This window comes from Perna viridis, chromosome 1, assembly GCF_037379345.1.
Source record: "Perna viridis isolate PV_CMFRI_1.1 ecotype Kerala chromosome 1, ASM3737934v1, whole genome shotgun sequence".
Taxonomy (NCBI): Eukaryota; Metazoa; Mollusca; class Bivalvia; order Mytilida; family Mytilidae; genus Perna; species Perna viridis.
Window position 1 is genome coordinate 34,838,061 of NC_142445.1, and position 287,761 is coordinate 35,125,821.

At 32.7% G+C, this 287,761-nt stretch overlaps 11 protein-coding genes and 1 long non-coding RNA gene across 21 annotated transcripts in view; 7 read left to right on the plus strand and 5 right to left on the minus strand.

The window, feature by feature from the left end:
• The window catches only part of LOC148628500 (uncharacterized), a 9,374-nt gene extending 5,603 nt beyond the window's left edge, over window positions 1-3,771 (plus strand). For 2 of the 3 annotated variants that reach the window (XM_088588602.1, XM_088588612.1), the window contains exon 4: window positions 761-3,771. In XM_088588602.1, coding sequence (XP_088444728.1) covers window positions 761-1,017 — 257 coding nt within the window. In that variant the 3' untranslated portion in view covers window positions 1,018-3,771. The remainder of the gene's footprint in view (window positions 1-760) is intronic. The other variant, XM_088588621.1, reaches the window with a different exon arrangement.
• Window positions 3,772-28,592: 24,821 nt separating this feature from the next.
• LOC148628502 (QRFP-like peptide receptor) lies at window positions 28,593-71,668 on the plus strand. Of its 3 annotated transcripts, none has more exons than XM_088588653.1 (6): window positions 28,593-28,693; window positions 54,898-55,019; window positions 61,192-61,315; window positions 61,862-62,064; window positions 69,768-69,864; window positions 70,959-71,664. In XM_088588653.1, exons 1-6 carry the CDS (start codon window positions 28,625-28,627, stop codon window positions 71,367-71,369), a joined length of 1,026 nt encoding a protein of 341 aa, XP_088444779.1. In that variant the 5' UTR covers window positions 28,593-28,624; the 3' UTR covers window positions 71,370-71,664. The 3 variants fall into 3 exon arrangements, with proteins under 3 accessions (XP_088444779.1, XP_088444769.1, XP_088444760.1); XM_088588643.1 differs by lacking the exon at window positions 28,593-28,693 and adding an exon at window positions 29,581-30,014 and having other exon boundaries at window positions 69,771-69,864; window positions 70,959-71,668; XM_088588634.1 differs by lacking the exon at window positions 28,593-28,693 and adding an exon at window positions 29,582-30,014 and having other exon boundaries at window positions 70,959-71,666.
• Window positions 71,669-92,053: 20,385 nt separating this feature from the next.
• On the minus strand, window positions 92,054-163,719 carry LOC148628503 (nucleolar protein 10-like). Its single transcript, XM_088588668.1, has 18 exons — window positions 163,567-163,719; window positions 153,301-153,346; window positions 150,595-150,693; window positions 150,171-150,286; window positions 148,610-148,746; window positions 148,311-148,376; window positions 146,415-146,475; window positions 145,077-145,162; window positions 144,692-144,770; window positions 143,753-143,902; window positions 143,396-143,515; window positions 142,615-142,693; window positions 141,351-141,577; window positions 128,359-128,445; window positions 112,915-113,085; window positions 105,988-106,190; window positions 102,852-102,951; window positions 92,054-92,220 (listed from the first exon to the last, which is right to left on the minus strand). Exons 1-18 carry the CDS (start codon window positions 163,630-163,632, stop codon window positions 92,083-92,085), a joined length of 2,031 nt encoding a protein of 676 aa, XP_088444794.1. The 5' UTR covers window positions 163,633-163,719; the 3' UTR covers window positions 92,054-92,082.
• A 3,393-nt stretch (window positions 163,720-167,112) lies between these two features.
• Window positions 167,113-178,465, plus strand: LOC148628504 (uncharacterized). The gene is made up of 9 exons (XM_088588768.1): window positions 167,113-167,301; window positions 169,249-170,844; window positions 171,573-171,627; window positions 172,666-172,715; window positions 174,147-174,203; window positions 174,511-174,570; window positions 176,026-176,145; window positions 177,334-177,453; window positions 178,227-178,465. The coding sequence occupies exons 2-9, from the start codon at window positions 170,787-170,789 to the stop codon at window positions 178,463-178,465; spliced, it is 759 nt and encodes a 252-aa protein (XP_088444894.1). The 5' UTR covers window positions 167,113-167,301; window positions 169,249-170,786.
• LOC148628505 (uncharacterized) lies at window positions 178,373-194,006 on the minus strand. Its single transcript, XR_015923720.1, has 3 exons — window positions 193,863-194,006; window positions 181,619-181,805; window positions 178,373-178,498 (listed from the first exon to the last, which is right to left on the minus strand). It is a non-coding gene; the product is annotated as an uncharacterized LOC148628505 (long non-coding RNA).
• Window positions 179,321-181,529, plus strand: LOC148628506 (uncharacterized). The gene has a single exon (XM_088588680.1). It carries the CDS (start codon window positions 179,468-179,470, stop codon window positions 180,833-180,835), a length of 1,368 nt encoding a protein of 455 aa, XP_088444806.1. The 5' UTR covers window positions 179,321-179,467; the 3' UTR covers window positions 180,836-181,529.
• LOC148628507 (uncharacterized) lies at window positions 185,701-201,349 on the plus strand. Of its 4 annotated transcripts, none has more exons than XM_088588749.1 (7): window positions 185,701-185,839; window positions 186,245-186,303; window positions 194,368-194,426; window positions 195,174-195,273; window positions 195,551-195,681; window positions 196,382-197,138; window positions 199,668-201,349. In XM_088588749.1, the coding sequence occupies exons 2-6, from the start codon at window positions 186,296-186,298 to the stop codon at window positions 197,116-197,118; spliced, it is 1,035 nt and encodes a 344-aa protein (XP_088444875.1). In that variant the 5' UTR covers window positions 185,701-185,839; window positions 186,245-186,295; the 3' UTR covers window positions 197,119-197,138; window positions 199,668-201,349. The 4 variants fall into 4 exon arrangements, with proteins under 4 accessions (XP_088444875.1, XP_088444884.1, XP_088444856.1 ...); XM_088588758.1 differs by having other exon boundaries at window positions 185,706-185,831; XM_088588730.1 differs by lacking the exons at window positions 185,701-185,839; window positions 186,245-186,303 and adding an exon at window positions 189,760-193,429.
• LOC148628508 (uncharacterized) lies at window positions 198,618-200,085 on the minus strand. The gene has a single exon (XM_088588717.1). It carries the CDS (start codon window positions 200,083-200,085, stop codon window positions 198,850-198,852), a length of 1,236 nt encoding a protein of 411 aa, XP_088444843.1. The 3' UTR covers window positions 198,618-198,849.
• On the plus strand, window positions 200,539-206,516 carry LOC148628509 (uncharacterized). 3 transcript variants are annotated; one of them, XM_088588696.1, is made up of 3 exons: window positions 200,539-200,675; window positions 201,289-201,582; window positions 203,981-206,516. In XM_088588696.1, exon 3 carries the CDS (start codon window positions 203,991-203,993, stop codon window positions 205,251-205,253), a length of 1,263 nt encoding a protein of 420 aa, XP_088444822.1. In that variant the 5' UTR covers window positions 200,539-200,675; window positions 201,289-201,582; window positions 203,981-203,990; the 3' UTR covers window positions 205,254-206,516. The 3 variants fall into 3 exon arrangements, with proteins under 3 accessions (XP_088444822.1, XP_088444832.1, XP_088444816.1); XM_088588690.1 differs by lacking the exon at window positions 200,539-200,675 and adding an exon at window positions 200,868-201,001; XM_088588706.1 differs by lacking the exons at window positions 200,539-200,675; window positions 201,289-201,582 and adding an exon at window positions 200,864-201,001.
• A 13,703-nt stretch (window positions 206,517-220,219) lies between these two features.
• Window positions 220,220-223,311, minus strand: LOC148628510 (uncharacterized). The gene is made up of 2 exons (XM_088588789.1): window positions 223,212-223,311; window positions 220,220-223,041 (listed from the first exon to the last, which is right to left on the minus strand). Exon 2 carries the CDS (start codon window positions 223,037-223,039, stop codon window positions 221,807-221,809), a length of 1,233 nt encoding a protein of 410 aa, XP_088444915.1. The 5' UTR covers window positions 223,040-223,041; window positions 223,212-223,311; the 3' UTR covers window positions 220,220-221,806.
• Window positions 223,312-244,835: 21,524 nt separating this feature from the next.
• Window positions 244,836-246,716, plus strand: LOC148628511 (core alpha-(1,3)-fucosyltransferase-like). Its single transcript, XM_088588796.1, has 2 exons — window positions 244,836-246,073; window positions 246,384-246,716. Exons 1-2 carry the CDS (start codon window positions 245,010-245,012, stop codon window positions 246,700-246,702), a joined length of 1,383 nt encoding a protein of 460 aa, XP_088444922.1. The 5' UTR covers window positions 244,836-245,009; the 3' UTR covers window positions 246,703-246,716.
• Window positions 246,717-279,840: 33,124 nt separating this feature from the next.
• LOC148628512 (DNA-binding protein inhibitor ID-2-A-like) lies at window positions 279,841-282,927 on the minus strand. Its single transcript, XM_088588809.1, has 4 exons — window positions 282,494-282,927; window positions 281,201-281,767; window positions 280,634-280,696; window positions 279,841-280,203 (listed from the first exon to the last, which is right to left on the minus strand). The coding sequence occupies exons 2-3, from the start codon at window positions 281,489-281,491 to the stop codon at window positions 280,658-280,660; spliced, it is 330 nt and encodes a 109-aa protein (XP_088444935.1). The 5' UTR covers window positions 281,492-281,767; window positions 282,494-282,927; the 3' UTR covers window positions 279,841-280,203; window positions 280,634-280,657.
• Between the last annotated feature and the right edge of the window lie 4,834 nt (window positions 282,928-287,761).

Consider the following 287,761-nt stretch of genomic DNA (forward strand, 5'->3'; position numbering starts at 1 on the left):
TGTATCAGACATCACACAGTTGCCTGAGTATGTGGTGGGGTCGAAATTTGAAAGTTCAAGTTGCGTTCAAAGCTACTTAGCAACGGTAGGTCACATCCGCCTTGACACTTACTGGGGTCGAACCTATTGAGGTTTCAGGACTTCTCATAATCATTCTAGTGCACTGACTACTTGATCAATTTTTATCTCAAATACTAATTGATGTGCTTCCTGCAGTACACTTGAAATGCAATGAGAATAATTCGGGTTTGTAAGTGGCAGACCCACTGTAGTTATAAGTATATACGTCCTTTGACTTTGAGGTGTAACTTTGTTACGTATCATTTCTTTCGGAAATGCCTGTACCAAGTCAGGACCGTAGATTTCCTGCTTTTAAGGTTTTACCCTGATTTTGCCTATTGTTATACAACTTTCCTTTGACTATTACTTAAAGTTATCAGTTCGGTAATTCAGTTATTACCGTTCATTTTCGCTTTATTACAAATCGTGCCCGGGTTGCAATTTTTTGGTTCGTTCATGACGGAATGTTGGTATTTGGCATGGGAATAAACAATCGAACTACTTGACACTTTGTGGCGTACAAGGGCCGGTAACCTTTGACGATGATCTTTACGTCAGATTTGGTTGGTTTTTTTTTTTGCCTTTTTAATGTAATTGATCTTATTGTTTTCACTTTGGATTTATTTACGGTGGGATCCATAGGAGGAGATCAGTTCTCCTCATGATATCCACTTAATTTCCTTTTCCTCTTTCCTTACAGGATGCTTTACCTTGATGACGCTAATTGTCGTTGCTATTAAAGGCAAGGATTATGTAATGGAATTGAAACGAGATCATTACGAACTATACACGTACCAACAGTTGGGTATTGATCTAACCGGAAGTTACTCCATTGGATGGTCCTTTGGTGTAGTAATACTTTCAGCAATTATTACATTTGTGTCATTTTCTTTGTTTATATTTGAGTACAGGCTACTGCAAATGCAAGTACCTATACCAACGGCGGAAGGATCTTGATGAACATTTCATAAAATTTGGCGTTGTGGAAGCCATGATGCTAAGCTCACATATCCTCGTGGAAGCAGTGTCGTTCGTTGATACCTAATTATAACTTTTTGACTGCTATGTCGACTTTGATGTTGTCTCTTCAGTCAAAATCAGGAGCGATGTATAGAAATACATATCAAAGATATTTATCTGATCATATTCATGCTCGGTATTCATGAACAAACGGCTTCAAAAGAAGAGCTATGTTCTTTGATTCCACGAGGAGCACAGCCATTTTCTTGTTAACGTAGATTTATGTAGTCTACAAATCTGAGTATTCATTGTGAAATTTTTAGACTACTTATTTTGTTGTTGAAAAGAATATAATATGAAACACGTCATTCTCTTCTCGAATGCTGTTTTGAAATGTCAAGGGACTTTGTATAGATAGACGACCTGACTATTGCAATGATAGGTTGTATAATGTTCTACTAACATGCACAAAGAAAGACAATCGGCGTATATCCATGCCTTGAAACATTTTTATCAGCACATGCTATCATGCTTTAAATTATATATATATTTTCGATAGCTTGTTGAGATTCAAAATCGAATTAACGTGCTTTATTTACCCCCAAGAAACTAGTACAAGAGAATATATCATTATGAAAAAATAAAAGAAAACGCACAGAAAAATAAAGGCTCTTTTATAAAGGAGTTTTAGCCGACCCGAACTCGTACCGCTGTGACATCTTTGGCAACACCGCCTGCACTAAGTCCAGCGCTCTAGACCACTCGGCCAGCTTATTAAGTAGATCCTGAACGTTGTATAAAAAACTGCTACAGGCGCCTCAAACTTTTTTAGAATTTATTTCAAAACAAACTCTATTTTCTTCGTCCACCTACCCTTACAATGTATCTTAAAAATTGGTAAAATTACTTTGAATAATAAATCATACTACACATGTACCATAAAGGTATTTGGTAGTGTAACCGATCAGGAAGTCGTGTTTCATTGGTTGTTCTATACTGATGCACGTTCTGATAAACTTTAACCGAGTCAAAGAGACAAAAGCATCTTGATAAGATAAACAAGTAGATGTTTTTTTCCATGGAGAGGCTATCAAAGGTTATGTAGAATATGCAAAATAGAAATAGCTGTAATTGTTCAATGTACAAAAATAACAACATTTTACAAAGGTCTAACAAAATTATCAATATTTTACGAAGATCTAACGATATTGTCAATGTTCGTAAGAAAATATTCGCCCGAAAATATTTGACTACCCGAGAAACGATATTGGGAAAACCCTGACACTAAGAACAACGCGATTTAATATACACTGTTTTTACCTCTCGTCATCTCATAAGCTTGATCTTTTTTTAGATTCATATGTTGCTGTGTGCTACTTTTATAATTGAAAATTCGTTTTAAAACGTGATGTTATACGGTTTGAAAAGGTAACAACATAATACGTATAATAAACACAAAAAAAAGATAACATCACAAATAGTGCTTTTTGGACATGTGCTTGAAGCATGTTGAATGATCTTGAATATTTTTTCCTCCGCAGTATAACAGGGTGAAGATAATCTGTTACTGCTACCTTCCATGGCCGTGATCAATAAGCAGACATACGACTGGTACTTTTATTATTTATATATATATACGAACGATTATGTAAAACTACTATGTATTGGTCTAACCCCCTATTCATGTCTATTTCCCCACTTTTAATGTGTCATTAATAGTACCCTCTGCATTTGAACCTGTTCAACCACATTTTTCCTCATGTACCCTTGTCATCTTAATGGTTATATTCTTGTTTATGTATACAGGTATGCCATATGTGCATGTAACACCTTTTTGATTTGTACAAGTATGTGGTTAATATTTGTTTTATTATCTGTTATCCACATTGGAATTTCATTATGTATTGGGAGTTATTTTGTAGCTGTTCTCATGTTTTGTATAGTTGTTTTACCCCTTATACATATTAATTTAATCAAAAGTTCACATAATAAAATATCAGTTATAAAGTCTCAAAATGTCCATACTCCGCCCTTTCTCAACGACTAACAATATTTAATCAAAAATGTCTAACCACTGTCATACCAACATATGAATAATATAGATGGTATAAATACGGACCAAGTTCGCAGAACATGGTAGATTACATTTGGCTGCAGCGATGTCAACATCACTTGAAATGTAAACAGCCTCAGGACTCCGTGCTATAGGAAACCATCATTAATGCAATATCCCACCACACCGATATTATCGTTTGACGTTCATTGCGTTGTAAAATATGCGATATTTTCCGCCAATGTAGGAGCACCAACAGAGGAATTAAATGGGAACCCGACTTTGAATTACAAGCATTTATTGGATAACAAATATACACGGACATTAGGATACATGGTTAACATTATTTGATGTGGAAAAGGAATTAGGAACTATTAACTTTAGTTGGTGAATACCAGTGAGGAAAAAAGCTATAAGTATATCAATAGAACCTACTAGGATGAGGACAACATAACCGAGAACATACCAAGTCATACAAGGCGTTTGATTAAAACACACAAACTGCTATCACCAGGGGTCAATATCATAGTTATATATCATACTGCTATCACCAGGGGTCAATATCATAGTTATATATCATACTGCTATCACCAGGGGTCAATATCATAGTTATATATCATACTGCTATCACCAGGGGTCAATATCATAGTTATATATCATACTGCTATCACCAGGGGTCAATATCATAGTTATATATCATACTGAGTAGAAACAAAAATTAAATTGATTTATTGTAATTATACATTTATCGTTCATTAAATGGTTTGTTCTACATGTAAATGCCTACAGTATACACAGGGACATATTTTTTTAATCAAGGGCCATCTTACTAACGGTCTACTCGACATACCTGTTACAATATTTTATTTGAATATATCTGAAATGGCAATAGTATACATTAATGTAGGTCACAAAAGAAATTTAACGTAAAAGTGTTTCCCCAAAATGTTTCCACATGCATCCAAATGATAAAATTTAAAAAAAAATGTTACCCAAGTTATTTCTCGTCTTAAATAAGAATCTTCCTACACAAGAAAAAATGCTAGTTGTTGAAGTATTATCACATGCTGTCACTGACTCCTCACATAAATCCGCACATGCCTATTAGCAACATAACTCGTGTATACTTTTGTAACATGAAAAAAATGTTCTGATAAGTATTGCTAACGCTGTAATACAAGATATACAGCCGAACACAATGCCAACAATCGCATAAGTACTTAATCTGAAACAAAAATAAATAAATCAAAAGTAAATGAGCATTAACAAGGAATGTCCTTAGTAATTATGACAATTACTATTCACTCAAAAGTCCGGCAAGTTCTGAGTACATTCCAACATACTTGTACAGAAAAAAAAAGATTTTTTTTATTATAAAAGTAATTTGAGCAATATAGGTTATTTGTATCTGTGATATAAAGTTACTTGGTACTGTGGAGTCACGAACATCTCATTAGTCTGAAGTTCACGATTATCGATTACTTTGATTAATGATAAAATCATAATAGGGGACTGGTATCGATTAAACATTAAGGTATGAGACTCGTCTAAATTTTTGACTAAGTTATGCTTACATAACCAACTTTTAGACCGCTGAATCTACCACAAAGTTGTTATATCGCACAACTTGGTCAACTACTAAAAACACATTTTTACAGAGATAAATCGATATGAATATCTTAGGATTTTTTCAATTATAATAATTTGCTAATGGAAATGTGAACAGAAACTATTTTGATGTTATTGCTTTTTTCAAATTATATACATTATCACTAAATGATCGTTAAATCTCAGTAAACCGAAAATCGGCAAAAAATACCGAAGTGCGAAAGGTGGGATATTCTAAATACACCAACATCCAAATACGTAGAGAGAACATGAAAATATAAAACAAAGACGAATTACAAACACGATACAGCGAACAGAATAAAATAAAATTACAATTAAAACAGAAAATAAGAAAAAACAAGACCTTACACAAAAAAAACTAAAGAACTAGCGAGAAACCGTGAAAAACATCAGGTGCCCCGTAAGTGTAAGTATGTCCTGCTCTTCTTGCGACACTCGTCATAATGCAAATGAGTGTAATCCAATAATAGTATCCGGGTAGTATAGCAACAATGGTGTAACTACCCAACACGAGTCACCAATGGGTCCCATCTAATGTTATTCACATTTGGGGTGATATTATTTAATTTAACAAAATATAATGCTGTACACAAAGAATACAGAAGAAATGGTGGAAATCAATCAAATGAAAGGTCATTAATTCAGCACAAGAGAAAATTATTAGGTTGTTTTGTTGCATTTCAAGAACCTCTCATTTTAAAGTAGGCGATATATAGTAATCAGATGTCCTTACGATTGTCATTCGTTTGGCTCTGTGTGTTTGTCCGTCGCACTTTTTTATTCGTAACTATCCTAGTAAACAGTGCAATGGGTATCCTTAATGTAAACTTGCTTGCATTTTGCCATGGAATCCAGTGAAGCAAGACAATGCAGAATGCATTTTAACTCAAGGTGCAGTTACACACACAGATAACTCAGTGTGCAGTTAGATATTGTACTTACCCATCATCTGAGGAGTTCTTGGAGTCATAGCTGTTACCGTAATTGTTTCTAGAGATGATGAGAACACTTCCACCCGATCTATACCCCCTCAAACCGAATTATACTGAAAATATCAATCATAGTACAACGGAATATTGCCATTCATTTAGGTTTATCATTTGACAAAAGTAACTACAATGTTATGAGCGCAGCAGCAAATATTGTTTAGTCAATTAGATCGATGGCTGGTAAAGTTGTAGGCAGCATGAAACAAATATCGGGTTGTCCATGGCAAAACTTTTTGTTGTAATAGTCAAATATAATTATGTTATTCAGATAATGTGGTCGCTTTTCCATATTGGCATCATGTAGAATGAAACTATCTTCAATCTTACATTCATTCTGCACAAAACTGCAGTTTGGGTGATTAATAATTTTTAATAAACTAAAAAATATAGGCTATAGTAACATGAATGGATAATATTTACTTAACTGCATATAATAGCCACAAAATTTAATATTGCTGCCTTTTTCAGAATTTAGCATCTTTTTTATGATGATGTGATATAGATAATGTTAATAATTATGATGAAAGTGTTGGTTTATGGTTGACAACACAATGAAAAGTAATGATAAGATAGAACTGTAAATAGTGTAAAATCGACTTCTTAAAAATGTGCTATTTTATTCTCAATTTTACATATTATGATGCATTTCATACTTTTTAGACAAAATTCTTAATGTCGCTACATTTTTGTAGCTTTAGACTTTTTTTTAAGAGGATTAGTTTTACACTTGTAAGTAGTGTTAAATGCATAATTATATCCGGATGAATGTAAAAAATGTAGTTTAAATCGACTTCTAATTTTACACTTTTTATTAATCTGAAATTTTCTGTTTTCGTTATAACATAGGGAAAAAAATACAACAAGCAAATTAAGTATCATATTTTACACCGATATACTGACCTGTGAATAAAATCATAAATACGAAAAAAGTGGACAGTTTTTGTATATTTATCCATTTCAATTTTACCTTTAAACAAGTACAATCAAATTTATATATTTAATCACGCGAGATAGATTACACAATCTGTTTCGTTTAAACATTGAACGGTTGATCTCAACTAGAAGTATGCGGAGGAAGATTGTTGCAATATTGTGTTATTCCTTTTTTCCCTCACGTACAAAACTTTCAACAAAAGAAGTTAAGATAATTAAGTTGCAAATCGACGAGCTTAATGCAATTTACGCGGTCTAGCATATGTCGATGAAATACAAAAACGATTAAACAAACGAATGTGGGGTCATCGTAGACTAGGTACTGCAATACCACACGGGCGTAATGACAACATCAAAAGTATAGGAAACATTCAAAGTCAATACAACAATAACATAAGTGTGATAAATTTATTTGACAAAAACAAGGAGACGGATAAGGAGTCATGGCTATCGCCAATACATCACTTAAGATACATTTGAACTTAACGCTTTTCTATAACTCCCACTATACTACACTCCATTTACAAAACAAATATTGACACTCTAGTTTCTGGACCTAACTTTTCATTATACAGACTCGTCATCATTTTGGATATTGGCTTCAACAAACTCTTTAAACCTGTTTGTTTCTTATGGTCAAGGTGAAGGAAAACGACAATTTCTTCCATTTCAACAAGGGTATAAATGCAATTAATTTGGCTAACACCCTCCATCACAAAAACGTCACGAATAAAATTCCGCAGTATTTCAAAGACAAATCAATACTGATTATTTCATAATTCTATACAACACCTATTGCATCCAAAATTTGCAATTATAAAACGCTATTGCGGGACCTCAATATTGATGACTTCAAGGCTAAAGAACCTGACTGTTCTTGCACAAACTCTCCATTTAATTATGGTCCTTCCGGTAACATTATTATGGGAAAAATCATAGAAAACGAATCTCTTTCAGAAAGTCCCAAGTACCGTGAACCACACTCCGTGAATTGGAATTTTAACTTTAAAATTCTTATGAATGCTGTGGAGGACTACAAACATCTCGGACTTCACTAAAAACTGGAAGCAACGGTGCACCTGGTCCATGCTTCCAGTTTTTTAGTGAAGTCCGAGATGCTCATTTACTTTTGTTTCTTTGTACGCATTATTTTGGTTATTTTATGTTATTTGTTGTGTGTGCCTGCTTTCCCTGTTTAGTCTATGTCCCTGCATAACATTCTTTTGATTTCCACTATAATCTTGGTTCCATTGATTACTCTTTGATTACCAAAATATTCGATTGTGTAAATTTAAGTTTTATGTTGAATGAATGCCAATTTTGACATGTTACCTGTCAGTTAAATGTAAAATAAAAATAAAAAATGATTTCATTGTTTATACAATAACATAAGCATCCCGTCAAACTGCCCAGTGAGGGAAATGAATGTGATCAGACCGATAACACAAGTTAAGTACTACAGCTTGATCGCGTATGGAACACGTTAAAGATTGCGAATTACTGATTAGCAGCTTTTCAGTTCATTTTTGTTACTTTTTAAACAATAACAGCAAAACTGAAACTTTTACAAACAAAGCAAGGGTGTCTGTTAAGATGATGAACATTTACAAAGGATATGGAGTCATCTTTCGCTGATTTTTATAAACAGTTTGTCAGAAAATGCAAAAGGCAATATTTAATGGTTAAAATTTAAAATAATCCCAAAACATACAAGAATCTGAATTACTAATAAACTTTAAATTTACATCTCCCAAATGCGAGACTGGGAATAATATGTTAAGACAAGATAGATCATGTTATTAGTGCCATAATGAAATTGAGAATGCATGTCATATTACTTTATATGCAATAAGAGTTTAGAAAAAGAAATAATAAGTTTGACCAAATTACTTACTTTGTGTCGCGGAGGAAATGCTTCAATTGTGTATGTTTTGTTTGATAAATTCTTGGTAATGATCGATTGAACTATCTGTTCCTTTGGCCCCTATTGCTATATCTCCGATCTTACGCCTGTTGTCCTCGATATAAATAAAGAATAGAAACGAATTTAAAAGTCGTCCATCCATCCTAATAATGTCATACCTTGAGTTTGAATACTTTCAGTTAAACAAATATTTTCCCAATAGAAAGAGTAATCAAGGGAAACATGTGTTTGAATTATTCAAATTTAATTTTTGACCAGGATTAACAAACAAGTTTAAATATTTTTCTTATTCGAAATTGATTTGTCTGCAGTTGTATTTTCTGCCATGACTGCGTGGTTCTCCGATCTGCAGTTGTATTTTCTGCCATGACTGCGTGGTTCTCCGATCTGTAGTTGTATTTTCTGCCATGACTGCGTGGTTCTCCGATCTGTAGTTGTATTTTCTGCCATGACTGCGTGGTTCTCCGATCTGCAGTTGTTTTATCTGCCATGACTGCGTGGTTCTCCGATCTGTAGTTGTATTTTCTGCCATGACTGCGTGGTTCTCCGATCTGTAGTTGTATTTTCTGCCATGACTGCGTGGTTCTCCGAACATAAATTAGACTAGCTATTTCTGCTTTCGCAAAAATGTAATAACGATACAAGTGACATAACTCCACAACATAATTCATTTTATATGAAAAACACAATTATTATTTAATCAAGAACTAATATTATTCTTTTAGTGTATATGTAGATAACACAAGCATATTAAGTGATTCACATGTTATACCTAAGTAGCAGTATGAATGATACCCTGCGTGCACCAAATCAAATTTAACATAAAGGGAAAAAAAGGATAGATTCCACATTATTATTTTTCAAAATTGGTGTTATGTGTTACTTATTCTAATCCATTGCCAAGAAATACAGGAGGGTTATAGATGCAATTGGTTTACTACGATGTCCACTGACAATTCCGGTCACTGACAAATACGACCAAAAACACTAACAAAATAGCTATCGGTCTAGAACAAATAAGGCTTTATTGAACTCAACGTACTCGCTCTTAAATGCATGGAATATCTGCCAATGGCCATTTAGCTATCATTTAATCAATTCATCAGATATTTAAAAAAAAAAAACACCAATAAAATCTCCGAAACTTGTTATGGTTCCATATATTTGCCTAGTGGATTTGGAGTTATCAAAGGAAATCACTATAATAGAATTGAATCAAAGACAGTAATGTTTAGAACGATATTAACAACATCACGAAACAAAGTGAGGGAAACAGAAAACGCCAAAAACAACACAAAGAAACAAATATTAAACATGAAAATATGTGAGCAATAATTATCTGAACTTTTTTTAACTTTTTTATGAATACCACCCTTCTGTCAAAAATACCACTGACTACAACCAGATATCTTTTTTATTATTTCCATTCCGTTCTCCATTTTTTCAAAACACGAAACGATCAGACGTAATGTTAAGAAAGAAAATTGATATCTGTAACTTATTGGAAAATAAGGAGGCAAAGGGGATGCAAAAAATCCGTAAAAAGTTAATGGAAATGTTCAGTTTCTATTAAAGCATCAGATCGTTTTGAGATTATGTTCATACACGAAATGGTCCGAACTTAATGATAGTATAATATGATATCAACACTTACAATGTATGGTTAAAGTTGGTTAAACGATGAGCAAATTAATGTTCCTGTCATTGGTTCAAATCTGTTTCAACCACATATTTTACACATGTGTCAACAAAAGTTTATTGATAACATTAGTAGGAACAAGGATTTATAATGTATGTCTCTACGTAATTAAAGAGTTAAATGAACTCTAAGTAAATTTTTTGTCTAAAATGTGACATATTTGCCAAACTCATCTTATTAGGTATTGCAACGAAACTGTGATATGATGAAAAGCGTATTAATTTCGGAAGTCTTAGATTTATCCTTTTGTATATGCAAATATTTTGACAGAATTTTTTAGGCATCCATATTTCCGGGTCGCGCTGACTTCGTTGCCTAGATCGACTTACGTTTATATAAAAATTACAAGACTGAACAAAAGACATTAATTTGTTCGTTTATAAAATGACCTGTGAATAAAACAACAAGGATGTTAAAAGTTATTATTGTTTTTGTGAATTTGAAGGGGAAAACATGTTTAATTGTAACGTAAACACTACACTTTTATATTGATTATGCTGAAACTAAGGGATATACTAGTTAACTGTTGGTAAATCGATATCAGTTTTTACAGGCCACGAACTCTACTCAACGGAGAGAATAATCAACAGCGGACCTTTTTCTGTTATATCATAGTTATTTAGTGAAGAAGGGACGTGTTCTGAAAACCGTTTTCCTCCTTCGGCAGACCAAAAAATTCTTTTGGATTTACTATGTATTATTGTAAAGAGCAGAACATTTGACAGAGGTGTTAAAGCGTTGAAATTACGAATAGATATCTGCACTGGAAATTTCTAGAGGCTATTTGAGGGCGGGCTAAACTATTCCTCGGGCTTAATTTAACCTGCTGTAATCGTCACTTGAAAAAAGTTGTGACTTAAAAATATGAAACATACACAAAATACGCCAAGAAGAAACACAGCTTGTATCACAGGATATTTTTACATGAAATGCTTTAGCACCATTTATTGTACTTCCACAAGTTAAACAATCTTGAATAACTGCATCTGGCAGTTATGTACAACTCAATATTCAAAACATTTGCATATGTTACAGGGCTTGTCAATTCGAAATTAATCAACATCTTGAGGTATAGAGACCCCAATTACATCTCATACGTCTTAAAAGGGAAAAAGTAGCAAATACATTTGACTGCACACCATAATGAAGTAAAATAACTAGCAAAAATACATGTAAATAAACGACCAAAAAGAAATGAGGAAACTTTAGATGAATCAGCATTTCTGAATGCACCAAATAAATTTTAAAATATGTACAGTACTCTGTAGGCTAGATAAAATGATGAAAAATAACCCCATTAACTTCAATATTACTACTGAAGCTTGTATCATGCGAACCGTGTCTGATCTACTTGATATTTATGTACATGCGAGCATTGTGTAAATTATGGTTTGAATATTCTATCCTGCATTAGTTACCGATGTATTCTGAGCTTTTTCGTACTACTTTTTCCTCTTTTATAACGATACGTACAGATACGGTCGTTACATTTAAGTACTTTTCCGTTCAAATTTAGTTGAAATGCACTATGGAAAAATGGCGGAAAAATTTTCTAGATTTTTTTCTTTATGTAAGCTGTCAAAAAATATCTACGTCACCAATGCTCAGGATAAATTTGAATAGCTTTTCAGTTGTTTTCTATATGTATTTGAATATGTTTGAGACAAAAAAGACAAATTGAGAAAATGATGTGCCACTCATTGCCTTATTCTTACACAGAAGGGTACTTAAACTATATTTCTGGGTCGTGTTTCTTGTGACTGCTATAAATATGTAAGACGAATGAAAAACTACAGTGTATACTGTAATTCTAACGGTGGTACTTGTTAGGATACCGTGTTTACTAAAAATAACCTACCCAATCGTGAGTGGGTGGAGTCGAAAATATAAGCAATTTTGATCTAAAAACATATATTGTTTTATTTAATGAATTATCTAAATTTCTTTTAGTGAGGATGTAAATACCATAAGGGCGCATGACAGAAAAAGAAAATTTCAAGGCACCCTAAAAATGAAAAAAAATTATAGTTATATTTTTTACAAGCAGAAACAGAAAGAACATTTGTGCCCCTAAAACAGACACTAGATATTGACTTAATTATTTTAATTAGTATTTGTAATAACCGATTTGACAGACGTCATATTTTTGTGCACCGGTGATTGTACATTGTTGGGATATCAGAGCATCATATAAGGTATTATCTTTTAATATCAGATATTGGGTAGTTTTAACCAAAAAAAAAAAAAAAAAAAAAAAAAAAAAAAAAAATTTTATTACATCCTGATAAAGATTTCAATTTTTCTGCAATGAAGTCCTTCATTGTTAGTTTCCTTCTTGAAACAATAATATTCCGATGAAGTTTTACCAAGTCAATGAGACAGATTAAACATACTGATACGATATAAATCAATACCATATTTACAATTTACCACGTTCTCAATGAAGATTTCGCATTTTTGTATAATATGCAAGATGGCACGGACTTACATTAGGGTCAAACAACGACACGATTAAAACCTCTCGTCACCTTAAAATCTTTCTCTTCTTTTAAATTTATTTGTTGTAGTGTCCTTCCACAATTCCTTTGAAAATACTCTTTTCCTAATTAAGCCAAGTCACTTAATATACAGTTTTCATGTCTTTGAAAAAAAAACCACATTATTGTTTTACTCTTATATGTCCCCGTGCAGGTCCGGGTGTTAAAAGAATAGGCCTGCAGCAGCGCTACGCTTGTTGTAAAAGGCGACTAAATAGTGCTCAGAACCCTAGCCGGGGGTTAGGGCGCTCTGCCCTCAGAGCAACTGGGATGTGTGCCCCAGGTGGTGGAATGGGGTACCCCTGGCGTGTTACATGCTGGGATTGTCAGGCTATAATACGGAAAACCTGACCGCAAACCATAGTGGTGCACCGTGTTGGGAAAGATGCCACGTTCCTTGCACGTTAAAGAACCCTACTGTGGTATTCTGCCGGAGTAGGAACCATAGGGCTCCGTCACAGGAGGCTAAATTGCCCGACCATACCCACCTCTCCCTATTTCCAGTGGCAATCAAAATTTGTCGACTCCATTGTCCTTATGTCCCATCCCTTTTTCATTTCATCACCATTTCATGTTCATTGTCTGAATATAGCTGAAATATTGCTGCTCGGACGTTAAACCCCAACAAACAAACAAACAAACAAACATTTTGGGTGGTAAGGATCCATAGGGCAGGCAGCAAACCCCCATTTTATGGCGGTTGACAGCTACAACATAGTATGTTGCTGTCAATTTGGCACATTTGCTGCATGCTATAGACTTCGTGCTGTGCTAACAGCTTGTTTAAGGGGTTTTGATATCTCACCTGTGCTTCCCACGATGATCAAAATCTTATTTTTACATTACCATGATTTTTGGTGATGAATATTTATTTGAATTGGTTGCCATACCAGCATTTTGTGGTAACCACTTGGACATTTTCATCTTGCGATTTGCAGATATTTAATATTGATTGATAATGACTTTCATTGAACTGATTTTGATATTTTCTTATATTGAATATTGATTTGAATAAATTAAACTGTGGTCCTTACCGCCAACTGTTAGTTTTACTTTGTCAGGCATCTTAGATAATGCATTTTATTTATATTAATTGATGTATTTTGTCAGGATCATCATTACCTTTTGAAACATTATATTTTTGACAGGTATATCCTCCCATCTGATTGATTGTTGCAATGTTTTGAGGATTGGGATAATGATTAAAAATCTCTATCCTTCTATAACCTCGTTGTCAAAGGTCATGCATTTTTGTTTCATTAGAGGGAATGATAGGTTTTAATTAAATCGCCTAAGAATAAAAAAGAATCTGCCGAGAAAATAAAGTTTTACGAACAATGATAAATAAATTTCTAGCATTGACATGTGGTAATCTTTGGTCAACAAGTAATTCATAGTAAATTTTACAGACACTTTTACCCACAGAATAACCCCAAAATGCTCATAAAGTTGATTCTGACTCACTTCAGTAAATGATGACAAACAAACTTTGTAAAAGTCAGTGAAAATGGAAAATCTGCAGAATGCAAGTGTGCTTTCTTTGGCTGTTACTGAAGAACAAAGATTAGCTATACAAGCTTTTTTCAATTACAATAATTGGAATTTTAATGAAGTTAATCAGATGACAAATTGCTGTATCGAAGAACCAGCTGAAAACACCAACAGAAATGAGTCTGAAGAACAACATGTTGACCTGCAAACTTTTGAAAGTGGGCCAAACCATCAGGAAGACATTCACTATGAAGTAGATTGGGATATGTGTTTGGAATGTTTTTGTACTCCATGTGTAATTATAAACAGGCAAAGTTGGCTAGGTGAAGGGCAAGTGGCTCACATTAGAAATAGTGCTATTAGGAAAACCAAATACAAACTATTTTGGAGAATGATGCAGAATAGGGAAGCCTGGAGTCATGAGCAGTACCTCAGAAAAAAAGTCGTCTTCTTAATAGAGATAGAATAGATGACTCAGTAGTGGTTGTGAGGAGAGAGGTTATGCCTATCTGTGTTTTAAATCTTGTGAGAGAACTTTATCCAAATCCTAAGTCAAAGCCATACATGGGGCACAGATGGTATTGAAAATTGGTAAAGAGTTAAATAAGAAACTCTGTTATTTAGATCGACTTTTCACTTGCAGTATATCAGAATAAATTGATTTTTGTGTAACGACTTATTTGCTGACATATTCTATTCTTTGGATATGTGTTAATGGATTTTGATATCAGTATTCATTTGTTGGAATAAGGCGAAAATTATATGTACTGCTAACAAGGTATGTGAAGCATGCCTGTAACCACTAACTTGCATATGCATTTGTTTACAAACAAAAGCCGCTGATACCAAACTCCTCCCACTAAATTCAAAATCTGTACAAAATTGTGTCCACTTCAGATTTTTCAAATGTAGTTTCTCTAGGAATATTGATCAAATAGGAAATATGTTTTCACAATTTGTTTATTGTTAAGGTAGGAACATTTGAGTCAATAAAATCTGCTTCTAGCTCATGATATTCTAAAATTATATTCTCTGATCTTAACCCTGCCAGTTACAATAAATTTTTTGAAAAGCAAGGGATGCAACCCTTATATACCCAGGGTGCTGGTTTAAAATTACAACTGTATGTGTTTACATGAAAAAATACAAAACACAAAAACACTAGAAATTTCTGTTTTGATTCCCTCACACAATTTTATTTCAACTAAATGACAAAATTTTCAGAGTAGAAAAAACCTTTACATCGACCGGGAGTCGAATCCGGATCGCTCGCTTTAAAGCAACCAAGCTAACCGTTACACCACCGACCCTACATGACATACTGATTTTAACGAAACAAAATTCAGGATATAAAATATCGACCCTTTAACCATCCAAGTTAAAAACAAATGGTGCGTAAATAATGTGCCTTGGACATACGAAGATGTCCTTTTCTTCAACGAGAAACGCGGAGTACTTCTGATCGCTACATGCCCAAAACACAATACTCCATTCTAAATTTGCAAATTATAATGACATGTGACGTCGAGTAGTATAACAAGAAATCTTATCTGAAATGATATATCAATAATATATCAATCATCCTATAGAAAACATCCACTTTTTTGTTATATCTTTCTTTGCCTAAACTTGCCAAAACTTCGAACCTAAATGATACTGCCGAGGTTACTAGCTACATTTTGTAACATACGGCAGTCTTCTTCCGGTCAGTGACAATTAATTTACGTACGTTTGTGACGTTCCGTTTCAACGATGACAACGAGAGCCGTCTGTGAGTAGGAGAGGTTGTTAACTTAGACAAGGTAAATATGTATTTACTTTTTGGTTTTTCTCAAGTTCAATGTCTATTGGAGCAATTATTGATATTGTTACGCCCTCACGGGTGTGTAGATATATTTCAAGCGCAAGTGTATAGTAAAGTAGTATTTCACTGGTAGCGTGGCCTTTGAAGATACTTCCATATACTTGTTCTTAACACACAACTCAACAGAATTTCAACTGATAAATAACATTTATTAACCTCTCAGGAGTCAATAATTTCATACAATACAATGTATAATGTTAAAACCCTACCACTGAACGCTAAAGTATAAACGGAGGTCCCCATAAAATATGATACGGGCTGCTAGGTTCTATAGGTTATGTTAAGGTCAGGTCGTAGTAAAAATATGTACTAATAAAAATACAGGGGCATACCACGGGTGTTGTTTTCCTGGCGAGCTGTTAGCGCTCAGAGGTCAAAATCGAGCTGAATAGTTCTAACTGCTTTCAGAATAATTCTACCAGGATTGATTTTAGGACGCTGGCCCACAGTCTATATACAACTGCCCCACTTGTTGGAATCTTAGGCCCACTAGGACGCTTACCCTACCGGTGCATCTGGTCCATGATCCCAGTTTTTAGAGGAGTCCGAGTTGCTCATTTACTTTTGTTACTTTGTATGTATGATTTTAGTTACTTTATGTTCTTTGTTGTGTGTGTCTGTTTTCCATGTGTGGTCTTTGTCCCTGGATTATATTCTTTTGATTACCGCTATAACCTTGGTTCCCTTGATTACTCTTTCAGGAATGTGGGGATTCGGCTAATATCATTGGTTTATCCTTGTGGGCCTCCAAACGATATGATTGGTTGAGAAATCTTTGCATTCCCACAGAAGTCTATATTCTCCTAACTAATTACTTCCGGTCTGCCAAATACAAACATGGTTGACATCGAGGGGAACAATATAATAACGGGATGGAAAAGAAGGAAGACGGACACCTACTACAACTTATAATTAAGCTTAAGACTAAAATTAACAATCCCGGTTTATGGGGATATTTTGCACTTTCATTTAGCTACATTAGATTTTTTTTTAATTTTTCAAAATTTTTGAATTCTTAGATTTATTTTTTTAATCGACATGGGAGAGATGTCTATTTTAATCATGTACATATTAAAGTCAGTTACAAAGCACTGAAGACTATAAGGCTTTATTGTATAATAATTGTTCTTGCTTTTAGTCACTGCCAAGTACATGTATATGTATTTTTTTGATATTTGAAACGTTACGGTCTGCAAAACCGAAAGGAAATCTGCTCACATTTTAACAAAAGAAACAATTTTATTGATTGATTGTTGGGGTTTAACGCCCGAACAGCAAAAGTTCAGAAGAAGTCAGTGTAAAGACTAGTCTAGAATGCCTGTATGAGATCCATGACTTCTTTTAAAATGAAGTAAAACATAATTTATAGAAAGGTTGGCGATTTCTACATAAAACTGACAGAAACTGAACAGTCTCTCTGGTTCTGTTTAATCCACACAGTCTCATGGCAACATTACTTTTGAAAAGTTCAAACTTATAAATTGAATAAACTTCCACACATCAAGGATAGGAAAGTATGTACTTTTTATGAAAAAAAAACAACAACAAACAAACAAACAAACAAACAAAGGAAAAAGTAAGAACACGTAAAATTTCTGTTTTGACTGCCTCAAAACATCTTTATTAATTCAACCAAATGAGACCAAATTTTTAAAATAAACCTATCTGTATAGTGCTGGATTATGTATATGCGTCGGCCGGGAGTTGAATCTAGATTGCATGCTTTAAGCAACCATGCTTACAGTTACACCATTGACGCTACGCGACACGCCGATTTTGACGAAACGAAATCAAGGATATAAATATCATCATAAATTATCCTTTTTTAATCATAAATGCCTTTTTGGCACGACCATTTTCTAGGAATACAGAGTAACGGTTCTTATTTGACTTGCTGTTAACCGTTAAATGTCAGCAGTGTACTAATTAATTATTCATGACTTGTAGCCATAATTTTTTTTTCACTTGTTTACTTATTGAAGAGATTTTGCTTGACGATTTTGACGTTATCTAACCATAATAAGTGGACGTGATGTAACACTCCAAAGGACAGGATTATTACTCGATTGGCCAGACAATTGTGAAAGAGAGCTGCGTGTGGGTGACCTCATTTTCCAATATGTGATTTCGGAACTTATTATCTAATGTGCAGCCATCTTTCAGTCATATTCGTGTTTTGAATGTTTTAGTTATTCCATTTGTATGGTAAGAACTATAATTTTCGGTCTTAGCGACGTTTTTTCAATTGCTGACTTATATTGTAGCAGAGAATTGTTTAGAACTTTTACGGTAATGCTGCTGCAGTTTGATTTGTCAATATCATCACATGACACCCTAAATGTAATGAATGGCGAAACCGAACGTCCTAGTTTTGGTAGTTCTCAAATTAATCGGCTTTCCAACTTCATCAGTTACTGTAGTTCTCCGTCATTTTATAACTTTGCTTATCAACGTTGTTATGTCGTTTTCAAAGACATTTATGGTGGACAAAATTTGAACAATTATCTTATCAGGGTTTTTTGACAGTACAATACGAGCTTACAGCTCGTCGTGGATAGTCGTGTTCATTGGAGGAAATGATTTGGAACGCAACGACATAACTGTCTGAGACATTCATCTATTGATTCTCCGATACACGAATATTCTCCAGGCATTATGTGAAAATAGTAGTCTGTCAGCTTTTTTTTCAGGGACAGAACACCATATTTCACAATACTTTTATAATTAACTTGTGCCCTGTGCAGGTCCGGGTGTTAAAAGAATAGGTCTGCAGCAGCGCTAAGCTTGTCGTAAAAGGCGACTAAATAGTGCTCAGAACCCTAGCCGGGGGCTAGGGCGCTCTGCCCATAGTGTAACTGGAATGTGTGCCCCAGGTGGTGGAATGGGGTACCCCTGGCGTGTTACATGCTGGGGTTGTCAGGCAATAATACGGAAAACCTGACCGCAAACCATAGTGGTGCACCGTGTTGGAAAAGATGCCACGTTCTTCGCACGTTAAAGAACCCTACTGTGGTATTCTCCCGGAGTAGGAACCATAGGGCTCAGCCACAGGAGGCTAAATTGCCCCACCCTACCCACCTCTCCCTATTTCCAGTGGCAATCAAACCTTCTCGACCCCATTGTCCTTGTGTCCCATCCCTTTTTCATTTCATCATCATTTCATTTGTATTTTATCATTAATATCATGTTCATCGACTGAATATAGCTGAAATATTGCTGCTCGGACGTTAAACCACAACAAACAAACAAACAAACATAATTAACTTGTTGTTTAACCAGTCTTTGAAAGCGGTGTGTAAAAGTTGTGATGAAATTTTTACTAGAAGTTACAGGGACTAAAGCACTCAGTACAAAATATTTATTCTGATGGAGTTCATCCAGATAGACACTTAAGACTTTATAAATACCATCGATGTATACGTTGCACGGGGCGCCGAATGTACAGACAAAAGTGAATTTTGTTCAACAAAAAATTTAGATTAATAAAATTTATGACAGACTACAAATTTTCAATTTTGTCAGTTCTGTGGCACAAAATTCAATTTTGTGTCACAAAAATCAATTTTGTCAGACAAATGTCAATTTTGTGTCACAAAAGTCAATTCTGTGTCACAAAATTCAATTTGTGAGACAAAATTGAATTTTGTCACAAAAGTAAGATTAGTGTGCAAATTAGTTTACAGAATCCTTTTTTAATATGCAATGAATTCTCTCATCACGATTTTGTAAGAATGTTTCTCATTGGATATAGTAACCGCAGGTTTCCGATTACTTTGAGCAACGCAGGACGGTTAAGGCCGTTTTAAGTAAAATGAAAAGACATCTTTTAAGTTGCATTCTACAATAAAACTGTTTTGAAATGACTAAAATTGCTATTATACGTTTTCTATGAGATTTGTTTGATTAAACAGGTTTTAAAATACGCGATTTTTCTACTTCCGATTTACTGGGATTTTCCCTGATGAATCACGTGATGATTTTCTGATTAATCGCAACCAAATTTGTTAAAATTTTACAAGCAAATTTGTATTAATGTATTTTTCCCAAATTTTGTTGGAAAAAAAATGAATCGTCAGATTACCTGAGAAAATCATATTAGAAATATGTTGTGCGGTGAAATTTGTTAATCTGTCCAAGTCGGCTAAAGATTATATTGTTCCACTATCAATATTTTTGCCAGCTACAGATAGATTCCTTATTTCATTCCGATTCTATTGATGTATGACACTAGAAATTCGGTTGAGTGGAACAGGTCGGGCGAGATGAAAAATCGACATAGTACGTGTCTAACTTTCGTTTCCCTTTTGTTTACAAATGCCCAAATGATCTATCTTTCGATTCAAGAATAAGCGACACAATGGGTTATACGATTACTATATCCGATATTTCTTTCACGAATGTGCTTTATTATGACCATGTACATTCGTGCCTTATCCACTGTATTGCATTGATGCTTTAAGTTTGCAATACACTTGTACATGATGCTGCACATTTTGAATTCATTTGCATATCCAAAGGATTCTGTAAACTAATGTACATACAAAAATGACTATTGTGACACAAAACTAAATTTTGTCTCACAGAATTGAATTTTGTAACACATAATTGAATTTTGTTTCACAAAATTGAATTTTGAATTTTGTGACACATAATTGAATTTTGTAACACATAATTGAATTTTGTTTCACAAAATTGAATTTTGTGACACAAAATAGACTTTTGTCTCACAAAATTGATTTTTGTGATACAAATTTGATTTTGATCACAAAAAGATCAATTCCCATTCGGCGCCCCGTACGTTGGGCTGTTCTGTATCTCTCACGACATGTAAGCACGAAACAATAACATGTGTAACACATGTACATTTTACATAATGGGAATTGAAACTGACCCATTCATTGTTATCGTTTTGTACTACAATTTGTAATTACTATTTTTAAAGATCATTTCGTGTTATTATGGTTAGACTAGTGTATATTTTTGCTAAATTGATTTAAATTAAAACTTTTGGAGAGTTAAAGAATATGACTGTGTACTTGTACATGAACTTCCCATGTCTTATTATTAAATTATTAAATAAATCATTGTTTAATTGAAGGGAAGTCACTAGTCAAAGACGTCTATTCTTGTTAGACAGTCTAACTCATGGTAGATTCAGTAACCTTTTCAAATTTACAGGTACATATATATTCTAATTATTTACTTGTAATGTTAGGAAACACAATCAATGCTGTTTGTAAGCATCTGTATGGTATACTGCCGGTCTGACACAAGTACATGTACATATTCAATTGTAAATGCCGGTAAGACATATTATGTGTAATTTGTATGTTGTCGGTGTGGTACAATACATGTAATTGAATGGGTCAGTATGACATAGTAATATGAATATATATATATAACATCTCAGAATGTGACGACTCTGTTGGCTACACTGCTCCATCGGATCAAATTGATACAGGGAAGTTAAAGTAAACATAGAAAGGCCTGAAAAATTCCCAACGATGTTAGAACTGTCACATTTGCGATGCAAATGTTTGGTGGTACCCTCCGCGGGACTCGAACTCGTACCGCTGCGACATCTATGGCAACACCGCCTGCACAAAGTCCAACACCACTCGGCCAGCTAGGCTATATAAAAAATATATATATTATGTTGTCGGTATGCCACACTTATTTAAATGTTGTGGATACGACATTACAGTGTAATTGTATATGTAGTCACTATGACACATGACTAAATATATTTGTTGTCGGTTTTGACACATGACTAAATATATATGTTGTCGGTATGACACATGACTAAATATATATGTTGTCGGTTTTGACACATAACTAAATATATATGCTGTCAGTATGACACATGTCTTAATACATATGTTGTCGGTTTGACAAAATAACATAACCTTATTTGATTGTTGGTACAGGTACATATATGTACATCTATTCTCATAGAATAGAATATGCTATTACAGGCGTTCTATGAAATTTTTTAAAATTTGTCCTCCATTAATGATGTAATTTCAAAGGAAAATTCTACAGTGTCAAACCAGACTATTGATGATGCAGTAGCATTAATCAAACAAGTTGGCAAAGGAGCATTGCTAAGTAAAACTGATATTGAACATGGATATAGAAATAAACCTATACATCCAGAAGGTTATGGTTTATTGGGTTTTGCTTTGGGAAACGAGATTTACTATGACGAAACCTTTCTACTGCTTTTCATTGGGGTTGTCAATAATAAGTTACTGATTGCTGGTTGTGTTCATTTACTTGATGACTTTCTCCTGGTGGTGCCACCTCCCCCTCCCCCTCTTGCCGAATGTTTGTAATAAGCAATTACACTAAGTATTAGACTACTTTCCTCACATTGGCGTACCTATCAAGTCTGGGAAAACAGTTTTTTCTACAATCGTCTTGACTTTCCTAGGCCTAGAATTGGATTCTGTACAAATGCTTGTCCGTTTGTCTGATGATAAGCTTCAAAAGGTTAAAAGTCAGCTTCAATATGCAAAATGTCAGAAAAAAATGACATGAAAAATACTCCAACAGTTAATTAGTTTGATTAATATTTTTTGTGTGGTTGTTATCCAAGGTCGCACTTTTTTTGAGACGTCTGATTAATTTGACGTTAGGACTGACAAAACCACACAATAAAAAAAAAGATTAAATAAAGAATCATATTTAGATATTGAAGCCTGATTGTTGTTTAATGAGCATTTCAATGGAAAGTCCATGTTTCTTGATGATAAATTATCAACTTCAGATAGCCCACAACTGTACATTGATGCAAGTGGAGTTGGTTTTGGTGGTGTGTTTGAAAAAATAAAAGGTTTTTGGTCAGTGGTCTGATTTGTCGACAAAACATCACATTTCAGTAATGGAATTATTGGACTATTGTTGTAGCAATTGTAACCTGGGGTTCTGACCTTCAAAATAGAAAAAAAAACTATATTTTACTCATATAACATAGCAGTTGTTCAGGTCATTAACAGACTGCTAAGGACCCTCACTTTATGCAGTTATTGCGTAGGCTTGTGGTTCATTGTTTGAAATGCAACATTTTATTTCGTGCTAAACATATACCTAGTGTTGAAAAAAATGTTTTAAGTGATCGATTGTTTCGTTTGCAGATTCAAGAGTATTGGAAAGTGGCTCCACACATGGAACTGCATCCAACCCATGTCTTACTAGACCAGTTCAGCATTTGAAGTCCGTGTCTGAGTTATTGAAGGGAAACACTTTAACAGAGGGTACTAGAACAGCATAAAATAGAGCTAAATTGGTATATGAAAAATTCATGACTCAACATTTTCCTCACTTACCATTTTCCCGTTACAAATAGAACAGTTGGTGCTTTTCTCACTGTTATACAAAGAATTTACCTCCTCGAACTGTAACTACATATCTATCTGCTCTTGCAGACTTTGATAAGCTGAACGGCTTTGGGGATACGACTCAATCGTTTGTTGTCAAAAGAACACTACAGGGTTTTCAAAAAATGAAAGGACATACAGATGTTAGGCTCCCTAGAACACCAACGATTTTGAAATTTAAAGCTAGTGCACATCCCCATTTCATGAAGAAAAACTTTACAAAGCTATGTTCCTTTTAGCTTTTTTTGCTTTCTTGTGTATAGGAGAGTTTACTTATTGTGGATAATAAAATTCGTGTCTGGACATCTAAATCTATTACATTTGGCCCCATAGTCAACACCTGTCCCAATGATACGTCTCTTACACTTACTGCTTTCAAACATCATCAAGGTAAACCTCCAGTTACCCTCCATTTAAATGCTTGTAAAGGTGATAGTCAAGTGTGTGCTATTTCTGTATTATTGCAAATTGTGAGGATCCAAAGATGGACCATTATTTGTTTTCTCAGATGGCGCGGCAGTATCTCGTCATGCTTCTAGCAGTCATTTGCATGTATCATTCGTATTTTTGAATTATGCTACTAAGAGGTACAAAAGTCACTCGTTTCGAATTGTTTACCCATCAGCATCATGGGCCAAATCAAGAGGGTATCTAATGGTCATATTGAATTGCTATGTAGATGGAAATCCGAAGAATTTAGACGTTACATTAGAATTCCACTCCTTACTTTATGAAATGCGATTTTTGTCTTGTTACATTCATGTGATGGGGACATGAGCCACTAACTTGATCTGATCACTGTTCAAATGATGTATTCAGATTGCAATGATAATTTATTCAGATGCTCCCTTGTCACATCAGAATGTAAAGTACAAAGTACAAGTATGTCTTGGTACGTGTAGACATGTATGTCTTGTCTGAGCAAATGTGAAACTTTTATATGATGTTCTACGTACAATGTACATGTATCTTTGAACTTTTATTAACATAAGTGTAACATGTGACCCCAAAACTTTGTTTAATCTAAGACTTAACTGTATTAATGTTATACAGTACATCATTTTTCGACTAATTATAGTATATATGTAACTTTTGTGTCTGTACAAAGTGTGGTCTAAAGTTTCTTATACTGGTTGTTCAATATTGTAATTGTATGACATATAATGCGTTTACGTGAAATGTAGACATGGGGTCAGGGATTTGTGTACATGTACAGGTACATATATGTTATATAATAATTTATAACATGGGGTCAGGAGCCTCAGTCTGTTAATGCTCTATCATTTAATACATATGTAATGTAATACCTTATAACATGGGATCAGGGGCCTCTGTTATTGTTCTCTCATTTATTAAATATGTAATGTAATATTTTTGTAAGGTCAGGAGCCTCTGTTAATATTCCATCTTTTTGTATGAAATGTAATATCTCGTAACATCTGTTAATGTTATATCATGTAATACCTATATACATGTCATGTGATGAGTCAGGTGCCTCTGTTATTTTATTTTGTGTACAGGAGTTTGAAGAAACAATTTGTTCTACCATTGATTAATTACATATGTACATTTTGTACATGAAGGTACAAATATACTATAATTTTGTCACATTGAGTCAGAAACCTTTTTATTTTTTGTGTATTCAGTTCACCCATCGGTTTTGTTTTGATATTCACTTATGACACTGTTATAACTATATATATCATATATTTAGATTAGAATACAACTTTTTTGTATATGTTATATCATCTACCCTATATCGCATACTCAATATCACACCTCTAGACCTATATCGCATTACCTATATCACACCCTAGACTTATATCGCATAACTTATATTGCACACATTCACAGACTATACTTGAAGTATGGTTGAAATATAAGTAACGTTTTTTTATGTCCTCGTTACAAGAAGTACATGTAAAAAATAACTGTTATATGCTTTAATATCACAGTTTTTACTCCAATGATAGATGAATTTGTTCGATTTTCTGCCCCTCACCTTTGATTTTCAGCTCAGATATTACTCATGGGCTAGTTATGTACTTTGAGTATTTTACAATTCTGGTTATTCTAGAATGTAAATCGTTATATATAGTTGTGTTTTGCTGATGTCTTTTTGATACTTAGTTCCGTCATTTTATAATAAATGACCTATTTCAGTTTACATATTGTGTTGTATCATTTTATGAAAATCAAATAAAGCAGTAACTGTTCAAGGAGGTAAGATGACAAAAATGTGTATTTGCCGACTTTAAGGTTTCTTCTTTTTTATATTTTCAAAATGCTTTAAAAAAACTTATTCATTACACTTACAATAGAAGTGTATATACAACTTTAGTCTCACTCCCACGTTTTGGGAAAGTGTGTCACTATGTATTCAAAAGGTAGCGACACTATTATGTTTGTAGCGAACACATAGATAAACCTTTTATTGTTCCCGATTTTGACGTCTACACGATATAAATTCAGCTTAAAAATTCTGGACTAGAACGTTGACAGTCGTAACAGGAAATGCACAAAAATGTCCATTTAGAACGTATCAACGTAACATTTATAAAATCACGTTTTACACTATGATTTGGACCGTCTTTCTTGCTTGACGCGGAATAAGTTCATATCCTGATAAATGCGTACATACAGGCAAATATTGATAGTAGTTAAAGGTTTGTATTTTTCTAATAACGAATAGCATTAATTGTTCTTTACTTAATAAAATAGTAGATGGAGACAAAACAGTTTTGAAAACTAATATATTGTTATAAAACCCAATAATATTTTTTGCACAAATTGGATAATAAATGATCATTCTGAAATATCTAAAAATGACCCAAAATAGACTACAAGTGCTGTGGCATTAAGTAACAGCACTTGTAGTCTAAATAAATTTTAAGTAAATAAATCTTCTTTTATCATTTATCCATGTGCATCTAAAAGTCAAATGCAATTTTATAAGATTGGAAATTGATATCTGTTATTGACATCTTGAATCTTAAAATTGAACGAATTGGTGAAGTAGATTAAGTTGTTTAATTGTGCAAAATCCAGCAGAAACACGTAGTGTAAACAAGGAGAAAAAACTGTTACGTCTTGAAAGACAGGAAATCATTCCAGATAATACACATCCAAGTATGCAACGCATCAAAATCATATACTACATATGATTATCATTTAGATAAAGTGTAATTTAATTAACATATTATGTTTCGGCTTACACATAATTACCATGACTATATCATAAAATAATCACATGTTTCAACGAACATAATACAAAAATGTACTTATTTGATAGCAAGTTAATATTTACATAAGCGATATCATATGATAATCATATGACTATCTTATGTAAATTCTTTTAAGATGGTCATGTGAATAGGGCATTCTATATGTAGAAATTAACGACCTTCAAAATGTTGCATTCGAAGCAACATAAAGTGACTAAGAGCAATGTTATCTATACTATAAATAATATGCCGTTTTGAGTTTTCGCTTGATTATTATCATGGGATGAAAGTACTTTAAAGGTAAATCTGATGAAATGAAATCATTCGTTTTGACATATTTGAGAAAAGAACACTAGAAGTACCATTTAAGCACCTCTTTGTAGGCGTGCACATTTGTCTGCATCACATTGTACAATGGCATTACCTACTATTACAACATTTTATCATCGCTAAAATTTAGGAGTTCTAAAAAAAACCTGAACAGTAGTAGAATATGTCTTGAATTACGAAGAATTTGCAAAGTTTGAGTTCATTATGAAACTCTTACCTACATCGTTAACAAACCAACAACTGCTTTAAGCATTCTCTATGGATTTGATGTTATAGTATGACGACTGGAACTAGCATATGCATCTGGTCTTATATTTATATATTTATATAAATATTTATATATGTCCTGCTCATAATATTCTTTAATTTATGTCTTTTGTTGATTTTGTTACATCTGTTACCTCAAATTACTTTTGCTCGAAATGTGATTTTTGTGGAATACAACTTCTTATAGTCAAAAGCGGGTATAGTCAAATATATTTCCTCTGAAATCTTTAAGTAAATTCTTGACGATGTAATTTTTTTAATGATTTATTGCTATGTTATATGAATGTTCTAGCGTTTGGTATTAATAATGTTACATGTTCCATGTTGATTTTCGATTATCTTAATTTGATTTATCTATTTCGGATGATTCTTCAACATTACCACATTATTTACTTTATCTGCCCCGTGATACTTTGTTGAATTTAGTATTAAGCTCAAGTGAGAATCGCTCTGTGGTTTTTTATGTTACTCACTTTTGTGACTCATGTCGGAGAGCTACGTCATTGGCCCCGTGCAGGTCCGGGTGTTAAAAGAATAGGCCTGCAGCAGCGCTAAGCTTGTCGTATAAGGCGACTAAATAGTGCTCAGAAACCTAGCCGGGGGCTAGGCGCTCTGCCCACAGAGCAACTGGGATGTATGCCCAAGGTGGTGGTGTGGGGTACCCCTGGCGTGTTGCATGCTGGGGTTGTCAGGCAATAATACGGAAAACCTGACCGCAAACCATAGTGGTGCACCGTGTTGGGAAAGATGCCACGTTCCTCGCACGTTAAAGAACCCTGCTGTGGTATTCGATAGGAGTAGGAACGTTTGCGCTCCGCCACAGGAGGCTAAATTGCCCGACCTTCCCCACCAACCCCTTTTTCCAGTGGCAATCAAAATTTGTCGACCCTATTATCCTTGTGACCCATCCTTTTTTTTCATTTCATGTTCATTTTATCATCCATTTCATGTTCATCGTCTGAATATAGCTGAAATATTGCTGCTCGGACGTTAAACCCCAACAAACAAACAAACAAAGCTGCGTCATTGTTGTTATTCTATAACCGGATTATTCTCACTTACAATATGACAGTTGCCGCAGGCGGAGCAGGACATGCTTTACCCTTCCAGAGCATCTGATGTCAATCATCATTTTATTGAGTGTTCATATTGCTAGTTTCTTAGTTTTTTGTGCATTGCGTCTTGTTTTCCTTATCTTCACATTTTAAATGTAATCTTTTTTAATTCTGTTCAGTATTCATTGTATATATAGATCAATTCTGTTTGCTGCTTCGGCGATAAGGCGATGTACTTGGATTTTGATGTATCTGCATTGTCTAACTATCGACGCTACAGAAGGAATGACGTAACAGGAGTATGTATCACAATTGTATTTGAATACATAAATAAGTCCATTGCGTAATACGGGGTATATTGTTTTTATTTAACATAAATATTCTATTATAGTAGGTTAATTTATATTTTATATGTAGATGCTAATATGTTCCTTTGCAAAGGATTGATAGTGCGTAACAATACCAACTTTTTTGTTTTCTGTGTACCTGTTTACCTATATCATATTGAAAAAAAAACATAATTTAAGTGTTATCATGATGGCGAGATTTCGAATTACGCATTTGATTCAGTTCATTATTTTGGTATTAATTACTAATTCATTAATACATTCTGTTAAGTTTCTAGTTATATGGTTATCGACAACCATTAAGTTTTTACATAGACATTTACAAAATTAATGAACTGTTTGAATGCCAATAAGAATCATCTGCATGAGAAATATAGAGTGTTTCCAATATGCAGACAAATAATCTAATTGAAACAGACATTTCAAATTAACAAAAACAGCATGCTTGGTAATGCTATTAACATATTAAAATCTCTAAGACACACGTCAGAAGATGGCAATATAGTCTTAATCAATAAATAAGAAAAAATAGAAGTAATTACAGAAATGTCAAAACCTTTGAAGTTTATCAAATGGTAAATTGACCAATAAATGTAATGTAATTTGTCGTCTTTAAAGTAATTTGCAAGGATATCGTTTTCAGTGTTGCTATAATAGCAAATGCTAAATTTACCAATACTGTAGGAATCATATTCGTAAATAGGCTGTTCTAGAAATCAATATGGCTTCTTTTCCCGCCTTCTATTATTTGATGAAGCGGTGGAGTCCTGAATAAATGTTCCAATCAATTTGAAGGCGTTGCCTTTGAAATTAGGAATTCTATTGGAATGAATAAAGGTTGTTAAAGCAGCAAATCTAAAAAAGTATAGTAATGGTTTGGTATCATTTTCATTTTAAAAACATATAGTGCTACAGTATTATAAGAATATAATAGAGTATATATTTTAAAAAAAGTTAACGCATACGAGATTTTATAAATTAGAAGATGGAGTATAGTGTATCTCGAACTACTTCAATAAATTCGTCGCTGGAATTTTACAATGTTTCAGATTATGATTATGATTATGACATCGGTAATTTTACACTTCCTCTGAAAGAGATTATTCCGGTTGCATTTGTGTATGGAGCGACTTTACTTCTTGGAATCGTAGGAAATATTTTGGTAATATATACTGTAGCTACATACCAAGGGATGAAAACTATTACGAACACATTTTTGGTCAGTTTAGCTTCGGCTGACCTTCTAGTTATTTTAGTTTGCGTTCCTACAAAGGTAAGGACATTAAGATAAGTAAAATAGAGCACATGTAAATCCATCATTTTCCGTTGGAAACCATCTTGCTGAAAATTTGATCTAAATTCATGAACGTCTTTTTTAGATAAAAGTAGCCACAATAACTGTTAGAATGTCAAAAATTTAAGAATCTAATTAGATTAATAATACAATAGATATTAGAATTAGCATAATCCAAAAGGCATTTCATGCACAAAACATCTCTTTATATTCAGTGAGAATTGGTTTTTACTTCTTCGTTGTAACCAAAGTGGTCAGTGTCTGTCAATTTCTTATCTCTGAAAAGTAGTAAAACCAGCTGATATCTAAAAGTAGTTTTTCTGTTTGATCTGCCTTACATTAATGGTAACATCAACTCTAACTTTTAGGTAAAAGTTGATTGTTTCTTTACTATCGCAGTATGTTACCTTAATATTATTATCGGGGCAACTAATTGATACACGTACAAACAGCGCTAAATAATGGCTCTGTACATGCATATCATAAGGAAGGCTGTTATAATGGGGCGTAAAATATACCAAAACAAAAACGTCCCAGCATGTCCAGAGATTAACATAAAATGTCTGGGTACCAGACAATCTCAAGTTCAAATTGCCAATTAAGCTGCCGCAATCTTTATATGTACATGTTTTTTTTTTTTAAATATAGAAGTAATCATGTCTGATTAAAACTGAATACACGATATATTATAAAGACATATTTAATAGGATTGGAGAAAAGGGGCCAAAATGTTGAAGGGACATATGATGTTGGATCACAATATTTCAACCTATTCATGAAGATTTTTAAACCACTTTCAAAATATTAAGATAAGGTTCAATGCTTCAGATCAGATAAAAAGAACCGTTAAAAAACATTTTGGGAGTTTCGATAGTGTTTTTTTAGTTAGTTAGCCAAATTTAGATATATCCTACCGCTGCACCTGGTCCATGCTCCCAATGTTTAGTAGAGTCCGGGTTGTTCATTCTCTTTTGTTTCTTTGAACGTGCTATTTTTGTTATTTTATGTTCTTTGCAGGAATATATTCTTTTGATTCCAGGTCGAATCTTGAATACATTGATGACTCTTTCTATTGCTTTTGTTTAATCAAAAGCAGCAAACAATATTTGATTAAACCTTTGCGATACTGTCCACAAAATAATGTGCATTATTCTTAATAAATTTAATTTTTACAAATATGCGTATAATGTTTATTTGGCAAAAATATTCCATTTTGGCTTTTTATTTGTATCTCGATCGAATAGATTAATTGCAACATTGGCGATACCTTTTTATTTCAGCACGCGAATCGTATCGTAAAAATGAAGTCAGGAAATCCAAATAATTGATTTCATATAGTATGTGTTGTTGCGTTCTTAAGTTATATACTTTTGCGTTCGTTTTTGTTTTCGTTTTGTTTTTTTTCGTTTATTTTCGTGCTTGTGTTAGTTTGCTTGTTGTTTCCATATATGATAAGTTTGTAATAATTATTCCTTACTTCGCCGATAACCTGAAAGGCTTCAAACAAAACATCTGTCCGTAGTTTTTGGCAAGATATCCTTAAACCTGAATGAAATAGGGACGAGTAGATGTCAAATGAACCAATAAAAAGGTAAAGAATAATATTGTGAAACTTCTGTAGGTTTTAAATACTCACTAAATGCAAATGGTTTTCAATAAAAAGTCAGTTATTCGTTAGATCAATGGTCTTAAACATTCAAAAGCTACCTCCTCTCTTCATTGAGGGACTGTCTTGGGTGTTCTGGGGTATTATCATTACATGTACAATGCATCCCATTCTTCTTTGCTTGATTTCGAATGCAGTGCCCTTACTTTTGCATATCTGTTGAGCGTTTTGTTACGAATCTTATTTGGTAAGACGATACGATTTATTTGTATAATTCAGTTGTTGTGAAATGCCTCTACTTGTCCCATATTGCTGTCAATAACACGCCCACTTTCGAGACAATACAGGAAGAATGTTGTTAAGTTTGAGTTTGGTCCTCAGATTGTAGTTGTTTCCAGATGGGATAAAGTGGAGCAAATGATGACTCTGCTTGAGCCTTACTTTTACGTCTTTCCCAGGTCCGTTATCTTTACTTAAAGTGCTTCTCAGGTAAGTAAAATCTTCCTCTAGAGGCTCTCCGTTTAAGACGACAGATTCTGCTGCTGCTGTCATCACTGTCGTCTCTTTGGTACTGTTGTTTAGTACAGTTTGTTTGGAAAGGTTATATAGTTTATTTGTCTTCACTTATAAATGGGTTATGTTTCCTGGGTCGTCTGCAAAATCCAGGTCTTGTAGGCTGTTGAACATGGTCTACTGAATCAATGACCATTAAAAAGAGAATAGATGATAGTATACATCCCAGCCTAACTCCTGATTCGACAGTGAATGAATCTTATATTGTTTTTTTTCTATCAAAATGACACTGCATTCAAAGTTTGAGTAAAATGCTCTCAAAAGATTACATAACTCATAACTTGAGTGGTATTCTATATGATCTTACTATTTTTCGCAATGTTTCCTTGTGCACTTTGTCAAATGCTCTCTTGAAGCCTATGAAGATGATTTATAGTGGCATTTGCCATTGAGTGCACTGTTACGAATGCAAATTAAAACATATGGTCTACATCCATTTCCTCTACTGAATCCAGCATGTTCCTCTTAAAATTTCATATCAACAATTTCATCTAGTATGTTCAGAAGTACTAAACAGAAAACCTTACTGGGGACTGAAAGTTGTGTTATTCCTCTCCAATTGTCAAAGTTTATGGAGATCTCCTTTTTTCGGGAGTTTTACAGCTAGTCCTTTACTCCATTCATTTGATATGGTTTTTATTTTCTCAGGTGTACAAGAACATAAACAAATATACCTATTTTTGTTCGTCGAATGAATATATTATCATAAAGAATTGCATGTCTGCATTACTGTTGAATCAAATGTTGACTTCTATATTGGAAAGACAAATCAAGATAAATCTGGAATAAAATGGTCGATGACGGATAGCCATGTTGGTTTGAAACAAGAACCATTTTAATTTACAATCATTATCCTTCGATCAAGAAACTTATTAGTCAATTGAAATGATCACCGAATGATAATTGGTGACATTTAATTAACCGGTATGTCATACTTAAGTTGCTAATTTATAATTCGTTGCAAATATCATTTTAAGGGGTTCGTACGCTTTGAACAAGCAAGCAAACGTATTTTTGTAAATAAACGAATTTCAACATGCATATTGTTAAGAAAGAAACACGGTGTGCTCATAGCATTGATATTTGTAATAAAATATATTCGAACTCTGCTGCCAACCAGATTTTTGAATTCTTATCACAAAAATATCAGTCGTAATATCCTTATATGTTTTATGGACTTATTGCCATTGTTCACCAGTCTTAATACAGACATATTGGATAATAATACAAATTTTCAAATGAAAATGTCATGCTTTCCGTATCAATGATATTCATTATTGATGAAAATACCGCTTGGATACAGGCAATATTAAACATTAATCTTTTTCCTTTTAAAATAAATTCCAAGATTTCAATATTATTCTTGTTTTATCTACTAGTATGTTAATAAGAACGTAAGAACGTCGTGCCAATTATTGTACCAATTAGTGTTTCACTATGTCGATTAAAAATAAAGCCTAAGAAAATGTAGTTCATACAAAATTTTAATCTATTGTCAAAAATTTATTTTTTGTCTTGTGTTCGAATGCATGTATGTTTATCTTGGGATCATATTGGTAACCAAGAATTCGAGGTTGCTGATACAGAATTCCTATAGAAGTAGCATTTCTTCCTGCTAACTATATGATAACCGAAAACTACAATTTAATGTTACATTTGCTATGCACTTTTGGGCATGTGAAAATTAAATCAGTGGTGTACCTTATGATTTGTTGCTAAAATTCAAATATTGTAAGCATTATGTATTTTAAATGCAAATACTATTTCCTTTCACCAGGTATGAAAGTTTTTTTTTCAAATATATCAGTACGACTTTAACTGACAGACGATAAAATCGCAATCGAGAGAAAAAAAACTAATCACCTTTTTTCTCGTTCTGACAATTGCGCTTTACTTTTTCTAAGTTGTTGCTGTCGAACCAATATCAAAGTATTCAATCAACGGAAACAATTGTTTAAAATCTGTTGCGTTTTACCCTATAAAGATTGTTTCGCCATGCCGGGTTAAAATAGAGTAAATATGAAATTGGCTCACCAATCAAAATTTTTTACCTGTTTTAGATCATTTTCAAACAATATTTTTGCCCATTTTTTGTCTATTGCAAGTAATGTTGCTTTAAATTACAAATAAGCATGACACATAGACTCTGTCCCGAATGTTATAACGTTTCAACCAAGACTTTGACATAAAGACCAAAAAGGACTACCTTTTCAGACCTGCTAGGAAAAGGAGGTCACGATGGTTGTGTATGCAAACAGAGAATGTTGAATAAATGTAAGTTAACCATACTTCAACCAGAATTTACACCATATACGTTTAGTAAGCTTCTGGTAACACTTATTACCCATTCATAGCAAAACTCACACTAAGTATCCATTTAAACCTACCGAAAACGCGTACCTCTCAAAAATATAAATTTCACTGATTTAGTCGGTGTACCATATGGTCCCTATTGAATTAACTAACCTAATAAATAAAAATGATATATATTAGGAGTTTCGTATACTTTTTTGTAGTTGATGAAAAGTAAATTTAATGGTTTGACTCTACGACACTAAGATAAACCCTGTATATTGTCTAATTGTCTAGTTGAATTTAGGAGATAGTTGTGTTGTATTTACTGATCTTTAAAACTGATGTAGTTTTAATGAAACTGTCAAAGGATATGTGAAAAGAATGAAAAAGAAAATTTTCCAACACCTCTGCGCATTCGTAAAATTTTGATTCTGTCAATCTTGGAACTGAAATCCCGAAGTTATGATGAAATAAAATAAAACAGGTTACAATAAATGATACATTGGAATTACCATTTATGTGTTCGTCGCTCTAGTGATAAAACTGATACGCTATATATATTCAAGGGCTGGGCGAATTGACTAGTCGAGTAATTTTAATAACGTTCTTCCAGGTAAGTTATTGGGGAAATTCATGAACTTACTCATCCCATATAGCGCCATGTTCTTACTAACCATAACAAGAACAATACAATGGTAATCGAGTACATTCCATACATGACTAACATAATGAATCAAGGTCAATTAGACAAAAAAAAGCTAATCATCCTGCTGGTTTTCATTTTCATTGATTGGAGACACTCCTTTTTTCCGTAAAATGTTAAATCGTTCTAACGATCTATTAATATTTTATAAGTTGACATTTCTATAGTTTTTTAATTATTTCATTTATAAAATAGAAAATTAAGAAAATCGATTTTAATGGTATTGTTCTGAGGGTTACAACTTACTTCGACATCTGTTTGTTTTGTTTTTGCTTTAAGACAACGAATGATATACCCGACATCACTGACCAGTTAACGCTTTAATGGAATTTAATCAGAGTATCCTTTAACCAAATGCAATCAAGACATGTCAATATCGATAAAGGGACATGTGATCCGTATTCAAATAAATCTTCGTTAAAGAAATGGCAAATGTCAGAGGGCTTAATGTATCATTATTCCATATTGGTAATGAAGATGTTGTTGTTGTTTGAAAGGTGGCAGCATTGGTGATATCCTTTCATTTATAAGTGTAATTATCTTTCATGATGGTGCCTTTTAAGTCAAACATTCACTGAAATTTCACAGGTATGGGTTTCAAGAAAGTGTTAATCCTTATCCAACTGACAGTTATGTTGTTAGAGTACTTTAGAACAGAAAAAAAAAAACAATTGGATTTACGTATATAATTACATAGCTGATATTAATATAAAGAAAAATTAACTTACGAGCACAATGTAATTGGTATATATTGGTATATGAAAATATCAAAAACTAAGCAATAATGTAAAAGTTCATTATTCGAACTGTAAAGTATGAAGTAAAGAACATTGCAGCTTCTAGGTGTTTTTGTCATGCCTTCGTTTGTACTTACAGTCTCTTTGCAATTGATCATTCATTTCAAAGTTATTTTTTTTAAGATTTATTAGTTTGCTGATATAGCATCTTACCGTCTAAATGACAAAATTGGTTTTAAAGTTTAAAATTATGCAATATCATTTAAATATGAATCTTGCATATAGTTGTGTGTAAATATCTAAATGCAAATATTCGATCGGTGAGTACATTATCATAGCCAAGAAAAGCGAAAAAGATTATTTAAACGTTACCATTAACCATTGAAGGATATTACAAACATTTGGATTGAATTTTGATAAATCAACACACTGACTAGTTTCCACAGATTAAAAAAATACATGTGTAGTAGTCATCGAGTTTGTAATTGTTCATGGGGTTTCTTTTCACCTCTTTTGTCTATTTCTAAGTCAGGGCACAGAAATGGAACAGACAAAATTCTACTTAAAACATATACGAGGTATTATTTTCGAAACGAAATTGGAACTTGTCTGCAAGTTTTGATGCTTTCTTGAGATTTCTGTTTTAGTTTTAGCTTTTTAATCACCACTGGTATAGTCACCTCGCAATGAGTGAGTGAGCTTGAGCGCGCTGTAAAACCTAGATTAAAACCACCATTTCGTTTGAAGTGCCTGTTCTTTGTTAGGACCATTGCGGTACCAGCTGCTCCGGTGGTGTAATATCTATTTTGCAAGATTTATTTTGGATTTGACCTGATCATGAAACGGATTAGTGTTCGGTAATTTTGTTTTTACCCTTATTTAGGACAGAACTTTATTACATAAGTAGGTCGGGTTCGTTGTATATGTTTCAATTCGTACAACTGAAATATATTTAGACTTGATTTAATGCTTTATGCAATATCAGTCATCATATTATAAGTAGTCTGCTTAAGCGTTTAAAGAATTCTTGATCTAATAATCACAAAGAATTTATCTTGAACCTCGACACCTTCTAATAAACAAGGAAGCTGTGGCAAATACATTTCAATCAAATAAATGTCTTTTTTATTCACAATGATTTTTTATCTGGTTCGTTTTAATCGATCTTTAAAATAATGTTGTGTACACTTAACTTAGCCACATCACTTACTTTCGTAAATGATAAGTGCACCTTGTTTATGTTTTGATTTGTTGTTTTTTTATTTTTCGGTTTTATTTTTTTATTTATTTCTGTTTTATTTATGACGTGGAGACCGTAACTTGTAAATCTCTGGTTATTTCTGAAATCAACCACGTTTTTATATGTAGTCTTACTTTTATATATATAAATATTATCAATTTTGGTGGGGTGAATTTCACAATAAAATGACGTCTATAAAATAAGTGTAAAATGACGTTATTAAAGAAAATGACGTCTTGACGCACAAACCTACGACTTATTGTGCACTTCCGGTTATTTTGTTCGAACATTTATCATTACGATCATCAATTATACAATTTTTGTCATGCTCATGCTCTCTGGTAAACTTTGCATAACTTATAGATCTAAAAAGTTAGAATTGGACCAATTTGTTTCATTCGAAATACAATTGTTTTTTTTTCTCGCTGTTATTTATTTTATAGGTATAACATTATTTGTTTTAGGAGACATATGCATTACACTTATCAAACTAACCTTGACGATTTCGTATGCCGCAAAATTGATTAGATGAAAGGAAACATTTTTTCTTCCATATTTACATATTTTTTTTATAATTGTAAATAAATTTAAATGACAGACAATGACTCCAACACAGAAACTGCTATAGATAAAATGCTGTGTAATGATCCAAATGGCAACTTTTAAATATGATATGAACGCGTTTAAAGCGTTTACCAAATTTAGCTCTACAGAAAGAGATAAAGATACAACTTCTCAGTCTTTCATCTTATTAACTAAAAAAAGTCATGTTATTGATCATTTTTGTTCTATTGAGCATACATAGAGTTTTAATTTCAGGAAATTGGTTGATGATGGATTTTCTGTAGGCTAATTATAAAATTGCATATTAGATGGGATAATTTAGCACAAGTTATTCGTAAATATTTGGCTTCTAACAATCGGGTGAAAAGAACTTCTTCTTTTTAAATCGCCATTTTGAGCAAAACATACGTTACGACTTGTGGTAGTAGAAACCTGCCTCACTAATTTGTTTTAATACTTTGCTGATTTGAGTAATTTAAGTTTAAAAACTATCAGTTCACAAACCCCATCAAAATAGTGCTATAAAACCTTAGTAATTAAGCAAGTCTTACATTTTTTTGTATCTGACTCAAATGTAGTAAATGAGAAATTCTCTCAAACAAAGAAAAATAACTAAAAAGAAAAGAATAGTAAACAAACATATCTTAAAATTTTCACCGACCCAATTTTCATAGAGAAATATTAACTCGTTAATTATTCATTCGGAATTTCATCTGTCCGAACCAGTAAATGGTTGGGTTTTTTCGTTCACACATAAAAAAGCCTTGACATATCAGTTTATCAGTTGAAACCGTTTATACAAGCTACACTTGTGCGAAAGCTGTATGCAGAATATCGATTTCACAAAAATACATATCAAACAAGAATCAATACAAGGTACATAACTGAACTGGAAGATGCTGCTACTAGTAGACACTTGATCTCATTGCTTTAATGAAACTATTTTAAAAGTACACAATTTGCACTAAAGTGGAAGATGTTGTAACTACTTGAAACATGTCTCATTGTATTGATGTTACTATTCTAGATTCTAGATTACTTTTCAGATTAAGGGACTCTTAGACGGGAGAGACATTAGGAATCTCACTTGTGGGAGTGCAAGATAGGAAAATATCAGCCACCCGAACTCAAAGTTAATATTACATGTAAATCGTTCTCTAATGAGCTCGAGGTTCAATCGAATTAGACAATTATTATCCCATATTCAAGGGTGTCCAGTATTTCCAAATCTTGCATTAGAAAACCTCTATTCTTTCTTACCTTAGCGTTCGTTGTCCAATTTAAAAACATATTTTAACCATCATTTTACGGCTGATCATGACTTCAAAACGGCTGCTTATGGATAAAGAAGCAGCACGAAATAAATAATCGTCAAATAATTTTGTTTAAATCAATATTTTAAAAAGAACTTCCAAACAAATTTTGGTTAGATATAATCGTTCAATTGTGCCAATGTTTGAAAATCGGCTAAAATATGAACTGTCTTGTCTCTTAAGCGTAAGTGTTTGTAAGAATCAGGCAAAATGGGAAAAAATCAGAAACGTACACATCAAATTCCCCACCGATCTGACAATAAAATGTCAATCAAGGATACTTTCTCTGTGTGAAAAGACCATTATTTGTTCTCTGCATCATTGGATTTGCCCATACAAATTTTCAATAAAATCTTAGAAAAATGAGGTTTTTGACAGAGTTATCTGCCCCTGAAATGTTAATTTTCAGTGCATTTCAATGAACTTGTAACTCAAAGGTCCAGCATGATATGGAAAATCTTGTCTTTATTCCTTGATTCTGATGGAGCAAAAACTCAAATTACATTATCAAAATGGTGGGTTTTTTTCATACCATGTTTCACTCACTGTCCGATTCTTACAAAGGCTGACACATAAGTGAAAATGAGGGCACAAAGATAGTGTTGCCTAAAGTTCTAGTAAACTAATATTAGAGAATTGTTATACATGATTGTGAATTAAGTATTCGCTTTAATGTAAGTCGTATTTCATAGTCCATTACTTAATGAATGAAATAATGATTTTTATGAACACATGTTTAAAAACAAAAATTTGAAAACAATATGAACAACAAAGTAATTTTCGACAGTCTATGACCATCGCATACATAAACTGGTTTGTCTGCATATGCCTTATATATGATAAATGCATACATAATAGTTTTGATCCTAATACTATTGGTACATGATATCTAATATATGCACCTGTCTACCTCAATGTGAATATAATCAATATGAGGATACTTTTTGTCCCACTTAAATGCGTTGACAGTTAAACTGTAAGGCAACCATAACAGCTCGGAGCGAATCGTAAAAAAACGGTCAATAGTTCAAAGAAAGTGATATTGCTGGTCTTGGTTGATGATGATCGTATTGCATACTATGAATCCTACGCATAAACCTTGAAATGAAATGATATAATTTTCATCAAACAATCTTCACGAGTTTTACCAATTATTTTCAGTCTTATCAATGTTCAATCGTTTGTACAAAACTTATCGCCCATTTTACTAAAATAATATATTTTACACTTAGTTAGGCACAAGTAACATTCATATATGGGAATGTCCATTATTCATTGAAACAATGTAGAATATTTGGTAGTAAAGCAGCTTAAGAAAAAAATAATCCCATATAAAAAGAAGAACAGATAATTATCAAATTGGCAACCACGTCAGTGTAGAAGATAAAATACTGAATCCCCAAAACAAACGGTATTTTACTAATTATTTTGTTATGTAAGAGAATTTTTGGGATTTGAACAGTTAATTGATATTCTAGTAAATTGTTCAAACGAACCTTTAATTGGGTGTTAAAAATTTTGAATTATTTCAAGGACAGGTCATCAGTTCTTCTTTAAAGTATAATTGTAGAATCTCTCATCGACAAAACAAGTTTAATTACATTAAATATTACTAGGCGAGCGAAGGTATCAAACATTTTTCTAACATGATGTTGACGCCCCGTGCAGGTCCGGGTGTTAAAAGAATAGGCCTGCAGCAGCGCTAAGCTTGTCGTATAAGGCGACCAAATAGTGCTCAGAAACCTAGCCGGGGCTAGGCGCTCTGCCCACAGAGCAACTGAGATGTGTGCCTCAGGTGGTGGAATGGGGTACCCCTGGCGTGTTATATGCTGGGGTTTGTCAGGTTATAATACGGAAAACCTGACCGCAAACCATAGTGGTGCACCGTGTTGGGAAAGATGCCACGTTCTTCGCACGTTAAAGAACCCTGCTGTGGTATTCGATAGGAGTAGGAATCTTTGCGCTCCGCCACAGGAGCCTAAATTGCTCGACCTTACCCATCCCCACTTTTTCCAGTGGCAATCAAAATTTGTCGACCCTATTATCCTTGTGACCCATCCTTTTTTTTCATTTCATGTTCATTGTCTGAATATAGCTGAAATATTGCTGCTCGGACGTTAAACCCCAACAAACAAACAAACAAACAAACAAACAGGATGTTGACCATATGTTGTTTTAATACAGATTCAAAAAGACTTAAAGGCATATTTTGCGAGAATATTCGACCCCTCTTCAAACACAACAAAAAAAAAGATACAAAATATTTGACTTCTCACCCTGACATTTGACGAATCATCGTTCCCTAAGTTGAGCGAAGTGGCTTCAAATTTTTTTGAGTATTCTTTAACGTGGACAACAAGAACAAAAAACATAAATATATATTTAGATAAGAAGAACAACCATGGTATGAATAGTATGGCAAAGTGAAGATCCACAATAAAATCGTACTTCTGAATAAATGACGGTAAATTACCTTGAAACTGAATTTCAGTTATTTCAGTTGACAGAAGAGATTTGGAACAAAGCAAATTGTAGTATCAGCAATATTATTTCAAAACTTAAGTTTCTAAATATTTTTTTCTTATCGAGTTATATATAATTATGTTTCCTCTCGTTACCGACAAAAGCATAATTGAACATGGTTTAGAGGAAAATACCGTTTAAAAGAAGGAAGATAAATAAATTTCTTTGTAATTCAACTTTCGTTTATTTAAAAGGGTGTTTTGTAAAGAATTGTTAACTTTTTAATAGGGAATAGACCGATAAATTTAGAATGAACCAACAGGAGAAAGTTCGAAAACTTGCGGACGACAAGGCTACTCCGTAGTAATATTTTTACGTAGATTAATGATCTGACATCAGAGACAGTGATAACGCACTATAGATAAGTAGTATAATTATTTCAACCAAATATATTTTTTTATAAATATTTTGGTCTTTTGAATTAATAACATTTGTATACGCTACGATGGCTACGCGGTAAAGACCCTCATACAGTGAGCGAACAAACCGTTTACAAAAAGAGGAAAGTCAGCAGCTAATCACCTATTAAAGGAACAGTTGGTGTTTTGAAAGTGCTGAAAAATGATGATAAACAAAGTGCATCTTACAAGATTAGAAGCGAATGAAAACACCGCATTATTAACCTATTGCTGAAGATCAGAACGAATTGTTGAATAAGACTTAAGAACAAAACTTATACATACCACATTGTTTAAATTTATGTATTTGAATATAAACAAAGAGAAATTTGGCCAAAATTTTTAAAAATGCATGTCAGGGTACGTTTTTTTAGACAAACGTTTAGAAGACGTATTGAATGGAATTGAACTATCGTGTGTACATGTAATAAGTCGATTGTCAAAATGCTTTGCTGTAGTACATTTTTTCAGTAAGATATCAATCAGAGCTTATTAACAGTGATACAGTGTTAGCCTTATTCCATATATGTACTTTATTTTTTACATTTTAATGCATCTGTTCGTGTAGCTGTATCGTGAGCAGTTTAAAGCTTATGAACATTAGAACTCAATTTAGGGAGTTCAGATACGTTTCATTTTATTCTTTGGCTTGAGTATCTAACATTCATAATTTAGTTATAAGACTTCCATTTAAACCACAAATGTATTTGTAAGAAAAAGTACCTATCTTTAGAATGGCCAGTATGTTATGGTTCCAATGAAGTCAATATAATTCAATTAGTCTTACTCTTGATACACGCATAAGATTATGCTTAAAAAGTATTTTAATTAGATGTTTATATTTTAAGTGTCTTACAAATTTTCAAATTTCGATTGTTAAACCTGGTCATAATGAAGAAGAACTGTTTAGTATAACATTTTAATTAAGGAAAAATAACCATAGCCAAATTTCAAATGAATAATATTCATCAATAATTATCACGAAAAGAAGTTGCATCTTCACAGTCAAAAAGAATAAGACATTTTTTAATATTGTTTCGTAAAAAGTAAGGATGGCTTGTTTGAATTCAGATATTAAAATAAAAATGAACATAATACAACACAATGGACATATTATTTGTATAAGGGGATGTTTTTCACCACCATTTAAGATAAATAATTGAATTCACCCAACTTTTTTGTTCATTTTTAAATATCTACAGGCGAAATGTAGACGGTATACTGCTTTTGTAAACGAATGATCGACGTGTTCTACAACTTTTTGTAGCGACAGCGGAACAAACACAACGAAAAGGAGACGTTTTAATAATGATCAAATCGATGACATTAAGTTCTATTTACGTTGGTGTCATCGACCATTTCTATGGTTACACAAACTTTTCAACTTTAGAACTTAATTAATTACAACTGTCACAAATGTTTAATCAAGTCCATGTTGGTTCCAAGTTCGTTTGTCTAATAGGTAAAAAGCCCTTGATATAAAGTAAGTTTGAAAGGGTTATATGGTTAAATGAGAATTTTAAAGGGTGTAATATCATACTTGTATATGTAATATCCTTCAGACCCTTTGTAAACTTGAAAAAAAATAAGTATTATTCTTTAAGAAGAATTTGATAATACTGGCACTGGCGAGACGTTATATGAAATCAGTTAAATCAGAAATCCAGAGATACATTTATCTTTGAGAACGTTTATTATTTCCAATTAAATCGTCACCTCATAGAATAATGTTACCTAATCTTTTCGCTTTGGATTGTAATATGAACTTTCTGAAGTGTGCCTATAAACCGATTCTTTATGGCAGACAGTTTTTTTTGTCGTCAACGTTTGTAAATAACTCGTTTAACCATTTGAGTTTCAATTCACTTACGAAAAAAGATTGTTTGTTTGCATTCACCGACACAAAAATCAAGTTATTTAATGTAAATCTGTGTAAGACCATATCGTTCTTTTTTCTGTCCTTTTGTTACATTAAAAACGACAAAATGGCACGCTATCTATTATAGATAAAGATCATAAATACAAGAGTGTAACATAACCCAAGATAAATAAAACAGGACAGTACAAAGAATAGAAAGTTTTGCCATGCTGATTCCATTCTTATAAACACACTTGATCATGATATAATACAACCATCACTATTGACATATAAAAGGAATTGTAAAAGCCTCTGTCACTATCGGATAAAACCTTTCTACGTGTCAAGGGTAATTAGTAGCAATAAAAGATACTTCAATCATGATTAAATTAGATATGTCAACATTAATACTAGTTGTACGCAGAATGTTATTCCTTATCCATCCTTGACCGTTAATTTTGGAAGCTCAGCGTTTTTCGTAATTGAAATGTTTGTGTATTGTTGGTAACCCTTTTCCTTTCTATTTTTCACCCTGATTGTCATATATAAGTGTATCTACTAAATACAAGTTTTTTTTATATATATTGTCGTTTGAAGGCTCGTAAGAGGAAACTCATTGCAAAGCTTTAAATGTGACACCAAATTAACAAAATTAATACGATTACAGTATTTTATTTGATTTGGTCAAAGTAAGACTTGTATTTAGTAGTTTGCATAAAATAATATTAAAATATTGAAATTGTTGATTTATTGTTGATGCGAGCAATCCTAAGTACATAACCTTTATGATACACTTGTTGATTTAAAGTTTTAATACTATTTGAGTCGGATAATGATATAATGCATACTTATTGTTCATGTTTGCAAACTCAGTCATAAATATTATAAATAACTTGTGACAATATTTTCCTGTACATAAAATTACAGACAAGTAACAAAGAAATACTACAACGAATGTAACTAAAGATTCATGTTCAAGTATTGCCATTTTTATCGAAATATTCAAATGTGTCATACACTATATAAACTTAGTAAAGAACTAGTCATTTGTACGAACACAAGTAAAAATCAATTCTATTTTTTTCTTCACCAAATGCCAAAATAACGCACATGTGGTGTACTTTGGTTGTCTTTTGAAATAAAACGAAATTATGTCTGTTTGACCTTTTATTTCTTGATTGATTTCAACAAAAATTTGTTTGCATTCTTCTAATTAAATTGTACGCCATGTAGTTATAGTGGTTTGTGTGTTTTCTTGGTTTGTCGTCGCCCCGAGTTGGTATAGTCGCTGTCACCGGCTTGGTCTAGGTTCCCGTTTATTTCAAAAACTTTTTTTTTATTGTTTTCAACGTGGTAGCTTCAATTGTGTAGCTCCTTTAACATATGTTGGTAGAACATAGGTGCTGGGTGTGGCTTCCTAATTGCAATAAGTTTAGTTTTGAGTACTCCTTATACATAATTTTCTTGGGAACTTGAACATTCTAATTCTGATGATTGGTTACTACTTGCAGCACGTGTACAGCATACACAAATTTGCAATATTTATAAATGTTATATGATTGGGGTTTTTTTTATTCCATCGAACGAATTTCTCTCTAACGATGAAAGACTTTAAACTCGTATCACATGTTGTTTTTTAAACAATCAAAATATCCTGAATTATCCAACAGATGTTTGTATTAATAATGAGTCAGACTGACATTATTTTACATAGGGTACACTGCCAAATTATGTTGTAAGTTATCAACCAAGTGAATTATTGATATCAAATGATGTTTCCCGGGTCAATTGCTACAATTAATCTTACAAGACGCGAGCCTTGGTTTTCCATTCCAATCGTTAATTGAAAGAAAAATAGGTGAAATATAGCAATATAACGAGAATAAGTGTATATGTCAAAGAGACAACAACTGCACCAGGCTGAAAATGTCAGCCCAAGGCCACCCATTGTTCTTCAATGAACGACCTGGAAACCGTCATACCACAGGGCAGGCTGTTGCTGGTTCTACAACATCATCATTCACAGCTGGTACAGAGAAAGAGTTGTCCTTATATATTCAAGTAACATTAGAATAAAGTAAAGGTTAAAACGAAACAAGACACACAGAGGCCAGAAATTCCTGACTTGGGACAGGCATAAAAATGCGGCGGGGTTTAAGTACTTTGGTGTGATCTCAACCCTCCCTCTTTAAAATCTGGCCAATGTGGTATATCATAAGTCATACAATAAGGACACAACCCATGTCATGCCTAAAACTGCTTTTAAATATAGTGTTTTAATTTCTATGTAAAACTATGAGCAAGTCAATGTTAATACCAAAAAATTCTGACCTTAACGACTTGACAACAATATCATAACTATATCCCTTACGAATAAGATTATTCAACGATTTGGTGAATTTATTAAGTGAATATCGAGCTTTCCGTGCTTTGTGTAGAATATTACTGTAAAACAAAAGGTGAGATATACGCTCACGTATTACTCCTTTACAAGTATATCTGTATTTGAGAGTAAGTTTCCTTGTATCAGTTGACAAATTATGAATTTCTTTTACGAGCCAGTGATATCGACAACTTTAATGTAATTATATTTAAAAGATTCCTTTCGTTAAAATCCGAAATATAGTTACAAATCAAACCAATTGTGGTATGTACACACCATATTATGGTGAAAAGGGAACGTCATCATCTAGGAACAGATATTTAAAAAATATAATTATTGAAGTCATCATTGTTTAGAGCCAAAATATCGTCCAAATATCTAAAGGTGTTATTAATTTTTTCTACAAAATGTTGTTTTGAAAAGTCTGTTATTTATTCTAGCCATAAATTGTTATTCGTAAAAATACAGAAGGAGGTCAGCAGTAAATGGTTCACATTTGGTAGCCTTTGTTCGAGTGTATATTCCCCCATTTGCATATTCAGGAAATATTTATATTATTTATTGGACGTGGCAGTCTATTATTGAATTAAAAAGTACATTTTTTGCTTGTTGATTCGTTTGACTTTATGATATGCTACAGATAATTTCTTCTTAAGTAACATTTTTTTTTCTTACATGGAGCCAAAATCGAACATAACGACGGCGATAAACATGAAAATTAAAAAGAATGAATTTATACTACAGAACAAAAGGCATTTATATTTCTTGTAGTGCACAGACTTTTTTATTCAAACATTAGGACTCAGAAAATGCAAAGTCTGCTAGTAACGATTTTATTAGATAATAACGTTATTACCTACCATATATTCTGTTATACTTTAATCACGATTTACGATTGCTATAAAATAACCCAAACGGAACAATCGGAGACAAAAGTTTGCTGTTATTGGCGTGAATGCGATTGTTAACTGTTCTTATTAACTACAGGGTTGTGTTCATTACATAAAAACCGTTTTTAGACAGTTTACGCTTAATGAACCCTAAAGCTGTTAAATAGGTATTGTGTAAAAAATTGAAACAAATCTGAAAATGAATAACAAGAAAGTGTTTTTTTTTGTTTTTTTGCGGTTTTTACAGAAAAAATTGATCAATTTCAGCAGGAAATACTAAAATTTGGAGGAAGTCAAGAACAATACTTGTACTACTCGTTCCGTCGTATTTAAGATAGTACATGTGAACACTTTGAGTAAAAAAAAATCACAAGATGATTCATGTCCACTAATTTAAATCTGTAATTTAGTATCGCGCTAGAACTCTAACAAATAGGCTTCTGGAACAGGATTATGTTGCTACAAGATTGAAGTCATCACTACAGAAGTTTTATGGTCGTCATCATGAACTCGTGGATCGTTATGGTGTATCCATCAGCACCATGAAAACTGATTTATTTAACGGGTCATAGTTTTCCTTTCCTCGTTTGTCTACCCCGGACTTGACTTTTTATGAGCACTTCTGCGGGTGTTTCTAGAAAAGCAGAGGACGCTTACCCTACAGGTGCACCTGGTCCATGCTCCCAGTTTTTAGTGGAGTCCGAGTTGCTCATTTACTTTTGTTACTTTGTATGTATGATTTTAGTTACTTTATGTTCTTTGTTGTGTATGTCTGTTTTCCATGTCTGGTCTTTGTCCCTGGATTACATTCTTTTGATTACCGCTATAACCTTGGTTCCCTTGATTACTCTTAAATTTGTACATGTCAAAAAAACATCGAATTCCTTTTTATTTCTTATATTCCACCTAACCAGTTTTCGCCATTCCGTTGATGCACTTTTTCACGATAAGAATTATATTATTATTTGTTCGTTTGGTGTTTCTACCCCATGACTGACCTCTATCATTTGCAGTGTCTGAATTTTATATGGACTGGTTTTTGATACAAAAACAATAATTCTAAGGTAACAAATTTTGCTACTTTCGCTACTTTTCAAAAACGGTTATTCACAAAGCATTAGTGTTAAGCCTTATCAAACGTTAGTAAATGCATTTTCAATCAAACATCAGCGTTCCTGCAATAAACATAGCAAGCTTAATAACATTTTCTTTGAGCAATACATATTTCTGCACTAATAATTTCCTACAATGTATGATTTTGGTTTTCACCACTGAGTTAAAAAAGCTTCAAGATAACCCCTTTTACTTTGTCTTGCTTGATTTAACTGTTTGATTACTTCTTAGGTAAGCGGCTTATTTTATTTTAGTTTATGACCGTTTTGCATAAGGGTATCTCTTTTAATTTCTATTTAACTTTGGTTAAGTAACTTTCTTTAATGAGTAGTTCTGGGTCAGAATGAGATCTGATCAGAATTGTTTAATATGTAGTATTAAGTGTACAATGGTTTCAAGTACTTTTATTTATCATTTTTGTAAAACATTTTTAAAGTAGTAAATTCAATAGAAAAGTCCCAACAAAACACTATGCAATACGGTTTGGAATATTATAGAAAATACATTTGTATAACGGCTTGTAGATAAAGAACTGATGTGTTCCAAATTTAACCATAATATTACAGTTTTATTGTGCAAATACAAAATGGTGGATGCCGATCATTCCAAAATTCTTTATTTGATGAAATGCTATATGGGTATTATGTTGATAATAATAATTGATCAGTTGGGCTAGTTTAAGTTAATAATATGTTAAAAATATCTTTTGAGCACACCAGGATGTCTAAAATGTTTTTATTAACTGTATAAATAAAAGGTAACGTATGGGAACAAATAGTGCACCACCCTTGGTCGATCTGTTTCTATATATAAGAGGTTTTTGCAATGACTTCTACAGAAAAAATAGAAGCAAATAATTCAGTTATTTCAGTTTCCATTATATAAAGGATGTACTATCTCTAAAAAAAATAACTTCAAGGATTACTTACATTTGATCTACCCAAATGAACAAGTAATTAAGCAAGCGATTCCCCTCTGCCTCACAGACCTTAACCTGTACATAATGAAACAAGAAATTTGCAATCGAAATTGTATGACAACCGTGATGATTGTAAAATTCATAAATGGTACTATACCAACATTTCTAAAATATAGAGTATACATTCTAAAGTTGACCCGTTACTATTGAGCTTGCGATGCATTCCTTCTTCAAAGAGCCAGGAAATTTTCAAATAAGCATCTATGTCACGGGTATGCTCAGCCTTTGTAGGTATCATCACTACAGAAGTTCTACAGTCGGCATCAAAATTTGACTGATCGTTTTTACCTCGAGCTCACATATCAGACTAATTCTCAGTAACATATCAAATCTTGCTGGATGAGCAACCCAATGAAATAACTTTACACTTACGGATTTTACTCACTTGCAATCTTTTCCTTACCTCTAGTTTGATCTGTAATTGTATTTTTTCTATGGACTAAATTGTGTATGTGGATCTTCTCTGTGTGTAAATATTTTGTGGTTCTTAATAAATGTCATCAAACTATGACAAGAAAATTATAAATAATGACAAAGTATAAGAGAAATTCATGAAAACTATAACGGCGTATTTACCAATTGAAAAAAAAAACACCACGCTAAGTATTGCAATCAATGACTTTGCACGAGAAAAAGGATCTACAAATTACATACTATCATATGAATATACATTACAGTTTGTTTCATCCTCGTAGATTCCGTTTAGTTTGTGAACATTTTGTCACTAATCATTTTATCAGAAAACATTATCAGGTGTTGCACATGGCCCCTGTTTTAGTTAGGATTCTTTCTGTCTGTGAAAGGGTTATGTATATATATAATTCTAGCAAATAGGCCTAAGATTTTACTATTAAGAAGAGGAAAAACAGATCTTTGTCATGAATGTGTATTCTGTTTGACGCTTTTTTTTCTTGGCAAAAAATCCCCCGAAAATGTTCGTCTGGCCTTTGAACAAGTTACTGATATTTTATTTTCAGTTTGTTTAATATAGTTTTCCAATAAATTATTGGTATCGAAATACATTTGTCTTGATATAAAGCATCGATCGTTTACAATCTTAAATAAAAATGTTAGCCGCTCTGATTCGACAATGCTAAATAGACGCATTGTGCAGTTACAAATACTAAAATAAAATACGGAAGCCTTAAAGTGTCATGTGTAAAATAAATAGTATTAATAGTATTAATGTCGTTATTTAGACATAAATATGTCATTCTTTCGACATGTCATATCGTAATTTAGACATAAATGTGTCGTTATTTCGGCAAAGTATGTGGTAAATTCAACAAATTATGTTGTTATTTCGACATAATGCCTTTTTTCGAACGACACTTGTCGGCTTCCGCAATATACTCATCTGTTCATTAAATAATCTTTTTTGAATTTAAACTTTGTCATCGAAAACTTGCTTATAATCTCCTTTTATACTGCCTACCTATTTTTAGGGAATTTGGTCTTCCCGTCTTCAACGCATTATACTTAAATACCATGTAATTTAGGGGTAAACCATGCGACTTTTTTTAAATTAAAACCATATTTTGGGAAATTGATGGATGCTTTTTTGAATTTGAACAAAATATTTTGCACATTGTTTTTGTTTTGTGCTTCTTCACTATAGCTGAGTTATGTAAAAGTGTAATTTTTTATTGCGCTTATGTTGTCCTTCGAATTGTTAATTACATCATTTCTATAGTTAAGTTTCCCATGTCTCTACTATTAGATTGATTGCAGACTGAACCTTTATCTGATTAAATCTGAAATACTTATCAACACCGGGAAAGGTGACTGCTGCATCTTCAATGAAATTATTGTTAACCAACTATCGTTAAACACTGCGAACAAATTATTTGCTTTTATGAAATGTTATATTAGATAGTGAACACTACTGCTAACCTAAAACAAGGTTATAAATCTTTGCATTGAAAAACTGTTATTTTGTCAAATTGTCAACTTCTATCATTTATACAATATCATGGAAATACTACGTACATAATTCGGCGAGCAATAGATTAAATATCACTTAGCACAGAATGTTTTTAAACTAAATGCAAAATTTTGCCAAACTATGAATACACTTAAATAATGAACAGTTGTATAATCTAAAATGTACTTTTCTCTCGCAGTATTCATTGCTATCGCATACTTCATAAGTTTTGTCCACAAAACAGTCTTAAAGAAAACATCACAATTTGTTGAAGCACACAAAGACGTTTGTGTTATTATACAAATGAACCAATATAATAATAATAATAATGCCATGTGATTTGAGAATTGAAGGGTAATAATGATTTCTAAGTTTTGGAACGTTTACGTTTAAAGAAAATGTTTAAACTAAATCCAACTTACTTTTAAGACCAAAAAAACAAAAACAAAAAAAAAACAAAACAAAAAAAAACAAATAAAAACAAAACAAAACAAACAAAAACAAATAAACCAAAAGAAAACAAATATCAGAGAAAATACAGCAAATGTAATGATCTTCTAACATGCTAAAATACTGTATACAAATATTAAATCATAAAAATATCATCTCTTAAAATTTCATGTTTATATATACCGTGGATGAATAATCATTTGCGTATTAGCCTTTTTTCGTAAAATGGTCGAAAAACCAAGAATTCATATTTCCAAATAAATGTAAATTTTTTATATAAAAGATAGATGCAATAAAGATTTATGCGAATTAAAAATTCTATGAACTACATAAATTAGGACAAACCATTGATATTGATAACCACGGATTGAATACATCAGATTTAATTACTTGTTATTAAAATTGTTAATATTGTTTAAAGAGAATTCCTTATTAAATGATTGCACGTGAAAGCTCTTGGCATTTCTACCGACAAATGTCATTGTTATTTTTTGAAGACATCTACAGTAAAATAGATTTACTTTCCTTTTTGAGGATTTGGGCAAAGTCATAAAAAATGCATATCGCCAGACATAAACCCTATATTGCATCTTTTAATTTTGATTAAAAATGAATTTAACTTTTCCTCCAAAAACGAATCATTTTAAAACATTTAAAAGGCATCATATATACTACATAAAGCTATAGTTTTATATAGCCTAGTTGGCCGAGTGGTCTAGGGCGCTGGACTTTGTGCTAGAGGTGTTGCCATAGATGTCACAGCGGTACAAGTTCGAGTCCCGCGGAGGGAACGACCAAAAATTTGCATCGCAAATTTAACAGTTCTAACATCGTTGGGAATTTTTCAGACCTTTCTATACGTTTACATATCTTCCCTGTATCAATTTGATCCGATGGGGCAGTGTAGTGAATAGAGTCGTCACATTCTGAGACGTATATATATATATATATATAGATGGGTCTGAAAACCGAATGATGTAAGAACGTTCCCTCCACGGGACTTGAACTCGTACCACTATGGCAACACCGCCTGCACAAAGTCCAACATCGCAAACCTCACAGTTCTAACATCGTTGAGAATTTTTCAGACCCTTTTATAAGTTTACATTATCTTCCCTGTACCAATTTAATCCAATGGAGCAGTGTAGCGAATAGACTCGTCACATTGTGAGACTTTTATTTAATACTGATTTGTTGTGACGTGTATCATTAATTTGATCCCCTATCCTACATAATAACACCTAAATGAGCTGCTCCGTACTACCATACATCGTGTACTTAGTTACAGCCCTAGATTAATCCTACGAGGAGGAATGACCCGGCCAGCGAAAGCTTGATTGTTGGGGTTTAACGTCCGAGCAGCAATATTTCAGCTATATTCAGACGATGAACATGATATGGATGATAAAATGAACATGAAATAAAAAATGGGATGGGACACAAGGATAATAGGGTCGACAAATTTTGATTGCCACAAAATGAAAGGGAGGGATGGGTAGGGTCGGACAATTTAGCATCATGTGGCGGAGCGCAAAGGTTCCCACTCCTATCGAATACCACAGCAGGGTTCTTTAACGTCCGAGGAACATGGTATCTTTCCCAACACGGTGCACCACTATGTTTTGCGGTCAGGTTTTCCGTATTATAGCCTGACAACCCCAGCACGTAACACGCCAGGGGTACCCCATTCCAGTTGCTCTATGGGCAGAGCGCCTAGCCCCCGGCTAGGTTCCTGAGCACTATTTAGTCGCCTTTTACGACAAGCTTAGCGCTGCTGCAGACCTATTCTTTTGACACCCGGACCTGTACGGGGCGATATGTGTGTGTGTGCGTGTGTGCGTATGTGTGTGCGTGATTTAATTTCAGAATGAGATATCGTTTCGTCTATTTGAAAGTGGAATCAAGGAAATCAAGATTATAGTGGAAGTCAAAATAATGTTATTCAGGGGCAAAGACCAGACATGACAAAACAGCAAAATGCAACAAAGTACATAAAATAGCCAAAATAATACGTACATAGCTACAATTGTAAATAAGCAACTAGGACTTGGAGCATGGACCTTCTGATTTCCGCTGGAATCTTGGTTCCCTTCATCACTCTTTTACCTTAATGTAAGAAAGCATCCTACTTCTCACAAATGTATGGAGGATTACAAGAGGATACAGATCACGGAACGATTCAAATACGTTAAATTCAACATACATTTCCAGTACGTGAAAAAAAAGAAACAAAGACGATCTAAATACACAATGTAGTGAATTGAATAAAATATATAACAGGTAAAGAAGTAACATAAACAACTAAAGCAATAGAAATATGACCTTAAAAAAACAAAAACAAAACAAAAGCAAACAAACGGGAGTGACAGCTAGTGCTCCAGAAGGGTTAGGATGTCTTGTGTCGTTAATAGCACCAGACATGTTGCACGTGAGTTTAATCCGGTAATAATGAAGCAACATTTAATAATGAAGCAATGAGCAACAACTCTATATATTCAGTAATGTCTATCTGTTTTGTAGATTATAAAGGTTATTAATGAATTTGCATGTTTAAATTATTTACCAAACAATTGACGTTATTTCTTAAGTACTATTAAAGGATTTCACTAAGATCATAGGAAAATCTTTCTCATCCTAATCTTGAGTCCTTCAATAATTTTCTATGTGCATAAGAGACTTTTTGAATTCCTTGTTAAACTTTTCCAATGTCTATGGTGATAAATAGTATAAAAACAATAGCCTAAAAATAACACAATTATGTAGCTTTACAAATATGTATACTTTTATCAGTTTGCAAGAAATAAAATAAAGTTATACTCTTGTTACCTTTTGCGATTTCATCTATGTTTATTTAAGTGAATGCCCTACTAAAAAACAACCCTCATCGCATTGATAATTAGAGATGTTCGGTCGATATTTGTAGACACAATCTCATTAAACTGAACATGGTGTTATTCCAATTACAAACAAAATTTATATATAATGACAACTGAAAATCATTTTAAGAAACATTTCACACAAAATGTAAATAACACTAACCTCATAGAATCGACCTATGTTCAGGAAAGATTCATTTTAAATTCGGATTTTTTTTTAAACCTCTTTAAATCAGCGTTAGGTGAAAATGCATGCTCCCAAACAATTTTAAATGATATTTATACAAAATGGTTAAGGTGATCTTCCTCCTTTTTACATTTATCTCACACTAAACTATGAAGTCAATCTTGCGTCACAAACAACACTGAAATGCACCCAAAGCAATACGATGAATTTTTACTTATAACTGTAATGTTTTCATTTCTTCATTTTTCAGTTTGCTGCTTTCTTTTCCTTTACGTGGAATCTAGGAGAGTTCATGTGCAAGATTGTATACTATATACACAACGTCTCCGCAATTTGTTCAGTATCTACGCTTACGGCAATGAGTCTTGAAAGGTAAGGGAAAAAAAATTTCCCGTTTTTTCATTCGGTTTGTGTATGATATCCATTGTGTCTAACTATTTTTGTATTAGGTTTTGTCATTCCTGGACTTTTTAGTTTTCAAAAGGCTTCAACAATGGTTTGCTTTTATTCCCAGTTGTGTTTTGATATCTTTCTCCTTACTTTAGAACGTATTTTTATCAGTCATAACACATATTACATACTGTTTAATTAGTCATTTTCGCGGGTGACAAACTTCGCGGTTTGCCTTATGAACAGGGGTATTAAATTTCGGGGTCTTTATTTTTCGCGTCCATATTTTTTTTTCTACGGGAAAGAGCTGAAATATCTGGACTTAAATATGGCAAGCTTTTATTTTACATTATATTACCGATTTCAAAAGTGAATAAAGTATATAACTCTTTTTTTTCTTTCAATATACATACATTAGTTGTATTTTTTTTGTGATGTGTGTATCTGTTTAGTTTATGGTTTATGGTTATTGACATCACTTTTGCAAAGATATAAACGTCTCCAAAAAGAATCCATGGGGAGTAATTCAGACGCAATTTCCTGAAGTAATACAAATAACTTTTGTAAACCAAAAGTATTTTTAAAAATTCGTCCTCTTCTGTCCAAGTATGCATTTTGTTTTGTTTTGTTTTGTTGTTTGTTGTTTGTTTTTTTGTATTTTTTTTTAAGCAAATGTATATATTTCATTTTTAATTGTGCGTTGTTTGCCATGTTTTGTAGTTGTAAGTGTGTGATAGATTGCTTCTGTTTTGAATCATATTTTTTTTTTGTTTCCTTAAGAGAAGTAAAAGATCAGGGTCACCTGGTGCATATTGATGACATATTTCCTTATTTAGACAAAAGCTTTTGAAATAAATGTGTTTTTAGAATTTTTCTTTTCAAAGAAATTAAAATGAAAACAAAAAAAGTGTAGCATTTTTATGGTCCTAATATTTTCTGCCTTGAGCACAATTTCCATGCTTCGGTATGTCTCACTACACTATCTTTAGATTTTGTCTCCCTTTTAAACTCCATTAGAAAAAAAATCAAGTTATTACTGGCCAAAAGACTCCCATTAAAGATAATTATCTGGAGAAGAGGTTTAACTGGACAAGTAAGAGTAGTTGTTTGTCACATTTAGGTAAATAATGAAACTAACAGCTCGTTCAGATACTAGTTCCCTGTAAGAGAAACGACATTAAGACATCCAGATCTATCCATCAAAAATGTGCCTTTTGTGACCTTAATAACTATAGCTAATCTAAAAACTCATTATATTACTTGTCAAAAATTGTCGCAAACTACTGAATCTTCCATAAACTATTCAAGGACAGGTTTCTAGCTGAAGGGACTGAATTTTTTTTCTAATTTTGTTTTAATCAGTTTTTGATGTCAATGAGTGATATCGATATAATAAAAAAAAATATTCAGTTGAATTAATAGAATAATTGTGTCGTGGTTGAAGGTCTCAGTCATCTATTCTTCCTCGCATTGCATCAAAGGAGCTTTATTTTGGCATTGCCCAGTGATAATATATATAGACGATTATAGCGAATAAAAACTAAATTTCAGAAATTGGTCTTCCCTGAACAGAATTGCCATTACCTGATGAAATGTTTTAGGTAGTTGAATAAGGAATAAAGAAAGAGTATCAAACTCATGAAGTCAAATATCATACCTGATGTAATATGTTCTCTAGTATTTTCTCTGTATTATTATTGAAAGTTGTTTTCTAAAAAGTTTCAAAAATGAATTATGAAACACGGGAAAGCCCTTCAAAGCGTTTTCAAAGTCAAACGGAATTGTGCTAGGGATAGATATACTAACAATGATTTCTTAAAGGGAAAGGGTGTAGGGTGAATTGTGGATACATCATGGGTACAACCACTATCATTATGATTGATATTTTCTCTTGTGCGGAAGAAAAAGCCGAAATCATTCGTTTTCAAAACCAAAATAGCATATGCATAATGATTAGCCTAAACATTAAATGTACAAACAGTTCCGGAATTTGACCCTGCAATTTTTATATGTGAGTGATACACACTATTTTATCTATGTAGCAACGGCATAAAAAAGCAATTTAGGTCGATTCTCTTTTATCCTGTTAAGAAATGTATATCATATTAGTGTGAATTTCACAAAAATTTCAACAAACTAGTCAATGTACATTGTAGGCTATTCAGGAAACCGAATCTTCGGCTTCTGTAGTCGATTTCACACAGTCGCAAGTATTGGCGTCATTACAGGAAATAGCTTTATGACGCCATTAATTACAATCAGTTTTTCATGTGCGACTTTTTGTGAAATCGACCGTTTAGACTTAAAGTGTCGGTTATTCTACCAATGTAACTTATAAGTTGACTTCAAACGTAAATTAACGTCCTAGTTCGGTACTTTTCATCATTCGTAATTTTGCTAAACGGTGACCTATATAAAAAATCAAACTCGTTTTTTTCACAAACTAGTTTGTTAAGAAAAGAACCAGTTTCAAAAATGTTTAAAAGAATTTTCATCCATCTTCTGAAGGGCATTTCGACTATTACATCATAACGATGCTGCATATACTTAAAAAAAGAATGAAGCACGGTTTCAAGTAATCTCTCAAGAAAATAATGATGCTAATATTGCTGTAATATCATTCAAAAAGATTCTTAAGTTGACAAATCCTGTTCATAAGAGATTATTTGTCAATGGAATTATTTGTGATTACAAGATTTTCCTAGTTGTTGAAATAAATCGAATTCTAAAGGGATGTTTGTGGAGATTAAACTGATAAGATTTGGGACTAAGAGTTTTTCATATATGATTAATTTCTTGCATTTTCGATTTAAGATGTATATATATCCACAGTGGTGTAGCCAGAAAGTTACAAAATATACTCCTTTTTTTCTTGACAGGCAAATGAAGGGGGGAATTATTACTTAGAAAGGTATCAACTACTGAAACAAAGTTAAGTCCTTTTGAAAAACATTTGTTATATATTGTATAAAATTGTAATAAGTCTACATCCAATTTACAACGAATATAATGTTTTCAATAATTAATACATATGTCAAAGTCATTCTTTGTAAAAAAAAAATGAAAACAAAAACGAAAACAAAAAATCAAAAAACAGGGCAACGGTTGGAAAAATGCACAAAATGACAAAACGTAGCGTCATGACAGATAAACTGACAGAAGATATGGCAAATAGATCAAATGACATAAGAGCATAATATGAAAAATATTCATCCGATTTAAGGTGCCGTGTTTAGTCAAGATAACAAGATATATGTCTATACCATCATTATTGAAAGACGTTGATAAAAATATTGGAAATTAGAACTGTCTATAAACTGAATCAACATGATATAACGAAGAGTAATCTCTTTCTTTCATTACATTTTGGTTCACGCAGGTATTCTATCATTTATTTGTTAAGTTCTCATTCTACAAGTAAACAGAAGTATGATATTGGTGTTGGCATTATTCATTTGATTTCATTTATGTTTTAAAGACTCATGAGTTTGGATACCGAAAATTATGAACATTTGTAAAGAGAAAAATATCAGATGATGTCTAAAAGTACGTATCCATAGGTTTATTGCTATTTCTTTTGTTTGATTTTTGTTTGAAGGTGCCAAAATAAAGTATAATAAATGAGTCGTTTTAAAATCTTCAATTAAAATTATAAAGTTATATACACTTTATAGATAAGTGTGAATTATACCAAAATTTCCAATATTTATAGAATTCATATTTTAATGTTTAGAAAGAGAATTTAATGGAACAAAAATTCTAGCAGAAATAAAAAAAAAATGCAATTCAAGAATTTAAACTAGACAGTTAAACAAACACACACAAAAAACAAGAAATTACCGAAATAACACCTGAAAAGAAACAAAAATAAATGAGCAACTCGGACTCCACTCAAATACATGGAGCATGGCCCAGGTACACTGGTAGGATAAGCGTCCTCTGCTTTTCTAGAACCACCCGCCGAGTTGCTCATAAAATTCAAGTCCGGGGTAGACGAAAGGGGAAAGGAAAACTCTGACACGGTGAACAAATCGGTTTTCGTGATGCAGTTGGATACACTGTAGTGATCCACGAGTTCATATTGACGACCATAAAAGCTACAGGGTCGATCAAACCGTTGTTGGTGCCCGAGGTTATCAACTCAACTCCGTCAGCAGTCTTGTCTGAGACGAATACATTTACATAAGAACTCATAAAACCCAGAGGCTTGATGCCTTGTATTTTTTTTTTGCTGGACTGGTGCTATTTCGGTATTTTTTTTATTTGAGTACTTCTTTTATACAAATCTATGTAGCCTTGATTTTTTATGCATCTTGATTGTACAGCATAAATAAAATTGGAATGTTTATATGGTTAATATGTTTGTGTAAAGCGGTGTTCATCGACAAAACTTGTACAAGCTATTTTAATATTAAAGTAAATACCGGGCGATTGTCTGGGTGTCTGTTACCTAACGAAGTAAATCAGTTACTTTCCATAAAAAAGCGCTGAAAAAGTAATCTTTTTTTCTCAGTAAAACGTAAATATTGGAGAAAAAGTTTCAATATTTATGCTGCATGCATCGGCGTGTACAGAAAACTATGACACGAGGGTCAGTATAGACATGAATGGCACAATGAAAGTGGTAGTATACATATTATATATATATAGATATAGATTAATTTGGCCTGAAAGTGACGTAAAAACTTGATAGAAAACAAAATAAATTTCCGAAAAGCTCTATACGCGTTGCTGTTTAGTGATAAATTGTATTGTTACAAACCAATGTTTCAGTTGTTCTTTATAAAACAAGATAATTGGGATATAATCTTTAACGTATTCTTTAATAATCCACTATGTTATCACAAACCTAAATGCATCGACTTGAGCTCCTTTAAAGAATCAACTACAATATATGTATTTTTGTTAACAAAATGCTTTGAATTTTCAAGAATACCCCAAAGAACTTGAGATAAAGGATACTACAGACACTGTGAAGTCAGCCTCATATCTTGACCTCTACTTCGAAATCGATGGTAAAGGAAAACTATTCACAAAACGTTACGACAAACGTGATGACTTTTCATTCGGAATTGACAACTTTCCTTTTATCTGTGGCAAAACCCTTCAGCACCTGCGTATGGAGTGTTCATATCACAACTCATACGTTATGCCAGAGCTTGTCGATACTACGCAGACTTTTTGTATCACGCTAGAATTCTAACAAATAGGCTTCTGGAGCAGGGTTATGTTGCTACAAGATTGAAGTCATCACTACAAAAGTTACCGAGATCAAGTACGTTGGATATTCGATGTTCGATATTCGACATCCAAACTTTTGAATAAGAAACTGAATATCAAACGGTAAAATTTTACAGTTTGATATTCAGTTTGATATTGAAAAGTTTGAATGTCGAATATCGAACATCGAATATCCAACGTACTTGGTCTCGGTACAAAAGTTTTATGGCCGTCATCATGAACTCGTGGATCGTTATGGTGTATCCATCTGCGCCATGAAAACTGATTTATTCAACGTGTCATAGCTTTTCTTTCCTCTTTCGTCTACCCCGGACTTGACTTTTTATGAGCAACTCGGCGGGTGTTTCTAGAAAAGCAGAGGACGCTTACCCTACCGGTGTACCTGGTCCATGCTCCTAGTTTTTATTGGAGTCAGAGTTGCTCATTTGCTTTTGTTACTTTGAATGTATGATTTTAGTTACTCTATGTTCTTTGTTGTGTATGTCTGTTTTCCATGTCTGGTCTTTGTCCCTGGATTACATTCTTTTGATTACCGCTGTAACCTTGGTTCCCTTGATTACTCTTTGACACTATTACAGAAGTTTTATAGTTGTCATTGCAAATTGATAAACCAACATGAAGTTTTTATTTCATAAATTAGACAAGATATCTTAAGTTGGATTTCACGTCTTACCAGAATGACAGCCCACAAACATGACAGCTATTGGATTTTACTCATTTACAATGTTTTGGGTGACACTGGCATACCCTTTCGGAGCACCAGAGTTCGAATATTTTTTACTTAGATTCCTAAGATGAGACTTCAAATTTCAAATGCTACAGTTTTTATGTGCTTTATTTTTTTCCTCATCTTCAGTTTCGTTTACAATTTTATCACAATTACTAACTTACTGCTTAATCTATTTCATTGTAGGTATTATGCTATTCTCCATCCAGTTAAAGCAAAATACGTTTGTACAGTAGGACGGGCCAAAAAAGTCATATGCGTTTTGTGGATCGCTTCATTCGTATTAGCATCTCCGATCCTGTATGGCAGGGTTGGTATTTCTTAAACTGGATATTATATTGTGAATTAAGTCTGAAGTATTTAAATAGTTTAATTAAAAGATATGAGCAAAAACAAAGAAAACAAAAACATATTTTCATCGCACCAACCAGGTTTGAGGCTTTTTTGTCCGTACCCCAAATTTTTTTTCAGACATTTTTAACATTTTATTCAATCTCTCTGATTTACTTATTTTCCACTGAAGTACTTTGGCAAATGTCGTAATAAGTGTTAAAACTAAACTGAGTGAAAGAAAAATGAAATGGTACAGAGATTGAACACTTATTTCAAATAAACTTTAGTGGCGAAAAGTCGATGCCAGGAAAGATAATTAACAAGGTCTATGAAAGTGCCACTTTCTCTATTTAACAAAGGGAAATCCTTTTTGATATCTTTGTAGGTTTTTGAAAGTTACGAAAACACCACGGGCTTTCTATGTTTTCGATTTAGTAAAGTGGAAGAATATTATGAGTTGAATTTTATATTTATGTACAGTTTTGTCACCTCTTGTACTACTATATCAATTTTACGATTTCAGCAATATCGGATAGTGCACGGTGATCGGGCAAAAGCTGAATGGTGTGTTAAAACGTGGAATTCCTATGCCATGTCAATTGCATATGAAATATACATGCTGTATATCATGCTGCTAGTTCCAGTTATTGTGATGACGTTTGCATACGTAAATATTATACTGGAGCTTTGGCATATAACGTCTCTACAAAATCGACACCAGTGTGGGTATGTAGTCTTTTATATTCATGTATATGATTAACACGTTCCCTCGGGTTCATCTTCATTTTTGTTGTTTCTAATGATATTTATACAATAGTCATGTAACCAACTGTTAAAAAGTCGTATAACAACAGAATTTAATTGTACCTCATAAGTGTTCCTCACAAAAGCAACTATTTTCATATAGAATAGAGTATTTGCCCGCAAAGACCATTCCACATGCAATTTAGATTTTTTTAACAACTTCTACATGTTGTCAAATGAGCGGGAATAACCAGTAAACAATTAGGACGACTTCGTAGTTACTTTAATTATGGATTTGACTTTTGTTCACTTGAAGTTTTTTGGGGGGCGTCCTTTTTGTATCTGAAAAAGACAACTCAGTCTATATATACCCCATTGTCGTATAATGACTGCAATCTGTGACTTATGATATTTCAACTTATTCGTTTTTTTTTTAAACTAAAACTCTACTTTCTGCGAACTACTATTTAACTTATTTGTCCCTTCTGATGCAGTCATGTTGAAAATCAAAAATTATTACAATATGAAATTGGAAAACAGACATGACCAAATTCATAAATTGAGCTTTCAATAACCAGGCTTTTCATTGTATCAATTTTCAATTTTATTAATCGTTTTATGGTGCCTGTTCCGTTATAGAGAGCTACAACAAAGGTCATTGTGAGTGGTCTCATAAAAGCTTAGTTAACTTTTTTGTCCGTAAAACTAATAACTCTCTCTAAAAATGGGTCACTTTTGTTTTTAGTTTTTAGCTTTTCACAATATTAAGTTTAACACTACAATGTAATTGCAACCAAATCATTAACAAACAAAAACAAAAACAAAAGAAAAACATTAAGCGAAGTAAAATTCATTTGAACACACACAAAAACCTAACATACATAAATAAAAAGAAGTGATATACAAATAAAACCTGGATCATAGTACTGCTTTGCTACAGATAAAGTGTTCCGTTGACTCCACAACAGAGAGCAGAATACTATTGAAAACGATTTGTTAGTTTTGTGTAGATTTAATGCTCTTATTATAACAATAATTCTGGCTTTTTAATCATCACTTCCAGATGTCATTTCATTAGTATTATACTTAATCTCTGGAATAAAAATTGTAGAAAAGTAAACTGAACCAATACAGCTGTGTCGTTGTAAAAATCGTTAGAGATAATTCATAATACAAAAAAAACTTACATAAACTTCAATACAATTATCGTTTAATTCATAAACATTGTTTTTCCTCATCCTACATGACTGATATTGTAGCAGTCAATAATATATAAAAAAACAAAATTGTCGCTTAAAACTTTAGACATTTTAAAATCTCTGTAGACCAATCGGCCAAAAATGTTATCGCCTTCTGTAAATATTACGTAGTGAAAAAGGCCATATAAAGACATGTTATTTATCATTTTACACATTATTGCTGGCGATTATTTGAATAACCTTTTTCGCATTGTTTTCTGTGACGGGATTAAAACTGTTTAGGTATAATTTGACACTCCGTCATTGCCACATTTACTAGTTATGTTAAACAACAATTATGGATGTAATAAATATGATTTGTCTAAAAAAATGAAATATGATGTATAAATCTAGAGATAAACGACCCATTATAAATGCTGATAAATATTAAGTCGTTTGTTTTTTAATTCATTATATAAACTGATTTTAATCTCTGTTATGTTTTTTTTAGAATTAATTCCTGTGCAAAATGAGTATGTTTGTTTATGTTTGTTTGGTTTGTTAAAAATCTCTACTACACTTTTCAATCAAATTTGTCACAATTTGTCTTGAAGTAACATTCTTTATAGTTTAATCTTTCAAGCCGAAATTTATCCAAATTAGAAAATTATGAACAGCCTCTTACTTAACACATGTAAATATCTCAAAGGCGTGTTGTTTTATTTTGTCTTATTTATTGTCTATTTTTTTTAATCTAATGCAATGACTAATTATATATACCTAACAGGTTCACTGTATATTCTTAATATTATCCCTTTATATGGTACATAGAATTGAAGAAGATTGTCCGTGATTTTTATTTCTCGGTGTCTCAGCCAGAACCAGTATGATGTTTCATTATCTCACCAGGAATGTCCTTAAATAACATTTGTTATGTTAAATACTTAAAGCAGGTCTGAACTTCAATTTAAGAACTAATATGTTATGCTACTGCAGGGAGATATCGGTCTGTTATTAGATATAGCGTCTTTTCTGAACAAATGTTGACGTATCATGGATTTGATTATTGTTGAATTTCACAAAACATCTATTGATGTATTTTATTTTGTATTTGTATTATTTATTTAGTAGATATTTTGTGATGAAAATAATCTGTACGATTTCGCAATCAAAAATCTTTCATAAGCATAGAATAACAGTGAATAGCTTTGGATTTCAATCACAAAAACGGAAAAGATGCGTTATCTGATGCATACTATATCTGGCAGCTGAACTAATAAAGTATGAATTCATTACAAGATAACTGACTCTTCTTTGAAAATAAGACTTTAAACAAATAGTTTGCAAAAATAGAAATGACAGTTCAAAAATACGCCTACGGCTTATGCTTACAGTAATCATCTTGTAAGTGGACGACTTAATACCTACATTTGGCTTGTTGATTAGAGATATTCTTGATAGATTGAATCAGCGTGATATATAAATATTAGAGTTTTCGGGTGTTTTATTGTTTAATAAGTTAATTTTATTGTTTACATTGATGCAATCATATGTTTTTCATAAAATAAACATGGTACAATGTAGGTTAAACATTCAGCTATGATACATACATTAGTGCAGGACAAAATTTAATTGTCAAGTTTGTAGATCTGTCTATCAAAAATTAAGGGTCGAAAAAAATCATGTAAATGCTGTGAATAGTTACATAAAATAATATACAAAAATGTATCTATCATATATATAAACGTCTCAGAATGTGACGACTCTATTCGCTACACTGCTCCATCGGATCAAATTGATACAGGGAAGATATATAAACGTACTGAAAGGTCTGAAAAATTCCCAACGATGTTAGCACTGTCAAATTTGCGATGCAAATTTTTGGTCGTTCCCTCCGCGGGACTCGAACTCGTACCGCTGTGACATCTAAGGCAACACCGCCTGTCCCGCACTACCATAGATCGTGTACTAAGTTACAGCCCTAGATTTATCCTACGAGGAGGAATGACCCGGCCAGCGAAAGCTACATTTTATATAGCCTAGCTGGCCGAGTGGTCTAGGGCGCTGGACTTTGAGCAGGCGGTGTTGCCATAGATGTCGCATCGGTACGAGTTCGAGTTCCGCGGAGGGAACAACCAAAAATTTGCATCGCAAATTTGACAGTTCTAACATCGTTGGAAAATTTTCAGATATATATATATTTTTTATATATATTGCGAATTTCGATGTGGTGTACACGTGTTTTAAGGAGTAATCTCTCATTAGCAGCATTAGAATCAAATAAAAAGGAAGTCTAGATCTAAATCAAAAAAAATAATTGTAAATAAGAAGACTCAAAACTAAAACTATCGAAATAGGCTGCCAAATTTGAGTTATATTTGAGATTACATCAGCCAAAAGAGAAATCTACACTATCAAAATATTGGTAATTTCAAATTAAGCGGCATGTCTTATGTGTATAATGATTTATACGGTATGCGTACGTCAACCAAATACCAACCAACATACCATCAGTTAACACTAGGCAAACAGAAACATGCTTTATTTGTGGTAAAATGCTTATTATAGTAAACAGGTCCAGTTAGAACCTGCTTGATGTCTCATTTTCACCTACAGTGGCTCAAAATAACATAAGACATTTATGACACCCTCGTAAGTCTAAACTTATGCCAATGGTGGTGTTTATCTCTTTGTTCAGTGATTACATCATTATGAAGAGCATATAGGGTAATAATATGAATATGTCATGGCTTAGATATAATACTACGTTATTTAAGATATCATTTCCGTATAAAGGAAAATTCGGCTACTTAATTTACTTTCAATCATATAAAGTTAATTGGCATGCCAAAATTGTAAACAGTTTTGAACATACATCAGATAAAAAGAAAATATATGTTACCTGGATTTCAGATTTAATACTGATCCTGTATTCTGTATACTGTATAGTGTTACGCAATATATACATATATACTTTGTGTATGACAAGAGGTATTTTAAGTATTACATGTCAAAAACTGTTTTTAAAGAATCTAACGTTTTTACACAAGATCTTTCAGATTCCCATTTTAAGACACCAACCATTCAAGTCCTTATAATACAGAATCCGACATAGGTTTTTAAGGTTAAATTGATAGAAATATACAGACATCATTATTCAAAGAAACGTTTATATGTTAGAGTAGAATTAAAGTCACTCGCCCTAAAAGTATGAGAATTCAAATATTGAAATAACACAATGATAAGTTGAAAACGACAGCACTTTCCGTATATCCGTTACACCCTTCATTTCGTGCATTATAAAGCTGGAACATCGTTGCTTTGAGCTGATAATTCGACTGTCTTTGTGGAAATAAACCACTAAAATCCCCAAAAATCTTTCGCAATACAGTGTTAGCCAATCATTTGCACGATATGAGTGACCATCAGCTGACTGTTCCTATATTTGGTTTAATTTTCGTTTTCGTGCTAACATATATACTCAATACTGTTAGAACCGGTTTGCACTTATATGTGATATTTGTAATACATGACGGGCAAAGGTGCACGCCAGTCAATTGATGAGAAATCTCGAAGGCCGAAAAAATAATGTAATGTTTCCTATCACCATGATTCTAAAATTTTGTCGGGTCGGTACGCAAGGATTTATTTTTATTTATTTTTTTTTAATGGAAAAAGTCATAGTGACACCAAACTTAGAATACAATGAACCAAATATGCAAAAACTAATAGACTTAGTCTACGGCCTAATCCCTTTTCGGCGCTTGAGATATTTTTTTTGTTTCGACGGTGGTGGTCAAAACAAAAAAATATTTGATTTAAGTGCCGAATCCCAAAAGGTATTATCCACGACCAAGAGCACACTCACGGCATGTGTGTTTACATCGAATCTAAATATAAACAACCAATATTTCTCTGTTTTTCCATCTAGGATAGAAAAAAAATACATGGCTTTATTTTCTACTTATTTTTCTGAAAGACAATCGGCAGACTTTATAATTATTATTTTTTCAAAATAACTTATAATAACTTTTGGGTAGGGGGTCTGAAGGAGGGTCGGTAGGGTGACCGGAAACAAAACATATTTTTAGTCCTAATAGGATGGTCTAATTATTACTCCAGCAGTCCTAGAGGTTGTCTGGCAAGCTAATTTGTTGCAAAACGCACGGCATTGAGGACTCTGTTGAGTTTGGGTGATCCAATTAGCTGCCCATTACTGTAACATGAAGTTTCGGGGACTCTACATTATACATATAGACATTATGTACACGTAAAAGTACAGTGTATATGTTAGTACATTACCGAGGAGCTCTAACGATTTTTAGTTTTGCTATATATGTATATGTCAGACTGCATGAACTGACAACTCTTTGATATGATTTTTAATTGAACCATTTTTTTGTTTATGACTTCATGCCGATAAAGTAAAGTTTGTACATGTACATGAAAATATAATTTTAGTCACATTCATACTTGAACATTTTTTAAAAGGGTGGGGATTTTATTAAGTATCAAGACATTAATGATACACACGTAAAAATAAATAATTTTTGTTAAAGTGTGAAGTAGATTTACAGGATTAAATGAAATAGAGATTCTAAAGTTAATGACACTGTTGTGAAGTACTGAATGTACATACGCGTTATGTTGGTTCTTAAACCAAATAATACTGGCAGTACCTTTGGATATATTTTCTACAGCTGCAAAACAAGTACTATAGTATAGGAAACATTTTTCAGGCTTTTTAGAAGTTGATAAAATTGTTTGATACAAGATTTAGTTGAAATGTTGATTTTGAAGTGTTAACTGTGAGCCAGTATCGATGGATTTAACCTTAAAGTCCTTCATATACCGGTATTGTAATTTTGATTCATAAGAATTTTGAATGTTTTCTGTTGAGTGCATGGAAAACTTTACAGTTTTGCAGTTTTATTCTCTTTTGATAGAAAACTGTTTAACTAGGACTAATGTAATCACAAAGACCGTATATGTGTAAAAAAAAATTGCGGTTGTATATTGGTATGGTGCTGACACTGGCGTCATCGTCGGTGGCGTCCGTGTCGTCGTCGTCCATATTCACTTGGTTTTCATGCGATGACTTTATAGTTATCGTTGATCAATTGTTATGAAATTTTAATATGATTTTATTAAACTACTAAAGAAATGTTTTATTTGATTTTGAGTTTATGGCCCTTACCGTGTTAAAATAAAGGCCATCAATGTAACTGACAGATAACACATTGTAGGTTTCTGTTAATCTAAAAAAAAATACTGAGAGTCCAGAAGCTAACCTATATGAAGTGAAATGTCCAATCTTAACATTCAAATTAGGGCCATCCATGTAACTGACAGATACCACAGTGTTGGTTTATGTTAATTTAAAAATAACTGAGAGTCCAGAATTTTACGAAGCTAATGTACATAAAGTGAAATGGACAATCCTTAACATGATATATCAAGTTCAACACATCCATGCAAGTACACCTTCAAGAAAGAAGCATTGTTATATTGTGTATGACTTGTCTTATCGTTATGGCAAGCCATTGTGAAATTTGTTTCCCATTTATTGATGTCAGTAGATATTTGGTAACATATGTTAATGGATATTTATCAACATATGCATAATTCAATTATTGATATCAATAAATGAAGGAGTTTTCTAGACAATGCAAACACATTCGAGACAAAACGTACGTATGTTCAAATTTACTCTTCGGGCAATACCAGTCTGCGTCCATACTTGTTATAAAAAAATACTATTATCTTACAACACTCATAAGGATTAAGTGTCAGTCTTTGTAAGAATCGGGCAATGGGTGAAATTTGAAAGTTTGACTTGACTTTTTACAACATCAATATCAAGGAAAAAAAGACACGATTTTCCATATCCGTTGGTAATTTGAGTTAAAATTTCTTTTAAATGCAAGGAAATTAGACATTCCAAGGGAAGATAACTCTATCAAAAACCTCATTTTTTATTAAAATTCTTTCTTGGACAGGAGTTGTCATATACCTAAGAGAAAAATATCCTTTATTTGCAAATTACAATTAATATTTGATTCCTTTATAAATCAACTTTACGTACATTTGATGTAAAAATGTAAGAGCGCAACCTAACACAACATAAATTGTTGTTCATTGTTTCGTGTCAGCAAACATTAGATAGTTAATTTTTCTTGACAAAAAAAACACATTTTTTTCTATGGTCTTGGCCGAAAAAAACCATTTTTCTATTTCAATCTGAATCTATTTACAAGCATTCTTCGCAAGATATCCAAAGGATCATTGAAGAAAAGTAGCATTGATAACACATAACGCATTGCAAATATAATTTTGCATTTCACGTTTTTTTCAACAAAAAAAATACACTTAATTAACTCCATTCTTGTATATTATACAATGCATCAATTTTCATATGTTCACTTTAGTACCGACGATAAGACTGTAACGTGATAGCAAACAATGCTAATTAATTAATGACTATACTTAATTTTTTACTTCTTCTAGCAGGATGATGTTTGCCAACGGATCTGCGTCAGATCCGGATAGTTCACCGTATTGTGTTCCTAGAAAATCCCGTGATGACAACAAAAGTAAAAAGCAGGTACGATTGGCAAAATTGCTTAAACGTTATTATTGTTTTTACATATCCACATACTCATAATATTTTCTTTTACATGTACATAATTTGGTAGTGGAATCAATAAGCACTGTCTTCACTGGAATGGTTTTGATTTGTTCTAAGATGAGCCGAATCGAGGCTGAAAATAAAATAAATGCAGCCAATTTTCCCGCCATTTAAACAAGCTTAAATATTAGTATTAATTGCTATTGAATAAAAGATGAATTCAATTGTGGTTATCGGGTCTAAACAATAATAATGAAAGAAACAAATACTGGAATTTAAAAAGACACGTATGGTCAGTTTCATTCAGTTGTGCGGTCTTGAATGTAATGTGACAATAAGAAATTCTCAAAGACAAAGGACATGGGTCAAGTTTCCCTGTATTTTGTTAATTTATTCGTACTAACAAGTAAATGATATAATTAGGCATTTAAATACGTCACGAATCGATGATATATTTTGTTGTTTGGGAAACACCAGGAAAATGGGTATAACATGAACTTTTAAAAATATGAACTTTCCTGTGATAAAATACGAATAATCGATTATCGAAAGTAAGAAATGGCATTTTTAGAATAACATTTTTGCAAAAAAAATCAAAACAACCAGACACAGTGATGGTTGCGGGTGTGCTTCTTTAGGAATTCCCGACTCAAAGTCTTCTAATTAGACCAAAAATATCAGAAATGCATTTTCAACGATTTTTGTTGCAAGTTTTTTGTACTTTTCAAATCCAAATTTTCACAAATTTGCATTTTTGGAACCAATAAGAATTTTTTTTCTTAAGACTATGATGAAAATTCGGGACATGTGGATACCTTTTGAAATTGGCTCTACTGATGGTCAGAACCCTAGGGAAAATCCATGTAACCGGCACATTGTTTAATTTTATTTTAATTTTGAATGAGTCATTATTTGTTAAAAATACTGGAATCTTTATAAAACATAAAACATTCATTTTTTTTCAATTTACCGCAAAGTAACACTAGTATCAATAGCATCTCTTTCGAGATCCATTGAAAATTTATATAACTAATACTTTTTTTTACAAATTAATGATTTCTATTCAATAGGTTATAAAAATGCTGGTGGCAGTGATCATAATCTTCATCATTTGCTGGGCGCCATTACAGATCAACAACGTCTTGGTTGGTTTTGAGGTTTTACCGGAACTTCACGTCGACCACCATAAACATATCCGTGAAGCTTTTTATATCATGGCGTACGCGAATAGCAGTATTAACCCAATCATTTACACTTTCATGTCAAAAAAATTTAAAGAAACATTCAAAAAGACTCTGTGTGGTTGTATTCCGTGTAGACGTGCAAGTACAAGATCATGGACGTTCCGTCACCACACAGAAACTAGAGACGACGGAAGTAAGACTTGCCACACGTCACTTGTCACTCATAAGAACCTTATGGAAATGAATTCGTATGGTTCACAGAAATCCAGTAGATCCCTCAGTCCGTCACGTTTGTAAAACAACCCAAAAACCCATTCCTTCCTGGGTTTGGATAAGAAATTGACGAAAACTTCTATTAATGGAAATCAAATTTGTATTTTGTTTTTTTGGTTGTTTTTTTTTTTTTTTTGCCAAAAAGATGTTATTTAAATGATTGTTTATGCCCAGACTTAGCTGTCAGATAATTTGTTGAATAAAATGCTTTCGCTATTAAATTTGACTTTCGTTATACTTTAGTATTTTTGCGACATTTTAAAGACTAAGAAACTGTGAATCTCTACTATAAAAATTACGTGTGGCACACATTCAAAGGCAAACATGACTAGTCAGTGATCTGGAAGCCAATTCAATTCATATTTATACATTTAGAAAAAAAAATCAAACAGATGCAAAATCAATATTTTTTGTTTGATGTAATACCAAAAAATATATTACAAAAATGCCGATTATATTAATATTGTTATTTCGGTATGATGTTATAAGTATTAACCTCGAAGCAGTATTTGAACAAAGAGTAATCAAGGGAACCAAGATTCTAGCGGAAATCAAAAGAATGTAATCCTGTGACAAAGACCAGACATGGAAAACCGACAAACACAACACAGGACATAAAGTAACTAAAATAATACAAAGTAACAAAAGTAAATGAGAAATCGAATCCACTGTGAGCATATTAAACCAGGTGCACCGCTAGGATAAGCGTCTTCTGCTTTTCTAGAAATACCCGCCGAGTTGCTCATAAAAAAGTTAAGTCTGCGATAGACGAATTAGGAAAGGGAAACTATGATACATTGGACAGATCGGATTTTATGGTGCAGATGGATACACCGTAACGATCCACGAGTTCATGGTGACGACCATAAAATTTCTGTAGTGATAACTTTCAAACTTGTAGCAACATAACCCTGTCTCAGAAGCCTAATTGTAAGAAGTCTAACGCGATACAGAGTCATTTCAAAATCTAAATACAAAAAGTAATTGTATTGAAAAGTTCTTCAAACAATATCGAAATAGGAAGCTAAAAAACAGCCCGAAAGGTTCTGTTATGTGAAATACAATGCAATGAATTCATCAACAAAATAATTATAACCACACTTCTTAATGCGTCGACAAAATTGAGATATACACGTAATTAACAAACGGCGCATGAATGTTGATTCAATACATATGTGTTTGTGAAAAGTACTTATTACTCGAGATATGACGCGGTCAACACCAGGACAGCATCCAACTAAGTATGTACCATAAATGCTTTTAAATCAACAACCACTCCAATTTTTTTTTGTTTTTACAGCAAAAGCATTTCCTATGTACCATTGTTTGTCTGACCTTTCAACCAACTAACAGTTAGTATGTCACATTTGTTTTAATCAATTTGATAAAAGAATATTTTATGTATTCAATCCAAAGATCAGATTACTAAGAAACCTCTGATATGGTATATATGATTTCGGTGTCATCGATGATAACAGAATAATAGTAATAATTAAAGTAAAGAAAACATATTAAATTGATCGGTTGTTTTAGGAAAGAAGAAAGTTCGAGTTATCTAGGCTAAATTGTTTCTGTATTGTATATTTTACAACAGCAAGATTTATTAATGGTTTAATCTTAGAAAAAAAGACATCTGATAAATATATAATGTAAAACGATATTAATCAACAGCAAAGATACCATAATTAGAACGAGAAACGGAACATGCATGATCCAGGAACGAAGACTTTACCATGACAACATACAGCACATCATGAATAACACAAAATATCTAAACAAATACACATAGAAACGAATAACTACACTAAAAATTGGAAGTATGGGGGCAGATGCACCGGTAAAACAAGGTTGATATCACAATGAGAAAGTGACACCACAGTGTTAATCAACGACATCTAAATTTGAGCAACAGGTTCATTCCCGGTAAAGTTGGACGGCTGCAAGCATAAATATCACAAATTTACACAATAAAGAAAATAGGAAAACAAACAAAAATACTGAAAGTGTCCTATCATGGATTCTAATAGGTGTACCATTAACACTGCTCTTTAAAAGCATTCTGATTCAGATTCGGGGCTTTTATTGGTAAATGCATGTAAATGTAAGGAATATTATTATATCAACGATACTGTAAGAAGGTACTCACAGCTATTTATTGCCATTTAACTGCAGTAAATATATTACAACTTTTATCCATAAAAGTTTAAACACTTAACTCTCCTAAAAATTCTGGTTAATCTCAACATTCAATTCTCTGATCCACCTTATAGTCGTAATCACGTAATCACATATCAACATTTAAGCCTCGAGGTGTCTCTTATAGGAATTCGAAAGAACTCCCCGAAGCTGTACAATTGTTTTAAATTATTCTTAATGTAGTTTTGTCTTGGTGAAAAACAATACAGACAATTCATAAAAAGCAAGAAACGTAAAAAAAAAAAAAAAACATACGCTCTTTATACTACAAAACAGACATCGTGACTGTCATCTTTATAAGCATTGGATTTAAAAAAAAAACATTGAAAATTATAAGAAACTAATAAAGAAATGTGTCTGAAGGAAAAATCTAGTACATTTTATAGTTTGTGACTTGTGCTATGTCTAGAATTATCAAATACGATTCAGAGTAATTTTTGTTTCGAATACTATAGTGTGCTTCAATATCCAATATCAACGACACTTACAGTTGCGAAGGCTTTTCATTTAAAACAAATATTTTCGATACCAGCTTCTTTTGTCCGTTCTTTGATAAAAAACACTATACTTTAGGCGAAGTTTTCCTGAAAAAAAAATTATACCACAAAAGGAGAACTAACAGCTGAACCAACGGAAATTCTGAAAAGTAACATTTATTGACTTGTTCATTAGTGCTTGTTTATTACTGCATTTATAATTTTCTACTATATCATTATTGGTAGCGCATCGGTTTTTTAAGATTTTAATCATTTTGTGTGTGTGTGTGTGTGTGTGTGAAATCTCAGGAAATGAGTTTTCTCACTTTAAACATAAACACAAGGTTGATAAGTTTTCATATGCATAGTTCAAACAGATTTTGGATGAAGTCGAGTAAATTAAAGTGTGTGTCCTAGATTAAAAAGAAAAAAAACTATTACAGACTAAGTAAGCGATTATATTGTTTGATTTTCATTTAAAAGAAGGACAAGTTAACAACGTTTCCAGTCCTCGATTGTCAAAAAATTATGCGAAACATGAAATGAACGAGCTCTTGCTTCTTAAACTGCAGTCATAAAGAGAAAATAAGACGTGAAAAACCTTTCCGCCAATTCTTATAATTAATTGCATCAGTGGACCTTTACATGCTAATCCGATGAGTTTTGTGACATACTTCCGCGAGATAGGGTTTGGGTATACCAAAAGAGTTCGTAATTTTCTTTGCGGAAGTATATTATGAACATGCACATGGAATATCTCACAGTTAAAACAAAAAGGTCTATAGTCATGTTTCGTAATTTTCGTGACATTCTGATTTCACGTCAAAATTACTAAAAGTATTTGTATTCCCACTTCATTATTTCAAAGTTGATTTTCAAAAACGGTTATTTCACACCCTATACAGTGAAGATATTTCTGGGCGTTAATGCTGGAACACAGCTAGGTCAATGTTAATTCGTTTGTTTCAGCTCATCTTTTAAAACCTCCACAATATAATGAGTAAGTTATTCTATCAATATTGACGTGACACTAGCAAATCTAGAATAGGAAGTATAGTTACATTAATTTATATAAAATACACCACCAAATCATACAGGAACATGAGTTCCTAGATGAAAATAAATATTGATAGATGTGGCAGAAAACTATATAAATCAAATTTATCACGATGCTAACACAATAAAGTGAAATATTACAGTTTTCTTACAAAATAGATGGTAATCTGTACTTGAACCTCAGAACCAATAATCTTGTTATGTATGGAAAGTTTACATTTCTTTCCATTAAATTGTAGCATTCTCGCAGAACTACTTTCCGTCAAATTGGTAAAGAATTTATTTTGTTGCAGGTCCATCATTCTTGATGTGTTATTAAAACTTACATAGAAACGTTAACCCTATCTACCTCCTAAGGTAAATGGGACAGTTTGTCTTAGTTGAACCTACGGATAATTAACAGGACCTTTTTTTACAATATAGTTCGGGTAAAGAGAAGTAATATATCGAGAAGTACGTATTGTATACACGCGTTTCATTTCAGTGTTCGTCTATATTTTAAAGTTTTTTTTTATGAAACGAGAACAGTCAGACATCTTAATATCTCATGGGTATGATTTATATGAACGGAATATTTTTTTCTTAGACAACAAAACCGCATACACAAATTTAACTTAATATTAAGAAACTGTAAGGCCCTGATCCAAAACATTGGGCATATAACAAAAAAACCAAAGAGTTTGTATTGGTGTTGTAACTTACTCTTACTGTAATGTTAAATGTATAGTCTCAAATGGTTGGTTGTTATATTTATAGAAATACAAATTAACAAATCCTAAAAAATGTATGTACATTTTATTAGTATGAAAGTAAAAGTAGCAGTTAGAAAGTAATAACAGAATTTCATCATATCGAATAGCGTTTGCCATGATATTGGTGATACACTTCAAACCTTATTAAAATTCCCGCGTTTTAAACTTTAATATTTCACCCAAGTACACCTATTCAAATCACATGATTTGTATACCTAGGTAGTTGCAAACAATGAAGAAAAGCGACATTTCATATTGTTTTGTAAATTATCAATTTAAGTTCAATTGACTTACAACATGTTATTTTTCTTTTTGTTATTATGGCTACCATGTTATAAAGCTAACTATTAACAAGGTAGTTTTAATGTCTCTTGCAGAAAAAAAAAGAAAGCACTTTCGTTTTCGATAAGGCTTTTTTAGTGGTTATCTCCGATAAAACACCAATGTTAACTTTTATAGGTATCGGATTGGCATTTCATTAACTTGATTTGAACCAACTCCGAAATGACATGGATGTTTACTACATACCTGACCTGAGCTTCATGAGTTTGTTGCCATGACATGTTTACTTAACATGTAATAATACCATATTGGTGCTTTGAAATGAAATTAAACTAAATTGATATGTGTAAACAACAGGGTTGTTGAGACAATACACAATCAAAGTGCTGAGGCACTGCGTCAAGGATGACCTCAAAGTAATCAAAAATATTCATGTAACCAAATTTTAAGCCAAATAAACCGATCAAAACTTAGTCCCTTTAAAGAATAAGCATTTGTTTTAACACAGTGTATACTGTACAGTCCGTTTATCAATATATATTTTTGGGTCTTCTTGTAATGAAATTGATTTATGGTCAGCTGCCAATTATAGTTATCAGTTGTATTCAAAGTTATACAAAATACATGACGCATTTATCAGCAAAATACATTAGTTGAATCCCTTTAATCTGTTAAGTAAACAATTGCGTTGACCATTGTGAGAGTTCATTCTTTATATATTCTTTGGAAGGGATAGTGGACGATTTTGAGGTAAGTCCATTGATACATTACGATGTACATGGTTGATTAGATGAAATTTTTAAAGTATGTGCGTTTGTATTTGGCAATTTCAATTGGTATTTAGTTATACTGTTTGCATACGGTAATTTGGACTGGTTTATTAGACGGGGATAAACCCATCATTTTTAATACAATGGTATGGTCGACAATTTGTAAATATCCCTTTGGCGTTCATTAACTGATCCAGTCATGTGGTTAGGTCATGTGACTTGGGCATATAAAAGCCGTTGCAATCTGTAATTCGCTCTCATACTCTTCCCGTTGACGTACTCCCAAACAGTTAGAATGGGGAATGCTCTCGGACGCACGTGGGGTCTGGGAGTAGGCCAGAGCGTCAACACAGCTGCCCAGCCGCTAGTTGGACATACTCTGACTGAGTTCTTCGGTCGGGTATCCCGAAGACTGGGCTCCGCTACCTCAAACTACTAACAGACATTTATTAACAGAATCCCCGTAAGGGGCGGTCGTGCGAGATCCGTAAGGATAGTCAAGACAGTAAAAAACCCCAATCATCATAATTTGCTCTCTTTTTGATCTGGTGGTCACAGAGCTTAGACGAAAGTCGCGCATAGCGATCGACATCGTCTCAATTGCGATATACGTTTATTGTGTTACAATAAGGATACTTCTAAAGAGAAATAGTATTAAGTATTGAGTAATGTTTTGGCGAGAGTCTCGCGCGAAGCGGTAGACATCGTCTAGATACCATTAAGTTAATTGTGTTTTGTAAGGATTAAGTAAAAGATAGAGTTACATATGGTACTTTGCTCATTTTGTTTCAATAAATGTTCAGTAGAGTAACTCACTGAGCATACTCAGTGGGAAGTTTCTATTAAGAGTTCAGGTAAAACCTGTTGAGTTGATTTTGATTTAGTTAGATTAATTTTGAGTAGAGAGAATAGATAGATCACAAGATTAGTTTTGAGTATAGAGAATAGATATATCATCGTGTTTCTATAAATAAGTTTTACTGTCCTGACGTTGAGAACAGTTTAATTTACGAGTGAATGAAGATCCCTAAAAGAACCCACTGAGAAATTTAGAAATGAGAAACAATATGTTCTAGTATAAACGCTCGGTACACGTGACATTCTTTTGTATTATTGTTTTTGGTATTCCTGGCTGTACACGTGCGTTGATGTCCTCAAATTTCCTAATACTTAAATCAGCATTTCTTACAAAATATGAATTCCACTGAGAATCACTGACTATCAATATTCGATGAATTTTCAAAGTAAGATTGGACCCACACCTTGAAATTTCGGTTTGGAGATGCATGAAATAAAAAATGAATCCTGTAGACTGGAGGAAGTTAAACAAAGGCCCAATCTCAAGGGAGAAATGAGCAAAAAACTTTTCCTTGCATGTGCTCACTTTGATGTAGAATTTTTTTTTTTTTTTTTTTTGTAATAAATTAAAACGAAATTATTTCCTTGTCATTGTTGTCTAGATTAGACTATGATATGTACAATAAATGATTACCTTTCTCTAGGAATTGTTCAGTTCAAACAAGGATAAAAACTCTTCTTGTAAAAATTTCTATGTAGATCATTAAACTAAAAACAACTTTGTTGCTCATAGTTTTGAGCAATTTAAGATTCCAATTAAGTTGGAAAGTCAATGGTATCTGGTGAATACAGGGAATATGGTGTCTTAATCACACATGTACTTTGAGTATAAATCCATCTTTTTTTCTCTCCAAAACAAAAAAGTTACTAGTGAACCCATACCTCATGAGTGCCACTATTTTTTTACGATGAATCACTATTTGCTGAGTGTTTTATACCTGTCTGCCTTCAATAACGTATGTGCATTTCTTTTACTTTTTCTGTATGATTGTTTCACAAATACATGTATGTATAAGATTACAATTCAAGTAACTCTTATGTTAATGTTTTTTAAATTTTTTTTTATTACGAGATGTTGACATAGATATTTACAGCTGCTTAAATTCATGCTACACATACATGTACCAGACTTGAGAATCATGAACTTTGTTTTATGCTTAAATAGTGTCCCTACACAGAAATGGCCTGTTTTACTTTTGCTTTCTTCTCACTTCATCTAGCGAATCTTCTAAGTGATAACCACTGAAAAGAAATCAAGGAAAAAAATCATGGCAGTGTCTGATATATGCAAAATGTTACAATGTAAATTCATGAAAATATACATGTATTTTAACCAAATGATATGGAGAAACCTTCTATTGTCGGGAAATATTGTTACATGTACATATAATTTCGTGCAAATCATGCAAAAATAAAGGTTGGGTGGTTATAACAGTATCAGGTTTTTACTGGTTTTTAAACCACCTGGTCAATATTCCCAAAGTGATCAATACTGGTCGCTTGAAAATTTGCAAACTATATTTCTGTCATTATTCATAGTTTTTGTCCTACATTAAAAATGTTAATATGGTATATATCTGCTATATTTCAGTGTTCTAAGGTTTTATACTTTTAATATCTCTATCAGCTGTATTAATTAAGAAAAAAATAAACATTTCTTTTCTCTAAAATAATTCAAATTTATCTGAAATAACATAACAAACTTTACAAAAATATACAGTGTATTTCATGAGCACATCTTTGTTTCAATAACTATTAATAACAGGTAACATACATGTAAGATGTTAGTAAGAGTAGAACAGGTTATTTTTCACCTGTAATTGTTAAAACAACATCCCCTCATAACCAGATAGATCATAAACTGTGGTTTGAAGTGATGAGTTTATAAGTCATTTCATTTACCAGACAAAAACATTCTAAATACAGAAAATGAAAATCTTGCTAATGATATTGCTTTAGGGCTTCTGCCATGTATGATTTTAGCTACCTGCTGATTTATGGTGATGTTTGGGCCCCATTTCAAAATCTCTGGATCAATCCCTGATATGTTGATTTATCTATGAGCAATTAATGTCACAATGTAAAGTAGAAAACAAATTAGATACATGCATTACTATATTACAAATATCATAGTTTCATGTATGTTTGTTTGTTTGTTGGGGTTTAATGTCAGAGCAGCAATATTTCAGCTATATTCAGACAATGAACAAGAAATGATAAAAAAAGGATGGGTCACAAGGATAATAGGGTCGACAAATTTTGATTGCCACTAGAAAAAGGGGGATGGGTAAGGTCGGGCAATTTAGCCTCCTGTGGCGGAGCGCAAAGGTTCCTACTCCCATCGAATACCACAGCAGGGTTCTTTAACGTGTGAGGAACGTGGCATCTTTCCCAACACGGTGCACCACTATGGTTTGCGGTCAGGTTTTCCGTTTTATAGCCTGACAACCCCAGCATGTAACATGCCAGGGGTACCCCATTCCACCACCTTGGGCACACATCCCAGTTGCTCTGTGGGCAGAGCGCCTAGCCCCCGGCTAGGTTTCTGAGCACTATTTAGTCGCCTTTTACGACAAGCTTAGCGCTGCTGCAGGCCTATTCTTTTTACACCCGGACCTGCACGGGGCGTTTCATGTATGAAATATTTTAATTGATAATGTGCTGCATATGCTAAGAAATATGACTACACTGTTCTACACTAGCAATAAAAACAGTATATCTATCACCAGTTTTAAAAATTTTAAATACAAAGTATATGAATAAATAATGTATACCTTCAACACTTACCTAGTACATTGTACATGCAAGAATGTCCATGAAAATCAGCTCTTAGAAAAGATCTACTTTTGGTAGCCTTGTTATCCAACACATTTTCAATGCACTTTCATGGCCACAGAATTTCTAACATAACTGTGTCTTTCTTGTGTCATGAAAATCTTGTTTCTCACTTTATGATCTGCATTCTAAATAAATGTGCCTGGTATATCTTGACAATGTACTAAAAAAAGAACCATATTGATAATCAGTTATGACTTACATGGTATTACTATTTCTTTAAATTCCATACTGAATAGTGCATGCCAAAATCTGTATCACATGCAGTATCAACAGGAGACTCCTATATCAACTCAAGGGCCACTGGCCCGCGGGATGATATAGGTCGGGTGTTGATTCTGCATATCAAACAGATTTTTGCATGTCATGTTCATTCTTTCTTATATTTTATCTATACAAAATGTACTTCAGTTGTGTTCTGTGCAGGGTGTGATATATGATATGCAATATATATATGTCTAGGGAGTGATATGGGGTATGCCATATAGGTCTATGGGTGTGATTTAGCGAATGGGATATACAATGTAGGTCCATGGGTGTGATATAGTATGCGATATAGGTCTAGGCGTGTGATATAAGGTATGCAATATATGTCTGTGGGTGTGATATATTATATGTTAATAAATTTTTATTTTTAGTGGAGTCCAGTTGGTCATTTGCTTTTGTTACTTTGTATGTTTGATTTTAGTTACTTTACGTTCTTTGTTGTGTATGTCTGTTTTCCATGTCTGGTCTTTGTCCCTGGATTACATTCATTTGATTACCGCTATAACCTTGGTTCCCTTAATTACTCTTTCATATCGACCCTGTTATAGGTTTGAGATATGTCATATTGGTGGAGGCGGTCGTATTGGTGGCAAGGCATTGCCGAGGGCCAATACGGATGTAGAGGCCAATTCGACAAATTTGACCGCAACCTATAAAAGGGCCAATATGAAATTATATATTTATTGACAATTTTATTAACCAACTCAATTAGATGATTTGTAGAACAGTTGTTTTCGTGTTTTACCAAGAAAATGTAGGTTTATTTGCATTTATACGTCTTAAAGATCCTTTTTGTATAAATGGAAGATTTTGCTTGTGTTTATGCAGCTTTTAGTTTTGGTGATCAAAATTTATGAAATCCAATTTTATCTCAAAATGGCGGTGTCAGACTACTGGAAGTTATGATGCCGTATTGGTCCCGATTTCATCCATATTGGCCCCGTATAGACGCCCGGTTTCAATTCATATCAGTTGGTCAGTTTTTGACATAATTTAACATATTTTTGGTAGTTGGTTAATAAAGGGTACTTGAAATGGGTTTAGGGGTGTGATATAGGATATGCCATATAGGTCTATGGGTGTGATTTAGAGAATGCGATATAGGTCCTATACAGTATACGATATAGGTCTAGGCGTGTGATATAAGGTATGCAATTTATGTCTGTGGGTGTGATATACGATATGCGATATTGGTCTAGGGGTGTACGATAGATGTCTAGGAGTGTGATATACAGAAGGTAATAAAGGCCTAGGGGTGTGACATGGAATGCAATATAGGTCAAGGGGTGTGATATAGAATGCAACATAGGTCTAAGGGTGTGATATACAGTATGAGATATGTCTAGGAGTGTGATATACGGTTTGTAATACAGGTCTAGACATTGTTTATGTCCCTGCTTTGAAAAAATAATAATTTAAAAATTCTGTTTATTTTCTATTTTAAATACTTCTTTGTTTGCTACATGTATGTACATGTGTATTTACCATTTTATATTATTTATGTACATGTGCATGTAGTAATTAATATATATGTACACAGTGCTTGCATTTTATGTACAGAAGTTAAATTCCTGGGATCAAATTAATCATACATGAAATTTTCCAATAAAAGGGGGGTGCCAATCCCATGCACCCTCCCCTGGATCCGCCACTGTAATCTATACATACCACACAAAAAGGTTACATTGCAGCTCCGAAAATCCGTCATTAAAAGCTCCCGACATCTTCATTAAAAGGGTCAGATCGAGATAAATAAATTGGAAAATATCGATTGAGTTTTCCTCCCTGCGAATGTTCGGGTCGATATGACAAAATATTCCAGCTCTTTGCGTCAAAATAGTTAATATCATATAATCGTTGAAATCTTGCAGTTCTACACATATTAAATAGCCTCCTTAATATCGTTACACGCCCATGTCGTACGCAAAGTAAACATCATATATTTGACATGGAGTATGATCGGTGGCGGAGCGATATCTTAATGCAAACTTTGCAAGGAGAATAACCCGCGGTGTGTTATTTTGGTAGTTATATGTTGAAATGTCTACCTTGGTTACGTAATTTGGTTGCCGACGATCTCTAAATCATGTTCAGTTTATGAATATACTTCCTTGACAAAAACACAATATTGGTCCTGATGTTATGTCTATTATAATACCTTACATGCGTCTCAAAAAGCACATGATGTCGGATAAAAGTTAATTCCGAAGTAAGAGACGGAGATGAGATCATGCAAAGGGACCCTTACACAAAATACTTAGAAGATATAACGCGAATGGGTATGCCAAACTAAGCCCCCCCCCTCCCCCCCCAAAAAAAAAAAGTTAAGTCCAGTAGATAGCAGATTAGTATGTTATGCGTTCATTAATTTGCTATGTACTGGCCGGAGAAAGACTAAATGTTTATGCGCTTACAATAAAACCGCCAACTTGCAAATTGCCATACTTTGAAGAAATGTGAATCTACTATGATATATTATAATACAATTTTATTTGTTGCAAAAGAAAAACATGTCTATATGTCTATCACGTAAATTAATAGGATATGTTTACAAGTACAAAATATTAATGTGTCTTCCAGGTGACCGAATGGCGTCAAAATCTCCGCTCTGTGGCGTCTGCTACTCTCTTGAACTATCGAAGCCCGCTGAAGTATGGTGCTCCGACTGTGATGAGGGACTATGTATTGAATGGTGAAAAGAGACATGGAGTATCGAGGGCGAGTGAGAACCACAAGATAATTCCTACTGAAACATACCAGACCCTTCCGTCATATATTCTCAATATTAAGCACACATGCAATATTCATGATGAAAAGTGTCAAACATACTGCAAAAAGCACGACTGTCTATGTTGCCACAAGTGTGTCATTGAGACACGCAACAAATGCCAAGAATTAAAAGCCATTGACGAAGTTACCAAAGAAGTAAAAAAATCGAATGCGTTGCAAGGTTTAGAAGATTCTGTTAGTGAGATTACAGAAAACGTGGCAAAAATTATTTAAAAAAAAAGAATCCAATCTAGCAATTTTAAAAGGACAAAAGAAAAATATAGAAGAAGAAATTACTGCTGTTAGAATTAAGATAAACAAACATTTAGACATTATTAAATAGTTGCATAGATTAGAGAAAAAAGAAAATAAATAGATAAAAATGTTAGTTGAAAAGCTAAAGGAGAGACAGACAATGAATCTTTGCGCGACCTCAATACATAGAAAACAAAGCAGTGTAATCTTTGGAAGTAAAAAAGGGAAGGAAGCCCAGACAGTGTTGTAACAACGTCTGTAGATAATATCTCCTTAATTCTGGTGAAAACGTTAGAGATAAAATGGTTTAATGTTAAGTCGTATGTTTTACTCCCCGGTGGAGGATTGTTTTTTGCATTAGTATCATTTGTGTCATGTTTTATAGAAGTTTTAAAACTGGACGGCAACTTTGATTTTCATATTCCGCTTACTGATATTCTTTCCATACGCGATGTATCGTTTATGCCTTCTATCATTAGTTTAGTAGCAACATGTAGTCAAAGTTTATTAAGAGGAAGTTCTATCATCATTAAAAACAAAGAGTATTACAAGATCGATACCTATGGCTGCAGGATGTCATGGAGTAACTTACTCTAGAGAATGCAATTTACTTATTGTTGCTTCAGACACAGGCATACGAACATTACACTTGAACAATGGATCCATCAAACCTGTGACAAACCAAAAGCTGTATGGGACACCATATATAGTTGTCTCCGGTGGCCTCTTGTACTACACAAACGCAAATAGCCCTGACTGTTTCCCAAACGTTTAGGTCCGGATGGAAGTGGAGAAGTAATTTGCTCTGATTTCCATGGAAACTGCAAGTGGAAGTTCAAAAATATAAGTATTCTAAATAAACAAAAAAAGCCATTACAGTGGACCACGAAGGTTTTATTTATGTTGTTGGATATTCATCACAAAACGTTGTCGTCATTGACCCCGATGGGTCCAAACATTCCGTGCTTATTTGATTTGACTGTAATTCAATTGGTATAAGTCTGGATTCATCCACTAACCATCTACTCGTGGCATGCGAACGTGGTTAATACTTTCTGCATGGTGTTAAAAGAAAGTAGTAATACGATTAGCATGATGAAAAAATAAACTACCATAAAAATGTTTGCCTAGCTTTTAAATATATCATCCAATAAAACTGTAAGATTTTTAATGTTATGGGGATTGGCGGTTTACGGATCTCGCTCGACCGCCCCTTACGGGGATTGTTAGTAGATGTCTGTTAGTAGTTGGAGGTAGCGGAGCCCAGACTTTGGGATACTTGACCGAAGAATTCATAATAGTGGCTGGACTGCTCTGTTGACGCTCTGGTCTACTCCCAGATCCCACGTGGGTCCGAGAGTTTTTTCCCACTCTATTTGGTAGTACGTCAAAGTGTAGAGTGATGCATTTGTTATTTCTATGTACTTTATGATGTCATCCTGGTTTGCCCACTTTTAATTAATGGTTTAAATAAACATAGTTGGTTGCGTTGTTTTAACAATTACAGTTTGTTTCTGAAATGTAGGTATAATTTTTACCTATATTTTACCTGTAAAATCTGATAAAGAATATTATGTTCAACTACCTAATTAATTGGAATATGCATCTCCCTGGATAGAGGCTACAAACACATGTACAAATAGTACACAAAATGCATTATGTGTAAATAATACAAATATGAATGAATAAATAAATAATAGAAAAGTATGATAATAAAAATATGCAATATATATGCACTATGTTACTATACAGTACTAAGCATCAAGAGAAAAAATAAAATGTATGGTACCATGTCTAGGTGACAACATTTATAGCAAGCAGTCGATGTAACCTAAACGTTTCTCAGCATTCAATTTTATTCGGCTACAGCGCGTATGACATGTGAATAACGCAAGGTTAAATCAAAATCATCAACACTCATAAAAATTCTCCTCGCAGGAAGAATCAAATATAACAATTCTGAGTCAAAATAACTTCCATTTTATTGAAAAATGTGTCATTTTCATGTGTAAAATTGACTTAAAAAGGTAAACAATGCCCAGCACCCCCACTTTTCTTATAAACACATGGGTCTGAGTCCGCCCCTGCAAACGAAACATGATATTCAGTGAAGTGTCTACAATTTATAACATTTGCATAACAAAGTATTGCTGAACCAAGTTGAAAGGTGTTAATGTTTGACTATTCCCAAAGAGTAGCGGAAGGGGTGCAATTTTTTAAAATAATTATTAATTCCATTTGAGGCATGGTTGACCTTCGTTGAAGAGTTTTCTTTCTAATTTATCATTCGATATTTTTTTCTTAATATGACACACAACCATAACTACCGTATTCGTGTTGAAGGTTACAGACCATCAATTCAACCAATGAGCATTTGGAACGTAGGCAAAAATAGTCCTACGCAGAAATTACCCCTGTTCCTCATAGTGCTGTGAAAAAAGTTCCCATCTTATTTAAAAAATTTAAACAGTTTCTGAAAGGAAAAACATTTCTGTACATTTTATAGGTGCATTTTGCTTCTTGTGATGTGAAGCCTAATCTCCATAATGATTTTTAAATATACCCCTATCTTGTGAAAACACTGGGATTTCCCATGCTATTTATAGACCCTTCACTTCTGGTGACCAGTACTGCACTGCAAGTCTGCTAACCCCACATGCCATTCTGAGGATTGTGAGCTGACATATGTAGAATCATGCTGATATATAGTCCTCTGCAGGTTAAAGTTAAGGTAAAGTCCAGAGAAGCCATTGAATATTGTGAAATTAGCATAGAAGCCTATGGGAAGTGGAATTAGTGGTTTTTAGCCTGAAGTAAAGAGTTACCCGTACATGTAGTAGGCAACAGGGCGTAAGTTTTACTAATGGCAACTTAAAGTTTGGCATCTCCTTAATGTGTACAATAACTGATACACATCATTGACCTTAAATACCGGGCTTTGTCAGATATTTTGGAAGAATGATGGGCTGGAAAAGATAATGTTAACACTAAGGTAAACTTTTCTTCGAAATACAAATGTGTCTTTAAGGTCAAAGGGTAAAAAGCGAAACCATACCGACAGCGTGGGATAAATCAAGTCACAAACTTTAATCACAACAAAATGTGGAAATGTATGAATTTGCGAACCATACCAGAACCAGGTATACATGATTTAAACTGGAAAATTAAGTATTCGAATTAAGGAACATCATTCTGATCCAAACCAGACATGCATGTATCAATATCGAACGAAGTGATGGGTAGCAGTATTAAATGGAAATTCGGACATCTAGGCATGACGAAACTAAAGATTACAAATGAATATCCATGCTTCAATCGGATATGCATTGTAAAAGTAATCAAGGGAACCAAGATTCGAGTGGTTATCAAACAAATATACCCCAACGATAAAGAGTACACAGGAAAAATAGAAACAACAAAAAACATGGAATAACCAAAATAACATATAAAATGAAGGTAAATGAGCAACCCGGACTCCACTAAAAATCTGGGAGCATGGACCAGGTACAGACAAAGGGTACTAAGTGTCCTCTGCTTTTCTAGAGACACGTGTCAAGTAAAAATGCCATGTATGATGTAGACGAAAGAGAAAGGAAATCAACGACACGGTGAAAAAATTGGTTCTCAAGGCAGAGTTGGATATATACACCAGAGTGATCCACGAGTTCATAACGACAACCATAAAACTTCTATAGTGATGACTTAATTTGGTATCAATACAACCCTGTTCCAGAGGCCTAACTGTTAGAAGTCCGCATAGTTTTTTGCAAGCTCTGAACTAACGTTTTATATTGGTGATATGAAAACTTCATACACTGGTGCCGCAGATGAAAGGAAAGTTTACAACGCCTAGTTAGAATTCATCGCGTTTGTCGTGTAGTTAGTCATATGGGTTTTTCCTTTCTATCGATCTAAGAATAAGTCATGGTATGAATCATGTTACAGTTTTAAGTTAGATCGCCTTCCATAACAGCCACTTGGTATTACTCATCTTCATTTCATACACATCTACATAATTAGAATTCCTATACCTCATTCAAACTTTCATTAACATCCATTGAAGATTAAGGAATTCATAAATGTTGCAAAGTATTAACATATAAAACCCTTAAGTTGAACTAATTCCATTTTCAGGCATGGAACATTAGTTATTTTCATTCGTGCAATTCCACATACATGTAACTTAATTCAAAAACAAAAAGCACAATTAAGCTGTAAAGGAGGGGTTGCACATGAAAAAATAGGGAACAGACAAGCTTTTAGGGCATGAAAAGTATTTATATAAAAACGGCAATAACTCTAAAATCATTAACCGGAATTGAAATAAACTTGATCTTTTACAGTTACTTATCATGATAATCATATACCAAATACTATTTCAATAACTCATTGCAACTTACAACTAGACGTTCCCATGAGCCTGAATTGCTCATTTCACCCAATAAAGACTTTTGAAGGCTTTATCAAAAGGATCATTTCATCAGTTCAGAGTATTTTCTATCTCTAGTAGTTTTCAAGATATTGGCTGAAAACTGCAAAACAAACCCATTATTTTTTGCCTTTCAATGGCAAATTAATTACTCGAACAAGGATTCGTCCGACAATTTTTACACAATAAAATAGATTTTTTGTATGTTTTGTCATAAGGATCAATTGAAAGTTTTTTTTATCCATTATAGTTTTCAAGATATTGATAAAAAAAACAAAAAAAAAACATCATCGTTCGCCTTTCAAGGGCAATATCTCTTTAACAAGGAGTTGTCTGTCCTACAGCTTTGACCGAGCGGAGAATCTTCAAGCTGAAGAAGGAAGGTCACGTTTATCTTTTAATATAAAAAACCTGAATATAAAGTTAGACTTCGTCATTATAACTAACTGAAGTATCCTAAAGAATTCTAATTTTGTTAAATAAACACAAAGCTTTTTAATATAACCACATGAACGCGCTTGAAAATGGCCTAAAATAAAATGAATAAGTCCACAGATGCAGCATATAAAGAACATTTGAATGCAAAGTGTTTAATTTTAATTTTAGTTGAAAGTTTCAGAAACCAGAGTTTAATTCCGGGCCCTTATAGGCTAAAAACCACCAATTCCACTTTCCATAGGCTTCTATGCTAATTTCACAATATTCAATGGCTTCTCTGGACTTTACCTTAACTTTAACCTGCAGAGGACTATATATCAGCATGATTCTACATATGTCAGCTCACAATCCTCAGAATGGCATGTGGGGTTAGCAGACTTGCAGTGCAGTACTGGTCACCAGAAGTGAAGGGTCTATAAATAGCATGGGAAATCCCAGTGTTTTCACAAGATAGGGGTATATTTAAAAATCATTATGGAGATTAGGCCTCACATCACAAGAAGCAAAATGCACCTATAAAATGTACAGAAATGTTTTTCCTTTCAGAAACTGTTTAAATTTTTTAAATAAGACGAGAACTTTTTTCACAGCACTATGAGGAACAGGGGTAATTTCTGCGTAGGACTATTTTTGCGTACGTTCCAAATGCTCATTGGTTGAATTGGTGGTCTGTAACCTAAAGAGTCACTTTTTGTCTTAGAAAAAATAAATAACTATACAGGTTTCTTCCTACACACATACTGAATGCATTTGCAAAGTTTCAGTGAAATGTGACAAGCACTTTTTTAAATATTTGATTTTTAAATATAGGGTAACCAAGTTGTGCGAGCAAAAAAGTGACAATATTCTACCATACTTAAATGCATTAAATATTTGCAAAGAACTTTTTCTGACTTTTCAAATAAAAAATATCAATCACAACTTGTTTTTTAACAATATTAATGAAGAAATAGTTTTAAAAGTAATCATTTTCTGAGAAATTGGTCTATTTTTAAAAATTTATTTCTGACATGCCTCCCCCTTTTTCTTGATCACATGTCAAAAATCCTAAATCTTTAAATTTTCACAAAAGGTGATATATTTGGCTTTACATTTGTAAATACAGTGTTTTCACATTAAAACATGACCAGTAAAGGGCACCTAAAGCAAAAAAAGTTCTCAGTAATGGATTTTCCATGTTGCCATAGGGGAATGCTGATATGGCCTTAACCGCAGTAATGAAAGTGAGTTTTTCCTCATTTCTAACCTAATTTTTGCTCAAATCTACACAAAACTTGATTTCAAGTGCTTATTACCACCATATTTAGGTAAATATAGCCCTCAAAGTTTAATATTTGATATTTTTACTAAATTTTCTACACTTTTTACAAGATAGGACATGAAAATAAGCCAAAAAGACCAATTTTCCATAATTTGGACTAACTTAAAAAAATGCATATTTTGAAGGATTTTTGTAGTGTATTCCTCTCATGGCAAAGTTAACAAGATCTTCAAGTAGTTTAAAGCTATTTCAAGAAACTTTTCATTTTGCCATGGCTTCAACTTAAGGCTAAAAACCACCAATTCCACTTTCCATAGGCTTCTATGCTAATTTCACAATATTCAATGGCTTCTCTGGACTTTACCTTAACTTTAACCTGCAGAGGACTATATATCAGCATGATTCTACATATGTCAGCTCACAATCCTCAGAATGGCATGTGGGGTTAGCAGACTTGCAGTGCAGTACTGGTCACCAGAAGTGAAGGGTCTATAAATAGCATGGGAAATCCCAGTGTTTTCACAAGATAGGGGTATATTTAAAAATCATTATGGAGATTAGGCCTCACATCACAAGAAGCAAAATGCACCTATAAAATGTACAGAAATGTTTTTCCTTTCAGAAACTGTTTAAATTTTTTAAATAAGATGAGAACTTTTTTCACAGCACTATGAGGAACAGGGGTAATTTCTGCGTAGGACTATTTTTGCGTACGTTCCAAATGCTCATTGGTTGAATTGGTGGTCTGTAACCTATAACCTTGATCACCAAATCAATATTTGGGCCCGAAATCCAAAATCTATACACTGTCAGATTCAGCCTTCTGATTTGAAATTAACCTCTTTGTAGACCAAACAGGAAATAAGCCTGACCATAGGGTTTAGCTTCAAGACTTCAAGAAATCCTCAGAATTCAACTTAAGTTGAAATTAAACAAGAGGCTGCCAGGAGCCTGAATTGCTTATCTGGTTAAATTTTGTCTTTCCATCGCAATAAATTTAACAAGATGTCTAATAAATTTTGACTCAAGAAAACTTGACTTAATTGAAAGTTTCTATGACAGTTTTCAAGATATTGGCAGAAAACTAAAAAAAAAGTTATTTTTCATCTGTCATGGGCAATAACTCTTACAAGTAGTCATCCGACAATTTGATCCCTGGAGACTTTAGTAAGCCTTATAATAAGGATCATTTCAACAAAGCAACTGAAAGAATCTGGCTAAACAAAACGGTTTCGGAGATGTAATGTTCAAAAATACTACTGTCTGATCCCTCTATTCTATTTTTAGTAACAGCAGCCATGTTTTTGACAGATCAAAAATCCCTACATTAGTTCTATGCAGGATACTCCAAGGAACATTTATACCAAGTTTGGTTTTAATTTGTCAAGTAGTGCCAGAGAAGATTTTTGAAAGAAATGACATTAAAAATAGACAAAAAAATATCGAAAAACTCCAATATGACTTAACAGATTACAATGAAAATTTATCCACAGATAGATCTCATCATGCTATACACTTTTACCCTAACGGTTTTGGAGATATATGCAAAAAACTACTGTCTGACCCCTGTGGTCTATTTGTAGTGATGGTGGCTATGTTTTTTGGACGGATAAAAAATCTAAACACAACTTAGTGCAAGATGCCCTCATGAACATCTGTGCAAAGTTTCATATAATTCTGCTCAGTAGTTTCAAAGGAGTGATTTTTTAAAAAAATGTTAATGAACAACGATGACAATGGACGCCAAGTGATGGCAATGGCTTACATGGCCTTTGGCCAGGTGAGTTAGATGAGTAACATTTTTTTAAAAAATTTCTTGGATTTTATGGACTTCAAGTAAAGACCTGATAAATTTGGCATATCAGATAATCACAAAAATATAAGAGTTTGAATTATATCCATCCATATTGGTCCAGAATTTAGCAATATATAAGGTTTAAGAAAATACTTTTGATCTTACTGTTTTTAAGATTTTGAGACAAGCAGACAAACAGAAGAACTAACAATGAGAAAATTAAAGGGTACTGCAAGCAGTAATGCAGGGTTCTCGTACTAAGAAAGATATTTATTTATATTTTTATTTATAAATTTTTTTATTTGACTCTTTTCCCCATCCAGAATTTTGGTTTTTGTTTCAGTCTTTTGGTGATCTCCCCTGCTGACCTTCTAACTTCCTTTCGTTCTCTTCGGTGGGCATGGTATTCTTCCTGTTTCTTTATTTCTCTCTGACTCTGAAATATATCAAATGTTATCAAATATTAGGTATTAGTGGCAAAATAACTTTCTTGCCGTTTTTCTCATTTTATGGCATTGTAGTCTCCTTCTGAATTTTCAAGAAATAACACTCCATGAGGATTTGGGTGCAATTTTGATTTAAGACAATAATAAACCTTGTCTTCATACTCAACCATTGAATTTAACAACTAGTATGCAATAGTTAAAGTGGACATAACATGGCAACTGACAGCCTAAGGACAGTGATACCGCCTGAAAAGTTGATAATGCTACGATGGGCAGGTGAGGACAATATTAATGTTGAAGGCAATATAACTTCCTAAGTTCAGCCAATTTATTGAAAATGCCCTCTACATAATGCATTTATTTGAAGAATCTGAAGCCAGCATCATCATGTGTTATTGCCTCCTTGACATTCATGATGAAAACAACATGACAATGTTTTAAACAAGGAAGAATGTCTCTTCATCTCTAATATGAAATTAAATCATATTTTTTATGACAGAAATCACACAAAATCACATTTCTACACTCTAGATACTAGTACCTAAATATTATTTAAGGCACTGACCACTTCATTAGCGAGGAGGTGACTGAGACCCTTTAGAAGATAAAAAAAATAAAAGTTCCAAATTTTGGAAATTGCACAGAAAAATATATATTGATCAACTGCATCCAATTTAAAGAATTTGCTTCACCAGACAGTAATTTAAAGTGTGAAGCTCACCAAGCAGTTTAGAATTGAAAGTTTAAGCAATAAAACTATGCACTATGACAAAAAATGCTTCTGTATTAAAAAATCATTTTCATATGTAGCCCAACTTGTCCAAAATAAGCAAAACAACTTGGTGTGATGATTTTACAATGGACCTGCTGAGAACAAAATAGTCTATGATGATCATTTTCTCACACCAGACAGGAGCAATAATACAATAGTCAAAGAAAGTATCCATTTTTGTGTATCTACTTCCTGAAACGTGATTGTGGCTGTAGATTTGAACAATGCTAATGACAACAGATTAAAAAACCAACTGGTGTAACAATAACTCACAACAGTACTTTGGATAACTTATGAAGTATTAGATTTCTCCTGCAACTCTTGATTATATCAATTTACAAACATGTGCATAGATTTAAACACAGTTAAATAACATGCAAAAAAAAAAAATAAAAAAGAACTATCAAGTTTGTCACACCATTCATGTCAAAATGTAACAAATTGTTATTTTTGTGTTGTCACTGAATATGAAGTAGTCTAGACAAAATAGAATTACTCTGTCTTCATCTTCAGGGTTTGTTACACTACAACCCTTATTAATTAGACATTTAAAGGAAAAAGAGCATTCAGTTTTGTGATCAGATGTCGATATTTCATTTTAAACTTGACAACTAGTTTATAACATATACAAGCAGCCCATGTTGTTGAAATGAAGAGAAAGAAATCACCAATGTCAAGAAAAGAAAACCACACCAAACAATAAACAAAAGAAATTGTTATTAAGTGTCCATTTGTGACATATCTAAGTGACCAAGTGAATCAAGCATTAGGAGGCTCAACATGCAGAAACCAGGCAGTTCCTATCATATGGGTTGCACATGGTAAATATTATCCAACTGAATTTTTTGTTCCAAAGTAATGTTTATATCATATGTATATCAAATAGTATAGTTAACAATGGATGACTCAGAAAATGACTTAACAAAGCAAACAAATTTTGAACAAAATAAAGAGTTATCTCCTATTTCCAATGAATTTCAATGCTTTCTATATAATTTATTTCTCTTTAATCATTACAGTTAAGTAAAAAGCAACATTCAATTTTGAGAAAGGATGCATTTATGATATGAAATAGATGAAAAATTTTTTAAAACAAAATTTGTCATGTGCCACCCACTGCCTGATATCTGCATGGATGTCCTTTTAAAAGGATAATTTAATCTGTGACCATAAAAAGTATTTTTTGCAAGGTTAGTGATGGAAAATTAAGACAAGCAAAAAAAATGTTTATTGAAGGTTGCTAAAAAAGAAAAATATAGGGTTGGCAGATAGATAAAATCATTTTATTTTTCAAAATTATTTTATACCGACACTTATGGGAGGATTTCTTGACTTTTAAATAGTGCTCAACTAAAACAAAGATTGTTTGGTGGTATTTCATAAAAAAGTATCACTAAAATAAGATAGGGTATGCAAAAAGTGGCTAGCTAAGGTGACCTTAAACAGATAACAAGTTTTCTCTGGCCTTTATAGTCAACTGTTCCAACAAAACCTGGATTTTTTCATATAGATTAATACCTAAAACTATTTAAGAAATGCATAATTTTTAGCAATCCATGTATTTAAATTTTCAAATGCAATTTTTGACATAAAAAGGAACTACTCCAATTCATTATTTTGATTGAAACATATATTCTAGAATTGGTGTAGATTTATTAAATAAAATAAGTTTGGTTTAATCCTGGTCTGACGACATTTAATTACACCAATTATCACTTGGTTAAATAAACAAAAAAGACCAAGGGTTTACTGACCATAAGATTTAATAGTCTCTTTCAAATATATAGGTGTCATATTTGTATGTTTCTGTGTATATAGAAGATTTCGTTTTCACTGTGTAGTTTCTTTTAAATATATAAATGTAAAAAAATGAATAATATATCTTAAAGTTTATATACTTTACTAATACTTCACTGAAGTCAATTACAATTAATTTGAACAATAAATAAATAATTCATTATTATATCACACAATCATTGCAAATATAAATTACTTTGTCTTATTTAAACACAGTTTAAGACACATAATATTTAAAACAAAATATATGAAGCACTATACATAACACAAAACAATAAAATTTAGAAATTATACATATTTCGTCACAAAATATATTTAAATAAGAACTGTTGATTCATATTACATATATTTACAATGTCAATTAGAAATCAGTCCTTTAGTTAAAGTGAAATAGATGCGATGCTGCAATGGTGTAGACTACCATATTGATGAGTCCTTGCTGTTACCTGTCTTTGAGTAGTGGAAGTCTGGTGTCTATCACTCTGTACCTGGGTCTTTTTGGTGGGCGAGCACCTCCTGCTGTGTACTGGATGATGGTGCATTCTGTAATTGCCTGGGTCTTCTGTAATACCTCTATAATCTGGTAGATGTTTGGGTGGGCATGCTGAACTTTCTTCTTGATGTTGTTATGCCAGCCTTCCAGGTGTATGGAGGTGCTGGGTCCCTTGGTCTGGTAGTTGTTCCATAAGAAATGGCGTACTTCAGATATGTTGTCAGCTTCTCCCTGGTCTTCAAGTATGTTGGGCCATATGTCTTCAACTAGGTGTTGTGGTATGAGTGGTAGGACTGCTGCTTATCGTACAAGCTGGGTGATGTTGTTGTTTCTCTTTTCTTTTCTTAGTCCGCATTTCTGTGTCTTTTGTCAAAACTGTGTAAAGTGGAAGAAGCAGCCTTTATTGGTAACCCCAAGGAAGAGAGTGTGTGCTGCGTTGTTGGTTGCTGTCTCATAGTCAAAGAATACAGGGTCTGGTTGGAGTTGTAGTTGGTGTTGTTGAGAGATGTGTTGGATCTGGCTGAAGAAACGTGTGTAGATCGTCTCGTCTTTTCCTGGTAGTAAATCAGATACAAGTGGGTACATGGAACAGTCTACCATTGCGTGGACTGTGTATAGCCGATTTATTGTTAAAATGTGCATATTTCACTTAATTCAATAATAAATTATAGAATTCTTTACAGGTAAAATGCAAGTACATTTCAGAAACAAACTTTAATTGTTAAAACAACATAACCCCATGTTTATGGTTGCCTAATAGGCAATGATATGATAAAGACAATAGTAGAAGATCCTTTAGTAATAAATATACTGGATCCAGTTGCACAAACACTGGATAAAGTTTGAAAAAATATTTCTACCATAGAAAGACATAATTGCTTTAGTGTAATTATTGGTAAGAATCAGGCAAAGTGGGAAAAATCAGAAGCATGCATGTCAAAACCCCATCAATCTGACAATATAATTTGACTCAAGGATGCCGTCTCACTGTTTGAAAAGACCATTGCCTGATTTCTGTATCTCTGGATTTGCTCAATTTTTTTGTAATAGAATGTTAGTAAAATTAGGTTTTTGAAAGAGTTATCTGCCCTTGAAATGTCCATTTTCAGTGCATTTCAATGAAAATATAACTCCATTTACCAAAATGATATTGAAAATTCTGTAATTTTTCCCTTGATTCTGATGGTGCAAATAGTCAAATTAAACTTTCAAAATAGTGGGTTCTTCCATACCATGTTTCACCCAGTGCCTGATTCTTACAAAGACTCATACTTAACTCAAAGTCCTTTACTTGACCTCTGCAACATAGTTTTTTCTTCTAGATACAGCAATATTTACAAAATGTTTTTGTTTTCCACAAAACACATCTTACATTTAATAATAAACAGCTGCAAAACCCAATCATGAACATTGTGTTGTCCATAATTACTGATTCTCTAATAGATTATTTATTGAAACAAATACAACTTATCATAGCTAGTCAATCTTTATTTACAGCCCTATGTGTCAAATAAACCACCAACAGAGGTATCAAATATGTCCTGGCTAGTGTTCTAATTAAAGCATCACCATATGGGGCTTAATATAACAGTGCAAATATTCAGAATTTGATCATCCTTATTTATTAATGCATATTTTCTGTCTGATTGTTTTTTCTATTATCCTTACTTAAGTTGTTTTGGATTGAAGTTCACATGTTTTCCACTGTTATTTATTTTCTTAGCTCATCTTCTTTTTTAAGCAACTGCCCAATAAGTAATGAAAACTGAAGTAATGTACTTAATGCAAAGCCAGGGGAACCTTAAAGAAAAGGCATTGTAGTTTCATGCTTGGTCATGGATTGAGCAGTAAAACAGAACCAAACAATATCAGACTGAAGTCTTCAAAATTGCTAATCGTCAAATATTCTATGCATTGAAACTGTGATGACCCGAATGTTTCTCAGTCAAAACAACGTGGAGACTTCATTACAGAAAGTACAATGCTAACCAATCATTTCATTTTTTAATGTAAACTCCTTGCTCTCATACATGTAAATATCACACCTAGAACACATGTACACATATGGTATTTAAGAGGTACATTTTGATCTCATATGAAACTAGAATTGACAGTTCTACGGCACCGATCTGCAGCATAAGGTGGTGTAGTAATAAATAATTATGCAAATCATATACAAATGTACAGTACTGAAATTACGAGGGCAAAATTAGCAACCTAAAAAGAGAAAAGAAAAAATCCCTCCCTCTTCAAGCTCCTATCGAAATACTATTAAACTTTTCAGACTTAACATTAATAACATATACTTGAAATGACTTGCTTCTGATATCATCAAAATTTAATCAAAAGGCTTCTTCACTGTTGCCGTGTTGAAAAATGTTCACTTCTACCAAGATTATTTTAACTAATCATTCAAAAACTTGGTCATGTATGGAATAAGGAAATGTTAATATAAGATCTTGATAAAGACATTGCTTACACTGAGAGGTCTGCCTCATATCTTGACCTTCTATTATAGATTAACAGAGAAGGGCGATCTTAATAAAGACATTGCTTACACTGAGAGGTCTGCCTCATATCTTGACCTTCTATTATAGATTAACAGAGAAGAGCGATCTTGATAAAGACATTGCTTGCACTGAGAGGTCTGCCTCATATCTTGACCTTCTATTATAGATTAACAGAGAAGAGCGATCTTGATAAAGACATTGCTTACACTGAAAGGTCTGCCTCATATCTTGACCTTCTATTATAGATTAACAGAGAAGAGTGATCTTGATAAAGACATTGCTTGCACTGAGAGGTCTGCCTCATATCTCTTGACCTTCTATTATAGATTAACAGAGAAGAGCAATCTTGATAAAGACATTGCTTGCACTGAGAGGTCTGCCTCATATCTTGACCTTCTATTATAGATCAACAGAGAAGAGTACTCTAAACTTTATCACAATACAATTAACTTCTCGCTGAAAACTTAATTTTTAGTGAAAACACTGCTGAAGCTCCTGCATATGAAGTTTTATATAACACCTCATATTTTATGCCAACAGTCTGCTGAAGTGCCTTTATGTGAAGATTTTACATCACACCTCATATTTTATGCCAACAGTCTGCTGAAGCTCCTTTATGTGAAGATTTTACATCACACCTCATATTTTATGCCAACAGTCTGCTGAAGCTCCTTTATGTGAAGATTTTACATCATACCTCATATTTTATGCCAAGTCTGCTGAAGTGCCTTTATGTGAAGATTTTACATCACACCTCATATTTTATGCCAACAGTCTGCTGAAGCTCCTTTATGTGAAGATTTTACATCACACCTCATATTTTATGCCAACAGTCTGCTGAAGCTCCTTTATGTGAAGATTAACTTCTCACAAATAAGCTATTGGAACACAGATATGTTGTTGCAAGGCTAACAATATAACTTCAAAACATTAAGGGTAAACATCATCAACTTGTCCATCTTTATGGTGTTCCAATCTCCACCAAGAAAACAAATCTTGAGTTTCCTCTTTCTTGACATTATATGAACAACAATATCTTAAAAAGAAGTGAATGCTAGACCTACCAGCACACCTGGTCTATACTCTCGGCCCCTCATAAAAAAGTCTATTGTAAACAAAGCAATTCAAACTAAGTCTGGAAAGTTGGTACTTTTAATATTTCTGCTGTACAATGCTATTTTAAGATTCCATTTACATGTATAGGTAAATAAAGATTTCTACATGTATGTTATTTCTCTATACACAATATGTCTTTTAAATTTGGTTAAACATTCTCCATAAAATATATAATAAACTGTCTTAAAAGACCATAATAATAGTGATGGGAGGACCACTTGATTTTGAAGAGGGCAGGCATTGTTTAGAAATAAATAATATGGCCCTGAAAAAATTGCAAAACTGACCCATATAACTTAAAAAAAAAACATTCTGACCCAACAAATTTGCCAGCCCCCCTCAGAACCAAATGATTGTCCTCTAAATACTTCTTGAAAGTTTATAGTAGGTCTAAACCATGTACACAAAAAAAATCAACAATCATAAGATTCATTCTATTGGTACCTTACATGGCAGACACTGATTTAAAATTAAGCAAGGAAAATGTTCAAAGCTATAAAATGAACTCCCTGAGTAAGAGGTTGTTACAAAATAATTTCTAAAAATATCTCTTTCACAATACCTCATTTGACTAACAGGCTCAATTCAAAACCATCGAGAATGACACTGAATATTTTGAAGAAATGAAAGTAATTAAGTATACATCTGATTAAAACTTTGCTCCAATAATTGGGTTTTAATGAAGCTGTTCCAGTTATAAAAAAACAGCAATAACATAGAAAAAAAATTAACATGACATGTAGACTCATTCATCAACACTTTTACACATTAAAACCATGCAGTATGTGACATTAATTCACTATTTATGATCTACTGGAAATCAGTTTTACAGTATCTATTTCTGCCTCAATGTATCCTTCATATGACAATATAATAACATAAATTGTAAATTCACTAAAGCAAGTATTTCCCACAATATATTGTTTTTTAAGTTAAAAGACAAAGGCATAACTCATTGTAGAGGTAGATATGGGGGTTATAAGCTGGACCCTGCTTCCAGCATATTTATTTTTATTACAGTTTTTTGGTATCTGCATATGATGATGATGTGCATGCAATGGGATAGAATTTTTCCTTCTTTACTTAAATGACTATCTCCTGATAAAATACCTTAAATAAATTTGCTTAAATATTTTAGAAACATACTCTACTGGGTAAGATTAAGGGTATTTCTATATATATGATTGTTGAAAAAAGCATTACTTATTTTTTTTTCTGCGGAAGATCTGAAATACTGTAATGAAGATTGTGTGTTAATCTCAATCATGTCACTTTTGACCAGATAATCCACAGAAAAACAATTCAAGTAATGCTATTTTTACGACAATCATATATTTAGAAATATCTTTCATTTTACAATATAAATTTGTTTCCATACTATTTCAGTTAAAAATTTTAAAAAAATTAATAAACTGGAATAATTGATCAGAATTTTTGCCAATTAATTATGTTACTATGTTAAGTTTGGAACAGCCATCATATAGAATGAAATGGCAGTAGACAAATAGTAACATTTAATTCACATGTCATAATTTAAAATAGAAGGTATGTAAGGTACCTTTCAATAAAAGATACAAATCAAAGTGCTGTTAGCACTGGAGGTTTAGGATTCTTGTGAAAATACTATTATACACTCAAATTCAAAGATTTCATGATGTAAAATTGAACTGTAATCATATATTTGCATTTCTCATGTATCTTAGAATTGTCTTTTTTCTTAGATATATATAAACAGAATGTTTCTTTAATACTTAAATCAGAGATATGCATACCTGCAGTTCACGTTGGAGATTCTACCCCAATGACACTGTCACAATAGCAATTTTTTTATATGAACATTTAAAAATTTCATATTTTGCACAGAAAATATAGTCAATTTAGCAAAAAATCTACCACAAATTTTTATGTGGGAGATTCTAAATTTTTCATTGATTTTATGAGGATCTCACCCCTTATCAGGGAAGTATGGTTATGATTTAAACAGTATCCAACTTCACACACATTTAAAAAATTTGTTTCATTTCACTTTTTCACATTTTTAAAAAACCTGTACAAAAACTAATTTGTGGTTACATTTGAAAAGTGATTTCCCAGATGTACACAAGATTGAAAAAAAATAGATGCAATTTTTACTTGGTTGAAATAACTGCTCTTCACTTCCTGATTATCAATTACAATATATTGATGAAAGGGTGAAGATTTAGACTGATGTGTGTAAAATAAAACATATTTAACACGGTCTTGACACATTTTGCAGAAATTAAATTTCCTAAAAACAAATTTATAACTTAACATCTTTCAAGGCCAAAATTTGAAAAAGAAGTCCTTCAAATCTTCATTTTTTTAAAGTCTAGGTCTGAATTTTATTTGCGGCAATAATATAATATTGTTTAGCTGAATAATTGCCTGAAACATTTTTACTGCTTTTGAAAGAGATTTTAATTGATATAAAAGGAATCATATATGGACAATATTGTGTGTATTGTGCAGAAACAGTAGTACAGTTCATGACATAAACCTGTGACATAAGGTATTTTGATCCTGAAGGATCAAAAACCTAAATATTTACAAACAGTTGCAATTTTACTAAAAAAAATATTATTTGGTAACCTCACGTAAACTTTTTGTATATATCTATTCACTTCTTTCAAACTTTAATTCATTCAGTGGTGTAAAATATTACAACAGATATCAACTTCTATAACCACTTTTATTTATACATGTACTAATATAAACTCATGCAAACCAACTAATTTGGTAAGCCATTCACTTGCAGTTTAAATTTAATTGAAACAAAAATGCTAGTTTTAAAGGTCAAATTTATGCGAAGATTTGATGAACACAAATTTCACATGGACTTTATCACAGAACTTATTTTCTCAATTTTTTTGAAGTAAAAAATCATATGAAAATTAATATAACATAACTTAATTAGGTATTAGCCCACATTTAATTGCAAATCTTCTAAATCTGATGCCAAAACTTGACTGTGTGTTTTGTTCAAAATATTGAGATGAACAAAAAATATCATAACAATAAGTAGAATCACTGTATCGAAATAAGAAAAATAGTTCCCATTGAGTCACACACATTTTAAGTCTAAACAATGGTATTTAAGTTTGAAAAGATTTTGTTAAGCTTTATCAAAGAATACAAGTTGAAGAATGATCACAAATTTAAAACTGGGCAAAATTAAGTTGATCATGAAATCTGCCAGAAATAAATTGCACAGTTCCCGTCTTTACAGTGTTCAGGAAACAATGTGATGGGGGACCAGATAAGTAATGATTACCATGCAACCCGGACTTGTTGGTCGGTAGTTTAATATTGTACACCTCATACTTTCACAGATCTTATTACATTTCATATTTTGTAGTTTCCATTTAAACAATGTATTTCTGACACACCCATGTTTTGCAATATTGCGCGCTCAGCATTTTTATTACAAGTGATATTGCATGGCAGACATCAACTGTTTACATTCACTATAAAAGTGAATATCAATTGTTCAAATATATCTAGGTATTTGTCAATATTTGCTCACTTTCAAAAAGGACATCCAAAAACAAATACATAAAAAAGTTGTTATACTTGACTCAACCAAATTAAATATACTTTACCAAAATATTTATTTTTAAATCACGATGAAAAGAAACTCACTGAGTGGATAATTCTTAAAATTTCTACAAAGAATGTAATAAATTAATTATGTCAGGTTTGTGTATGCAATATCATGTTTTATGGAACTATGGAATATTTAAGAGATAAAGACCTAGGCCATGGGCCTCAGTCGATTTTTCTTTTAAGTGTTCAATAAAACATGATATTGCATGCACTGAGCTGCCATAATTGTACACTTTACTTAAGTGTTCTTAGATTGTGATCAATATCATGTACCATAAATAAATAATATATCTTATACAGTAAACTTACCTTCTTGAAGGTAAATTTCATTTCTTTATTGCCGTAAGACCCACTTTCTCCTGTAATGTCAGTGTCTTCAGTTTTCTCTAGTCTTTCTGCCAGACTCTGCCTAAAGATAGAGCAACTCTCAATTTTCTTCCTTAAAATACTAGAATTAGTTTTTTTTTTCTTTTTAATTACAAATTGCAATATTTTCCCCTGATAACAGAAGTGTGACACAATAAGTTTACTTATACAGTAGATTTCTGTAAATCGCATAGCCTATTTCTCAGAAAAAAAATATGCAATTGACAGAAATTTCAAGAGAAAATACCTAATATTACAATGTTTCAGTGGGACATAGTCATTAATCATGTCTAATTAGATTCCTGCCATAGTGTCTAATCAAAAGAAAGAGAAAACATTGTTGTAAATACAAATTTCTTTATAAATTTGTGGTATTTCAGTAATGATCTATGTATTGTTGTTTTACCCATTTTGATAAATTTTTGAGTAAATTTTGAAAAATATTTATGCAATTAAGAGCAATTTTTTACATAGATAAGATGGAAAATGTTTTTGTTCTTTAAGTTTCTATGCAATTAACAGGAAAATTCAATTAACAGGTATGTGATTAAGTGGAATCCACTGTATACTGTTCAATACAAAAATCAAGCAGAAACAAAAAAAAATTGATGAATTATGGCATGCAATTTTTTTCCCTTCTAAAAATAAACAAGAAAAACTGTGATCAAAACTTACTTAAGGGTACCCCCAATCCCTATCTAAATCAACAAAATGGTCATAAACTATACAAAGCTGATGCCAGCTCAGTCTGAAATCCAATCCCAAATATGGCATACCAATATGAAACTACAGGTTAAGTGGCTGTAATCACTGTTTGAAAAGAGAAACTGTGGATGAACAAACAGACAAGCAGATGATCACTATTTACACCTCCCACAAAGTAGGGGGTATAAAAAAGAAAACTTATTGACTTCAAATACATGTAAAACCCACTTTAAAGTGATATTTATATTGTTATTTCATATGAAATCAAATATAGGGCAATGTCATACTTGTGGTTGTATAAAATGTATTCATATACTTAAAAATTCATCCAACTTCCAGAATAAAGATAAAGGCAAAGGAAAGTTTCATGTGAATACACATGAGTGTTTAAGTCAACAATTAACATAAGCTCTGTAGAGTTTTTTAACTGACTTCAAGATTTAAAGCTTCTTGTATGGTGGCCAGGCTTTTTAGGAGAAAATCACAAAATTCCAGGCTGGAAAAATCGGTGAAACCCCTGGGGTAGGGTAGGAGCCTGGAAACCTGGACACAAGTGGGACTCGCATCCACAGCGGTGTAGACCTGATGATTACCAGTTCAGCACCTTAACCATTCAGCTACCCTGCCCCATAAATTATTATGTCTCTTACACTGAATAAAACTTACATAAATGAAACAAGCTGTCATCATACACTATTGCCATGATAATTCCATTTCACTCAGAGACTTAATGATCACAATCAAGTGTTCTAAGAAAATTACTGGAGCCAGAATTTTTTTTTCTCTACGGCTAAAGATAGGGAACCATTTTTAATCCTTGCTACGGGCAGTTGTTGTCAATTATAATATCAACAGAAAGAAACAATTAGGAGCAAGAATCAGATAATTTGTCACCTGAAAAAGCTGGGCATCTGTAGTTTAAAGGATCATTAATTAGATGGTGCGAGTTCACCAACATTAATCTTTCACTTAAAGACATTTCTCCCTGAAAGTCATAGAAAGGAAGAAAATTATAGAGAAGTTAATGAGTAGATTGTATGGTTAGTTTACACAGGAAAATAAGGTTTATTAAAGGGACATCCTATCCTTGAATCATTCACCAGTTCAAACAAAACCATACCAACACAACTATAGCCAGTATTGGTAACAACTGTCCATTTTCAAAGGAACCACTGCTCATTTTAAAGGGAGTGACAGTATATTTCAAACTGAATGACTGTTCAAGTAAACTGTGATGGATAAATATTACAATACCTAGTTAAAACAAAAGTTGAGCAGTTAAAACCAATAAATATCTTGGTATTTCAAATAACAATAGATAATAAACAACAAAACAACAATAAAAAAAACAACAAAAAGATAAGGCATAACTGTCAAAAATTATCCAATCAAATTAATATTTATCAATTTGTTTTTACGTTTTATTCATATTTTATTTGTATTTAGTTCCTTTTTTACCTTTTAAACGTGGCTGTTGTTCACAACTTCATTATTCGAATTAATATTTGACATTCAATGACAGTTACTGATAAGTTAACTATGAACAAAATATTGAGTCAATATTCATGTATTTCAAACCAATATAAATTGACTGACACCTAAAAATTAATTGAAAACCTAACCAATTCTATGGAACATAAGTGTGTCCACAAATTTTCAAACTGAACAATCACCTCATCCAAATATAAGCACAGTCAAAAAATTAAGTCAATGTCTCAAATTCTTTCTTACAAATTACGGACAAGTTACTGCTGCAGAATAACAGTCAAACTGCTGGAACATTAAACCAAGATTTTTTTGGTTTAACTGTAACGGTTTAAAGTAAAACAGAAAAACCCTGGTGCACATAAGTTATGGCATAACTGGATTAAATGGTATGCACAGTTTACTGGATTTCCTTGTTATAGTTTTCTTTTTAGAATATTAATTTTTGCAGCTATAAAATTCATTCTTGAAAAAAGATGCACGACATTTAATTCCATAGTAACTGGCTCCATAAGATCACCAACACAGAGTTACACCAATCAATAAGATCTGAGGACATGGCAACACTTCTAAAAAGAAAAAAAGATGCAGATGGATGGGTCACATTTTAAGAAGATCTTATGATGACTTTGCCAGAGTAGCACTAAGATGGACATCAGAATGGAAGAGAAAACAGGGACATCCAAAAAACAACATGGACACAAACAGTAGAAGCAGAGATGAAAGAGCTTGTTAACAGCTAGGTAGAGTTGGAAAAGAAAGCACAGAACATAGATGAATGGAGACTACAAGTCCTTCCCCTATGTGCCATCAGACATTACAAGACTAGATAGGTAGATATAACTAAATACCTTGTGAATTTATTTCTAAGACATATTGTTAATCTTACTTCATTTCTTTCCTCTTTTTCTTATCCTCCAGTGATTTAAAAGACTGTCCTTCTTTTAATTCATAGAATTTCAGTTTATTCTCCCTTTCTCTCATTCTATCTTCCTGTCGTAAAAGTTTGTGTTGCTTCTTGACTTCCTGGGTCCATGTGTGTTCATCATCAGAGCTACTGTCATCATAACTGTCATGGCTGCCACCTTCATCCTGCAAATATTCATTATGTAACATAATTTTCAATATAACAACCATTTGTATCATGTGACTACAATTTTTGTCATTACTTGAAAGGTTCATTAAAGCAGATTTGACTGTAATTAATTCATTTTGTATTTGCAAAACCTGTTGATACAGTGGAACCAGCATTTTCTAATTCATCTGTATTACTAGTATAAAACCCAGATTTATCTCACACTGATTTTAGGTCCAAGAAGTAATACTTTTCTTGTATTTTAACCTCCGAACTCTGACAACCTAGTCCTACCAGACATACCAAAACTTTTTTATCCAAGAGGTTTTGACTTGACAAGTTCTATAGTCATATTAACCATAATCTAAATACAAAGACAGTTGGTGTATTTTTAAAAACTATTAACCCCATACAGGAATTATTGTTTGAAAAAAATGATACATTGTAATAAGATTTTATTACTTTCGGCAAAAATTTGAAAAGTCGGAAAAAAAGTGTTAATTGTTTTCAATGTTCCTTTCTCTTCTTCTCAACAAGTCAAATTCTCACCAAAAATAAATGTTAACAAAAATTCCAAATATGAGGTAACTTAATTCATTAAATCACAAACAGGTACCATTATTGTGAGTATTTTGTAATTATTAAATACAGATTTAAAAGATTTAAATCTATAACCTGCATTTGTTACAGGCCAAAAATTGTTAGAAGAATAAGTGGTAGCCAAATCCTATCAAGCACTATTCATCCAACATTTGTTTTAGTTTGACAAACTTTCTCAAAGCAGATACAGTGAAACCAAACCAAATCCCTTCTGGACTTTAAGGAGGTAGACCTATGGCAAGGGACACAACTCTTACAAACACTGGAATGTTTACATTAATCTCACGTAAGCATCAAAGTAATTTGGATTGATTTCATTCTGTTTCAAAAGAAAGCTTGCAAGGCTTTGGTGAATTTGAATATGATACAAACATATCACTGATTTCAAGGGTTATGTCCCTTATCCTGGGTCTACCTCCTTAAAATTTCTTTGATATAGACAGGTTTATCAAGGTTCAAAATACTTTTTCATTGATATTAAAGGGATTTTAAAGAGTGTCTGCTTTAGACAGGTTTCAGATTATTCATGGTTTGGTTCAGACAGATTTCACTGTATATGTAACAGGCAGCACAGCATAACAGTAAATGAAGTACTGGTAGGTTAAAAAAATGATGTGGTGAAATTATGCAATTAAGCTCATTACAAGTGCAATGGCTCAAAAACAGATATTGTTCAACTTGCATTGATTCATAGCATTTTTTACCCAGTTGTTGTTAGATAAAGACTTTATTTGGATAAACATCAGTTCTCATTGAATACCAGGTTATTGTAGTTCAGCTTTAAATTTTCACAATATCTGCTAATAGTTATAAATGTAACCTATAATCCTTACTTTGTATTTCTTTAAAAAAAACATATTGTATCTAGTAAATCTGTATTAAGCAGATAATAGATTTGGAAATTAATCAGCCTTTACCCCTAGCAAAAATTTAACACTAAAGTGGAATTAAAATTCTGTTTTTGACAGAACCATGATATCATGTTACACAATACAATACTTTCAAGCCTTTGACTGATTTTCTTGTATCTCAAGATTTTTTTCAATCTCATAAATTCCTACTTGTGTTCCTTTTAGTAGTTCTCCCTTTTAAAATTATCATCACAAGTTTGAATCATTAAGAAAGTTATTGAAAGTAGAAATAAATTCAAGGCATAAACTTATAGAACTAAGTAAATGTCTCCTATTATTTGACAATTAAAATGACTCACTCACAAAATAAAGGGTTTTTCTCCATTTAAGTAACATTTTTGAACATTAATTATTAAGCATTCATTCTAAAAATACAGACAATAGCAATAATTAACTTAATGGTTAATAGAGCACTTCAATGTTTATTTATCATGCAGCTCCTGCAAAATATACCTCAAATTGTGCATCAGATATCAAATGATAATGCAATAACTTTATTCAATGCACTATAGAACTGTCACTGTCTTTCTTAGTACATCATATACTATTGGAGTTAAGGCAGACTGCATTTCTATATACACTTATCCAAAATTAGGAATTAGTTGAGCCCCTATAAATGTCATTTTGTAACTAGATGTCTTAGGCAAATTATCAGGATTTGTGCATTTTGCTTTGTAAAATGTTCTTTATTTTTACAATGAAACAAAACTAACCAAAACCCTGAATAGTCCTAAAACCTATCTAATCCAAACCCTGAATAATCCCAAAACATGTCTAAACAAAACCCTGAATAATCCCAAAACCTGTCTAAATCAAACCATGAATAATCCAGGAAACTTAACCCTGAATAATCTGAAAACCAGTCTTAAAAGACACTTTTAAAAGCTCTTTGATATAAATTAATGAAATTTCATCCTTGGCTTGGTAAACCGAACAGCTCTCTTAACCAAATACATTTTAAAGTCTGAAAAAGGGTTCCGTTTGGACAGATTTCCCTGTATAATGAATCCCATTCTCTCAGAAGGCAACAATATTAGCTCTTATTAAAGCCTATCTTGAAGATCATGGCATGAGAAATTTCACCTTTTGTATTCAGCATAGTAAGTAATAAGATGATAGACTTCTCTAATGAATGAATTCAAATAGATTATTTAACATTAGTGTAAGCATTTTCTTCGGAAAAAAAGGACTGCAAAAAGTATGCAATTTATATGTAGTTCAAGAGAAAAAGGAACCAATTTCCACAACTCAAACTGTGCCATTATGGGACATCCTCACTTGTTCTGAGAGCATCCACTATTACGATGTCATTGAATTAGACACTTTTAATGAATGTTCACTGTGGGAAAGCTGTCTGTGACCTTCTCTTCAATGCAAAATGACAATTTATGGAAGGTGTTTTTTTGTTGTGTTGATCTTTATCACTAAATCAGGCTTTAATACTTCTCATGAACATTACCAAAATACCACAATTTTACAGTTGTTTATGAATGCAAAAATTATTACAGAAAAGAATAAGAATCATTTTCTATTTTAAGTAATTAATTTTTTTTTTTAACTTAACTTGATTTTATATGCACAATAAAATAAAATTCCTCGCATGGCCCAGCTTGTTATTACATTTTGGGCAAGTATGGACACAACATTCAAGCTTGATACAGCTTTGAACATGTGTTCAGATTACAGAAATGGTCCCATATGACCCCTTATTCCTTAACGGTTCCAGTCACAATCTTGACTATCAATTCCAATCTTCCTTTGGGAGTATGGGACCTTGTGGTATAAATTCAAAGGGATCTTTACTCCTTCACACAAATTATCAGGAAAACACTTGTTTCTGGCCTCTTTATGGCCCCTGACTTCTTATTAGATCAAGTCACAAATCCCAAAATAGTTTTCAGCTATCTTTTGGCAATTTCAAAGAGATCCATCTTCTTATAGTCAAGTTATTATCCAGACATCAGGAAAATGCTTGTTTCTAGCCATTTATTTTTGAAAACTGTGATAAAAAATTTACTGATGGAAACACAGACTCTAGAACATGGGTAAAACCGAATACCCCACACCAAAAAATATCCTGAAGTCCTATATTTTTGTTGTATGGACATACTGTTACAGTACATGCACACTTCAGACAGACAGATAAAAAAAACCCAAAATCATTACAACAATTTGTATTTTGAAAGAAGACATAAGTTTGTATTGCATCCTCAAAATACTTGAAAGTGTATATTTTATAAATTACTTCTTATATAAACAATTGAGTGCCAGACTGCACTTGGAAATAAATCAGAATATATAGAAAACATATTATCACATTTCTTTCTCACTGACTAAAAAAGCAAAAGGATTTGTTGATTTTCTTCAGGCTGTTTTAAGGTAGATGAATATATTGTGGTAAAGTTTCTGACGTTAAGAATACTATAGAGAAACGAAGATAGTGAAATTCTATATTCTAAAGGGTAAATGTAAATTCTTTAGAAAAAAAAAATTCTCATATATATATGCAATATTAAAATCATATAGGATTACATTTTTCTTCCGCTATTTAGTTTCTTCTCTCATTTTTCAAAATACCATTATAAAGCTGCCACTATAAATAAGATGATCTTTAAAATACATATTTAGCTTTCCGTATTTAAATTAAAATGAGTCAGCTCAAATATTTTCAGTGCCTCATATTTTCTTACATAAGACTTCCTTATATGGATATACCTGTTAACCTTTGGAACAGTTCACATTGACAGTCTCATGTGGAAGATTGTTTATGTAAAAGCAAATTTTTTGTGTGTAAAAATTCAATTATGCAGTATTTTTTTTCAGAAAAATATAATAATTTAACCAAAAATCTTCCATAAATCTTTCATTTTTATGTAGGAAATTTTCTTTGATTTTGAGGGGGTCTCCCCCATCCCCAATGTGGGAGTCTCCCCCAACCAAATGTGGGAGTGTTAACAGGTAAGATAGTACATAAGATATAACCAGGAAGAACATAACAAAATCCCTCTCAATTTAAGGATTTATTCACTGTTCCACCTTAGAATCAGGCAGCAGGTTATTTATGCATCTATCAGAGACCAATCCAGAGATTTACATAAAAGGAAGGAGTCCTAACCTGTTTCCTCAAGAAATATGTGAAAAAGATATGCATTAAACATAACTGTGCTTTTAATACAATGCTAACTCACAAATTTTCTTGATTTTTTACTGTATTGCTTTTTAAGTGCTTTTGTATGTAAAAGTTCTAAACATTAAAAATTCTCAAAAGGGGACAATAACAAAATTTATAAGAACTTCAACTGAAATTAATTAAGATTCAATTTGAAAAAGTTACAGAAAATTCTTGCCAGAGTTTTACAGAATAACAAGTCAAAAATATTTTTTTTCTAAAATGCATTTATACATTCCCTTCAAGAGCACAATGTTTCACTACACTTATGTCCTGAGAAAGTATCATTGTTGGTATATCCAATCTGCATCCTCACTCAAGCTTAAAAACAGCATTGGGCAAGTTTATTTTCATATACTGTAAGCGATTATTGTAAAAATAACTGAAAACCAAACAACTCTCAGAAAACATTTGCTAACTACCTTCAAAGATAAAAAAGAAAGCAAATCATAGCTTATTCCAAGATAGGGAATGCCAAGGCCTGTTATTTCAGTAGAAATCAGTAGAGTGGAACGAAATGTAAACTTGATCTATAACACATCATGGTATAATGAGCTTAACATCTGCAAGCATTAAGAAAGTTTGGAAAACTGTCATTTTTGTAAAATTTGCTAAGGCCCATAATTTTACTAAAAATCAGCAGAGTGGAGGAAACATACACTTGTTCTGTAACTCATCATAGTAGACTAACAAACCAAAAATCCAATCAATAACAGCAAGTGTTTAGAAAAAAAAGTCTGGAATACTGTTATTTTTATAAAATTTGCCTAGTCCAAGACCCATTATTTCAGTAAAAATAAGTGGAGTGGAACAAAAAATGTGTCTGAAACTCATCATGGTAGACTAATATACCAAAAATCAGCTCAATATCTGCAAGAAAAAAGTCCCAAAAACTAATGATGAACTGAAAGATTGACAGACTGGTGGACAACTTCATTGCATGGGATATAATGGCAGGGCTGATAAAATATTTTCACATCCTCCCAAAAGAAGCTAAATTGGAGGGAAGTCCAAAAATGTCTGAAGGAAATTTAAAGAGCTGATATACTATGGGCTACACAAAAAATACTGCAAGATGGCAGATTCAAGGAGTTTCTGGTTTCCAGCACCTTAATTTTCTCTAACTTTCACATATCATGATGTGACCAAGGGAGACCAAGATTAAGCAGCTAAAAAGGCTTCACGAAATTATGTTTCTTTTAAAGCATTTCAGGTTTCATCTGTTTCATGCATATTAAAAAAAAACCTGATTAGATCAAAGATGTTCACTGCTAATGTTCAGCCATTTTTGTCAGATTTTCAAACTTCTCTGATTGTATCCATTTCATAGAATTGGTATTTTTTGCCCAATGATCCCACTTTTCTTTTCATAATTTCATTTAACACATCTTAAAATATCATTTAAGAAGTATTTATATATTCTATGTTATTTCTTCGAAATTTTTAATAAATAAACCCCTTTAAAATCCTTGTTATTCTTAACAGAGCAACACACATTCTTGAGTGTTATGCCTGATGCATCTTGGCTACAAAATGCTATGCATGTTTTAGACAGAGCTACTATCAGATCTAGGGTAAAATCTATTGAAGTGATGCAGGGACTTAATGATTACAAAATGTTAAGCCAGGAAAGTTGATGCTTCTAAAGAAATAATGAAACAATTATATCCTGAAGTTTTAACAAAAGGTATTGTACTCCCATTAATTAGATGTGTCAAGGACAATTTTCTTATCAGGTACACCTGTATTTCTTTGCTGCTTGGTTCAAAGTCCCTAAACCAATTATTTGTCATATAAATTAATTTGAGATAAATACTGTATCTGATTGGTTAAAATAATTTTGTTATATCTCAATGGATAAAAAAATACTGACAAGCCCCTATTCAGTTAAATTCAGAGCTACTTTTCTCATGTTTAAAGACAAAAATATGTTTTAAATTTAATTTATAAGAATTGGCAATAATGAAAATTTTGTCTATTAAAAAATAATATAAATTTTCAATAGACAAAATTTTTATTATTGCCAATTATTAAATAGAAAAAAACTCAGTATATCTATACCTGAATTTCATCAAACTGTTCATCAATAATGGCCTTCTTTTTCTTTGACTTGTCAAGCTTTGATACTACCGGGTTTAGTAGCCGGAACTCTTCACTTGTTGTATCTATATGGAAATCTGGATCTTTGAACATCACAGAGAAACGATCATCTTCCATGATGTCTGGAGTTTTCTGGAGAAAAAAATGGAATAAAATATAGATAACTGAACATGTTCTTATCAAAGTGCTGTAAGCACTGGAGGTTTTTGATTCTTGCGAATTTGTAAAATTTCAAAAAATTACATGATGCAAAAACAACTGTAATCATACATTAGCATTTCCCATATTATTCAAGACTATATTTTCCTTATGTGTATAAACTGAATGTCCATCATCTTTTCTACAGATTTCTGAAATATAAAATGTTATTAACAGTTAAACAGTATCAAATTTTGTTCCATTTCACCTTTTTTCACAAATTTTTACATCATTGTCCACAAGTTAATTTGCATTTACATTCAAAAACTATTTTAAAAGAGTATTTATCCCACACAAAATTACCAATTTCAGCTTAAGAATATAATTTTATTGATGAACATCAGAATTTCCATAACTACACATTTTTCATCAATTTGAATTTTCCCACAAAGTTCAAATCTTCCACTGATTTGAAGACACTTGTAAATCTTAATTTTATTTGCAGAAATAATAGAATATCATCATAGACCTGTAATTAAAGAGACTTGGGACTAACTGAAATCTCATTTTAACACACACACGGTGGGGAATGAGATCTCATACTTACTTAATTAACAATAATAACTAGGCTTTAAATGATTATAACTAAATTGAAATAAAATATTGTTTCCTATTCTACAATATCTTAGCTTCATATTCATACCATATTTTTTTTCTAACAAAACAAACAAAAAAAGAAGTATTGAAAACAAATTACCTACACCCCAATTTTTACGAAAATAAAAATAATTCAAAATTAAATTAATTATTTTCACATTAACCTACTACAAGTGTTTAGTTTTTAAAGATAATTAAATAAAATCTTTTGTTTCCCATTTTTATGACTTCTACGTATCTGCTACAATTCATTTCAGATCAATTCATCCTAAAAGGGAAAAAAGTAGTTTAATAAATATGTGGGAGGGTCAGGAAATCTCATTCTCCACCATGTGATAATTTTATGGAAAAAACAGGCTAATTAAAAAGTTTCTTATCTCTTTATATGTCACTGACATCATTGAGCTGAATAATTGCCAGAAACATATTTTAGGTATTCTTACCCTGAAGGATCAAAAACCCTAAAAATTAGATTACTGAAAAATGGATATTTGGTTTTAATAGTGCCTATAATATGGCAAACCAGAGTATAAAGTGAAAAAAATAGTATTAATTTATAATTTTTGAAAGACCAAAACTTTCTCACTATATTTACTGAATGACTTATATTTTTTCGGTCTATGAAAAAATAACCTCAATCATGTGGTGCACACTCAATAACCTGTGCAGCAGGTTATTTTAAAGAGTGCATGACAGGCATTGAGATTATTTCAAATAGCCTAAACAAATGTGGCAGTCACTCTTTACAATTGAATTTTAGTATCAAAATTCAATGAGATTTGATGTTAATGACGTCACAGTCACATTACAAAATTTGGTCTATGAGAAATGGACAAAAATTTTTATCTAATCAGAAAGCTTGTTACTTCTGAAATTATATTATATTTTAGTGTGGGTAATATTTGTCTGATAATTTTGAATTTTCCAATACATTTATTCTTTCAGGTTGTATGTAATCATGATATGAAATGCTAGACCTATCTAACTTATAATATTACAAGGGCTTCTCTGAGTCAAATACATATGGCAGTAAAATGTAATGCCAATCTACCTTGTGCTTAATTTGCTTTTCTGAGTTAAAAGTAACTGGATGGTTTGTACTAGTACAATATTACAGTAAACAATCTGATAAAGTTTCATTGGATTCATTAAGCACCTGCAGCTTTAAGGAAGCAGAAAATAGTCAAGAGGATAGGATGCCTTTGGCAACATTTCTTGTAAAATCTAGCAGAATGAAAAATAGAAATAGCATGTACCTTTTGACCTTCATATTGATGAGGATCAAAATCTCAAGTTAAAGGTTACAGACCACCAATTCAACCAATGAGCATTTGGAATGTACGCAAAAATAGTCCTACGCAAAAATTATCCCTGTTCCTCATAGTGCTGTGAAAAAAGTTCTCGTCTTATTCAAAAAATTTAAACAGTTTCTGAAAGGAAAAACATTTCTGTACATTTTATAGGTGCATTTTGCTTCTTGTAATGTGAAGCCTAATCTCCATAATGATTTCTGAATATACCCCTATCTTGTGAAAACACTGGGATTTCCCATGCTATTTATAGACCCTTCACTTCCGGTGACCAGTACTGCACTGCAAGTCTGCTAACCCCGCATGCCATTCTGAGGATTGTGAGCTGACATATGTAGAATCATGCTGATACATAGTCCTCTGCAGGTTAAAGTTAAGGTAAGTCCAGAGAAGCCATTGAATATTGTGAAATTTGCATAGAAGCCTATGGGAAGTGGAATTAGTGGTTTCTAGCCTTAAGGTGCATAATTGGAATATGAAATACAGATTCTGTGAAAGTTTCATTAAATTACAATTATTGGTGTAGGATGAGTAACAGATGAGGTACTCCTCTGCATTACAGAAGGAAGAAAGGAAGGAAGGAAGCACATAGGGACAGAAGGAAGACCATAGCCTCCTTAAAGTAGATTATGATGTAGAGTTATGTCATCTATCATTTATAACTTATTGACTACATCTGTAAGTATGGAAAAAGTAGGTTACAGGAATACAATATAAAAGATTTAAAATCACAATGAAGTACCTGTTTGTCTACGAATTTCCATGTTTATTGAGATTGGGAAATCATGTATCTCCTATCACTATATTACCCCTAAATTGAGCTGAGGGGTATAAAAAAAGCCTTACTTGTAGAAGTCAGCTACCAAACTGGGCTAATATACTGTAGTGCTGTTTAGTTCAGTGAATTTTTTTCCCTCAACTTGAAATATTTAAATTCAATAACAGACAAGGTCAAAAGACAAAATGCACAAAGATATGGCATAAACTTGGGTCCAGCTGACAAAAAAGTCAAAAGAGTCTTCAGGTTTTTTTTTTACAATACATGTACAAAAACAAAGATAAAAATAACCCATCAAAATTTCTTGTCTGAAGTAAATTTATAAATTATTTTTCTCCTTCCTAGAAATTTTTACAGATTTCTCATGACTAGACAAAACTAAGATAAAATTTGTTAGGCTTCAAAAGAAAATCAATCTGTAATCCTATACTTTTTTATTTCTCTTTTACAACACACTTTCCTGCAATAATAAATCATCATTTCTAATTAATTCTCTGTAATAAATATGCTGTCAGCTAATTTCTCTTGAGTAAGATCTAATAATGTGGCTAAAAGGCACTGAAATGTACATCTTTAGGTCATGAACTCATTTTCTTTTTAATGAATCATGCTATGGTTATTCATATGTATTAAATTAGTACACATAAACATAAAAAACAAAGGCTGATGACACTCTTATTACTGTAATATAATTATTTTGCTCTTTTCTAGAAATTTCAAATAATATGTGCTTCTTAGTGAATATTAGTCTGTCTGAAATGGTACATAATTTTATTTAAGTACACATGCACTCATGGAAATTCTTTCTAGTTTATTAAATAAGTAAAATACTGTAAATGGGAATTTTTTAAACCAATTATTTTTTTCCCTTCTTTAGCAGTGGACAGAAAAGAGAGAAAAATAGTTACCATGAGATTGATTTTAACACAACAGATACTTATCATTTTTTACCACAGTGAAAATTGATATCTGCAAATATTTTCATTTGACAGAAGCTGCAAAAATTAGCAACCATGAAAGTAAGACTTTTATAGTTTTACAGTAACTAAGACAAATACAGCAATTTATACAACTTTAGTTACGACTGACTCGTGTCGAAGTGTAGTGTCGTTGTTGAGTACCTTACAAATTAAACTACTATCAATATGTGATAATTTTTAATGAACACATAAACAGAATAAAGAACAAGAATAAACACCCTAACTATAAGTCTCTACATTAACAAAATTACAATCTTATCTAAAATTATAATACATTAGTCTTCTTAAAAACAACATGCATGTACATGTACATATATAAAATATAACATCAAAACCTGTTTATATTAAAAGTTTGGCTTCTTGGGGGGGGGGGGGGCTACCCATACTAAGTCTTGTCAATCCTAATTTTTTACATGTTTAAACAAACCCTATTTTATTAACCAATTACCTAGTAATATAAGGAAAACCAGGGTTGGAGCTTCTGGCTTAGGATTCATACAATGGAACTTTAATAAACATGAGGAATAAAACTGGGGTCGAAGCATCCAGTTGTGTTCTCCCTCATAACTGGGGTAGAGCGCATCCAGTTGTGAGTTATGTTAGATCTGACATACATGAACGAGAAAATTATGTGAAAAACTGGGGTCAAGCGCATCCAGTTTGGAGTTATGTTAGATCTGACATACATGACGAGAAAATTATGTGAAAAAACTGGGGTCGAGGCATCCAGTTGTCACATATACCCTTGCCTACATTTACTAAAAACTAAACAACTAATACAAAATACAATTATCTAATCTTTGTGCTCATGTTCTACCTACATTATACCTGAACAAGACTTTTCAAAAATGAAACTTTCAAAAAGTACCCCCTACATAAAAATATATTGGGGGAAAATAATTTCTTAAAATTATGCCAGGCCAAATGAAAGAAATACATTTAAACCTTCTAAAACCAACAAAAAATGTATGATTGAAGCCTCCAAGAAATGTTTATTGTTATAATGGATAAGACAAAAATAAAATAAAAGTTTAGGTGTACCTTTATTTGTACAATAACATAAATTTCAATAACTTGTAACATACAGTACATGTATTATACTTTTTTTATCAATCCAAGCACTTATCATTTTGAGCCATTTCCACAATCTTTTGGTCAATTCTTATATATCGTCAATAACAATTAGAATTCCATCGACCTAAAGATTCAATGATATGATCCTCCACCCCTGCTGCTGCTGCAGAAGTTGCAGCCCCAATTCTGAAAGAATGCCCAGAATAGCCTGTGTTATCAAATCCCAGATGACAAAACAGTTCTTTAAGTGAGATAAAAAAGTTGTTCTTGACAAAGGTTTTGGATCATAATCACTTTCAATAACAATGGTGCCTTACAATCTGTAGTCAAAACATTGTGTGATTTCAAGTAATTTGTCATTATTTTAACTGGCTGTAACCCTTCATTTTAAAATATATCCACTGTTACTCCTTTGTTAAAGGGATCAACTTTAGAAGACCTTAAAATATCTTATACCTTAGACTTGATACTAGTTGTATGTCATTAACTCTCAAGAAAAGTGAAATTTGACTTTTTTGTGTGAATTCACCACGTCCAAGAAAACCACAAAAGGCCATTGTAAAAGCTGCTTCTAACATAGCACTGACAAGGGGAGAAAATAAACTCTTTTTCAAAACTGAACATAATTGTTTCAAGATAGTTATAGTAATTGGCAATCACTAGCTTGATTGGATTGAGATTTCTTGATTCCTCTTAAAATATACCACAATCTATCAGTAGCATACAAAGGGTCAACATGGTTGTAACGCAAATAATAAAAAACACACACCAGCTAAATACAACTTAATAGTTTCATGTTTTAGGTTAAGAACATTTATACAATAAGTGACAAAAAATATTAAAATATCCTCATTGATAGAAGGAAAACAGGATTCCTTATTATAGGATACAGTTAATCTATTCATAGTTATGAATTTCTCCTAAGTCTTGTCAATCCTAATTTTTTACATGTTTAAACAAACCCTATTTTATTAACCAATTACCTAGTAATATAAGGAAAACCAGGGTTGGAGCTTCTGGCTTAGGATTCATACAATGGAACTTTAATAAACATGAGGAATAAAACTGGGGTCGAAGCATCCAGTTGTGTTCTCCCTCATAACTGGGGTAGAGCGCATCCAGTTGTGAGTTATGTTAGATCTGACATACATGAACGAGAAAATTATGTGAAAAACTGGGGTCAAGCGCATCCAGTTTGGAGTTATGTTAGATCTGACATACATGACGAGAAAATTATGTGAAAAAACTGGGGTCGAGGCATCCAGTTGTCACATATACCCTTGCCTACATTTACTAAAAACTAAACAACTAATACAAAATACAATTATCTAATCTTTGTGCTCATGTTCTACCTACATTATACCTGAACAAGACTTTTCAAAAATGAAACTTTCAAAAAGTACCCCCTACATAAAAATATATTGGGGGAAAATAATTTCTTAAAATTATGCCAGGCCAAATGAAAGAAATACATTTAAACCTTCTAAAACCAACAAAAAATGTATGATTGAAGCCTCCAAGAAATGTTTATTGTTATAATGGATAAGACAAAAATAAAATAAAAGTTTAGGTGTACCTTTATTTGTACAATAACATAAATTTCAATAACTTGTAACATACAGTACATGTATTATACTTTTTTTATCAATCCAAGCACTTATCATTTTGAGCCATTTCCACAATCTTTTGGTCAATTCTTATATATCGTCAATAACAATTAGAATTCCATCGACCTAAAGATTCAATGATATGATCCTCCACCCCTGCTGCTGCTGCAGAAGTTGCAGCCCCAATTCTGAAAGAATGCCCAGAATAGCCTGTGTTATCAAATCCCAGATGACAAAACAGTTCTTTAAGTGAGATAAAAAAGTTGTTCTTGACAAAGGTTTTGGATCATAATCACTTTCAATAACAATGGTGCCTTACAATCTGTAGTCAAAACATTGTGTGATTTCAAGTAATTTGTCATTATTTTAACTGGCTGTAACCCTTCATTTTAAAATATATCCACTGTTACTCCTTTGTTAAAGGGATCAACTTTAGAAGACCTTAAAATATCTTATACCTTAGACTTGATACTAGTTGTATGTCATTAACTCTCAAGAAAAGTGAAATTTGACTTTTTTGTGTGAATTCACCACGTCCAAGAAAACCACAAAAGGCCATTGTAAAAGCTGCTTCTAACATAGCACTGACAAGGGGAGAAAATAAACTCTTTTTCAAAACTGAACATAATTGTTTCAAGATAGTTATAGTAATTGGCAATCACTAGCTTGATTGGATTGAGATTTCTTGATTCCTCTTAAAATATACCACAATCTATCAGTAGCATACAAAGGGTCAACATGGTTGTAACGCAAATAATAAAAAACACACACCAGCTAAATACAACTTAATAGTTTCATGTTTTAGGTTAAGAACATTTATACAATAAGTGACAAAAAATATTAAAATATCCTCATTGATAGAAGGAAAACAGGATTCCTTATTATAGGATACAGTTAATCTATTCATAGTTATGAATTTCTCCTAAGTCTTGTCAATCCTAATTTTTTACATGTTTAAACAAACCCTATTTTATTAACCAATTACCTAGTAATATAAGGAAAACCAGGGTTGGAGCTTCTGGCTTAGGATTCATACAATGGAACTTTAATAAACATGAGGAATAAAACTGGGGTCGAAGCATCCAGTTGTGTTCTCCCTCATAACTGGGGTAGAGCGCATCCAGTTGTGAGTTATGTTAGATCTGACATACATGAACGAGAAAATTATGTGAAAAACTGGGGTCAAGCGCATCCAGTTTGGAGTTATGTTAGATCTGACATACATGACGAGAAAATTATGTGAAAAAACTGGGGTCGAGGCATCCAGTTGTCACATATACCCTTGCCTACATTTACTAAAAACTAAACAACTAATACAAAATACAATTATCTAATCTTTGTGCTCATGTTCTACCTACATTATACCTGAACAAGACTTTTCAAAAATGAAACTTTCAAAAAGTACCCCCTACATAAAAATATATTGGGGGAAAATAATTTCTTAAAATTATGCCAGGCCAAATGAAAGAAATACATTTAAACCTTCTAAAACCAACAAAAAATGTATGATTGAAGCCTCCAAGAAATGTTTATTGTTATAATGGATAAGACAAAAATAAAATAAAAGTTTAGGTGTACCTTTATTTGTACAATAACATAAACTTCAATAACTTGTAACATACAGTACATGTATTATACTTTTTTTATCAATCCAAGCACTTATCATTTTGAGCCATTTCCACAATCTTTTGGTCAATTCTTATATATCGTCAATAACAATTAGAATTCCATCGACCTAAAGATTCAATGATATGATCCTCCACCCCTGCTGCTGCTGCAGAAGTTGCAGCCCCAATTCTGAAAGAATGCCCAGAATAGCCTGTGTTATCAAATCCCAGATGACAAAACAGTTCTTTAAGTGAGATAAAAAAGTTGTTCTTGACAAAGGTTTTGGATCATAATCACTTTCAATAACAATGGTGCCTTACAATCTGTAGTCAAAACATTGTGTGATTTCAAGTAATTTGTCATTATTTTAACTGGCTGTAACCCTTCATTTTAAAATATATCCACTGTTACTCCTTTGTTAAAGGGATCAACTTTAGAAGACCTTAAAATATCTTATACCTTAGACTTGATACTAGTTGTATGTCATTAACTCTCAAGAAAAGTGAAATTTGACTTTTTTGTGTGAATTCACCACGTCCAAGAAAACCACAAAAGGCCATTGTAAAAGCTGCTTCTAACATAGCACTGACAAGGGGAGAAAATAAACTCTTTTTCAAAACTGAACATAATTGTTTCAAGATAGTTATAGTAATTGGCAATCACTAGCTTGATTGGATTGAGATTTCTTGATTCCTCTTAAAATATACCACAATCTATCAGTAGCATACAAAGGGTCAACATGGTTGTAACGCAAATAATAAAAAACACACACCAGCTAAATACAACTTAATAGTTTCATGTTTTAGGTTAAGAACATTTATACAATAAGTGACAAAAAATATTAAAATATCCTCATTGATAGAAGGAAAACAGGATTCCTTATTATAGGATACAGTTAATCTATTCATAGTTATGAATTTCTCCTAAGTCTTGTCAATCCTAATTTTTTACATGTTTAAACAAACCCTATTTTATTAACCAATTACCTAGTAATATAAGGAAAACCAGGGTTGGAGCTTCTGGCTTAGGATTCATACAATGGAACTTTAATAAACATGAGGAATAAAACTGGGGTCGAAGCATCCAGTTGTGTTCTCCCTCATAACTGGGGTAGAGCGCATCCAGTTGTGAGTTATGTTAGATCTGACATACATGAACGAGAAAATTATGTGAAAAACTGGGGTCAAGCGCATCCAGTTTGGAGTTATGTTAGATCTGACATACATGACGAGAAAATTATGTGAAAAAACTGGGGTCGAGGCATCCAGTTGTCATATATACCCTTGCCTACATTTACTAAAAACTAAACAACTAATACAAAATACAATTATCTAATCTTTGTGCTCATGTTCTACCTACATTATACCTGAACAAGACTTTTCAAAAATGAAACTTTCAGAAAGTACCCCCTACATAAAATCTGATTGACAATTACGAATATGCGCATGGTGAGACAACTCCTTAACTGTAGTTGAAAGCTTAATTAGGTGAGAAACAAAGGATCTCCCTGGTACTATAACTCGACTCGCAAAATTCAGATGACCAAGAAGGCTGAGTAATTCACGTTTGTGCATGATTTTCTCTAACTAAATTTTTCAATGATCTCCTGGATACGTTTAACTTTCTCCAAAGGTAAACGTGCTTCCATTTTTTCTGAATCTAATATAATTCCTAGATACTCTAAAACAGTAGCGGGCCCCTCAGTTTTCTTAGTTGAAAGAGGTATACCCAAAAACTGACAGGAATGTTTCCATAACATAACGAGCATTGGCATTGCTAGGAACAATAACTAAAAAGTCGTCTAATAAATGAAGAATATTAGGTATATTGTAATTGTTTTTGGCAATCCAGCGCAGAGCTGTTGACAGAGTATCGAAAATCTTTGGGCTCGACAGACTACCAAACACTAATTTTGTAAAGTAATAAAAATTTTTTTGTCCCATTGAACACAATGGAAAGGCCACATTTCCGTTGCTAATGGAATAATTTTGAAAGCATCAGTGATGTCTGTTTTCATTAATAACGCACCAGGTCCTAATTTCTTAATATTTTTAATTGCATCATCAATTGACACATATTGCAGCAAAAATTCTTCTTTGTCTATCAGCTCATTCAAACTAGGATTATCACTATCATTGTGTGGAGCTGATAAATCAACAATGAGTCTCTTTTTGCCTACAGCAATTCCTAAAGGATTAATCCGATAGGTTGAAAAGGGGATTGTCTCAAATGGCCCTGATAAATATCCTTTTCGACTTCGATATTTATCAACTCTGATACACTTGCTTTATTTGTCATTGCTGATTGTAAGTTTTTGCTATGATAAGAAACGTTAGGAAGAGATTTTATTCCTGAATGAAATTGAAATGGAGCCTATTGATAATATAATCTTTCAAATTCTTGTCGGGATAATTTGTCAGTTCTAACTCCAATTGTTTAATAAAATTTGGTGTATCAACTAAATACCTATTCTTCGAAATTAATTCTTCTTTGAAACTAAGGTCCCCATTTTCTGGGAACCAACTACCTCGTTTTTTTGAAAGAGTTTGACAATGTGAGCGAGGATGGTCACCTTTGCACATAAGACAAATGTGGAGGAAATGGCACCGGAGAGGTATGCATCCTTTAGCACCATTGAAGTTGTTGCATATCTCTCTCCCTAAACGCTGCATTCTCTCCCTACCGTAAGTATCTGTGTCCTCAAAACGTTGACAGTTACCCCCTCTTTGATACCCTGAGTTTGCCATCATGTTGCAATATACTGAAGAATGAAAGGTACTACCATATATGGGACCAGTTTTTGGTTTAGCGTTTGTAAAAAAGTTACAAAATAAAGTGTTGTTCCTGAAGGACCAATCTATAAGAACATTGTTATACATGTATCTTAAATGGGATGCTGCATCCATGGAAAATTTTTGTGGTATTCGTAGAAGAAGGGACCTGGATATTGTGTGGCCATGCTAACTATGTCCCTTTCATACAGATCTAATTCCTGGCGCCACTGAGGGAAAGCTGAACACATTACATTTTTAAGTTCCGAAGGCTTGGATAAAGTCCCCTAAATCTAAATTCCTGTGAACTCTCATATCAGGTTTAAAGTTCCCACTTTTCTCATGTTCCAAAGATTCATTTACACCTGTTCCTGTGTAGTATGGGACAAGAAGAGTTGCGAGGTTTATGTCCCTAACTGCTATTATGTTTTTTCGCACTTGTGGTGCCACTGATTCCACAAATGGGAGGGATTCTGCTGAAAAACCTCTTGATGTTCGAACCATGTTCTGCCTCGCCTGCATTGCGTAATACTTCTTCTTAATAAACGTACAAGTCCCGTTCTGCGGAGATTAGAAGGGAATGAAATGTTTCTAACTGTTAGTTCTTCCCTTAGTTTTTTCAAAGTCCAATTTTCTGGTAGTTCAGGGTCATAATTGATTCTCGAATTGTTACGAAGTGGTCCATGTTGATTGCAAAAATATAACACAAGATTTCCAAATGTAAAATATCACTAATTGTACAATGGGCAGATGGATTGGCCGAACATTTCTAGGAAGCTTTAAAAACGATTTCCTCTTGAAACAATCCAAAATAACCTACTATAAGCAACTGTTGAAATATTGCGCCATAGTTTTTTAAGTTCAGACACTGGTTAATATTTATGAACTTTCCCGGAATTACAATGATTGGAAACGTAAAAATACAGTCACATATTTATGAATATCACATAAAACTTCCAGAAACAGTTTTCTTTGTTAAGTAACGATTCACAATAGTTTCAATTTCAAAACATATAAATTTAACCTCTCTTGCAAATACGATTGAATTTCTACCCAAGCGAACTAAAAATAACCACTAATCATCTACCTCTACGTCACAGATTACAGTATGACAATATGTTTAGAAATCAATAATCATGTGCATAGCTTATTATTGTATAAACTTAAATTTAATTAATTAAATTGCCTTTTACATTTAAATGTATGTACATAGCAATGGGATGCTCTAGCCAACCTTTTATTTCAAACAAACATTTTCAGTAAACAAGAAGTCAAAGTGTGACAGTAACAAAACAATTTCACACACACTGTAACCCTGTCAGCACACTAAAGCTGCAAACTTTATCAATTTAACAAAGGTTCTAAAGCTACTGGTACTTCAGATATAAACCATTAAAAAAGAAATGAATATACACTACCATCAGCCTAAATTTTAATTTATCCACTCTTCACAGTGGAGTCACCATTTTCCACCACTGTGACTCCACAGTGTCTCCACCAAATCAAAAACTGACACTAAATTGCTTTATTCCAATTATTTTCATCTACTGTTTTTGTAAATAACTTTAATGCTTTTAAATTATAAAAATCATTTAATATATTTTGTCATGTAAATAGTAGAAATATATTACTAGCATATTTTGAAATGGTGACTCTAATGTGTTGGGTAAAGACACTATGACTCCACTCACAAAATCTCCACTGTGAAGAGTTGAGAAATTAAAATCAGAACCATCATAAATTATTTAAACAATACAAATGCCTTTTTTGTGTATTTTTTAAACCTAGAATAATAGAAAAATCTAGGAGTGTGTATCTGCTGTTCATGCAAAATCACTAAAATGAAGAAAAAAACTTCACAATTACAGATCAGTCAACTTTAAGATCTAAACTTACTCAATGTGATTATTGGGTAGAACATGTAGTTACAGAATCACTAACAAATTCTATTTCATTAACCAAGTTTCTTTTGGGATAACATTGAAGCAACACAATTAAGTTTGAAAGATAAAATTTTCAGATGCAAGACAGAAACTGTATAATAGAATAGAATGTTTTAACAATATCATTGTCAAAATGACTGATTTTCTATGGAGCAGTAACTATAAGGTTAAATCTTTTTCATAAAATGTTTAAATATACCTTTGAAAATTAAATTATGTAACTTTATGGTTGCACATCATATCAAAATAAAGCATAAATCAATTTTATGATTCCAGGATTGTCTGCATCAATACATGTAATATATTCAGTGTAGTATTTTTATTTCAGGTTCTTCCAAGGAGCAAGTAATAAAGTTAACTTCAGAGATCAAGGCTGGTCTTCCTTTTATCATTGTTGATTAATCACCTGATGAACTTCCTTAGAGAGTTAACTTGACAACAGACAAAGAGATTAGATTATAATACCTATGAAATGATAGGAAGTTTTTAAATATCCTTGTAAGTACGTAAGACAATTCATCAAGTAACGGACATTCAAGCAAGAGAAGACATCTCTGAAAATCTCTTAATTTAACTATATTACTCACTATAGAAGCTCTTTGGGAAAACTTTAAAAGTTTTATGAGTGAATTTGCAATGTTCCCATAGACCTTGTCTTAAGGATATTTCGATAACAAAAGGCTCCAAGGAGCCTGAATGGCTCACCTGGTCTATTTTTTTTTCAAGTTTGATGAAGACAAAGTCATGGATTAGGTCCACTTTGTGCTAATAAAAATAGATACTGGCTGCCTAAGAAGATACAATGTAACACAGTTCTTTTCAGATTCAGAGGAAGAAAACTATAGCATGAAAACTTAGTATTAAGTCTCATGCTTATCTGTATTACCTTATCTTATTCTGAATTTGTCACATGATATTTTTCTACAATAAAAACTTTTAAATGTGCCTTAAGGAAACTCTCAGGTTTCAAAGAAAACATAAACTGAAACAGCTATTACATGTTTTAAAATAAGAAGTACAGACTAAAGGCACCAAGTTTAGAATTCCTTATTCATTTATATCATGACTTTCATTTTCACTATTAAAATAAACAGGAGAAAAATTGATAAATTTTTTTTCCAAACTCACTTTAAAGATCTATATCATGTGTTCTACCAGCACAGAATAATATATGTCTTGAACTTAAAATGAAGTTAAAACAGAAACCAAATTTCATGCATAAATGGTGTAAAATTATCTAAGACAAAAAAATTTGTTTTTAATGTTGTAGAAGCTAAACATCCAATTTATTATCTATTGCTGATATGATATGCAGGAAAATCATTGATGTGTTTCAGCACCTTAAGTGTCATTCTCTTTAAGAATCAAGCAGAGGGTAGAATAAGGTATGAAAAAAACCCTGATTTTGAAAGTATAATTTTACTATATTAACCATCAGAACCAAGGAAAAAAGGAGAAAATTTTCCATACAATAATGGTAAATTGAGTTATAATTTCATTCATATACACTCAAAATTAACATTTAAAGGGCAGAATCTCATTTTTCTAACATTCCATTGAAAAATTTCTGAGCAAATCCAGCGATGTAGAGGTCAAATAGTGGCCTTTTCATACAGAGAAATCATCCTTAAGTGAAATTATATTGTCAGTTTGGTGACATGCAAGTTTCTAATTTTTCCAATTCTGCCAGATTCTTGTAAGGATATTTATGTTTTACACTTATCTTTATACAAAAAGTGTATTTTAACAGTACTTCAGTGACTAAATAGCAGCATCATTCTTTATAAGATGCTTTTTGCACGGCAGCAAGACTATGCCATCAGTTTTTTTATTAATGTGTTTTTCTTGTCGTCATGGGACAAACAAAAACAAATGGAGACACAGAACCTCTGGTGTGAAAATGATTCCACTTTCATGACCAACATTGTCGCATTTACTATCATAATAAATATCAATAGATAAATCTACAAACACTACTCAACATTACACTGGAGTCAGGGATCATTTAACCAATATTTTTTTTACCTTGCTCCTCCTTTTAACTTTTCCCAATAATATGATCAGTGGTTATATCAGGAAACATTATACACAGATTACATGTATAAAATTGACCTTCAGGGTTACGAAGAAGTTGTTTTGAAAGTCTATTTTAGAGTCTGTATTCAGTTTGTAATAATAAAGAGGTCCTAAATTATAAGAATGTATTTTTAACCCTATCATTTTCTCCGTTGAAATCTTGTTATATTTTACTAACAGATTGGGTAAATTCAATTATATAGATCAAAAGAAGGGATCAAAGAATATAAAATATACTGTCACATTTCTATCATCTAAATCATTTCTACAGATCTTGCACATCAAAATCTTACAACTCACCATGAGATTCAATGGATGAAGAACTAGACATGTCAATTGTCATTTCCTTCAGTAATATCTCATTTTCTACATAAAAATTCCTATAAGTAGCAAAAAACAGAAAGCATTTTTATATGAATTTCCCATAATCCCTAATATAATTCACTATAAATAGAATGCTGACCTTTGCCTTCTTTTTATTACCAGCAGCTGCCTCTTCTTTGGCCTCCATTAACTTACGGGCAAAATCAGGATTGACCTTCGGTAATTTCTGGAAAAGAAAATGTAAAAACTGTTTGCCATTTGGTTTGACCTTCAGAAAAAATATTCTTTCTCTGTAAAATGAGATGGAATGAAGATTGCTGATTTATTGGAAGTCAAATTGAAAACCATATTTATTCCTTAGAAGATAAATTAGATTTCAAATACTCTAAGCTAAAAACAAAGTGGCTTTATCAAAACCTAATTCTTAGAACAATACCCAGACAAAATCTTCTCCGCAGTAATATATAGCTTTATTCAATTTCCTTCCAACTAGTCATTTGTCATGAAGCTTTTAACAAAACTTTGCACTTGGCAAAATTGTCAAGAAATTTTGTTATTTATTTGTCTTTTTTATAGTCTTAAACTATGCATCTTTAACAAGCCAATGCACTACTTAAAAAGTCAAGAACTAACTCATTTTATTTTTCAAATTAAGTTGTTAAAACATTTACATTTATCTTTTCCATGTTGTCTTAAAACAGTGAAGGAGTTCAGATTTGATTTGGTTTTCAATGTAGCTATTACTCTAGCTGCAGTTCATAGAGGTTAATTTGAAAAGCAAATAAGCTGTCTCTATATTTACAGGTCTTTTTTTCTTCTATATTTTACATGGGTGAGACATAGGGAAACACTTCATCAAAATTCTAGCTAACCTTCCTTAAAATAAAATAAAATTTATTTATTGCCAATATTATCATAATGGCTTATGCTGTGGTAATTTTGAAATTACTGCAAAGTCAATAAAATTGTGACAAGGTAACAATGTAATCTTTAAAATAAGAATGAGTGGCAGTATAATAGTTACATTTTTATTTATTTTTCAATTTTAGAATAAAGGAGAATTTTTCCTGAGATCACAAAAATATATGACAAAAATGACAACCATGCAATCCCCTTTATTTCAAAATTTCTATACAAAGTTTAATACAAACCTCTCTCCCCCACCACAAAAAAAACCTACTAAAATCAATTCCTATAAAATACTTAAAAAGCTTTCTTAACTAGTCACTTGTTTTAGATACATGTACATTTGTGCCAATTTCTTAATACTTCCTAGCGTTTTCCCCAGAAATTTATCTATTTTTAGGGCACTTGACTGTTACAAGAGGATGTTTTGGAGGCACCTCACTTAAACATGAGGGCAATTTATTTTCCAAAACCTGCCATAAATAGCCTTCAACGTAGTGTGGTGTTACGAAAGTATCACAAATGGGTGCTAACACCATAGGATTATATGTTTCATTACAAATGAGGTAAAAAAAATAATAAAAACGAATCAAAAAATAAAAGCTGGGTATGGCCAACTGGGAGCACATTGTAAAATTTATGATGAGGGCTGAATGGTGCTTGGTATGAAGGCAGGGTGCAGCACTATGCTACATTGATTTAGGACAACCTCTTCTTCCTCTAAGTAGTCTTAAGCCAAATTTTTTAAAACAGAAGAAAGTTTAGAGTTCAGAGTTCTCTAAAAAAAAAAAGTCAAAAAGTGATCAAGGTATCAATAATATCTCTTACATTGGTACCCCTTCACTTAAAAAATCCTTACGAATAATCATTTTGTAGTTGTTCGCAAGCCTTCACATTTTACTCGTCGCAATCTATAAATAAATCCTAATAACTTGAGACATTTGTATTGATTCACAAAAGGATATCAAATTTTTTGACTGGTCAAATATTTTTACATAAATGTCCAAGAAATTTTTTATATGAATGTCCATGAAACTTTATTGATTATTTTATATGTAAAGAGCTTGCAAACCAGACTTAACAATTGAATGGCATCATTTACCAATGAAAGACCTCTTACAGCATTCAAAAATAAGTTTAATTTAGTATTTTACTTGATAGTTTTACAATTCATTTATGAATGAGTACAAATTTTTTGTGATAGCTTTTTGATATATTAATGGTTAAACACTAATTCTGGGGAGCACTTTAGGCGAGTAACAATCAAGGGATTTTGAGATTTTTAATGCACCAACCTAACTTTGGAAAGGTCTTTAATCCTACTTTCAGAATTGCTTGGTCGTAAAAATGGGAAGTGGTCACAATTTTTTTAAAACTGCAAAAACAGCAAAAAATGAGTATTTCAAAATCAAAAAGACGTCGTTTAAAAATAAACCATATTTTAAAATTATATCAAAATTCCTTTTTAATCAATTTAAATCTTAAGCTTTATTCATTTTAATTTTATCTTCTACAAATTCTTTAGAATTTAGGAAAAAACGCATTATTTTGTGAAAAACAAAATTTTTGGGGCTTTCCATATTAAACAACAGGCATTTTTTTTTTTTGCCTCATAAACTTCAAAAAAAAAACTTATGTTTTTGTCATAAGAACATGTTTATCTATTTTTGTAAACCTAAGATCATGGTTGATTTGCCCCTTTATTGCTCAAAATGCTGTTTTTTAAAACGCAAAAATGCAAGAAAAGGTTTTAAAGTGTTAACTTATAATCGAAGACACTTATTTATTCAATGCAGCGAAAAGTTGTGGATATTTGATGTTTTGGTCTGTTCAAGTATCTGTCCATACGTCCTTACCTGTGTCCTTGCATCCATCTGTCTGTCCATGCATCTGTCATAACATCTTGTGGCCTAAATAACACCTTTGTTTTTTTACTGATTTACTTCAAACTTTAGTGAATGAATAGTAGCAATAATATCTTAGACATTTTTCATGTACATCGGTCAATGAGCAATATTTCATTTGGTTACATACATGTTAAGGATTGAATATAATAAAGTGTATAAATGTTTGCCTGTTGGGTATTGTGAGCGTGCTCGCTAAATTTCTTTAAACTGTTCCCCATTTAATTGGACAAACATACAACTAGGGATGTACACGACAGTGGTCCATCAGGGGCCTGAGGGGCGTAATTAATTTTATTAGAGCCAGAAAAGTAAGGCAACAATGAGAATAATGAATGCAAATGGAAGCCATATATCATTTTCAATCTTCACTATTAATTAGCAAAACTTATAATGCATTAAGAAGTTAGAGGCTAATTATAAATGCCCATTCTTAAATTTCTTCATTTTTTACCCGGGATTGCTTTTATTGCTTTTTGATGATTTTAATTTCGATTATTGCCTACTGTGAGAGAATGGCTCATAAAACTGTCAAATGTTGTATGCGGCATGCCAAAACACTTTAGGTATTTCGAGACATTCTTGTCACCTAATACAACCTCAAAAGGAGCAGCTCCAGTCTGCTATATGTCTTACACAGAAGTATGAAACTTCCTACGGCACATTTGGGTTGTTTTCCTGAAAGATTTGGTAAATAAGAGTGACTGCACATAAATCAGTATCAACCAACAGATATCAAAGACTCCCATTTCCCAATTTTTTTCTAATGATAAATTAAAACATGGCAAATGGTCAACATGCCTGCTCACATATATCAGCAAACCACTGATATTGTATTTCTGCTTGTTAAACACAGTACACAAAAGAATTTGCTGTCTATCAATTGTAGGTAATTTACATGGTAGCTGAACAATAGCACGTGGTAAATTTATAAAGAAGTATCAGGTAATGAGAGGTTTCAGCATGGAAAGAAAACATTCCAATAGCTTAGAAAAAGCCTAGTTGTTCTGAACAGTATCAGCTCTATGCTTTAGTTGCACCAGTATAAAGCAATGCAACTTTTTCGCCTATTGGCTGGGCTTTTATTCGACAGCTGGTGATTCTCTGATTGCTTTGCCAAATGTTTAATTTTTATTGTGGCTTACCTCCTCTCAAACATAAAATGCGGCACTAACTACTGAGTAAAAATAATCCTTTCCATCTACTGTTTCAGCATTCATGTCAACTTTGACATCATAATTTCAGAAAACAGTGGGTATATTTCAACTACAAACATGCAAAGGTTGTCAGCTACAATGTACAATCAAACCTTGTAATATGAATCTATGAAAGTTTAATTTTTCACTTAGAAATAATGACCTTCTATATAGTACAACTGCAAAGAGATGTCAATACAAAGTGTGACTAGAGCCTTAGTAAGCAATGACACATTGCATTCAGACAAACCTTAACTTTTTCCTATATTTACAAAAGGAATTCAAATAAATGTTCCTTTTTCTACAAACCTTAACTTTTTCCTATATTTACAAAAGGAATTCAAATAAATGTTCCTTTTTCTACATTGCTGTAAAATTTATCTCCAAACAGTCATGTAATTATAAACCCCGTCAATAAAGAAGGCAAAGTCTCTAAAGATATCATCAGTGTCATTTTGTTCACAGTAGGATATTTACTGAAGAACAGTAATCCTGCGCCTTAGAACTGAAGCTTCCAAATACAGTATTTTGGTTTCTTTTTCTGAAGTTTATGCAGACATTCGTAGTTTTACACATTCTTTTTTTCAATTTTTAAACTAATAACTCTGAGTACTACTTGATACAAAGTTTGACTTCCCCTGACCCTGACCATGATTCACATCAACAACTATGTTGTCCCCGAAATATTTATAAAGAAATGAGTTGAAGTATAACAGATGCGTATTTGAATAACTTGTCTGTATGCAGAAAGCAATACATGTACTTGTATTTTTTCAGCAAGAGACCTTTTTTTTCAGAACTAACAACTCTACACTTATAGATTTGATAAGTCACATGAATGGTACATGAAATTGTTCTCATTTGATTTTTTGTCAATTCTGTATCACGCCAAAGTTATGCTGTATTTTGAAGTACATATGAAAACGAAGGAGTTTCCGATCTTTTTGCATAAAATGCAAGACAACCAATGGCGAAAGGTATTAGATATAGTCAATTGGTTTGGAAATGTACCAAAAAAAAGTAGTTTTTCTTCAAGTAAGTTTTTTTTACACTTTAAATGATAATGACAAACTCGATTTAGACTAAAGAGTAATTAAGGGAACCAAAATTCTGGCAGAAATAAAAAAAATGTAATCCAGGGACAAAGACCAACAAGGAAAAACAGACAATCACAACAAAGAATGTAACGTGTACTTGTATGAGTCTTGTAATAACTATTGTTATACCTAACTTTGTTTGAAGGAATGTCATCCAATGGATCAAATTCAATAAGTAACATTCAATACACATCACCTTTCCTGCCTTAAAGCATTTATAAAAATTGGGAAAATTTTATCAGTTGATAAGTGGCTAGTTTCTGCTGCGTGACAGTTTGGCATATAATACAATGCAAATTTAGTGGCTTTGTATACCTTTCAGAGGCAGGGTATGCATTCAACAGGACTGAAACTTGATCATGATACACAAATATTATGTCTTTTTAAGGAATATTTCAATTTACACAATGAATAAAACGAAGCCGGGATAAACATGGAAAACAATCAGGAAGAGAGCTTCACTGCTATATATTGTAAAGGCTTGTAAAAATATTAAGTCACATCATTGATCTTCATTAAGTGAATAAATTCGCTTAAATGTATTTGAAATAAGATTAAAAAAGACTTATAAAAGTTTAAATAGGTTATTTTGTTAAGAAATCTAATAAGTAATATAATGTTTTCGTGCTGTTTTAAGGGGGGGAGGGGGCGATAATAATATCGTTGTATTTGATTATTTATAGTTAAATATTGTTTTTATCAAGATTTTCTCCTTTTTATGACAATGTTTTATCTTCCTATTAAGAAAAGAAATAATTCAGCATCAAAAGTTTAAAAATATATTGAATTGAATCTCACTGTATAATTACAAGCTTTTCAAGATATCTTTGATCTCATGAGATTTTTAAGAAATGTAACCATGGGAAACTTTTACGACCAATCAAATCTTTAGCTATGATGACTTTTCTTTCAATCCATACCAAAATTAGCCATATGTTAGGTAGGTGCATTAAAAACCTTAACAGGAGGCCTTTTTCCAAATTGGCGCTCGCCTAATTTGTATGGAATATTTAAGAATAATTTGCCTAGAACCTTGAGGGTTGCTGTGCCAGTAGAAAAGAAGTTTTGGTATAATATTCACTTGTTTCTCTGGTAAAACATGTCAAATCTCCCTAATTATCACTTGAAGAATGCATATGTCTGTATGGTTTAAATTTATTTAAGAAATTGCAACTAAATAAAAAAATCATTAATGTTTGTAAAACACTCGTAACTTAACCACAAATATTCATAAAAAAATCCTTAGGTTATCATAAATAATTTGATAATCACCCATAAAAGCTTGGACCAAATCTTAACAATACCCATTATACTCACCATTATTCTTAACAATATCGTATGTATTAGTAAATTGCTCATAAATTAACCACAATGAATTGTGAACTGTTATTGTAAATGCAATGCATTCACTCTTAGAAAATCGTAACAGGATTGTTAATACTCGTAACCAATCCTAAAGCACTTGCAAATCACTCATTAAAGTGGATATTTACAAGGATTTTAGTGTTAGTTTTACAATTTTTTTTTTATCATAAGGATTCACAAGAAAAATTTGTGTATGTAAAGAGGATATTAACAAATTACTTTCAATTCTTTCTATAATTCAAAAACAGATTAAATGCTTTGCTAGGCACAGCCTGATATGATCACAGAAGTTGAACCCAGAATAGTTCACCATTCAAGTGTGATACAGCCCCGAATATTGATTCTGATTAAGTATTTGAATGATTTGATCAGAATAAAAGAGACCCCCTCATTGATAATGGTTCCAGTTACAACTTCAAAATGAATCCAAGCCTTCCTGTGGAGGTAAGGTACTTCCTGATACAATTCTACAGAGATCCATTTGCTTAGTCATTATTGTCCTGACATAATGAAAATACCTGTTCTGGCTGCATTTTAGTCCCTAATTACAAAACAAGTGACAACCCCAAAAAATCCAACCCAGCCTTCCTTTTGTGATATGGCACCTTGTGCTATAATTTCATATAGAATTGTTTACCTATTCTCAAGTTATAATTGTGTACAGATGCCAGAAAATGATGCAGACAATGATACCATACAGCATGCCTATATAAAGCTTGTCTCATAGTATCAAGTGGCTTTGACAAACAGTGTAGTGAAAACCCTTTCAGAAAATAAAGTGTTGCAGAAAGACATATGCACAAGGCTTAATCTATATATAAGCCCAGAGGGCAAATGCATAATTACCAATTATAAAAGACCTTAGTGAATGCCACTTGTATAGGAACATATTAGTCTGACTACAATTGAGACTGCAAAAGCATTGAATGTTATTCCTACATGTAGTATAACCCATAATAGCGACAGCTAAAAATCATCTCATCAATTTGAATCAGTTTAATAAACATCCCAAGAGAACTGGCCAATCAAAAATTAAAGGACAAGTATATTGTATACAGACAGCCTGAAGTAAAACATCAATACCCATCACCTAAAAATGGGCATAAAAAGTATAAGGTAATATTTGGGAGGTGGATTCCTTAGCTCTGCTTTAGTCTGTTTGGTCATTCCTAGTTCCCTTTTAAAATTCCTGGATCAATATGAACCAACAAAATATAAATTTGGACTACACATTTGCATATAGAGGAGATTTAATTTTCAATTTTGGTACCAGCAACTGGGATATTACTTAAGTTTGAGAAGATGCTTAAATGTTAATGGCATAATAAAATTCCAAGAATTTGACTGATGGTTCCATGGAAATTCAGAATATTCTGAGATTAGAGTACATTTGAGTTTTGAGTCACAAAGGCATGATTTATTCTGCATCTGAAAAATTGTGAAGGTCTTACATATAAAGATTTATAAATTCTACGTGAAGTGTGCCTGACCTTTCCTAATCTTGCATTTTCTGACAGTGTTTCCCTAACTTTTAAAATTCATTTTGTAATTACCGAAATTACTTTGTAATTATAAGATGTCATAAAACATTTTATTAAGTGAACATCACAAAGGATAAGGAAATCTCTCATGGCTATCAATAGGAATTTTTCTGTCTCTTAGATCAGAAAAGAAAATTTCACAAGGCTTAAACAAGAATACCCTTATCTACAAAAAAAAGTAACCAATTTCCCAATCATACCACTGTAATTTATAGTAAACAAAAAGAACTTCGTTTGGAAATTTGAAATTTCTAGATGTTCAATATATAGCTGTATATGTATACTTTTCACTGTATCTGTATATAATGATGTTTTTGGGCCAGCTGCAGCCTGCCCTGTGGTATGACGGTTTCCCTTTCATTCATTGAAGACCAGTGGGTGGCCTTGGGCTGACATTTTCATCCCAGTAGGGTTGTTATCTCTTTGACATTACACCATACCTATTATTGTGATATTTGGACTTCTTAAACAAAGTATTTTTAAAACCTTGTTCATCAAAGAAAATGGGTTTTATTTTCAATGAACTTCACCAGAAAAAAAATCTATATATTACAAAAGACCTCTGCGAATGCCAGCAAGTACTTACCCACGAGCATACATTTAGTCCTTACACAATATAATAACAAAAGCATGGTCTGAAATCTTCTAATATTCCCCTTAATGGCAACTTCTAAAAAAAAATATCTCATCAATTTACTTAAACGATTCTGTATAATTGCATTTAATGCCTCTGCACTACTTTAAAATTGTGTCATGCAACTATATTAACCTTCTCATAATGGTATTAAGACTGTGATTTAAATTGACTAAAAAGACATGAAATGGAAATCTTCCACAGCTTACAGCTAAGAGTAATTGACTTAACGAAGCACAGGTCCAATGCAAGTACATGGCAAAATTTCATGGTATGCATTAAAATGAACATGTAACAGATCAGGAACAGAGGAACTTGACTGCATTAAAAAAAAAAGGTTTATCCAGTATCTGAACTTAAGGTACACTCATGCCTTTAACTAAAAAACCTACATTTACAATACCTAAATTAAAAACAATTAAGTTTGCTTCATTAAGACAAAAAAAAATGTATTTATTTTTGCACAATAAAAAAACATTCCTTCATGTAAAACCAATTTAACAGGAAAGTCTGATTATGTTCTGCAAATCTTTGCACTATTTTAAATAACTGTAAGTGTTTTTTTTTCTATGTGATAAAAAAAACAAGATACTGGTACAAAAAATTCCTGGCAGATTGACAGGCAAGAAAAAAACAATACATTTTCTCAAAATAAGTAGTAATAATTTAAGGTAGTCTACCAGTCAGGCTTGTGCATAAAGAAAAAAATAAGTACCAGTCCACATAAAATTCAGACACTGCCTATGCTAAAGTGATTTATGGTGTAGAAAACCCCACCAAACAAATGATGCTTTTCAGTCTATATATGCTATACATTAACATAGCAACAATCATTTCTGCATTTAAATTCACACTTTTTTAGAAAAAACACACATTCATCTCCCACTTAAATAAAAAAAAATGAAACCAAATCAAGAATGATAACTCTTGCAAAAAAGCCAATTTCATGTATTATCTATATAATTTTCATCTCAAAAGCAACAACTGACTGAAAAACTAAGATTGATTATGTGATCAGTAGCTGTTTCTGATGAAAAACTGACTTTGGTGGGTTTTTGACATGCATGAATTACCTTCTGTCTGATTTTTTTTATAAAGACTGCTACTTAAAACTTCACATATATTTGAAAGTTTAAAATGGTCACTCAACAAGAGGCTCCCAGGAGCCTAAATCACTCACCAGGTTTAATTTTTGCCTTTCAAGGGTAATAACTCTTAACGAGGAGTTGTCCGATAATTTTGACTCCATTTGATTCATTGGAGACTTTTGTAAGCATTAAAATAAGGATCATTTCAGCAATTGAAAGCTATTAGCTAAACTTAACAGATTTGGAGATGTATGTCAAAATCTGCAGTCTGACCCCATTGTTTTATTTTTAGAAATGGCAGCCATGTTTCTTAACCAATCAAAAATCCAAACGATCATTTTGTCAAGGATAACTTTCATTGAACTTTGAAGAATAGTTTCTGAGATTTTTTAAAGTAATAACATCAAAAACAGCAAAAAATGTCCAAAAAGCGCAATAACTCCAACATGGGTCAACAGATTTTCACCAAAACTTTAACCACAGATAGATTTCATCATGTTGAATACTTTTACCCTATATCAAAATTTGGTTAAACCTAACTGTTTTGGGGGTATATGCAAAAATCTGCTGTCTGACCCCATGTTCTATTTTTAGTAATGGCAGCCATGTTTTTTAACAGACCAAAAATCCAAACAATTATTTTGTTAAGGATACCCTATAAAACAAGAATAACAATTTTCACTGAATTCTGTAAAGTAATTTCTGAGGAGATTTTTTAAAATAATAACATCAAAAACAGAAAAAAAGGGCAATAACTCCAACATAGGTCAACAGATTTTCACCAAATTTTGACTTCAAATAGATCTCATCATGCTAAATACTTTTACCATACATCAGACTTTGGTTAAACCTAACTGTTTTGGAGATATATGCAAAAATCTGCTGTCTGTCTCCTATGTTCTATTTTTAGTAACGACGGCCATGTTTTTTAACAGATCAAAAATCCAAACAGTCATTTTGTGCAGGATACTCTGATGAACAACCAACTTTCATCCAAATCCATTCAGTATTTCAGAAATTTTTGACGATGACAACAGACAACAATGGTGGACGCCAAGTGATGGCAATAGCTCAGATGGCCTAAGGCCAGGTGAGCTAAAAAGCATTTACTATTTAATGAAAGTATTTTGAGACATATAATTCAAAAACACCAGGTTTTTAAGGAGAAAATACTTCAAAAATGGTTTTCAAGGCTACATCTAAATTAAAATAACGTGTGAAGAAGCGATTAAAAATGTATCAGCTGGAAGTTCAATCACAATTTCTCCATCCAGTGTGTGACAAATCATGTCTTAATCAGTTTATTGACTCGCTGCAATTTTAAAAACCCATTCACAGTGTTGAAAATGCACCAACAAATGAGCAATTTCTGTATAATTAAGATTCTTGAGCCTAAAAGCAAGTTATTTATTGTCAAAGTTGCCAGAGGAACTGAAACGATACATTGTATTATTTAGAATTTTATTTTACCATAAACCCAATGACTTCTTATTAATGAAAGGGGGAAATATGTGTTCAGTTTAAAGAATCTTCTAATATAATGACATTACATGTACCTTCAAGCAACAAAAATTATCTTATAATAAGGACCAACATATGTCTTTTCTGAAACTGTTTCAAATGTACAATCACTAATATAATGAGTTGTATTTATTAAGATACAAAACAAAGTCATTTAATACTGCCTGATATTAAGTCACAGAACAAATCAGTAATTCGAAAGGTTTATATTTTGTCCTGCTAGGTATTTCCAAAAACATACAGGAAGTTGATATCAGACAACACTGTCAATGTATATCCCACCCATATAAAGCTACACACCAAATTTGAAGTCAATCTATCCCTTGGAAGCCAAGATAATAATGACAAATTTTTGGGCAGACATATGGACACAGTGATTCACATATACCATTCATTAATTGAGGGTATAATTCAATTATCTAAATATGAAGGCAGGGATAATCAAAGATTAACTTAATTTGACCTTGCACTGAGTACACAAGCAACTGGTTTTTATTATTATTCAAAACATGGGGTACCTTAGGATTTGTTTAAACCCTACTCTTCTGAATCATTGATTGAAGTTACAGAATAAATCTAAATACAAATTTGTTCAAAAAAACTTTAACATTTTTTTGGTCAAGTTATGAAAGTAAATCCTAGTTAAAAACTAAAGATTTTACAAAAAAGAGCTATAATAATATTTTGACAAAAGAAGATTTTTTTCTAATTGATGCCAAATCTTTATGAACTAAGACAAAGTAACAACCAACGTTTTTATGCTGAAGAGAATAATTTATTTCCTGCTATTTTGAATAATGAGTATGACTCTATTGTGGAGTACAGAAAGCTTAAAAATAAAAGAAATTCAACTCTCAACACTCTCTATCAAGCATTTTTAAATGACTATACTTGAACTCAAACATCTGTTTTCGTAAAAATAAAATACCATATCATTTTTTTGTCATAATAAATGCATTTAAGTGCATAATAATGTCAGCATATAAAGCAAATGTTGAGTAGAACTTCGGTTTTAATTCTGAGATTCAAACAATCAGGTGAATCTTCTTTTATTTTGAAAAAAAAACGAAAAAAAAACATGATTTTATCCTGCTGAATCTGGTCCATTGCATGTATAAGTTACATTCATGAAGTTTTGACATTAAATATGCACAATGTAATGATTGGAATTATCTTTAAAGGTTATATGCTATAATGTAAAGTGACAAAGAGATATAGGAACCTTAATTGATTATAGAAAGGAAAAGTCTTATGTGCAAAAGACTTAAAACCCTTCATGCACATCAGTATGAACCTAACTGTATTGAAACAGACAAAGCAGAGTCCAAAAAAACTTGGGATCCAAAAAGTATAATTAATGACATGATCTTGAGTAATCTATGCATTGTCATGCACAGAAGATTGCTCCTGGGAAATCTAGGTACAAATTGATAAGCAAACCTCAAGGATACAATAAAATTAAACTTCACAATAAGTTGGAAAAGTAATTAGAATGAAAATGCAGAATAAAGCTAATAAAAATAGTTTTGGATAAATAAGAGATCGGGGAAATTGGAATTAATACAAGGAGTTTAATGACTTGTATGCTTTAAAACAGTGTTCTTTGAATCGTGATACGTTCAAAGAGAAGCTACTCTATACATTCCAGAGCTTTTCTTTTTTTCCAATTATTAAGCTATTTTAAATGAACTATACATACTATGTATCAATTGTTAATAACATTTTCCTTTCAAAGTACATTTAATGCATGATTTTGTCATTTCAAAACTGACATTTTGTCACTTTTTACAACAAACAAGTATACAGGTATTCATTACTTTTAATGCAAAATATACAATTTTTAAAAAGTAATATAATTGAACCAAAAAACAAACCCTACCTTTAATTTAACTCTGTTTTCTCTTTCCTGTTCAATTTTCTCTCTTATTTTCGTCTTTCTGTATTGTTCAAAAGCAAAAGGTTCTGCAATAGACTTGGCCTTATGATATAGTCTCATATCAATGAAGAAACCATGCATATATGCCCGTAGTAAGTTAGACCCTATCAAGTGGGCCAGCCCTAATTCTTCAAGCTCTCTTCTTGTCAAGAACTTGTAGTCATCATACACTGCAAAAGGAGATTAATTATTGTTAGAAAATGTAACGGTACATACTATTACTACTGTAGACCATGAAATTTTCATGACAGTTTTATTTTCGTTATTTTCACTGCAAAATTGTAGGGTAAAAATAAAGATGTTGTGAATATTTTTTTTCGAAGACCTTTATAATATAATGCGAGGAAAGATCACAAATTTAAATCTGTGCAAAAGTAGATTGATCACTGAAGTCATGAAAAAAATTTCCCAGTTCACAGTATCAGAAAAGGTGATAATAAACTGAATAATGATTTTCTATAAATGACTTAAGAGCCAAAATTTTAAAGAAAAATGTTGCTGAGATGATTCACAAACGTGAACACAAAATCCTATGATTTATACATCAATTACAGGGAAAAAGAGGCAAGAAATAAGTTTAAAGTTGACAAATTTATCCAAATAGACTTAAAAGGTGTGAAAAAGAAGACACACAAAGACAACATTTCAATTATTTCTTGTACCCTTGGTGTTAGGGACTTAGTTCTCATCTGAATTTTCATGAAATAATTTGGCAGTTTTTTACAAAATGTTTTTGTTTTAACAAAATCTTTATCAAAGAGAGGGATTCAACATTGTGTATTTTATATTTCATGGATTTAGCTAATCATAGATCTTCATGAAAATTTGTTGAGAATAGGAATTCATGATTTAGTCTTACCAAAAAAAAAACATGAAAATTTGTACCTCATGAGAAAGTCTTGATCTTTGCCATATAAATTTCTGACAACAAGCTCAAGCTCAAAAAATTGTAATTAACTTTTATAGTAATCATTGGCATGTTAACCGAATTCTGCAAACCAATATGCATTTTATCAGCCATGTCTGCCAAGCCGGTGGTCAATTTCGAAGACTGAAATTAACTTTTTTTTTAAGTGTAATAATTTCAGTTGCCAAAAGTTCCTATATAAACAAGTAGTTATAATCAAATGTGAACATAAATAACCGTAAGTTAGCTCATTAGTGAGAGTCAGAGAAAATTTGTATGTTATAAATAATATTCACTTACCAATGGTTCCTGAACTTTCCTCTAATTCTTCTGTTAAATTATCTAAGAATGAACACCATTTCGGTGCAGTACCTATGGACTAAAATTATAAAATTTCATTCAGGTAAGCAATATGAAATGTTTGTAAAATACTCATAATGTGGGTTCTTATCAAGATATTCCTGACAAATATAAAAATGGTTTGTTTATTTTGTACTAGCATAGTACATGTATATGAAAACAAGATGAAATTTTCTTCACTTTGGGGCTATTCTAAAATTATATTTAAGACCAATTGAACCTAAGATGTTTCTGACCTCAACAATAGTTCAAAATTCAGTAATACTTGATTTTTAATGTGACATGATAAATTTGAATGTGAAACTCTTTCAACCTAACACTTTAAAAATAATGACACTTGCTTTTTTTTTAATTACACTTTATACAGCTCTATGAATGGTTAAGTGAAATATGAAGCATAATGCAATTTTTTGAAAAGGCTAAACAAAAATAGCATGGCATGTAAAATATTTGTTTAAATATTCTTTTATTTATTAATGTACACCCTTTATTATACAACTAAAGTAATAAGAGGTTATTTTTCTAAAATTACCCTGGTTCAATACATATCAAGTCAATGTATGAAGTCTTGATACAAGTAAATGTACTATAAGTTTTAGTACATTAAAACTGAATTTTAAAATACAGAAAGAATATAGATGTAAATAGACATAGCTATCTAAACCATTTCAGATTATTATATCTGAATAAATAGATTTAAATAAACTTTAAAAATACTTACAGGAATATAATATGATAATACTTTAGGAGCCTCATTGGCCAAGAAGAATAATCCAGAATCAGGGACCACACATAAATCATTTAGATCTGGACCCGGTTCCACTGCAGTGTAGGCCTTACCCTGAAAAACACATTTGTACACATCTTAAACACTAACATATGTGCTTATTATGCTTCTAAGAAAAAGAACGGCAATTAATTACATGAAAAGTGTGATTTATCAGTGTGACCTCAAAGATCTTAAAAATACTTTCAAAATACTGACACTTACTTCTATTTCAGTGGTTGCTTGAAGAAAAACCTGTACGAAAATCAAACAAACCATAATACCTTATTATATAATAGTAATTACACTTACATCATTTCTGTTCCAAAGTTTGAGTATTTTAGAGTCCATGGACATCACAAGATCCAAGGAGTTATGGAATTCTATATTTTTGATTGGTAGTTCATACTGATGGTCTTTGATTAACAGGGGTTTGTCTGACCGTAAGTCATATAGTAAAACCTGTGAAGAAAAAAACTCAATATTCAAAGACCACCGATCTGGTGAAACAACCACATTCTAAATTTCTTTTGAAGAAGGTTGTAAACAGAAACAAAGGATCATCTAACCTGACCTATGCTTTGTGGCCAAACTCTTATTGATATAGACTAAGATATGGTTGAACAATTCTTCAGTTATCATCTTAAAAATGGACTTCAATAAACAAATGAACAGACAGACAGACATCAAGATATCTATATACCCCTAACTCAGAGTAACATGCTAGTCACCTTCAACTGTGACATTTAGGATATATGCAAATGGAAATATGATTATAACCAGAATGGATATGGTGAATATGTGAGAGACAACAACCCAATAGGAATGAAAAATGTCAGCTCAAGGCTATGCATGGATCTTCAATGAATCAAAGAGAAACCCTTACACCATAGGGCAGTCTATTAATTATTTTATATTCATAATCAATATTTCAAAAACTATGAAGTTTTTATAAGACGATGTTTGAAGTAATATTATTAAATTATTTTAAATTCAAGAAAATTATAATATTGAATTATTATTCTTCGACTTAAAAAATGGTACACTCTAAATATCCAATGTTTTATATTTGATACTCTATGGTATATATCAGACTACAGGTAATACCTTGAAACCTGAATAAATATAAATTGGACCCATTTTTGACTTAAGTTTTTGTTCCATTTTAGCAGGTGGTTGGTTTACAGAGGAAAGAAACACTGAAACTGACCAAAAGGGACTAAGATGTTTGGTTTATTCAGAAATACTTACATGACCTGTACTGGTTCCCACAGCCATTGTGAGAGCATCCCTAAACTTTAAAGCTGTGACTTCAGGAACCACTGATATACTGAAATGAATACAAACAAATGCATGTAATTAACAATAACATTACCATAATAAAATTGTTCTTCATGATTTTTTTTACTCTGGTTGATAAAGCTATCTGAAAAACTGAAGTTCATGAAGCTCAAGAAAATGGCTTCTTATGAAAAACAAACAAACAGTATGAATTTCAAGTGAAGTAAGTTTCATTTGATTTTCAAAGTAAAATTCTCCCAAATAACTGAAAATTATTGAATAACATTTTTCATTCAATGCAATGAAAACATTCAATTGTACATCTTCCTAGAAATTAGTATTATGATACACTTACTCTAGATCCTCTATGTGCTTACTAAGGACAGTGTCCAATTTGCCAACTCTGTTCCTTGATCTAGGATCAAAACATTCTACATGGCCCTGAAATATTAAATATTTAATAGCTGTAGTAATGCACATGATACACAAATTTCTTTTTTTTTAAATGTTAATTCACATGACTCTAAAACAAAAAAAAATGATGACATAAAGAAAGCAGATTAAATGTGTAGGCAAAATTTTTCCATGCATATGAGATCATATTTTGCTTATAAAGAATTAGATACTAATCAATTATCCTTTATATATATATAATCAATTAAAAAAAAAATATTTCAAATTCAACAAATTACTATTCAAATGGTGTGTCAACTAATAACATCAAATAAAATAAACATGATCAATAACAAAGTATTGTAACATTTTGGTTCATAAAAGTCTATGAGTGAAAACCAAAAATGTTATTTCCCATATCAAGTAAAATTTCATTACACTAATAAAATTTGATAAATCAATGTCACTTATGCAACAATCAAGTTATCAAATTACCCAACATTAGACCATACAAATACATATATACAAAAATACAAAGCTCAAGCTTCATCTTATTTTTTTACGAAAAAATTTGACACATTGTCTTCTGGTATACTTTTATAAGGATTCAATCTCATGCCCCCACTCCCCTCAGGGTAAGATTATTTGGGTTTACTACAGTTTTGACTAGCCTTGCCAATCTCACACGACCTCTCAATAATGCTGTTCCTCTGTTATTAGTGGTAAAGCAATGGAAGCCAGCCTTAAGGAAGGAAACCTGATCAAATAGCTGTTTCAGAGTATGACAAACTAGCTGCTGGACCAACTTCCAGACCCCACATTGATCTGATAGCATTTCCCCACTCTCACTTTTGCAAAGCTTATACAATTTTGTTCACATCCTGTATAACCTAGAGCCTATAAGCTAGCACAATGAACCAGGAAGTGGCAACAAGACTTTGAATGAGATATACTAATTAAGGAGGTCAACCTAGGGTAGGGGACATAACTCTTGAAATCAGTCATATTCAACTTCACCAAAGCCTATCAAGCTTTCATTTGAAACAGAATGAAATAAGTCCAAGTTATTTTAATGCTGACATGAGATTGATGTAAAAGCTGAATACAAATGTTCCAATGATCTGTAAGAGTTGTGTCCCTCAGTCCAGGTGTACTTCCTTAAGACCTTTCTCAATTTTCTTTTTCAAATCAGATTATAAGAGAGATAAGAAAGAACATAAGGACTTATATTGAGATTTTTTTTTAATTAAATCTTGGCTATTAGATAGTATTTGTATTTTGAGATGCTACAAATGCTTACAGAGGAAGTTCCACAAGCTAACAAATGGTGGTGTTGATTCAACTCGCAACATTTTACTTCACTGGAAAAAAACAAAATATAAAATTACACAAACATTAAAACAACAACATAAGTTTAACTAATCATAACAATATGAGCATATATGGTTAAATATGTCTCAGTGACCACTTGTATTTAGCAGTAACAAGTGTGTCTTACTATACATACATGCATATTCCAAGCAGTGCATTTCATTTAAAATTCATCTATAATAAAGACCACTGTGTCCCTTGGATGATCACTTCAGACATATTTGACTGTACATCATCTACTAATTGTAAAAATATTACTTTACATGATTTCAGTGGCATATGACTGCTTTAAGGTGTATGACACAGGGAATGACGTTAAAGGTTGTCCTATTGCTTGGGACAAGTGAAACTACCATTCGGACAAATGAAAGATCAATTATACTTGCCCAGAGGACAACCAATTCTCATTTATTTTTCAACATTCATTTGTTGCAGGACAATGTAAATTTCAATTTGGGCAAATAAAATTTTCATCTGCTTGTTTGATAAGACAACGTCAATGATATGTTAACGTCATACCCTGTGACAGCTTCTTATTTCAATGCATTTATACCCATTTGTTTTCTGGAGGTCCATAAAGATCCTACATCTCCATATAAGGCTAGATTTGCCACCAGGAACAAGAACTATACTACAGTACCAGTACATGTAAATGGTTCAGGCATGTTTTCATTATATTGACTATAATTACAGACATCATAGAACCATTCTAAGTTAATTATATGATTAATAACAAAATCTATGAAGGAAAGAGGAAAGGGAAAAAACTGATTCAAAATAAATATCTCTTTTTTATGTCTAATAAATAAGTTTCATAATATTGAAGTTTTTTTTTCAAATTTTATTATTGCCAATAAACCTTTTTTCTTCATCAATATTAATCCTTAAAAAAGTCATAGCTTTTCTTAAGTGTACTCATGATCATGTGAAATTTTATCAAATAGTGGATCACAATTCATAAACCCTTAAAACACTAAAATTCAGCATAACAATCTGATATTTTTGAAAAATGTCTTGTTCTATATATTAAAGGATTATTCACAGTTTAAGGCCAAGTTATGGGTACATAACCAACTTTGGGGCCATTCATGCATAAGCCATACCAAAGGTGGTTATGCAAGTTATTTAAAGATTATTTGAATTGCAAACAGTGGACCAATCAATGTTAATGATGTCACACTAGCAAGTTATTATATGTATTATAATTCACATTGCCTAAAGAGAACCATCCAATCAAAAGGCTTATTACAATCAAATTAAATGATTTCATAAACTAAAGCACAGGGGGTCATCAAATATTAAAAACAATTGCAGAAACTTCAATATGAATGAAAGTGGGTATGAACTTATTTTACACTAAACCATGTAATTAATCCATAAAATGACATATTGCTAAAGTTAAAACAGCATATCTCTCATATATATAGATACTCCAATAAAACACAGAAAATTGTACAAGGACTGATTATACAAGTAGTTTTTTTAAAAGGCTACCCTGCCTACCCTAGCACATTTAATTGGTATTTTTTTATGAAATGCCTCATAACTGTCATTTTTTTAGTTGAGCACTAACAACACCAAGAAATCCTCCCATAATGTACATGTAAATTAAATAATTAAAAAAAATAATAAAATGATTTTACCTACCTACCCTATTTTTTTATCCAATGTAACTTTAAACAGACATACATGTATTTCATTTTCTTTGCTTAATAGATACATGTACATCTTACTTCATTATCTTTAATGTAAAAATTTATTTCTGATTAAGAATTAAGAACTTCTGACAAATTGTTTTTAGTAAAGTAGAAAATGTAATACCAACCTTGAATCAGTTGACAAAGGATTTAGGAATCTTCCCTGTTCTAAATTCAGTCTGTAAACTTCAGGACTAAAAAATGAAAATTATAAGTACATTTATCAAGGGTTTTAGTTTACAGATCTACATATAATATAAAACTGAAAATATTTCCATTGGTATTTTTCAATAAAAATGTGTGTCAATAAAACTATTTAAAAATCATATAATGATCTAACATACATGTAAACACACAAATACATTTCTACATCCTTGAAAAAAATCTATCAAAAATTAATAGATTTTAGAAACCAATTGTTAAATACCTAACTCCTGCAACATATAGGTCACAACTAGATGGGTGGTAGGCCATATCACGCCCATATTTAGGTATTCTTAATCTGTAATATCGTCCAAACTGTGAGTGAAGTTCTATATATCTATCATTTTGTAAAAACAAAATCTGCAAAAAGAATCACTTTCTTTTACAATATGATAATATAAAAAATAGCAAGTAAATTCAAACTAACAATACACTTTATTTATGTTGAATATACCTTTTGTATTTCATTGAATTTTCAATTTCTCTTTGATTTGGTTGTTTAATCTACATATTGGATAGATAGATATACTGCAATATCACATCATGGGATGATGTGATATGAACTAGTGATATGAAAAATTACCATATTTTGGTGTGTATTATGTGCAAATTTGTACATATAAATTATTTCCAGAACATGGGGATGTGTATTATACATCAATATATAAAAATTGGCCACGAAATTAGAGATTTTGGTATGTGAAAAGACATTGTGTAATGTAAACAAACCAGAAGTGAAATGTTACTGAAAGAAATTTTATCTAATCATCTTTAAGTATTAAATTTTTAGTGATATTTTCTTCAAATCATGTTCAAATGACTTAATTACATGTTTCAAACAAAGGTTGTACAATATTTCCTTCTTATAAAGCATGGTCAGAAATTAATATGAAACAACTAAAAACCTAAAAGTAACTAATTCCTTTTTTGTCAAACTCTCCTTATCAAATGCTTTTACAGCTGAAAATTATTATTCTGATACTTACTTTGATTGTTTCTTACAATTTTCTTTCTTAAAAGTATGTTTTTAAATGATAAATTGTGAAATTTGAGTTACAACCAAAACCGAAAACATCGGATTTTCCTGACTTTCGATTTTGTTTTATAAGCCATTTCATACATTCTGTGTCAATTTTATCATGCTTCCAAATTAAAATTATCCAATTTAAGAAGCTACTGATGTTTACACGATGTTTAAGTCTGCATATTTGTTCTTGTGTGACTGTGATGCACTGTCAATAAAATTTGATTCACAGAAAATAACATTGGGACGTTTCTTACATTGTTCTCCCATAACAACTGGTGACATCATAGACAGATGATCTAAAACACTCAAGAGTAATTATAGAGAACAAGGTTTTGTAACTCGTGAAATCTGAATGTTGCAAATTATCAACTCGTGTTATTTAATTTTACTATCATAACAAACACACAAAGGCTCATTTTTTATAATGTTGAGATTAATTACATGTAACTAAAGTTGATATTTTGCAATATTCAACTTACATTCATTATGTATAAGTATCCTATATGTATATATTCATATAAAGTTAATAAACTTCAACAACATTTTCAGAGTACTGTATAATATTGGTGGATGATGACTACACTCAGACAAGAATATAGGTGGTTCTTTCACTTTACTTTTAATTACATGTACCTATACATGAACCCTTCCTGCTCTCTGTTATTGTAGATGCTGCAATAGTGAGATTTTGTGTACCGGTAGGTTTCTCGTTCTATATTCATTAACTTAGTACACAAGTACTTGGATTTTAACATACCTTTGAATAATCATCAGAGAGGAACATGAACTTGACAACATCAGCATCTAACCCCCTCTCAAACTTCAGGGACATCTGTGAAACATCATAACATCTCACTCTTGGCTTGTAGGTTCCTTTTAAAAAATGATGAAATACATAAGAGCAATGATCAGTCCTACTACACATACATGTACCTGTAGTGCTTGTAAATAATAGACATTTGCCAAGGTGTCCACATTAATGCCTCATAAGAAGTCGTATTTCCTGATAAACCAGAAAGGATAACCCTGAATTAAGGTAATAAAAAGTGAAATTCTGTGTTACCATTGCTTCAAACTAAATGCCTTATCTACTAATGTTTTTTTTTAATATGCAAGTCATTATTTCCCCTTTTTTTCACAAAAAATAGCAGCATTAAATAATCATGTTTAAAGATCTTTACCTGCTGCACATATATACTGGCCATCTTTTGTGTATCTAACACAATGGCTAACTGTGGGCATCTCAAAATCCTGCAACAACTCAATCCTTCTTTGTACGTCTGAAAACCAAAAACAAAATTGTGTGATATTTCTTAGGAACATAACATTGTGAGTCCACATAAAAATACAACTGCACCACTTAGGAAACATTTTTAAAGGAATATATGGCAACTTCAGTAAAATGACAATACCTTTGCATTGTTTCCCATTATCCTAATACCAGTATACCGGTATGTACATGTATATAATATTTAGAAGATTATATGAAGTTTTTACTTCCATTTTGAGCTCTTTGGAAATATGACGTAATGAAAGCATCAAATCACTTTGAAAGCAAATGTTAAACACAGTCATTCATGTATTTGTTTGGAACTTGTGAAACAACAAAAAAACAAGCATTCTGAGAGTTTGCAAAACAATACATAGTCCCCTACCATTTATATCACTGACCCAAATACTACATTGGATCATCAAGTATAAATGACAAACAGGGGAAATGACCTTGATTTGGAAACTTTGGGAAAAAAATCAGCAAAACGGAAGAAAATATAAGCTTGATCTGTAACTCACCAAGGTACTCACATACCAAAAATCAGCTCAATATCTGCAAGCATTTAGAAAAAAAGTGTGTAAACTTCATTTTTTTCACCGACTGACAGACAGATGGACAGATTGCCAATCTAAAAGTCTCCTTTGTCTAAAGCCAGTAGGGGACTAATAAAATCCATTACACTTATTCAAATTAAGGCAACAAGGTGTGCCTTCATGTGTGGACATAAAATTCAAGCTTGATACAGTTCTCAATTTTGTTTGTGATTAAATGTTTGACACAAGATAATATTTTACCTAGAATTGAAGTGGTCAAATAACTTAAATACATGTATTTTCAATAAAACTTTTAAAAGATGACATTAGTAGACAAACAGACTGACTGATAAAATGCTTTCTATAGATCCCAGAGTTGAGTTCCTGTATCTGTTGGGTATGATATTAAAAAATCAATAGTCTAGATCAAAAGAAATGAACAATTCACAATGTGTCGGTTTTTGGTGGAAGTATTTTTAAGTCCACAAAACAGGAAACTGCTTCATAATTATATGAATTAAGTGTTTAAGTAAAAAAAACAGGACACTGCATCATATTTGTATGAATTAAGTTCCTTAACTCAAAAATGTAAATTCCAAAATATCTCAAAATCAAACTAAAGTTTACAATAGTAGAGATAAACTATATGTATTCTCAAAGTTTCAAAGAAATTGCTTAAAGCATTTTCAAATTATTATGCAATTATGGTTGATCTCCCTACCCCCTTTTTATGAATAAATTCCCATATTCAACTCAAAAATGAAAAATCAGAAATTTATCAAAATTAAAAGAGATCTCTCAATAATCAAATGAAATAAAAATAAACAAACCACAAAAGTTTCATTGAAACTGCTGAACAGATTTTTGAACAATAGTCTGAAAACAGAAAATCTCTCTTTTTTTTAACAAAAAAAGTCCAACTTTCCAAAAATGATAAAATTGGAAGTTTATTTACATCGATAGAGTGATAACATCAGTCAATAGAAACAATTAACTAATGTTTAATAAAAATTGGTTCAGCATTTTTGAGTAATAATTGTAAGAAGTGTGTACAGACAGATGGTCAGACATCCATATACTATAATATGTTCCTTCTTAAAAGAAGGGCATACAATAATAAAATAGAGACCAACTTATCAAACTGTCATACATGTATATGTAGTCAAAGGGGTATAATCTTGATGCCCATTTCTGGCCCCAATACACAGTGAAAAATTTAGCTGACCCACTAAAAAGACTTATTGCTATATTTCTAAATAAAAAGATGACTTCACCCAAACAAAAAAGATTTACAAGATGTTACAACATTTACCTGTCAAATGATGTTACAAAGTATTGCTTTCAATGCAACTTTTAAAAAGGAGGAAAAAACAAGAAAATAATATAGTGAAGCATGTTTGTTATAACAGTTCTATAGATACAGGAAGTATATTTCATTTTTTTTTCAGTTGAACTTTGAATACAAAATCCAAGATTATAACATGTATCTGGTCCAAACCAATATATTACAGTACTTACTGGTCATTCACCAGTATGAGAGTGAAAAACTACTACAACTCAAATTCCTTTGAAATATAACGAAAATAGGTACATGTATGGTGCATATTTTAAAGAGACAACAACCCTACTGGAATGAAAATGTCAGCCCAAGGCCACCCACAGGTTTTTAATGAATGACGCAGGCTCAGAGATGCTTTTGTGCTAATTTTCTGTGCAGGATCAGCATTTACTTTGGCATGGTACATGTACATGTACAAAATGTGAGGCTGCTCAGAAAATAAGCACGAAAGGTTCCTGTGTCAAAAGTAAGATCATGCTAAAAATTACCAAAACATAGAAAAAGTATTGATACTAAGGAATTTGGAGACCTGAAAATAAAATCAAATTAAAACCACACTCCAAAAGTACAATTCAGCAAAAAACTGTTAAAAGATTTATGTATGTCATGTACACTGTACACATACATGTGTAGTGATACTGTACTCAACTGCATGTACCTCTTAATATTCATGTACATTGTACATGAAGGACATGTACATTTCAACATCATCACATGCCTGAATAATTGATAGTCAACCTACCCGCATCTTGCTTCTGTAAAGATCTTTTCTTTCTGTCAGAAAGCCACTAAAATAAATAATTAAAGATAATATTACCAATATGATTTATACAGGTACATCTAAATTGTATGTACAGTACATGTACATATAAACTTTATTTGAAGTCAAAGGAAAAAAAAGAGTATTTTTATGGCACAAGTACAAGAAAAATTCATAAAACTATGGTGAATTACAGAATTGTACTGTACAATTTCCGTCACCTTAAATAAAACTGTTGTTAAAAACTGTCAATCGTCACTCGGCCTTACACTCTGACAAGTTTATGACCTCAAGCTTGGTAATTACCTGGTCAACCAGGAGTGAAATACATTTTATTGTTGTTAACATGGCATCCCTGATATGTGCATCGATAATAATCCTTTAAAATAACAACAATTTATCAATCGTTTGATCACAAAAGATAATACCAGGGTTCTCACGCAACTTCAGCCGGTCGTTTTTGACTGCCGAAAAAAGCCTCAAGTTGACTCGAGACATTTCTGCTTTTAAGTACTTTTAAAATATAACTTATATATATCCTTATTTTACCGATTAGTCGTGTCAGGTTGCCACTCCTGTTGGGTTCGTTCGTAATTAAGTTTTGTTTGCACTGTGTACTTTTTTATTTTTATTATATAATTTGTAGTTTTTAGACTAAGTTCATACCACCCCCATATATCTTTTAATTTTAAATTTATATATAAAAGTAAAAAACCGCTATAATTTTGTTTTAAAATTTGTTTTTATTTTGTCTTAAAACATAAAATAAATATCCTCTGTAAATAACAATTACTTTGATTTATATTTTTTGTTCTTTCAAAACAGGAGGTTTGATCAAATCTTTATTAATTGATTATTGATTATGGCTAGTCTTAAAAGAAAAGACAGAAGCCCAACAGGCACTTCACCAGAAATGCCTACCAATTTCGACAGCCACAATAAAAAAAAGTTTGAACTTCTTCCCAGAGGAAGAAACAATAATTCTAAGCTCAAAGGCTAAGAAATTTAATTTTTGTCAGTGCAAACTTTGCACTATCTCCTTGTTTTGGCACTGGGAGATATAAACAAAGAGGCAACATCTATCAAGCCTCTAAAAAAGAGTTTCTTGCAACATGTCCTTTCAGCAACAATAAGATCAAAACTCTTCTCTTTAAATAAATTAGGTTCATTTACGGTAAACTTTTCCAAATATGATAAGGGTCATAAAAATAAAGTTCAAACTCGCACCACACTTCAAGGTGATAAAATTAACTCTCCTAAAAGAATAATTAAAGCCATTTGGAATCCCATTCAGGTAAAATTTTTAAACTTAAAACAAGAAGAAAACTTGTTGAGACAAAATGGGGTTGACATTAAACTTAAAATGAGCAGTAATCCAAACTTTATTTTGGCTAGTCTGGATTACAAGCACAAGGATTTGTCCACTATACCATTAGGACATTTTCAAGATTACACACTCAGCCCTTATAAACCTAATCCAAAATTCTGTACAACAAGACCATAAACTGGTTTTACAATACATGTATGTTGATTATTTAAATTTTGACCCAGGAGTCAAAAAGACTAAATCTAAAAGCCAACCTAAAAACAACACCGAAGTCATAAAACCCACCACAGGGGACACCACAGGAAGACTACTTCCTATCTCACCAGAAATAGTGGTAATTAATGACAATAAAAATCAATCTTATGCCGAGGCTGTAAAAAATAACACCTGTCACTTCATTACAACAAAGCGAACAGCCTCAGGGAATTAATCAAACTCAATCACAAAACGTTGACATCAATAACTGTCACAGTAACCTTAATACCAGTAGTGGTTCCATGCAAAATATGGTTAAATTTTTTCAAACACCACAACTTATTTTGCCATGTAAGTCCCCTGTAAAAACTACACCAAAGCAGGCAGAAAAACTGTAAAAAGCAGAAAGCTTATTACAAAAGATAGCACAAAAAAATCAACATCTGATCACTGCCAACAGTTAATTACGCAGTTACTTGAAATAGAAGATTCTGGTATAGACAAATCCCTTGTGCAAGTTTTAGTAACCTTTTTGCAAAATATGGGTGTCAAAATTCAGCTACAGCAGTAAGCACCTTTGTGCATGTTTTTTGTATTTTGTTTTAACAAATTATTTTTAATATAAATTTCTTTAATGATCAATGGGTCTAAAAATTCTTCAATGGAATGCCCACTCATTGTTGGCTAATTCTTCAATGGAATGCCCGCTCATTGTGGGCTAATTCTTCAATGGAATGCCCACTCATTGTTGGCTAATTCTCTACAACTTAAACATTATTTTGATAAAAATGACAAACCTCACGTCATATGTATACAAGAAACCCATTTTGTTGATAAAAAATGAGTTAAATTACAAGGCTATCATCAACCTGTTATTAAAAACAGAGTTGCTACTAAAATAATTAAGGGTAAAAACAAGGTTAAAATAAAACAAAAAGGCGGCGGTGTTGCCATATAAGTAGCAAAAGATTTAAATTTTACTCAACTGCCTCTTAGCACAAATTTTATAGAATCCATTGGTATTGCAGTTAACTGTCAAGATAAAATTATCAATATTATTAATATTTATAGACCCCCAGATCAAGATCTTAAATTAGAAGATTATGCAAATGTTATTGATAAGGCTAAAGACAATACTGTCATTGTTGGAGATTTTAATTCCAAATCCTCGTTATGGGGGTCAACATCAACCGATAAAAATGGTAAAATTTTAGAAAATTTTATTGAACATAATAATTTTATAGTTTTGAATGACGGTACAGGCACACACCGCTGCCATGATGGTTCACCTTCACATATTGATTTAAGCTTAACATCTCTTTTGGCGAACAATTCATCTTTTTATGTGCATTCTGACTCCATAGGTTCAGATCATTTTCCTATTTTGACCACTTTATATGCCAAACCTATCAAGACAAATATCTGCACAGCCAAACATTGGCAATTTCATAAAGCAGATTGGCAACTTTTTTCAACTTTATGTCAAGATGTCGATCCTAATGGCATCATTAGTCAAAACATTGATTTCTTTAATCAAAACTTAAGTCAAGCAATTACAAATATAGCAGATGTTGCAATACCAAAAACCAATGGCAGTGTTCATGAAAAGGTAAACTGTCCATGGTGGACTCAACAATGCACTGATGCTAAAAAAGAAAAACATAATAAAGAACGTATTTCAATAACTCAAAATCCGAAAATGATCACCAAGAATATAAAAAAGAACTTAAGTCATTTAAAAAAACTATAGAAAATGCTAGAAAAGACTATTGGCAAAACTTTTGTTCCAAATTGAACCACAAGTCCAATGTAAAACAAGTATGGACTGTGGTTAAGGGCCTAAAAGGTAACAGGGATAGCAATACTCCTACACTTTCTGTTGATAACTTTCAAGCAGTTTCCAATAAGGACAAAGCAAATCTTTTGGCTCGCACATTTGCTATCGCATCAAGTGACCAAAACCTTGATCCGGAATTCAAAGTTCACAGAACAACTTTGAAGCTTCAAATCCAATTCATAAAGATAACTGTCATGCTAACAATCAATCAAAATACAATCTACCCTTTACGATAGAGGAGATGTGTAAAATAATTAGAAATAAAAAGTGTCAGCACCAGGTTCTGACAGAATATCATATGAAATGTTTAAACATATGCCCGAAAATATGCTAATATTGCTTTTAGACTTGATAAATAAAATTTGGAAAAGTGGTAAATCACCAGATTCATGGAAGCAAGCAAACATTATTCCTACTCCTAAGCCTAACAAAAATAAATCTGATCCACAATCATACCGTCCTATTTCTTAAACTTCTAATCTTTGTAAACTTATGGAAGGTATGGTTAATGAAAACTCAAATTTCTTCTGGAAGAGAAAAATACAATTAAAGATACGCAAAGCGGCATTAGGCAGGGTCGGTCTACTCTAGACCATTTGTTAACGCTTGAAGGTGATATCAAAAAGGCTAAAGTTAAAAAACAACATCTTTTAGCAGTTTTCATTGACATTGAAAAGGCATTTGACCTAGTATGGAAACCAAGATTGTTATATAAATGCAAATCATATGGCATCAATGGGCATATGTTTAACTCCATAGCTGATTTTCTCCAAGATAGAAAAATTAAAGTAAAAGTTAATCAAGAAGAATCAGATCAATTTGAGTTAGATAATGGTATTCCTCAAGGTAGCGTTATAAGCCCTACACTTTTTAATATCATGATAGATGACTTGGTTTCCTAATCCAAAACGCCACTTTATCACAATTTGCAGACGACAGTGATATGTGGTTAAGGGGTTATGATCTTAAAGCTCTTACTCGAAAAATGCAGCTAACCCTTAACAGCATTAGTAAGTGGTAAAAAAAATGGGGCTTTAAAATATCCCAAAGCAAAACAGTGGGAATTATTTTTGGCGATATAAAAGAGTCCTCTGTCAGCTTATTTTTAGACAATAAACCAATCTCATTTCAAACACATGTCAAATTTTTAGGTCCCATTTTTGACAAACGTCTCACATGGAATAAGCATGTGCAGTATTCAGAAGAAAGATCAAAACCAATTTTGAACTTACTGACATATGTTACAGCAAATAATTTTGGCATGGGAACAGAGTCCTTACTGTTGCTTTACCGGTCTCTATTAAGGTCAATTTTAGAATACGGGTGTCAAAAATTTAATTCTGCCCTTCAAAATGTTAAAGAAAAACTAGATGCATTCAATCTAGGGGACTTAAAATTGTTCTAGGGGCAATCAAATCAACACCTTTAGAAAAAAGTTTTAGCAGAAGCAGGTGAACTTCCTTGACAGCTCGGAAGAGATCAACTGAGTCTTAAATATTATGCTAGATGTAAACAAATTTCTTCAAATCCAGCCAATACGATAACCAAACAATGCTCAGAATATACTAAAAGATATTCACATAAAAGGAAAAAAAAATGACTGCTCATATGGTTTCAGAATACGTCAATTTCTCTGAGAGAATAATTTAGACACAATAGATATCGTTCAAAACAAACAACCAAAAAATGCCCCCTGGATAATTGGTATGGCTAACACATCTGAGTGTATTAAAAAAAAAGGTGGACAAAAAAGACAATCCACATTTGATTAAATCAGCTATTGTGCAAATTATAGACGAAAAATATAGAAACTTTTTAAAAATATATACAGATGGCTCCAAAGATCCTGCTTCTGGTAAAACATCAAATGCATTCTTTATCCCTGGTAAAAGAATATCATTATCTACTCGGTTGACTGATAATATTTCCGTTTACTCAACAGAAATGACTGCAATATCGCTTGCATTAAAATAGATAATTGATCAAAATTATCAAGACAAAAACATTGTCATCCTCACGGATTCTTTTAGTTCTCTTCAATCTATTAAAAATAATAAATCTAGCAGACCAGACTTGTTAAATTCTATTTAACTATACGCAAAATTTCTAAAACAGAAAAATATAAGTGTAATTATAGAATGGATTCCGGCACATGTCGGTATTCCGGAAAATGAAATTAGCGACAGATTGGCAAAACAAGCTCTATCAAACCCTACTATTGGTGTCAAAATTGGGTTAAGTTCAAAAGAATTTATTTCTATAATGTCAAAAATCTTTAAACAAAAATGGCAGACAAGCTGGGAAAATTCGAATCTCATTTGGCATAAACAGCTAAAACCTAACGTTAATGTAAAACCAGCACTTTACAGTGGTAAAAGGCATCACGCAAAAACAATTACTAGACTCAGACGGCACAACCATGCTACCAGGTTAAATAGGAAAATATGTTAAAAGATATATCGCCTTTATGCCAAAAATGTGGAGTTTCAGAGGACATTAAGCACGTCCTTATATATTGTTTAGAACACCATCAAGCATGTTTGAAACTTAAAGAAAATATCCACAAATTGGGTCTCCACACTCTTTCAGAACTAAACCTTCTTAACCCACCAACATTAGTTCAGCAACAAGTCTGGTCAGCAATAGCACAATTTATTTCAGTCATTGGTTATCATAATAAAATATAGCCTACTTTTGTATAAATTACGGTAGTTGTCCTTAAATAACTTAAATCCCTATAAATATTTTTTTTTCTTTTCATTTCAAGTTGGATAATCCACACCTTATATACATGTATCAAGTGTAGTTGCACTGATTTCAACCGAGCAGTTTCAGGTGGTCATGCGACACACTTATTAATATGTAAGGTCAATATCTAACTTGATAAAACCATAACAAACATATTCATACAGTACCATTTATCTTAAATAATATCATCTTTCATTTTTCAATAAAAAAAACAATAATATATAGTTGAATTAAAATCAAATTAATCACCTGATATGGGGTTCCACAATGCAATATATTTATACACATAGTCTCTCATTTTATTTTTTTTTTTTACTATTATTATTTGTTATTATTTTTTTTTCTACTTTTGTTAATCATGTACACATATGCTTATGAAATATATCTACCGCGTCGATAGCTCTAGCCGTGTGTAGTATAATGTCATGTGCGTTCTTCTTTAAAAAAAACTCCAGTTTATGCATAGTCATAAAGCTAAACTCCCAAATAAAAAAAAATATTTTATTTTCCTTATTTCACTATCTTTTATCTTACTACTTTGGGTTATAAATACATTTTTTATTTGTTTATTTGGCTAAACTTTTGGCTGTTGTTAAGTCCACGTGTAAATTTTGGACTTACAATCTAACCATTGATAAACAATCCAATTTCCAAACTTATTTTTAAAAAAAATGGTCAACCCATTCACCAGAAGCAGGAGCTGGAACAGTCTCGTGTGGCATTAGTAAAACTGCGTACTAACGTTGTGTGCTAGCACAGTAAAATCCGGGAACTATGCCCGGCTAGACAAGGCAGTCTAAATTTACATACACGTTTTGGCTCGGCATAAACTTTTCGGCATTCAAAAAAAGCATACACCTTTGGTAACTAAAATTATAACATTATCAATTATTAAATTTGCACTTCACCTCTGGATATTCACCGAAATTTGAAACCACACCCATCTGACTCTAAAACGCATACACTATTTGGCAAAATAAATCTTACAGGTTTTCCGCCTTCTGGGTCCGACTAGTTGTCCTTGACTCTTCCATCCAACTGGGCATTTTCCTCCTTCACATGGTCCATTTTCAAATTTCATTTTTACTGTTTACTATTAATTTCTAACACTTCAGCTATTCATAATTTACTAGTATATTACCCTTTTCCCTTAAACTTATTTCTTTTTCTTTTTTTTTTAACTTATTATTTCTTTTTTTTTGTTGTTTAAAATACAATTTAAATAAATAGCAAAATTATCTAAAGCCCACCAAATCCGTGCGAGACCCGACAGGGTAGTCGAGGACGTTAAAAACCCCCTTATTTAGTTAGATTAGTCGTGTTAAACGATTTCGATCTTTAATGGATACCGACCGATTTTTCTCCCATATAAAAAAACCCTTCACGAACCTCGCAACATATATATATAGCTATCTATTTTCAGAAATTTAACTGCACACAACAATGTCTCCGATGTGTGACTGGTCATCTCATGGATTTCAATTAATTTTAATACAATAGCGGACAGTTAGGAAGTATTAATCAATGTTTAATATTTATTTTACGATTCTCTTTTCTTCTTGAAACGAAATCACAATGATTACGAACGTCTCCAATTCTACTCATGGTCACTAAAAAATTACCACCCAGCAGTAAGATATCACGCAGCAACCGCTTACAGAGTGCAACATTCTACAGTTGACTATGCCAATGTGGTCAATCTCCTTTCTATCTGTCTAGTTTCTGTGTTATCTTCTGGTGACTGAGAGGGGATTTAGTAGGTACTATCTGACCAAGACCTATCTTAGGAACAGGCTCAAGGTTTCATTAATCAATTCTCTTCTAAAGATCTGTCTCTATCCTTCTGATTTGAGGTGTTTTAGGTTGAAGAGGGCTTATGAGGTGTGGTGTTTGGCAAAGGACAGGAGGATTTTCTCTTATTAGTTAAGTGTCAAATAATACCATAACAGTAGCTTTTGTCAAATAGTGGCTATTTTTAGACTGAATGCATTAAAGCTTTGTCATGATGTAAAAAAATTTCTATTTTACTATTTTGCTAATAGTAACTATTTTATTTTATTAAGTAATGCACGTTTTCTTATAGAAAATAATAGTTATTTTGTTGTAATATTTATTGTATTAAATGTTGCTACAAGATTGAAGTCATCACTACAGAAGTTTTATGGTCGTCATCATGAACTCGTGGATCGTTATGGTGTATCCATCAGCACCATGAAAACTGATGTATTCAACGGGTCATAGTTTTCCTTTCCTTGTTTGTCTACCCCTGACTTGACTTTCTATGAGCAACTCGGCAGCTTTTTCTAGAAAAGCAGGGGACGCTTACCCTACCTGTGCACCTGGTCCATGCTCCCAGTTTTTAGTGGAGTCCAAGTTGCTCATTTACTTTTGTTACTTTGTATGTATGATTTTAGTTACTTCATGTTCTTTTTTGTGTATGTCTGTTTTCCATGTCTGGTCTTTGTCCCTGGATTACGTTCTTTTGATTACCGCTATAACCTTGGTTTCCTTGATTACTCTTTGTTATGCCTGTATCTGTAAACTTAAAATGAATACATTAGGAGTGTTTATGTCTTTAGTTTATGATACTACTTACTATTTACAAAATTCTGCTGCCCATAATATGTTGTTCGTGCTCTACGCAAAAGTGACTAAAGCCCTCAAAATCCTAGCTAAAATCCTGGTACATAAACATTGTATTTAAAAATGTAAGAATTTTTTTTTTACTAGATCAAGTACATGTACAGGAATAAGTTTATTGAACATGGTTATCTTAAAGACTTCTTATACTTCTTAAACCATAAAACACAACAAGAACTTCCTTCAATGAAGGTAACTTTGATTTTTTAAGTATAATTTCATAGGAACTGTCTGAGCTGGTTGTTATTGATGAACCAATTCATTCATTATAACAGGATGCTAGGTTCAGAAAATTCCATGAAATACAAATGTACATGTATACAAAAGCCTGTTTCAATTCATTCCAAGTCATGAAAATGATACACATTTTTCTAATATTTCTTGTTTGACTGGTTTTCTGTTTTCAAAATGTTCAAAATATATAACTGGATGTCACTGTTCTTAACTAATAATGTTTATTTCTTATTTTACTGTACAAGTATTACAATTTTTCTTAAACCATTCAGCATTTAAAAGTTTTCTTAAATGACTTTGTGTAAAGTTTTGAAGGATTTGGTATTTGGTATGAGGAAATGTTGGTATGTTACACATTTGGTCTTTCTTTTCCTTTAGTGAATGGTTTGCTAAAAAAAGAGACCTTATGAGCTAAGATCATGTTCCACAGCTAGAACATACAGTACATTTATTCTACATGTATTTACAACATGACTCTTAATTTTTTGACATGGATTTTCCTGCCAATTGTTTGTTTGTTTGTTTGTTGGGGTTTAACGTCCGAGCAGCAATATTTCAGCTATATTCAGACGATGAACATGAAATTGATGATAAAATGAACATGAAATGATGATGAAATGAAAAAGGGATGGGACACAAGGACAATGGGGTTGACAAATTTTGATTGCCACTGGAAATAGGGAAGAGGTGGGTAGGGTCGGGCAATTTAGCCTCCTGTGGTGAAGCCCTATGGTTCCTACTCCGGGAGAATACCACAGTAGGGTTCTTTAACATGCGAGGAACGTGGCATCTTTCCCAACACGTGCACCACTATGGTTTGCGGTCAGGTTTTCCGTATTACAGCCTAACAACCCCAGCATGTAACGCAACAAGGGTACCCCATTCAACCACCTGGGGCACACATCCTAGTTGCTCTGTAGGCAGAGCGCCCTAGCCCCCGGCTAGGGTTCTGAGCACTATTTAGTCGCCTTTTATGACAAGCTTAGCACTGCTACAGGCCAATTCTCTTAACACCCAGACCTGCACGGGGCTCCTGCCAATTGAAATGGCCTGAATCTTATCAGGATTTGCATGCATACAATCTTCAGAAAGCCATAATATAAGTTCATTTTTTGTTCTTCAAAAGTTTCACTTACATGTACATCATCTACATAATTTGTTACGGCCATAACCTACGAACAAATATATTTTTTTTCTGAGAAATGGAAATCAAACAAAACACGATAAAATGATATTGATAATCTGTCAATACTGTTGATATTCTTACCTCTGGTAGAGATTTTCCTGCGCTTAAATTGTATATTTTCACATTATTTGGGTTTGAAACTTGCATTTTATCCACAGAAAATCGAACAACACGTGTGTCTGTTTACATTTTATTTTATTCAGGGGCGACAACTGAGTTATTTATATTATAATTTCATGCTGGCATTTTTCGATCCTGATATATTTCTCGTTGATTTACATCTGCACTAGTACATTTGTTCAATCGAACGTAGAAATATGGATTTGTTTGAGATAACGTTTGTTCTATACGACACACGCCTAGTTAAACATGTTAGTAAATAATAATATTATGATGTCAGGGGAGGTCACAAAAATACTGAACTCATGTTCTTTTTATTTCAAGTCATCCTTTCTGTTTTATGCAAAATATTTCTTTAAATTTAATACTAATCAGAAATGCGAATCAATATTTAGAATGTATATATCTATGAATCTGAATCGTCGTATAAAATAACTTGCCAAAATACTTGGTCCTTTACACCGAGCCCTTACAAGCACCAAAATGGACCCGCTTCTTTGTATATATCAGCTAAAACCTATTTGGTATTTAGGATAGAGCTTGTGTCTCAGAGACTCATCTAAACATTGATTGCTGGGATTTCGCCAGATCTGTTTGGTTTAATGTCCCACATAGCACACATTCGACATGATTGGAACTCCCAGTGCCTTACTCGCACGGTTGAGATCCATCAGAATTGGCCTCGTGTTTAGGCTTTGGGTATCAATAGCAACTTACGGCTTCTTGGAAATGTATTTTAAAATTGGGAATTTGGGGTTACTCAACATAAACTTCCTGACGCTCTAGAACGGCACCATGCCAATTAAAAAACACTCAGAAAATAGACTTCTGGGTAACTAAATATTGGTAACTAAAAATTGTTCAAGCTTATTTGTTTACCGTCATTCGTCCGTCTCGCATGTTTTCGCACTGAAAACAATCATCATGTACTGAATCAATTTATATCGGTTGTTTTAATTTATACACCTCACCAATGTCAAATTGCAATTAGGTAACTGAGAAGGAGTGAAACATAAAGTCCTCTGGTAGAACGAACATCGACTTCACTTAACATTTTCGAGTTCTTGTCGGTATAAGTTGTTAGGTTAAATATAGGTTAACCAAGTTGCGCCAGCAAAAAAATGACAATATTCTACCATACTTAAATGCATTAAATATTTGCAAAGAACTTTTTCTGACTTTTCAATTAAAAAAATCAAGCACGAGTTGTTTTTTAACGATATTAATAAAGAGATAGCCTTAAAAAGTAATCATTTTCTGAAAAATTGGTCTATTTTTAAAAATTTATTTCTGACATGCCTCCCCCTTTTTCTTGATCACATGTCAAAAAACCCTAAATCTTTAAATTTTCACAAAAGGTGATATCTTTGGCTTTAAATCTGTAAATACAGAGTTTTCACATTAAAACATGACCAGTAAAGGACACCTAAAGCAAAAAAAGTACTCAAAAATGGATTTTCCATGTTGCCATAGGGAAATGCTTATATGTCCTTATGTTCTAAATTCACTTTGTTCAAACGAACATAAAGTATTTATGTACTCAACCAATGCCCTTTTTTGACCGCTGTATGCATTTTTGAGCACATTCAAATATCCATACTTGAAAACTTCTATTGGCATAAATAAAACAACTAAAGTTAGATACTGAAAGGGGCAATGACCACTTCAAAATGTAATTAACAATATTCTACATTTTTGTACATATAGGTATATATCAGATATCATGAGATATAATAAATGTCCATTATGCACAAAAATAAACAAAACTGGCCCAACACTATCTACAAAATAAAGAAAAATATGTGTAAGACAAAATTATTCATGAACACAATATACATTCTTCATTATTGAAAATTAAACTTCAAAGAAACACGTCTCTAGTGGTCACTGCCCAATCCTCGATAATTAAATATCTGCACAATCTCTTTTAAATACCCGTCGCGAAAACCGATTTACCGTTCAAAAAATTCCTCTACATCCGCACTTAAATTTCTTTAAATGCAGTAATGAAAGTGAGTTTTTCCTCATTTCTAACCAAATTTTTGCTCAAATCTACACAAAACTTGATTTCAAGTGCTGATTACCACCATATTTAGGTAAATATAGCCCTCAAAGTTTAATATTTGATATTTTTACTAAATTTTCTATACTTTTTTCAAGATAGGACATAAAAATCAGCCAAAAGACCAATTTTTCCATAATTTGGACCTATAACTTAAAAAAATGCATATTTTGGGGGATTTTTGTAGTGTATTCCTCTCATGGCAAAGTTTACAAGATCTTCAAGTAGTTTAAAGCCATTCCAAGAAACTTCATTTTGCCATGGCTTCAACTTAAGGCTAGAAACCACTAATTCCACTTCCCATAGACTTCTATGCTAATTTCACAATATTCAATGGCCTCTCTGGACTTTACCTTAACTTTAACCTGCAGAGGACTATATATCAGCATGATTCTACATATGTCAGCTCACAATCCTCAGAATGGCATGTGGGGTTAGCAGACTTGCAGTGCAGTACTGGTCACCGGAAGTGAAGGGTCTATAAATAGCATTAGAAATCCCAGTGTTTTCACAAGATAGGGGTATAGTTAGAAATCATTGTGGAGATTAGGTTTCATATCACAAGAAGCAAAATTCACCTATAAAATGTACAGAAATGTTTTTCCTTTCAGAAACTGTTTAAATTTTAAAAATAAAATGAGAACTTTTTTTCACAGCACTATGAGGAACAGGGGTAATTTCTGCGTAAGACTATTTTTGCCTACGTTCCAAATGCTCATTGGTTGAATTGGTGGTCTGTATCCTAAATTATTCCATCCATTTCCGGCATTGTAAATTCAAAACAACAGTTGTTGAAAGAATACAGTTATTAGTAGCCCGTAGATACTTTGAATATTGACATTGACAACCATGTCACGTTGTCGGTTGAATGCTGCCATTTTTAATGCATGTCAATACCGAGTATCAATTTCATTACAAGAAAAAAATACTATTAATATGCACTCACAAACCTAACACAAAAGTCCTTCGGACTTTTATTTGTTTTGTGAGTAAATGGTCCGATTTTACTCATCGACAAATCCTGGAAAACTGTGTTTAATCCTGTAATTCGGTAGCATCCAAGTACTTACTTGAAAGTTATTGACATTAATCTTTCAACGTGTACAGTATATTCGCACAATATATCATAAAGTAAAACCGTTTCTCACATTATTAATTTTCCTATATATTTTTTTTATATTTACGATAACTGCATTATGCAAGCACAATTGTAATTCAACTGACGGAAAAGCAACACCATATCAACCATAATTTCATAAAAAGTCTTCTATTAAAAAAGACAATTATTGTTTACACTTGACCACAAGGGAAAATGATCTAGGATAGAAATAAAACTATAAATTGGAAAGTTAAGATTTGCATTACAGCAGAAAGATGAAGCAGACAAAAAATTTATTTATTTCATATTTTCTTGATTATAACAGTATTATTTAACCCACCTCTTAAACCGTATAAACAACCGGATGTACCCGGTTTAAATAAAAAAAAAAATAGAAAATTATCAGTGCATACATTGTACGTCAAGCAGAAAGGTAAATACGAAATATCAACCTTTGTAAAAGAAAACTGTTCACATCGAAAGATTTTTTTAAATGAAAGGGTGGAGGTTCGTGATTTTCGTCATGTTTATCTTGGTAAGTCTCCATTTGAGTTTAATTGACATACTAATACCTTCATTTCTGCGGTCAAAAGGGTGTGTCTTTTAAATTTCCAAAGAAAGATATATATAATTAAATGATGCCCCATAACATGAAAAAAATATCTGATTAAAATTAGTCCAAGTAAGAGAAAGCTACATCAATGACTAAATTGAACCATTACATATTTGTGCAGTAACTTGAACTTGGAATAAATTCTGCTAAACAATTAGTAATTTGATCTTATTGTCGTAAATAGATTGAATTAACAACTGCATAGCTACATAGTGTTCATTTTTACAATTGGTAACAATAATATTCCAAAGGAGAGACATGTAGAGTAACCTAGACTTGATTTCATCGACAAATCCCCTCCCCCTCAAAACACCAAGAAAACGTATGGTTGATGTTTTTAACTACACTTTTTAATTACACTATGAACCGATTAAGTTCACCATTTTATAGTTTTTTCTTTCCTTTTCATTAGTTCACCATGTTATAGTCTATCCCGGACGTGATATCGACGGGTGTTTCTAGAAAAGCAGAGGACGCTTACCTTTCCGATGCACGTAGTTCATGCATTCATTGTTTTCAGTGGAGTCTAAATTTGCCCATGTACTTTAGTTTCTCCGCACGTGTAATTTTGGTTATTGCATGTTCTTTGCTATGTGTGTCGTTTTGCCATGTCTACATGCAGTTGTCATTCTTTGTAGGATTATTTCCTTTTCGATTACCCATGAAATCCTGTTACCCTTGAATCCCCTTTTAAAAGTACTCGTTAGCATTTGCCAGTAATTTCCTTTCTTTTGACAATGTCCTTAAATTCTTATAGTCAACAACCAGTAATATAAGGCGACGAATCGATAGACTGAGAACGATGCAGAGAAATAACAGAAATAAATAAACGTCTGAATATGGCAACAATAAAAATGATAAAAATCTCAGTAGATATTTTCGATAACAAATACCCTTCATTAGAAATCAAAATAATAAGAACCTGCGGCAGTTCATGAAAAACTTGCTGACTGAACACATTTAATTTGTGCAATGAGGGGGAAAACAATATTTTTTTTACAAAATATTAAATGCAGTTGTCACAATGTACAGTAAATGCCACAAAGAAGAGAAAAAAGACCAACTGTTTGAAAATGTATATCACAGTATACTTAAAAAAAACAGATTGAGGTTCTCTGTTATCTGAAATATCTTGAAGATCGAATAACATCACGAGAAGCATGGTAAAAAGTTTCATATACAGTATTTATATGAAACAAACTTTCCATTCCCATATTGTATATGGGGTTCGGGTTGGGAATAGGGACTTTAGGAAGGATTGAGTTTTGGTTCGGACAAGATTGAAAAAATGGCTTCAAATTTGCTTCAATGAAAAAAAAACCACAATATTTAAAATGTGAAAGGATTATAAGAATTTAAATATGAATTCTATGAACATTAAAGATATATACAAAATACTTGGTGATCGTGTGTGAAAGGGAAATTTTGTAATGCACATGTGATATAATGGATGGCGTTTAAAGGGTTTAAAATTTTGTGCTACAGCAAATATCGGTAAAGAATGTTTTACAAACAAGTGTAGTTAAAGGGAATCTTAGTATTTTTTAGTAATTTTCCGAGTTCTGTTTGTTTTGTTTTGTTTTGTTTGTTTGTTGGTTTTTTTTTTGTTTTTATTTATTGTTTTTTTATTTTTAATTTCTACCAATCTATAATCGTATTTTTAGTACAGATTTGATTGATACCCATATATAAAATTTATGACAAAGCAAAGTAAGGCTAGTATACAAAAATCTTTAAAAAAAAATATAAAAAGACTATACCTAATATGCATTTTTAATATGTTTTGGACAGTCCATAAGGTAGAAAACTGTCAAATAGAGAGAAAAAAATATTACATTTGGCATGCACATATCTTTGTGCGTGTTTCAGGAAGATGGACATACTTGTTTTGTGAACCAAACAAAATGTCCTGACAAGATACTATGGAAAACAAGAGCAAGAACATTCTGTCCCGAGAGACCTGAATGGTACCACTGTTTGCTTGATGGGGAACACGACAGATACGTTGAGAAATGTCTACACCCTGAAATGTATAGGAAAGGTATAATAGTGATGTTTTAATTAAATTTAAAAAACATAAACAAGTTATAGTAATGCAACCCTTTGTTTATCAATTACCGGATAGTTACTGTTAAAAGGTAAAGATTAACGAAACTTTAATCTTGTGTTAGTGGGCCACCCTTAACTTCCTTTACAGTTCGCATGACATCCGAAGTCATAGAACGTGTAAACATACAGCATAAACAGTTTTTGTAAAATCAAATGATTCAGTTGATTGGGATAAGCCCAAGTATGTTATACATGCATTCTACATTCTAAGGCCTTGTTGAAGTGATTTTTATGTCTGTTTAAATGTGTTATATTTTTTCCACAGTGGACTGATTTTAACATGTTCACCATATCCATTCTCGTTATACACATCGATATCGTAGTTTAACATTACGACCCCGAAAACATCAACTTTTGGACTATTTTGATAGATGTAACATTACGAAAAAGAAAGAACTGATGCAAGAATTGTGTAGTGATTGTAACTATAACAAACGTGACAGTTATTCGTATGTAAAACTGTACATTTTCATATGTTTATGAGTAACATATGAAAAACATTTGTTGCAAAGGAGTACTGTATTCTCTAAACACCAAATCCCGGTCCTGTTTGGTGAGCATTTTTGTTTACCCATAACGTAACAACATATTCCTATATTGTTTTTAATTAATCAAGTTAAATAAGATTTTGAAATGTTACATTAATAGGGTATTTGAGTGTCAAAATGACGTCATAAGTTATCTAATTTTTTTGTGCACAAATTTTAAGGATTTTTCATGAATTGGGAGTTTTGTTGTTTGTATTTCGACCCAAAAACTTCGACAATATGTCACGTCTTCTTGGTACAATAGGATATCGTAGTTAAAATATCTAAAAAGTCGACGCATGGATGTTGTCAATATTTTCTGCATTGAAAAATTCACAAGAGCAATTTTGCAAATTTTGTCAAATTTCTCTTGGTTTCTTAGTTATTCTTGCACAAACCTCGATAAAAATGTGTCCTTTTTTTATCAAATTAATCATGTACATTGGTAGATATAATGCAAAGTCTATGAGGAATTCAAGATACATTGCATATACCTCTTTTCATATGTGTAAACTGTAGACAACACTAATAAATCATAGCAGGTTTTAGGATAGTTCTGAATCTAAACTTGGATGCACGACCATGCGAAAATAACAGGTATTCGCCAAGAAGACAACAATCGAACTATGGATTTAATTGTCCTTGCATCAAATCACACTGCTCAGAGGAAGGACAGTGGTATCACACAAGGGATCCTCGAATACAGACAAAACGTGTCGATGTGATTTTTTAAGAGGATATGACTATATCACTAAACCAAGTGACCCGTGTATGTGTCATCCTGCACAGGAGGACTGTTCTTGTTACTTAAATGGACACTCACTACAAGGTATCAATTTTCAAATTTAGACTTTTAACCCTTTTCTGTATGGTTGTACGTACCTTGCCCTTTGTTATCGGTCCGATAATTGTTTATGAATAGTCTTATATTTTGCTGTGCTGATACAAGTGTGGTTGTACTATTTTTTATGAGTAGATGTTGATCTTGAATTGAATAAGTCATTTTGGTCTCGCAGGTAAGGCCCCTCTATGTCCAGTCAATACTCATTGTTTAAATATAGGTACATTTTTCTGAGGCCAGAATTATTTTCTTTAAAAATATTTCAGATCTTATTTTCTTATAAATGATATTTTTAAATAACTAGCACAAAAAACACAAGGAAATAGGCAACCAGACTTCACTGAACTCGGGACATGAGGAGTAAGCGTCCTCAGCTTTTCTGGAAACACCCACAGAGTTCCTCATAAAATAAATGTCAGTCTAGGGTAGAGGAAAGTGGAAAGGAAATATTTGACATGGTGAACAAATCGGTTCTAATGGTGCACATGTATATATCATAACGATTCATGGGTTCATGTTGACGACCACAAGGCTTTTAAGATGATGATTAAAGTCTTGTGGCAACCTAATCCTCTTTTAAAAGCATAATTTGAAGAAGACTAGCGCGGTACAAAAAAATCCGCGTGGTTTCGGCTAGCTCAGATAAAAGGCATGAATTGTGAAGTGAAAATTCCATACATTAGTGCTGAAGACATTTGTTTACTGTATCGTTTCAGATGTTACAGTTTATAATTGCACAACAGGGCAGAAGGAGTGGATAGAAACAAAAAGGTAATTTATTCGTTAACTTGTTTTAATAACTACTTTCAAATTGCTAAATTATCAACTTTTTACTTAAATCGGGATTTCGTATTTTTACAAAATACTGTTCACCGACCCCAAAAAAAAGGAAAAGAAAAAGCATGAAAGACATTTTTTAAACATATCTTCTATATTCACAGTGAAATGACAAAACACGAAAAATCCAGATATTTTTAGAAAATAAACACTTTAAAAGGATTTTACGACGGAATGAATAAATAAAGAAATGATATTCAAGGGTAATTTAATTTCTTTTTGTGGGATTATCATACTAGTGTTACGTCAAAGCACATCCTTATAAGCTGAGGCATATAAATAATATTTAATACAAAAATAACGGTCATACACATGTATATTGCAAATTTTGATATTCTGTGCACGTGTTTCAAGGAATAACTTCTGATGAGCTTATTAGAATAAACTATATAGGAATGCATAAAAATGTATACAAGAAGTACTAAAAACTAAAACTATCGAAATAGGAAATAAAATCCATGAAGAGGTTCTACCATGTGCAATACAAGAAATAAAGCCTCAGTGTGTAAGCTATTTTGAAATTTGCAATGCTGGAAATTTTGATAATATGATAAATAAAATATGTTTTGACAAGTCTGACTATTGGGTTGGTGAATACCCGAGAGGACCTTTGACCCACCAACAATAGAATCGACCCAGTGGTTATTAAATACAAACATAACAATTTCAATACGCTTGTAACACGTGTTTCAAGGAGTAACCTCTCATCAGAAGAATTAGAATCAAATATGTAGAAAGATCTTAATCCAAAAAATAATTGTATACCAGAGTACTCAAAACCAAAACTACCGAAATAGGAAGCCAAATCCATTACTAAGAGGTTCTACCATTTGCAGTACAAGGAATGCTGACTCAATGCCTAAGGTGTAACGATGAATCGCCTTGGCAAGTCTTGTCCAGGCATTTTGATGCATACATAATTATTCATGTTCATATACCAACCACAAATAAGCAATTATATCTGTCTTTCAGATTTTTTAACGGTAGTAAAATCAACTGGCAGTCCATTCGAAGTAAAACAGGTTCGTGAATATTTTAACTTACTTCAAACCACCATATGTTCATAAAAGCAAGTACCGCGAAACAGTGTAAAATCTACAGTTATTACATGCGTCTTCATTGATTTCCCTTATTATTCCCCCTCTGAAAACCTCTGAATGCTGAATGATTTTTTTTCATGCGTTTTTCTTAATCTCGCCCTTAGTATACCAACGAAAAAAGTCACACCCGGAATAAACTTTTTGGAACTGACGACACGGAGAAAATCATTCCCTTTCCCATAGAACTACAGAATGTGGCTCCAGTAAAAACCAATTAATTGTAATTGATCCATTATTCCAACAGTAAAATGTTTCAAGTAAACAATAACCATTTTGAAAGACCATAAGAACTTGAAATATTATAAAGTAATCATGTATGAAGCTCTGAAATAAGGGTTCGTTGTCAAAAGGTGCAATCGAATCGATTTTCAATTTTTAATTTTTAGTTTTATTCAATGTAAATGAAACAATGAAACTATGACTAATGAAAATATATGTACATGTGTACTGCTGAAAATAATAGATATTGTATTATGAGAATAAGGATAGTGCTATGAAACTAAAAAAAAATAATTATGAGTTAGACAATTAAATAAGTCTGTCAGTCATGATTTGGGCTGCTCTGCTTATAACATTTATCCTCTTTGCACTTATCGTTTTAAACACATCGTAGATATGAACTCATTTTTTTTAGAAACGTCACATAGCCTATTACAGCTATCCTGGATTTACCCATAGCCTATCACAGCCTATCCTGGATTTACCTACATGTAAAGCCAATCACAGTCTATCCTGGATTTACCCACTAATCATTCTTGGATATCTTTTTAACCACATTCCATCGTCCTGCCTTTATGTTTAAGTTCTGATTCTAGCCCACCCCAAAGAAAACGGTACTTTGGATTTAAAAAAAATGCTCCAGTTTCTGTCACATGAAAAATTCACCTCTCCTTGACTGTTAACTTTGAAATGTTCCTTCCATATCAATTAAGTTACACGAAGTATATGGATAATGTCAGATCAGTAAATCGACAGCGTATTATATGTAGAATAATTTACGCTTCAGTTGTTTATAGGAATTAAAACAGTTGAAGCTTCCCAAAAACGAAACATAATCCCTAAGTATACTTCTCAATAAACGGTAGAGGTTCTAGAGGGCCTATAAACCCATGCTAAAACAAAACTTGTTCTGCTTTGATTTAATACATTTTAGTATAAAAAAAGACATCTATACCATACAGCAAATGTGATTATCAGCGAAATATTAACTTTGAGTCTACGTTCGCCATTAATACCTTACAAAAGCTATCACGTCTTGACATACACGTGTACATCTCGTGTGACATATTGCACGATGATAAACTGAACCCTTTTAGAGAAGACTTTATCAATCGTACTATCGTACTCTTTCAGTGAATCGCTTTGTTGTGCTCATTGGAATTACAGCCTGCATAGTTTTACACATACTTGGTAAGGAAAACACTCATTGTAGTTTTACTTAAATTTACCAAAATAGTTAATTGTACTTCAGGTACACAATATAATGAATATACTTCAGTCACTTCACCGGTGACACAGCACGTTTGTCTTTTATTTTCATATGCAGTTATTCTGATAAACTTAAAATGATAAGTCGTTTCACTTAAGCAGCAGACATTGTAAACACTTATATTTTTGTTGCCTGAACGCTGTGCTACAATCCTTTGCATATTTCTTGGTTGATGTTACATTCTGTTTACCATGAATTCTAACATGACCTTTCCAACTTTCTTTGTAGCTGTAACGATTACGTTTATTTATGCAGCCAATTGTGATGATTTAATGTCCAAATCTAACGGTATTTATCTGATTGTACTTGTTTACATTAAATTAGTTTTAGTTTTTCTGTTTTTTTTTTAACTTGAAGATATTTACTTAATTATAGATTTTTTTTATAATAGCGAACGTTTTTCATTTTTTTTTTATGAAATTAAGCATATGTGGTAGCGTTTTTTATTGCTCCACAGTAAGGTGGCCTTCTTTGCGTGTTAAATAGCTAGCTGGCTCATATATGTATTGCTTAATAAGACAATTTCGTTTCTCCCGATTAGCAAATGCGGCGCCGACGTCAAAGCGATGCTTAATGAAAATAATGAAAGACATGACATAAAAAAAATCAAGAATTTGATGCAGTAGAAAAAAATCATAAAGCACATTCTATTTCTGTAAAAAATGACTTATCTTTATGTACTGCCTTATATAACACATATCTCATTTTTAAAAACTAATAACTGGATCTAAAAATGAATATAAAGTTGTAAATAATGGAAAGTGTTTAAAATGCAGGCAAACCAAGGAATTTGTTGTAAAGAATTAAATAGAACTTGTTTAAGTAGCACTTGTTAATGTTTCGTCAGGTTTCCTTAAATATTGCAACGATATGAAAGAGTTTGGATTACTTTTGTGAGTCAGAAGGTCATGTTTAAAAGTTAAATTCCTATCTAAACTTAAAGACTGGGAGTATAAAACGAGCTGACAATTTTTTATTTCAGATATTAGAATTTTTTCTCAGAGAATAAATTTTACGTTATTGCTCGGCTTAGCTCGCAGTATGAGGCTGTTATTTTCCTGATATTTTTATGTAAAACGAACATTTATGTTAAAATTACCTCTTAACACATAAGGCCTACTTCTGCGTTCAGTGTAGTCCGACATTGGTCTAACGTCCAACGGCTGATTCGCCGGACAAGCTGGGGCCGTGGGAAGTCAGAGCTTGTCCGATATCAAAAACACGGAATTTAGCGCACCAACTTTGATGTGCGCTTCGAAGTTAGAATTAACTACTTTGTTGGCTCTTGAAAAGTAAAAACTAAGTATGAAATGAAAGTTTATAGTATAAACACTATTATGTACATTCTTTTCTGCAAAAATTAGTGTTTTGAGAGCGGAAATTAAACAATTGTCATGATCTTGAACTATATGAAGTTCAAGATCACAGAGTCAAATATAGTGAAATTTTGTAAAAAAAAAAAAATTAAAAAAAAACCGTGTCCAACAATCGTATAGAGTGAAAAACATGTCGGTAGTGTTTAATGTATATGCAACAACAAATAACTGTCTTTCCTAGAATTTACATTTTTTCGACTTTCTAACACATTTTAGATATGGACCGAGCTCTGACGGCCCACAGCCCCAGCTTGTCTGACAAATCAGCCGTTGGACGTCAGAGCAATCTCGGAATAAGTTCAATGGTATATACTCAAAAAGTTTTTTTTTAAATCAATGATTAAACAACATGTTTCTTTACATCCAGAGGATATGTTAGTAAAAAAAAACACACTCTGTTTCTGTGAAGACATTGGAACAAGAATAAAGCCTATGAACGACGATTATGAGAATTCTGTGGATGATGAGGAAATTTTGCCTAAAAAGGGTAATGGCCGCATTATTTTCTTTTTATAAGCCAAGCAATCTATATTTGGAAGAGTTCCGTCCGTGCGAGAGTCGAGAGTAGTCTAGGATGTTGAAAACCCTCTTAGTAGTTTATTTTGAAGTCCTTTTAATTATGAGTTCCCTTAATTATGATATATCATTATCAATTTAAAAAATGCAAAAGCAGTTACGTACCTACATATGTTTCAAATCAAATACCAAGTAATACATTGTCAGGACGTAGAGGGTATTTCTGTAAAATTGTTCTCTACACCTAGAAAGACGACGCTTGAGAAATGTCATCGGGAGCAATATACAAGTGTTATACGAACACAATAACCGCTTCCACAATTGGACATCCGTTGTTTTAGCCCCCTACCCGCTTTGCGTGATGTTCATAGTGTTCATGTTGCCCGCTCGTCTGATTTTTTTTTACAGTATTTTCAGCAACAACCCCGACATGAATAATCGACCAAACTGTTCATCAGTCACTAGTCGGTCACATGTCGAATGGTAATCGATTGATCAGCTCTTTTAATCGAACATTTGTTTGATATAGTTTGATCGATTAGGGATTACTTTGAAAAAAAATCTTTGAATTCAGTTAATTTTGTTGATTAAATTGCATTAAAATGGACAAGAAGTGTATTCTTTTTGACATTTTGAAGTATTCCTGGCTAACGTCATTTTAAATAGGGTAACCGATCACATTTCATTAAAAATCAATCACTTTTTACTCATCAAAGTCATCGATCAAACTCTATAGAGTTTGATATGAGTGTTTGATTAACATAGCTAATCAATCAATTACCATTCGATTTGTGACCGATCACTGATCGATGATCAGTGTGATCGGTTAGTTATGTCGGGAACAACATATTAAAGTAACTTGACATTTTGACAGAATCTTTATCATATATAATTATTCGTATGATTCGATTTCAGATTGAAAAGATATAAATTACCTTTTTGACGCCTTTGTATATAAGTTGACCTTATGATTACCGGGACGAGGAGTGGGTATATCTTTTAGTCAGCCTACAATTGTTTCTCTCTGTTTCGGGTTGGGGAGTATCCTGCTTTATTTAAAGCCTGCTCCTTTTCATTCGACTGTATAACCTCATGCATTGATTTGGTTAATTAGATTATGTGTTAATTAATCAACATTTAATTTGCCTTTTTATTTCAGTAGATAAAATAATTTTTCACCAGGATATATCAGACATTGTACTATACTACATTGAAACGAAACAGCTTAAGGAGGTTACAAAAGTCATTGTCAAAGGCGCTCGTTTGATTCTGTTGACTGGTAGGTGTTTAATAAAGACATACGCTGTACATATCAAAATGAAATCTGGTGTTCTTAGGACAGACAGAACAGCGATTTATGCATGCAAAAACCAACAAAATTCACTTATTTTTAATCAGAAACGGTTAAAGATTACAAAAACAGTCTTAGTTTTCATTAACTGTTGCCTTTTTTTTTCATATAAAAATTGCATAGATTGTACATGAAATTGTCACTTTCCCTACAGTCATCGTTCTTGATTTGGTAAATATAGGTGTGATATGAATGTATGGTGTCCTCTAAAATACAGATCTGTAAGAGGAAGGATATGGCGTATCCAGATCGAAAAGGCATCAGTTGTTCAATCGTTTTTTTCTGAACAATGAATCGCTTCCATCATATAGGCAGTGTCTGAATTTTATATAGATTAGTACATAATTATTTTATGAGTGCTCTTGTTTTGCTTTTGTGTTTTCCCCTTTTTTGTTCTGTTTCTAAATGAATTTGTATATCATTCATCTTTTATTGTACTGGACTTAAAGTATAATATTTAGAGGTTTCAACTATGAATTTTTATTCCGACTTAACCAATTTACCCGACTGTTTTTAATTTTTGGCGAATAACAATACTGTGTTGCTGCCTGAACTAACACTAACACTCTGAATAAATATAAAATTGCATAACCGTATAAGCTGTAGAATTTCTTGTGAAATTTTCGGTATGCTTATACATTAAGAGTTACAGAACACATGGATATATCCTTCTTTAAAAAAACATCAATATTATGTTTTAGGTCCACCTGGAGCTGGAAAAACGCAAACTGCATACCGATACTGCTCCTCTATGAAAGGGTTCTACACCTTACTTGCAAAATTTGATGCAACAAGTAACATAGATTTGGTCACTTCTTTGAAAAAACTATTATCTGAGCTTAAAATCCTTTTTGACATTGACGAAAACGAGAACGTAATGATGGTTACACTGCTTACGTCTTTAAAGAGGCATATGCTTGCTGAAAGTCAAGGAAACTGAGCCTTTCTGTTCCTTATCGATGATCTCCATTGCCTAAATAAAAACTTGAATGCTATTATACAACTCCTTTCTTCTGTAAAGGCTTTAAAAATATTGATAACGACTTATGATTCTACTCTAAAAAATGATTACCCGACTGCATCTATTGTTGAACACGAAGGTATGGACAAGTTTGAATACCTAAATTTATTCCGCCAAAGTAAATATTTTAAATTTTGGACAGAAAAAGAAATCGAACAGATAATAAAAAATATTGGATCGTTGCCACTTGCCCTTAACAGTGCTAAGAATTATATTGAGACGACAAATGGTGACAGAAAAATATATAAACAACATTTCAATGAAAAAGAGGAAGAAGCTAGCTTAGAACCGATAATTTCACTACAAAATCCCTTTTACAAATATGGACTTCTGAAATCTCAACGAATACCACTTAACAAAATAAAACTAAGGTTAAGTTCAGACCATTGGTTTGTGTTGATGCTTTGTCCATGTCTAAATTATCATTCGATTTCAACTGAGGTGCTTGATGCTTGTTTGTATCATAAGACAAACGGCAAGAAAAGTTGCGCTTCCGATATTATCGAAAAATGCGCACGTTTCTCGCTATGTCATACAAAAGAGGAATAGAGGCATTCTCAAGAACATACTAAAGTCTCGCACTCGGAACGGAATTCGTCTCATTCTTTTCATACATGTACAATAATGGCTATGAGATGGATAAATATTCACAAGGAAAATGAAGACTCTAATAAAGTAGATTCATTATTTTTTTTATTGAAAGTGTTTTGTTTTGAAATGAGTCTAGATCTAATTGACAATTATAGCTTGAACAGAAATTTTCTCTTTATGCCACACGCTTTAAAACTTCTTTCAAAGTTTGATTTTAATTAACTTCACGTAAATGAAGATATAACATTTTATTTAGCGTACCTAAGTTTAGCTATTGGTAAAACATTTAAAGCGGAGGATGTCGACCTGGTTTCAGCGCATATATATCTCATGCGATCACGAAGGATTTTATTGAAGTCTTGTATATCTTCAACATATTGTCCATTTCAAAGACATTTGACGTCAACATATCAAGATGAAAAAGAATCATTAGAATCAGTACCAAAAAATGTTGCAGAAGAAACATTTGTAGAGGAATTTATATCAGGGAAGCGAAGATACAAGGGAAGCCTTAGCAAAGCATCTTGCAAAATACAAGAAATTTATCTTAAAAAATCAGTATTGGAAAAATTGATAAAACATAACCAAGCTCTTTCCGTTTCAATGCTAGGCGAGTTGATTGTAAGTGAACTTTTACTCCACATACTTCTAGAAAATGGTATGTGCTTGTACTATCTTCGGACTATCCCAGGATATGACCACACAAATATTCACAGGGCTGATTTAAAGGAATTGAAATCTTGTCATAAGTTAAGAAATCTTCTTCAACAAAAAAATCAACCTTCGTTATTGCCAAGCATTAATATTGACATAATTGGAAGGACATACTCTGTCTTGGCTGAATATCTGAAAGAAAACACAGAAGTATTAGAACAGCAAATCAATGAGTTGCAAGAAATGGAGAAAAGAGACCAACTTGTCTATTACTTTGAGATTTTATATGATTGTTTGTACTCTTATACAAAATTTTTTTATGAATGTCAGCGACGCACACTGCTGTTAAAGTGTATGCTTAGAAGATCTTTGTTAGACAAATCTCCCCATCTTATGCCTGAATGCCTTATCGTTGCGGATGAATTTTTAAGGTATATGAATAAAAATCAGAACATCATGTTTGGTTGGCTTGCATTGCCATCATTCTATGCTCAATGTGCAAAAGTTTACTGTGTTTGTGGAAACGATGACTACGTTAGAAAAGGTGTTGAACTATACCAAAATGTGATTGAAATTGATAAAAGAGGCCAAAATACCTGGACTCGATATCTATGGAAAGGCTATTATGGTCAAATGCAATGTTTTATTAAACTGGATGAGCCACTAAAAGCTCAAGAAATTTGCATTCGTTTAACTGAAAAGAAAAATGGCATATACCATCTGATTCCATCAAGAACATCAGCATATATGAGATGTGGTCGTATCATGAGAGAAGGTGAAGCCAATATGCAAAGTAAAAAAAGACGCAATCTGTTAACAGCAAAGGAATTATTTCAGTTATCTAGAGAAATTGAAAAGAAAACAGACAACAACACAAGTTATATACCCGAAAGCTATTGTGGGGAAATATTGTGTTTGTTGGACTTGGAACAACCCGTCGAAGCGCGAGCTTTGTATGAATTTTGTAAAGAGTTATTAAAAATTGAACAGCTAAATTCAATGAAGAAAGAGGTAAAAGACATCTTTGAAAAACAAAAGAAATAAACAGAAATGATTATCTTACTTTTTTGAAACAAGTACAAACATAGTTTTTAATACACTTGCATAAGACATACAAATGGAACAAACTAATATTTGGACAACAAAAGCATGGAGCTTACTGACTTTGGATGAATGTTAGACATGACAGTGGGATAGAAGATAATATTTTAAGTTTTATGCAACGTAAATGTTTACAGGTGTAACACTGAAAAGTCATCTGATACAATATAGAGTAAAGTTAACTTATTTTATACTATTGCCAGTAATTATCATTGAAATATATAACTAGTTTATAAGGTCTTCCAAACGAAGTTAGGATACCTTTTATACTCCGAGTTTCTTTCAATTATTTCCGATGCATGATTATCGATTTTTTTAGCGTTTGCCGTATTTTGACGAAAACTAACATTGTTTTAGCGCATGTTTTATATCATTTTACCCTGTTATAGATCGACTTTTTGTCTTATTATTTGAGAGCAAAATTCCCAATTTCAGTTCTACCGAACATTTTCCTGCAAAAATTCCCCCAAAAGAGGCTTCGAATAAGCGTTAGTAATTTTGTCTTATAGTTTTGTCTCAAACATTCTTTTCAGAACGTTTATAGATGTAGTTTTTTTACAGTATACCAAAAACCTATTTGCTTATTTGCAAATACTTTTCTTTTTAATATGAATTTGCAAGATGACCGAGAAAGATGTTCAGCGTAATATGTATGATTTACCTTAATCAACAAATGTAGATGGTGCAAGCATTTACAAAGGTGATGGTCTCTAATATTTAGCTCACCTTTCCGTAGGCCATTTCAGCTTTTGCGATCAGTTGGCGTCTGTCGTCGTCGTCACTAACAATTTTTCAATCATCTCCTGAACTCCTGAATGGATTTGGATGAAACTTAATACGATTGTTTCTTACGGTATTCTGCACAAAGTTTATACTTCGATCTTTGGTCCGTCGAAAAACATTGCCACCGTTACTAAAAATAGAACATAGGAGTCAAACAACAGCTTTTTCGCAAATATCTTAAATAGGCAAATCATGTGTACAGTATGATGAGAACTGCCTGTGTGCCAATTTTCGTGAAAATCTGTCAACTGATTTATTGCACTTTTTCGACATTTTTTGTTGTTTTTAAATGTTGTTACTTCAAAAATCTTTGAAACTACTATTCAGAATCAATTGAAGCTTAGTAAGATTGTTTTTTTTTATAATTTTCTGCAAAAAGTCGATGCTTGGATTTTTATTTTGTCTAAAAAGGATAAAAATGCTGTTTTTGTCTTTCTTTTTGTTTTTTTCTATTTTGTTATGAATTATAGAAAGAAAATGGCTGTCATTTTCCTGCCAAATTTTAAATTTGCTCGAGTGTATTCTGAGTTGGATGGTGATGACGAAAATTGGTTCTAAGTGGCCATTTTTACATTGGCTGCTATTTTCGGGCCAATTTTTTTTACATTTGATCGAATTTCAACAATATTTGTTTTTCATAGTAAACATGGTATCATGAGTTGAATGGTGATAATGAGAATGTGGTATGTTATTGTGACCTATATATTTGCATTCAAGTTTACATTTTTCAAGGATGTTATGTCAGCATCTAGATTGCATATTCCAATTTAACGACTTGAATTTAACTTTACAGACAAGTTCACGCCTCCGCAACTATGCATGGTAGAATAATTTTTACCATTGCATATGCATGTATTTATATGAATAGTACATTACAATCTGGACCAAATTAGGTCATTTTTACCATCATTTCCAACTAGAATGGCTATGGCTGTGTCAAAAATTAAGATTTTTATAGTATCTATGTGCATCGGGATATATATACATATATATATATATATATATATAGAAGGGTCTGAAAAATTCCCAACGATGTTAGAACTGTCAAATTTGCGAAGCAAATTTTTGGTCGTTCCCTCCGCGGGACTCGAACTCGTACCGCTGTGACATCTATGGCAACAAGCCTGCACTAAGTCCAGCGCCCTAGACCACTCGGCCAGCTAGGCTATATTATATAGCTTCTATAAGTTTACGTTATCTTCCCTGTATCAATTTGATCCGATGGAGCAGTGTAGCGAATAGAGTCGTCACATTCTGAGACGTTGTAAATACCACTTTGTATTCACGTCTCAGAATGTGACGACTCTATTCGCTACACTGCTCCATCGGATCAAATTGATACAGGGAAGATATATAAACGTATAGAAAGGTCTGAAAAATTCCCAACGATGTTAGAACTGTCAAATTTGCGATGCAAATTTTTGGTCATTCCTCCTGGTAGGATTAATATATATATATAATTTGATCCTCTGTCCTACATAATAACACCTAGATGAACTGTCTCGTACTACCATACATCGTGTACTAAGTTACAGCCCTAGATTAATCCTAGCTGGCCGAGTGGTCTAGGGCGCTGGACTTAGTGCAGGCGGTGTTGCCATAGATGTTACAGCGGTACGAGTTCGAGTCCCGCGGAGGGAACGACAAAAATTTGCTTCGCAAATTTGACAGTTCTAACATCGTTGGGAATTTTTCAGACCCTTCTATAAGTTTACGTTATCTTCCCTGTATCAATTTGATCCGATGGAGCAGTGTAGAGAATAGAGTCGTCACATTCTGAGACGTTGTATAATATTGATTTGTTGTGACATGCATCATTAATTTGATCCTCTATCCTACATAATAACACCTAGATAAACTGTCTCGTACTACCATACATCGTGCACTAAGTTACAGCCCTAGATTAATCCTACGAGGAGGAATGACCCGGCCAGCGAAAGCTATATTTTATATAGCCTAGCTGGCCGAGTGGTCTAGGGCGCTGGACTTAGTGCAGGCGGTGTTGCCATAGATGTCACAGCGGTACGAGTTCGAGTCCCGCGGAGGGAACGACAAAAATTTGCTTCGCAAATTTGACAGTTCTAACATCGTTGGGAATTTTTCAGACCCTTCTATATATATATATATATATATTTGTGGTCACAAGTTTACTTACATTTTTCATGCCCCTTAGACGCGAAGGGATCATCAAGCCTATGAAGAACACATGCTTTTTTCCCAGAGGTTCTTGAAAGAGTAATCAAGGGAACCAAGGTTATAGCGGTCATCAAAAGAATGTAATCCAGGGACAAAGACCAGACATGGAAAACAGACATACACAACAAAGAACATAAAGTAACTAAAATCATACATATAAAGGCTCTATTTTACATGACCGATCGTACTAAGTTTTATTTGTTTAGTTTATATGACATTGTTTGCCAAGTGGGCGATTCAGGCTCTTAAGAGCCTCTTGTCTGTTACTCCTATGTAATGCATTGTCTTAATATGTGGTATCACAAAAACAAAATGAGAATGTACATATAATCTTTATATTAAAACAAGAACAATTGCTTTTTTTTCAAATATAGAATCAAGCGACGCGGTTAGTGTAAGACCTACTTCAGCATTGCTAGAGGTTGTCTGGCAAGCTATTATCTGACTTTGTGCTATTCTAACCTCTAACAACTGACACGTTGAAATCACCGTAAATGTAAATAAACATATATTTTAAAATATTTTAGGTCTTTTGTTTACAAGTTTAACCAACCGGAAATCAAGCGTAAAATCCTTAATTTTTTTTCAATACAAAATATTTTTGACAAAACAAACTCAAAGTTGGTAATGGCCATTCGTTGATAAATTTAATATTTTCGTTTTGCAGATTAAAATCCGTAATTTTATTAACCGGGTGTATCCATTCAAAATGCTGCTTTTACAAAAGGTTTCAACAATTGCTGGATTTTCTCATCAGGTAGGTCATTAGACGCCTTTTTCCGTGTTAGGGTAAAGAAACTGTATAAAATGTTTAAAAGGTAAATATTCTACTATAATTCCGTCGATTTCAAAGAACGTCGGAACGAGCGGTTTGCAATATGGCGTTCGGAAATAAGAAGTTTGGGTATGGAGTAACGGAATTCAAACCGCTTACATTGTATGAGTAGGTTTGACCGACACAGATTTATTACGTTTTTGCATTGATATTTACAGAACGACCAAGCCCTGACGGAATCACTAGAATTAAATGAAGGGTAATAGCAAAATTACCGACATGACAAAATGTAGGTAGTAGTCAAAAGGAAAGTCCGTATAACAAATAACAATATCAGGCATTACAAAATGAAAGATGATTTAAAAGCGTGCTTAACTTCTCTCTTCCGTTACGGTTATTTTCGGTATATGTCAACACAAGTGTTCATTCAAATCATAGGCATTTAAGAAACTACAGGGATTGATATAAAAAAATACCGAAACAAAGTGGTTTTCTAATACAATGAAATGATAACAACACCTGTTGTGAGAACAAAAACAAACTAATCAAAAGGCAAACAGAAACTACCCGAGACGCACGTGTCATATCCGAAACTCTGAAGTAGTAGGAACTTGGACTAGAGAAATAAATCTGACCTTTCGTGGAAATGTTATTTCAGCATTGATATTAAATGGTGACTTACCTCTTGAGAATAAACATGAAGGGAAAAACATACATGAACAATATAAATTTTGTCTGAAATTGTAAGTGGTAATTCTTAACTTGGTTTTGGTAGTTAACCTTCGTACCGCAGCCAAATGTGATCTGCAGGGGAGGAAAAAAGTAATTGACTTTACGTTATAACGGATATTAATGTTTATTTGTGGTATAAAAATGTCCTGCCCTTGACACTTTTAAGTACTTGCATTAAGAACAATAAAATGACGTGTTGGCGCTTTTTTGTCAATATTGTCAATAACTTGTTAATTTTAGTGAAAAAATAAAGTATATGGAAAAACCATTTTGTTATTTTTTTCTCATAAACACGAACAAAAAAGTATTTCCCTGCCAGACAGAACAAGGAAACTTTGATATTCACCTTTTTTGTTACATTCAATTGCGAAAATGGTTCTACAGTTTTGTTTGGTAATATTCTTTACAAACAAATTTCTTACTTCTCATGGATTGTCTAAGGATGACAAAAATGTATGCAGGTTTGTATGCATATGTCTACTTCAAATAATGGGAACATAATGCCACAAAGATTCTAATCAAGAAGCAAACATAAAAGTAAAGCTATCGTTAGTCAGACATTTTACAAACACCGTACATTGTTGGTAGGAATAGTCAATAACAGTTAGTTTGCATATCGAAATGAAGTGCAAAAACAGTACAAAAATAAAATAGTCGTGTAGACTTGTAATAAGGTAAAAGTCATAGAAATTTTTCAATGTTTATAAGATTGATATTTTTAAATTTATATGTGAATGCATTAAGCATAACTGTTGTTCAGTATGCGTAGAACAGCTCTAAGTGTTAAGAAAGAAATAAAAAGTTGATTTTTCAAAGAGTCCTATTATGATTTCTAACATATTTTTAAAGTCGACCTAACATTTCAGGAAAGAAACTGGTCTATATTGTTGTTACAACTTTTATGAAGAGAATGGGATATGCAAAGGTACATGTACATGTATTTTTTTTAGACGTTGAAGTAATATACAATATGTAAATGCTTGTCATACGGGGTTTTACGTTAATGGACAACGGGGAAAAGTGCTTTGTTATCCTTCTGTGTATTCCTTTCTATATGAGGTGCACAAAAACCGAAAATAAAATCTGGATAAAAAAAAGCCATGAAAAATTATTCCAACCACCCAAAGTAAGCCGGATAAGTTGGGGACCCACAAAGGACAATATAACGTAGTATTGTTGCTTGCGCTCTTCTAAAAAGAACCAAGAGTAAAGCCCGATTTTCAGTTAAATGCTAGAATTACCTGGGCAAAAGTCATTTCATATAAACTTAGTTTACAGTAAAAAAAAAATCTTAAATGTCGTAATAACAATCATATTCCAATCCTTAATTGAATCCACTTTGTTTTCGACAAAATAAACAATTCGAGACCAAAGTTTCCAATTTTGACGTTTACCTGCGAAATTCAATTCATGAATAAACTAAACTCATATACCTGAATTAAATGTTTGACGACCAACAATCCTACTGTTTTAATCTCATCTATCGATATTCTCCATTTTGTCAGAGTCCCCCATCCGGCATATTTTAAGTAAACGACTACAGAAATAACATGGAATATTACAACAAGTTTTATTTAGATTTTACTTAGGACTGAATTTAACTGATACTTGGTCAAAACCATCAAAATGCACAGGGAAAAAAGAGTCCAAGAATTATTTTCGGAAGCAAAATGTATTTTCTAGCGAAGGTAACGGGATAAGTTACAGAAACAGGACAATACATAAATTACTTGGTTTTTATTTTTTTCATTGGTCAGTTTTTATTCGTAGGAGAATTTCGCAATTCTTAGTCTTAATGCGAAGTTTGTAGTTTCCACCTTGATAGTGTGACGCCTTCTTTCTGTCAGATGTCAGCAATAACCTTATTACACCAAATCACTAATAGGAGGAAAAGGCTAAATGCCACGAAGAGCTTGGTATTTCGAGGAATAAATTTGTGATAAAGTGTTTATTATCATCACAAATGATTCAAACAAAATCTTCCAGCGCACTCTCTCAATCAAAATACATTTTCAACCAAAATGTTTAGTGAGAAATTGTAAAAAAAAAAATAACATGGTATGAGTAATTGTAAGATTTGTCGTAAATAATATTTACTGTCATGAAGTAATAATTTACGTCACATTTTACACATGCAATGCTGTGAATCCCGGCCAAGTTCAGCGTTGACCACATTGACTAACTCTCTGGCACTCTCAAAATACAAGTTGTTGAGCTTTTAGTAAGATCACATCGGTACGAGTTCGAGTCCCGCGGAGGGAACGACCAAAATTTGCATCGCAAACTTGACAATTCTAACATCGTTAGGAATTTTTCAGACGTTTCTATTTGCGATTTAAATTTTGGTCGTTCCCTCCGCGGGACTCGAACTCGTACCGCTTTGACATATATGGCAACACCGCCTGCGCAGTCTACCGTCCTAGACCACTCGGTAAAATATAGCTTTCGCTGGTCGGGTCATTCTTTCTCGTAGGATTAATCTAGGGCTGTAACTTAGTACACGATGTATGGTGCTGGTCTTTTTGCAGGCGGTAGTTCTTTTATATCCCACTGAAGACCTCTGTGTTTCAGATTAGTAGGCCGTGGAGTATTAGTCCATTTTCCCATAAAAAAAAACATCAAATCCCAGAAAACAGTTTAGCCTCATAAGACGTTTAAAACCGATCAAGAGTAAGTGAATAACTCTCAGCGTATTTTATTCGAAATGATTATTTCTAGGCGAATGCCCAAGATCATAAAGTGTAAAATTCATTTCTACATTTTAAGACCGGTTTTGGTGCATTGCACTTAGAGGACATGTGTTAGTATCTACACAATCGACAACAACTGTTTTTGCTTATTAGGAATATAACTGGCGTGTTCGTCTGAGAATTCCCCTTGTTTGCTTTTATTTTTAGTTCTATTTAATGTTATAAGCCTTGATGAGCATTTCTCTTCGATACGAATACTAACGGCTTTGATTAAATATACGTTTTTGTTTGTTCGTTTTGGTTTTAGTTTTTTTTCGCATAGGTTCCCGAAAGTTTGCTATTTTATCCTATTTGTTTGTTTTTGTTTTTGTTTTTGTTCAGCTCTTTGGTGGCTTCACGTCATTATCTATTAATATTATTCCACTTCAAAATATCCCATCCTCAAATCAGCTGGTCTCACTAATTTTCAACTTCACAATTATTGAACTTGTTTAATTCATTCCCTACGAAATCTATTTCCCATCCCTGTTTAAAATGCACGGAGAAAAAGAGATCGGAAACTTTTTCTTCAAGATATGGCAAAGTTGGAAGGCGATATGACAATTCTAACATAAATTGACCCCTTCTTTTTCTTAACTGAGTAGAATATTTTTACCTGTTTCTTTAGGAAACACCTACCTTTTGAAATAGCATTTTTTCTTCAATATACGAATCTCGTTCATTTTCGATTATGCGACGTTTTATAACACATATAATCAAAGATGCGCCATGATGTAAACCTTTTTTTAAGGATTAAAGCCGATATTAAAATTAAACACACACATACACAATTAGCAAAAACGTCAGTCGGTGGCATGAAGTGATAACTTAATATTACAAGAGTACCCTAATGGAACGCTGTCTGAAGATGGCATTAACTGCACACCCTGCTCCTTTGGTACATATGGACACCAATGTTCATATTTGTGTAGCTGTGAAATGTAAGTAACTTGTCAGTATCATTACTAAAATCTTATTCACATATGAATGCAAATTATATGATGGTATAATCAATATATTGCAGATTCGCCCCGGATAGAGAAGATTATGGGGAAGGTAGTAGACCAAAAACATTTATTTGTAAACACACGTTAAGGATACCAATGTGTTATTGATTTTTCTCTATTACAACACACAAGGATCATCTTGAACCTTTTCAAACTTCATCTTTATGGGTTTGTAGGGGTTCCTTTTTATATCCTGTAACCGAACATTGGTCCGGTTTATGATATCTTATAATTTAAAATAGCAACATTACCTACATCCTGTAAAAGACCAAAGAATTCAAAATATATTACAGTATATTTGAAAAAAATCCGACTTAGAAATTAAGCAATTTTGTAAAACGTATTTTTTACAATAACAAGGCACTTATATATACATATAAATGTATAAATATATTTATCCACTGCTGTAGGTAAACGACATCACACAAAATTTGGTTTATTAATCTCTACAATGAATTAAGTTTCTAAATCACCTTCAATCTGTATGCGTCAATTTTCACAGGTGTGATCCTGTGAATGGCTGTATGACATCTACATCGACTCAAACCACAGCTGAATCGTTGAGAACCAGTGTTTTGTTTGGTAGTACTACCAAAAATTCCTTTGACTTTAATGGTACACTTTTCAATGATAATACAGGTAAATATTACCAACACAACTAAAGAGCTGGATAAAACTGATGAGGCAAAATTTCAAAATGATGTTTTTACTTTTACATCGGCCAAATGTAAATCATACAAAAAACTACCTGCAAACATTGATATACACAACTATGAAAGACGCGTGTCATTAAAAAACTCACAAAGTCAGAATAGGATATACGTTTTCACCAAAAAAAAACTCATTTTGAAAAAGTCTATTTGCATCAGAAGAAAGAAAAGGGGCAATGTCAAGATAACAACTATGAGCTAACGGTTCTGTCAAATAGGCCAATATCTAGGACATAGCATAACAGTTAATTTTGGTTTATGTTATCATTTATCATTTATAAATCATAAAACATTACATAAAGTGTTATATAAAATATTGATAACACGAACAGCTACTACTCTGAAGAAACATATATATTTTAACTTCAAATTTCTTTAATTCCATTACGTAAACTATCATGTATTTAATTATTCTACAACATTCGCCAATCATACTAATGGGTTTTCTGTTGAAAATAAAAAGTAAAACAAATGATATTGTTTCTTCATTTTATAAATGACTCATCCCTATTTTCGGAGTTATTATGAGCCCAAAATAATAAACGTGAAAAGTGGACAATATTTTAAGATTTTGATTTCCTGTAGTTGCCTTTAGCATTCATGAATTTAGGATACCACCAATTAAGTGAGAATTTGATATTTTCAGACTATGCAGTGGGAACTCTGGAATCAATATCATCCAGTTGCTTTTGATCAAGTTAGGTCAGATTTGGAACGCTATTCATTTGATTTGAAAATGCCATGAGTCGAAAGACGAGTGGAGTTTGATCATTACTTTATTATACTTCTTTTTCTTTCTATCTTTTTTTTTTTTGTTTTTTTATTTGTTTTGTTTTGTTTTTGATTTTTTTTTTGTTTCATTACCAAATTACCAAACAATAAATTAAAACCAATAGCATCTCAAGAAAGAAAGAATGATTTCATTCAATAACTACGACTAAAAAGCCACATTAGAAGAAAAAACTGGTTAGCGCATTTACTATTGTTTCTGCGCTTATCGCTTTTGTATGTGTATTATTACGCAATGTGTTTATGTGTTTATGACGTTAACGAGATTCCCGGAATTTTTTTCTCGAATTTAGTCGACGTTAAGGTCGGGCGGCCTATCAAAATAGAAAGTATATAAACTAGCAGAGGAAAAAAGGGAAAACGAGTATCCAATGTGAACAGGTTTAGATATATCTAGGATGGTAATTTTTACTTATAAACAAGTACCATCTTTAAAAAAAGGAAGTCGACGCGATAAAATTTTGGTTTTTTTTTACTTAAAATTTTCTACAATTCATTCAAGAAAATAACACATGACACGCACTTTCAATTTGCCATACAGTTTTTTCGAACGCCACTAAGTTACCAGTATTTGGCCAATCGGGAAAAACGAATTGCAATCAGGTGACTTGCGTTTCCATAGAAGAGCTCCTTTAAGGTGAAACTATACCGACTGCGTCGGAAAAAAAACTGTGCTTTTACTTCCATGCGTGTCTCTTGAATATGTAAAAGTGGCTTGCACTCAACGTCAATCGGTAGACTTACATTCATGTCATTATTTTCCCTTTCAGAAACATTTCTGCTGTTTACGCTAGTCATCAGACAAAGTAATTTTCGGACTGTCGAATAAGAATAAATTTGTTCAATTCTAATTGTTTTTTCACCGATTCACCCGTCATGATTTTAATTATTTCATACTCACTCCCTTTTTCTAAATAAATAAAGTGTAATCATATGATAGCTAAATTTGTAGAAAGTCCCCTAAAGAAAGTTGACGAAGCTATTTAAAAAAGAAACAATATGAAAAAAAGATATTATTGGTAGATCTAAATAGTAGGAAATGTCTTTAAGGTACACTCGTATTTTGTAAAACAAAATTAAGGTAGATCAATTTCTTCATATTATTTCAAACATTACCTTGACACCATAAACTATCAAAATTTGAATTTAGAAGGTATATGTCACCAAACTGATTTTGATGGTTTTCAATTGAGAATCTTGGATTCCACTATATAGATAGGTCACTCCAGATAACTTTATGATATTTGTGGAAATAAAGCCAAATTGAGTCTCTTAAACAAACAAATCCAAACATTTTTTTCCTGTAAAAAGTATGTATTTTTCAAAACTCTACATTATGAAGATCCATGAAAAAGATAGATTTGATTTTCTATTTTGTCATGAAAATATGTAAGACACGGTAACATTATATATATATATATCACTTTTTAATAACAAATTGTGGGTGCTTTCCCAAAATTAATTGTCAAAAAAAAATTTGTTTTCTCAAATATCAGCCATTTTAAAACTACCAGTAAAAGTATGGTATTATTGTAAAAAAACATATAAAAAGTGTACTTTTTTCTGCTCATTTGTTCATGATTTTGATTCTTAAAGTCCGTGCGAAATTTTGCATTTTTGAAAAACGGCCAGTTGGTGCAGTGAAGAGAACCCAATCCGGTGATGACCTGAATCTTTCCGTATGGCTTAAAGCATGCATTTTACACCTCTTTACCTTCACAAGTATTGCATCTATTTATGTACGAATGCTTTACGACCCACAATCAATATTTCCACCAAGTTTCATCTTTTATTTTTAAGTTTAACAAAATTAGACAATTAGGTCAGTTTTATGTACCAAACAGTGCACCTCAATCCCATTTGTATAGTGCAACCTTGACTATTTAGAAAAACCCCAAAAATCTGTATATAGTATTTCTTGAAAATTTGTTTAAGGAATATTTATATGACATTTGTTCATATTTCAAATAGAAATTTGGGAGTAACCGATTTTTTTTCTTGCAATTATAAAAATACAAATATTTCAATCTTATTTCTATTTTTTCCGCAAATTATCTCCCCTTGACAAAAAATACTCTAAAATGGTTATTATCTTATCATACATAGTTAATGTTCGAAAAGTCTTCTAAGATGATTTTAAGATAATTTCCTTTCATTTTTCCAAACTTTCTTGCCAATTACTTCTGTATGATTTGCGAAATGATAGGAAAGAATGCAACATGGAATGTAGTAGGTATGATCTACGTTGATTTCAACACCATTTAATTCTAGATCATCATCTTTGTTCTTTTGTAAAATATCATAAAATATCAAACAATTGTAAGTTTTGACGAACTAAATTGTCAAGAACTCGAAAAATTACATTAGAAAATATTTTTCTTGTTGTGTCAAATATATTTGATTATAGATATTTGCTAAAAGAAAACCCTGAGATGCTTTAATTCTTGATAAATATTGGTTAGACAAAGGGATAGGCTTTGTTTTGTCACATTGCCAATTATATCGGAAGTTAGTGCTTAAAGGCGACAAAACGTTAATATTCATTTCCGAATAATTCATGGCTTACAATGTCACCATTTCAAAAATATAAATATTGTAAAATCTTTGCATTGTGTTCAAAATAAACAAACAAGTGTTAATTTTATACAGGAAAAATTAAATTGTGAATTGCTTCAAAGTAATAAAAATATTCAAATGCGTGTCTATTCGTAGAGCTTCATCACAAAAATGACTCTGACAAATGCTTTGATTATTTTCTCAATGAACAACATTATTGTTTCTTTGGGATTATCTCCAGATGACGATAATGTATGCAGGTTTGTATTAATGTCTTGAACAATAATGATATAAAACTGGTTTGCATCTGATTTTTTATTCTTATTTTTATTGAACATCGAATTTTCTGGTTATTTACTTTTGCTATGTGTATCCGTGCATTCTTTTTTTAATTTTGATTCGCTTTGTGAAAAAAATTGTGATCAAGATATTTGATGCAGTCTAGTATTAACAGACCCTTGCTGTTTGGTGAAGGGTTTTATGAAAATACTTACAATGAGTTGACCACTAAAGTAACGGTACATTTTTTTTATAAATCCAACTAGTAGATATTCGGGGGTAATATACTAGTAACTAAATGTATTAGTAGTGCTCGAATACAAGTATTTGGTCACATTAGGTTCTGGTACCATTTCAAAATCGAAAACATGTACATTTTCTTTAATCATATTAGGCTTTGGTAACGCAACTTACTGTCAAAGTTCCAATATTACTCCTTGTCAACTTTCGTAAAAACTTGTAAACATTTATTTCTTCGTTAAATGTGTTATGAGTTAACTTTGTTACTTGGTTAACGTCTATCACTGCAAGATATAGCCGGTGTCAACGTACATGTGAAATGATTTAATATAAAATGTAAACAAGCATGGATTGTTATACACATAGACAACTAACAGTACATAAAAACTGTTTAAATAGATCGTGATTCATGTATGTACTACGCATAAACCTAAACTTTTTAGACATTGTGTCGCTAATGTATAAAATGCAACTAGTTAAATGACTGTTGATGGGTTAACTATTCAATGAAATGCACATTGCTCATTCAAACTTGTTTAAATTGATGTCTTGATGGGGTGATTCTAACCCATCCCAATCTATGTCTCCACTAGATCCAAGTTTATATATCCCTCGCATGTCTTGCTTTACGAGTAGAGTTCAAGTCATTAATTGTTTGCCATAAAACATTTGATTACAGGATAAGAAATAAACTGTATTGCTGTTTTAACTTCCATGAAGTAGACGGCATCTGTAAAGGTATTTGTCTATAAACTGCATTATTTAGATGAAAAATTGCATGGCAGTTAAACATTTGATAGTTTAATGACTGGGTCTAGATCATATTCCATCAGAGTTTTAGTCACCACACCAATCACACACTATACACAATTTCGTCGTGGTTTACACAGAATTATTTTCATCACAACTGCATGCTTTACTTCGTGCGGAATTATACCAATGTATAACATTCCTAACTATATCTTGCCTATATAGTAAAACGAGATGTATAAATGCTTGAAAATGTCAATACATCTATAATCACTCAACCAAGCATCGATTTGCTCTATTTATTGTACCAAATAAAAAGAGTACGAATGAAATGCAGAAACAGTAATAAAACGTTGCACAATCGTGCTACTAGTTATTTATTACATTTTATCCATATGATATGGAACCATGATTACTTCGTGTTCGCTAAGCAAATTTGAAAAATAAGAACCAAAAATACAACCAAGTTCATCGTCTCTGAACAATTAGAAAAACGTTGGACTGTTGTAAACTGCACAATTAACTTATTAGAAATTAAATGGTAAAATATTCTCCTCTTACATATGATTTACATAATCATAAAACATTTCTCATGTTTGCAATATTTTATACTGAGAACCAAATCTACGGCCAAGTTTTATTTCCATTGTCCTTTAGTAATTTCCAATACATTGGACTGTTTCAAATTGCACAAAAACAAAACTGATTTGATTTCAAAATATATATTCTGTGTAGAGTGTCCGATTGGAACGCTTTCAGAGGATGGGCTAGAATGTATACCTTGTTCTCCGGGAGCATACGGATACCAATGTGCTGGAACTTGTGACTGTGAAGAGTAAGTAACAACAAACTTGTTTGAAATTTTGTTTGAATCAAACACGCACAAAAACAATGAATAAACTTCGAAGTTGCTGATATGAACATTTCAATAAGAATAATCGCGCAAAAATAAAACGTTGTTACGGTAAAAAAAACAACTTTAATATAGTGTTGGAAATAAAATGGAGTTAAATTTACAATTAATGTTTAATGAAAGTTATAATGCTAACTCTACCTAGTAATGGTATATGTAATAAATGGAAATTTGCTTTGTTGTATTGTTTTAAATATAGATGTGATCATGTCACTGGTTGTGTGACCACTGAATCTGGAAAGACCACTACTGAATTGTTTGAAACCAGTGCCTTATTTGACCCGAGCCGTCATTTTAATACAAATGGTTCTACATTAAATAATTTAAGCGGTAAGTGTTTAATATTGAATATGTGCAATTATGGATAGACTCAATGTTTTTTTTAAACTTTAGGAGAGGTAACAATGAATACTGAAGCTTCGAACAACTGGAGAATGAAAATCTACCAGTCATTGATAAAGTGTATGAAGTTTTTTATTCTCTGGATACACTTTATTCTCTTTAGAATTTGAAGAACAGATCTTCTTCGAAACGCATTTTATTTAATGTATTTAAACCCTTTGCTTTTTTAACTTAATTTTTAATAAGTTTTCTTTTATTTAAAAAAAATGAGGCAGGAGCAGATTCGTGCATGTCAAAAAACTAACAAAATTCACTCTTATTTCTACTTAAGAAATAATAACAGTCCACATTACAAGTCTTAAATTGTCACTTAGCTTGTACTTTTGAGATACAAAAAATGTACAGATTGTGTATAAAATTTGCAATTTGTAATAGTGCTTGATTTGGCTCCATTGTGTTGTTTTAGTAAAATAATACAGACCTGTATACCGAAATGACTTGACGTGAAAATATAGCATACGTAGACCGAAAAAGGTTGGTTTTTCAACGCAATGAACCACCTTTACTGCAGGCACTGATTTTTATAGACTTGTACTCAATGAAATGTTTTCACTGATTAATATTCAACAAGTCACCTTTATTAGATTATTACAAGAACGCATACACACATTTGGTTTTCCACTTACAGGAGACACAAATACAAATATGCTAAACATACTTGGTATGTCAATACTTGGATTATTAGTTGGACTTACAGGTGGCGTAATGCTCATGATTATAGTAAAACGCATTCAAACAAAACAATCGCATATTTCCGAAAATATGAGCGTGGAAGCCCAAGATGAGTATCATCGTTATCACGAAATAGATGAAATTGATGTACATGTACCAGCAATACGCCATTCCAACTGTAATTCTTATCTCAGTGTTGTCGATGAACCGTCATCGACCAACTCATCTAGCTCAGACGATTTCAGTCTTAGCGGAAGAGATCAAGATAATGCCGAGGACCAGTCTTACCAATATGACTATTGTGATGTAGAATCAAGTATTAAACTTTCAGAAGAATATGAAACAGAAACAAACTCTCCAAATAAAAACAAAGAATCATGTGCAATAAACGGCACAAGAGATGATGACGTAAGCGACAGTTTAAACCCAACAGAATGGAATTCATATGAGAAACCTTCAGCAAATGTGGATATTCATGAATATGAAAAACGTGTTCCAGTTGGTATGTCAACATCTTTTGTCGATAGTTTGGCAACTTCTCTTGATGGTGGAAAATTGGAAAATGAGACTGATGCATTAAAAACGACGAAACGCGATTCATATGAAAAAATGACTGCATACGTTGATATTCATGAGTATGAAAAACGCATATCAGTGGTGCAAAACTCGGGAACAACTGAAATTGAAAATTAACGCCAACGAATGATGAACAGGTAATGGTAGCTTTTCTTTGATTTATAACTACTTGAAACATACCGGTTATTGTTATTACTTCATATTTAAGGTTATTAGAACATGATTTGACCGAATTATCTATACACTTCATAGATAAAAACAATATTTCTCAAACAAGTTATAGCATTGCCGCGGTAAATAACTTTTGATTTTTTTTAGATATTAGATATTTAAAGTTTGCCCTCTAAAAATGATACTTAGTCACGAAATAAGCGACTGTTATCAACAAGTAATATGCGTCAATTATTATTTACTTCTATATAAATAGGGTGTGTGTGTTACGTGGTTTAAACATTTAAACCGCTACTACGTTTGAAACATTTAATCAAATACTATAAGCTCGATGGAAATTTTCTGAATCCCAACATATAGATGTTAAACTATGATTCAAGCTGTATAATATGAGTTGTATAAGACGATTTTATTCTAAAACTACATATTAAAATGTTTTGGAAACGATAAATTGAAGTGTGTTATTAGCCATTCCTTTTTTTTCAATAACTTCAAATGGTTATAATTTTCCTTTTCGTAAAATTTTACTTTTATTAACGAGATCATAAAAGAAATATTTATCTTCTAATATGAGTACATATTCTAGACATCTTCATTTGAAGTCCATCCGGAATGGACATTTTTACAAATATAATCAATTATTCACAATTTTGTATTATTTTTATCTGTGTTTGTGATGCATGTTTTCCTAAACTTTTCAACTCTTTTTAAAACTTATCAAATCTCGTTTAGGGTCTTACAATTTCACATTGTTCGTATTATTTATCACGAAATGTCGCATCTTCGTGAATTTTTTAAACATGCAGTGAATAAGGTGAACATTGCTCCGACAAATTTGGTTTATAACTGCATTTTGTCCGACAAATAATATACAGTGAAGCCTGTCTGAACTAAATCCCGAAAAAAAATCCAAAATGTCTAAACCAGGTACTTTATAAAAGTCTCTTCATAACAGTTTAAATGTATTTTAAACCTTGTTAATACGAACAATCTTTACAGTCCAAAAGGGGTTGCGTTCGGAAAGGTTTCACTGAATAAAATAATACATATAGCCATGATTAATTTACATGTTGACCACCCATGCGTTTTATTGCAGTTTAACCGTTGTGTGTTGACCTGGTCACCTTGATAATGGCGTTGACTATATAATAGAGATAAATGATAAATATATTTCAGTTAGTACAATGTGTTATGGTTCAATTCACACGGGTAATGGGTGTGGTGAAGGATTATTGTTTATCAAACAATTCTGGTAAATTTCATCGACCGATGCCTATTTGTGAATTACAAATTTAAACGAAATACACTTTTCGGTTGGTAAGAAATGTAAACTGCTTGATATCGTATCCAGTCTATTTTAACCCGAAAAATGCGACTAGACTCTACGAGTTTACTATTAATGTAATGATTAATTGGGACTTTTTCATGAAGACTGATCAACACCAGCGGTTGAATATGCTTTAATGTCTTCAATGGTCAATAAAATACGTAGTAGCTAGAAACACATAACTTATTATTGTATATGGGTGAACGATACATATAAAATTGCAGGAGAAATAGATAACAGGTCATTGAAATACAGATACTTCAAATAATCCCTATTGTATAAATGCAAATCGTAAATCTAAAATGCATATTTATGTAATATTTAACACAGCACTGCAGGCAAAATTAGAATTATGTAATCTTATAAAGTTTGACATGATTACCATCAATTTCAACCGCGAGTTGCTTCAACTGTGGTTGATATGCAACATATCTTGGTCGCTTTACTCTATCATCTTCATTTAGGAGATTATATACAAAACCATCTACAGTCTTTATTTGTAATATTCTGTTGTCAAAACTGCTTGCCACGAACAGAGTGTCATCGACGAGAACGATTCCTCGTGGACTGTTTATTCTGACACTCCAGGAGATGTTCCATTGACCATTTATTTTGAAATTTATGCAGTGAATTTCGTCTTTTACGACGTCAGAAACAAAGAGGCTTCCCTTAGTTACATCTAGGGCAAGACGTATAGTGTTTCCAGTGAATTGCCCGAATGTTCTCTGATTTCCGGGAATATTAAGCTTTTCTTTAAAATTCATATCAAAAATACGAATAACCCCGTCTTCTCCCTCTCCGTGTTCAACTGCAAAGTGGTCTTTGTTAAAAGCAATACTAAATGGCTTATCCTTGAGTTTGTGAGTCCCATGACTGCGAATCTTATTTTCAAATCTGAATAGACGAATTTCCTTCTTATCGGCAATCGTAACAGCGACAATATCATTCGAGGTCACAGCCATTCCTCGTGGATCATCTTTAAGCTCCCTGGCATTCATGAACTTTAGATCTGAACCATACATCTTTAGATTTAGATTTTTATAATCAGCAACTATAATTCTTCCATTAGTCAAAATGACTATTCCTCGAATACGAGTTACTTCTTTATCACCAGGGGCAGACGTCATCATTTCGTTGGAATAAATTCCAGTATATTTTCCTTTTTCAGTGATGACTTGTGCAGCTGATGCTATTGACGGCGCTTTAATATTGGATTTAGTTTGAAAGTCAGATACTAGTGATTCCGAGTCATCACGGTGAAGTTCTTTAACGGCAATAACAATATGATCTTTCGTTGCTTTCTGTCTGGAATGTGGCTTAAAACAAGTTTCACATAACAGTTGTTTGCAGACAAGGCAAAGGCAAACAGCAGTCTCCTCACAATCATTCCCACAGTATTCACTTGTCTCACTTTTATCGAAGTCTTTGTCCTGTTGAGATGTTTCAAACATGGTATGGCCTCGAGTTGCTTTAGATTTTCTATGGAATCTGGTACAACCATTACAGAAAAGTTGTTCACAAATGCTACAAAATGATTCTATTTCATCCTCTTCGCAAGCATCGCAAACATTTTGTAAAGACGCCATCCCTGTAACAAAGAAGCGAAGTATTTTAAAATACTGACATGGAAATACAGAAGTCCTAAAGTCGAACAATTAAGAGTTATGGGCTTTCTCGACGATATGGCCAAAACGTCAAAACAGCAAGTAGGTATGCGTACGTATATACAAATAAGAATAAAATACAATGACAAGTACAAAATGATTCATTGTTGGGGTTTAACGCCCGAGCAGGAATATTTCAGCTATATTCAGGCGGCGAGAATAAAAACTGAAGATAAAATGAAGTACAAAGCCGTTATTGTTATTTAATAATAAGGAACATATTAATACCGTGGTAAAGAAAGAAACCTTTATATCAAACTTAACTGAAAGTATTTGAAAACCTCATTTCAAAATGGTCGCTGTCTAACAATAAAAAAACAAGACTAATATCGTTTTGTTGACGTATGTTTTAAACTTAAACTTTCCCTAAAACTAATGGTCAAATGATGTACTTACATAGAAACAATAAGAGTCACAAAGTAAATCTCAATGTTACACTATTGTGATAAAATCTTTCCTTTTCATATATGTGTGGAGAGCTTCCAAAAATGTAAAATCTCGTAAAGTTTGAGGTATGTATCATCTAGAATCGATCAGGTATATACAGGTAAAGCGTATTAACTAATTTCATTTTCCATTTAACTGTCCTAAAATAGTCTACTTCTACAGAATTCGGCAATTTTCAAAATCTACAACTTTAGTGTACTTTTGCCTGAGTACACTATTTCAAGTATTTCTATTCTATTTTTCTTTTTGTTTGCGTATTTCAAGATGAATGGATGATAACAACTGTTGAATTATATGGCATATATTTAAAGTTTGATATAAATAAAACACACATTTATATCATCAAGTTCATGGGATACAAAGCAGTACTGAGACTTTAAAACCCATAAAGGTAGGTGATTTTGTTTTTACAATAACAGACGAAAAAAAGTGAATCGCGCAACTCGAAGGTTCGCTAATAACGGTATAGTAAACACTAAATTGTTTGTTGGGTCACACACAGCAAAATCACTTTTCACCCAACATCGGTTATGACCAATAGTATAGTGAATGAATAATCAAGGGAACCAATATTCCGGCGAAAATAAGAAGAATGTAATTCGGGAAAAAGACCAGACATGGAAAACAAGAATCATGGGTTTCAGCTCCTAATTCAATAAATTCTGTTTTTTTTTTTAGGAACATGATACACCAAAATTATGCTGTATGCCATACTTAAAGCGGCTAACTATTCAAAGTGTCGTCATCAAATGAAAAAAAATAACCGAGGAATTAGGTCAAAACATAAATCATAAGCCATAACGAAGAAAGAAAAGATTTGATTTACATTTTGTGTTTATGAAGAGAGATTCAAACTTTTTGTTGGCTATACCAGCTTTTTTTATTAAAAGAATATGATTCAGAGAGACATTCCACAAAAGTCTTATTACTTTTTGTGTAAGATGGGTCCAGAACTGATTTTTAGATTGACAGGTATGAAATTACATTTCTTTTCGTTCACTGCTAGTAATAATAATAACTAAATACAATGCACATACAAAACGCAACATTTTGTGTGACGATAAGATAAAACGAAAAACGAAACTATAAGCATCAAGGTTTAAACGGATCTAAACATTTATGAAGAATATTAATTTAATTACCCGAATATCACTCTTTTTGCTCATAAATGACCGGCAGACATGTATTGTTGAAAGCAATGGAAAAGGTCTAGTAGAATAAAACAACCTTAGTATCATGGCTTACAGGTATCGCACAGATAGTTAAAACTTATGTTTATACACTTAAATCCCTTTTTATAAACAGAAATAAGGCTTCGTTGTTTGATATCTACGTTAACAATATAATAAAATCTTTTCGGCCAACGAAATAAACGACACATTATGTGTCGTATTCTGTGCCTTTAAAATCTTTTTTTTACAAATTTATCTTGCTTGACATAAACCTAAGGTTCAATATTACCTTACAACACAAATGTATTTAATTTCACCACAGTTTCCGTCCGACTACACACAAACATGTGTATCTAGACAATTCAAAATCATAGCATGCCTTAGATATTAGAAACTTGTATTAATCTTATCTGAAATTAAATAAATAAGTACTGACTTGAGTTTTGTGGTATTTACTTTATCTATTCTGTGGAATATGACGAAATAAACAAACACCTGCATGAGATTAGTTTGATGTAGTCCACTTATTCACCATTTGTGTGTAGGTGACTAGTGCCCTTCTATTGACCAGTATGTCAATTAGGATTTCATTTTTGATAATGTGGGAAACATCATAATCTATTATCTCAACTTACTTTATGTGCACTCCCTCTGCAGAATTAAAAACACAGCACAGCAAAATCAAGTTATTTTTTTTTTAAATATTGTAAAAAATAAAATGAATTTAATTATCTAGGTCAAGCCATATTTCATATTTTTTAAGTGCAATGGTCTTCTCTGTAGTCAGGTGTTTGTGGTGCAATAGTCAATATTTGTCAAAGGTGATGATAAAACTTGAGGCTTTTTATTTAATTAAATCGTGGAGGTAATTTCTTTTTATTTCACACTTTATAACTTTTCCAAGACACTCACCAGGGCCTGCATACTTGATCGTACATTGATATAGATCGAGGGATTGTTATTGGGTGCAAAATTGAAAAAAAACTTATGTCACATTTTGTTTGCCATATATCGGCAAAAATACCGAAACGTCAGCATTGGGACAAATCAAATCTAGAAACATGCCTGACCGTGAAAACAGAAAACAAATAATTCCACGTACAATGTAACGAAAGGAACAAAACACATACCATATAAAAATGAAGATAAGGAAAACAAGACATTACACAAAAAATAAAGAATAGCAATATGAACACACAAAAAAAAACAACTCAAGTTTGGGTGTGTGATTTAAAATTTAGATATCTCTTAGCATTTATTTTTATTAAGTGCGCGAATGTATGAAAATAACACCAGCCTAACCATCCCTACAAAAACCTGGCATGTATTTCAATAATTTCAAATTGTTTAAATTGAATAATGGGATTTTTTTTCAATGAAGAATTGAGATTGTGAAATTTACACACAGAATTCATACATACATGAAGCGCCGTGCAGGTCCGGGTGTTAAAAGAATAGGCCTGCAGCAGCACTAAGCTTGTCGTAAAAGGCGACTAAATAGTGCTCAGAACCCTAGCCGGGGGCTAGGGCGCTCTGCCCACAGAGCAACTGGGATGTGTGCCCCAGGTGGTAGAATGGGGTACCCCGGGCGTGTTACATGCTGGGGTTGTCAGGCTATAATACGGAAAACCTGACCGCAAACCATAGTGGTGCACCGTGTTGGGAAAGATGCCACGTTCTTCGCACGTTAAAGAACCCTACTGTGGTATTCTCCCAGAGTAGGAATTATAGGGCTCCGCCACAGGAGGCTAAATTGCCCGACCCTACCCATCTCTTCCTATTTCCAGTGGCAATCAAAATTTGTCGACCCGATTGTCGTTGTATCCCATCCCCATTTCATTTCATCATCACTTCATGTTCATTTTATCATCAATTTCATGTTCATCGTCTGAATATAGCTGAAATATTGCTGCTCGGACGTTAAACCCCAAGAAACAAACAAACAAACATACATACATGAATATTTTGAAGACGTTTTGAAAGTTTATTGAAAGAACTCTCAAAAAAGGATTTGAACATCTTGTTTAGGTAAACTTATACATTATAACGTGAATAAAAACTTTTAAAACTTCACTCTTTTTTATGAGTTATTGTTATCTCTAAACTTTCTCATTTGCAATAACGTTATTAATGTATGATTATGTGATACATATGAGATACGAGATTTGAGATATAATCTACCTTCAAATATATTTTAGGTCCAAAAAGATGGCTTCAGCGAGTTTTCAATGCGATGGTTGCTTCCAGCAAATCCCACATTCTTCGTTTTGCGCAACTTGTGAACAACTTTTCTGCCCAGACTGCACCCGCTTTCACATGAAAAGCAAAGCAACGAGATTACATATACTTGTAGATACATCAAATCAGGGGCGAGATTTTACAGAATGTAAGAATCTTAACTGTGGAAATAATTGCAGGGAATTGGCACTATCTTTATGTCTTGGCTGTAAGCAAATTTTATGTACATCCTGCAATCAGAGACACTCAAAATTGAAGGCTACTAAAGATCATGTATATATTGCTATTCAAACAATTTGTACAGGTGACGCCATCTCTGAAAGTTTTGATTCAGGCAGCACTGATAATGCATCCAAAGGAAAATTGTCTAAAATAAGTCCGAACCAAAACTCGACACAGGTTGAAGGAGATAGTGGTCCCTTTGAAGGTACATTGGTAAAAGATTTTATCAGCGCTGCTCCTAGAGATACTGAAGTGACCCGTGTAAGAGGGTTGGTCCTTCTTCGGGATGGTAAATGTGTTGTAGCCGATTATAAAAACAGATCACTGAAATTATTTAGTACTGCAGGAAATTTTGAAATGAGCAAGGATCTGAAGGAAGATCCACGAGGCATAGCTATAACAGCGAATGATTTTATTGCCGTGACAATAGCAGATAAGAAAGAAATAAAAATATTCCGCGTTGAAAACAACAAAATTCGATCGCATAAGACGTTCAAATTAAAGGAAAAACCGTACTCCATAACTTGTAATATGGAAACCTTCGCTGTCGAAACTGGAGAAGGTGAAGACGGGGCCATTCGTATATACAACACCTCTGGCAAAGAGCTCCACGTCTTACCTGGTTACACACGCTCGTTCGGACAATTTACAGGCAACACCATACGATTGGCATATGACCACTCAAGTTCGACAATTTTTGTTGCTGACGTTGTGAAGGAAGCCATTCATAGTGTCAACTCAAAAAATGATGTCATCTGGACAAGGCACCTGAAAAGCCCACGCGGTGCCGTGTTGTTCCAAAAAGTTCTTTTTGTTGCAAGCATCGATGACAACAAAATTTATCAGATGAATGCATCAAATGGACTTATCTACAATCTTTTGGATGTTGTTTATGGTATTAGTCGTCCTCGATACATAACATTTCAACCTTCCCTTAACCTTCTTGCTGTAGAAAGTGATGGAAACCAAATAAAAACATACAAGTTAATGCCAGTGAGTTCAACCTTATAAAATACTTTTTTTTTTTTTTTTGTTTTTTGGTCTTTTGTTTGTTTTTTTTTATTTTGTTTTTGGGGGGATTAATTTGTTTTGTTTTGTTTTTTGTTTTTTGTTTTGTTTTGTTTTGTTTTGTTTTGTTTTGTTTGTTTGTTTAGATTTATTTAAGGTTTTTTGTTTGTTTATTTTTGTGTTCTGAAAAAGACCTACTTGTTCTGTCCTGTAATGCATAGGTCAATTACTACTTCGTTTTAAACCAATAATTATGTTTTCTATGTAATATTTCATTTTTTTTCTCATTATTTTTTTTTTTTTTTTGTATTTAGATTTTAAACCAATACAAATATGTAAAACTATAAAATTCGGTGTGTTCCCATTTTGCCTACGCTGTGAAGTACACAAAAAAAGAAAAAAAAGTACTTAGGTGAAATGGGAATTTTATAATTTTATGTTGTAAAAAAACTGTAACCTAATGAGGTGTTGTTACAATGATTAAGGCAAAATAATTATAAAATCAATGTTTTACAGTTATCTTCTTTTTTAAGCCATGAATTTAAAATATTTGAATACTTTTCAAGTTAAGAATTTTCTTAATAAAAATTTATTTAATTTAAAAGACACTAATACATTTCAGGAACTAACAAAAACAAAAATTGATTTCAAAAAGGATTATTTTTATTACATTTAATGAGTGTACCTGCATAGGGTTGAATTGAACTTATTATTATCAATATAATTATTATAAATATATCATCTTTATATTCTTTATTTATTTGCAAATTCAATATCAATCATTTTGGAGCATAGATAATTGATAATTAAATGAAAAAAGCTTAATATCATATAATTAAAAGTTAACCTGCTTATACTTATAACTATGTAACTTGTTGCAAATTTTGTTCTTAAAAACATCTTAACAACTAGTACCATTTAGGTACATGTATGCTACTGTCACAACCAGATCTTTTCGCAAACCTCAGTTTGACTATACAGCAATTGGAAGAAGTACTGCATCTATTTTGGAGATGCAGCATCACACATATTGAAGTTTTATTATTGTTATATATAGTGTATGAACCTCCACAATTGTGATGCTGTGCTTAGCCTGAAATTGTCTTTCGCCGTTGCTTTTCATTTTGTTCTGCTGGAATCATATTTAATTTTTTTACGATTTTGCCAAATCTTTATTGTATGTTAATTAACAATTTAATTTGGCTCGCTTTTTGAAAATTGTGATATGCTTCTTTGAGTCAAGATATTAAAGTGTTTATTTAGATATTTTGTTCTTCACGGTTATTATTCACATCATGCCTCAACCAAAGAAGAAACGGGTGATTACAGTCAGAAAAAAAATAATAAAAAGGCAATTCATAATAAAACAAATTTTAAGAAAGAAACAAACATTTGGTATATGTGCCTGGCTGATAAGCCACTGGTGCTAAGCTACTATCTGAACGCCCCTAAGTCAGAATATTGCAAAAAAATAAAAAGAATAAATAAATGAAGTAATCAAAATTACCAACAAACAATATAAAGATCTACATATACAAGGCTTAATTGCCATAAAAACACAAGTAGAACTTCATTATATGTTTACAGAAGTTCCCATTTCGCCTTACTTAGTTCATTCCAAATCTTACTTCAGCAAATGATATCACTAATAGAACAATTACTTTAATTATAATTTGACGGTTGCTTTTCAAATACCTATGTGATATAGGTTTAGTATAAAGAAAAAGAGAAAAAATGTTGAATTTCTCAACAAGGTAAAACATTTTAAGTGTGATCTCCAATTTTTCGGGGAATTCTAGGTGTGCTAAGAGATGCTCTAGGGTAAAAATGTGCCAAATGAAATAGTACATCGGCTGGGATTCTTCGAACTTCTTTCTACAAAACGAAGTAAACTGACATCTATATATACATAGCCTAGCTGGCCGAGTGGTCTAGGGCGCTGGACTTAGTGCAGGCGGTGTTGCCATAGATGTCACAGCGGTACGAGTTCGAGTCCCGCGGAGGGAACGACAAAAATTTGCTTCGCAAATTTGACAGTTCTAACATCGTTGGGAATTTTTCAGACCCTTCTATAAGTTTACGTTATCTTCCCTGTATCAATTTGATCCGATGGAGCAGTGTAGTGAATAGAGTCGTCACATTCTGAGACGTTACATATATATATGTATAGATCATTGTGTAGCACGATGTCTCAGTTTTACAATGGTACCAAGCAAAGTGTGGTAATACTTAGGGTTTTTGGGTAAACCCTACCCCACCACAAAAATCGCTTAAATTGGCATATTTTTCCATGTCAAAAACCCTAGAGTAATTATGCTTCAGCAAAAAATGACTTATGTGGTATTTTCTGTTTAGTATTATTACAATTAGTACTTCTGAGGTTCTTATGAAAATATCTGGCATTTCCGTAGTTAGAATTTATCCAAAAGAACGAAAAATGGGATTTTCGATTTTCCCGTAAAAAGACACATAAATTCGACTCTTCAAGTTATTGCTCAACTAAAATGTCCTACATTTGGTATCATTCGACAGATAATCCAATTTTCTACATAAATAAACCACGAAAAGCTAATTTACAAAAAAGAACTTTTTAAAAATGTTAAAAATACTACCCCTGCCTCTAGAAAACTGGTCTCAGTATCAAACAGAATTCTCGTTCACAGCATACCTACACCGCAAAACTCATATGTTAGGCATAATTAAGATAATGATTTACCCAACTAACTGATCAATTCAGACGCTTTGATTTTAATTCTGGGGTTACATTTGCTGTAAAACCGTAAAAATGAAAATTTTCAGAATGTTAGAATTTCTTCTATATCACCCGTTATTTCCTTTTTTCAGAATATCGTAGATTAAACAAGCTTTTGTGTGATACAGTACAATAATATAATGTCTTCGCTTCTAAGCGTTCTAATGACCAAGGCAATGCATAATTTATTGTATTCAAGCTCATTTATGCAAAGGAAGGGTACCCCATACCCACTAAAATTTTCCTGGAAATCCTCAATTTGTATGTGGTGTATTAGCATTTTTTTAATTGTGTTGGATACATGTATGAAAATTATTCATCGTAGTTGCCTCTTTGAAACTCTATTATTTGTATAAAAAATAATGATAGCAAACAAAACACAGTTTACGTGCTAAAATGCTTGATACTCAGTTTTCATAATTGTTTTAATATCTTGTTGTCTTAAAGAATATTTTCTTGACAATATGATTTATACAAGATCTCCATAATAAATGTCAGATACAAGATTGTGTACAGTTCGTGTATGCTATACATAGTCATTTTCTTTCACATTAGGGCAGACTTTAGTGGGTAGGGACCCAAATAGCCTGTAAACTGTTTTTTTATGTATTGCCTTTGCTTTTTGTAAAGGTAAGATGCTACGTAAATGTGTCGGAATATACACAAGCTTGTTTAAAGTAGGGTAATCAAAAAAATGCCCATTACAGGTGAAATGGAAGAAAATATGAAATTCCGAAAATTCCCTGTTTATTATGTGCTAAAAATTAACATCTTTGCTCATGTTGAGGTATTTTTTTTCTTTGGTGGGGTGGTAATTATTGTCACCTTGAAACCGAAAAATACGCGCTTGAAATGAAAAGATATGTTGGATATATCGATGATTGTACACCGCATATATGCCAAAAATTAACATTTTAGTTTATATTGAGGTATTTTTGTCATGGGTAGAGGTGATAATTTTTCACCTAACTTGACTTGGAAAAGTTCAAGTATTTATGACATGGGCTGGTTTGAAAGCTAAGACACTATATTAATGTACTGTATCACACAAAAGCTTGTTTAATCTACAATATTGAGAAAAAAGTACAATAACGGGTGATAAAGAAGAAATTCTGAAATTCTGAAAATTCCCCCTTTTTTGATTTTATAGTAATTGTCACCCCAAAGAGAAAATCTTAGCGCCTGAATTGGTCAAATATATTGGGTACATCGTTATCTTAATTATGAATGCCTGAAATTTAAGCTCTACGGTGTTAGTATGTTGTGAATGAGAATTCTGGTTGATACTGAGACCAGTTTTCAAAGGGTAGGGGTAATATTTTTAACATGTTTTTCGAAAATTAGTTTTTCATGGCTTATTCATGTAAAAAATCTAATTATCAATCGAATATACCAGATGTAAGACATTTTAGTTGAGCAACAACTTGTTGAGTCGAGTTTGTTTGACTTTTTACGGAAAAATTAAGTGTAATAATACTAAAAAGAAATTACCAACTAAACTTTTTTTTTTTTTTTTTGTCAAAAGCATATATTCTCCAGAGGTTGATGAGTGTGGGATGCACGGCGAACCCTTCCAGCCCATAGACTAAAAGACATGATTATACATTATTACGTTGTAAATTTAATGTAATGACTTATAGACTGGCTTTTTTGTTATCGCTCATTAAATTTCATTTTCATTTTTTTTATCATCGAGAGTCCGTTACTGATCAGTCCGGCAACGCAGAAAAGAATCCGAAAAGTCCGTTATCATTCCGCAGCGTGTGTTATAAGGTGTGTGTGCGTGTGTGTGTGTGTGTGTGTTCCTGTTTCTGTTAGTAGTTGTGGAGCTTTTTAGACGATATAAAACTGTTACTGCATATAGACCTATCTTTGCGCTGTACGAGGTATGTCTGGTTAATACTACAAATGACAATGACTGAAAATTGTAAATAAAAATAAACATACATTTGCAAGTTAAGTTCCTTTTGTTGGAATTTAAAAAAAAACATAAAACTAGCGGTATTACATTTTCAATTATTCATTATTTAGTTGCAATTATTTCTCGGTGACCACAACCAGTGTCGTTTGAACAGCTTTTTTGTCATTATCGTGTTACTCGTGATAGATAGCAGCAAATATAATGAGAAACCAACAGCAGGACCGATTAGATAAACCAATCAAATAAAGTTAAAAAGCAAATTGCCGAATTAATCACAAATCGAGAAGGGAGAAAAATGGTACTAACTTGCAAAATCGTTAAATGAAATTGGCCCTTATTTTCCTGTCATGGTTCGAGCTTTTCAAATTGAAAAGATGGGTTTAATAAGGTTTTTTGGCTAGCCAACCCCCCCTTCCCCGCTTTCACAGTGGTCATAATAGTTCCAGGGTAGATTTGTGTCGTGCACACAAGAGTTAAAATGGGTAAAACAATAGTCAATTCAGTGTAAAACTTGTGTTGTGAAGAACACATCTGTTATTATTTGCTCGATTGTTACCGAGTATTCTGTGATAAGATCGGTGTAAAAACTGTTTAAGAGAGTGAATATTGCGCATTTGGTCCCCAGATATTGTGCAAAGATGGTCCAGTGGATTCCACAAAAAGGGTTCCATGCTATTATTTGCTAATTTTTTGTCTACATCTTGCATAAAATTAACAAAATGTTCTACAAAAATGGTTCCGAAGTAGGAAGTTGTTTCTGTATTTTTTTTTCTATGAAAGTATTTTTGATAGTTGAGTGCCAACTTTGATGGTTTTCGTGGGTTTGGTAAACCACGAAATTTGGTTCCCAACAAATCCACGATTCAAGAATTAACGAGCTGATATTTTTCCCTAAACCACGAATAAAAGTACTTTCACAGAAATCTCCAGTTTGTTTCTTTGTTTGTTTGGTTTTTTGGGGGTTTTTTTGTTTTTGTTTTGTTTTGTTTTGTTTTGGTTTTTTTTTCGTTTTTGTTTTTGTTTTTTGTTTGTTTTTGTTTTTGTTTTTTGTTTTTTGTTTTTTTTGTTTTGTTTTGCTTTGCTTTTGTTTTGTTTTGTTTTTTGTTTTTGTTTTTTTTGTCCTACAAATTACTCTTGAGGAACTCCTACTCGAATAGGGAGTTGAATCGACCATCACTGAGGCTCAATTGGTGTCCATTCAGATGCCGACAACCTGTTGAAATAGTCTACTTTAAATACGAGATTAATTTGGTATCAATTAAGAATTCTAGCATAATGATTATAGCGGGTTTTATCCTTATGTCTGCTGTTGAAAAGATATGTACGATGCAATCTGATTAAAATCAGCTGTTAGGATAAGCTACATTGCCTTACGCTTCCGCAGGCGGCTGTGACACAGTTGGGCTGGAGAGCATTCTTTTGCAATTGTTGAACGTTTCGAGGACGGCAGCGACAACAAAAGAGTTATTTGAACAGTTTCTGAGCCTTCTTTCAAACTTACTCTAATCTCTTTACACTCTTTGTCCATTTTTGTCGCTTTCTCCACAGAACGAAAACATTTCTGGCAAACTCCAGAGTCTGTGATGACTTTCAAGTCAAAACCAACAATGTTTTCTATCGTTTGTTTACGTTCCCTTGTAAGTTTAAGCTTTCTAACAAGAAACTTTTTTACAACCTCCATCCCATCTGATTCTTTGAAAAGTTGAACAAAAAAAGCCGCAAATGACGCAAATATTTCTATGGAAATAGATTTTTCCGCGGTTTCAACGATTCTGAACTGACCGCAGCCATCTTAGTTATTAATTTCGATATTCTCTTGGCTGATCTAAGTTCATCTGGGCATGACCTCTTATCCGGCTGCTTCAGATGTCAAGGAGCGTAAGGTAATGTAGCGTATCATAACAGCTGATTCTAATCAGATTGTGTATGATAGTACCCGAGTACAACGAATTGTTCAGAGTGGCATTCGTTGTAGTTAAAGGCTGGCTTCATGGATTAAAGATTTCAATTAGGTTTTTAGTTTGTCATATGACAAGGTGGTGCTTAGGGTGCTTAGGTTAGAAAGGCAGACGTTTTTGATAGATGTAACTTCAGATCAACGCATCGCATACTTTTCATTTATTTTAATTTATTTTGGTCGTTCCGAAGTCAAACTGAAAAAGAAAACAAATCAATGAGACTCAATTGTTATTCCCCAAAAACTCATTTAAAAAAGTGAAGCATATGTTTTTGTTGTTTGCTTGATCATTTTCTTTATTTTTTCTTGCTTGACAGGATAAAAATCCATATAAATTCTGAAAAAAAGATGGTTCTCAAATGCTAATTTACAATTGTTCTGACATGTAGACTTTGGTTAGAAAATTTTAATTTTTATGGGTTTGTGTTTTATAGTGTACGAACTTTTAAAAGTTTCACATACCTAATCTTGTTCGCATATGAAATAAAAATGTTCACGACACCTATTGTTACTCCATGTAAATATATATTTATAGTAGAGAGTCAATTCTAAACAATTTTCTTGTCCACAATATTATTGGGCTCTCCTTTCCTCAAGTTATACCACATGACATATTTTTGATCATGATCCCATTTCCATTTTCCAGATAATTTGTTGGCCCCCAACCAAACAAGCTCCACTGAAACTTTTAGAAAAATTAAAGTAGTAGAAACCAAAGTTGGTTATGGTATTATAGAGTTTGTTTAGGCTCCAAAAAATGTGCGTTTAAACATTTTGTAAACATATAAAAAAAATTGTTTCGAAAATGTTCATGCACATATTGCTTATTATTATATTACTATATCTACTTTTTCACGCTGTAGTTTTCGTTGTATAGTAAAAATATCGGAAGATGCAAAAACAGGAAACAATACTGATATTACACTTCATCAAAACAATGATAAAAATCAAGAATAATCCTTTGCTGTCATGTACTGTTTTGAAAATCAAATATACACAATAATTAAGATTTCCAAATATCAAGAGCATCTAGGGTATTTAATCTGGAGAAATACAATATCTACGATAAAGAGGATGTACACTTTCATATATACCACCTATATAGGTCTTAAGTTCATTGACACATAACAATTAGTTTAGACTTTTGGCAGAATACCTACCAGGTTCATGCAGAGCATGATTTAATGAAGCAGAGTTTTTTTTTCAATTTTTAGACTCATAGTACATTCATTTAATAAAAATGTGTTAATTACCCGCCAAAAACATCCAAATTATGATTTGATATTCTGATGTTTTACTGGTCGAAATAATGGCACAGGAGGTCATGGCGAGGAAAGAAGTCGGTCTTGATAACATGTCCCTTTAAGAGCGAGATGAACAGTGAAAAGTAAAAGAAAGAGGACAAGAAACAAAATTTCACTTCGCCGTCAGCTACAAAAAAATGAATCAGTATTTTGACTATTCCGTGTATAACTAATGTGTGTCTTAAGCCAAAGACAAAGGAACAATACAACAAACAGGGAGAAGCACAACGTATGAAACACTAAAAAGCGAACAAAGAACAACAAAAAACGAAATACGAAGAGCACACTATATCTAAATCTTGGATGAACATATATACTCCGGAAGGATGGACAATTCCTGCCTCCCACAAAAACAACCGCTGTGGGTTTCCGCCGAAAACCCATGTCCATTTAGCAACTTATTATTGTTCTCTAGACGTTTTTGCAATAGAAAATCGATGTAATGGTCGCAATTTCTAGGAAAACGAAGGAGTTGAGAGATAGATACTCCAAAACAATATACCTTTTGCAATAAACATTGAAGATACTTTAGCATTTTCTTCGTAGCTTTCAATTTTTGCAAGATAGCCTCCCTTCTTCTTACATTCTGCTTGAAAAGTCAAGTTTAAACGGCTCCTATATATTATTCCAATTTAAACTAGACAAAAGACGAAAAAATACATTATTATTCTACAGACTCTTTAAACCAGTTTGTGTGAAAAGTCAAGATGAAGAAAAACAATCATTTCTTCCACTACCTTTGTCAACAAAGGTATAGATGCAATTAATTTGGCTAACATCCTCCATAACAAAAACGTTACAAAAAAAATCCCCCCATATTTCAAAGACAAATCCATACCAATTATTTCATATTCCTATACTTCACGCATTGCATCCAAAAATTTCAATTATAAAAGGCAATTGTAGAACCTCGAGATTGAGGACTTCAAGGCTAAACCACCTGACTGTTCTTGCAAAAACTCTCCATTCAAATATGGTCCTTCTGGTCAGGTCGTTACGGGAGATTTAATCATCATCGGAAACTAATCTCTGCGTAATATCCTTTCCAAAGGTCCCAAGTACCGTGAACCATGCTCCATAAATTGGAATTATAAATTTAAAGTTCTTATGGATGCCGTCGAGGACTATGCAAAAAAATGGATAAAACCAGAACAAGAAGACATTGATTCTTTGTCGGAGTGGTTAAAGGCCGTGAGGTCTTTAATTTTGAAACGAATGAAAGTTTTAAGTAGGTCAGTGAGTGCCAAGGTTACATCAGTTTTCAAAGACGCCCATGTAGCAAAAACATTGTCTACTATACATGACAAATATGTTGTCGTATTATCAGACAAAGCCCAAAACAACATTGTTTTGTCTGCAAAACGTTTTACATCAAATGTTTATTATTAGAGGTAGACGTAGAAAATAAAAGCAGTGATAAGACCTATACTGCTACCACACTTTCCAAAGAAGAGATTGTGGAAAACCATAAATCTGTGCTGTCCTCTTTTGGTCTCTCTACCAAGAACGATGATTGTGATTTACCGTCTATGTACTGGATTCCTAAACTCCACAAGAATTCATACAAACAACGTTTCATAGCTGGATTTGCAAAATGTACCGCCAAACCTCTTTCAATACTTTTAACTTCTTACTCACAACTGCTAAAGAGAGTTTGCAATCCTCCCACAAGATTTTTTTTCAACAGTATATACTTCTATTCCCCATACTCATTTAAAATCCCAACTTAAAAACATTATACATCGTTGTTTTTCCAAAAAAAGATGGTACACCTAGATACAAATATATAGTCCTTGGTAGAGAATCCTCATACTTTGTAAGAAATAATTCCAAATCATCTTCCAGATATACAGAGGAAGATGTTTACAAAATGCTGGAATTTTTAATCGACAACATATTTGTTCAGTGTGGTAAACGTGTATTTCAACAAACGGTCGGCATTCCAATGGGAACAAATTGTGCTCCTTTACTTGCTGACCTATTCCTTCACTCTTATGAAGCTGACATTGTAGCTGATCTGATCCGAAAGAAAGAATATCGTTTGGCTAGATCCTTTAATCTCAGTTTCCAATATATAGATGACGTATTATCTTTAAACAATCCTAATTTCGGATATTTGATACATCACATTTACCCCAAAGAACTTGAGATAAAGGATACTACAGATACTGTAGCTGTAAAGTCAGCTTCATATCTTGACCTACACTTCGAAATCGATGGTAAAGGAAAACTATTAACCAAACTTTACGACAAACGTGATGACTTTTCATTCAAAATTGTCCACGTTCCTTTCATATGTGGCAACATCCCTTCAGCACCTGCGTATGGAGTGTTCATATCACAACTCATACGTTATGCCAGAGCTTGCCGAGACTACGCAGACTTCTTGTATCGGGCTAGGACTCTAACAATAGGGTTCTGGAACAGGATTATGTTGTTACAAGATTGAAGTCATCACTACAGAAATATTATGGTCGTCATCATGAAATCGTGGATCGTTATGGTGTATCCATCTGCACCATGAAAACTGATTTATTCAACGGGTCATTGTTTTTCTTTCCTCGTGTGTCTACCCCGGACTTGACTTTTTATGAGCAACTCGGCTGGTGTTTCTAGAAAAGCAGAGGCCGCTTACCCTACCGGTACACCTGGTCCATGCTCCCAGTTTTTGGTGGAGTCCGAGTTGCTCATTTGCTTTTGTTACTTTATATTCTTTGTTGTGTATGTCTGTTTTCCATGTCTGGTCTTTGTCCCTGGATTACATTCTTTTGATTACCGCTATAACCTTGGTTCCCTTGATTACTCTTTCTATGTTATTTAATAATATTATGCATATTATTGAAATCAAAACATTTAATATCCCTGAATCGATGGCTAAATTAGCATAGTAGGAATGACTGAATGTTGATTATTATTTCCTCGGGATCATTATGCAAAATGTAACTGCCCATCAAAAGCATGGAAAACTTACATCTTTTAATTTTTTTACTTTTCATTGATTAATAACCAAAAATTAAGGCTATATGTAACTCGACATATCAAGGAAAATTGCACTTTAGCAAGATCTGCATAGTTCCGGTTTCAAATGATCCAATGTTACACGTTTCAATTTTTATTGTTTTCAATGTACATTTAATTAGTGTAGACCAATTTGAGTTTGAATTTAAAGACATTCTTTTTTTATCTTACACCGGCTAAAAATACATCTTATGTGATGCAATCAAAGTAAAAAACCACCAAAAAACACATAAAACGGGTATGTTCATTTCAAAGGTCTCTTGTATCCTTCAACTATAAGAATTGGGAGTCGCGGAGAAAAATAAAAACGTATTATAAGAACTGCAATTTCATTTATTAATAATCCTTAAACAAGAGGCTCCCTGGAGCCTGAATCTCTCACCTGGTTAAATTTTTGCCTATTAAGGGCAATAACTCTAACAAGTGGTTGTCAGACAATTTTGGCTTCATTTGATTCATTGAACACATTTGTAAGTCTTATAATAAGGATCATTTCTGCAATTGAAAGCTATTGGCTAAACCTAACAGATTTGGAGATGTATGCAAGAATCTGCTGTCTGATCCCATTGTTCTATTTTTAGAACCGGCAGCCATGTTTTTTTTTCAGCGATGAAAAAACTGTCATTTCATTAAGGATACCCTATAAAACAAAAATGTCAACTTTCATTCAATTCTGTAGAGCAGTTTCTGGGGAGAAGTTTTTTTTTAAGTAATAACATCATAAACAGAAAGAAACGTCCAAAAATGGCAATAACTCAAACATGGGTCAACAAATTGTCAACAAATTTGACCACAGACAGATCTCTTCATGCTGAATAATTTTACCCTATGTCAGATTTTGATTAAACCTTACCGTTTTGGAGATATATGCAAAAATCTGCTGTCAGACCCAAATGTTCAATTTTTAGTAACAGCGGCCATGCTTTATAACAGATCAAAAATCCAGACGGTCATTTTGTTAAGGATGCCCTTTAAAACAAAAATACCAACTTTCATTGAATTCTGTAAAGTAGTTTCTGAGGAGAGGATTTTTAAAAAAAACAGCAAAAAACGTCCAAAAAGGGCAATAACTCCCCCATGGTGAACAAATTTCACCAAAATTTGGCCACAGACAGATCTCATTATGCTGAATAATTTTACCCCATGTCCGAATTTGGCTAAACCTAACGGTTTTGGAGATATACGAGAGAAACAAATGTCTGACCCCTACGTTCTATTTTAAGTTACGGCGGTCATGTTTTCGGCGAATCAAAAATCCTCACATCAGTTCTATGCATGATACTCCAAGGAACATTCAAACTTCAAACAAAGTTTAGTTCAAATTGGTCGGGTAGTTTCAGAGGAGAAGAGTTTTGAAAAATTGTTCACGACGACAACGACGACGACGGACGTCGACGGACGCCAAGTGATGACAATAGCTTTAAACAACAACTTTACCTTTAATAGATTTTATTCTGGTTATATAGCCAAAATATACTCGAGTCGATAGTTTGCGACATTCAACTTTCACTCATAATTAAACCTATAAATCTGTTTCACATTTAGAAATGCCGTGAAGTGGTCGATTAAAAGAAAACAAACAAAAAAAACATATTGACTGTGCACTTATCTTTATAACCTTACTTGTTACTCTCAAATCGTAAGTATGTGAAAAAGCTCTAACGGTTCCCATTTCCAAACGATATACAAAACATGATTATATATTGCAACATTGAAATTTCATTTATTATGTTAACATCCTATGTTCTAGGGATTAAAATTGGGAATAAAATTATCTAAAAATTAATTTATTCTGAGGAAACAAATGGTTTCTTATCAGACGACCTATCCACTCTGAGAAGGAGCGAAATAAAGCGGACAAGTTAAGGATGCACGTAAAATATTACCTGGTTTTATGAGCGTCAACTTATTTTTCACATTCCTTATTTGGACACGGTTCGTTTCTACGCCCTTTGAAGTACGACAAGTTGCCTTGCAACAAGCCAGTTAAATGGACTGTTCATCGAGGAGCCATTATCTTTCTTAAAAGAACAAGATATATCCTTGCACATGCTGAAGGAAATGACAATAAAAATAAATTATAGCAAAACCTAAGCATGTTGTTTACTGATATCTAGTCCGTTGTATTTGGAAAGTAGTTGCTTTCCATTTGTCCCGTGATAAGCCCCATGCAGGTCCGGGTGTTAAAAAAATAGACCTGCAGCAGCGCTAAGCTTGTCGTAAAAGGCGACTAAAAAGTAATCAGAAACCTAGCCGGGGGCTAGGCGCTCTGTCCACAGAGCAACTGGGATGTGTGCCCCAGGTGGTGGAATGCGGTACCCCTGGCATGTTACATGCTGGGGTTGTCAGGCTATAATACGGAAAACCTGACCGCAAACCATAGTGGTGCACCGTGTTGGGAAAGATGTCACGTTCCTCGCACGTTAAAGAACCCTTTTGTGGTATTCGATAGGAGTAGGAACCTTTGCGCTCAACCACAGGAGGCTAAATTGCTCGATCTTACCCATCCCCCCTTTTTCTAGTGGCAATCAAAATTTGTCCACCCTATTATCCTTGTGTCACATCCTTTTTTTCTTTTCACCATCACTTCATGTTCATTTTATCATCCATTTCATGTTCATCGTCTGAATATAGCTGAAATATTGCTGCTCGGACGTTAAACCCCAACAAACAAACAAAGTTTGTCACAAATTATTGCTAGCCTGCACTGCACTAGATATTTAGGCATATTTGCATTTCCGAACAAAAATCTGTTCTGGTAAGTTTGTACATCTATTTTAAAATTTGATGTTTATACTTCTGTTGTTAGGAAAATATGGCTGTAATAACATGTTTTGTGAAGGAATGAAACATCCATATATGTTAGATTATGTATAGAATGCCATTAAGCAAAGTTTTCAGTAACATACAAATTGCATTTTTAACATCTTGACTAAAATTATCTTGATAATTAATGTCTTAGATTTTGACTTTAGCTGAAACTTAAGGCCGATTTAACCTAACAAACAAAAAATGTGAGATACTTTCTCGGATCTCTGAAAAACGAATGAAAAAAAACTATTGAGATGATAATTTTCTTTTGTTGAGAATAGTCCCTATATCGTAAATGTAACCATTTTTTAAAGAATGAATTATTGAAAGTATAAAGTTTTCCATTTTGAAAATTATCTTTTTTTAATTTAACTTGAAATTACTCATATGCATTGGTTAAGATTATAAATACCGGTATATTTCCATAATAACTTCGCCATGGAAACTCAATTTTGCGCAAAACTAGTCCTCCCCATATCCCCTGTGTACAACTGTTTTTAAACGTTTTGTCTTTTATTTAAGTTTATTCTTAAATGACGCTTTTGTAAAACATACATGTGGCAATGATTAAAACGCTGAGTGGGGCTTGTTAATGTGTCATAATATATTACATTACCATCCTCGAAGTTAAATTTTAAGTAACACTCCAGCTAAGAATTATGCAAAATGTGATACATGGCTGGGAAGTCTATACATATTTTTATTTTTGATTCTAGCGGAAATCACAAGAATGTAATCAAGGGACAAATACCAGACAGGGAAAACAGACACAACAAAGAACATAAATAACCAAAAAATACATACAAAGCAACAAAAGCAAATGATCAAATCGGACTCCACAAAAAACTGGGAGCATGGACCAGGTGCACCGGTAGGATAAGCGTCCTCTGCTTTTCTAGAAATATCCACCGAGTTTCTCATAAAAAGGCAAGTCCGGGGTAGACGAAAGAGAACAGGAAAACTATGACATGCTGAACAAATAGGTTCTCATGGTGCAGATAATTGTAGTATTCTAACGTGGTGTTGCGTGTTCGTTCTTTAAAGGGACAACAAAACAAATTCAACTAATAACAATGAACTTTGTGACAGTCGGACAGGAAGCTTAATTTTAGTGAATAAACTTTTATTAATTACTTTAATACAACCTCGTTGAATCTTGATCAGTTCAACAATTAAGCTAGGAGTTATCTTACAGTAAGTCTTGAATTAAACGTCATTTGTAATTATCAGGTGCCATTAAAACATCTAGCACTTGAGAACGAATATGCTATGGCCAAGTATTATTGTCTGAAACATTTAGGAAATTAACTGTCGCTTTTTTTCAAAACTGTCATAAACGTCTCGGTAAATAATCCCACATCTTAAATATTTACCTTGCGAGGTTACTTGCACTCTGGTCTCACAGATTATTTTTTTTCTCATTATATACATTGTAATCATTCTGATCACAACTTTACTTTAGCCATCTAAGTCCTTCAAAGGCCTATTCATTCCCACCACGTGACTGACAAGAATTTTTAATCTCAAGGCATCTTCTACTTACACTTCAAATATGTAGATGAATAAAATAGATAGAATGTGTTTCATCCGAAAAAAATTACTGTAAACTTGGATATTCATGAATCGTTCCTGAGCAAGAGTCAGCATCTAATTAAAGATATTTTCAACAAATACTTATAAAGTGTAAGAGCGAAAGCTAAAATAAGAAACATTCTCATGAATAAAAAGGAACTGACGTGGTCTCGCTGTAACATAGCTTTTTACGTGTGCACCTACACATGATCAAAACTCAAATCATACCTTTAATATATTCGTACACTTGAATACAATTTCTTTTTGTGCGAGATAACTGACTGTTAAATTGTGATATTCATAAATGATATGATTTAAATAACTGAATTTCACTTTGCATTCACTGTGAATCAACTAAAAGAATACCGTCTTGTCTATGGCCATTGTATTGCATTGGATATAAATGAATCTACCTGAGAGTGTCGCCATTAAAGTATTTAACATATTAGTTCAGAATATTGATAGTTCATTAAAGAATACAATTTGTCTTGTCTTCAAAATATAGATGAAATGGCTCACATTTGTAATGACCAACCTAAAATCAGCTAATCATGTAGACGAATTTCTAATGTGATACAGTATCTCCAGGCATACCAGTACACCCCTGGTCATCTTACAGTAACTTTGTTTTTTGGGGGGTTTTTTGGTTTTTGTTTTTGTTTTTGGTTTTGGTTTCTTTAATAACAGTCGTCTTTACACAATCTCCTTCTCAGTCCTATAACCGCTCCCTGGTGAACTAAGTATACGTTAATTAGCAAATTGGCTCTGCTAATCGTAATGTGAAAATTTTTACAAGGCGTGAACACTACTGAAACAGTTTATGGTGTACTATACTAATTTACATACAATGTAGATGTGTAAAGCTTTGAAATACACATTTATTCTTTATGCAGGAGTTTGGTTTTTACTAGGGTTCATATAATTATGTGATTTTCATCTTGAGCTCAAAAGTACGTTCATCTTTCATTATAATGTTCCCATGTCTGCTTAACCAAGATTTATCTATTTATAGTTATATGATCGTCAATTTTCTCGACAGGTGCCCATCTATAATTTAAATTAAACAATATTCAAGGTATGTATTCCAACAAAAGATATAGATTTATGTTATTTTATGAATTTTCTTCTACAGTTATACACACTATAATCATCGAAAGAGAATATGTGTAATAAATAGTTAAATCACTAATCAGGATACACTTGAGTAAAGCGTACAGCAAATCATGATGTTATCTTGTAAAGTTTGACATGATTACCATCAATTTCAACTGCGAGAAGCTTATGATTTGCTTGATATGCTATATAACGAGGACGCTTTACTCTATCGTGCTCACATAAAAGATGATATACAAATCCATCTAGAGAGTTTATCTGTAATACTTTGTTTTCGCAACTGCTTGCCACGAATAGAGTATCATCGACGAGAACGATTCCTCGTGGGCTATTAATTTTGACAGTCCAGGACATGCTCCATTGACCGTTTACTTTAAAATTAACGCAGTGGATTGCTTCTCTTACGACGTCACCGACGTAGAGGTTCCCTTTTGTTACATCTAGGGCAAGGCGTATGGTGTTTCCAGTGAATTGTCCGAAAGTTCTCTGATTTCCAGGAATATTAAGTTTTTCTTTGAAATTCATATCGAAGATACGTATCACTCCGTCTTCTCCCTCTCCGTGTTCGACTGCAAAATGATCTTTGTTAAAAGCAATACTAAATGGCTTATCTTTGAACTTGTATGAGGAATGATTCCGGATCCTATTTTCAAATCTGAATAAACGAATTTCCTTCTTATCGGCAACAGTAACTGCGACAATATCATTAGAAGTTAATGCCATTCCACGTGGATCATCTTTTAATTCTTTGGCATGTACGAATTTTAAGTTTGAACCGTACATTTTCAATGTTTGATTTTTATAATCTGCAATAACAATTCTTCTATCAGATAAGATTGCTATTCCTCGAACACGAGTAACTTCTTTATCGCCAGGAGCAGACGTCATAATTTCATTTGAATAAATTCCTGTAAATTTTCCTTTTTCAATATTTACTTGTGCAGTGGAAGCTAGCGATGATCGTCGAGTATCCTCTTTAATTACCGATACTAGTGATTCCGAGTCATCACGGTGAAGTACTTTAACAGCAATAACAATATGATCTTTCGTCGCTTTCTGTCTAGAATGTGGCTTCTTACAATTTTCACATAGCAGTTGTTTGCAGTCAAGGCATATGCAAATACCGACATCTCCACAATCATTTCCACAGGTTGCACTTGTTTCACTTTTACTAAGGTCTTGGTCTTGGACAGATGCATCAAACAGGGTATGAGCTCGAGTGGTTTTAGATTTCCTATGGAATCTAGTACAGGCATTACAGAAAAGTTGTTCACAAATAGCACAAAATGATTCTATTTCAACCTGTTCGCAACCATCGCAAACATTTTGCGCCGTTGCCATCTCTACAACATAGAAACATTTTGATATAAGAAAAAAAAAATTTAAAAGAAAACGGTGAAAAGAGAAAGTCATTGCTGAAGAACGTAAAAGGAATATTTAACAAATAGCTCTGCTAATTTAGTCTTCAACCGAAGTTAGGAGAAACAAATGCTTAAATGATGTATGTACTTACCAAAAAATAAAAGGTTCGTTTACGCAAGTCTAAATATTTGTCGCCTACAATATGGCAATTTGCCAAAGATATCAATTGCACATTTCGATTTAGCGTCTTCAGAAAATCGATATGACATTATACAGGTAAATCTTTAAACAACTAAATTTAGATTCAATATTCAAAAATTACAGTATAGTCTAGTTTCGATATTATTGGATACTTAAAATATATAATAGTTACATGCCATCAATGTCGTCTTTACACATTTTAAACATTCAACACGTACTGGTAGTTTAAGACTAACAGTATCTCTAATTGACATAATTTTAATTCTTAAGGGTTTATACTATTGAAAGAATATTTTATTGTATGGTTAACAGCCTGTGCGAAATACGCGTATTTTAAACTGAATCAGTTAAAATTACAGATCTACGATATATAGCTTCAGTGAGCTCCCAAAGCGACAAAAGTTCCCAGCAGACCACACTTCTACGTTTAGCGCTGTGTCTAACTGCAAGCATTGCTTCTGTCTATTCTGCAATCAGAAACATTGTCGGGAGAACATTTTCTATATTAAATTCAAAGACTGAAGTCTTCAAGGTCGCTAATCGTCAAATATTCACTCTCACTGATTTTTACATACTTTAAACATCCGTAATGGTACAAATGCGATACGCCCTTAAATTGGGTGACTTCCGCTAAAATCTTGGTTCCCTTCATATTACTGCGTACTAGTTCGCAACCGTTCTGACACGAATGGCTATATATAGATATCGGTGTCCTAGTAATATATATGACCTTTATATAATCAATTGTAAAGAAGGCCTGTGTTTGAATCGGAAACTGGGTAATATTACAGAAATTCAATGCTAACCGTTAATTTATCTTTTAATGTAAATTCCCGTTCTAATACAAGCAAAAAATACGCATATAGATATGTGTATGATATGTTTTTTAAAAAAGGTACGTTGTAGCGATCTTTGGGTCGCTTATGATATTGACAGGGAACCAGATTTAGCAGCTGGCAATGAATATTCATAAATATCGGGGCGTGTTAATGTATATGACCTATATAGCCTCAATTCCTGAATCGAAAACCGGGTAATGTTCAAAGCACACTGATCATTATATGTAAACTTCCCGTTCCCATACGTGCAATGGCGTTGCGTACGTTGTTGGTGTCGCATTCGATTGAACCGGGGCTGGTTACGAAAACCGGAATATTGCTATTAGAATGTGGAGTTATCAAAGGCAATATAGATATTGAAATGTTCGAAAATGTTGTTTTAGGATTACAATCAAAAATCTTTGAAAAATGCCGTAAATTGTGGAGGGAAAGCATTATTCTATCACAAGAACGTCCATTTTCATTTGTGGACGGGTAACATTAAAAATGCTTGCTTCCCATTTCACCAATATATCTAAGTTGTTTCTTGGCCTATTTTGATAAGAACAAACTTTTTTGGAAAGAGCAGTTTGTGCTGAAGATGATGTCATATTTTTCATGACGTAATTATAAGATCAAAGCGTATTACAATATCACAAACATCTCCTCTTTGATGTGGACATCGCAAAAATAGAAAGAAACCGATTTGATGACAAAATGTTAGACATTTTTTTCAAGTTATGCGAACAGCTTTTTTAATCGGGACTTTCATTAACTATATTGATAATTTGTTACATAACCCCAATCTATCTATATATATTAAATGTTCAGTCAGTCTTTTGTTTTGTTAAAAGCCTTTTTGTCCGTATTTCAATTATGTCACAAATCTTAATTTTTTTGACGTTGGTCATTGGCAACTTTCTTGCTTACGGTTGCAAAATATAGCAACGAATAGTATTTTTACCAAAGTATATTCACGCTTAAAGGACTGTATAAATATTCAGAATATTAAGTTTATTATAAAAAATAATGAGTTTTATTGTCTAATAGCAGATAAACACGCACGTATGTTGTGATGTCACGTTGTCTTTTTCCCGACGTTTTCTACACGTTGCGTGCTACCCAGTCTATATCAAAAACTTTTTTCGTTAGCTTTGAGTGAACTAATAACTATGAAATTTTGAATTTTACATGTATATATGCTGCAGATAGTATATCTAAAAATAATGGTACTTGGTTGAACATGTATCTAAGAGCAGCATTTTTTCTGTATCTAACCAAAATATCACAACATCTAAAATTCGTATACTTTATTTATTCACAATTCGAACGAATTGTTCAAAAAGGCAAATGGTGTTGAATCGATTTCTTCATAAACTTAAAAATGTATTCATACTCCTCTATGGTTTTATCATTTTATCTGGCTTAACAAATGGATTATATATATAAAACCGTGTCTAACGAAAATGTCACAAAGCGCATTTTTTGACGTTTCTAAAGTAACGTTCATTTTTGCGACGTAAAAACTCTTAACGTCAATTTTAAAGTAGCAGTCCGCCTAAGAATCATGCAATTTTCACTGAAAGGGATTTTTTGATGTCAGATATTTTATCCAAATTGACTTTAAATCAGTTGGATATATAAGAAAAACAATGAATAAAATGAAAAAATGAAAAATGTTTTCACCGTTCCCATAGCAACAACCACTCCTTAGCAACCACTAATAATCACAAAAACATCACAATTTGAATGTATTTTTTATATCTAATGGTGGAAATTTACCAAACTAAATAATTATATTAGTGAAGTGTGTCGTATGAGAAACAATTTACAATAAAGTACAAAGCAATCTGATTGGTTAAGAGCTGGTTACCATAGCAACCAAATTCTTAATTTTTGACAATTTGAAATATACGAAAATAGGCTATCTTCAGACCCGTTTTGCTAACAAGAGCAAGAAGATATTAATTAAATGTCTGCATGGTGTGTAGTAGATGTTCTCCACTGAAACATATCAAAAATAAAAATATGTAGCATATCTTTATTTTCTGCTCATTTGGACCTTAAATCACCCCCATAAAGACTTTTCTTCTTCTTAACGCTTTTCATACAAACTTTGTCCAGATCATAACTTTTTTGTCTTTTGACCTAGACTTCTAATATTTGGTATGTTGGTGTATCCTCTCGGGCGGAGTGTCGCGTACCAGAATGAGTGACCTTTGACCTTGACCTTTAAACTCAAGGTCAAATAACATACAAATTTTGGCAAAATACGATACACAATTTTGTATGTGCCATTACTTTTTGGTCTTTGTACTTAGATATCTGACCTGTTTGACATTTAAGTAAATCCCATCAAGTTAGAGTGAAATGTTCTAGATTGGTTGACTTTTGACTCCAAGGTCAATTGACATACAAAATTTTGGCCAAATATCATACAAAATTTTGGCCGGGCCATAATTTTCTTTTGTCTTTTTACTTAGACATCTGATATTTGGTATGGGGTTATGTTTTCCCAAGGGGAGGCGCCTCGTACTAGATTGGTTGACATTTGAACTTGACCCTTGACCTCATGGTCAAATAACATATCAACTTTTGACTTGATGAGTGTTAATGAGGACAGATGATACTAAGTTGTTTTTATTAATTTCTGTATTTTGAGAGAATTCCATCAGACCCAAGAATAATATTTCTTGTTTTTGTTGATCAACTCTTGACAATACATGTATATCCCATTTCCATCTTTTAACTACTGTTTTACTGAAATGCACATCTTCTTATCAAAATGTCCAAGGTTTACATTCTTTTGATTTCCGCTAGAATCTTGGTTTCCATGATTACTCTTGTAAACATGAACATGTAGGTTCATGTTTACAGAATATTTCAAAATGTTTTATAATTTTGTTGTTTAAACATAATGTCACAATACTGTGACTTACTCAACATGGAATTTGTGCCAAAAATTTAGATAAGAACAATTGGAAATTCAACATTTATCATATATTATAGAACCATTATAAATGGATAACTGGAGGCTTACAAGAGCCTGAATCGTTCACCTGGTTTACCATTTGTTTATCAGAAAAAAATGGCAATGAGACAGGCTAAGTTAAAATTAACTGAATAGCCAAATGCAGGAAATGTTTTAGTAACATTTTATGACCTGAACCAGAATTTTGCTGAAGGCAACAGTTTTTTGAATTATTTAAAAAAAAAACTCTTCTGACCTCTATGTTCCATTTTTAGTATAGGCAACCATATACATTTTTAATGGATTAAAAAATCCAAGTCATTTCGAGCACAATACACTAAAGAATTCATATGCTTTATTTCCATTAACTGATCTTAAATGGTTTTAGAGAAGAAGATTTTCAAAATTGCACATGTACATGTGGAAAAATTAAGAATTGTTTCAGGAGCCATAACTCCTACATTAGTAGACGAATCGTTTCGAAAATGTCGGTATTGGTCAATGATGGTTTGTACGGTCTTGACTATCCTTACGGATCTCGCACGACCGCCCCTTACGGGTATTCTCTTAGTAAATGTTTGTTAGTAGTTGGAGGTAGCGGAGCTCAACTTTTGCGATACCCGACCGAAGAACTCAGTCAGAGTATGTCTTACTAGCGGCTGGGCTGCTCTGTTGACGCTCTGGCCTACTCCCAGACCCACATGGGTCCGAGAGCGTTTCCCCAATCTAACTGTTTGGGAGTACGTCAACGTGAAGAGTGAAATGTTGGTCATTCTTATAATGCTGAACTATATAACCCTCCAAAAAAGGGCAACAACCTTTGAGTTGTTTGCAAAAAATTGCCTTCTGACCCCTATGTTCTATTTTTAGTAACAGGGCTTATGTTTTTGTCATGGATCAAGAATCCCAACATTTATTTTGTGTGGAATACCTTACAGAACAATTGTTTTTGAGGAGAATATTTTCAAAGTTGTACCTACGAGGAATGCCAAAAAAACTTTTATAGGGGTCATAACTCCTACATCAGTTGCAAATATCGTTTGCAGAATTTCGGCATAGGTAATCTCTTAATCCTGGACAATATTATCCCCTGCCACAATTTCGCTAAAGGCAACGGTTTTTTTAGTTATTTTTTAAAAATGCCTTTAGACACCTATGTTCTATTTCTAGTAACGGCGGCTATGTTTTTTTTCACGAATCATAAATCCCAACGGTCATTTTGTGCACAATTATCTAGAGGAGGAGAATTTCGAAAATTTGTCGATGACGAGGGACGCCAAGTGATGGCATAAGCTTACGTGGCCTTTGGCAAGGAAAGCTAAAAATAACAAATGTTTGTTTACTGGCCTGTTACCCTACATCTATTACATGTAGCTGTCTAGAAACTATGTGAGATCCAAACATGGGTAACCTAAAATTATACATTTCATTTTGTCGTGGCATTTAAGAATAAATTGCATAATTGTAAAATGCCAACTACTTTAATTTATAGTCAACAGGTTTACAAGATCTTCCTACTTATTATTGTCCATAGATGAGATCAGAAGTAAACTTTAATACAGTCTATGAAATGTCAAATATAGGTTGCAGACTTCGTTTGGATGCTGATTCAATATTCTTGATGCATCCGTATATGACTTCAGTTATATAATCCTGCCTTTTATATTTAAGGAGGTATGATACCAAAAGTACTAAATCGTTATGTTTTTTCAAAAAATTAAGTTTTTGTGTCGTCTTTGGCATATTCCTTTATATATTTTTCCGTATATTCAACTATGTTGCAACACAGACATAAACATGTAGGTATATTTATAAGAGAAATACATTTAGACGGACCTAGGAATTAGAGTGTTAAATCAGGTATAGAAAAGATTGCAACAAAAATGAAATTTAAAAAAGATTTTTGAAAATGATTTTATAGGCGTTAGAAAAGATTGCAACAAAATAAAATTTAAAAAAGATTTTTGAAAAAGTCAACAATGACAACAGACAACTACAACATACAGAAAGTGATGGCAATAGCTCACACTCACCTTCGTCCCAGATGAGCTTAAATATACGATGAGAAAACCGACCTCTTCTAACTAAATTCTGTTACTCAGAATGTTAGTTGAAAACGCCAGACTTTGATTAATTTAAGTTTTAATTAAACTAAATTAAATATCATCGTATTGGAACAAAATGTAAACTTGACATGTAACTTATCATTGCGAACTAAGTATGTCATTATTTGCAACCGTTCAGGAAAAAAGTCCTTATAACGATTATTTCTGTAAAGTTTGCTAAGTTCAAGGCCCGTAATTTCGGTAAAATCATCGAAGCGAAACCATACAAACTTGTATTGTAACTTATCACGGTTAATTTATAATAAAAATCATGTCTATATGTGATGATATTCAGAAAAAAAATGTCAGGAAAACGGTTATTTCTGTGAATTTTGATAAGTACAAAGCCCGTAATTTCGGTAAAAATTATCGAAAAGTAAACTTGACTTTTAACTTATCATGGTGAACTTATTAATCAAAAAAATAGTTCAATATCTGCAAGTGTCTGGAAAACTTAAGATGGACTGATGGACTGACGGTCAGACGAACGGGTCAAACACATACCCTGCGCGACTGCATTGCGTGGGGTATAATTATTTAAGCTCAGAGTTCTTCTCCTTTGAAATTAAGAGAAGACATATTGCGTAACAGATGTAAAAGATTAGTACTGCTACTGGAGTTACGCACAATCAGGTGATAAAGGACAAGTGATTCTTTACATTTACGACATACTGTGAGGTGAAATATTGCATGAAATCAGTCATTAACTTAAGCCAAAATTGTGTATGTCATTTGACCATAAGGTCAAAGGTCATGTTCAAAAGTCACACACCTTGGTACATGACATTCAACCTTAGCATGAAATACCCACATACCAAATGTCAGGCAAAACTTTGGGTGGTATTTTGCAAAAATGTGTATCTTATTTGCCCATGAGGTTGACTGGTTAAGGTTTGTTTGTTTGCTTGGGTTTAACGTCCGAGCAGCAATATTTCAGCTATATTCAGACGATGAACATGAAATGGATGATAAAATGAACATGAAATGATGATGAAATGAAAAAAGGATGGGACACAAGGATAATAGGGTCGACAAATTTTGATTGCCACTAAAAAGGGGGGATGGGTAAGGTCGGGCAATTTAGCCTCCTGTGGCGGAGCGCAAAGGTTCCTACTCCTATCGAATACCACAGCAAGGTTCTTTAACGTGCGAGGAACGTGACATCTTTCCCAACACGGTGCACCGCTATGGTTTGCAGTCAGGTTTTGTCATAGCCTGACAACCCAAGTATGTAACATGCCAGGGGTACCCCATTCCATCACCTGGGGAACACATCCCAGTTGCTCTGTGGGCAGAATGCCTAGCCCCTGGCTAGGTTTCTGAGCACTATTTAGTCGCATTTTACGACAAGCTTAGCGATTCTGCAGGCCTATTTATTTAACAACCGGACCTGCACGGGATGACAGGTTAAGGTAAAATTTCATCTATTCTGGTACGCAACATTCCACCTTGAGAGTATATACCAACATACTAAATGTTAGAAGTCTAGATCAAAAGACAAAAAGCGTTATGGTATGGACAAATTTTGTATGAATGGCATCAAACTTTGGTATGTTATTTGAGCATGAGGTCAAAAGTCAAGTTCAAATTTCAACCATCCTAGTATGTGATGCATGGCCTTCAGGTTTTATAATCCCATACCAAATATCAGATGTCTAAGTGAAAAGACAAAACAATTTTAGCCCAGACAAAATTTTGTATGGCATTTGGCCAAAATTTTGTATGTCATTTGACCTTGGAGTCAAAGGTCAAGGTCAAAAGTTATCCTATCTTGAACATTACAGTATACCTTAATGTGATTTCCTTACATACCAATAATCCGATATCTTGGTCAAAAGACAAAAAAAAACAATATGGCCAAGACAAAGTTTTTTATGGTATTTTGCCAAAACTTTTATGTTATTTGTCCTTGGGGCCAAAGGTCAAGGTCACCTACCTAAAACATTACTCCTTGCCTTGGTGTGATATACTTAAATGCCAAAGATCAGATATCTAAGTAAAAAGACCAAAAAATAATAGTACAGACAAAATTATGTATCGTATTTTGCCAAAATTTGTATGTTATTTGACATTGAGGTTAAAGGTCAAAGTCAAAAGTCTCCCACTCTGGTATGCGACAATCTACCCTGGGAGGATATACCAACATACCAAATATTAGAACTCTAGGTCAAAAGACAAAAAAGTTATGGTCTGGACAAAGTTTGTATGAAAAACATTAAAAGTCCTTACAGGGGGTGATTTTGGGTCCAGATGAGCAAAAAACAACGATATGCTACATATATTTATTTTTGATATGTTTCAATGGAGAGCACCTACTACACGTCCATGCATAGATTTAATTAATATCTTCTTGCTCTTGTTAGCAAAACGGGTCTGAACATAGCCTATTTTCGTACATTTCAAATTGTCAAAAATTACGAATTTTGGTTGCTATGGTAACCAGGTCTAAACAAATCAGATTGCTATGTACTTTATTGTAAATTGTTTCTCCTAAGACATACTTCATTAATATAATTATGTAGTTTGACAAATTTCCACTATTAAATATAAAAAAAAATACATGGTTACACAGTGAAAACATTTTTCATTTTTTTATATTAATTCTTGTTTTTTCCATTAAATCCTACATATTGCAAGTCAATTTGGTTCAAATGTCTGACATCGATAAATCACCCCCTGCATGATTCTTAAGTGGACAGCTACTTAAAAACAATAAAAAGTATTGAAAAGTTACGTGCTAGATTAAACTATTACGACTGTGGACGCAATGATAAAAAAAATACGATTTTAGCGGATCTGATAAAATAATGAAAGAAATGTTGAAAAGAAGACAGGAAAAAGCCCACCACGCGCTTGCACATTTGCTAGCGAAATATTGTAAAATCAACGTATTTCATGATCGTCTAATTACCTCATGACAATTATTTTATCTATAAGATATAATAAGCTGTACAAACATTGCAAAAATTTTTGAAATGTTTTTCAAATCGGACCAAAGAAAAAACAAAAAAAATTTATTTGTTCTGGTGTGGCCTTTTTGACCCCTTATAACTCGAAAACCGTAAGAGATATCCGAAATCTGATGAATCCAATGACGAATCCAATGAAATAAACAATTTCGAAATCGGACCCAAAAAAAAGTTATAAAAATGTTTTTAGGCGTTGCCCAACTTTGACCCCCTATAACTTGAAAACAGTCCAAAACACATAAAATCAGCTGTACATTTGTTTAGCCGAATTAAATAAAGAACACTTTGAAATATAGAATATTTCAAATAGAAAGAAACAATCTACATGGGTTTTAATAAAATAAGTATTTTTACCCTTTTTGGTCCATTTTTCGAAAGCGGCAGGGGCAAACAAAGTCCAAATTAAATAGGAATCTTCTTAGTTGTTGGTAAAATCATGTTAACATTTCAGAACAATTCGTCAACCACAACTAAAGTTATTGCACGGAAACGTCCCCAGACCACGACGACTGCGCCATAACATTATACGACCGCAAGTTTTTTTCGTCGCATATTAAAAACGGGAGATTTCGCTCTCAAATTTTCTAACAGATGGAGATCTGCCAAGGTTTTGTTTTCTCGAAATTTTTAGCAATGTTTTATACTTAGCAACAGACCTTATGAAATTCCGAAACGAATATATGTATTCGGAAATATCAACATACATCTACATTAGAGATATAAAACCAAATAGGAAAGATTCACTTTATACTCTTTCACAATATGATTTTCGGGGGGTGTGCTACTCACTTTTTTCCTTGTAGGTTTGTTGGCTTTCTGTTTTAGTGAGGGTGTTTCACTTTTTTTAGCGCATCACGAAATTTGTTTTCATAATTCTTAACATTTTTCTCATAGGATAAAATCTCCTTCAAATCATTTTTAAATGGTTGATGCCAAACTTTTTATCATATCAGAATGTACTCTGATCATTTCAATTGAGCAAAACGTACGAAATATTAATATCGAATCGGATAATTAAAAAAAATAAAACATGTCGTGTGTGTTATTTTATGTGAAACAAAGCACACTTCTTTTAACATGTAACAAGTATAGAACGATGTACGTCGCAATACAAAAAAGACGTCAAACTTTGCCGATTTCGACGTTACCAAAAATGACACCAACACCGTAAGCTACGTCAATAAACTTACGCAGAACACACGTGTATGATATTTAAGAGGTACATTTTCATCTCGTATGAACCTAGAACTATGACACTGTGGCGGTGAACACGGCGAAGATCTGCTGGATAACGTGGCGTATAACTACACATTAATGCAAATCATATGCGAATATGAAATACAGAATTTGCGAGTACAAGAAGTCGCTAACACTATTAACGACTTAAAAAGTCTTATTCCGAAAGTCGTTCAAGCACTGACGAAAAATGTTCAATAAGAAAACATACACCGAAACGACTTGATATCAAGCTAATTTGCTCAGACCAAGAAACCTCCAAATATAAGAATAATTATGCACACATACTTCAAGTCTTTAATTAATATCAACTAGCTGAGATGTGACTGTTACATTTTTTTCTGTCCATGAACGAGTAATCAAGGGAACCAAGGTTATAGCGATAATCAAAAGAATGTAATCCAGGGACAGACATGGAAAACAGACATACACAACAAAGAACATAAAGTAACTAAAATCATACATACAAAGTAACAAAAGCAAATGAGCAACTCGGATTCCACTAAAAACTGGGAGCATGGACCAGGTGCACCGGTAGGGTTAGCGTCCTCTACTTTTCTAGAAACACCAGCCGAGTTGCTCATAAAAAGTCAAGTCCGGGGTAGATAAACGAGGAAAGGAAAACTATGACCCGTTGAATAACTCAGTTTTCATGGTGCAGATGGATACACCATAACGATCCACGAGTTCATGATGGCGACCACAAAACTTCTGTAGTGATGACTTCAATCTTGAAGCAACATAACCCTGTTCCAGAAGCCTATTTGTTAGAGTTCTAGTGCGATACAAAAATTCTGCGTAGTTTCGGCAAGCTCTGGCATAACGTATGAGTTGTGATATGAACACTCCATACGCAGGTGTTGAACGTTTGTTGTAAAGTTTGGTCAATAGTTTTCCTTTGCCATCGATTTCTAAGTGTAGGTCAAGATATGAGGCTGACCTCACAGTGTCTGTAGTATCCTTTATCTCACGTTCTTTGGAGTAGATGCGATGTATCAAATCCCCGAAATTAGGATTGTTTAAAGATAATATATAGCGGAAACTGAGATTAAAGGATCTAGCCAAACGATATTCTTTCTTTCGGATCAGGTCAGCTATAAAGTCAGCCTCATAAGAGTGAAGGAATAGGTCAACAGGTAAATGAGCACAATTTGTTCCCATTGGAATGCCGACCGTTTGTTGAAACACACATCCACCACACTGGACAAATATGTTGTCGATTGAAAATTCCAGCATTTTGTAAACATCTTCCTCTGTATATTTGGAAGATGATTTGGAATTTTTTCTTACAAAGTATGAGGAATCCCTACCAAGAACTATATATTTGTATCTAGGTGTACCATCTTTTTTGGAAAAACAACGATGTAATGTTTTTAGTCGGGATTTTAACTGAATATTGGAAGTATACAGTGTTGAAAAAGTCATAGGTTTTAATGCTATTATAGTCAGATAATAGTCTTGAACTAATTGTCTCCACAAAATCTTTCGAATTGTTCAGGATCCACATTGAATTAATACCACTACGAGAGTAACAAGTGTTGTGGTAGGACTGCAGACCATCTTTGACAGTTGTGAGTATAGAAGTTAAAAGTTTTGAAAGATGTTTGGTGGTACATTTTGCAGATCCAGCTATGAAACGTTGTTTGTATGGATTTTTGTGGAGTTTAGGAATCCAGTACATAGACGGTAAATCACAATCACCGTCCTTGGTAGGGAGACCAAAAGAGGACAGCACAGATTTATGGTTTTCCACAATCTCTTCTTTGGAGAGTGTGGTAGCAGTATAGGTCTTATCACTGCTTTTATTCTCTACGTCTACCTCTGATAATAAACATTTAATGTAAAACGTTTTGCAGACAAAAACAATGTTGTTTTGGGTTTTGTCTGCTGGTATGACAACATATTTGTCATGTATAGTAGACAATGTTTTTGCTACATCGGGGTCTTTGAAAACTGATGTAACCTTGGCACTCATTGACCTACCTAAAACTTTCATTCGTTTCAAAATTAAAGACCTCACCACTCTGACAGAGAATCAATGTCTTCTTTTCTTGTTTTATCCATTTTCTTGCATAGTCCTTCACGGCATCCATAAGAACTTTAAAGTTATAATTCCAATTTATGGAGCGTGGTTCACGGTACTTGGGACCTTGGAACTTGGAAAGGATATTACGCAGAGATTCGTTTTCGATTATGGTTAAATCTCCCGTAACGACGTGTCCAGACGGACCATATTTGAATGGAGAGTTTTTGCAAGAACAGTCAGGTGGTTTAGATTTGAAGTCCTCAATCTCGAGGTTCTGCAATAGCCTTTTATAATTGAAAATTTTAGATGCAATGCGTGAAGTATATGAATATGAAATAATTTGGTATGAATTTGTCTTTGAAATATGGGGGAATGAATGAAAAAATTATCTCAATCATATGGTGCACACTTCGGGCAATTGAGACTATTTCAAACTGTCAGATAAAATATACAGTCACCGATTTGAAATAAACAAAATTTTGTGCATGAGATGATAGGCGAAACGTTTTATCCAATCAGAAAGCTATAACTTGACGTGATTTTTTTATCAGTATAAAAATACGAGATGTGGTATGATTGGTAATGAGACAGTCACCCAACAAAAGTCAAGCAACAAAATATTAAAATTCTACAGGTCACCACACGGTCTTCAATGATGGGCAAACCCCATACCATAAAGCTGTAAAAGGGCCAGAAATGTATGAAGTAAAACTGTTCATAAAAAACGAAAATCTACCTAATCGATAGAAAAAAACATGAAACGAATAACAATGAACATAAAATCAATGACAACCACTGGACTACATGTTCCTGGCGTTGGACCAGCACATTCTACATATTCTTTAAAGCATGTGACAGGATTGTGTGTGACATGTTTTTGAGCGCTCAACCCGCCTCTAACCTGGGACTGGTGGGAAGATATCCATTTGCTCAACATTTTGACGAAGACCCCAAAATTAAGTATTTTTAAGAAAAATACATATAATAGTCTCCAGAACAAGTTTGCAATTCCATTGAGTGCATAATTGGTCTTCGCCATCTTAAGCCGCAGCAAAACAAAATTTGATACACTAATATATTAGGAGAAAATTGACATAAGTTACATTCTTATATTGCTTACCGTCCATGCGCAGTAAGCACTAAAAATTGATTTCCTCTGATGAAATCTGACTTTCCTCTGAGGATATATCATTTCTTTTCAGGAAAAATTACACATAAGATTTCCTTTGAGAAAATTTCAAAACAAAAATTTCCTTGAAGGAAAAAGTTTTTCGTAAAGAAAATTTATTCAACTGAAATTTCCTTAAAGGAAAAAACTTTTTACTTAGGAATATAAATCACATCAAATTTCATTTGAGGTAACTCTTTCACTGAAAATTTGCTCAAAGGAAAACTTTTTTTCTTACCACAACAAACTTTTAAATGAAAAAGTGTCTTTTGAGGAATGAATTTTTTCATTTTGTCTTTCGAAAAGTACTATTACGTGTTTTATTGATCATAAAACATAAATCTAATTTAACTGCTGTGCTTTGAAAAACACGTAAAGCAGTTGATCAATGTCATATCTTATATTTAAGACAATGAGGTCTCTAAATCCTCATATCTTTTTTTCTGCAATTAGTTGTAAGCTGATAAGTCTCCGGCAAACAGCCTGATTCAGAGCAATAGATGACCCATCATACCCAAGATTGTCTCCTTGTGCTGCTAATATAGCAGATCATAAATCTGTATTCTGATTTGAAAAAAAGTATTCTTCTTTTACTATCAGCCCATATTATACTGGAAATATTATAGTGAATGTTTAATTGTCTATCAAATTATACAAGTGGCTGGTCTTGGAAATAACATTTTATCACAGAAAGTTACCTGCTATCAGTACACAATTACGTAATGCATTACTCTAAGGAAATAAAGCATGTTTATTACTGAAAAACATGAAAAAAATTTAAAAATCATTAAAGAAAATGATGAATTTTATAGTTAAAAAGTTGGCTGTATACTCATAAACACCAAAACGAAGAATTTAAACAGTAGAAATAAACTGATGAAAATAGTGCATATTGTATAAATAGCGCATAATTACAAGATCTAGTGTTCGTTGGATGCATGTATTTCCATGTACCCTAACTAAAATTTGAATACTCCATTTCCATGATGCATTTCCTTCGAGGCAGAAAGAATCATTTAGTCTCCATTAATAAGAACCCTTTATATGTGTTTCCTTTAATCAGTATAAATTTTTCCTTTACTCATTTTAACGAAGTCAAACTAGTTAAAAAGTCTATACAAAGTCTGTTGTGTGAATATTTATAGAGAGAACTTAAGAATCTAAGAATCAGGCAAAATGTGTGTGCAAGGTGTGGCACATACAAAGCATGGATTTCATTACATAATCCAAGTATGTATATGTTATAATCTCCAGAGATGACCATCAAAGTGTTAGTAAATTTTGCCTTTTTAAGATATTGCTACAGTCAAATTTAGTTAAATTGCACTATGGGAAAATGGTCGAAATTTTTTCCTACACTTTCTTCTTATATAAGCAGTAAAACAATATTTAGATGCTTGACGATGAATTTAAATCAAAAGATTTTTTTTAGATGTATTGAATATTTTTTCGGCAAAATAGACCAAACTGAGAATAATTATGCGCCAAGCATTGCCTGATTCTTACACAGAATGATGCTTAAATGATTTATGTCTCCTTTGATTAACAAGCCGAGTGTTACCAGCATGTACTTTTGATTTTTTTGTCACGTCGTTAATTTTAATATGTTGTAACTTTTACCTTTTATTAATTAGCTTTACATTGGAAAAAATGAAGACCCCAGTTTCAGAGGTCAATCCAATTATTTCTTATGATTTCATTAGAAAAGAGAAACATAACGATGAATTAATAGACAAGAGAAATGAAACAATTAACTTGTTTAACACTCAAAGCTGGTCATTGCTGTAATGATATTTATGAATGATAAATGACTTAAAGAATGATAAGACTTCTTTTTTATAATCTAATATTTTTAAATATAGCAGAAATTACATTACTCTATAACTGGTGCTTATTCGATGGAAAAAATGCAAGCTAGTGCAATGTAATATTTACTCGGATCAATAAGCGCCAATATTTGTCAATATAATGCCCTTAATATTGAGTACCATTCGAATTACATTACTTTATGTGTAGGTAAAATGTTGTGAAAATATTAAAATTCAATTATTGAAAGTAGTCAATATTATTAGGTAATCCATCATCTGTCGTATTTTACGCAGCACATTGGTTCATTTCTAGCAAAATAATATCTGTAATCATATAAAATAAACCTTATATGTATTATATCAGAATTTATTGATTATTCTTACAAGCATTTACCAAAGTATTAATGTATTTTTTTCAATTGAACAAGTTAAACGTTGCAAATACTCCGAGGTTATATACATTTTTATACGTGTACATATAAATTCTCCCTCAGTATCGAAGGGATTACAAGATTTCTCCATTCTATAAGTTACATCTTAAATTTTACTATCAAGAGTGGAGAAATCTCATAATCCCCGAGAGCATTGGAGGAGAATCGTTTCCCATGAAATCTAAAAAAAATCGCAGATGGAGTACATTTAATCACCGCCCGTTGGCAAAAAGTTACGTGCATGAATGTGAGAAATAGATATTCAGATTTTGTTAAATCTAAATTTGTGGTATGATTTTGTATCATTCTAAAAGGTTCGAGTCTCAAAGAAATTAATATTTGTACATCAATTTTTCGATGAAACTGTCTATTGTATGAGACACAATGTGTTGAATAGACCTGTAATTTTATATTAAATCAGTTAAAATACACTGAGTTAATCGAAAGATCCACGATTGTGGCTTCAGCGAATATCAAATGAAATAGGTGTTCCCTGAAGGCCTCTCTGTCTACATTATGTTTGTAAGCAACCCTTTTGTATTTTCTACATTAGAAGAGACCAAAATTCAATATTAAAGACAATACTATTTCAACAAGCTCTTGCAATCAAGATAATTCGGTTTTCAATCTCTTGATCTCCTATACTAGTACCACTGATAACGCTAAAAATTAAAAACTAAATATCGATCAAAGGTTAAAAATCAAATTGAACATTGGTAGTGCATTAGACAAAGACTTTTTTTTAAAGTTCAACTCCAGATCATTGAGCATCCGAGTGAAAGAGCTGATTCGTCTTTTGAATGACAAACAGGTTATAATTGTGATTTTGACAATCAATAGTCGACATTTTTAGTAAGTTGCAAAATTTTGAAATAAGCAAAAGTTCTGGAAATATATTACGGTTACCTCCCATTATTCAAACTAAATACCTTTTGAAGTTCAAGATCCGGAAAATAAAGAAAGCCATTCATTTCGTCAACTGGAAAAACCATGTCATCAGGACAAAACATATGAACGTCAACAAAGTGCTATGGTGTTCCAAAAGATTTGGGTTTTTTTGTTAGGCATCGATGACAACAAAATCTAACCTTGCATATGACTTCTATCTATTCGTTGTTGTGTATGAAATATTGATTGGTACACTGCATTCAGTTTTACAACTTTCTGTTGTAGAAAACGAGGAAAAGCTAATAAAAGGTTGAAAAAAAATTATATTTGTGAATAATATTTGCTGTGTATCCTAGTTAAGATGTTCTATGATGTTTTAAGAGATTTTGAAAGTACTTAGTTTAATTAATGGAATACGTTTTGTCAATTACAACTCAATGTTCTTGTTCATTTATTCAGATTTCTGTGTAATGATAAGAATTATTTTTCCTCACTCTGTATTTTAGCAATCGGAGTACACACGAATTTTAATGTATAAGACGATATAGTTATGCATGCAAAACATTTCTAACAGTCAATGTGTGAAAAAGTAATGTCAGGCTCACTTGCATTTGTTCAGCGCCGTGGAAATGTGTGTTTAATTTCGAGTTGTAAATTGACGTGAAAATTTTGAATTTTCCTCTTTTTCGTAAAATAATTCACATACAAGTCTGACTAGTAAACATACAATATCTAACGCGGCATCAAAAACTCTTAGAATATTATAAGCCGTTTTTTTTAAATATTATTACATCTTAATTACTGATCAGAATTAATACATTATTACATCTTAATTACTGATCAGAATTAATACATTATTACATCTTAATTACTGATCAGAATTAATATATATATATTAATATGAAAATTATCATAAAAATACTAATAATACCAAGTTCTGTTTTACTATTTCAAATCAAAATGTTTGTGTACAGCAGCATTAAGAACCATGGTTTTGTTGTTTTGGGGTGTTTTTGTTTTTGTTTGGGGGGGGGGGTATTTTTGTTTTGTTTTTGTTTGTTTGTTTGTTTGTTCGTTTTGCGTGTGTGTTTTGTTTGGATTGAAATGATTCATTGCAACAAACATGTATGACAGACAAATCAAAACATGCTCATGTGTTAAAAACTGTTTATATGAGCGATTTATAGTGGATGAACTATAAAAGGGTTCTACTGAACAGAGATATAATAAAAATTCCTAAATTTTGGGTCAACTCTAATGTTTTGGTTTTATTTATAGACAAACAAGTACCATCTTTAAAAAAAGAAAGCCGACGCATATTCTGGGTTTGTTAATACCCAAATCTGATTAATATTTTATTTGGTGAAATGTGTGGTCACTGTACTATATTTCGTATTTCAATTATTTTATTGGTTCAGCAAGTAAACTAATTCCAATTATTCAATACATAAAAGATTACTCGATGTATAAAAGTGATTGAAAATATTCTGGCCACCAATGCCCCCTATGGAGCCTTAAATTTCACGGTTGCTATCCCATTTGTCCAATGAAATGCCAGGTTGTAAGCTACATCTGTTATATTGTCATGGTTAAGCATCATGGATGTCACGTGGTGTAAAAGCGAACTTTTGTTTTGTTTTGTTTTGGTTTTGTTTTGTTTTGTTTTGTATTCTATTGTTTTGTTTTTGTTTTTTTTTTTTTTGTTTTTTTGTTTTTTTTTGCTTTGTTCTGTTTTGTTTTAGTTTTGTTTTTGTTTGTTTTTGTTTTTTATTTTGTATTTTGTTTTTTCATATAAATCTTATCTTAATGCTATATAAAGCTAAAACAAATAGATGAAATATTCCATCATTTGACACCATGTTACGAAAATCAATTTTGGAAGACAACGGTTTCTTAATAAAGGATGGTATGCTAACTCACGACACAAAATAAAAAAAAGCAAACATCCTCGACAAAAAATATTTCAGCAAGCATTCTCAACAGAAGCTTCTAGCCATCAAATACTGGACAAAGGATCCTTGAAGTTCCATGAAACCAATCCCAATAACTCAACAAGGTGTCTTCAAGTTGCTGAAACAGATAAATCCTCTAAAGATGGCAGGCCCATGCGTGCTCTATGGAAATGTAATGCAAGATCTTAGCACCGAAATCACCACCATCCTAACCTATACATTTAAAAAAATCTCTTGACACTGGAAAATACATATTGACTGAAATCATATGTCAACGTCTGCCTAGTGTTCAAAAAGGGAGACAAACACACCATAAACTACCGACCAAATTCACTTGTATCCTCTGTAAACTCTGATAGAACATGTACTAGAATTAGCCAGAATTACAATGAATCATTTAGAACAAAATAACATTTTTTACGCTCTCCAATATGGTTTCCGCCCTTCACGATCCCGCGAATCTCCTTCATACCAGATGAAAAACTAAGACCGGGTATGTGGTCTTCAACCGTTTTTTTTTTTTTTTTTTTTTTTGTTTATTTGTTTGTTTTTTATTGGGGGGGGTGTTTTGTTTTGTCTTGATTTTTTTCCTGTCTTTTTTGGTTTGTTTGTTTGTTTGTTTTTTGGAGTTTTTTTATGAATCTACTCATTTCGAATTGTTATAAAACCTATTACATAAAATAATTTAATTATTAATAATTTAAAAATCAAAGTATTCAATAAACACCCTCTATGTGTCGCTTGCATCAAAATTTTCAAAGAATTTGTTAGTTGATTTTTCAAAACGACAAAGCACATTTTATACATCAATATTGCATCGCACGGCCATCAACGTGAACTTAGACTCAAATGCACTATACAGCATATAGCCTATTTGCCAATGAGAGCATGTTCCTAGAGCTAGCACTCAAATGACTATCCAATTACCGATATAAATAACAAGTACATGTATATAGAGGATGAAAAAGAGAACAAGACAGCCAGCAAAAGGTCACCTCTTTGGACAAAGGTTTCATCCTCATTTTTTTACATATAAATTTCTTTTAGCGGAATACAGGATAATAACAAACTTACCGAACTGTTAAAACCTAAGCAACGGTCAAGTATCAAAAGGATAGTCCGTATAGCAAATGGCAATATCAGTGGAAAAAGTGGAAAGTTGGAAACCACAACAATGGTCCTGACTTGGTACAGGCATTTCCAAATGAAAATCAGTAAAATCAGTAGCCAAAACAGTAATAACTGTTGAAATAGATATTAACGGACAGACAAGGAATAGTTTTTTTTAGCAATTTCTGTGAACATTTTCAATGCACGACGGTCGCGACGTTGCTCTCATCGATCAGTTGTAGGCATTATATTCTGAATATATCCCAATCCTATTTCATGGACTTGCGAAATTCAGATGATTTCAGATATCTAATGTTTGGCGCTTTTACATTGCATTTTTGACTCGCAAAATATGGTCCAATTGCACACTGCAACCCCTGTTAATTTTACATTTCCAAACACCAAAATCAAATGAAACCCAACGTGACATGCTACAGTACAATAACCGTTGATCGACTGATCTCTCCTATCTAGGAATGTACAGGAAGTTCAAATTTTTTTTTTTTCGTTTTACTATCCACATCATTCAAATTATGTACCTGGTGAATGCTTTGGCGTAAGAATTGACATTTTTTACAAAAATACAACTGTTCTGGTAAAGTAGCTCTTCAAGAATGATGCTCCATTAATTGAATTCAGAGCGATCTGTTTTTTTTCGGCCAGGTTTATGTGATGTCCTACCAGAAAAGCATAAAGAGAAAAAAAATAAATATATATACATATATGAAGGTCTGAAAAATTCCCAACGATATTAGAACTGTCAAATTTGCAATTTTTTGGTCGTACCCTCCGCGGAACTCGAACTCGTACCGCCGTGACATCTATAGCAACACCGCCTGCACAAAGTCCAGCGCCCTAGACCACTCGGCCAGCTAGGCTAATACATGGATGGAGCAGTGTAGCGCATAGATTCGTCACATTCTGACACGTTTGTATAATATTGATTTGTTGTGACATGCATCATTAATTTGATCCTCTACCCTACATAATAACGCCTAAATGAACTGTCCCGCACTACCATACATCGTGTACTAAGTTACAACCCTAGATTAATTCTACGAGGAGGGATGACCTGGCCAGCTAAAGCCATATTTTATATAGCCTAGCTGTCCGAGTGGTGTAGGGCGCTGGACTTTGTGCTGGCGGTGTTGCCATAGATGTCACAGCGATACGAGTTCGAGTCGAGTCCCGCAGAGGGAACGACCAAAAATTTGCATCGCAAATTTGATAGTTCTAACATCGTTGGGAATTTTTCAGACCTTTCTATACGCTTATATATCTTCCCTGTATCAATTTGATCCGATGGAGCAGTGTAGCAAATAGAGTCGTCACATTCTGAGACATTATATATATATATATATATATAGGCCTAGCCTGCTATTCAACTCAATTCATTTATCATGAATAAACATGTTTAAAGTAGGTCAATAAACATGAACTCACCTTCAAGTTGTCTGAATTCAATGATTGCATACATGTAAAGTAGTTGATAAAGTTTATGTTAAAAATGGATGGTAAAATAAATAATGCGCCATTACAAAAGTATGCAAAAAACCGTAATTATTTATACAGAAAACAAGTTAATAAGTCCCTGACTTACTTAACAAACTAATAGAACATTGACGGAAGGATCGAAAATTTTGCCAGGTGAGCAGATTGCCAATGTACGACAGTATAAATAAATATCGGTATTTCCCAGCACATAGAACATCATCCAGAAAAGAAGTTCAAAGAATGAATGAAAACAATGTTATATTTTTTTTCATTTTAATGTCTAGAATAAAATGTTACATCTAAGAGACAACAAGCTTTTTTTAGAAAAGCTAATATTTGCTTGGATAAATATCAAGACATACGGAATAATACTATTTCTAGCACCCTGGTCTAGGATAAAATGTGCTAAAGTGCCCCATTCAAGTACCTTTCTATTTTCAAGTCCGTGCTAGAACTACTAACACTGGCCAGTGTTGTATAGTGTAGAAAAAAAACTGTCCCGGAAGCTTCCGAGAAATCCCTATGAGACTACATGCTTGAATGACATGGTTGTAGATAACAACTGCAAGTGTAACTAATAATTCCAATGTCCTTTTTATCTTGTATTTACGTAATATTTATAATCTAAGGATAAATTTGTCTCGAGAAATTATTCTTATGCAGAACAAGGAACTTGTGACGAGTTTCCCTCAGGATATACACAGGATTTGGAAAACTGTGAATTCAGATTAATGTCGGTAGATACTAATATTTTGGGTTTTATAACTATTTTATGATGGTTCTAATCTCAAGGTATGTTAATTTTCGAAAATTAAAGATAAAATCGTCAAAGCCGTTTCAAAGAGCTGTTTTTCTATGCTGTAGTGCTTTTCTTATTTCCTCTGGAATATTCATGCTCTTGGAATCTATGCTTTATGGATTAAGTTTGGAGTTTTCATCAAAGAGTAGTGGATATTTCAGACAAAATGACACCACTGTTAGAATAGCAATTCCAAATAAAAGCAGTGATAGACTTAATAAAAAACCGGAGTTACATGATCCTACTTGTGTCAACGTTTTTTCAGATTACAGTGTTACGGATTTATTACCAGATAGAAAGTTGACTAAGTTTGCACCGATTTGCGACAGAATACATTTACAATTGAACCACGTGCCAAAACAATATAAAATTGCGTTGGAAAAAAATCTGGACATTCCGATCAAATTTATTTATCTTGCTGGAGGTAAAAATCAGTGGTACATTGCTGCAGGACAATCATATTTCTTTGAAGAAAAATGTCCAGTTAACCGTTGCTCTATTACTTACAATAAGAATGAGAGATACAAAGCTGATGCCATAGTGTTTTCTAATCCGGGCTCTATGCCTCTCAAACCTCCGTTACGGCGTAGGTCATATAACCAAATATGGGCAATGTCTTCATTAGAGGTACCACAAAACACGCAATCACCTAGAAAATACAGCAACTTTTACAACTGGACCATGACATACAAGAGAGATTCTACTATTGTTACTCCATATTTCAAATTTTTGTACTATGACCAACCTTTATCAGCCAATAAGTTAAATGACAATTTGGCAATTGGAAAAACAAAAACTGTTGCGTGGATGGTTTCAAACTGCAGACTTGTTAGTAGCGGAAGAATGACGTACGCCCGAAAGCTTGCCAAATATATCAATGTTGACATTTATGGACACTGTGGAACTAAAACGTGCAAGAAGAATGAAGAAAAAAAATGCATGGAAATGATAAAAAGAGACTATAAATTTTATCTTGCATTTGAGAATTCAAAATGTCTAAATTATTACACAGAGAAGATTCCTAGGAATGCTTTAAAGTAAGTGTACACACGGCTTTAATAATCAAAGCTTCAATGCTAAAATAGAAACGGACTCGCTTACTTAAAAAAGGGAGCAAAGACGGAATGGCTCAGTTTATTTGTTTGGTTTGGAGGATGTGGATTCGCAACTTTAAACTCAACAATTACATTATACATCATGAGAATTGCTTATAATAGCATAGTGGTATCGCTATAGTTTATAAAACTAATCATTGTATCTGGTTAATTGTTGAATTCTTGCAATACAGTATTGATTATGTCTTCAGCATGTAACGAATTGTTTTTTGTTGTTTTTTTTTAATTACAGAAATAACGCTATACCAATAGTACTAGGTGTGTCGCGGGAAGAAATGAAAGCGGTAGCTCCTCCAGAGTCTTACATTCACGTAGAAGATTTTAAATCACCAGAAGAGCTTGCAAGATATTTAAATGAAATTAACCAGAACGATCACTTATTCAATTCATTTTTCCAGTGGAGACGATACGGGGAAATGATAAATACTAAAACGTGGTGCAGATTTTGTTCCATGTTGCATGAGACGGCTTTGCCTTCTGTTACGCAGCATAATATTAAAGACTGGTGGACTGGGTCGTGTATTGGATCGAAAAGCTGGGGCACTAAATAAAAAGTATATCGGTATTTTAGAGTTATCGTTCTTAGCATAAGTATTTCTATAAATTGTTACGAACAATTAGCACTGCGGACATGTATCAGAAAGTTCTTTAGTTTTCGCGTTTAATGGACCTTCAGGGTATACGGCTATATCATATGTCAATGGGTAGATAAATCAATGTAGTTTTTGAAAATCATTCTTTTTTTACTGAAAAGTGGTAAAGTTTTCTGCTATTTTGCATTAATTAAAGGAGGTATCAAAGATCAATCGACCCCAATACATTAATTTAAAGCTGCATTAGCTGTCATTTTCGTAATTTTTTGTTTCTGTTGAAATATGCCTTAACTTTAAATTATTTCTACGAAATTGTATAATTTCATTTAATATCCACAAATAAAATGTGTTAAATACATGAAAACGGTGTCTATATATTTATTGCCTTGAAAGAAAAAAAATCCACCTAGATAAATTCGTATGCATGTGACTTCTGGTGACTTTAAGCCACACATGTGCTTTAAGGGTCGCTTTTTAAAAACAAATCTGATTGCAAAGCGAAAGTGGTTAATCAATGGCAAGGAAGGCCGTCGGACTTAGGCCGTAAAGGAATAAGCCGAATAAAATGCAAGGATCCCTTTGAAATTTACGTATTGTGATGTAATTGGGCACAATTATATCAGTAATTGTCATTATTTATTTGAAAACTAATCAAGAAATAGATGAAATAAAATGTAAACAAGACACGTGCTTACCTGTGTATACGTTATTGTTTTTTTTTTTACCAAGGTTAAAGTATTTTTAATTTAGGTTAATATCCTGTCGGCAATCTTCGGAAGTAATGGCGAAAAATAATTAGCTAAGCTATCGATCTTCTTTAATTAAAAAAACCCGTTGTTTTCACAATATTCTGTAGGTATTATCGAGGCTAAAAACCACTAATTCCACTTTCCATAGGCTTCTATGCTAATTTCACAATATTCAATGGCTTCTCTGGACTTTACCTTAACTTTAACCTGCAGAGGACTATATATCAGCATGATTCTACATATGTCAGCTCACAATCCTCAGAATGGCATGTGGGGTTAGCAGACTTGCAGTGCAGTACTGGTCATCGGAAGTGAAGGGTCTATAAATAGCATGGGAAATCCCAGTGTTTTCACAAGATAGGGGTATATTTAAAAATCATTATGGAGATTAGGCTTCACATCACAAGAAGCAAAATGCACCTATAAAATGTACAGAAATGTTTTTCCTTTCAGAAACTGTTTAAATTTTTTAAATAAGATGAGAACTTTTTCACAGCACTATGAGGAACAGGGGTAATTTCTGCGTAGGACTATTTTTGCATACGTTCCAAATGCTCATTGGTTGAATTGGTGGTCTGTAACCTATCGACATTTATTGCTTCAGTTGCATTACTACAAACTTATTTCATTTTATCAGCAAAATTCAGCAGAATCAAAACTGAACAAATTTGGCAACTAATGCAGCTTTAAGTGAAATTGTTTATTGTAGGTATTGTGGAAACAAGTAACATGCAAAGATCACATGTACAAAATTTCAAAATTGTAAAAAAAAAAAAACTTTTTTCCGACAAAAGTCGACTATTTAATCGCTGAACAAAATTGCCCCTAAAATTGGATGAATTTTTAATGATTAAGAGATAATAATACACCGTAGAATATTACAATGTATATCTAAATATTCTTTTCTGATTAACAAATAAAATAAACACCACTTTCTCGATTCGATATGGAACATGAGCTTTACAGGGAAAACGGCAGTATTTATTTTCCTATAGCCGACAATACTAATCTTTTAAGTTTTTCAGTAATTTCTAATAAAAACTATGACTCTAAACCATTTTTTTGTTGAAGTACTTTCATTCAGAGATTGAAAAATCATCATGGCAAGAGGGGTTTTACATCTTTTTCAACCACCATCAGAAGTTTAAAGGTAACGGAAGTTTTGCATTTTTTTTTTTTGGTTCCGCTCTAATTTATAATATGCAGTCTTTTTACAATTTCATGAACTATGCATTTTTAAGGATAAAAAATAAACTTTTTTTTTAAAGACTTTAATCCTTTAAGAATATGAGAGAGAAAAATCATCATTACAAACTTTGTCAGTAATCCAATCTGTTCTTTCAAAGTTCTACCTCCTTTCATTTGAATAGGGTACACGATTGCTCAACCTAATACAGGGAAATAAATACTACTATTTTTCCTATAAAATGTGCTTGAAGTTGCACATTTTCTTATGTTTTAACTGCTAAATATACAAAAATATTAAAATACCAAATCAATTCCCGGACAAAATGATGTGTTTCCGAACTTTTGGTACAACAGAAAAGCATGAAAATCATCCAAAGTAACTTTTTTTAACATGATCATTATTTCACGTGCTTTTTAAGCAGATATATAAAAGTTTGACATATTTTTTTTTCTGTTATTCAATAATTGATCGCTCAACAATGTTCGTTTTGGGGAAATTGGAACGAAGAATAGGATATCCATAGTCAAGACAAAGCACCAAAAATAGAAAAATAGTCATAAAAATAACATATATAAATTCAAAGAAATAATTAACAAGACAGGTTTGATTTTAAAAAAAACCTTGGGATTTAGACCAGTATCATTTGTGGGATATTAATTTTAACGCCTTTTCTCTGTTTTTCCTTAAGCGCTCATCGATCTGCTCTTATATAAATGATGTCATTCCGGATTTGAGCTAAGGAGAGAAACTCTGGCATTGCTTAAAAGTCATCTGGTTTGTGACGGTGAAAAAGAGAACATTACAAATATTTTTTTGTTAATGAATTATTTTAAGTAAAATCGGCCTTTACTGTCATACAGACCAATGAAAAGTTTCCAAGTTATGAATGGCTTATTTCCGATTCTTAGCTTTTACAGCATCTCCGCTAGGCACGGGTTACGGTACTGCCCCTCCCATTGACAAAGGAGGGGGCAAGACCGTAACCCTTGGTTAGGGAAGATGCTTTTACAGTTATGATAAATCCCAGATTCAGTTTAATTTGTATTGGTATTTAGATAATAGCAAATCATAATTCGAGAAGTGAACCATAAAGTGGCCCACTTATTCACTATTTACGTGAAGCAGACAGACGTGATTGGCTGCCTGAAAATTAAAAATATGAAATTGTAAATGTTCTAAACAACTTTTCTACCTTGTCAAAATATGACATCAGAAGTAACACACAATTCAATACATAAACCACTTACTACAACTGCTCTCTACATGTATGTTTACGTCGCAAAAAGTAAGTTTATAACAAGTTATAGACAGTAAATAGCAAACGATAGATTGTATCCCTTGTTTCTAAACGTCTTGATCAGAGTCCCTCTATTTTTTCTAATACTCTTGATCCGCCCCTGCCCTGTACAATGATGTTTCCTTTGAACTAATATTCAATTTGTGAGGAATAAACATATTGGGTATTTACTAATATTGAGAGGTTTTTTTCCTTCTTTTTGAAATGAAGTTTTTGAGAGAAAAAAATATGGCTAATTTTTTTATGATATGATGTTTTCATTATCTATGCGATTTTCTTGTCCTTCTTCAGCCATCTGGATAGCTTCTGGCTGTTTTCCCTTTTTATTCCATTTTCAAAACTTTTCGAAATTTTGCGCCAAGTACACTCCTTATCGGAACGTCTTATGCCTTTTCTTTCATTTCAGCTATATTTCGGAACATCTCGGGAGTGCATCTTTGTTACTTTCCCTTGAAATTCTAATAACTTTTCTATGCATTGGAATTTTTAAAGTTTATATTCTGACTATAAAGACACTGTCGTGTCGGAAATAAGTATTGTACAATAAGGAAACTACGATAAAAAACGAACGATTCATCGATACCGATTTCAAAAAAAAATCTAAGAGAAAAACGAAGCGGAGTTACCATTGGTTAAAACGTGTTCTATTTTTAGAATTTATATAGTTTCTAGCCTTGTTATAGAAGGAAATAGACGAAAAACTGGATATAGTTCAAATAGATTTAAATGGCAAGCGGGCATGTCTGAGAACACATAATAACTCAATTATGGAAACAAAATGATTTAATGATATTTTTCTGCGATAAAAAAAATCCTGGTCCCAACATCCTCCCAAGTCAGGGTTTTGAGTCCACCCTCGCTCCCTCGGTGGACTCAAAACCCTGACTTGGGAGGATGGGTCTCAAGGGCCTGTGGACTTTCGTATGATAATTATCTCCTGCACCAAGACGGGCACACTGTCACATGATCAACGAACGTATGTGTCCCACTTAATACATATTCGTAAACTAATATTTACTTATGTTTATAATTGACTACGTTTAAAAGTATTCAAATTTAACTTGAATAAAACATTTCTTGAGGATTGCGTTGGACATTGAATAGCTTTCATTGTACAAAATACGGACAACGGGTGCATTTATCTCGTAGACCGGCCAAGCAATGTGTAATCAGTATTGTGTATATGTTCGTTTTTCGTTCTGGCGAAAGCGCTGATCCCGTTGTAAATAATTAATCTTTTTTTTTTTTGGAAATACGGAAAGAACAAATTACAACCAGTGGATTATCATAAGCGCCTTTATTTTTTTTAATACTTATATCTCGTGACAACCGAGGTTCAGCGCCTTTGGAGCTTTCATTTTATATTACGACATTGTATGTTCATCGTAATTGTTTGCATAGAAATCTAACCTCCCTGGGGTCCTTATGATTAAACATAGCCCTGGACAGGATAGAGTGAACAATAAAAATTGAATCTGAAACTTCAACTTGATAAAAATACTGGAAAAAAATAATATTGAGATGTGATGTAGATTTTGCTCCATGCTGAGTGAAAAGAAAGTAACCTGAAAATCTGTTCAAACGATCTCAGTATCGTTGTAATTTTCCCATGGACTTCTATAGTGATTTTTAAATATATTTTAAAGATTTAAAAAAAAATATATGTAAATTGGTTCAATAAAACTTTCACGTATGTAGCATTTCTAAGGACATGTGAAAAAATAATTTCCCGCAAAGAAAATAGGTGAGTCCACGAAGATCGGACAGAAAGGTAGTCTTGAACTACTATAAATAGCCATCTTCTCTTCTTTCACTTTCGTTTCGACTCATCAAACCAACCTTTTCAGTGGAACATTTTTATGTCATTATGATAGATTTTCTTTTTTAAAAAGTTTGTCATCTTACAGTGTGATATTTGCTCTATTTTATAAGTCATTGTTCATATCATTTGACATAACATTAGTTTGTTGAGAGGCAAAAGGAAAATGCACTACATTTTTATAGCATCCATGTTTTGATACACCCGCTCAGGAATGGTCTCAGTATCGTATTAATTTTCCCATAGACTTCTATAGTGAAGTGCATATTTTTAGGATTTTAAAAAAAAATATGCAAATTGATTCAATAAAACTTTCACTTATGTAGCATTTCTAAGGACATGTGAACAAATAATTTCCCGCAAAGAAAATAGGGTGAGTCCACGAAGATCGGACAGAAAAGTAGTCTTGAACTATAAATAGCCATTTTCCCTACTTTCACTTTCGTTTTGCACTCACCAAACCAACCTTATCAATGGAACATTTTTATGATATTATGTTAGATTTTCTTTTAAAAAAGTTCTTCATCTTACAGTGTGATGTTTGCTCTATTTTATAAGTCATTGTTCATATCTTTTGACAAAACATTATTTTGTAGAGAGGCAAAAAGAAAATGCACTATATTTTTATAGCATCCATGTTTTGATGTACACCCGCTCAGGGATATGCAATACGATACTGGTACCTATTACTAATAAACATTTCAATATAATCATAAAAGTTGTTGTTTTTCTGCTAGAGTATTCATTTTCATACTGAAAATTCAGAATATCATTGCCCTGCTACAAACATGAGTTTTCTATTAAAATTTTTATATAGGTACCATATTCCAGGCATAAGACTAATATCTCAATGTTAGCCAGAAAATAGTACTTTTGATAAAAAGCAGCTGCATTAGTCAAACTAAGCAAATTTGTGGTTTATTCTGACATGGTAGATACATGAGCTGTACTATGAGTTCCAAATCATTATTTTATCCCCACTTGTGAGTTCCATATATGGAAATATTAATATCCGAACCTCCTTTTTTGTCTTTAACTCAAGGGAGCCTCTTGTTTAAAGTAAAGTATATGTACCAGTACAACCAACTGTTTTAAACTATAGATATGGTCATTTCAATTATAATAAATCCAGAAAAAATTATACCAATATCATAGTTTAAAAAAATATAGCTTTTCATATGCAGAAAATACAGATTTTAAGCCAATTTGGTACCCCAGGCAGATACAAATGGACCTCAGTATGACAGGAAAAGGACTTTTTCTTTAAAACAGATAGCTATGATGCAAGAAAAATAGTTTACTGGTATAAATATTATAATAACAATTGTCTGCTTTAAATACTTTTTGAAAGAATTCAGTTTTTATATGAAAAAACACCATTATTTTTCTTGCCGCATTAGAATCTGTCCATTTGAACCACCAAAAAAAGTCCACTCCACTAAAAAATTGGCTGTTGACTTTTGTGACACTTCTGTGTTTAAATCAACCACACAGTTATATGGCAACTCATTTTAGCTATTTATTTGAAAGAAAAACAAAAAATAAAAAAAAAATATTCATTTTTTTCATATATAAGAGGCAATGTATGGAAAATGACTACTTTCAAGTCCTAACCACATACTTAAAATGTGTTGTAACTTGAAAACTATCCTATATGCAGGAGTATTACTTGCTTTAGGTTACCTGAATATAGATATGCTCATCATAAATAGTCAAGATAATAATTTTATTGAACTGATATCCTACAAATTCATGAAAACAAAATGCATTTCCAAATTTGGTAAAGATTAACCATAAATGCAAAAAACCAGAACTACCATAAAAAATCAGGTTCAAAGGTTGGCTAATTCATCTTAAAAGTGTTACCTGCATTGGGGTACTACTTTTTCAGCTGGTAAAGACCACTTGCTGAATATTCAACTTAACTTGAAAAACTGGCTTACTAGGTCTCAGTATCGTATTAATTTTCCCATAGACTTCTATAGTGAAGTGCATATTTTTAGGATTTTTAAAAAAATATGCAAATTGATTCAACAAAACTTTCACTTATGTAGCATTTCTAAAGACATGTGAACAAATAATTTCCCGCAAAGAAAATAGGGTGAGTCCACGAAGATCGGACAGAAAAGTAGTCTTGAGCTATAAATAGCCACTTTCCCTACTTTCACTTTCTTTTTGCACTCACCAAACCAACCTTTTCAGTGGAACATTTTTATGATATGATGTTAGATTTTCTCTTAAAAAAAGTTCTTCATCTTACAGTGTGATGTTTGCTCTATTTTATAAGTCATTGTTCATATCTTTTGACAAAACATTAGTTTGTAGAGAGGCAAAAAGAAAATGCACTATATTTTTATAGCATCCATGTTTTGATGTACACCCGCTCAGGAATATGCAATACGATACTGGTACCGAATATGCAATGCAATACTGGTACTAAACATAAACTGTACTTTTGAGTTATCCTTCTTTTTATGTATTAAAATTTGATCAGCAGAATGACCGTTGAGAAACTGGTTTGACTGATCCGTGCAATGCATGAGATGGTGGCTTTTTAGATAAGGCACACAAAAAAGGGAAGAAGAAAGAAATGTCATAATCAGTACATTAAAAATACATATTACTATTTTGTTTTGTTAAAATATATTTTCGATGAATATGTTACGGAAATATACGGGATCGATTGAATATGTTCTACACTGGAGGTCTGTAAATACAACTATATTAAAAAAAATCCTAATACGTTTGCCAACAGCATACCAATAGTTTCGTTATAAAAAAATGCAAAAAGTTTGATTTTCAACATTAAATAAACCTAAGATACGGTTAGCGTTTTAGAAAAGCTATTACTTATTGATTAGTAATATTCAATGACTATCTCATCTAAATTCCGAAGGTTTAGCATATCAAATCTGGTAAAACAGTGAAAATTATTCGAACCCAATTCTAAAGTGACATGAAATATACTTACTAGTGTTACCACAATCGATTACAATGGTTTGGCACATGATGTCAGTATTTTGATTGATACACGTAACCTCTATCAAACCTACATTTTTAGCTTTGGATTTGATGTCGGAAAAGAAACCCCCTTTTTTTTGTCGCAGGCGCGAAATTTTTATTTATATTTCAGCAGCAACCGAGACCAATATTTTTTTAATATTCCTTGTTAAGTATTGGGAAAATATAGAATCATAATTTTTTTCTTCTTTTAATGGATGCATTTTTCAATCAGATTTCAGATGTTTCTTAAGGTTTTCGAGTTATAAATGGTCAAAGGGGACCTCTAAAAGTCGTCTATTTTATTTTTGGTGTAATTTTGAGGAAAAAAATATTGGATTCCTTATGAAAATCCATATATTCCTGCTTAAACACAAGAGCAAATTTACTCTATCATTTACAGTTTATGAAATAATTAGGAACAAGTGATTCATGTGTCCTGAAGCAGAGCTTTGTGCATAGAATTGAATTCCGAAATATTGTGCAATATTGTATTCAAATGTGTTGTTTCCATGATGAACTATGTCCCTATGCAATGCGTGTCAAAAACTAATATTGTGTCCGCACTTGCCACAAGTGAACAGAGTTCAACTGGCTGTGGTCGTATCATGCTGCTCTCGGCAAAGCTTTGTATGTACATGAAGACATAGGCAACCTACCAGATTTTTTTTTAAACAGAACAATAAGGAGTATATATTAACCTTTAATCATATATAATTACTTACTCAATTCTAAAAGCCCCGTGCAGGTCCAGGTGTCAAAAGAATATGCCTGCAGCAGCGCTAAGCTTGTCGTAAAAGGCGACTAAATTATGCTCAGAAACCTAGCCGGGGGCTAGGCGCTCTGACCACAGAGCAACTGGGATGTGTGCCCCAGGTGGTGAAATGGGGTACCCCTGGCGTATTACATGCTGGGGTTGGCAGGCTATAATACGGAAAACCTGACCGCAAACCATAGTGGTGCACCGTGTTTGGGAAAGATGCCACGTTCCTCGCACGTTAAAGAACCCTACTGTGGTATTCGATAGGAGTAGGAATCTTCGAGCTCCGCCACAGGAGGCTAAATTGCCCGACCCTACCCATTCCCCCTTTTTCTAGTGGCAACCAAAATTTGTCGACCCTATTGTCCTTGTGTCCCATCCCTTGTTTCATTTCATCATCATTCATGTTCATTTTATCATCCATTTCATGTTCATCGCCTGAATATAGCTGAAATATTGCTGCTCGGGCGTTAAACCCCAACAATCAATCAATCAATTCTACAACAATTAAAACAATCGTGTTGTTCTCACCTGCATTGACCAATGAAATTATTGAGTTGTCTTTCTTTGATTTTTTCCTCCCATTTTTGTGATTCTTTCCGAAATCATGAAACAATCATGAACCATATCTAATGCATCTAGTAGAGTACATTGAGTAGTCCGAGTTTCCTCTGACATTGAAAACCTCCTCTTTTTCATTTGAAAGTACCTCAAAATTAGGAAATATGAAAAGTCATTACTAATTCGACAGTGCCACAGAGGGGAGATATATAAAACGTCTTTTTGTACCACTATTTATTTGCGCAGGATATCATTTGCGCCACCAATTTTTATAAAAACTTTTTCACTCATTTACGCCGATCATTATTATATTCGATTGCGTTACTTATATAGTGAAGAAAAGTTAGTATGACTCCCCTCCTCGCTGGAACAGGCAATATATCAAATAGTGGAGTTAATCATTTTAATAGATAGTTTGATTTCAATTTTTCCAAAAAGCTACAGAGAATTATTAAAATCATTTGATATTGTATTTCAAAGTCAACACATATCAAAAGTAAGATTATATACGGACAAACCGAAATGATACAATCAAACACATAAATTGTTCAAATAAAGAGCTGGAATTTATAACTCAGAAACAAACACGTTTTCTCCACGACTTATTCGCGTACATATTCGCATTCAAAACAGAATAGTTCTCTTTCTTGGAGTTATGCCTTGTCCTGACTGCAGTAGTGTTTTTAAGTATGGCCACTCTCTGGAAGTAAAAATATTCTTGGTAGCATATTTGACGGTTGATGTTTACTTGTCCGATTCGCGTGAATATATAAAAAGTTTCCCTTGGAATGCGTTTGGAAACTGTAACAGCCAAACAACACTTTGACATACGTTGTTACTTTCTCGGTTTAATATTTTCTATTTAAAACGGAATTGTAAATTCTGTTCACAAGGAAATAATTTTAAAGTTGATGTAATCCCATCATTTTTTATGTTGCCTTTTTCATTCAACGTTATACCATTTTCGTGACAATTACGGAATCGTTTTATTGTTCTAAATATGGTAGCAGATACTTTTTTCTATGGCTTTAATACATTTCTCACAGATGGCAATTGAGAAAGTCTTAATGCAACATCTGTGTTCAATATGAAGTAACCATGTCAATCACCAGACGAATCGTTTCTTTTCTTGTTTTTTTTCTATTTTTTTTAAATTTTTTTTCGATTCACGACTCATGCTTTATTACGTTTCAAGTCATCCCTAAATAGATATACACAATACATTGTTTTATTAATCAAAATGTATATATAATCAAAGTATTTAAAGGCCTTTAAGCAACGAACACCAGAAATGGTTCCTATTTGGGGAAATTTGTTGTTTTCTGTAATGCTTGGCAATTTACATTAATCTTTTCTTGTTAATTCGATGCAGTTTTTAAGGAGAACTTTGGCGTGGTGTAACTTGACGTTACTGAAATCAAACTGGCACGAACTAAAAAGATACAATCGAGCCAAAATGTATGAACATAGCGGCTTCACGAAAATTTCAAGAAGATCAGGTGCGTCAGTTTTCTTCTTGAAGTATAGCTATACTTAATTGTAAGACAAAGAAAAAAAGTTTTATCCTTAAAATATAAGGTGATTTGCTTTTTAATGATCATTGTTTACTCCATTAAGGAGTACAGAAATATGCCTTTTCTTCTCTTTTGATTTCAGGAAATGTCCAAAATGCTAATTGTTTAAGTTTTATATTTAGAAATATTGATACGATGATAGTGAGTTGGAATCCCCAACATCAGCGGTAGAATGCTTTTTTTTCAACAAGGAGAGATCTTGATTGGCATATTATTCCTAAAAACAATCTGCAATTTTAAAAAAAAACATACCAAAAATGTCATAAACGAAATCAATTTATTATTTTAAGATTCTCATCTTGATTTTTTTAGTTTCATTTCATTTCTTAATGATATCAGAAAGTTATAGGTTGTTAAGAATTCATATAAAAGGCAAACTCAAAACTTTCTCCTTTCTAAGCTCATTGAAACTAGAAACTTGTCCGATCGCGTTCGGCTCTGGTTTTAATCATCCTTCGGCGATCGTTAAAAAATCTGGATAATGGCACGAAACAACAAAGATTTTTCTTAATTTTCTCTTTTGTCTCAGAATACAATCGCAGGTGTTCTTTGGCCGGAGTGCATGAGTCGCAAATGTCATGCACGTGTCTCTGACACGCGCTTGTAGAATCAATTGGGAATCCATCCATATTTCTTCATTAATATTAATTTTTTTAAATTACGTTCCTCCATCAAAATGCAGGTGTACAGGAAGGAAAGAATGGATTTTCCATAAAGTGATGTTTGCCTATGTTAAACAAACTTATATATTGACGTACGGGGAAGCTAATTTATTAATTGCTTTTTAGTTCGCGGTTAGAACATATTCATGATGAAATATATTTCTTGGGTTTGGTGTTACATCCTTGTATATAGTTTCAAATATTAAGGAGCAGTCTTTACAAAAATCAGATAGGAGGAGATCCGTGCATGCAAAAAAAACCACCAAATTTACTTTTATTTCGTATTCAGAATCAGATACAGATCACATAACCAGTCTTGGTTTTTCATTTTGGTGTTGCGCTTTTAAGATAAAATTTATATAGATCGTACTTGAAATTAGCACTTTGCAAGAGTTATCGTTCTTGATTTGCTTTAATTTGGTTGGTTTTAATGGGAGATAAACGTATGATTTTCTCAAAAGTACAGATATGAATTACAAAAACGAGTTATGTTCCCTAAAATATAGCATCTGAAGATCGAAAAACATGGTTTGTTCCGTGGGTTTTTCTGCACTAAAAATCATCTGTATATAGGCAGTGTCTGAATTTTATATGGACTGGTATCTTAAGAGGAAATTAATTTTATAAAATTTCTTGGTTAACTAGATTCACAATGGTCTCTCTTTATACATGTACAGTGAAATCTCTATCAACCGAACCGCCTTTGGGCTGTATGCTTTTGAGTAAAATACCATCCTGATTTAATTTTTGTTTTTGATGGGTTCACTCAGGGTGAATTTTCTTACTTATTTTTGCCCTGTCAAGTTAATAAACACAATGTTGGTTTAAAACAGAATTGATTGGGTTTAATCGTGTATTGGTCAAAATGTATTTCTGGTTTATTTAAGTTTTGATATAGAGAGGTTTCCGTTGTTTTCTATCTGTGGCTTTATGGGTGTGTTTTATTTGGGTTTTGATATGGAGGAGTTTCCGTTGTTTTCTATCTGTGGCTTTATGGATGTCTGTTTTATTTGTGTTTTGATGTAGAGAGGTTTCCGTTGTTTTCCATCTGTGGCTTTATGGGTGTCTGTTTTATTTGTGTTTTGATGTAGAGAGGTTTCCGTTGTTTTCCATCTGTGGCTTTGTGGGTGTCTGTTTTATTTGTGTTTTGATGTAGAGAGGTTTCCGTTGTTTTCTATCTGTGGCTTTATGGGTGTCTGTTTTATTTGTGTTTTGATGTAGAGAGGTTTCCGTTGTTTTCTGTTTGTGTCTGTTTTATTAGTAAGGTTTACATTATATATTATATGACCAGCTTTACTCATTTTTAAACATCTTTTGTTGTTTTATTTCCAGGTCAAGTTTCTGCTTTCTCCTCTGGATTTCACATATGTTCCAATTTATTGACGCCTGTGTTTAGTGGATTTATTTTATTCTAATATAACTTTGGACAGGGTTCTTTTTATTTCGGTTTGCTTATGGACAGGTTTTTGTTCAGTATCGATAAGACGGATTTCAGTTGTATTATATAATGTTTGGCTTTACACTGTCTTCTCATTCAAACTTAGTTAAAGTGCCCCAATAGGGACGGAAAGAAGGCCAGACATTTTGAACACTGAAAACAATTCAAATGATTTGATTAAAAAAAACAAACAAAGTTTGAATTGCAAGAAAACGAATTAGATAGCTCTTGATAACTTGATTTATGCCCTGTACGAAATTTTGAACATGCCCAGTGTATTTTGGTAGTGAATTACGTTACTTCTGGAAACCCATGTCGAATAATAATAGTTTCATCATACAATTATTCAAAACTGCGCTTCAAATGATATCATTCGATAGATAAACAATAAATTCGCAACACAAAACAAATATTTTGTTCAGAAATTGTTTTCTTTTTTAACATACTATATATTTCATAACATCTAGTCATTAAAATAATAAACCAAAATGAAATTGAAAACAAGGTTCCTTTATTATTATTTGGAAACGTAATTAGTAAAAGATAAAGGCCATTTTAACAACCTATTTCCATTCATACGTCTTTAAGGTGATACATAGAAAACAATTGTGCATTCAAATCCAATTGGAATGTGTATAATTAGCTTAACGGGAATGACCGACTTTGTAACGTAATTCACTTATAACAGTGTAATATATAATCCATGGCTTTCTCATGCTTTAATTGGAACATATAACAGAATTGGAAGGTTAAACACGAAAAACTTAATAAAGTAATATTTAAAAAAAAAATCATATCTGTTAAGTTTGTCATTTTTATATACGCCACATGAAGAAATATAGAAGTCTTTAGTGGCATGTAAGGAAATGATAATGGTACAATTGGTTCGATCTATTGTTTAATATATTATAACAAATATTTCTGGTATACTTTCAAAACATAAGATGTTTGATCAAGGAGTAATCTTCTAGCAGAAATAATGATAATGTCAAAATTAAAATGTAACGTAATTCACAGACACAACTTTTCGCTGATATTGTAACGTCACTTGAAAGAGTAATCAAGCTAGGGAACCAAGATTCTAGCGGAAATCAAAAGAATGTAATCCACTGACAAAGACTAGACACGGAAAACAGACAAACACAACAAAGAACATAAAGTAACTAAGATGATACATACAAAGTAACAAAAGTAAGTGAGCAACTCGGACTCCACTAAAAAAACTGGGAGCATGGAACAGGTGTACCGGTAGGGTAAGCGTCCTCTGCTATTCTAGATATATCCGCTCATAAAATGTCAATTCCAGGATAGACGAAAGGGGAAGGGGAAACTATGATACGCTGAACACTGAATCAGTTTTCATGGTGCAAATAGATACACCGTAACGATCCATGAGTGCATGATGACCGCCATAAAACTTCTGTAGTGATGACTTCAATTTTGTAGCAACATAACCCTGTTGCAGAAGCCTAACTGTAAGAAGTCTGGTGCGATACAAAGTCTATGTAGTTAGGCAAGCTCTGGCATTACATATGAGTTGTGATATGAAAACCCCATACTCATGTGCTGAAGGGATGTTGCCACAGATGAATGGAAAGTTGACAGTTCTGAATGAAAAGTCATCACGTTTGTCGTAAAGTTTGGTCAATAGTTTTCATTTACCATCGATCTCTACTGTAGGTAGCCTATGAGGCTGACTTTACAGTGTCTGTGGTATCCTTTCTCACAAGTTCTTTGGGGTAGATGCGATGTATCAAATCCCCGAAGCTAGGATTGTTTAAATATAATACGTTATCTATATAACTGAGAAATTTAAATTGATCGTTGGCATATGCTTAAAGGTGCAATATCAAATATTTTATTGTAGTGATGCTTGATTTCAATATATATTCCTGTTTTCAAGTGATCTGAATAAATAAAACCAAAAAATAATTTATCTATATCAGTTCATGAAGAAGCTTACATATTGTTTTTGTGCTTATACTTACTTAAATTTGAATGCCTTTTGAAAGGTATTTCTATCTTTTCTATGTTTCTCATGACAAGTTGTCATATAAAACAATTTTCTGTAATCAAAATACACATTTTATGAACAGGTGAATTACGCTACAGTGTTGTGAATTACGTTATACCATAATATATACCAATGCTTTATATATATATCATACATAGCAATATCCTATTTTCATAACATCTTACCAATACATCTATTCTCCGTTTCTAAGTTAAATTAAACTGATGATTAATAATATCTAAATAATTGCACTTAACAGAAATTAAGGATACCTACGACTAGAGGGAATGTTTACATCAGGAACGCCTTTACAATTGTTTGCGCGTCACAACTTCCTTTCTAAAGATGCCCGTATGATAGGCGATGTCATTAATAATGAATTTTAGTTTATTTGTTCAGAGAACAGTGTTTTTATCCGTTCAAAAGAAATTACCGTAACGTAATTCACTGTAACGTAATTCATGGACTTGTACTTTACCAAGGATGTGAAAAAATATGTAGCACCTGAAAAATCTGTTTAAGAGTCATTTATGACTGACATTGATGTGTGTATTATTAAGAATATGGAACGTTTGCTACTACAATTAACAGAAGCAAGAGACACCGTAACGTAATTCACAATTAAATGCACATTTGGAAAAAAAATCAAGTATTTTTTTTTCAATAAAAACATTATCCTTTACGTGTGAATCATTCATTTTCTTATTATTTATTATTTTATGGTATTTTTTCCTCACATAGACTTACCATATGTGTCAGTTACATTTTCATTTTCATTTCAGCTTCAGGAAAATTGTGACGTAATTTACTGTGTTTCATGGGACATCCGTATTTTGAGGAAAAAATTTTAATTGTTTTCGATGTAAAAATAACTGTTAAAATTGTGTTTTCTACCCATTTTATCCCCTATGAAACTTATTGGGCGTTCTTCATTTGGAGTATTTTATATTTCTCTATGTATTTTTTTAGGGGAACCCTAATTTGTGACATAGGGTTTTGTCGATTGAGTCTGATATATTGATCGTTTTTGTTCAGTGAACCCAATCAATACCCCGTAAACTATGTTTTTTACAATCTGGCATAATCCTGATAGTATAATGGACCCAAAACTATATCAGGAAATAGCTTTCTGTCTTTGAAAATAGCTTGTGACTGCGAAAATTGGCTTTGGCGCACTTTAACTGAATTTGAGTGTTCTGCTTTATTATTTTTAGACGCATTTTTACTTTATTCCGGTTTGGCTTCCAACGGAGGTCTGTCTTTAGACATTTTTTCAATACCTATTCGGTAAAAATGATATCATAAGTATTCTCTTTAGGTAACTTGTCGAGAGGTGTTCCAGGGTATCATATGCTCAATTTTTCCCACATCCTTTTAAATTTATCAAAATTTTCCAATAAAAGGGGGTTACACCCGCGGAATTATCCTCCTGTATCTACCCCCTGTTACGAGTTGGGAGCAGTTCTGGTTTAATAAGGTTAAGAAACATATACGTTCATGTTGTATTGTATCTAATTTACTATTTGTATATATATATATATATATATCTTTATGCGAAGTCATGTTCTTGATTTTCATGTCATCTGTGTTATTTGACAATTGTTTCATACCATATTAAAATCCTGTATTGTCAGCTCTATCTTAAATTCATACCTGAACAAAAGCTTTGCAAATTTGCACATACATGTTGCAAGTGGAGTGACTGTCTTAGTGCATTTTTACTTCCGTTTCCGTCGAATCTAAAACGGAACTGGTTTGGACATACATGTGTGCTGCTTACTAAATAAATACAAAAATAGCAATCATATAGATATTGCAAATTTCGACATGCTACACAGGTGTTTCTATGAGTGACATCTCATCAGCATTAGAACCAAATACGTATACTGGAAGTTTAAAATACAAAGATAAAGCTTAGTGCAAAGGGGTCGTTGATCAATAAGTTTAAAACATATACAAATACAAGAGTCTAAAAGACAGCACACGGTTGTTACAGCTATACTAGTTAATGGGAAAAGTATGTATCTTTGCGTGTATTACATGTATGCATCTTGTTCGCATTAAAATGTCGTAGATATGACATTTGTGGATAATCTTGCTTGCGTCGACCAAATCAAAACCTTCCATGACATTTGTTTCCAGTTAACAATGAAGAGTACTTAGACGATAAAGGTGAACACGCAAAGTATTACATGTGAACATGCAGTTACAATACAGACATACATACATACTGTTAAAATTTCTGTCACTTAATGATGTATTGATACCTAGTAAAAATCATTATTGATATTTCTTACTGCGTTTGTTTTTAACATGGAACTCATGGTTACAGCGGTTTAATTTTTACACTGCTTCTTATCATCAAGGCTTTCTTCTTGTCTCTATATTTGTGGTGCCCTGCATTACAACACTAGATTGATTATGAAAAAAATATTTGCACCTCATTGAGGATGAAAGATATGAACCCATTATAAGCGACTGTTCTAAATCTTAACGAAAATATGTATTCCATTAATCGAAGAGTGGTTTTATTGTATAATTTATTCACGCCGGGCAACTCCTTTTGTTCATTAACTTTGTTCTCATAATCACTTTAAATTCGCTGTAAACATAAATATACCAGGTTATCTAAAGATAAAATAGTTATATTTTTTTCTGTAAATTGTGTAAAAGGCAGCAGTGTAAAACTAGCTCTACAAATTGTTTGCACGAGAGCGGATAAAATATAAAATTGTACTCTTCCCCAACACTCTAGTTAGTGGTTCTCGGATAGACACCCCCTTTCCACCCAACGATATCATAGCAGTACAACATATCTTCCATGACAGTACAAAAACATTTAACTGTATTTTTTCAAGTACTTTTTATGGTTGCCATATTTCAAAATATGAAGCCCAATATTGTTTATTCACGAAGAACTTTGAAGTGCATTGAAAAAACGATTCAAACGATATGAGAGTTGTAAATGAACGCAAAATATCATTTTGTAAGTCTATAAGGAAATTGAATGCGGCTTTAGCGCTTAACCGTCTCACATTAACACATATAGATAGTGTACATCTGAGTCATCTGTATATGTTAACAAACATATGCATATATGCTTAATATTTCATCTTTCATTAATGATATATAAGATTGATTTTTGCTACTATATAAAAACTGTCAGTCAGGAAAATAGTAAATAAATCTTGCCGTTTAATCAAGATCCGACAAAATTAGAAAAAAAAATCATATTATTGCTTGAACCAAATGAAGACTGAATTTTTCATAATTCCAATTTATGACAGAAAGATATTTTGTATGGCTTAATTCCCCAATCCCCGCAGATGGTCCGCATGACAAGTAAGACAATAGCACTAATGCAACATCTGTATATTGTCCCAAGTCAACGTGAGAATTAATGATGCTTTGTCGTGACACTACCAAGAGGGAATTTTCATACAAATAAGAACATTTGGCCACCAGAAGTCATATTTGTTTTTCATCTGGTGTGGAACTTTGCAGACAATGAGATCGATACTCTAAATCAAACATTTATGCAATTTGTGTATTGACTTATACCTTCGGCACCTGCAATTTTCTAATTAACAAAGGTAGATACAATTGATCATGATCGACTACAGGTGCAAGTATAGACGTATAATAAAGGACTGGCTTTAATTTTGCGAATTCTATGGTAAAGCAACATCTGGAATAAATATGGCCTAGTCTGGAAGTCGCCGTATCGTTGGTTTAGAATTAATACAGTTTGTATGTATATAGTCCATATGTTTGTAATGTACTATTCGGTGGAGTAGAGACCCGGGTTTAGAGATGGATTATTTCAACTTCAAAGAAGGGTTAAAATGTCGAAAAAATCAAATGAATTGATGTTACTATCCACACGTGCATCATAATTCAGGTTTTATGCATATGGAATGTAGCATTACATGTAGGGGTGTCAAATCTTAATGTCCCGAAAGAAACAAAAACACAAATAGCCCTGTTGATGAAAAAAAACATAAAACAGATCTTCATATGTATAGTATACGGTATAAGGAAACAATATCGTTACGGTAATTTATTGAATTATCTAAAAAAAAAATGTCATCAAGATAAAAAGTTGTTTAATTTCCATGATACATCAAAGAGTGCATGTATTCAATCAATTTGCATAATCATACAAGGAAGATTTGATTCGGGAACAAGAAAGAAAATAAATTCTTATTTACAAAATAAAACATCAATCTCAATATGATATGGATTTTATGTGACGTTAATCCTCATTTCATAACCGTAATCGGTGTTTGTGTTTGTTTGTTTGTTGGTGTTGACCCGTGCAGGTCCGGGTATCAAAAGAATAGGCTTGCAGCAGCGCTAAGCTTGTCGTAAAAGGCGACTAAACAGTGCTCAGAAACCTAACCGGGTGCTAGGGCGCTCTGCCCACAGAGCAACTGGGTTGTGTGACCCAGTTGGTGGAATGGGGTACCCCTGGCGTGTTACATGCTGGGGTTGGCAGGCTATAATACGGAAAACCTGACCGCAAACCATAGTGGTGCACCGTGTTGGGAAAGATGCCACGTTCCTCGCACGTTAAAGAACCCTACTGTGGTATTCTCCCGGAGTAGGAACCATAGGGCTCCGCCACAGGAGGCTAAATTGCCCGACCCTACCCATCTCTCCCTATTTCCAGTGGCAATCAAAATTTCTCGACCCCATTATCCTTGTGTTCCATCCCATTTTTCATTTCATCATTTCATGTTCATTTTATCATCACTTCATGCTCATCGTCTGAAAATAGCTGAAATATTGCTGCTCGGACGTTAAACCCCACAATCAATCAATCAATCAATCATTGTTTGTTTGTTTGAATAAGAATAACAAAATAATTATTGCATGTGAATCATCTCGTAAAATCTTCTGTTTGAAAATTTTCATTTAGAATGATTTCTTGTCCTGCATGTGTGATCCGCTTTCGAAATTCGTACAATCTGCGCAAGTATATGCATGGGAAATAATATATTTTAACAAAAAAAAATCTAATATCTTTAAACTAAATATTTACATTTTACAATCTTAATTGTAACTTATGTGAGAAAAAGGGCAAAAAATTCCTTTTGAAATAAATTCTGCAACTGGTAAAACAATTTAAATATTTGAAAATAATCGATTTAAATCCGAAACACCTGTACACTTGTGTAATTAATGTCCAATCACCCTAATGCAAACACTTGAAAGATCTTGAAATTTTCTCAAGAGTTTTATCATATTCATAGCTATCATTTGGTAAGCTCTGTTTGGTCAAGAATAGCTCCGATAAATTTGACAGGTCAATCAAGCATGAAATATAGGAATAACACAGCTTACACCTGCAACTAAAGCCAATTTTCTATTCATAACTAATTCTTCAAGTAATATTATCTCCTAATTAGAGTTGAATAATGCGTCAATCGAATTTAAGAAAATTTAAACATTTCACACAAATGGCCTTAAATGGTTTTCTATTCTTTAAGAAATTAGTTCTATTGTGCCTTATTTTAATTCATAGTTACACATTTATTGAAACACTACTCCTGTTGAATAGGGTGGCAATAAGTTGCTATATCCATTCACACCACATATATGCACGTGGGTATTTTGCAACTCAATTTATGTTTCCAGAAATGCTTGTACTAGCAGAGCCATTCATGAAAAAAAAAATACCAGAATGGATCATTATATTTTTGAATGCGATAAAGGTTACTTCAGCTGTTCTGAAAACTTCAATATTTAATATTAACTGTCCAACGAGCAACTGTCAATTCGGAATTTATGAAAACTGATACGCTTTTTACAGCAATATCTGAGTCACATATTTTTTCATCAATATGTATTCAGTTAAACTAAGAAGTAACAATACTGATGAAGGTAAGAACGAAATGAATAAACGAAAAAACATGCCGGGAACACCAAACGGACCACAACAAATCATACAAGACAAAAGTCACACCCAGAAAGAAAAAAAAACAGCACGGTCCAAAATAAACCCTGGTTGAACTCAGGTGCTACGGTAAGGTGTGCAGTTCTTTCTGCTTCCAACATACCCGCTCTAAGAATGTGTATGTGTATTTTTGATGAAGGTCATTTGTAATAATGGGACATGGCTCCGGGTACTTCCTGTCGATCAAGCAGATCATGGTGGCGATCTTAGATTGTTTAGAATGAAAATCTTAATTTATAATACATGGAACGTATGTTGATTTTTTTAAAAGTTTTTTTCTGTTTATTTTAAAATATTGAAAATCATTATCATGCAGGCTTCGGAATTAACAGCATTTCCCTGTAGCTGTTGGATTATGGTTAGAAAGAATAGTCCACTGCAGATTATTATTATATGTTTAGTTTTGAAATATTTTATTCACGATATTAAAACCAAATAAAAAGTCGATCTCGTTTTATCCGCAGCTGTTCTACCAAATATCTACGGCTACGTACGCTACTTCTGGTAATCATACCAAGTGCCAAGCAAAACTGTTGCTTACGCATTGTCTATAGTTCCTTAACATCCGCTTAGATCCGTCACTTATTGTGCATGCGGCCATAGTTGTTTTATAGGGCACCGACGGTAAATCTAGGACAATGTTGCAACAGTACCAGTCGTGTCAACGTTACATATTCATAGATTTGATACCATCAGAAACCAATGTTTCGATCGGCACAACCAATAAAGCGCCATGAAGTGTAAATTTCACGCGATTACTAGACAATGATTCCAGGAATGGGATGTCAATCAATAACTGACAGATATTCCCATGCAATGTTTGTCAAACAATAATATTTATACAATTGTTTCATTATAGATTCATACAGATATGATCTGATAATAATTTTTCGACGATCAAAAGGAGAAAAACCCAACAGGTGCAAGGCCTCAATAATCAAGTCGTGAAGCCATCAGAATAATGGCTATTGACATATTAATTCAGGTGTTATCGCCATGGTGAGAAAAAAGGAGTTCCAGTGAAATAGTCTCTTTACGGTAAGAGATAAGGAGACATTTGCATAAATCAGATATCATGTGTGCAATCGGGAAAATGGTCTAGTTAAGTGGTGAACTTTAAATTCGTAACGTGTAAAAAACTAAAGTGAACTTAAAGTATTAATTCATAATATACACGTATATATAATAAGCATTCTGCTACAAGTATTCTCATTTCAAATAAAAATAAACTATTCTAGGTAAAGTTGTCGGAGGCTCAATTACATTGTATATGCTAGTATTGTACCGTTAAGTTCAGAAATGTTCATAGAATTGTTTAGAACGGTATTACGCTTATGAGATTTTGAACCCTTTCAGAATGTATTTTGCTTGTGGGGATTATTATAGTCATGGACTACTCGTATATCATATCAAAGATCCGAAAGTATTATTTACGAAATATTAAGTATAATTGTATAAGTTGATTTCCTTTAATAGCTAGAAGTTCTTAATTCAAAGTCTTTTGTTGTTTCAATCGTGGATCCACAGGGGGAATGACAAAACAACATTTATGATTTAATACACAAATACCTTTATAAAGAAATATGATAAGTTTTTTTGTACAATTATATCATTAACGCACGTGATCAAACATATATGATAGTGTACTAAGTGAGACTATATGATTGCCATAATGATTATCTGCTCCATAGACCAGGCATTGTCGACGTTGTTGGAACAGAACTGAGACTTCCAGTTTGGCTTATATATTTTTGTTAAGTTCTTGGTCCAACATGTTATTATAATCAATCGGTAATAGTCAGGAGTATCATTTTCGGATATCCCTGTCAGTGTACAATCGCTACACTTCCGCCATTTACACATTTTTTTCATATCCTGTATAACAGAGTCTATAAACTAGCGGAGTGATACTTAGTAAATCAGAATCCGGTTATTGGTCTGCGGAGGCGATTAACCCCCTGCATCATCCACCACGTATTTACACATGTATAAAATGATACTATATGCCCGACTGTCTCTTATTTTTCATGCATAATATATATGTTTTGTCATAACTGAAAATAAGCTCATGATATAATGTGATTATTCTTAATAGCAAATTGCAAAAGGTCCATCCTAGTTCAGTTTATAAAGTGTAAAAACAACTTGGTTAAATATTATTTCCATTTCTTTGACTGATCCCCTTTCTTCCTGCATGCCTATAAGATTTTGCATTTTTGCAAATCTTGTACTTGGACATTTTTTTGTTTTTCGTTCAAATATAACATTTTTTAACAGAACGCTCATATAAAGTCATTTGCACTTTTCTTCGAACATCGTCAGCGAAATGCCTGTTGGCGGACCATGATCAATATACACGTGTATACTGAATAACATGTTCAGAGATGAAGCAATAAATGAACATGTTCAAAGGTCCTTAAAAACGGTAAAAAAGTGTACTAGACAGAAATGTCAGAAATGTCTGAAACAAACAATTTCAAAATACAACTAAATGTTTTTGTCTGTTTAGTTCTGCCCCTTGTGACAACATTCTCTTCTGCAAATACACTTCCTCTTGCATGTTCGCAGAATCCAAAATCTTTTGTCTTGATTATGTATTGTGATGATTAATTCTGACAACTTAATTGTTAATGTGCTTGAATCCATGTATTTTGTATAGTTAAGTATACCTTCCAAGTATTTTGTGCTCAGAATTGGTCAGATTGAAGAAATATTTTTGAAACTGTCGCAGTTGAAAGTTCTGAATTGCATGTACCCACGTGGTGGCCGTATAGTCAGGATAAGTGCTACTCGGTAGATGGCTTGAAATAAGGATGTTGTATACTAAAAACCACTAATTCCACTTCCCATAGGCTTCTATGCTAATTTCACAATATTCAATGGCTTCTCTGGACTTTACCTTAACTTTAACCTGCAGAGGACTATATATCAGCATGATTCTACATATGTCAGCTCACAATCCTCAGAATGGCATGTGGGGTTAGCAGACTTGCAGTGCAGTACTGGTCACCGGAAGTGAAGGGTCTATAAATAGCGTGGGAAATCCCAGTGTTTTCACAAGATAGGGGTATATTTAAAAATCATTATGGAGATTAGGCTTCACATCACAAGAAGCAAAATGCACCTATAAAATGTACAGAAATGTTTTTCCTTTCAGAAACTGTTTAAATTTTTTAAATAAGATGAGAACTTTTTCACAGCATTATGAGGAACAGGGGTAATTTCTGCGTAGGACTATTTTTGCGTACGTTCCAAATGCTCATTGGTTGAATTGGTGGTCTGTAACCTATATAATGCTGAACGGATGACATGGCCAGAATGACCAGGGTCCCGTTTTTTAAAACATTTCATATTGAGATTTTCCTCAAATCCTTTCTCAAATCAAATTTCGACAAATCAGATCACTAAAAATTTGAAGATTTGAGAAAAACACAGGACTTGAGGAAATTCTCAACTTGAGATTTGTTTATGAAGCCCAGGCCAGTGCAACACAAACTGAAGAAACATCAACGAAATAGCATATAAAGTACTGAAATGCATAAATTGTCTTCATCAACAATGGCTACTTCAAAGTAGATTAACGGTGTAATGGAATAGGGATTGTTAGAGCTTATTAACTGAAGGAAAGAGAAACCGTGCCAATCTTTTCATTAAGTCTATAATTTACGCCGAAATTAGATTGATAATAGTATAAATTAATATTAATGAAGCAATTATTTTCGATCGATTATTTCAAAAGGTTTGCTGTAATGAAGCCTCTAATGAAGCATTTATCTTTAAAAAAAAAATGGTTTGTAAGCTTATGTAAAGTTTTTTGGGACTGTCGAATTATTTATAATCAGCACTAGACCATATAAGTTTTCTTCTGGGCTTATGAACATTGCTACAGCGGCAAGTGTTGTATTAAGTTGAGTGAATATACACAGATGCTTTATTTGTATATTATTAAAGCTCTGAAATGTCAGTTTATCACACACAAATATCCTAAAAAAATAAATAATAGTAGAAACAAATGTCTCAATGTATATATCATTCTAATGTTCAATATGTCAACAGGTTCTATATGTTCTGGGACTGTCGGAAAATAAGTGACGTTCCTTCTTCTGCAATGCCCATGGACAATTGCAAACAATGGTACGATATATACATGTGTAATCATATCCAATCACCCCAAGAATGAGGTACTTATGCGAGCCAGCGCACAACCGAATCCAGACACTTTGAAAAGGGGTGCCAGCCGAGGTTCCTCAGAAAATATGGGGTGCTAGGACATTATTTGCCATTTTACACATGAAAATGACAAAATGACAAATAAAAAGGGAGTTCCAAACACCTGCACCCCTCTGGACCCGTCACCGCATCGCGTCTATCGAAGAAAGAAATCGAGAAAGTTGAAGCATTACTTCAGAAGTATACCAGATATCAACAGAATGAGATTACTCTATGTCGCAATTTATGCAGTCCATTGTTTTTTTTTCTAAATATAGTGCCCGTACAAATTTGTAACTTTTTATCGAACGTTGTTTTTTATATGTGTATTTTTAATGGTTCTTCTCGTTTTAATGAACTTTTAGTGCTTCAGATGAAATGACTATATCCAGCTCAAAATCCTACTTCCACCTCTCTATGGTGAGCAGGGGACAACAGACAAAGGCTGGCTAACAGGAGAGGAATTGTTCTCAGCCTATGACAATTATTTCTAAGATTATTTGTTAGGCTTAGAGCAATAAGTATGAAATAAATAAATATTTTCAAGAAATGTCTTATGTATATACGGATAGTACAAATATTCTTTGGGCAAATGTCCTCTCAATTTATACAGGTAAGCCGTTTTTGGTTTGCGGAGATGGCCTACATATTTGCATAAATGTCCTCCGCCGATATAGATATGAATCGATTTATATCGAATTGTTCAGGAAAGGAAAACCTATGACATAATTATTTATAGTACATGTTGTAATCTTGGTCCAATCTGTAAAAAGTAATTCTTTGTATCCTGTCAAATTTTGAATTAATGGAGCCTGTAACTTATTTATCATTTCATGTTCAATTTATCATCCCTTTCATGTTCATCGCCTGAATATAGCTGAAATATTCCTGCTCGGGTGCTAAACTCCAACAATCAATCAATCTAAAAGAAAGTGCAGCATATGTGCATTAGCTTTCCATTAACCCTTAACATGCAATATTTGATTAATGTACCAAGGAGTCTGTACTGGAAAAACCACTAGATTCGGTTGGAACCCATATCTTATAACCAAATCTAAATTGTCAATATCGGACAGATAAATTGGAAGAACACATGTAATTACTTCTCAGAAACAACCACAGAGCAATATCTCTTGTGGTGCTCCCGCATCACTGGAGTAAGATCTAAATTAACGTCTTGCCACATAAGGACATTTATTACGACTTCTGAGAGCAATTTCATTTTCATCAATCACTGAAAAATCAATACGAACTTGGTGCTTAGAGAGATTCCGACGGTGATGTTGTCACAGAATTTCTAATTAAATGCTCCTTGTGATACTTCGGCATGCCTTTAGTCTGCTACAAAGGCGTAAATGGAAGCAAATTCGATTTTCAAGCCTCAGCAGTGATTGATTCGGACGGTCGTCTTTAAAACTAGTTTCTCTTTAGGATGGAATGAGAAACTTCTACTACCAAATCGATAGATTCACGCCAGACTGCCTATATGTCTTGATAATGTCTTAAGTGGTTGGCATTCTTTATTCCGAGTAAAGCTTTTACTGGACTTCAAATATAACGTCGACTTTTAAGCAAGTTATCAGTTGCAGTAGAACATCACTGTTTGTAGTGGTTTGAAACTTTTAATTAATCGGCTTGCCAATGGTTAAATCATACCCCATGTCCATGTAGTTTTGGCAACCCCAGAACTACTGCTTATAGTACTAGAGCGCTTTGAATTCATCCTCATATATTTAGATTAAAATATACGTTTTTTTTTGTACATACATTAGTGACTGCTTAAGCTCTATATCGTTCACCCTATATCGCATACTCAATTTCACTTCCTTAGTCCTAGCTATATCACACCCCTAGACCTATATCGCACCCCTACTCGGCACACTGTTGGAGTATAGTTAAAATACAATGTACATAACGTGTCAAAATCTGTATCACATGCAGTATCAACCCTCGATCTATATCACATCTCCGACCGGTAGCCTTTGGGGTGATATAGTAGTCTATAGTTGATATGGCATATGATACAGATTTTTACATGTGATATTCAGTCTATATTTTCTGCCTTTCTCGTCTCTCTATCAAGTCCAGTCAGATACAATGATACGAGTGTTGCATTCTTTTTCAGAAACAAAAATCCATATGTTCGTATTTTCCTCCAGTTTTATGGAATTTGTTATGCTATGTATGTTGAAAATATGGTAAACATAAATTTTTAATGTTTGATATGTTTTAGTCTATGTTCAGATCGATATATTGAATTCTGCAGATACGAAGTGTATAGTAGACGTACAGTGACATTTTCACAACTCCATAACCAAGGAAACCAATTTTGCAGTATACATTTATGCATCTACTGATCATTTAGTTAATGTTATAGAGTAGTACCTTTTATACATTAACATTGAAGATCTTTTTCTAATTGACTTTCAAGTAATTAAAAGTATCATTCAATGTCGCAATCTGCAAAGTAGAGAAGGGCTACATATTACAAGATGCTTGTAGTATCCGATCATGAATCGAAGTTTATATCTAGATAATGAATATCTATTGACCATCTTGTGTATATGGTCACACATGATTATTCAAATAGTAAGATGATAGCATTACTTCTTCATGACTTGGATGCATTGACTAAAATGGGTAGTCAGTCTTTGTTGCTGTAACCAAGAGTCCAGTTTCGAGTAGACATCTCTCTAGACTAAGTACAATCGAAAGTGACATAATTCTGAGACATCATTAAATTCCCTTCATGGTAAATGTTTCTAAAATTGGAGAGGAAAATGAGAACACGAAAAGAGGATAAACATGCATTCTAAACCAAGCCTTGGATATCATGTGTTTTACTAGAATCCAAGCCGTATATCATTGAGACACAACCGCATGCTCCGTCAGACCTTTCTTTTCCTAGCTTTATTACAGGGAAAGAGAGAGGGAGAGTAGTTAAAGGCTCTATTAGCATGTAAAAAATGGAAGGTAATTCACACTTCATGTTCTATTTGTATGTTTTGATACCTGGTTGAATACTTTTATAATGTTACGCAGACGACCGAGAGCAGACGAGCCGCAGCTGCCAAGAATACCGTATTCCGTGATTGTCAAAACAACCGGAAAATGCTTTTAACTACATAAAATAGAATTGACAAAGAGATATAAATGCAATAAGATGTATGTAAAATCGTTATTTGTCAGAGAATTCCCAGGCCATAATTCCAAGCAATTCTGCAGGTGTTTCCTGCGTGTGGGAAAATCGATTTAAATTTCTTTGATGCAATTATGAACCGAAACCGATAAATACAAATACGGTATATAATGACTGACTGTCTACGTTTTTTTTTTCTATCATCAAACTATCGTATTTTTTCATCTCTTTTAATTAACTCTTGTTGTAATTCGACATCTTCCCTTTCACTCTTTGTTCTTGTTTTCTAATTTCCTGCAAAATTGTTGCAAAATTCGAAATATCGATTGAAGTAATGGCGCGTAATTGTGGAGCACGTGACTTAAGTTCCTGTTTGCGACTGTTGTTAATGCAATTGCTTTTAGAAAAGAGAATACTAATGAATAAGAAGCAATTTACATCCAAACACATCAAATTGTCATGATACTACCTTCGATATGTGATGTTCTTACTAGAGATGAGTCAAAACCATTTATATTGCCATAGTCGTGCAATGTAATGAATCTCTCGAAACATCAATTCGTTTTAAGTCATTTAAAGCTTTCTTCGAACTAATTACCTCATATTCAAAAGGAAATTGTAAAAACCAGCCAGCAGCCAAATTTCGAGTGTAACTTGGACGAAGAATCAGGAGGGAGACTGCCAATTTCCCGTGTCCCGTGCAGGTCCTGGTGTCAAAAGAATAGGCCTGCAGTAGCGCTAAGCTTGTTGTAAAGGGCGACTAAATAGTGCTCAGAAACCTAGCCGGGGGCTAGGCGCTCTGCCCACAGAGCAACTGGGATGTGTTCCCCAGGTGGTGGAATGGGGTACCCTCCACAAGCAACCCTCCCGTGCTCCAATCTATTATCTTCGTCCATTGTTGGACATTGGGCCATTTAGCCAAATATACGCCTGCACGAAACTGATTTTTCAAGTGGTTATCTATCTTGTTGAAATTTGTCCTTAAAAGGATAAGATATACTTATTTAGAGTGATTACAGCGTACATCTTGTGACACCGTGTGATTGTCTTTAGTCGAGATTAACTCATGGTACGGAAACAACACTTGAGTGTTATCAGGGATCTTGAGGACGAACATCTGGGGAGGACATCCTTGTATCCGTCCTTCATTCATGAATTTGCTTGTTATATCCTTGAAAAGTATACATGCTTACATTGTTTCCTGGCTGTAGGAAAATGCGTAATAAATCGCTTTGCATAGAGATGAAAGTTCTGATTTTAAAGCTTTAAAACGAACTCTTATATCTACCATGTTTATTTTGCGATTTTTTTCAACATAGAAAAAGGGCTCTGTATCTTGAACCTTGTGTATTTATTCAGAAACTGAGTCAGATGTATGCACATTAAATCTAACCAAATAAAGCAATAGCCAGCCTACTCCTGTGACATTTTTCACTATGTTGGTCTCGTTACATTAAATTGATGCAAAGAGTAATGAAGGAAACCAAGATTCTAGCAGAAATCAAAAGTATGTAATAGCAGGACAAAGAACAAATCGGTTCTCGTGGTGCTGATGGATATACCGTAACGATCCACGAATTCATGATGATGACCATTAAATTTCTGTTGTAATGACTTCAATCCTGTAGCAACATAACCCTGTTCCAGAAGCCTAATTGTAAGAAGTCTAGCGCGGTACAAAAAGTCTGCATAGCTCTGGGATATGAGTTGTAATATGAAAACTTCATCCGCAGGTACTAAAGGGATGTTGCCACAGATGAAAGGAAAGTTCGCAATACAAAATCAAAAGTCATCGAGTTTGTTGTATAGTTTGGTCAATAGTTTTCCTTTACCATCGTTCTCTAAGTGTAGGTCATGATACGAGGCTGAGTTTGCAAAGAACGTGATCAGATCGAAGTAGTCAGAATACGAGATGAATCTACATTTTTGAAATGTCAATTCTGAGGTAATATCTAGTTGAAGTCATTTTTTTAAATACATATCAGTTCGAACCGATGATCTGAGTTATAGCCAACTGCCTACTTAGAGATTTATATTAACACTCTTTGACAAAGCGGAAAGGGCTAAATTGGTCAATGCTCGGTCACTTACTTTCATCCATTTACTATGATAAACAAACTTCTTCCTAATCTTTCATTTTTTAATTTCTTCGTGATAGTTGTCGTGTGTTTCGTCGCTCACTCCATTGGATTCATTTCCAACGGCTTCGAAATAATCATTGAGGAAGAGCTTCATATAAAGACAGCATCTGCTTCCCGCGGGTCCACCATTTTTAATTATTAAATATAATAACGACGGTCCTCAGCTGACAGAAGCAACCGTTTCCTTCATTTCTATGAAATATTCATTAAAACGATGACGAGGTCGGGTTCCCGTCACCTGTGCTAGCAATACCTTTAACACACGGGTGTTAGTACATCTGCAGTGCCAAAGTCGAACACGTGTTTGGAGGTGTCCATTAATACATTGGCCGAACAAAGCATGTCATTGGTCTTGATTATCTTTTTAATTAAGATAAGCAGTAAGTCCAGCTGCTTTGCTTAGTTAATGAGACTATAAAGGTGACACCTGCAGCGATTAATGTGTCAATTATCTTGCGTTATATGGTCAAGCGCATGTTTTATAATATTTTTGTAATTTATGACATGAGGATATATAAGTCCACCTCAAGGCTATTTAATTGACAATCATCAAACAAAAACTATGTTTGTAGTTTAGTTGGCAATTACATTTTGACATCCATTTATTCGAAAATATATATTTGTCTATTGTTCAGTGACCAGAAAGAGGCATTAATTCTTCTATAAAATCTTCTGGAAACACAAGTTTATGTAATAAAACCCGAGTAGCCGATGGCTGAGAGTGCATCGAACTGTATTCCTAATATTTTAAATTATTATGAGAAGAAACGTGGTTTTTTTTCGGAGGCCTTTAACGTGTTTTTTTTTACATGCTTAGACGTGAAAATTTCAAGATGTTGAATGAATGCGTCTCTGTTGTGTTTCCCTTCAGTGGCTCAGAACTAGTAGAAGTTATCTGCTTTGCTTATAGAGTTCTTATATATCGTAATGACCAACCATGTTTCATTACAATTATTTTTTCGCAATTTATATTTGTTGAGACGTGAAGCATGTGCGGTTTCCATGTGTATGAACACGACATCCGATATTCCGATATAGTCCTTCAGTTTCGGTAGTAAAATCGTTAATATTCTATGGTACATTTTATATTCAGTAAATGTTTATATTTCCATTTTCGTAAATTGATTGCATCTTGTAGCAATGTGTAAACTTCTAGATCTCGTGTCTGATATACAAGGACTGTTTCATGTAAACGTACTATAAAAGCGCCTTATGAAACCCATTAAGAATGATAGAAAATAAGTAACAAGACCACGTGAAGTTTGTTTTCTTACTTTTGTTTTCACAGGTGCCAGTGTTTATGATAGTTGATAAACATATGGACAGTATCAATATGTCCATCTATTTCAGGGCATTTACATAGTATACAAATATAATAGCCAGCTATTATGTATCTCTGTGTCCTATCTATTTCTGTCAAATAATATTCCAAGTATACTTAAAACAATAATTTTAAATGTTTCGATTCGATCGTCGCTTTAGTCTCGCAAGGTTTCATTACAAAGTAGCACCCTATGAAATTTGGACGAATCCAGTGGTGATTTCGGTGGTTGGATACCCCTATTTTAAACTTACAAAATGGAAAAAAAACGAGCAAAGAGTAGCCTGAAAACCCTTTTTCTCAAATATTCCTACCCTCCTCTTATAAATTTCTGGATTCGATTCTTCGCAACGACGAGAAATAGAGACCACAAATTTGAAGTTAATCTTTTTTTTTATTATTATTATGCAGCTTTTTTTCAAAAATAGCTTTCAATTCATGTTGAAATTATTTGCCTACACACTTTAGTTCCCAAACTTGACATTTTTTGTAATTAAAATGCATTTGTGGCTTGTAATATAAACGAACAATAGGTTAAGTGTTGGTAGTTGCGTTGTGACGCAATTCATGTATTTGCACTTTCACATGATTGTGCGAGTTTACATCCTATGTCTGATTATTTCGTCATATGTATATAGATTGACAATGAAGTTTTTACTAGTATTACCTGATAACTGTAGAGTTGTAAAAGCTTAATTTACAAATTCGTGCTTCTTGAAGACGTTGTGCCGATATCGGTTTCGGAAGGGGTTTCATTCTGACATTTCACGCCAAGCCAACAGCAACTCCTAGGGCTAAGCTGTCACACAACGTACGTGTGGTTCAATTTCTCAAATTGCGATAGGTTTTTGTCTTTTTTTTTTATCTATTTCATTCCCTGCTCAGTTTCATAGTTAGTTTTACTATTATATAAGTGGTTTAAGCGCGTTTCACCAAGGTTCAAGGTCATAGTAAGTTCATATTAAACTAGAGCCAACGAGTATAAGCATTACAGGTTTGCTGAATGTACAACATATCGGGTAGGACATGAAATCGAAATCGAAACCTAGAGCTTTATAAGTACTTGTAAGTAACACAAGGAAATACAAAATCTTCGTTTGTTAATGAAAGACTAAACCTAAGTATTACACTTGTCTACTCCACTTGATGATTAAAACATTGTCGCCTCCACTTGAGAGATCAAAAAGACAACACTTCCGCTGTGGCGACAGACTTTGAGTGCGATGTACTTCAACGAAGTCATGAGAAATTCAAGACCAATTCATACAAATTGAAACATTTTAATATGAACTCTTTATAAAATTAAAAACAAGTAATAAAATATATAAAATAAGTTTGTGTAACAACAAAATAAACTCGGTGGTAAAGCGTTCGTAAGTCTATTCAACTTCCTACACCTTAGATTGTTCGAACATAATTACAGTTAATATACAGTACTGTAACTGAAAACTGAAAAAACTTAAAATCCCTGAAGCTTTGGGGAACTTGGCAACGCATGTTCGACTATCTCTGTTTTTCGAGTTCCGTCGGGGTCACCAACTCCGCCAACTAAAGCAAAGTCGTGGTACGACAACACTGGTTTAGTAGATCAGCAGACGATCACGGCCAGTTACCGCATTATACAACCCTGAAAAGACGAAAGGGTAGATAATTAAGTATATTTCGTTTCATTAACTAATCTCATGTCAGGTACACAAAAATAAACAAGTTGATTGATGTAAAGAGAAGCTATTGTTTACAAGATTGATTGAATTGTTGTGCCAGTGAGGATTTCTCGTGAAGGAATGTATGTTTGTCCCTAGTGGTTTTCATAATAGGTCCTTGTCTATACCGAAGTTCTTTGACTGTAACATCAAAGTTTCTTAATCAGGAGTATAATTAATATAATCATCAACAAGAAATGTGTATTGCCATAAAACAAGTTAAAGAATAAACACTCGCAGCTGTGTATTGAGAACACCTGTTTGAGACGTCAGACTACGGCGCCAGTATGTCGCGGTATGTTAACTATCCACCGAACACCTGTGAGAAATGGTCTAAGTGAAAAATATAATTACCTTGTTAATAGTAGGGTCTTGTCTTCAATATTTCTCCTCGCACATTTCTTCTTCAATAATAAACTGAAATATGAAATATAATAACAATAACTAAAAGTACACAATATGACTGACAGTTAATTAGATTGGTTACGTCAATTTCATGTACAGTGTTCTGTGTAGGAATATCACGAAGGATAGTTGATGAAACAGAGAACAGAAATCAGAAATGCTTCCAAAACGAATTAGTAAACGAAATCTGGTCATTTTGACAATCTCTGAATGAGTAAAAAAGGACATTCATCATGGTGTTGTAATTCAGTATCTTGTAAAGACAGAAAAATCTTCGCAATTCATGTAAAATGAGACAATGCCTAACAAATGTGGAGGAATTTACATAAAATATACAAATCTGTTACAAGGAAAAATCAATAAAATAATTCAAAGTAAATCTGAGAATAAATCACGATTTATAGTCCCATGACTTCGAGAAACGTAACTCATATAGATTTAACATTCCTAAAACGATCCAATGTAGTCATATTAAAAAGTGATGAGTAAAACAAATCTTGATAAATTAAAACTTACATCACCAATGATATTTGGTTGGCATTTCTCCGATAATGGCGATCTGCATGCACCAGCAGTAATAACAGGAACGTCCAAAGTAGATTCCAAATCTAAAATATAGTCAATCACATGTTGTAACAACTGGGTCTTAGAGAGTTTAATGTCCTTTGGAACTGACGGCACCAACTCCTTTAGTTTTGAGAAACACTGCTGCATTTCTGTGGAGTCTTCGTGTTTAGGCTTCATCAGCTTTTCCTGTTTAATTCCGAATTCAGTATTTCTAACGCAAGCTTGTGTAACAGCCTTCATAGTTGTAGAATTAGTTAATATCCGTAAAGAAAAAATTCAAATGAAGTTATTTCACTGAGTAGTGTTCGGAGTTGTGACAATTCTAAATATGTGTGCAAATATCAATAGTCTGTGGTAATAAACAAATGTATCAACATAAGCTCCGCCCACTACTTGTCCCAATGAATAATGCTCGGTGAATATTCATTACTCAAATATGACATCCAATCAGAGTATAATTCCAAGATCAATGACAGTGACTCCGCCCATGAGGGAGGATAATTTCTCAATGGCATGCTGTAAAACAAAAGAACGAATTATATGTACAACCATTTTAATGGAAAGAATTAAGGTAATCCAGGTGTTTTAATTACAAAAACGGTTTAGATGGATTAAAAAAAATAACCAAAAAGTAAGCTTATTTCGCATGGCACATGAATTTAAGTGATTAACGACAAAATCACTTCAAATTGGGCGACATTCGGGCGCCGACATTTTGACGTCACCCTTTCATACTATATACTTTACCCCAGCTCGGCGCCGATCAGGCGGTCGCTAACGTTACTCCTTTGCCAATCAAACTAAACTTCAAAGCTACCGTCCTAGAGTGACTGATAAATTACATTAAAATTTGTCACCTTCGGCCCAATGATATTTCACACCCCTAGACACCTGCACATTTGCATATATTCTATATACTAATACTATTTAGTTTCGATAGTACTGGCGCCAGACTTCTTCATAGATTAACAAAAATAAATAACAGTGTAGTGGGGCATACAAGTTTATCAAAATCTTCTCAATTCTTCAGATATTTCAGGTACACCTGTATAGTTATCAATCTTTAAAAAAGAAAGATGTTATTCAGTGTATTTACAATGCGTTTAAACGAGATATGTTCTCACAATGCACAGTAGACGATAAAATTTTTAAATTGCCAATTAAAAGATAATAAGAAAATACAAAATTCACAATGTCAGCAAAAGTGATCTGTACTTTCAGACCAAATTGAAAGTTTCGTACTTTTTCTAAATGTCCGCCATTTGTAGAGCTCGGATGCGACTACAGCAGATGATGATCACACCGTGTAACCGGCATCTTGTATTTTGCCAGATCCTCTATGAAATTGAGAATTGATTAATAACACATGATTCCCACGCTATAGAAGGTACTACAGATGTCGTAGAGTTTGTTTTCCCCACGTTTGAGGAAAACAGGTGAGAGAGTTTCATCCAGGATGTCGGATACAGCTGTTTAATCCCAACAATGAACTCTGGAAAATCCATAAAAATGATTGTCGACCAGCTGCCATTTCCTCCCACCTGAAGATTTAGAACAAATGGCCACAAAAAATCCAATAATAAGTCCAGAAATCGAATTTTCAAATTATTTACTTTTAAGAAACTTTTTTCACCATTTGCATCCATAAAGTAGTAAGTCGCGTGGCAGTTTTGATACGATTGACATTGGCGCGTGCCGTTTGTATACAATATCAAAAGTAGGAGGGACTTGATGACGTAGATCTTTTGTTAGGCCGATGATAACGGTGTAGAAGTAAACAGAGTCGCGTGCCAATCTCGTTAATACAGGTAAACTAGGCCAATCGGTAACGACTGTAGTACATTTCTAAGGTTCTTTCAGTACGATAACGTAAAACTTGCCTCACTCGAGTAACTTCGCAATTCATACGATATAATTCGAACTGAACCTTGAAAAAAGTATTAAATTGTAATTTGCGATATTGATTAACATGTCACAGACTGATGAAAGTGGCATTGACAGATAGCTATCGGAACAAGGTGAATGAAATAAACGCTATTTAGAGTGTGTATCACGCAGAAAACACACTATGGCCGCCGTTTTGAATGGGTGAAACTTTTTTTCTGAAACATAATGTCTTTAATTCTATTACATTTGAATTAAAGGTTTGACGAAGACATTGAATATAAGAGACGACTGACGTTAGCAATCATGCTCCACGACCAAAGTCTACCCTGTGTTTGATTCTTACAACGTGCAGAAATCCCATCTGTCCCACGAGTTCAGATAGCTTGAAAAAAAAACCTTTAATCATGGAATAGATTGAACGCGCACAGAAACGCTTGTGGAATGTAAGAATCCTTTTCTTTCGGGACGTTAACAAAATAATGATATGGAGAAATTATAAATAAACATTACATCGTTTGGAACCATCATGTGTCTCTGGAACTTTATTTCAGAAACGGTGAACCTAAAGCTACTTAATATTTCCTCCCACTTTGTGAGGTGGTCCGTTGTTTTCATTTAGTTAAAAGTTTTCTGTGAGAAGATTTCAGAAGCTTTAACGTACAATACAAACAGATGCTTGTCATTAGAATATTTTAATACACGTTGAGAACTTTAGACAAGTCACAACAAGCTATTTTTTTCCCGAATGTTACAGTAACATTCCACCTTAACCATAAAGCTTATACACATAAGAAAACGTCAGTTGGTTATCCTATTATATGTAATTTGCAAACATTATTGTTTGTTTTACTTGGTTTTTTTTTGTTTTTGTTTTTGTTTTTGTTTTTTCTTTAACTATACCACTAATGGATATCATTAGGTGTTTGTAGATTAAAGGTTTTTTTTTTTGTTGAGAAATTGTAATTTTCCATTGCAAATTACAATTGAAGACAAAACCAAATTAATTTGATCTTTAGTTTATTTACCCATTGAATAAATACTAATTATTTGTACTCACAGGTGATCGAAACCTTCAGGACAAAATGTCAATTTATCCCCCATAAAAGCTTCAATAATAGGAAAGACAAATACTTAAGCAAAATGCGGTAATTATTACATAAAGATAATAAGTTGACCATTCTCTGCGGCCATCTAACACCTGAACACCTGCAAAATTGACCCGGCTAAATGTTATGTCATTTCTGATAATAGCCACAGGTGCGGCAAACAAAACCTGTATTTAGCAAACAAATATAATGTCATATTCTGGATTTTCCCACGATAAGTTAATCAAATCTCTTTGTATCAATAAAGATGTATGTTCAGGTAAAAGCATGTTACTTGGATTTCTTAAGATAAAACTGTGCAAAATTGATAGATTAAACAATGCATATACGCCTATCTGGCATTTGCCCTGGTCCCAAATTACGCTAAAATTCATAATCTTAGCAACTATATAAACAATTGTTCATTTTTTCCTGAATTAGTTGTTTTTAAATCGATTAACTCGCCGTTTTCTTCCGTGACATAAAGGTAAGGTGACGGAGATCTTGCAGACTGACAACACGAAATTTATTTACAGAGCACCTGTAATGCCCTAGGATAGCTATCACCTGCTAAATACTATATATCAAGCAGAGACAAGGAATTCCCACGTATATGTCCTGTCATTTTATGATTTAGGATCATTTAGAAATCTTTTAATGTTCCCGGTCTTGACATGACCAGAGAGACATGGCTGTATGATCAAAATTCGACGTTTACATTAATCACGCGAATCACGTACGGAAAGGGCCTTTCTTTCGTTGTTCTGTTGTTTGTCCCGTTGGGTCTCAGGTGTCAAATTCTCCTAAACACTGAAAATGTACCGGAAAATGATGTGAAAAGTGTCTCAGAGAAGTCGATGTGAAGTCATTTGTTCTTTGAAGGCTAATGTGTTAATTTTAATAAAAATGGATCATGAAGATTGCTGTTATGTGTTGGTGTGTGTTGTTTTTTTTTTTTCTTTTCCTTCTTGTTTTTCCTTGCCAGTTTTTATTTTCTCGAGCGTGTATTTGGGTGGTTGACCATAGATTTATCTTATATAACATCTCAGCTTTTTTATCGGCACTTCGATATTTCCAGATTTTCAAGTAACTTTTACGATTCCTTCTAGTGAATGCTACTGTTAGGGAACAAGATAAGAAGTACACTTACCATGTCAAATAATATGATTAACAAAAAAAGAAAAAGAATTTAATTTTGTTTTACAGGAAAATATAACGACTTTCATAAAATTCCTTCTTTAAGTATGACTAATTTCTTCAGGCTACAGACCAAATGTAAAAGTCAGGATATAAGCACTTTCTCTCACAGGATTGATAACCCGACGAGCTTGACACTTACTAGATTCAGTGGTATAGCTCCTTTGACAAGCTAGATGAGATATAGGTCTTCTCACCCACATAGATAGACTCTTACAGGATTTTACTTATTTGCAACGTGAAGGGCGTCGATGGCGGAGCAGTGCAAGCTTATCCTTCTGGAGTACCGGATGTCACTACCAGTTTTTGTAGAGAGTTCGGATTGCTAGTGCTTTATAGTTTTTTTGCTCGATGTCTTTTTCTTATCTCCAGTTTTTATATATATATATTACTTTATTTTATTGTGTTCGCTACATTATGAATATATAGTCATTGTTTCCTGTTTTAACGTTCTGGTCACGTACTTGGATTTGACACATTATTGACGCTTTTTTTTATTTTAATTCATTTTTTTATTATCCTATTTTGTGTGCCGATATTTAGAATGGTACTGCTTTGCTCAGGTCTTGTTGAACAATTAATGTGCTTTTAACATTTACCTCGATTTAATGAAAACTGATTCATGGTTATACACTACACAAATAAAATGAAAATCAGTGATCTGAGAGAGTTGGAAATACGTCTTTTAACATGTATTTAACATCTCATGTCTGAATCTAAGTATTTTTTGGTACATGTATCAAATTCAAACGTCTGTTCTGTTTGCTCCCATTGGTATTTATCGATCTAACACATATTTGTCTCGGTTTATCTCAATGTAAAATGGAAGTATATGCGGAAGTCGTCTCTGAAATATATAAATTCGTCCAATTGCTGTGCATACGCGTTTGCAACTAATAGATTTATTGTTATTTACTGATGTAACCACTTAGGCAAGACAGCAAGAACTTTGTAAGAAATGAATGCAACTATACATCGGGCGTTCGGAAGTGAATTTGTCTAATACATGGACATTGCTGCCTTAAGGCAATGAACAAAACGGTCATCCTTATTTTTTGCACCATTTCACATAAATGACAAATTTTCAGACCAGGCAAGCTTCAAGGCGTTATATCTGGCGTTTATTGAGATGAATTTGAAATCATACACCTATATTTACACATCATGACCGTCTTTACCTCATAAACATCTCGGTCTAGCCGATAAAATGATAGTTCACCATCCATAAATGTGACAACCGGAACTGCTAAAGCAACTATTAACGAAAATGACCGTTTATATTAATTTTTTGCGACACATAGGGTCGAGTCTGTTTATGCTTAAAAGTTCTTCGCGAACACGAACTTAAATCTCAAGGCCGGCTATTTTATAGTATCCGTTGTCCACTCTAAGCTTTGATTGTTTCGTGCAAGTAAATACACATAACTTTAAGTAAGACATCTTATTACGGATAAAGCCTTATGATATTTTTTTATAAATAAAAGTTGTTTCTTTTTTTGGCACAAACCATCGCCTATTATGTGTCCATACCAGATTTTACATCAAGAAATCAGAAAGTAATAAGCAAATATATATATATATATATATAAAAGAGTTGTCTGTTGCTAATAATTTATGGGTTTTTTTTTTCTTATAAAATATTAAGTTTACACACGAACATAGCAAAGTCCCAATAACCTGATAACGGTTCGCAAAAAAAGTTATTGACGACTAGAAACTCTGTAAAAACAAATCAAAAACATCTAAAAAAAAAGTTAGAATACACTAACTCTAATGACATATTCGCTGACATTTATGATGTCATTTCGTATAAATCACTCAGACCTCAGTAAATCAAAGACAAGGTCCGTAATTGTCGGCAATGATGGACCATGATATTTCTGATGAATAAATGTCATATAGATCAGTCTTTTCATTTTTATGTCTTTGTTTTGACATTTATGCTTCAACGGATGCCGAGACGCATAAGACGAAGATGCGTACATGTACTTGTATTGATGCACGTGTAGTGCATGCGGAACACCTGATTTGAAATAACTTATTCTGTGCAAAAGGCATTTTCATTAACAAGTTTTTTCGTTGTTCTTAAATACATACAATGATATAGGCTAATAGCACAAATATTTTGGAAAAGTATACAGAGATATTGCAAGAATATATAATAAAATTGCCTTTTTAAAAATTAAATACTATATTTCCTATGTATAAGAAGGAATTTTAAGTAGTTGATTTAAATGAAATTCATTGGGAATGATCGTTATATTTAGCAGCTCGTCAAATATTGCAAAGAATGCAAGGACCTTTATATTAAGTAATATGAAAATCAATTTACTATATAAAA

What these genes read in the sequence shown, in the direction of transcription:
- LOC148628503 (XM_088588668.1), bottom strand. Translation starts at nt 163,632, where the DNA reads ATGCAAGTTTCAAACCCAAATAATGTGAAAATATACAATTTAAGCGCA. An exon ending in TTTACAGAAGCAAGATGCGG is followed by an intron (nt 150,694 to 153,300) that starts GTAGGTTGACTA and finishes TTTGGTTTTCAG; the next exon opens with ACGTACAAAGAAGGATTGAG. An exon ending in CCTTTGTCAACTGATTCAAG is followed by an intron (nt 146,476 to 148,310) that starts GTTGGTATTACA and finishes GTTTTTTTCCAG; the next exon opens with TGAAGTAAAATGTTGCGAGT.
- LOC148628512 (XM_088588809.1), bottom strand. Translation starts at nt 281,491, where the DNA reads ATGAAGGCTGTTACACAAGCTTGCGTTAGAAATACTGAATTCGGAATT. An exon ending in AACCAAATATCATTGGTGAT is followed by an intron (nt 280,697 to 281,200) that starts GTAAGTTTTAAT and finishes TTCATATTTCAG; the next exon opens with TTTATTATTGAAGAAGAAAT.
- LOC148628508 (XM_088588717.1), bottom strand. Translation starts at nt 200,085, where the DNA reads ATGGCGTCTTTACAAAATGTTTGCGATGCTTGCGAAGAGGATGAAATA.
- LOC148628511 (XM_088588796.1), top strand. Translation starts at nt 245,010, where the DNA reads ATGATGGTTCTAATCTCAAGGTATGTTAATTTTCGAAAATTAAAGATA. An exon ending in ATTCCTAGGAATGCTTTAAA is followed by an intron (nt 246,074 to 246,383) that starts GTAAGTGTACAC and finishes TTTTAATTACAG; the next exon opens with AAATAACGCTATACCAATAG.
- LOC148628509 (XM_088588696.1), top strand. Translation starts at nt 203,991, where the DNA reads ATGGCTTCAGCGAGTTTTCAATGCGATGGTTGCTTCCAGCAAATCCCA.
- LOC148628506 (XM_088588680.1), top strand. Translation starts at nt 179,468, where the DNA reads ATGCGATCACGAAGGATTTTATTGAAGTCTTGTATATCTTCAACATAT.
- LOC148628502 (XM_088588634.1), top strand. Translation starts at nt 29,727, where the DNA reads ATGGAGTATAGTGTATCTCGAACTACTTCAATAAATTCGTCGCTGGAA. An exon ending in TAGTTTGCGTTCCTACAAAG is followed by an intron (nt 30,015 to 54,897) that starts GTAAGGACATTA and finishes TTCATTTTTCAG; the next exon opens with TTTGCTGCTTTCTTTTCCTT. An exon ending in CAAAATCGACACCAGTGTGG is followed by an intron (nt 62,065 to 69,767) that starts GTATGTAGTCTT and finishes TACTTCTTCTAG; the next exon opens with CAGGATGATGTTTGCCAACG.
- LOC148628507 (XM_088588730.1), top strand. Translation starts at nt 193,341, where the DNA reads ATGACTCTGACAAATGCTTTGATTATTTTCTCAATGAACAACATTATT. An exon ending in GATGACGATAATGTATGCAG is followed by an intron (nt 193,430 to 194,367) that starts GTTTGTATTAAT and finishes ATTTGATTACAG; the next exon opens with GATAAGAAATAAACTGTATT. An exon ending in AGTAGACGGCATCTGTAAAG is followed by an intron (nt 194,427 to 195,173) that starts GTATTTGTCTAT and finishes TATTCTGTGTAG; the next exon opens with AGTGTCCGATTGGAACGCTT.
- LOC148628510 (XM_088588789.1), bottom strand. Translation starts at nt 223,039, where the DNA reads ATGGCAACGGCGCAAAATGTTTGCGATGGTTGCGAACAGGTTGAAATA.
- LOC148628504 (XM_088588768.1), top strand. Translation starts at nt 170,787, where the DNA reads ATGTGTCATCCTGCACAGGAGGACTGTTCTTGTTACTTAAATGGACAC. An exon ending in TTTAATGTCCAAATCTAACG is followed by an intron (nt 174,571 to 176,025) that starts GTATTTATCTGA and finishes CTTTACATCCAG; the next exon opens with AGGATATGTTAGTAAAAAAA. An exon ending in TCGTTTGATTCTGTTGACTG is followed by an intron (nt 177,454 to 178,226) that starts GTAGGTGTTTAA and finishes ATTATGTTTTAG; the next exon opens with GTCCACCTGGAGCTGGAAAA.